The 288,358-nt window shown below is 43.8% G+C and overlaps 6 protein-coding genes and 1 pseudogene across 9 annotated transcripts; 1 reads left to right on the top strand and 6 right to left on the bottom strand.

Annotated features, from left to right (window-relative positions):
• Positions 1–39,995: 39,995 nt before the first annotated feature.
• On the bottom strand, positions 39,996–45,250 carry LOC120056272 (ammonium transporter Rh type C). The gene is made up of 11 exons (XM_039004522.1): positions 45,025–45,250; positions 44,037–44,229; positions 42,691–42,841; positions 42,351–42,498; positions 41,998–42,164; positions 41,623–41,760; positions 41,224–41,360; positions 40,793–40,917; positions 40,601–40,674; positions 40,264–40,349; positions 39,996–40,035 (listed from the first exon to the last, which is right to left on the bottom strand). The coding sequence occupies exons 1-11, from the start codon at positions 45,248–45,250 to the stop codon at positions 39,996–39,998; spliced, it is 1,485 nt and encodes a 494-aa protein (XP_038860450.1).
• Positions 45,251–62,632: 17,382 nt separating this feature from the next.
• On the bottom strand, positions 62,633–101,256 carry LOC120047655 (tyrosine-protein kinase Fes/Fps-like). The gene is made up of 19 exons (XM_038993203.1): positions 101,076–101,256; positions 99,074–99,343; positions 97,397–97,570; positions 91,743–91,839; positions 91,276–91,459; positions 86,225–86,362; positions 85,994–86,113; positions 79,212–79,334; positions 77,539–77,734; positions 73,092–73,169; positions 69,302–69,511; positions 68,991–69,113; positions 66,094–66,147; positions 65,853–65,971; positions 65,670–65,764; positions 65,454–65,577; positions 64,492–64,649; positions 63,922–64,044; positions 62,633–63,226 (listed from the first exon to the last, which is right to left on the bottom strand). Exons 2-19 carry the CDS (start codon positions 99,296–99,298, stop codon positions 63,075–63,077), a joined length of 2,493 nt encoding a protein of 830 aa, XP_038849131.1. The 5' UTR covers positions 99,299–99,343; positions 101,076–101,256; the 3' UTR covers positions 62,633–63,074.
• A 12,743-nt stretch (positions 101,257–113,999) lies between these two features.
• Positions 114,000–210,353, bottom strand: LOC120047639 (furin-1-like). Of its 2 annotated transcripts, none has more exons than XM_038993194.1 (16): positions 209,749–210,353; positions 204,960–205,278; positions 157,125–157,223; positions 151,538–151,633; positions 143,050–143,178; positions 142,818–142,894; positions 132,737–132,825; positions 130,342–130,514; positions 128,262–128,474; positions 126,857–126,957; positions 125,863–125,966; positions 125,416–125,533; positions 123,508–123,687; positions 123,281–123,405; positions 122,108–122,236; positions 114,000–118,066 (listed from the first exon to the last, which is right to left on the bottom strand). In XM_038993194.1, the coding sequence occupies exons 2-16, from the start codon at positions 205,158–205,160 to the stop codon at positions 117,453–117,455; spliced, it is 2,448 nt and encodes an 815-aa protein (XP_038849122.1). In that variant the 5' UTR covers positions 205,161–205,278; positions 209,749–210,353; the 3' UTR covers positions 114,000–117,452. The 2 variants fall into 2 exon arrangements, with proteins under 2 accessions (XP_038849122.1, XP_038849116.1); XM_038993188.1 differs by lacking the exon at positions 209,749–210,353 and adding an exon at positions 208,385–208,511.
• Positions 210,354–226,545: 16,192 nt separating this feature from the next.
• On the top strand, positions 226,546–228,486 carry LOC120052630 (annotated as a pseudogene).
• Positions 228,487–228,919: 433 nt separating this feature from the next.
• LOC120052624 (stereocilin-like) lies at positions 228,920–241,687 on the bottom strand. The gene is made up of 30 exons (XM_038999648.1): positions 241,274–241,687; positions 240,619–240,815; positions 239,343–240,497; positions 237,679–237,703; positions 236,930–237,515; positions 235,911–236,819; positions 235,763–235,825; positions 235,546–235,671; positions 235,281–235,447; positions 235,014–235,200; positions 234,804–234,919; positions 234,541–234,673; positions 234,163–234,345; positions 234,030–234,068; positions 233,748–233,924; positions 233,307–233,456; positions 232,869–232,927; positions 232,549–232,672; positions 232,248–232,330; positions 232,017–232,152; positions 231,585–231,793; positions 231,349–231,439; positions 231,022–231,193; positions 230,734–230,903; positions 230,471–230,626; positions 230,221–230,363; positions 229,884–230,032; positions 229,607–229,704; positions 229,331–229,478; positions 228,920–229,106 (listed from the first exon to the last, which is right to left on the bottom strand). The coding sequence occupies exons 2-30, from the start codon at positions 240,689–240,691 to the stop codon at positions 229,018–229,020; spliced, it is 5,916 nt and encodes a 1,971-aa protein (XP_038855576.1). The 5' UTR covers positions 240,692–240,815; positions 241,274–241,687; the 3' UTR covers positions 228,920–229,017.
• A 12,361-nt stretch (positions 241,688–254,048) lies between these two features.
• On the bottom strand, positions 254,049–266,606 carry LOC120047617 (cytochrome P450 2B4-like). 3 transcript variants are annotated; one of them, XM_038993160.1, is made up of 9 exons: positions 266,384–266,606; positions 265,433–265,595; positions 263,291–263,443; positions 262,851–263,011; positions 260,345–260,518; positions 260,035–260,173; positions 259,772–259,959; positions 256,650–256,791; positions 254,049–254,430 (listed from the first exon to the last, which is right to left on the bottom strand). In XM_038993160.1, the coding sequence occupies exons 1-9, from the start codon at positions 266,540–266,542 to the stop codon at positions 254,243–254,245; spliced, it is 1,467 nt and encodes a 488-aa protein (XP_038849088.1). In that variant the 5' UTR covers positions 266,543–266,606; the 3' UTR covers positions 254,049–254,242. The 3 variants fall into 3 exon arrangements, with proteins under 3 accessions (XP_038849088.1, XP_038849096.1, XP_038849106.1); XM_038993168.1 differs by lacking the exon at positions 266,384–266,606 and adding an exon at positions 265,937–265,996; XM_038993178.1 differs by lacking the exon at positions 266,384–266,606 and adding an exon at positions 265,837–265,881.
• A 4,791-nt stretch (positions 266,607–271,397) lies between these two features.
• On the bottom strand, positions 271,398–283,031 carry LOC120047607 (transcription factor E2F4-like). Its single transcript, XM_038993150.1, has 10 exons — positions 282,836–283,031; positions 281,906–282,321; positions 279,872–279,981; positions 279,619–279,780; positions 279,279–279,387; positions 278,933–279,182; positions 278,556–278,681; positions 271,872–271,919; positions 271,669–271,713; positions 271,398–271,579 (listed from the first exon to the last, which is right to left on the bottom strand). Exons 2-10 carry the CDS (start codon positions 282,047–282,049, stop codon positions 271,464–271,466), a joined length of 1,110 nt encoding a protein of 369 aa, XP_038849078.1. The 5' UTR covers positions 282,050–282,321; positions 282,836–283,031; the 3' UTR covers positions 271,398–271,463.
• Between the last annotated feature and the right edge of the window lie 5,327 nt (positions 283,032–288,358).

Here is a 288,358-nt window from a genome sequence, read left to right as displayed (position 1 = left end):
TGTGTTCATAGTGATCAGGGAATGTTCTACATGAAATGTGTTGGATACAGTATTGAAGCAGTCAGATTAATAGCTGTCTCATTGCCTGATTATTATTATTATCCTTATTCAGAGAGATAGACAGTTTTGAACGTACCTGCTATAAAGAAAGGGACACATACTTGTACACAAACGTCTTACAAAACATGTTTTTGTAATTGAGTTCTGACTTGTCATGACTTCTGTGCTGTTTGAATTGAATGTGTATACAGAATAAATAATACAACAGATGTCTAAAAGATTCTAGTGTTTTTTTGATTGGAAATACAGAAATTATTGATATTGAAGTTTATATGTCTGCATTTAGACAGAAAGCCCAATTCTGATTTTTTTTAGACCAATCACATCGGATCTTTTCACATCAGATCTTTTTCAGAGATTATCTGATTGGCCAAAAGACTAATAAGTGAAAAACAGATCAGAATTGGGCTGCCTGTCTAAATGCAGCCTAGAGACACAGACTCTGAGAACGACAGTATGTTGCTCTTAAAGACAGTATGTGTATCAGCACCTTGGAAAGCACACCACAATAGAAAGCTGTTGGTAGATTGGTCTGGATCTTCTATTTACCAGATGAGTGTGAATATTATGCCTTATTTTGAAATGTGAATATAGGCCTACAACCGTTTGGACATAAACAGACCATCCTCATGAAGTCTTCTGAAGTAGCCTAAAATTAATTTTAAAAAGTAGCCTACCAAGGATTCTAAGCTCTCAGGTTTGTTGGTCTTTGATCGGTAACTGCTTTCATATACATTTTTTGCATATGCATTTTGAGTGACAGATGACAAGTAATTGCTGAGAAACATTGAACATAACCTAAAATTATTCTGCAAAAACATAATAAGGCATACGCTGAGAGAAATGAAATCATGCTAAAGGATTGGACGAAATCTAAAGTGCAAAGGCATAATAACATGCAAAGAAAATAGACGTGAATCAAAAAAGAGAGAAACAGTGAAAGTCTAGAAGTTGAGCGAGCCGGTTGAGACACAGTGGTGCAGAATACAGACATGCTCCTGCAGAAGTTTCCCTCCTTGAGCTAACTCCCTCTCGCTCAGAAGGCGTTGGTTGTCGTTTTGAACATTTAATTGTTAATTGCTCTTTATTAAATTCGATAGAGTATCGCCAATCCCTCGCCATTTGACTTCAGACTGGATAGCACAGACTCGTCGACTCAAAACAAGCAACTCGTCTTTCCCCTCAAAGATGCTTCGTCGTGAATTGACCGCAGAAAAAAGAATCTGAAAATCAAATACATTCTACCCAAATTAATAGGCTAGGCCTACATCTGAATTTTAGATTTTTTTAAATCACGAATCATTGCTTTCACAAAGCCTGTGATTAAGGTAAGCAGCGAATTATTTAATTTTGTGTTGTGCTTAACCAGTCTGTAAAGCAATGATATTGATCATGTGTCTGACAACTAACTTACGGCTATGTTGTCTCTGCGTTATTAGTCGCGTCCACGTTGGGAATAATTTGCATTGGTCACTGACATTTGGTCATAGATTGGCCCGAAACACACTACAATCGAACGTTTAGTCGATGCCAAAATACCTCGTGATTTCTTATTCTAAATATATCCAATACGGTTATCAAAAGTTATATTTTCTTTTCGACCGTTCCAAATGAAGTCGCTTTCATTTGCTCATAGACCAGCTGGTTACTTAGTATCTTTGACTCTCTCACAGATTGTTTTATGACGAGCTTCATGTCATGGGCCACCTATCTCTGACACCTTTTTAATGAAACATCTAGCCTATAGAAATTAACGGTATAAGAATATAATGTCGATACATCTTTGTTAATCGTTTATTAGCTTAGATTTCTAGAGTGCCTACAGTAGAACATCTCAAAATAATACGTACTTGTAACATTTTGCCTCCATGTATTAGCGCTTCAGATACCCTATACGTGAACACTACACTAGCTTTACAATCTAGTCAGTTGAGTTTACTTCCTTAAAGGAAGTTTAATTGCAGATACAATAGCCTACAATAAAAAGTTTCTGGATTGCTTTACATAAAGTCAAATTAGGGTTAGTGTTCAAATAGAATATTGTTTATTGCACGTTCTTTTGTCGGAAAAGCTATTACTTTCCGTCAAAATGCAGACATTTTGCTATCCCAAATAGCCACAGCATTCAGAAGACACTCTGAATGTAATTTGGTGAAATTATAACACAATGACAGAAATTATCATAAATGTGCACTTTATTGTGTTTTAGTATCAGGAGGGGATCAAGCAGTAAGCGGAATGTGAGGCTATATTGCTGACAATCCCATCTCCAAGTCCAGTGCCAAACAGGGCTGGATGAGTGCGCCAGCCAGAGAGGGTTATGACCTGTCCTTGTAAAGGGACAGCTTGACCCGGCAAAGACCAATAAAGTGGCACGTGCTTATTAACATGTCCTGCTCACAACAAACCTGGGGTGTTTTAAGACATTGTAATTCCCTAAACGTATAGATAACAGGCAAGTAAGATAACAAATAACTATTTTAAAAGGTTTCTAAATACAGTAGTTGATGAAGTGTTTACATAGTTTATAGACAATTAACTAGTTTGTAGATAGTTTATAAAATGAACATTGTTATTCCTTATACTTCTCTATTTCTTCCCATATAATTTATCCAGTGAATCTATAACTACCCATCTATTATAATCAATTTAACCTTTCAGAATATGTATTTTTATGTAAAGAGTTGTATCTTAAATTCTACATTTCATTCTATGATACCGGACAGTTCATGGGGAACGAGTGGGCAATGTTATGTTGAAATGCAGGTACTTTAAAAAAATGGCTGCACTTCATATTCAGGAATGATGTCAAATATAGCTTTCATCAATGCAATATAACAATACAGTGTATAGAAAATATGAGTTTTGACGATGGGATGACGGGTTTCGATGCTTGGAATGTGATTCAGAGAGCGACCTGTTAGAATCCTAGATGTCAGTGCTATTAAGTGTCTCCCCAGGGCCCTCTAGAGCAGCCAGGGGTCAGAGGGGATGACCGCAGTTTAAGTGGCTTGTCCGTCTATTCCCCAATGGCCAATGGAATGAACTCCATTGACACTCCTGACATGAATTTCTTTCACAATGACACTGAAAGTGTGATCGTTTGATTACAGACACTGAAATATGCTTATAATCATATCCCCTATTAGGTAATAAAGGATTACATATACGTGTTTTAATTACAGTATATTCAAAACCATACTCTGTAACCTTGACCTTGCAGTTTTTCAATGCACAATAGACTTAAAATTCCAATAATATACACATTTTTCCTTGCATTATAAGGTTTTTTAACTATCAAAAGTAACAATGTATCCCTAACTAAAAGTACAATTCATTTCACAGGACTTTAGATATCCCATCTCTTACAGAATCCTCACTACTCTTGCTTGGGGTGAAACGTGTATGATAATGTAAATACATTCTGTATGTGTACAGTGTAAACTGAAGCCACTCCCATGATGCTCCCAGCCCAGCCTAAACTAGACTAGTTGTGTGAATGTGAAAAATACTTGGGAAACAGCCCAGGCTCCCAGGCGAGCCGACTAGACTCTGTCTCAGCCACAGGAACTTGACTGCAGGTGTTCTGTCACATGGCACTCCAAGATCATTTGTATTCATTCATTTATTCTTCTCAGATTTTCTGCTTGTCATAAGGAGATAGATAGGGCCTATTGTAGTGGGAGGCATTGAGGGTCCTCATACTTACCATCACTGAGAAATTAATCTTCAGGCTTGCCGTAGGAGAACAAAACAACCTTTTATGTGCCGTGTAACAATATGTAAATAAATGAAATACTCGTCATCATAATTTCATCTATTTACATTGCTACACTCTAAGAGGCGTTCTTGGATGGAGGAACAACTAAACCGTCCTGGGGAGTAGGGAGGTGACTAAACATGGCACCTATAGTCTAACAGCTCAAACTCTATCATTCCTAAAACGGTTTATGGGACTGTAAAATAGACATATTTTCTGTGGCTATCATTATGAGATGTGGAGGGAAAAACATCTAGCCAACTTCAGAATGGACTGTAAGCAGTCATTGTCAACAGAACACAGCATCTCACTGTATGTAGCAATAAACTCAATAGAACCAAGAGCCTTCTGTACAAGACTAGCACTCAGATACGCCTGAGCCCCCGTGCACTGATATCAAAACACAATCGTGTACCTCTCTAACTGCAAGTGGGGAAAGAGGAGAGCAGAGAAAACGGCCAGTCTTTCATTGACATCATTATGGCCGTCTCCTGAATGGAGAGCAGGCAGAGCGCAATTAGCTATAGACCAGCTCCCCCTGCAACGGAGGGCCGTAGATTATTGCCCAATCATTTATATCTTCCAAGCCAGTGAGCATTAGGGCCTGTATTCTGTGTTAGCATAAGAATAGAAACAGGTCCTGTGAACTTCACCGACCTATTGACCCTGCTCCCCAGACATGAATAGCACCACTTTCAGGCTCCCCAGCCTCTCAAACAGGCTTGAACCATGCCTAAAGTCCTAATCATGGTAATTTAATATATCTTAAGCCGCTGGCTGCTTTAGTGGAACTCCTCTATAGTTTGTTTTAGGCTTCACTCCTTCTCACCTCATCATTACCGCTCCTTATTTGGCGAATTTAAGGGGCTGCTATGACACTACAAGTCCCTTTTCATCACCTAAATAAGCTGTGCTTCCATATAATTAGAAAGGTTTTCTCAACTATTCAGTCTTTTCAGATCAAGACAACAAAAAGAGGAAACCTCACTGAGGCAAGATACTGTACTCTGGCATGAAGAACCATGCCAGAGAATGACCCTGTCTTGGATATAATTCTACACTATTTACATATGTTGCAAATGATGGCCCACCATAACCAATGGCACACACACACTCATGCGTATCTCTCTCTGAAAATACACGCATACACATGCACACACACACACCTCATTGAGTTGTGCACTGAGGATGCATGATAATACATGTGGGAGGAAGAGGAAGAGGAGGAAGGGCAGGGTCATTTAACGCTGGGGATAGGCCTAATAGACAGTAGAAGAAGAGACATGTAAATGTCTTTCTCAATGATGATCCTCCTCGTTGTCACTATTATTGGTTACTAAACCTGCTGAACAGTCCCAAACTGTACAAACGTAATTGTATAACTGAGAGAATGTATAACTAGACTTTTACACATAGGATTATTTTATATCAGTGTTCATGTTAATGCGAATGAAAAGATGACAAAATGCCTGAAAATCTCAAAGCACAATGAACAACTGGGGAGTGACTTAGCGATGCACGTCTCTCCCTCCCTCCCTCCTCCGCTCTTGTGTGTGTGTGTGTGTGTGTGCGCGCGTGCGTGCGTGCGTGCGTGAGAGAGAGACATTTTTAACAATTTCATCCATATTTTTATTCACTCTTTGAAAACAGTATTACAATCCCATTCGGTAGGAACAATATATCTGTCTCAACATAAAAGCACAAACAACATCTTTACGACAAAGTAACTACGCAAGCATCCTAAACACACATGCGCATTTCAGTGGAGAGGTGCAAAAGCGACCTCCTCAGGAGAGAGGATGCATTTCTACAGACTGCAGCAGTTTGTAGTCCAATTAAACACAGGGGTTTGTGGTAGTGGACCGAGAACATGAAGGAAGGCAAGCGTCTCGGCAATGACTTTTGATGCATATAGCTCTGTATACTATAGAGCTGAAAGGAGAGCGTTCTGTTTGAAGAAGTACAGGCCCTATTTGAACTTTGGCAATGGCCTTTGGCAAAGTAGAAAATAATGCACGTGTAGCCTATACATTCATTTTAAAAGATAACCTTTTCATTTTCTATTAAATCATGTTCTCGAGAAATATCTCAAGAAATCCTTTTTGATAGGGTGCCCGTCCGTATTATAGCCAATCATATATCAGTCATGAACATGACGTGCTCATGTGAAGCATAGCAAAAAAGTGCCCCATATCAGAATGTCTTAAAATAATAAACTAAATAAGCCTAAATAGAGTTGGCAATGTGTTCATACTTCATTGAAAATCGAGTTCAACTTTAGCCACATCAATTAGGTTAAAGTTATGACAGAGTATGTGTCGCTGAGATGGAATAGGCCTACATAAAATATGAAACATTATTTAATCCGGATATGACACTGCCCCTGTGTCCGCGTAAAGCAATGTGCCCAACATCAATTCATCTTTAAAAAGCTTTATTAAAATACATGTTCTTTTATGTAATTTAATTTTATAAATGCTCTCACTGCCGCTGCTACAGCGTTAACTACATTGTGTTAAACATAATTAAACATAATTACTCCTTCACCACTGCCAGCTATACTGTTAATGCACCCTGGGCAGGCGGGAAGGTGTGACGTTTGGAAAGTGTCCAGGTTTAAAAGCCTTCTCTTTGTCAAGAGGGATAGACACATGGCCATTACGCTCCCAACTAGCATTTTGATCAGTACAACAGCATAAAGTCATTTAAAAAATAGCAGCCTATTTGCAAATAGCAATAACACCTCCACAAAGTATTTTATTCTGTTGTTTTATGACGCATGCTCGTCTTTTTAGTATTCGATTCCTATTACTAGTATAGGCCACTATTTGTGTTTTCAAGATGCTGAGAAAAATACAACTGTATTTTTATCAGCAATAAAATCTCACTTGTCTAACTAGATAATTTACTACATATTGTACTTGCATGATATATGTGTGATAAGCTATATTAAATAACATTCAATATAATTTTGAACAGAGAGAGAGAGCGAGAGAGAGACCTGCTATGCAGAGAAAGTCTAGTTGGGCGCTGTCCAGGGTACAAGGTGCTGAACAATGTGACTACACGCATGTATGAGCATGTCGTGGCGTGTCGTGGATGAGTAATTACCACTGTTTTCTAACAACCCCCATTTCTCCAACTATAGACCTAGATACAGCGAAGGCAGAAACATATTTAACTCCTTAAAGCACGATGGTGGCCCGATTAGACTCAAGACATGAAACACTTTTCAACAAAAACTGAAAAGGTTAAAGACCAAGGAGAGCGACCCATATATTGCACGCGTGAAACAAAGACGAATTCGATCACTCCATTGATGATACATAGCTTGTAAGTGTTTTCTGAATGTGCCCTTCGTCGTGGTCATAGTAACATGTGTTCGGCCTCAAACATGATGCCAAGTAGGCCTACTCTGACAAACGAGCGTAGAGTGGCACTAATGTAGTGTCGACCTAAAGTAGAAGAGCAGTACTCGTGCTCTCTAATTTCATGATGTTTGAATGATGTTTGAATTCTTCGTGGGCATAGCCCTGTTAACAATATGTGTTATCGTGTTGTAAAATAAGTGCTCCTCATCAATGTAGCTAAATAGATTTTTTGAGTCCAAGTATGGGATGAATAACGTCCCATACCCTTAACTTATCCCCAAGTGCTCCAGTAGGGCTACTGAAGGCTACATTCGATAAGATATCTAATGTATTTTGAATTTATTTGTTGGGCAATTAATAACCAGCACATTAATGCACACTGCTGTATTAGGTCTATAGCTTTATGCATGCGTAGAAAACCTTGGTATGCTCGATAATAAATAGCCTACAGATCAGGTGAAAATATATCCGCTTATAGAGAGGCCACATATTGTAGGCTTAATGAATAGTGTTTAGAGAACAGAGCAAATCGGTAGGCTAAGCAGGGCATGTTGAGTGAGCTAACTCACAGAGCCCGTGGCGGACAGAGAAATACTCTAATCTCCAAATGAAATGAACTCAACTGTGTCAATATGATAAAACCCAACTGCTTCCAATACAATGCTATAAAGACCAACGACATCTGATAAAGAGCTTTAAAGTTTGAGCTATTATGGAAAATCATGACTTAAATGTCTGAATAGATGGCGTCTAAATGGCGTCTCTATTCTTGGCTCGCTTTGATTAGGCTCCGGTCCAGAGGGCTGCTTATTGTTTCAGCATTGACACATTTCGATATGTTTCAGAGCTTCATAGTTTCAGCGTTTCTAGTTGTGGGATCAGAAATGTCATAGTATAAACTCTATCTTATTTATCATTTTATGCATGTGTTATTGTAGCAGTTGTAGTTGCAGAACTTCTTCAAACACTAAAATAAAGTTACTGTAATGAAATAACGTTTTAATAAGTTTTCAAAAGAATGTGCTGACCATACTTCAGGGGTGTGGTTGCCAGCTACAGTAGTAGTCTGTAGCCTACCTGATCTGGTCCTTGGAAAAATGAAGACATTATTTTAACTATGTGATGCATTTGATATGCTACTACGATGCTTATAGCTTTTCAATTGTATAGTTTTAAGTCCTCTTGCACAAAGACCACGACAAACAAATTGACAATAAAACATTTCGATCAAGCACATTTCTTGCAAATTATGCTGCGGATAAAAGTGACTTCCACTGTTCATGTCAGCCCCTTTGAAACAAAAGGGATTGACATAGCTTCATAGCAGGAAATATGTTTTTATAGTTCAATCATGCATTTCTCTATTATATCTCAGTTACAGATTTGATCTCATCAGAACGTAATTTATAATATTTTATAGGCCAATTTTTGATTTGTAATTAAAAAGGAAAGTTGAATATAATTTCCACTCTATTATATCTCAGTTACAGATTTGATCTCATCAGAACGTAATTTATAATATTTTATAGGTCAATTTTTGATTTGAGATTAATCGGGAACTTTCCTCTTCAGAGTTGTATAATTATCGATTTTTTATCTTTAATTGTCATCAGGCGAGTCTCGTAGGACAGACAGGGGGGTTATAAACCACACTATCATAAATTCATACTTACTGTAACCTTTGTTTCTCTATTTTTCAAAAATGTCTATGAATTATTTATTTTTCTAGGCATATTTGCATGCCACTGTAGCCCAATAGGCAATATTACAACTTATATCGTGTGTAAGCATTTATAAATGTGTGCTGATTACCTTTGTGTTAATAGTAGCCTATACATTTTAAAGGCTATATTATACTTATGGTAAATACTATTTGACTTCTCCTCGTAATCTTTTATTGTAACCACCTTTCAGATGTTTTCATCAAATAGCTTATTGAGATGATTTTCATAATGTGTTTGTATTAAGTATATCTAGTTAAACTAAATCTCTACTATTATTTCGATCTATTAAGTGACATATATCAATTTATAGAAAACGTTTGGTCCTTATAAATGCAACATTTGATGTATTTATTTAATTCATATTTTCTTCTCAAAGGGTCTTTTTTAAGACACTGAAATAAATCGAAATAAATGTAGCTTTAGCTATACCATTTTCTAAAACAACAGGGACTATGTTTTAGGCTATTTTATCACAATGTCTGTCCTAAGTGGAATTACTGTACTACATCCCATAAGGGAAAAGGAGCTGCTAAGAGTGCGGCATCTAGTGGCATCCTGTAATCAATGCTCATTAGTAAGTAGGCCCGGAAGCGGATGGGAATTCCGTGATTTCTCCATGAAAGCATAGAGCCCATGTATTTAGATTATCTAACTCATGTGTATTATGTCATCTGAACGCGAGACTCTGCTCTAGAATGGACATACACCAGGGTATTAAACACATTCACTAAGCCCCAAAAAGTATAAAAAAATAACACAGAGGCCTATATTTAATCATGGCCACTCACTGTAGGGTTAGTTAACAGTGGGGTCCATTCATGGCGGTGGTGCAGTGTGTATATTTGTAGGGGGAGGTTGAATATATAGAGAGTAGGAAGTCACACAGTAGAGTTATTGTCCTAGCTGTCTCCTAGTCAGAGAGAGAGAGAGAGTCTAAGCGTTCTCTTTCAGAGCCTGGTGCTCCAAGTGGCACAGCCTCAGAATGTTAATGGAGACAGAACAGACCATGGGGGAAGTAGCCAAGACCAACACCACCATTACTGCCGGCCCTACTAGAGCCCTGGATCTGTGCACTGGTTCTGGTTCTATCCCCCTTTTGTTTATTGTGAAAAGCGGAAAAGAAAGAGGGAGAAATGTGCTAAGCTCTTCCGTTTGGGTCTCTCTGAGTGATTGATACAGTTCCTGTGTAGTAGGAAGGACTCAATAATGTTGCCCACTCACTGCCATCTTGGTGACTGGCCAGTTAAGCCTATGTGTGGGTTATGTCCAAGTGAAGTGATGCGTTTTTTTTATTCATCACATCTCAGTCAAACATATATAATTATATATGTCAACCTTAACTCAAACAAGACATTGCCATTTCTCTTGAGAGAAAAAATCTTCTGTATGTTACCTATTTATGTAACTTCTTTCACTCTATTGTAATGGCATTGTTATGTTGAAATCTCTGTTGATCCTGTGGAGTTCCAATGTGGTATCAATTTTCTTTAAACTCTTGACCTTTTCAAATGATTGCAACAATGTACAAACATAATCATTATAGCAGCTTGTAATGCCTCAGCATCAACTCATGCAAAGTGCCATTCCAAATCCATTTCAAGTCTGCCGCTCAAAACAACTTAGAAATATTGTGATCATTTCCAAATGAACATGAATTCAATTATGTTTGTACAATCTATATGTGCATGCACACTGTTAACTATATGGGCCATTAAACACGAGAGCACATTACAAACCAGATTTGTCCAGGCCTACCCCCCACATACACACCCGTGCCTGCAGAAAGTCAATGTAAGTGTAATGTAAGGGTAATATAGATGACTATATAAGGTATTGTGTTTCCCACAGAGAACAGAGGCTGCATGGTAAACCCATTGGGTGAAGATCAGATGCCCAAATCGCTGCCAGGCTTCACTGTGCCAGTCTATGCCACGTTGGCACCATCTACTGGTAACGCGGGCCTCTGTCTCAGCCTTGCACTGTAGAACTCAGCATGTCAACTGTACTGTAACTATACTTCTCGTATGGAGAACTCTATTGTTCAGCAGTCTATTCTAGGTCAAAAAGGCTCCTTAACAGCTTCTACCCCCAAGCTATAAGACTGCTGAACAATTAATCAAATGGCCACCCCCATCCCCTTGTACAAATTACCTCGAATAATCTGTACCCCCACACATACCCCTGTATATAGCCTCATTATTGTTATTTTTTACTTTAGTTTATTTAGTAAATACTTTATTTTCTCTATTTTCTTAAAACTGCATTGTGAGGAGTCTGTTTGAGAAACAGTCCTCAACTGGCATCAGTGGGACTAATGACTAGAAATGGGGAAAATACCAATAAAACGGGGGGGAAAGTTTACGGGATACTACCCGGAGGGGTAGGTCCCGAGTGGACAGCCATACCCTCTGCCCGACCCGTTAGCGAGGTGTCAGAGTCCGGTGGCGGTCTGCTTGTCGATGATACCTGGAGGTTGTCTTGAGAAGAGCCACCCGAGCTCTTTTCCAGGTAAGCTGACAGCGACAGATGAACATCTGGGCTGAAAGTATGTTGACCTCCGCTTCTTGCTCTGGGAAGAGCGGGGGCTGATATCCCATGGAGCATTCGAAGGGGGATAGTTCAGTAACCAAGCAGGGGAGAGTGTTCCTGGCATATTCCACCCAGACCAGTTGCTGACTCCAGGTGGTGGGGTTACTGGCAACAAGACACCGGAGTGCCGTCTCCATATCTTGATTAGCTCGCTCCGACTGGCCGTTGGACTGGGGATGAAACCCGGGGAACAGGCTGGCCGACGACCCAATAAGGGTGCAGAATGCCTTCCAGAATCGGGATGAAAACTGAGGACCCCGATCTGAGACAATGTCGAGTTCATGGATTCGGAAGACATGCTGCACCATGAGCTGGGCCATCTCCTTGGTGGAAGGTAATTTAGGAAAAGGGATGAAATGGGTGGCCTTGGAAGACCTGTCAACCACCGTCAGCATGGTGGTGTTGCCATCTGACGGAGGAAGCCCAGTGACAAAATCCAGGGAACTATGAGACCAGGGGCGATGAGGAACAGGAAGTGGCTGAAGGAGACCAGACGGAGCTTGCCGCGGAGTCTTGCTTTGAGCACACACCATGCATGCGGCGACGAATAGCCGAGACATCAGGAGCCATGGTGGGCCACCAGAAGCGCTGTCGGAGGAAAGCCAGAGTACTACAAGCACCAGGATGACAGGTAAGCCTGGAGGAGTGAGCCCATTCAAGGACTTGGGACTGGACTGAATCAGGAACGAACATCTGGTTAGCCGGGCCTTCCCCAGGGTCTGGCTGGGAACGTTGTGCTTTGCGAAACAGAGCCTCAATACCCCAGACAACCGCAGCCGCCAAACATGAGGCAGGGAGGATGGTTTCTGATTCCGAGGGTGTGGCACCGCTGCCACACTGTACAGGTGGGAAAGGGCTTCCGGCTTCACATTTTTGGACCCTGGGCGGTAGGAGATGGTGAAATTAAACCTAGTGAATAACAGAGCCCACCGGGCCTGCCTAGAGTTAAGGCAGTTGGCTGTGCGGAGATATTCCAAATTCTTGTGGTCGGTCCAAACCAAAAATGGATGTTCCGCCCCTTCCAGCCAATGCCTCCACTTCTCCAGGGCCATCTTTCCTGCTAGGAGTTCCCGGTTGACAACGTCATAGTTCCTCTCCACCGAGTTGAGACATGAAGGCACAGGGATGAAGCTTTTGGTCCTTGACAAATCGCTGGGAAAGAACGGCCCCTACTCCCACGTCGGAAGCGTCAACCTCCACCACAAACTGACGGGTCGGATCCGGATGGATGAGGATGGGGGCAGTGGTGAATCGTTGCTTCAAATCCACAAAGCCTTGTTTGCTGCTGGGGACCATGTGAACGGTACCTTGGGAGAGGTGAGTGCAGAGAGGGGAGCCGCCAGGTTTCTGTAGCCCCGAATGAAACGGCGGTAAAAATGAGCAAACCCCAGAAACCGCTGTAGCCGCACCCTGGACGTGAGTTGAGGCCAATCCACCACCGCTCTCACCTTTTCCGGATCCATCTGAACATTCCCTTCAGAGATGATGTATCCCAGAAAAGTGATTGTGGAGCGGTGGAACTCGCACTTCTCTGCTTTAACAAAAAATTGGTTCTCCAGAAGGCGCTGAAGAACTTGTCAAACATGGAGAACGTGTTCCTGGGCAGAACGGGAGAAAACCAGGATGTCATTGAGGTATACAAAAACAAACCGATTCAACATGTCCCGGAGCACATCGTTAACCAGTTCCTGGAAGACCGCAGGACCGTTCGTAAATCCAAATGGCATGACCAGGTACTCATAGTGTCCACTTGCTGTATTGAAAGCAGTCTTCCACTCGTCTCCTTCACGTATCCGGACAAGGTGGTAGGCATTCCGGAGGTCCAGTTTAGAAAAGATGGTTGCCCCCTGGAGAGGTTCGAAAGCCGAGGAGAGGAGTGGTAGCGGGTACCGGTTCTTGACCGTGATGTCATTGAGACCCCGGTAATCAATACATGGATGCAGGGTCTTGCCCTTCTTTCCTACAAAGAAGAACCCTGCGCCGGCAGGAGAGGCCGAAGGGCGAATGCTTCCAGCCGCCAGAGAGTTATCAATGTACTCCTCTATGTCCTTGGTCTCAGGGCCCGACAGGGAATAAATCCGGCCTCGAGGCGGTGTGGTGCCCGGGAGGAGGTCAATCTCACAATCGTAAGGACAATGTGGTGGAAGGGAGGTAGCACAAGCCTTACTGAAAACCTCCTGGAGGTCATGATACTCTGTGGGAACGGCAGAGAGATCCGAGGGCGAACTTAACCCAGCAGGCAGAGGTTTAGGGGAAGGCTGCGCCGCCTTCAGGCAGTGTGAGTGAGAACGGGCTCCAACCCAGGATTGAACCCATGGTCCAGTCAATATTGGGATTGTGCTTCTGGAGCCAAGAAAATCCAAAAACAACAGGGATGTAAAGAGACTCAATGAGAAGCAGCTGTATTGACTCACTGTGATTACCAGAAATACGCAGAGTCATGGGAACCGTGCTGTGTGTGACTCTGCCAATGGAACGGCCGTCCAGTGCTCTGGCATCCATGGGAACGGAAAGGGGTTGAGTGGGAATACCTAGTTCAGATACCAGGGTAGTGTCCATGAAACTCTCATCAGCCCCAGAGTCAATGAGCACCCAAAAAGACTGACTGGTCTCCCCACAGCAGAATAATAGCAAACGGTGTACGGGTAATAGCAATTAGGGAATTCCCAATCTGACTCACCAGAGTACTTGTACCTACTAATGATCTAGGTCTCCTCACTGGACAGGTAGCAATGAAATCCCCCGCAGCACCGCAATACAGACAACTGTTGGAGCTTAGCCTATGTGAACGTTCCTTAGGTGATAATCTAGCTCTTCCCAGTTGCATAGGTTCTGGTGTATCTGACTCACCCGTCGTCATTGATTCTCGAGAGAGCTCGGGTGGATTCGGATCCTCCTGGAAAAACAATCCTCGGGGACTTCCGGGTTCCCTCGGAGGTGAGCGAGCCACTGCAGATGAACGAGTGTGCCCGAGACAAGACCTTCTCTCACTCCTGCGTTCCCTTAGGCGTCCATCAATTCTAATGGCGAGGGCGATGAGAGAGTTTAGTTCCACCGGTAGTTCCCGAGCAGCTAGCTCATCTTTTACCACCTCAGATAATCCGTAAAGAAAAGTATCGAAAAGAGACTATGGATTCCAGGCACTCTCACGGCCAACTTGTGAAAATCATCTGCGTAGTCTGCCACACTACGGGAGTTTTGACGTAATTCCAGAAGTTTACTGGCCGCCTCTCTCCCGTATACCGGAGAATCGAATACCTTCCTCACTTCTGCCATGAAATCCTCCAGATGACAACAAATGGCGGATTGTGGCTCCCAAACTGCCGTAGCCCAGGAGAGCGCCCTTCCCGACATTAGCGTAATAACATACGCTATCTTAGATCGGTTTGAAGGAAACGAAGATGGCTGTAGCTCACAAATAAGAGAGCACTGAGAAAGAAAACCCCGGCAGGTACCAGGATCCCCAGAATATCGCTTCGGAAGAGGTAAGCGGGGTTCTCGGGGAGCCGGGGTAGGCTGTACAAGCTCACCACTAATAGGAAAAAAATTACTGGGTGGTTGGGGTTTCTCAGAGGTGGCAGGCAGCCTCTGAGCTAATTCCCTGATTTGCTCCATAATCTCCTTAAATCATTGGTCGTGGCGCTCCGTCAAGGAACGGAGCCCTTCCAGAAGGTCCTGTAACAGATCCTCATGTCTCCCAATAGTAGCTCCCTGTAGGGAGACAGTGTGGCAGAGCTGGTCCAAGTCTGCTGGGTCTGTCATGGTCAGTTCGTACAATAAGGGCACAAGGCGAGACGCAGATGCAGACACAGGAGATAGATGGTTAGAGTCTTAGTTGTTTATTTATATCCAAAAAGAGTAGGCAAGAGAATGGTTGTGGACAGGCAAAAGGTCAAAACCAGATTCTGAGTCCCAAGAGGTATAGAGTGGCAGACAGGCTCGATGTCAGGGCAGGCAGAAGGGTCAGGCAGGCAGGTACAGAGTCCAGAAAAAACAGGCAAGGGTCAAAACCGGGAAGACTAGAAAAAGAGAATAGAAAACAGGAGAATGGGAAAAACACGCTGGTTGACTTGAAAACATACAGGACGAACTGGCACAGAGAGACAGGAAACACAGGGATAAATACACTGTGGAAAATAAGTGACACCTGGAGGAGGTGGAGACAAACAAATGAACAGGTAAAATAGATCAAGGCGTGACACTAGATTTTGTAAGTGGTAAAAATTTCTCCACAAATTGGATGCTTTTCCATTGACTCAGTCCCATGCCAATATGTATGTACTGTATCGTGAACTTAAAAGTGATATTAAAGTGATATTAATGCAAGTCGGCATGCACATACACATGCTAATTTATGGTCCTTCTCTTTGGCGCACGCACACACACACACACACACACACACACACACACACACACACACACACACACACACACACACACACACACACACACACACACACACACACACACACACACACACACACACACACACACACAAGCACACACCACAATCATCAGCACGCACACACAAGCAGACACACATAAACACACAAACAAGTGCACATACACACACACAAAAACACATAAAACCCAATTAAAATATCCGGCTTCCCATCCAAAGGATCCAAAGGTAGCATGCCTGGCTGCCATGATGAGTTTAACAACAAGGGGCCTGTGAAGATGTTTCCTGTGGCCCCAACACTAGCAATCAGAGGAAAGGGCCTTCATTTGTCCATCTCTTCCCCTCAATGTAGCTTATTGTTTCAGCTCATTGGGATGCCTTGATGAGCTTGGAGGATGAGGGGCAGATGAGCAGCATTCTCCCAGAGACAGAGACGGGCCTGGTCCTGGAAACAAGGAGCCACTCAGGGTCTAGGACCTCTGTCCACCTCGGCCCAGCAGAGCAGGGTAAACCCAGAGAAGAGAGCTTTGTGCTGGACAACAAAGCACAAACATTCCCCTAATTTCTCGCCTCATTCTGCCCCAATCAGAGCTCCTAATTAACACTGAATGTCCTTGGAGAGAGTGGAGATCAAATAGTAGCAATTATCTGTGTGGACTTTGATGAGGTGGACTCCCATGCATTCATGTGGCTGCAAATTTGATCAACAATAATCTGGTTCCCCTGCTCATGGCAGAAAGAGAAAGGGCAGCATGTTTGTGTGGCCTCCTCGGCTAAACAACACGATGCGACTAAAAGAACTTGCAAAGGTTTGGGTTATGTGACGTCGCACACATTCTAGAACACTGCAGCATTTAAGCTATCAGATATGTCCAATACAGTTTACATTTTTCTGAAGGAAGGGAAACAGGGCACATACTCCATCAATTTCACAAAGCATTTCTCTCCAACTGTGTATACTGTATATATGGTAATGAGTAGAGATCCTAGCACAGAGGAAGAGGCTAATGGCCAGGCAGCTGTGTTATTACTGCATGTTCAGACCGTGTTCACACACCCGCCAATACACACATTATGAAGAAACAAATGCATACAAGCACACACACAAATACTGTGTCTCTGTCTCTGTCACACACACACACTCACAAACACACACACACACGGCCGTTCATAAAAAAATAAGATCACTCCCTCTCTTTCGAGACATTGGAGGGAAAACTCTGAGTTACATCAGGAGTACACACAGTCTCCCACAGTCACCGGGGTACAGTGTCTCTCAGTGGTCAGGCAGGGCAGTGTGTGGAGATCAGGTTTTGTGAGGCTCTGACATGATGTGACAGGCCAACTCTCACTCACAGAACTCTGTATTTTGGTCAATATTTCTGCCTTCCTTGTTAACAATGGTTCAGTGGAGATTTCTTTATTCCAGAGCAGACAATGGTCTCTTTCTTCCTCATCCCCACACCCACCTCCACACACACACACACACACACGCACACGCATACACGCACACACACTGGCAGACGCACGCACACTCGCTTGCTGTCACACTCATTTTGATGGTAATTAATGACATCACCTCGGAGTGCGAGGGTTGGACTGGGGGAAGATGGGGAAGGGGAGGTGGGTTGCATTTGTTTGCCGAGCGGACCGTGGGAACAGGGGGCTCTCCAGGGTGGCGAGTCAGGGGCTCCAACAATACACACTCTGTCGCCTTTCACCCAAACACACAGCCTTCCCCAGAGAATACACCCCTCCCTCCCTGTCCCATGCTCTCTCACTCCCTCCCTCCCTCTCTGTGAGTCTGTCCTTCCTTCCCTCTCTCTGACTCTCTCTCTCTTCCTCCACTGCACTTGTCCTGTGCTGTATGAGTCGGCTGCCCCCTGTCTGCCTGTCTGCATCAGTAGTGTCGTGGAGAATTGTCTCAGAAATATAACACTCTTACAAGAACTTGTGAATTCAATATAGACTTTTAATACAAGGTATCATGAGCCGTGCTGGTCCGCGGAACAGCCGACCCTTCTTAGCACTGGCTCTGCTTTTATACATACATAGCATTTGTGTACATCCCATATGTAAATGAAGTTACTCCCCCTTAGTTCGTCTGCCACCATTATATTCCTAATCTGAGTTCTTTGCTTGTTCACGCCCACTAACGCTCATATCTGCTTTTGGTTAGGTTATAACGATGACAGAACCCTTTTCATGTTCTAAAAAGATTGTATGCATTGCATGCTTACGTTTCACCTGTTAGTCATCAGTCATTTTGCTATCATCCTTTTTCCTGTATCCTTCTGACCATAGTACGTCCAGCTGTCATAAATGTACGTGTGGCCTTGGTTAATGTATGCTTTGGCATGTTACCCTTTTCAGAAATAGAGTATAGCCTTGGTGTCATATGGCCTGGGTGTCATCTTCTCTTAATGTGCATGTCCTTGCTACTTTAGCCTAGCAACTAAACATATCTATTTTTAATGCTGAGCTCTCCTTAATGGTTCGCTCCTACAGTAGCAGCAGCCTCCTCTCACCACAGCCACACAGGACAATGTGATGCATCAAAGTAGAAAGAGTAAATTGTGCACACCATTGGCTTCATGCTATATGTCACGGATCTCCCCCGGTACTGCTGCTCATTCTGTTCACCAGTTCCGGAGGTCTACGTCACCGGCTTTCTAGGCTTCACTGAACGAGATTCATTATCATCAAACCGGACTGTCTTGTCTGATTACACACACCTGGTTACCACTTCCCCTGATTAGTATGTTATTTATGTGCCCTCGGTTCCCTCCGTCTTTGTCGGTTATTGTTCTCATGTCCGTTGGTCGTGTGAGTACCTATGCGTTGGTGCAGCTGTTATGTTGCGTGCTTTATATATTGTGTATTACGGGTATCGTCCTGTGTCGTTCAACGAGGTTTACCCTCGCTCTTTTGTTTGGGTACAGCCCAGTGTTTTGTATACGTGTTTGTTTTGGGTGTATTAAAAAACCCTATTGTGTATTCCTGCGCCTGTCTCCAAATCCTTTATACCAGCGTGACAGAATAACCGATAGCAAAATGGAGACAGCAGGAAAGGCCGAGCTGGCGACCATTGTAGGGACAGTACAGCACCACGAGGACTGTCTCTCCAGACTCGGTATCGCCATGGACAGTGTGCTGGAAACCATCCTGCGCTTGGAGGGGAGTGTGCAGTCCCTCCAGTCTCCAGCACCGATCCCTGTACCAGCTCCCACACCACGACCTACCTCCGTTCCATTGAAGCCGGTCCGTGGAATACCCCTGTCCCTCCCGGAGCGCACCAGCAAGATGCAAGGGGTTCCTTGTACAATGCAAGCTGTACCTCGCGTGCTACGCCAGGGTTGTTTCCGGAAGAGACAAGGTTGCCACCGTCATCTCGGCACTGACCGGACGGGCGTTAGACTGGGGTGCCACGGTCTGGGAGACGGGCGGACCCGAGGTCAAGTCCTACAAGCGCTTCACCCTCCTCTTCCGATCAGTGTTTGGTCATCCTGTGGAGGGCAGAGAGGAGGGTGAGCATCTACTTCGACTATGCCAGGGGTCTAGGACCGCCTCGGAGTTCGCCCTGGAGTTCCGGACCATCACGGACTCCACCGGATAGAATGAGTTGGGTCTGGTCACCATTTTCCGCAGTAGACTGCGGGAGGAGGTACAGCTGGAGGTAGCCTGCCGTGATGACAACCTGTCATTCGACCAGCTCATCAGCATGGCGATCCGGTTGGACAACCTCCTGCAGTCCTGAAGAAGACCTGTGAGAAATTCGGAGCCCAAGGCTACCCCTGCTCCGTGGCCAGAGCCGATGGAGGTGGGCTCGGCATGTTTGCCCGAGGCAGAGCATAGGAGAAGGATGAATCTGGGCCTCTGCTTCTATTGTGGAGAAAGGGGTCATTTCTCCCCGACCTGCTCTCTATCCACTAAGAGGCGAGGAGGTGACAAGCTAGGGAATTCCCAGGTAGGAGGCAAGGTCTCCTCTCCTTGTCTGTCAAATCAACCAGTGTGTTTTCCCGTTAAATTCCCTGAGTACCCTAGCCCTTCACTCCCGTTAGCTCTGATTGATTCCAGAGCTGCCGGGAATCTCTTAGATGGTCACTGCATTACGCATTCCTTTGGTTCCCCTACAGTCACCAATTCCAGTTCAAGCCCTGGATAATCATCCAATAGGAACAGGGCTCGAACATCACATTACTGTTCCTGTTTCTTTGCTGACCCATGACACTCATTCAGAACAGATCACTTTCTTGATTATAGACACCCCCACGCACCCCATTGTTTTATGTCTCCCCTGGTTGAGTTTGCATAACCCGGTTATTTCCTGGTCCGAGAGGAGACTGCTGGGTTGGTCGCAAAAGTGTCAGGGGAGGTGTCTCGCGGTGTCTGTCACGCCACTACGGTGGAAAGTCCGTACTGTGCTCCTCAAGTGGATTTACCGGAGGAGTACCAGGATCTGCACAGGGTTTTCTCAAAGACCCAGGCTACACGCCTGCCTCCCCATCGCCTCTGGGACTGTGCCATTGACCTATTGTCTGACACTGTCACGTTCTGACCATAGTTCTTTTGTGTTTTCTTTGTTTTAGTGTTGGTCAGGACGTGAGCTGAGTGGGCATTCTATGTTGTGTGTCTAGTTTTCCCGTTTCTATGTTTGGCCTGATATGGTTCTCAATCAGAGGCAGGTGTTAGTCATTGTCTCTGATTGGGAACCATATTTAGGTAGCCTGTTTTGTGTTGGGTTTTGTGGGTGGTTGTCTTCTGTCTTCGTGTGTCTGCACCAGACAGAACTGTTTCGGTTTTTTCACATTTGTTGTTTTGTATTTTGTAGTGTTCACGTTTATTGTCTTTATTAAACATGATGAACACTAACCACGCTGCGCTTTGGTCCTCTCCTTCGTCCACAGAAGAAAGCCGTTACAGACGCAGCCCTCCCGAGGACATGTCTATCCCGAGGAGTTTTATCCGCCCCTCTAAGTCACCAGCCTCCTCATGCTTATTTTTTGTCAAGAAGAAACATGGGGGAACTGCACCCCTGCATTGATTATTGAACTCTGAACAAGGCCACCATCAAGTTCAGCTATCCTTTACCCCTCGTCCTAACCATCATCGAACAAATGCACGGGGCGCAGTACTTCACGAAGCTGGACTTGAGGAGCGCCTACAATCTGGTGCGCATTCGTGCAGGCGATGAATGGAAGACTGCTTTTTTCATGACCACGGGTCATTACGAGTATCTCATAATTCCCTTTGGCCTGTCTAATGCTCCTTCAGTCTTCCAGGCCTTCATCAACAAAGTGTTTCGGGACATGTTGGGATGGGGCATAGTGGTCTATATAGACAACATTTTGGTCTATTCCTCTGACCGCGTCCAGCATGTCTCCTTAGTCAGGTCTGTGCTGAGAAGACTGGTGGAGCATGATCTATATGTTAAACAGGAGAAAAGTTTGTTTTTCCAGCGGTCCGTGTCTCATCGCCACGGAAGGAGTGGAGATGGAGGAGCAACGAGTCAGCGCAGTCAGGTCATGGCCCATCCCCAATTCCGTGAAAGCAGTCCAGCGATTCCTGGGGTTCGACACCTATTTCCAGAGGTTCATCCGGGGCTTCAGCACGGTGGTCGCGCCTCTTACCTCCCTGCTGAGAGGAGGTCCCCAGAGGCTTCTTTGGATGGCGGGGGAGGAGAGGGCGTTCGAGACGCTGAAGGCACTTTTCACCACTGCTCCCGTGTTGGCACATCCCGACCCCTCACTCAAACTTCATCGTCGAGGTGGATGCCTCTGAAGTAGGATATATGGCGCAGTGCTGTCCCAGCGTACCGGAACCCCTCCAAAGCTGCGGCCCTGTGCTTTCTCCTCTAAGCAGCTGAGCCCCACCCAGTGGAACTATGACGTAGGAAACGGGAACTTTTGGGGGTCAAGAAGGCTCTGAAGGCATGGAGGCACTGGCTGGAGGGGTCCAAACACCCTTTCCTGGTGTGGACAGACCACCGCAACCTGGAGTACATCAGGGCAGCGAATAGGCTAAACCCGAGACAAGCCAGGTGGGCTCTGTTCTTCGCCAGGTTCCAATTCACAATTTCCTATAGGCCAGGCTCGAAGAATGTGAAGGCGGACGCCCTGTCTCGCCTCTATGATGCAGAGGAGAGGCAGGGAGAGGAGACCCCCATCATCCCTCCGTTCCACATCATCGCGCCAGTGGTATGGGATGTGGACGCCGACATACGGAGGCCCTGCATACGGAACCTGCACAGTGCCCGGAGAACCGCGCCTACGTGCCCACAAGCGTGCAGGACCGCCTCCTTTCGTGGGCGCACATGGCGCTTGTGTCCGGTCATGCTGGGGTAGGCCGTACCATCGCCTGCCTAACAGAAAAGTACTGGTGGCCTACCTTGGCTAGGGACATCCGGGTTTACATCTCTTCCTGCTCCATCTCTGTTCAGTCAAAGACACCCAGACACCTCCCTTATGGAAAGCACCTTCCCCTGCCCGTTCCACAATGACCCTCGGTGGACTTTGTCACTGACCTTCCCCCCTCCCAGGGGAACACCACCATTCTCATCGTTGTGGACCGGTTTTCCAAAGCTTGTCGCCTTTTCTCTGCCTGGGTTTCCGTCGGCCATGCAATCCGCGGAGGCTCTTTTTCGGCACTACGGGATCCCGGAGGATATTGTGTCAGATCGTGGCCCTCAGTTCACCTCACAGTTATGGAAGGCGTTCATGGAACGCCTGGGGGTCACGGTCAGTCTCACCTCCGGGTATCGGCCTCAAGCTAATGGGCAGGTGGAGAGGTTCAACCAGGAGGTGGGCAGGTTCCTGCGGTGTTACTGTCAGGATCGGCCGGGGGAGTGGGCAGATTTTCTACCTTGGACGGAGTACGTGCAGAATTTGGCACTTTTTTGGTTACTAGATGATTCCATATCTGTTATTTCATAGTTTTGATGTCTTCACTATTATTCTACAATGTAGAAAATAGTAAAAATAATAAATAAATAAGAAAAACCCTGAAATGAGTAGGTGTGTCCAAACTTTTGACTGGTACTGTAAGTACAACAGGAATGCAAAATACTAATACGATTTCAGTTGGTTTACAGCATTTCCATCGACAGTCTGACAGTAAGCATGGTGACACCTTCGAAGATGCTCTGTCATTCACCTAAGCTCAAAACAACACTGCAAGAGGCCATAGTGGAAGGGCTTAGTGAAGGACAATACACACAGAAGGTCCTAATCAGAATTGGACAAAACAACAACTCAGTATTTCCCAAAATAAGAGGAAAAAAGCACATGTGACATAACTTGGAGGTGTTGATTTGTACATTTCACCATGTTTAACACCAAGACCAACAGCCAAACAGGAGCTGTGTTTACGCTGTGTTTACGTTCCATTTATGTCTCTTTTCTCACCCAAAATGTACTGTACTTTAACCCTTTTCAAATCAGAATACAAATACAATCAAGGAAAGGGTGGGGGATGTTCTTCCCAGCAATGAAAATTCCTGAGTTTACAGTTGCTTGTGAAAATATTCACCCTCATTGGCATTTTTCCTATTTTGTTGCCTTACAACCTGGAATTAAAATGGATTTTGGGGGGTTTGTATCATTTGATTTACACAAAATGCCTACCACTTTGAAGATGCAAAATGTTTTTTGTGAAACAAACAAGAAATAAGACAAAAAACTGATAACTTGAGCGTGCTAACTATTCACCCCCCCCCAAAGTCAATACTTTGTAGAACCACCTTTTGCAGCAATTACAGCTGCAAGTCTCTTGGGGTATGTCTCTATAAGCTTGGCACATCTAGCCACTGGGATTTCTGCCCATTCTAAAAGGCAAAACTGCTCCAGCTCCTTCAAGTTGGATGGGTTCCGCTGGTGTACAGCAAGCTTTAAGTCATACCACAGATTCTCAATTGGATTGAGGACTGGGCTTTGACTAGACCATTCCAAGACATTTAAATGTTTCCCCTTAAACCACTCAAGTGTTGCTTTAGCAGTAGGCTTCGGGTCATTGTCCTGCTGGAAGGTGAACCGCCATCTCAGTCTCAAATCTCTGGAAGACTGAAACAGGTTTCCCTCAAGAATTTCCCTGTATTTAGTGCCATCCATCATTCCTTCAATTCTGACCAGTTTCCCAGTCCCTGCCGATGAAAAACAATCCCACAGCATGATGCTGCCACCACCATGCTTCACTGTGGGGATGGTGTTCTCGGGGTGATGAGAGGTGTTGGGTTTGCCCCAGACATAGCGTTTTCCTTGATGGCCAAAAAGCTCAATCTGACCGGAGTACCTTCTTCCATATGTTTGGGGAGTCTCCCACATACCTTTTGGCAAACACCAAATGTGTTTGCTTATTTTTTTCTTTAAACAATGGAGTGTACAGCTTAAAGTGGTCCTATGGACAGATACTCCAATCTCTGCTGTGGAGCTTTGCAGCTCCTTCAGGGTTATCTTTGGTCTCTTTGTTGCCTCTGATTAATGCCCTCCTTGCATCGTCCGTTAGTTTTGGTGGGCGGCCCTCTCTTGGCAGGTTTGTTGTGGTGCCATATTCTTTCCATTTTTGAATAATGGATTTAATGGTGCTCTGTGGGATGTTCAAAGTTTCAGATATTTTTTATAACACAACCCTGATCTGTACTTCTCCACAACTTTGTCCCTGACCTGCTTGGAGAGGTCTTCATAGTGGTCTTCCTTGGTCTTCATAGTACTGCTTGCTTGGTGGTGCCCCTTGCTTAGTGGTGTTGCAGACTCTGGGGCCTTTCAGAACAGGTGTATATATATACTGAGATCATGTGACAGATCATGTGACACTTTAGATTGCACACAGGTGGACTTTATTTAACTAATTATGTCACTTCTGAAGGTAATTGGTTGCACCAGATCTTATTTAGGGGCTTTATAGCAAAGGGGTGAATACATACGCACTTTTCCCTTTTATTTTTTGTGAATTTTTTTAAACAAGTAATTTTTTTTATTTCACTTCACCAATTTGAACTATTTTGTGTATGTCCATTACATGAAATACAAATAAAAATCCATTTAAATACCAGGTTGTAATGAAACACAATAGGAAAAACGCCAAGAGGGTGAATACTTTTGCAAGGCACTGTATTCCCATGCATGCAAACTATCATAATCAAATATGCATCATCAATGGAGGCCACACAACAGCAGCATCTGCAGCCTATGGTGACATCTGATCCCAGCATCTAGATTCCTATTGTAGCTGTGGTCTCTCAGCCCGCCCCATCTCTCACGGTGAGCATAGTAGTTAGCCTATACTGTAGTGAGCGCAATGGAAGGGGCTCCAGACCCAGACCACGACCAGACAATGCCTCTGGGGGCTGGGTGATGGGAACAATGTTGCTTTCACCTCCCCTGTCTGATTCCCAACCCTGTCTGTCTGTGTGGCTGCTGTGATGTGCTGTGCTCTGTAGCTGGGGCTGGGGCTTAGGCTGGGGCAATGCCTGGGGTGGTCTCACCCAGACAGGGCTAGAGAGAGGGATATTCAGCCCCCCATCCTCAATTGAAGCCCTGTGACAGGAAGGTCAGTCCCCTGCTTTCTCCCTTGTCTCTCACTGCAGAGTCAGACACAGACACATCTACAGCCTCCCACAGCCCTCAATCTGCATACATCTGCATGTGGGCATAAATATGCATGTGTGGCAAATGCGGCCACTTGGGACCACTTCTGGGCTGCCAAACCCTACAGGGACACAATGGGCAGCCACTCGGCCTCTCTGTTTCATCTCCCCACCAGTCACCGAGGGACAGTCTGACAACACATGGACATGTCACCCTCAGCTCCTTGATTTACATGCATGGGAATGTCTACGTGAGGGCATACCAGCGCTGTATTGGACAATGTGTGTTCTGCGAACCAGGATAATAGTTTTGGAAATAGGATTGGAAATAGCATTGAAGACTCCATCCATTTACCTCAATTCAGTTTTTTCACACATCTTTTGAGATAGTCCTTCATAGAAAACCAAACACACTTGCAAAAAGATGACTCAAATTCAACTGCAGTTACGAAACATAGCTTGGATGTGGCTGAGTCCAGAGCCTGAATGGATGACCATCGGGGCCAGCGACAATTACTGTGTCCCTCCCCTGGGTGTGGAGGAATGTGTGGAGCGCTTCACTGCCGAGAGGAGTCAGACCTGCCTTCTATCAGCCCGACTCATTCACAAGACTGTTTGAGTTTGAGTTTGAGTGTGTGTGTGTGTGTGTGTGTGTGTGTGTGTGTGTGTGTGTGTGTGTGTGTGTGTGTGTGTGTGTGTGTGTGTGTGTGTGTGTGTGTGTGTGTGTGTGTGTGTGTGTGTGTGTGTGTGTGTGTGTGTGTGCGTGCGCCCCCCAGCAGCCTCAGGGTCCCTCAGAGGGACCAGGCCAACATGAGGCAGGCAGTGACGCGTCAATCACGGCTCCCGTTGGACAGAGATGTCTCGCCAGGCAGAACAATACCGCCAGACCGGGCAGCGTGCACTCTCTAGTTCTCTGCTTTGCCTAGCAACCAGCCTCAAGTGAGAGAGAAGCGCCATCCCTAGCAACAGGAGCCGAGCAATGAAAAGGCCTTGCACCTTAGCAACGGGGCCCTGCAGTAGAGAGAGGGCCTTCTCTGTGACCGACTGAAAAGGCCTCTTTATTTATCCAGTGTGAAGTTCATCTGATGGTTCAGAGAGGAGACCCCTCCCTCTCTCCGTCACTTGTCACACAGAGAATGGAGAGAGGCAGAAACTTGGAGAGGAAGAAAAGAAAGGGGCAGATACTTGGAGGATAAGATCATGACTAATGGTTGTTCTTTGCGGTGGAGGTCTGACAGAGACTCTAAAACAACTGCAGTGAGCGGCAGGCCACTGGTACAGAATGATGATGACGGGCTGGGGGGTTGGAGCACAGGCTCTCCTTTGCATATGAAAGAAAAGAGCGGGAAAAGTTACTCGAAAGCAACTTGCTCGAATGCTAAAGGGACAGATTTGTGCTACCGGAGAGAGATTCATTTGAGAGCTCACCGATGTGACTGGCATTTAGGCAAATAAACCAAATGTCAATCCATTCTCAAAGTGTTGGCTTAAAAAACATCCTAACAACACCCCCAGATGGTGAAACAGAAGGGCCGTGGAGAGGTGTAGATGGTGAAACAGAAGGGCCGTGGAGAGGTGTAGATGGTGGAACAGAAGGGCCGTGGAGAGGTGTAGATGGTGAAACAGAAGGGCCGTGGAGAGGTGTAGATGGTGGAACAGAAGGGCCGTGGAGAGGTGTAGATGGTGGAACAGAAGGGCCGTGGAGAGGTGTAGATGGTGGAACAGAAGGGCCGTGGAGAGGTGTAGATGGTGGAACAGAAGGGCCGTGGAGAGGTGTAGATGGTGGAACAGAAGGGCCGTGGAGAGGTGTAGATGGTGGAACAGAAGGGCCGTGGAGAGGTGTAGATGGTGGAACAGAAGGGCCGTGGAGAGGTGTAGATGGTGGAACAGAAGGGCCGTGGAGAGGTGTAGATGGTGGAACAGAAGGGCCGTGGAGAGGTGTAGATGGTGGAACAGAAGGGCCGTGGAGACGTGTAGATGGTGGAACAGAAGGGCCGTGGAGAGGTGTAGATGGTGGAACAGAAGGGCTGTGGAGAGGTGTAGATGGTGGAACAGAAGGGCCGTGGAGAGGTGTAGATGGTGGAACAGAAGGGCCGTGGAGAGGTGTAGATGGTGGAACAGAAGGGCCGTGGAGAGGTGTAGATGGTGGAACAGAAGGGCTGTGGAGAGGTGTAGATGGTGGAACAGAAGGGCTGTGGAGAGATGTAGTTGTCCCAAGTACTTTCTTTGTGCTTCCTTTTTTTGATGGTGGGTTAAATTTAGGGGCCTGTTGTATTTCCCTCTTTCTTTCTCTCTCTTTATCTTTTCCTTCACTCTGTCAGGTAGCCATCCTTTTTTCCCGTGCCAGTGAAGGAGGATCAGTTAAGTTCTCCTGTCTGGTAACAGAGGAATTGATTAAAGGTCCAATGTAGCCGTTTAATCTCAATATCAAATCATTTATGGGTAGCAATTAAGTACTTTACTGTGATTGTTTTCAATTAAAATCCTCAAAAAGAAACAAAAATAGCTTCTTGGCAAAGAGCAATTTCTCAAGCAATAATTTTTCTAGAACTGTCTGTGAGAGGTCTGAGTGAGGGGCTTAATTGGATGAGCCTAATGGGAGGGATATTTAACCTGAAAACTATCTGTTATCGGCAGAGAGGTTTGAAACTCTCTTTGTTATTGGTCTATTAACTTATATCGCCTGGTGATGTCACCTGGCAGGCCAAAACTCCATCCCATCAAAACAGGCTGAAATTTCATGGGGTCTTTTCAAACAGCTCTTACACTAAAAGGGCATTATAATAATTTTCACAATTTCACAGTATAATTCCAACCTCATAGTGTGGAAATATATATACAACACAGGGAAATAACGTTTTCGGCTGCACTGGGCCTTTATAGAAGGCTGTCAATCAGTTTATTCCGATCCATTAGTCCCTATCATGGCTGGGGCAGGTCAGTAGGCCTGTATTCAGGGCCTAAACCCTGTCATTATCAGTAACTCTATTCCTCCAGCAGCATCCTGACACAAGAAAGGACATGGTCCCCAGTCAGAGACCGCTCTGGGCGAGGGGATGAGCACCCAGGCTGCTCTAATAACTGCTTTACGGAAGCTTAATTTACAGCTCTGTTTTAGAATACCATCTTGCAATCACTATCACATCTTAACTTATTCTCAGGACCAGAAATATAATAGCTTTATTTTACAGTCAATGGTCTGCCATTGATAAAGTATCTGTGTACTGTCTAACAATATTTCAAATCAAATTGTCTGTCTGTTTTACCCGTTGACTTTATGTCCTCCAGCTATTTCTCCACCTCCAATTCCAGAAAATTATTATCAACTAAGAAAACCAAATAAACAAAGGAATGTCTGTGATGTTCTACTTGCATTTTCAATGAACCTTTAAGTCCTGAATAGTCACATTTCTAGTTAATGCTCCGAGGGCATTGGTGTGCAATAAAACAACTGAGTGACAGTAAGAAAGTACAACCTAGTGGGGTGAGTCATCCTCCCGATATGACAACATGTCAACTAATGAGTGAACCCAGCTACAAAACTTTGTTGACACTGTCTAGACCAGGGGTGTTCCTGGAGAGACAGGTACTGCAGGATTTTGTCCCAACTAGGCACCACACCAGACCAACAGAGCTAATTGATCAGTTCAGTGATTGACTAAATTCAACACACCTCGTCTTCCAGGTTGGTTAAATCAAAAACAGGACCAGGGTTGCCTACCCCTGGTCGAGACTTACAGTACTGACTTGTAGTTAATTATCCGGCAGCATCGCCAAGGGAGGGATTTCAGATCCCAGAGATGATACCAGCAATAACCACAACATATAATATGCATTTCAACTTACTGTTGGGTTCATGATGAGCACCACAATGAGCATTGTAGCAGCTACACAGAACCTTCACTCACATTATACCCTTTCCATCTCCTATTCACTCTCTGATTCTACCTGCCAATCAAACCAAGCTATTGGTTTATAAAAGGCTAATGATCACCTCTCGATTAGACGGCACTATAAGACGTTTCCCCACCAGCCTACTCCCACTCTAATTGGTGGCCTGATGCAGGTGGAGCAACTAATTGGATCCTTTTAATCCAGCCCCGCTCACCACCCCTTTCACACCATCACTGATCCTGCTGCTTTTGTGTCCTGATCAAAGCCCAGTCCATCTATGAATGGATGTTTCTCTGGTTCTCCCTCCTCAGTGACTCCTCTACAGAGTCATCCCCTCCCAAGAACATCCCCTTTGACCCCAACAGATGGACTAATGTCAGATGGCATTACAAATGTTTTACAAGGAACAGTGTTCTATCTGTGAGGAGGTGACGATTGGTGATGGGAGAGGAACGTGGAGCGTTTGTAGGGCAGTTCTCCATCGACATAAGCATCCACCTCTGTCAAAAAAAACATGGTCTCTAGAATCTACCTCTCTCACAGAGTGGAAAAGAACCAATCTACGACTACAACAGTCTCAGGTAGCAGTATCCTTTTCTCAGTGACCTAAAAGAACTTGATAGATAAAATCAACACCCATCCAGTTATGTCACCTGACATGAAAGAATGTGGGTCATATATGATTATATTACCTGACACTCTCTCTCCCTCTCCAAGGCACTCCTTCTCCAGGTTCTCCTTCTCGTCTTTCTCTGACTCAGAGGGCGTAGAGCCCTGATAGCAATTGATGTCAACAAATCCCCTTGCCCTGTTGATCTAGACCCCCGCCTACTACAGTTAGCTGCAGACATCATTTCTCCTCCTTTAACATACAACTTTAACCTCACCCTAGAATGTAATGAAATCCACAAGTTGTGGAAATCAGCATTTGTCCTACCTCTTTAGAAAGGAGTTGATCCCACTCTACTGAATAAGTATCGGCCCATATCTAAATTGTCTGTTCTGGCAAAGGTATTGGAATCCCTAGTCATTAAGCAGTTTAAAGCCTACCACCAGGAAAACAATATTTTCAGTGGTACGCGATCAGGTTTCAGGTCTAGCCACAGCACTCTCATAGCAACTTTGAAGGTTCTGATTGATGTTCACTGTGCCCTGGATAAGAAGCTGCATTGTGTATCTGCAATCATAGACTTGTCAAAGGTATTCGACACTGTGGACTATACTGTCTTGGTGCAGAGATTGAAGGGTATTGGGATTACTCATGCTCTGGAGTGATTTGTGAACTACCTGTCAATACAACCATCTGCCTTAACACACTGGGTTCGAAGTCGGACACCAAAGAGCTGTGCTCAGGTATGCCTCAAGGATCAATTTTGGGTCCCCTGTTGTTTATTATCTAGATCAACAACATTTTGAGACATATTGAGAAAGCTGATGTACATTTTTATGCGGATGACACTGTTCTCTATTCAAATGGCAGCCGTTTGACTTTGGTATTTGAAAAAGCTCAGACAGCTTTTAACATCATTCAACATAATCTGTACAATTTGAGGCTTGTTGTTCCTTTGTCGCCAGAAAATAGTTGATTTGTTGTACTTTTAATCTGTGTTGGACTAAAGTGATCCTATTTATGTTTAAGCCTCAAGCTCTACACTGAAGGCTCTTGACTCTGTATATCATGCAGCCCCACATGAAAAAAATACTATAGTATACTATGGTATGAATACTATAGTATTCACTGTAGTGTTTTTGAAGACTTTATTGGAATATTTGCTGTAGTGTTGCGAACATGACTGTAGTATACTGTACTATTCACAGTTTACTATAGTATAAATACTGTAGTAAAAAAAAGTAAAATACTATAGTAATTACTGTAGTGTTTTGTGGACTGTTATGACGTTCGTCGTATGAATCGGACCAAGGCGCAGCGTAGTATGCGTACATTCTTCTTTATTAAATAGAATGAACACTGAACAAAATAACAAAATAACAAAACGAACCGTGAAGCTATATGAATAGTGCAGACAGGCAACTAAACATAGAATAAGAACCCACAAACACCAAAGGGGAAATGGCTACCTAAATATGATCCCCAATCAGAGACAACGATAAACAGCTGCCTCTGATTGGGAACCATATCAGGCCACCATAAACATACAAATACCTAGACCTACAAAACCCTAGACATACAAAAACCCTAGACAATACAAAAACTAGCGTAATCCACCCTAGTCACACCCTGACCCAACCAAAATATAAAGAAAACAGAGATATCTCAGGTCAGGGCGTGACAACTGTAGTATAATGTAGTATTTACTATAGTTTTTTAAACTTTGTGATAGAAGTGGGGGCCTTGAGGAAATCTGTGGGACAAAATCCTCAAAGAGAAAATGTTCCATGATCTGTAGTGTTGGTTGGTTGGTTGGTCAGAGGTCTGAATAGATAGTTCATAGCTTCTCCACTTTTCTTTAATTAAAACTTCTTAAGGATCTGCTCCTTTTTTTCTAATTTTCGCCTAAAATGACATTCCCAAATCTAACTGCCTGTAGCTTAGGACCTGAAGCAAGGATATGCATATTATTGATACCATTTGAAAGGAAAGTTTGTGGAAATGTGAAATTAATGTAGGAGAATATAACACAATCGATCTGGTAAAAGATAATACAAAGAAAAAAACATGTGTTTTTTTGTATTTTTTTTGTACCACCATCTTTGTAATGCAAGAGAAAGGCCAAAATGAAATATTTTAGCCTAGGCGCAATTTAGACTTTGGCCACTAGATTGCAGCAGTACGTGTGCAAAGTTTTAGACTGATCCAATGAACTATTGCATATCTATTCAAAACGTTGTATCAAGACTGTACAAATGTGCCTAATTGGTTTACTCAGACATTTTCAAGTTCATAATTGTGCACTCTCCTCAAACAATAACATGGTATTCTTTCACTGTAATAGCTACTGTAAATTGGACAGTGCAGTTAGATTAACAATCATTTATGTTTTCTGCCCATATCAGATATGGGATTTTTTTTGTTTCTTAAAACCTCATGCTAATCACATTAGCCTATGTTAGCTCAACCTTCCCAAGGTCAGGACACCAATCCTGTAGAGAATAACCTGTAGGAAACACAATATACGGTCTATACTTGGCATGTAGTTTTCTCACTTATGGGTGGCGCAAATTGGGATATGGGGAGGGGAATGGGCAGGGTATGTGCAAACAATTATATACTGTAGTATATACTGTAGTAATTACTGTTGTGTTTTTGCAGACTGTAGTGTTTTTGCAGACATTACTGTATAATTTAATGTGGTGTTTTTGCGGTCTGTTGTATAATGCAGTATTTACTATTATACTATTTATTCTACAGTTGTATATTCTTTTTCCACCTTTATTTAACCAGGTCGTCCAGTTGAGAGCAAGTTCCCATTTACAACTGCGACCTGGCCAAGATAAAGCAAAGCAGTGCGACAAAAACAACACAGAGTTACACATAGATTAAACAAACGTACAGTCAATAACACAATAGAGAAATCTGCATACAGTGTGTGCAAATGAAGTAAGGAGGTAAGGCAATAAATAGGCCAATAGTGGCGAAGTAATTACAGTTTAGCAATTTACACTGGAGTGATCTATGTGCAGATGAGGATGTGCAAGTAGAAATACTGGTGTGCAAAAGAGCAGAAAAACAAAAACAAATATGGGGATGAGGTAGGTAGTTGGTTGGATGAGCTATTTACAGATGGGCTGTGTACAGCTGCAGTGATCGGTAAGCTGCTCTGACAGCTGACGCTTAAAGTTAGTGAGGGAGACATAAGTCTCCAACTTCAGGGATTTTTGCAATTCGTTCCAGTCATTGGCGTCAGAGAACTGGAAGGAAAGGCGGCCAAAGGAGGTGTTGGCTTTGGGGATGACCAGTCAAATATACCTGCTGGAGCGCGTGCTACAGGTGAGTGTTGCTATGGTGACCAGTGAGCTGAGATAAGGTGGAGCTTTACCTATCAAAGACTTATAGATGACCAGGAGCCAGTGGGTATACTCTAACATTCTATAGTAAGTATACACATGATTGAGGTATACTATATTGCATAGTATAGTATTCTACAGTATACTACAGTTTACTACAGAATTCTACAATAAGTACTGTATTATTCTATAGTAAACTGTATTAATTTTTCATGTGGGGCCCTTCGTTTTGTCACCAATCTGTAACGGCAGTCTAAGTCGTCCTCCTCCTCAGACGAGGAGAGGCGAGAAGGATCTGAGGACCAATGTGCAGCGTGGTAATTTTCCATGATTTAATTCACACAAAACAAGACACTATACAAAATGACAAAACAAACTAACCGTCACAGTCCTATCTGGTGCAGAACACAAACACAGAGACAGGAAACAACCACCCACAATCCCCAACACAAAACAAGCCACCTATATATGATTCTCAATCAGGGACAACGATTGACAGCTGTCTCTGATTGAGAACCACATTAGGCTGGACACAGAAACAGACGAACTAGACACACAACATAGAATTCCCACCCAGCTCACGTCCTGACCAACACTAAACAAGCAAAACACATAAGAACTCTGGTCAGGACGTTACAGTACCCCCCCCCCCCCCCCCCTGAGGTGCGGACTCCGAACGCACCCCTAAAACTCAAGGGGAGGGTCTGGGTGGGCATCTGTCCGCGGTGGCGGCTCCGGCGGTGGACGAGGACACCACTCCACCACTGTCTTTGTCCCCCTCCTTAGCGTCCTTTGAGTGGCGACCCTCGCCCACGACCTTGGCCTAAGAATCCTCCCCAAGGCCCCCACATGATTTAGGAGGTAGCTCAGGACAGAGAGGTAGCTCAGGACAGAGAGGTAGCTCAGGACAGAGAGGTAGCTCAGGACAGAGAGGTAGCTCAGGACAGAGAGGTAGCTCAGGACAGAGAGGCAACTCCGGACAGAGAGGCAGCTCAGGACGAATGGCAGCTCCGGACTGAGTGGCAGCTCCGGACTGAGTGGCAGCTCCGGACTGAGTGGCAGCTCATGACTGTAGGGCAGCTCATGACTGTAGGGCAGCTCATGACTGTAGGGCAGCTCACGACTGTAGGGCAGCTCACGACTGTAGGGCAGCTCACGACTGGAGGGCAGCTCACGACTGGAGGGCAGCTCACGACTGGCTGGCCTACAGTCATGAGCTGCCCTACAGTCATGAGGACACAAGCATGTGTTTTGCTTGTTTAGTGTTGGTCAGGACGTGAGCTGGGTGGGAATTCTATGTTGTGTGTCTAGTTTGTCTGTTTCTGTGTCCAGCCTAATATGGTTCTCAATCAGAGACAGCTGTCAATCGTTGTCCCTGATTGAGAATCATATATAGGTGGCTTGTTTTGTGTTGGGGATTGTGGGTGGTTGTTTCCTGTCTCTGTGTTTGTGTTCTGCACCAGATAGGACTGTTTCGGCTTTCACGTTTTGTTATTTGTTAATGTTCACCGTGTATCGTCTGATTAAACATGTTGAACACTAACTGCGCTGCATTTTGGTCCTCTCCTTCATCCCAGGAAGAAAGCCGTTACACAATCAGAGACGTCTAACTCACACATGTGATCTCTACTGTGCTGTGGACATCACTAGCAACACTCAGGCTCAAACACGGGTACATTCTTATTAGAAGGCCATTTTAGGAAAACTGCCATTTTATCTATCCTCTCTTCTAGCTCGAAATGAAAACAAGCTCAAATCTCAATGTTGTTTTATGCTAACAGTCCTGAAAATTAGAACCGAGCATGGAAAAAGGTCCTTTCATTATTCTTGGAATTCCCTCCAAGCCAACCTAAAGCGCCAGGATCTGGTAGTAGTTGTTTCTAATTGTCACCTGATGTCACTAGTTTGCGTTTCCTTACGTAAGGAAAAATGTTGTTTTACTTAACAAACACCACACACACATCCACTGTTTGTTTGCTGGTGTATTTGTGCTGTTGCCAGCGTCTTCTGTCTGTGTTGTCAGTTTTGTCTTACATCGTTTTTTTATCCCCCGTCCCCACAGGCGGCATTTTGCGTCTTGCCAGGCCGTCATTGTAAATAAGAATTTGTTCTTAATTGACTTACCTGGTTAAATAAAGGTTAAATAAAAAAATATGGCAATAGGCCTAGTTCAGTGTGTGGAAACACGGAGATGAGAAGTTTCCTTTATGTAATATTCCACCCCTGATGCTTCTCACTTTCCAGAATGTTTCAAGAGGGTGTCCTTCCCAACCACAAACCTCTTTCACATTCATTCCTTCCAAATCACATCCATTCAAGCACCTAAGCACAAAAGACCATCCACAGCCTCGGTGTTCAAATGAAATGGTGCAACTAGTTGAAGTTCTTTCTCCATTAATGCTCCACCTGGGACGTGGAGGGAAGCAGAGAGAAGCCTATTGTCTGTCATTAGTGAGCTGTGGTGTTGTGTGATGGCTGACTGACAGGGACAGACCTCTCAGGAAGCCTGATGATGATGAGTCCTATTAAGAGCAGAGGAGCCCCTGATAGTTCATTGAGTGGTGGGTTGGTGAGACCAGTGTGAGTCTGAGAATAGAGATCTATCAGTCCAGATGGACCCTGCAGCCTGCTCCAATCAGCTCACAAAAGTGATATAATTACCAGGGCGGGAGGGGAGAGGGCCGCCACCTTTTGAGTTCTCCCGGTCCCCCCTTTCCCACCCACCCATTCTACCACACTCCAAGCTTACTGATTGTGCCACTCCTCCTGGCCCAGCCGTTATCTCCCCTCCAACAACAGGCCAATTTGTCCCTGCGGCCCAGTACCCCACACCCACCTGCTGCGTTATTTAGCCCCTCTCCTGCACTTCAATGGCAGGTATTGATTAGAGAGCGACCCCCCCCCCCCCCCCCCCCCCCCCCCCTTCACGTTCCCTGAAAATCTGGCCCCCCTCTTCCCAGCAACCTTTAATCTGATTACAGGCTTTCTGCAGCCTTTCACATGGGGCTGGCCCCAGGGGGACAATGGTGGGTAGAGTAGTTTCACACACACTCCCAGGGTCATGTGATCCAGGAGAGGAGCTCCCTCCACTCTCCTCCAGCACCCCGGGACTATAGGAGGGTCTGCCCACCTGCCTGTCCTCCTGCACTCTTCAAACACAGGATTAACAGGGACATCTCTGTTACAGTCCCACTGCCTCCTCCTCCTCCTGCCTTTTGCATCCCGCCTCCATCCCCCTCTGTCGGCCCCCCAAACTCCCACAGCCTTGTTTGATTAGCCAGAAGAAGATATTTGAAGCCATTTCCCTCTCACTTTCTCCCCCCATTCTCATTCTTTACCTCTTCTGTGTAGCGTTCTCTCTCCCTCAGTTTGAAGCTCCAATCCCTCCTCCCTCCTCCTCATGGGAAAGCTATGTGAATCAGGGAAATTGTTGCTCCACCCTCCCTGCTCTCCCCTGCTGTCCATCTAATTTATCCCATGTAATCCCCTAAACCTGGGCTGGAGTTGCTGCACACTGCCTTAGTGTCAGGGTTCCCCTGGTTGACTTTCCTCCCATCAGGATTAGAAGTGAGGAATTCCTCATAAAGCCACTTCAGGACTCAGGGGCCAAACCTAGGGACATGCACTCACTGAACTTACTCCAGAGTAGATTCATTATGAGGAAGCTGTCCAATTATTTCCAAATGCAGATATATACAGTATATTTTGCCACTCATTCCTGTAGAAGACCATTTCCATTGTGGATAAAGGGTCCCTTGTAAAATATTCAGCAAACTATTGTATTCAAACTGATAGTTAAGATAAGTAACCTCATAATTAAACTTAAATATAGAAATCATAATTTATTGTGTCCTCTTCACTCATAAAACCAGCTGGTTTGTCAGGCAGGCACAAAGCTAGTGTCCACACTGAGTGGTTAGAGTTCATTAAACGCCATGGTGATGGATCAGGAAATGACCCTATTGTCCAGTGACCGGGATCTCTGTTAGGCCTCATTACCATGAGAATCCTGGGATTGGAAAGGTTGGCCTTGAGGGTGACCAGTCTGGTATGACCAAAATGGACAGGCCACAGACCTCTATCAGGCCAGCTCATCCCCTCTCCTTAACCCACCACACCCACACATATGCTCAGCGAGCAATGACATGGTTTGCTTTCTGTCTGTGTTTATGGTCCTACTAATAACCCCCCTCTTTGATGCAGATACTCTTGAAATAGAAATGCGTATGGGTATGTGAGAGTGAAAGTAAGAGTTATTCACGGGAACTTGGTACAATGATGGTGATAATCATGTCTGTCAGACCTATAATGAACATACATACCATAGAGAGTCTCAGACAGAAGACACGGGACATATTCCACATCAGTGGCGTATTTAACTTTTATTTTGACAGGGAGTCAATGCTGAGACCAAGGTCTCTTTTCCAGATGTGCCCTGTTTAGCACAACAATACACATCAAAATACAATATACACATTAAACTACACATCCATATACACATTAAAATACACAACAATACATTAAAATAATACCTGTTCACAGAAAACACGGTGAGAGATGAGGGGAGGGACTTGGCTGAGAGTAACAGATGGTGGGGCCAACACCAGGCCTCAGTTAGTCAGAGGGGTGCTCTTCACTTCACAGAGTGTGACAGAGATTGATCTAACCTTTAACCTCTAACATGTTGCAGTATAAGGCTAAACAAGTGTCTCTGGTTATGTAATACAGCCCCTTGGGCCCCTGGATTGACCTCTCTAAGCCTCTCTAACCAAGAATGTACTCAATACAATTAAATAGCTAAACTTTGGGTTTAGTGGCTTTAGACTAAAAAACTGTTTTATCAAAGTTAAAATACAGCTGCTGTATTAAGCCTCTAGAAAATACATGAAAATGCCAGTTAGTCACGTTTAAACTTGCAAATATACAGACATTAGATCAATTTCAGAGGCAACTTACATAATAAAACTCCTTTCAAACTCTCCTTAGTTGTAATCTGTCCCAAAGCATCTTGTTACACCTACAGTCAATAACATTTACATGATTCATATATTCAAAACAATTTCAATAATATTACTGAATTGAAATAGAAGACTTACCATGACTTTCAAACAATCATCAAACAATTCATCATCCTCAAACAGACATGGTCACATGGTGTAGGCCCCATAGTAGTAGTCTCTCCAAAAGGGGGACACTTTTCATGGCACTTCCATAGAAAGCGATTTCCGTAGCAGGTTAGTTTCTGCTAGCTCTGACCCAAATCCTTCTTCTTAACCTTAACCTCAGTCTCCTAACGTGCTACGTTAATTTTCCTAATCTGCTCCGAAAAAGTAATTTTGTGTGCAGTGAAAAGCGTTTCCCCTCTCCGAAATTGCTGACTGCATTTGCCTTTTAAAAGGATAGCAGGTCATTGATTTTAGCCCTTCTTTACCTCACCATAGTGGTGGACATTCAAAAGGTCCCACCTGTTACAGTACATGTTGATCATGCTGGTCTGTATGTACATCTTGTGTACAGTATCTTCTCATTCACACTGAGCATGACATCAGATATACACATCCTAACATTCATCTTGCATGACTGTGGAGCTATCAAGGAGAAGAGGCAAACAGTATATCTAACATCACATTTTATTTATTAAGTTATATGAGTAGCAACATTTAAATAAACATGATTTTAACAGTACAGTAAAAACATAATTAAGAGGTGGAAGACATAGAGGGCATCTCAGAAGGCAGGGGATACATTCAATCATTAGAGATAGTGATGAAAATGTGTTTGCATGTACATAGCTTTAAAAGCTGTTTAAATACATCATGTCACCAAAAAGGTTCAAGTAAAGTTTAAATGTACTTCTACACCTCAACACTAACTCTTTGGTTAAATACTTTAAATCTTTATCCCAAACAAAGAAAATGATCACATTGGGGACTCAAAGGGTACTCCTGTATTGTGAAAATAGAGTTAAACCATTTGGGGCTTTTTCAGAGCACTCGAGACAAAATATTCACTTTGAACTAAAAGTAAACTACTGTCCTCTTTACATATGCACCAGCTATATTAAAATACAATTTTCTCTGAAAAGAAAATGGGAAGAAAATGTACAACATACAAGTCCACAGAATGAGGATTGGTCAAAGTAATTTCATGAAAAATCCTTTCCTCATCCTCATTCAATTCAGTGGTTGTGATCAAAGATTTCACAGTGTGTGATTATTTTATATATATATATATATATTACACAGTATACCAATGCTCAGGAAAAGCTCTATTGGCCATTTGTGTGGTAGGTTATAGTTAGACATACATCATGTGGATTAAGTGCAGATCTCTGAGGTCCTTTCAATAGATCAGCATTTTACCAGAATTCAGGACACAGTGTTCCGTGCCAGTGCATAACCATCTCGGAAGTGTATGTGATCTAATGGTGTGGGTGGTGGGTGGTGGGGGGAGGGGTGAAGGCACGTACAGTATCTAATGGCTTCAAATGTAGGTAATGACCTTAACATAAGATGCAAGAAAGCATGTTTTAATGTGCCTTGTATAGGTGTCTTCATTTAAGGGGAGTGCAGTTGTCTGTTGGATTTCCGTGGTAATTCCATGGTCCAGCAGGACATGTTTGGGTGGTGGTGTCCTCACAACTCTGTATTTAGCTTTCACAGTGTTCCACAGAGAAGTTGGACTCAGATCTGTTAGGAGCAAAACATCCCAGAAAGTGAAACACACATTTTTTCCTACACTGCTCTATCCTGTGGAATGATTAGTCATTACAATCAACAGAGAACATAATGGTTTGAGAAAAGATTGGATTATCTATAAACAAGTACTGTATTCAAAACTAATCCTTGATTATAACTTCAACAAATCACAAACTAGTTTTGTGATATGGTCAAACAGAGCATGCTGAATGGACTTACAGCTCTTGCTGCTTGTGGATCATGTGGTTGTTGTACTCCAGAATGGGAGGGATGCTCTCCTGATGCTCCTCCTCTTCATCAGGGAGCTGTTAAGAAATCATAGGTGATTTAGGTTTTATTGTCATATTTGTGTGAAATGTCTTCAGTGTGGTCAATGTAATGCAATAGTTTTATTGACTACTATAGTTGATCTTTTTTTTCGCCATTTAGTCATAAAAATTCAGATGTAGATCTCAAAGGTGGTCTGTAGCGCTTCACGTGAGACTAAATCAAAGACAATGGCACCACCTAGTGGTTGTATTGTGAACAGCAGGTGATGAGTGGCTGGTTCCCTTACCTCCCAGTACACCTCATCATCGAAACAGTTCTCATCAGCAGGATCACCCCAAATGGGTAACTTCAGGATGGAACCTGTGAACAGAGGAGATAGCGTTTAACTTCAGTCCCTTTCCTTCAAGTACATCCCCCCCTATACCACCCATGTCACCTCTAGGTCACCCTTTATATGCCCATGGCCGGCCAAACTCACCGACTATAGCTCCGCCTACAACCCCAAAAACAATGGACACACACATGCCAGCGGCCTGGTATCCACCCTGAGTTAACACGGTTCTGTCCTTAAAGTCTCCAGTGAAGTCAAACGTGTTGATCAACCTGGACGGAAAAGAACAATGTACAGAATCAGATTGTGTCCCATATTTAGTCTTCTAATGACTCTGTATATTTCCAACTAACTGTCAGATTACAGGCTAAACTGGGACTGTGACATAATTTGTTTGGTGTAAAATGACATTAATCGTTTAAGATATGTCCTGTGACATACAGTAACTGTGTGATATGATTGGTTGATGAGAGGTTGTGGGGGAATATGTGTTCTGATTGTCTGGTAACAAGGATACATGTTCAGGTTCATGTGGTTTGGCTGTGTAGCCTTAGGCCCTCTCGGGTCTCCGGACTCACCCCTGCTTTCCGTAGACTGACTCGCTGGCAGCTGCAGCAGTGATGGCTCCAACTATCCCGCCAATCACCCCAGGCATGGCATGCAGGTTGTGTACTCCACACGTGTCCTGAATCTTCAGTGTCTTCTCCAAGAAGGGCTGGGAGGAGACGGGGAAAGGTTTAACAACACACCCGCAACACACCCAAATAGTGTATTACCGTTTATGGCAAAGGAATCTGCCCAATAAAGATTAGGCAGCCATTTAGAGTGCTATACCTTTTTTTTGTGGCTCAACATCATTCATAAGAAGTAAATAAGAGTTGTAAGAGTTGTCATGACTTTCTTTGGACAGAACCTACTAAGCCTACAAAACAAGACATTGTAGCTTCAAGCTGTGAGAGGCCAGGGGTGAGACTCACAGAAATGAAGATGTAGCCCATGGTAGAGATTATGCCGCAGAGGAAGCCCACGATCAGAGCGCCGTAGGGAGAGATCATAAACTCAGCCGCTGTCCCCAAGGCAACACCCCCCGCCAGGGTGGAATTCTGGATATGCACCTGTTAAGCAAGAGAGAGCACCAGTCATGACACTCGAAAACTTGTCAGTCAACAAGATGAGTGCAGAGGAAGATTATGTAGACTGAGAGGTTGTCAGTTAGTGTCACAAATACACAGTTACAGAGAATGTCACACATGTGTACGTCCAAGCACACACACACACACACACACACACACACACACACACACACACACACACACACACACACACACACACACACACACACGGTTCCTTGCCATGTCGAGCTTGCCAGTCTTCTGGGAGAGGCTGGAGATGGCCACTGTGGTGAGGACAGTGGAGGCTAGGCACAGGTAGGTGTTGATGACTGCCCTGTGCTGACCGTCTCCATGGTCAGTAATGGCCGAGTTGAAACTGGGCCAAAACATCCACAGGAACAGTGTGCCTGAGGAGAGAGAAGGGACAACACAGTTAAGACACACCGATCATCACACATACTTCAGAACAGGAACAGTGCCATGGCAGAAAGCTTCTACAAACTAAAGATAGGTCACCATCACCAGAGGGAGTGAAATCCACACAGAGCAAATCAGAACCATTCATATGTTTATGCAATGGACAACTAACTCACCGATCATGGCGAAGGTATCGGAGTGGTACACAGAGCCCTGCATACGCTTGCTCTGGTGTAAATTAGGTCGGTAAAGGACCCGGGAGATGGCCAGACCATAATAACCTCCAAAGGTGTGAATAACCATGGAGCCACCGGCATCCCTAGCCTGTGGGTACAGAAACAGTCATTTGTTACCAGGTGTACCAAACCATGTGATTATGTGGCTGCAGGCCATTGAGGTTAGATAAATAAGTTACTATATCAGGGTTATAGGGGGAATTAAATGAATCCAACCATGGCTAATACAGTGTGTTTAATTTAATAGTTGTACGCCCAGAGAGTGCTTGATGGGACTCACATGAAGTAAGTTCAGAATGATGTACTCTTCCACAGCGAACAGAGTGACACCAAACAGGGTCATAACCAACAGCTGGACCGGGCTGACTTTGCCCAGCACTGCCCCGTAGGCTATGAGACAGCCCGCCACACAGAAGTCAGCATTGATCAGACTGCAGATAGAAGGCACAGGTGGGTGGGGTGGAGACAGATTATTACTGGAGAGTCATGTGAGAGAGTCAGTCATGTATACAGTAGTAAAACCTGAATGACTAGATCAGTAAGTAATCCTCCTTCAGGTAATCCTCCTTCAGGTCTTTCTCTCATCTATGAGAGGAATGATAGTCTGCCCTTCAAGATGAATACCACAGGAGATAAGTCTCAAGGATAATGATATTTGTGATGAAGTCAACCTAAATGATTACAACCTCCCCGCCTCTTGTTATTGAGATTCTCAGAACAAGAACCCATCCATCAGTTGAACCCAGGGATGGGCAACTTTGATGGGGTGAACCCCCTCGTGACAGTGAAGAGAAAACATTTACATTTCAAAGTTCATTTCCTGCAAAACAGCACATTTTGGCATGGGACGTAGAGAAAATGTTGCTGTTCTAAAGCAAGTTTGCTGCAATTCTACACATTTTGTCATGGGGTGGAGGCAAATATTTGCATCAATGGGCCCCACACTGATCGGTAATACGATCATGCTTAGATAGCTGGCCACTAGACTAACTCACCAATCTAAAAACAAATGTAGCTGACATGGGCTAATTGAGTGACTGCTGATGCACAACCACATTTTGAAATTGCACTTAGTTTATTCTATTATTCTAACACTCAATAGTAAGTTGAGACCCCGACTGAGTCCCCCCCCCCAGTTTAAATAATAATAATATGATGCCCTCGGGCCGCCAGTTGCCCATACCTGGTTTAACCCATCACTGCTTAACCCATGGTGACAGCTTGCTTAACCCTAAGAGAGTCTATGGTACAGTCTATTGCTCCAATAGGGGCAGGGTAGGGGAGGCAGGGTAGCATAGTGGTTAGAGCGTTGGACTAGTAACCGAAACGTTGCAAGATCAAATCCCCGAGCTGACAAGGTACAAATCTGTCATTCTGCTCCTGAACAAGGCAGTTAACCCACTGTTCCTAGGCCATCATTGAAAATAATAATTTGTTCTTAACTGACTTGCCTAGTTAAATAAAGGTAAAATAAAAAATAACCATTCTGCCATTGTTTCAGTATGAGTAGCAACTCACTGATTAAGCCTCCTCCCCTCTCCTATGTGTGTGCATACCTCATCAGTTCTCACTCTAATTACTGAACAAATTGCAGCCTCATAGATGCACATCAGTGAGGTTGCATACCTTTCAACACCGATGAAGATCTTTCCTGTCTGGGGATCTAGAGAGTGGAACCAGCCTTGCATGAGCAGAGCCCACTGCAGGCCGAAGGAGGCAATGAGGAAGTTGAAGCCGACTGCGCCGAAGCTGTACCTCTTCAAGAAAGTCATGAGGAACCCGAAACCCACAAAGATCATCACATGGACATCCTGGAAGCCTGGAGAGAGGAGGGTTAGAAGGAGAATGAGAGAGAAAGAGAGAGGTGGAGAGTGAGATAATTATTCAAAGTGTGAAATAAATCCTATTAGTTAATGCAACATAATATTGCATCCAATGCAAGAGGCTCTCAGTAGTTGCATAGTTTTTGATAAAAATCAGTCTTGATGTTCTGTACCATTTGGTCAAAGTTTTAAAGCAGTTAACTCAACATGTTCAACTGGATATGTCATCATCAGATTAGAACGTTTATGATACACACCCTATCAGTTTTCACGCCAGAGCTACAGCTGGGATATAATCTCTGATAAATCCAAACACATCATATTACAAGAGGAAACAGATGCCACATAACATCACAAGTGAACTTAACTTGTCACTCATTCAGCCTGGCTATCAGCAAAGATGCACCATCAGAAGCTGGTATAAACCAAGCTATAATCAGACAAATTGGAAATAACCACTGACCTACATTTGGTAAAGAGAATATGTAGTTTTAACCCAAGTTAGAGAAGTTAGAGAGGCAAATTTGGACTGCCACTGCATTTGTCCACTAATGAATAGATGCTTTCAAAATAACTGAGACTGAGATCGTTGTCCAGGGGATTTCACAGGGGAAATTGTCAAACATCCTAGAGATCAAAGGTTGTCATCTGATCAAACAGCAAGCATGCTTTTTATTAATAACCTGATTCTTTATCATTTCAATGAAGATGAAACCATGAATCATACATTTACTGTATATTGTCAACCTAAACGATGCACCAGGCAGTCCAGTGATTATGAATGTACTTACTGGGGTATCTGAAGTAGAAGTCATTCTCTATGTCACTGGTGATGTTCTCATGGGCCTTGGTCTCTACCCAGTGTGTGTCCGACTCCTCGTCGTAGCGGATGAAGACTCCGAAGAGGATGATCATGGCGATCTGCCAAACGAAGCAGACTACCGGCAGTGTAAGACGGATGTTGGTGTTCTTTTGCCGAGAGAAGTAGTCTTTGCATCCCTGGATGCAATTCCCCATGGTAGTGGCTGAGTAAGTACTGAGACAGTGATGCTCTTTGACGTGCCCTGAGTGTGGCTGTGACCCTGAAACTACAGGCTGTATCAGCACAGGTATATATGGACCAAAGAGAGGTGTGTCCTCAGTGTGAGCCAGCTGTTGCCCTACCCAGCGCCAAACCCTCCCTCCCCCTTCCTGCCCTCTGGCACCTTGATAGATGACATCTGGCACAAAGCAGCAGAGAGTCCCGTGCATTTGATTGTTTGTCCCAAACAACATGTTGCACAAGAGGGGTTAGAGGAAAACCTGAAAAAAATACATTTGGTTGACATTTTTTGTTGTTAGAGGAGATCTCCTTTGTTGTTACTGGGCAACAAGCAACCTGGTCTCAGAGAAAGAAGTATAATACTATACATCCTCCAAGATGTATGATAAGTTAAGTCATCCAATTTGTATGCTATTGTACTGTACAACCGGGTAAGACATATACAGTACCAGTCAAAAGTTTGGACACACCTACTCATTCCAGGGTTTTTCTTTATTTGTACTATTTTCTGCATTGTAGTATAATAGTGAAGACATCAAAACTATGAAATAACACATATGGAGTTGTCTAGTAACCAAAAAAGTGTTAAACAAATCAAAATATATTTTATATTTGAGATTCTTCAAAGTAGCCACCATTTGCCTTGATGACAGCTTGCATACTCAACTGGAATGAATTTCAATTAACAGGTGTGCTTTGTTAATAAATCCTCTACTTAATCACCCTCCCGGATCCGGGATCATCCTCATCAGAAAAGCTGACTAGCATAGCCTAGCCTAGCGCCACAGGGATATCATACAATATAATTTCATGAAATCACAAGTCCAATACAGCAAATGAAAGATAAACATCTTGTGAATCCAGCCAACATTTCCGATTTTTAAAATGTTTTACAGCGAAAACACAATATATATTTATGTTAGCTCACCACAATAGCCAAACACACAATGCCATTTTTTCACCGCAAACATAGCTTTCACAAAACCCACAAATAGAGATAAAATTAATCACTAACCTTTGAACAACTTCATCAGATGACAGTCTTATAACATCATGTTATACAATACATTTATGTTTTGTTTGAAAATGTGCATATTTATAGCTACAAATCCTGGTTTTACATTGGTGCCATGATCATAAATGGCACCAAAACAGCCAGAATAATTACAGAGAGCAACGTGAAATACATAAATACTCATCATAAAACATTTATGAAAAATACATGTTGTACAGCAAATGAAAGATAAACATCTTGTGAATCCAGCCAACATTTCCGATTTTTTAAGTGTTTTACAGCGAAAACACAACATATATTTATGTTAACTCACCACAATAGCCAAACACACAACGCCATTTTTTCACCGCAAACATAGCTTTCACAAAACCCACAAATAGAGATAAAATTAATCACTAACCTTTGAACAACTTCATCAGATGACAGTCTTATGACATCATGTTATACAATACATTTATGTTTTGTTCGAAAATGTGCATATTTATAGCTACAAATCTGGGTTTTACAACGCAGCCATCGTCACAAATAACACCAAATTGTCCGGAGAAATTTTACACAACGACGTAATCTAACCAAAAAACTCATCATAAACTTTGCTGAAAAATACATGTTGTACAGCAAATGAAAGATACACTTGTTCTTAATGCAACCGCTGTGTTAGATTTAAAAAAAATAACTTTAGTACAAAGCACAGCATGCAGTAATCTGAGACAGCGCTCAGCCATTCTCCGCCATGTTGGAGTCAACATATTCCACAAAAATACGAAATAACATCATAAATATTCTCTTACCTTTGATGATATTTCATCAGAATGCAGTGCAAGGAGTCCTAGTTCCACAATAAATCGTTGTTTTGTTTTAGAATGTCAATTTCTTCTGTCGAATTAGCAACTTTGGCTAGCATAATGGTGCTCACGTGTCCATGAACGCTTGGCGCATGGAACGAAAAATTCCAAAAGTCATAATAAAAGTCGAATAAACTGGTCAAACTCAGTTGAAAATCCATCTTTATGATGTTTTTCTCATATGTATCCAATAACGTCCCAGACGGAGCATTTCGTCGTGTCTACCTAACGCATTGCAGAAAATGATATGGTGCTCCCAGGTGCGCAGCAAAATACTGCCAATATGGCGGACCTGTCACTCCAAAAGCTCTCATTCGGTCCCACATCAGGCTAGACACCTCATTCAACATTCTACTGCCTGTTGACATCTAGTGGAAGGCGTATGAAGTGCATACAGATCCATAAATACAAGGCAATTGAATAGGCAAGGCCTTACACAGAGACCCATTTTCAGAATTTTCACTTCCTGTTTGGAAGTTTGCTGCCAAATGAGTTCTGTTTTACTCACAGATATAATTCAAACAGTTTTAGAAACTTCAGAGTGTTTTCTATCCAATAGTAATAATAATATGCATATCGTATGATCTAGAACAGAGTACGAGGCCGTTTAATTTGGGCACGATTTTTCCCCAAAGTGAAAACAGCGCCCCCTATTAAGAAGAAGTTTTAAAATGTAATTTGTGGAATTTTTTCCTTCTTAATGTTTTTGAACAAATCAGTTGTGTTGTGACAAGGTAGGGGTAGTACACAGAAGATAGCTCTATTTGGTAAAAGACCAAGTCCATATTATGGTGTTAGGTTCTAAATGAACCGAGTAAAACACACAGACGATTAGTAAAGCTTAAACCAAGTTTTTTCACCCATTGAGTCATACAGCTGCATAAGACAAAAACATATTTCCACCAGTGGTAGTATATAGTATATATACCCCAATTTGGGAGGAGTCTCCTCCTTCCCTCTAAATATTACATCTTTATTACTAGGCAGGACGTTAAGTGATTAAGTGATGTGGGCAATAAACTGTTCCTTCTCCCTTAATGTGACCTTATCTGACCTCAACCCCCTTCCTCACTAATCCACGGCTCTCCACCATTATCAGTGACCGCAATTATGTGATTGCCTCTCCTCTACTCAGCACCTCCCAAAGCCCCCTGGCTCCTCCTGACCCAACCATATACATTCCTCCTACAGATACCCATTAACTTCTGGTGTATAAACCAGACTAAGGCACTCCTCATGTCTCTAGTATAAGTGATTATTAACAATATGTAAAGTTTAGAAATCCGAACCCATCAATAGCAAGAACAGCTCAAATAGGCAAAGAGAAACGACAGTCCTTCATTACTTTAAGACATGAAGGTCAGTCAATCCGGAAAATTTCAAGAACTATGAAAATTGTGCAGTCGCAAAAACCATCAAGCGCTATGATGAAACTGTCTCTCATGAGGGCCGCCACAGGAAAGGAAGACCCTGAGTTACCTCTGCTGCAGAGGATAAGTTAATTAGAGTTACCAGCCTCAGAAATTGCAGCCCAAATAAATGCTTCACAGAGTTCAAGTAACAGACACATCTCAACATCAACTGTTCCGAGGAGACTGTGTGAATCAGGCCTTCATGATCAAATTTCTGTAAAAAAAATAAAAGCACTACTATAGGACACCAATAAGAAGAAGAGACTTGCTTGGGCCAAGAAACACGAGCAAAGGACATTCAACCGGTGGAAATCTGCCGGTGGAAATCTGACATTCAACCGGTGGAAATCTGCCGGTGGAAATCTGTCCAATCTGTCCAAATTTGTTGGTTCCAATCTCCAACTCCGACTATTTACATGGGACAAGACGGGACAAGACAAACACACGTCCGACTGCTACGCCATCTTGGATTAAGTTGTATGATATTGTATGACCACTATTCCATTCATATTGTAACCTAAAGTAGTAGCAGAGATTTACTTACAGAAGTGATATAGCAGTACTCATTACAAACAACATTCTGCATTAGAGGTCAGAGAAACTACTAATACTGTAGGTCATGGTTGACATTTTTGGTAGTCAAAAGACAGATATATATAATATTTAAAGCTGCAATATGTAACTTTTTGGGCGACCAATCAAATTCACATAGAAATGTGAGTTATAGATCTGTAAATTGAAAGCAAGTCTAAGAAGCAGTAGATCTGTTCTATGTGCGCTATAGATGCTTCGCCTGCTCAAGTTTCGTTTTTGCATTTTTTACTTTCGGTTTGTACACCAGCTTCAAACAGCTGAAAATACAATATTTTTGATTATGAAAAATATATTTTACAGCAGTTTAGATGGTACGTGAGAGTCATTTAAGATATTCTTCCAAGAGGTAGGGTTTCAGAGGTTTTCGGAAGAGGGGCAAGGAACCCTGTCCTGACTGTAGGGGGAAGCTTGTTCCACCATTGGGGTGCCAGGACAGAGAAAAGCTTTGACTGGGCTGTGCGGGAGCTGCCTTCCCTTAGAGGTGGGCTAAGAGACCAGGGGTGGCTGAACGGAGTGCTTAGGGTTGGGACATAGGGTTTGAGCATAGCCTGAAGGTAAGGAGGGGCAGTTCCCCTTGCTGCTCCGTAGGCAAGCACCAGGGTCTTGGAGCGCGAAGCCATTGGAGTGTGAGGAGGAACAGGATGACATGGGAGAACTTAGGAAGGTTGAACACCAGACATAAACAACACATTTGGTATGTTATCCCGCAGCACTGTGTTGTATCCCCTTCTACCTGCAGTGTTTATTTAAGAAAGCAGCTGATGGATCAGCAACCTCAACTTTGGCTGCTTTGAGTTACCGTGAACTGTATTTGCATCTTGGGGGGATATTGCCCTATCCGCTGTCTGTTATGTATGAATTAACATGTATTTAAATATTTATGTTTGGACAAACAAATTATCCTTTTTGTTTAACATGTGAGGACCTATTTGACAATGTCTGTCTTCCTTAATCCATTTGAGCAGACATAATTCATGTAGCCTAATAATGTTGAGATGAGTACCAAGGCTATGCAAATTACAGTACCAAATCTTCTACGCATAGCTTGCAGCTTAGTTGGTGCATTATTGATAGAATTTAAGGTCAGTGCAATATAAAATATACTAATTTACAGCCTACATAGCGGCTTGGTTGTCCTGGTGATGGTGATGTTTGGGTTGATAGTGTACTACTTGGTGCCCTGACTCCTGTTGATGGTGATGTGTGGATTGATCTTAAATTAACACTGCAGGCAACAGGGGCATTTCTGGCATACAACACAGGCCTGCAGGATAACATACCAAATGTTTTGTTTATGTCTATATCAATTTAAATAGACACACATAGAGCAATATCTGTCCAGTCATCTGCCCAACGTGGTAATGAGGTGTATCTGAGGCTATAAGGGCATCCGGTAACTCCATGTGCCACACTGACTTCCCTGAACAGCAGGCCTGTATCAGTCTGGGTTATATGTACATAGCCAGAGCACTAAGAGGTAACTTATACTTATGTGTTACCCCACATAAGTAAAATGTGGGGTAACATAAGCTTACTACTAAATATGTATTCTGAACAAAGTATATTGAATTAAATGGCTTTTCAATTAAATGGAATCTGGAATCTTAAAGTTTTGTTCAGGGTAGGGAGAACATAGAGGAGTGTGAGAATTAGAAATTAAAGTAATCTAATCCTGAAACAAATGTTCAGTAAACAAAATTACTCTCACCTGGACCTTTATATGGATCAATGTTGTTTCGTTTACCTTGGACACTCCCTGATGTGGTTTTCAGTAGAGCCCAAACTTTAGCTGTGATTTTGAGTTATAATTTGCCTTGACTGAGCCCCTACCAAACTCTACTTTCATTGATCAGTCATTGAAAAAACATACAAAATAAATGTCAACATCTTCTAAAGATACCGGTTGCTAACCACATAGGCCAACTACTATAGTCATAATACTATATGATGAAATACAGTATTATTGAATATTCCTCTTCTGAAACAACCCTTAGTGAACTCAGTATACTGTATCAATAAGGACCTGTGCACCTGTACTAGAAGAGAACATCCTCCTACATGCATGTGTTTTCTAGGTATGCAGGCGACGCGTGCACATGGGGCCTGATAAGAACACGCGTGACGGACACACACACACAGCATGATGTCGGTTGCTGTCTTAGTTGGTGTCTTGCTGATGACTCTTATCTTAACTATGATCAAGGCCCTGGAGCGTTTCTTTTGCTATTCTAACATCTACTGTCGTTTTTGACAGTTGATAATCAGAGGGAATTAATGGACAAACTCGTGATATTGGTACTGTACAAGACCTTAGTGACATAAGCATAAAACACTGTTAGGTAAAACCTAAATTGATGTTGTACTGTATGTAATCAACATGAAATACAATGATAAGAATGCTGTAATGATTGTCAATTGTGCTGTAATAGCTATTTTGCATTTTAGATTAGGTTTGAGGTGTCTCAAGGTTATCTCTCTTGAGGTTATCTCCAGTGTTCAACTATGGTAGCCTGGTCCCATCTCTGTTCGTGCTCTTGCCAAAAAAATAAAAATACATGTAACCTATACTTAACTAGGCAAGTCAGTTAAGAACAAATTATTATTTACAATGATAGCCTACCAGGGAACAGTGGGTTAACTGCCTTGTTCAGGGACAGAACAACAGATTTTTACCTTGTCAGCTTAGGGATTCGATCCAGCAACCTTTGAATTACTGGCCCAACGCTCTAGCCACTGCCGCCCCTTAATGGCTGTCATTATCAAGCCAACCATGACATTGGCATGATAATAAGTGATAGCGTAACTCAACTGGCACTGAGGCTTCAACTACGGGATAAAACTTCAACAAAATATGTTGTATGAGTAGGCCTGATTTGTCTGTAAAAAAAAGAAGATATTGAACGAGGACAAAAGTGCCTTGCATATCTAATAGGTTGTCTAATAAGGAGTTCTCTGATGGTTCGGAATAATACAACAACCTTATTCAAAAAGAAATGTATGACTGGGTCTCACCTCATTGTGATGAGCCTGAACAGCCTTCGAATAACTAACCATTAGAGACAAAACTAATCAGTGAAAGAATGTGACCGAGGGATATGGAGGCACTCAGATCGTTATCTTCAAAGCTACATTCCTACAATGCTCTCTATCACATGGTGTGGTGTCCTCAACTGTCATTGTCACAGCGCTGATACATTCCACTAGTGATGTAGAATAAGATATCATGGAGAGCTGCCAATCAATTGGCAGGTGAGTCACAGAACAGCGTCCCACAGATACTTCAGGCAATTTCTGAGTTTTGCTTTCTTACCCCTCTCTGCCCAAAACAGTGAATGTGGTTTGCCTGCCAGTGCTGCAATACAATAACACTATTAACCATCTCTGACACCACTGAGGGTTGTAAAACCACTTGAGCTCTGAGGATAAGAGAAGATGTACAATGTAAAGCAACAGGGCCCTCTCTCCTTAAACTTAGCTGTGATTGCCTTGGTGCCAGTCTGTTTTTGCTCTCTTGCCAACTACTTATTGAATTATCATGTCTTTGACAAGGAGTTGGAATGATAGCACCGATCTGGGACCAGGCTATAGCTGTGAAGGAGAGAGACAGTGAATATGAATGACACAACATCGGAGATGTGAAGGGAAAGGGGAAACCTAGTCAGTTGTACAACTGAATGCATTCAACCGAAATGTGTCTTCCGTATTTAACCCAACCCCTCTGAATCAGAGAGGTGCGGGGGGCTGCCTTAATTGACGTCGACATCATCGGCATCCGGTAAGCAGATGTTGTTGGAGGTTAACTACCTTGCTCAAGGGTAGAACGGCAGATTTTTCCACCTTGCTGGCTTAAAGGAAAATAAACTATGCGTTTTGCATCATGATGATGTGGCAAAGGACACTTTGTCGAATATCTTGAAAACTTGAATGCTAATATGCAAAACATTTGGGGACTGTATCAACAGTAGACTAATGAAAAGTTTTTGAGTGGGTTTGTCCTTTCAGTCAGGGATTTACAACACAAGAAGATTTATAATCCACCCATTCTGCATAATAGCATTGCTATACCACAGTAATAGAAACCAAGCCAAAGAAAACAGGAACAACAGTAAAAGTTCCATTAAGGCCCAAGCCCAGTGATTGTTTACCTTTGTCTCAGATGGCTCCTCGTACGATCTCTACTGTGAAAACGAATCAAATGTGATTTATGTAATACATTTCCAGTTTGCTCCTTTGTTCGTGTACCTTGGTTGATGCTTATGGAGGTAGCAACTGTACATTTTTTCCTCAGACTGTTACAGAGACATACAGTATGCATTCATGAGATAGGTGATAGCGTAGAGGAATGAGAGACAGACAGCTCTCTCTGGGTGACACCGACCCACGCTCACTCATAGTAGAGAGCAGAGATCACTGATCTACAACAGAGATACACTTCATCATACCTCACTGACGTGAAACCCTTCACAATGGCTAATCATGTGATAACTCACTTTTAAGATGTCACAGACTGATGCAAAACCCCTGCCAGTGTCATAAGGTTTCCTGCATCGTGATGTGTGGACAAAAAAAAAAACAGGTAACGCTGAGTGATGGGGAGATAGGCTTCTGAGAAGTTTGGAGATTATTGGAGTTTTTGCACATAGAAGAAGCACGCTTTTATGAATTGGAATGTTTATGCAGCAGAATTTTGTGTTATTTTGTTGACCCCTACCCTGGTCATCCTGTGACATTCAGGCCCTGAAGTCATTGTGGTTCAAAGCTCAACCAGTAGGGTAGTAAGTAAAGTGGACAGGCTCGTAGAGCGGAGGAGCCAACCAAAACTAGCTATAAATCAGGCCCTGACTCAATTAAATGTTAAAGTACCTTTACAGCTAATGTTTAAAAATTGACTAATCCCAACACTTTGCTGTACTAGCTGCTTTTGAAATTGCTGTGCTAGCTTTGAAAATCTTTATTAGCAATGAAATGTAATCTGTACGAGATGTACTAGCTCTGTAACTGCAACTGTACAAACTGCACTAGCTTTGAAATTGTATCTGCTCAAAGAACATACAGTGGTGTAAAGCAGGGTATCCCAAACTCAGTCCTGGGACCCCCCCTGGGTGCACGTTTGAATTTTTTGCCCTAGCACTGCACAGCTGATTGAAATAATTGAAGCTTGATGATGAGTTGACTATTTGAATCAGCTTTGTAGTGCTTGGGCAAAACCCACAATGTGTGCCCAGGGGGGGCCCCAGGACCGAGTTTGGGAAACCCTGGTGTAAAGTACTTAAGTAAAAATACTTTAAAGTACTACTTAAGTAGTTTTTTGGGGTATCTGCACTTTACTTTACTATTTATATTTTTTGACAACTTTTACTTTTACTTCACTACATTCCTAAAGAGAATAATGTACTTTTTACTGCATATATTTTCCCTGACACCCAAAAGTACTCATTACATTTTGAATGCTTAGCAGGACAGGAAATGTCCAATTCACACACTTATCAAGACAACATTTCTGGTCATTCCTACTGCCTCTGATCTGGCGGACTCACTAAACACAAATGCTTTGTTTGTAAATGATGTCTGAGTGTTGGAGCGTGCCCCTGGCTATCCGTAAATTTAAAAAACAAGAAAATGGTGCCGTCTGGTTTGCTTAATATAAGGAATTTGAGATGATTTCTACTTTTACTTTTGATACTTAAGTATATTTCAGCAATTACATTTACTTTTGATACTTAAGTATATTTAAAACCAAATACCTTTAGACTTTTACTCAAGTAGTATTTTACTGGTAGTTGATTCACGTTGCTTAACCCGCCCTGTGAATGGAAAGAGGGAGGAAGGCGTTTCTGTATTATTGAAGTAAGATGAAGAATTTCTCCTGACCCATGTAAAGCTGGGATATATGAGATATACGGTGCGAGTTCATGTACAAAAGCTTCAATGTCATAAATGTAAAAACATGTCAAGTGTTTGCAAACGGAAAATCATTGTTGAAGAGTCTGAGGATGCAAGGTGTTCAAATTGTGATGCGAATCACATTCCAGCGTTCCCTGGGTGCCCTTTTAGGGTGAAGGAGGTCAAAGTAGGAAGGATCAGGGCTGTCGAGAAGGTCTCCTATGCAGAGGCAGTGAAAATGTAAATGATGAAGCTATGACAGTGGATGCCCAACAGTCTGTGGACGTCAGTCAGTTGAGAGATCCTGAAACATTAATCGTGAAGAATGCTGATTTTGTTTATTGCGCAGTTCATTAATTGCACAGGACAAACTAACAAAATATCTGTAAATCATTGTGAAAGCGGCTAAAAGATATTTGGATTTCCACTATTTCAAGGCTGAAAACATTGCAGGGAATACTGTTTGAAGATGCTTCCACCTCTCAGGCCCCCAGAGCCTGTAGGGATCTGAGTACATTTGTGAAGTGAAGGAGTACATTGACTTTTGTTTAGTTAGTTTTTTGATAATAAAACCTAGTTAGTTCGTAGCTCTTACAGGTGTGTTCTGTATTGTCTAGGGCAAAACGAAATAATGGATGCAGCTATGGTGGTAGCTAACAAATGTCTGACTAATACAGTGAACTAGGACTGGAGCAACAAACCGTAATGGCGTTACCGGCCTGAATATAGTCCAATCTGGAGCTACAGTCATTCTACATCTGTAAAGCATATAATTAGGATTTCCACAAGTTACTACAGCCATACAGTAAAAATTGTCTCTATCGAAAAACGTATAAAAAAAAAATATCACTGTGTTTACCATTGTATTTCACTTCACATACCATTATATCTGAAGTGAAATAGAAAGGTGAATACAGCAGTCAGGTTGGTTCCACCATGCTAATCATAACCACCATTGATAATGTAATCAGTGCTTTGTGTGTGTGTTTGTGTATGTCCCACCAGTATCTTTGATGAGGGGCCAGGAGCTGATCTATGCTGCCATGCCCATCAATGGGGTGCTGACAAAAACCTTACCTCCAGCCTCACCTCTTGCCCTCTCTCCAATGGTTTTCGATGGGGAGACCATAATTGGTAGGTTTAGTCTGACCTGTTCAAACTTTAACATAGTATACTGTACACTCAGTGGCCAGTTTACCTTGTTCACAAAAATGGATTGCTCCTACAGACAGTGAGTCACTGGGCAGTGGCTTGCTATATAAAGCAGGCCGACAGGCATCGAGGCATTCAGTTACTGTTCGATTGAATGTTAGAATAGGCAAAATGAGTGGCCTAAGCGACTTCGAGCACGGTATGATAGTTAGTGCCAGGAGTGCCAGATCCAGTATCTCAGAAACGGCTTCCCTCCTGGGCTTTTCACACACAACAGTGTCTAGGGTTTACTGAGAATGGTGTGACAAACAAAAACATCCAGTCAGCGGCAGTCCTGTGGGCGGCCGAAGGAGATTGTCAAGAGAGGTCAAAGGAGAATGGCAAGAATCTTGCAATCTAACCGGTGGGCCACAAACAGACAAATAACGGCACAGTACAACAGTAGTGTGCAGAATGGCATCTTGGAACACACAACTTGTCGATCCTTGTTACGGATGGGCTATTGCAGCAGACGACCACACAGGGTTCCACTCCTATCTTCTAAAAACAAGAAGAAGCGACTCCGGTGGGCACGCAATCACCAACACTGGACAATTGAGGAGTGGGAAAACATCGCCTGGAACATGACAGTGAGTTCAGTTTACTTGAGTGTCCTGCGCAGTCCCCAGACCTTAATCCAATAGACCATCTTTGGGATGAGATGGAACGGGTTGTTGGCAGCATGAACGTACCCCCGTCCAATCTGCAGAAACTGTGTGATGCCATCGCGTTAGTATGGACCAACATCCCTTTGGAATATTTCCGACACCTTGTAGAATGCCCCGAAGAATTCAGACTGTTCTGGAGTCAAAGGGGGGTCCGACCCGGTACTACATAGATGGGTGAACCAAAATAAATTGTCAGATATCAAGAGGATCTATGGACCCAGCACATGGAGACTTGCAAGATGATGTGATAGAGTCCTGACCGACTAAGGCTTGATACTGACGTCGCTGAATGGACAGAGACCTGGCACTCAGCATTAACATTTTACTAGACAACTTTTACTTGTATTGTCTTTTTTTATTATTTAATTGAATGGTATGAGTCATTATGGGGAGGGAGAACTTGTGTGTATTCTACACCAGGATCAGGAAATTCCTGTTGTATACGGGACAACACAGGAAGTTATGACCACTCTGACATGTTTGCCAAGGTAGCCCTATTACCACCAGACTTAATCCCTGAGAAAGACAACGAAAGGTGCACATTGTTATATTAGCAGAACACTGCTTCTATGGTATTATGTAAACGGTTGTTTATTGTACATGGACTTGTTGTTACATTTGAAAGTTATCAAAACACTTAGTTTAGAATATCTACATAAATTCAGCAATTTCATTCGTCTCATATTACATTGTAGGCTGCTGACCTATTCAACGCTTCATCCGGCATCTCACCATACATCTATCTACCTGTAGTTATTGATCTCAACCTGCAGGCAGTTTGTTTGTTGTGATTGAGTGGGGGAAACAGCTGCAGGCAAGGTTTTGACAGATGGGTGTGGCAAGGATCCGTCTTCTCTATGTTACACCAAGAAGAACCCACATCAAATTACACCCCCAAGCCAACTCACATTTGGCTTCTGTCAAGGCCTCCAACATTTCTTGAGGAGCAAGCCAAAAAACAAGGCCAAATCAGCGGGTGCAGTTCCCCTTTAACTATAACAATGAATATAATTAAACACAAAGATAGTTTCAATGAAAGATGTTGCAACTGCAGCTTTCTATTTCATGTTCACTCTTTGTTTTAAGTGAGATGTGAGAAATTGGTGTGTGTTGATTCCTGGAACAGAGTGCATTTGGTCCTACATTCAAAAGCAGTCCCATTCCTTATTTCGCTTATATCAAATAGTGAATTTGGCCCTACTTTTATACACATAAATGGGAAGCTGCAGTTGCAACATCTTTGACTCAAACTAACTTTTCATTTATGCATTTTCATTTTGTAGTTAATATTCAACTACTAAAGACCTAGAGACACACCACTGAGTGTTTGAACACTGCAATAATAAATAATTATCAATACAACTTTATTATAAGTTATATGTTTAGTAGTTACATTTTAACTACAAAAATGAACATGCATAAACACATTGAGTCAAATATGTTGCAACTGCAGCAATCCATTTCATGTCTACAAAATTCGGGCCAAATTAAGACCGGTATTCAATCCAATCCCGAGTTATATGCATTGCGGCTTTTAAAGGCAATGTTCCAAATTCACACTGTTACAGAAACCGAGGCAAACTCCTGGAACAGAGTGAATTTGGTCCTACTTTTCAAACCAGCCCATTCCTTACATCTCACTTAGAACAAAGAGTGAATTCTGCCATACTTTTGTACATATTAAATGGGTAGTTGCAACATCTTTGACTCAAACTAACTCAAAGTTTGTGTTTATGCATATACATTTTTGTGGTTAATAATGACTGCCTGTGACTACCTGCTATTGATCACATACAGTATGTGTTTGAGGAAAAATGGGTGCTATAACTGAAAAGAGATAAAGGCTGTTGCCATACTTTACTTTCATCCACTGGAGTCAATAAGATAAATATCAGATGGGTTCGCTTTGTTTGTTGTTTTCTATAGAGACCGAACACACTCATCATGGACAACTACAAATACCTAGGTGTCTGGTTAGACTGTAAACTCTCCTTCCAGACTCACATTAAACATCTCCAATCCAAAATTAAATCTAGAATCGGCTTCCTATTTCGAAACAAAGCATCCTTCACTCATGCTGCCAAACATACCCTCGTAAAACTGACCATCCTACCGATCCTCGACTTCAGCGATGTCATTTACAAAATAGCTTCCAACACTACTCAACAAATTGGATGTAGTCTATCACAGTGCCATCCGTTTTGTCACCAAAGCCCCATATGCTACCCACCACTGCGACCTGTATGCTCTCGTTGGCTGGCCCTCGCTTCATACTCGTCGCCAAACCCACTGGCTCCAGGTCATCTACAAGTCTCTGCTAGGTAAAGCCCCGCCTTATCTCAGCTCACTGGTCACCATAGCAGCACCCACCCGTAGCACGCGCTCCAGCAGGTATATCTCACTGGTCACCCCCAAAGCCAATTCTTCCTTTGGCCGCCTCTCCTTCCAGTTCTCTGCTGTCAATGACTGGAACGAACGGCAAAAATCTCTGAAGCTGGAGACTCTTACCTCCCTCACTAGCTTTAAGCACCAGCTGTCAGAGCAGCTCACAAATCACTGCACCTGTACATAGCTAATCTGTAAATAGCCCATCCAATCTATCTCATCCCCGTACTGTATTTATGTATCTTGCTCCTTTGCACCCCAGTATCTCTACTTGCACATTCATCTTCTGCACACCCTACCATTCCAGTGTTTAATTGCTATATTGTAATTACTTTGCCACCATGGCCTATTTATTGCCTTTACCTCTCTTATCCTACCTCATTTGCACATGCTGTATATAGATTTTTATACTGTATTATTGATTGTATGTTTGTTTATTCCATGTGTCACTCTGTGTTGTTTTATGTGTCGAACTGCTTTGCTTTATCTTGGCCAGGTCGCAGTTGCAAATGAGAACTTGTTCTCAACTAGCCTTACTGGTTAAATAAAGGTGAAATAAAAAAATAAAAAATCATGAGACAATCAGGTGATGCAGAAAGTGACTGAACATGCTTAACTGGCGAGGTGCTTTTCACATCAGGCTTGTTGCACAATCACAGAGAATGTGACATCTTTATCACCTGGCTGTCTGCCTGTCATGCTGTTTGCTGATGATGGGGGATGAGTGAATTGCTGCCACTCCTCCAGGACTGTGTAGGTATTGCTCCTGTTAGATCAGCAGAGGATGAATGGCTATTAAGCACTGCCATATTACACATTTGCATTCTTCTACAACAGACAGGGTCCAAATCACTTGGGCTACTCTCCTGTAGGTTCATCTGTATTTTCCCTGGATCGGTCGGTGGATGGGCTAACCACTGCTTACCAAGATTAAAAACCTCTATTTTTTTGTTATCTTCATGCTTTTGATCTTATACACATGTAAAATAAAGAATACAATACAAACTGCGCATGTTAGACACAATATCCACAGATTTGTTTACTGATATAGTACATTCAAACTCATGCTTAGACAGGTAGAATAATGTGACATATTTGGCTAACAATGACATTCCCCAATAATTGGTCTCATTCTAAGTAATGCATAGTAGCAGTGCTTGCGTGATTCCACAGAAGGGGTTAGCATGTCCTCAGAAGTCTCTCTGGTGTCACTCCTGTACAATAAGTGGTTGATCCTGAGAAAGTTGCTCACTAGTCACTTAACTTGATTGTCATGCGGTTTGCTGACCTATCGCAATCAAGAGCTTTAGTGATCAAGAGCTTTAGTCACGAGTGTCACCGTTGTCTTTTAGCTCCTTTTTAGACCTCTGTTTTGCTAGTCTGGTCTCAGATCTGTATGTTCTTTAGCCAACCCTTCTGACTATCATTGTGTGTCAAGTTAGCTAATGCACAAACATATCTAGGAACAGGCTACTGTTTCCCCTCTTGTCATTTAGTATTGTTGTGAAAGGTTTTGACATGAAAGATCTGAATAAAAACATATTGCTGCCCGTAGACGTCACTACAGTCCCTGGTTCGAATACAGGCTGTATCACATCCGGCCGTGATTGGGAGTCCCATCGGGCGGTGCACAATTGGTTCAGCATCGTCCAGGTTTGGCTGGGGTAGGCCGTCATTGTAAATAAGGATTTGTTCTTAACTGACTTGCCTAGTTAAATAAAGGTTAAATACATATATATATATATATATTGCTTAAGATAAAGGCCAGTCTAAGAATCTGGAATTAAATGAGCGGCACAATGAACTAGAAATAAAGTTCCAGAATCTGAGAATGTGACAGTGCCAGTATCAATGTTTAGACAAGGTCCCGTGCAGAGGGTGTGTCACATACCATACTGTACAGTAGTTATCTACATGTGAGCTGTCTCATCACTAGCCTCACTGGAAGTGGATCACTCTTTCACACACACAGCGCTGCTCTCTCGTGGCTACATTTTCAAACGTAGTAGAAAACACAGGCATCATCATGATCAGAGGATTTGAATTAATTTAAATACACTGAACAAAAATATAAATGCAACAATTTCAAAGATTTTACTGAGGAAATCAGTCAATTTAAATTAATTAGGCCCTAATCTATGGATTTCACATGACTGGGAATACAGAACCATCTGTTGGTCATTGATACCTTAAAAATAAGGTAGGAGGGCGTGGATCAGAAAACCAGTCAGCATCTGGTGTGAACATCACTTGGCTCATGCAGCGCGACACATCTCCTTCGTATAGAGTTGGTCAGGCTGTTGATTGTGGCCTGTGTAACGTTGTCTCACTCCTCTTCAATGGCTGTCAGAAGTTGCTGGATATTGGCTGGAACTGGAACACACTGTCGTACACTTTGCTCCAGAGCATCCCAAACATGATCAATGGGTGACATGTCTGGTAAGTATGCAGGCCAGGGAAGAACTGGGACATTATCAGCTTCCAAGAATTGTGTACAGATCCTTGCATTATCATGCTGAAACATGAGGTGACGGATGAATGGCATGACAATGGGCCCCAGGGTCTTGTCACGGTATTTCTGTGCATTCAAATTTCCATCGATAAAATGCAATTGTGTTCGTTGTCCATAGCTTATGCCTGCCCATACCATAAACCCACCACCATCATAACATTGACATCAGAACATTTACATCAGAAAATCGCTTGTCTTCCATCTGCCCAGTACAGTTGAAACCGGGATTCATCTGTGAAGAGCACACTTCTCCAGGGTGTCAGTGGCTATCGAAGGTGAGCATTTGCCCACTGAAGTGAGTTACAACATCAAACTGCAGTAGGTCAAGACACTGGTGAGGATAACGAGCATGCAGATGAGCTTCCCTGTGATAGTTTCTGGCAGTTTGCGCAGCAATTCTTCAGTAGTGAAAACCCAGTTTCATCAGCTGTCTGGGTGGCTGGTCTCATACGATCCTGCATGTAAAGAAGACAGACTTGGAGGTCCTGGGCTGGCGCTGTTACACGTGGTCTGCAGTTGTGAGGCCGGTTGGACATACTGCCAAAACGACATTGGAGACAGCTTATTGTAGAGAAATGGCAACAGCTCTGGTCCATTAATGCAGTCAGCATGCCAATTGCACACTCCCTCAAAACTTGAGACATCTGTGGCTTTGTGTTGTGTGACAGAACTGCACATTTTAGTGGCCTTTTATTGTTCCCAGCACAAGGTGCACCTGCGTAATGATCATGCTGTTTATTCAGCTTCATGATATGCCACACCTGTCAGGTGGATGGATTATCTTGGCAAAGGAGAAAGGCTCACTAACAGGGATGTAAACAAATTTGTGCACAACATTTGAGAGAAATAAGCTTATGGACAAATTCTGGGATCTTTTATTTCAGCTCATAAAAAATGAGACCAACACTTTACATATTGCGTTCAAATTTTTGTTCAGTGTATATTAAAAAAGACAAGAGAGAAAAAGATCCCATCAACTCTTTAAAGCTGATATAATAGGAACATTCAATTTGTACATTTACAGTAATGTAATACAGCAAACAATAGCAACATTCAACAGATATAGAATATTCTACTTTGTAGAATATGGTACCAATGTTTTCAATACACACATGTCCTGTGTATTTACATGTCCTGTGTATTTACATTACCTGTGGTCTCACAGCCTGGCGCATTATCACTACTTAAATATGGTAAAATCAAGATCACATAGCAACTGGTTCTCTATAATCAATGTATATTAAATAAAGGCAACATTTGCTCCATATAAAAAGGTAAAAGAGAATCAAACAAGTCACTTGAGTAAGGACACTTTGTGGTATAAAGCACTGAGTTCGGTCCTGAGTTTGCTGAAGGACGGCCGGTTCCTGGTGTCGTACTGCCAGCAGCGACACATAATGGCATACACATCTGGAGGACAGGAGTTTGGGGCTAGCATCCGGTATCCTAGGAGACGGGACAGGAGAACATGATTGGACATCAGGTTGGCTTCACCTGGGGTTAATCCAGAGGGGTGTAATGTTTTGGACTCCTGTATAGAGCTGACCTAACTCCATATTGTACCCAGAGTCATGTCTGTTCTATACACTTCTATAATGTTGCATCACCACTCCTAAACTAGTTACACAGACTGTCTGAGTTAACCTTGTATCCTTATTGACCTTTTTATTTTTGCACTGTTTATGCACACTCAGAGTCCTACACACTCACTGCTCACTCACACATAATATGCACATACATTTATACTGACTCTACACACACGTAAACCCACTCACATACAAGCTGCTGCTACTCTGTTTATTTTATATCCTGATGCCTTGTCACCTTACCTCTATACATATCTACCTCCATCACTCCAGTAGCCCTGCACATTGTAAATATGGTATTGGAACTGACCCTGTATATAATATGCTTACTTACTTTATTGTGTTCTTCATATTTTTTTTTCTCCTGTTTTTTTCTAGTAATACATTATTGCATTGCATTATTGATTATTGCATTGTCGGGTTTTGAGTTTGCAAGAAAGGCATTTCACTGCACTTGTGCATGTGACATTAAAACTTGAAACTCCTACAGAGCACAAACTACAGTCAACTCCAAATGCTGACTAATGTGTTAGAAATCTCATTGACTCGCTGTACCTTTCTCCACCTCGTCCCGTGTCTGCTGGTTGGACATGCTGGTGTAAGGGGTGACTCCCCTGGAGAATATCTCCCATAGGAGAACTCCAAAACTCCACACGTCACTCTCCGTGGTGTACCTCCCTGAAACACAGTCAGGGAGCAGCATTGAGACAGCTATTACATTTGACAGTGATCCTGTAGAGATGCCATACCCATTCAACTGTACACTATTTCACAATCACAGCTTGAGAAAAGTAGTGATAGAGTTTTGAAATTAAGCTTCCTCTAAGCCCCAAAAGGTATGTTCTGACTTTTATTCTGACAGAACTCTTCTATGTTTCACCAGCACTCCAACCCCAGAGAGCACAGTTCAGCGTGTGTCTGTTAGAGATGACATTTCAGAGAAATACAAAAGCAGTACACTGATCACAGGGTGAGGAATGATGGCTGGGTTGACAGGTTGTTGCCATGTTTAGTGGGTTCTCTCTAGCCTTGGGATATGCAGAGAGATTGATGAATAAAGAGAGGAGGGGGGAGAGGGATGGTTGTGAGTGTTGTGGCCGCGGGGCAGAGCCAGATGGGACGTACCGTAGTTGAGGGCTTCGGGGGCCGTCCATTTGACAGGGATCTGTTTGAGGCCCCCCGCGGCAGAGTAGACCCCGTCCTGCTGCTCGCGAGACATCCCAAAGTCACTGATCTTCACCCTGCTCTGTTCTCCCACCAGACAGTTACGGGCTGCTAGGTCCCTGCACAGAGACAGAGAGAGACAGAGAGAGAGAGAGACAGAGACAGAGACAGAGACAGAGACAGAGAGAGAGAGAGAGAGAGAGAGAGAGAGAGAGAGAGAGAGAGAGAGAGAGAGAGAGAGAGAGAGAGAGAGAGGTGAGGAGCAAGACAGAGGGGTTGAGGGAAGAAATTAGAAGGCAATATAATCAAAGTCGAAAAAACAGGTAGAAGATGAGCCAGAGAGGGAGAGCGAGAAAGAGCGAGCGAGAAAGAGAGCGAGCGAGCAAGAGAGAGAGCAAGTAAGCGAGAAAAGTGAGTGAGAACGAGAGCGCCAGAGAGAACCAGAGAGAGCGAGAGCCAGAGAAGGAAGCAAATGACAGCCGATAAATAAGTGAGAGAAAATCAGCAGCTCTTGTCATCTGTGGGCTCCCTGATGCAGGGTGTAGTAGTGAGCAGAGGCAATTTGACATGCAGTGTTCGGAGGAGTGTTAGAGGGTAACAGGGGCTGGAGCATCCAGCCTGGATGTGTTCCTGCTTGGTTAATTATCCAGCACTCCTCTGATGAGCCAGGAGCCAGGGCTCTGAGCCCTCTGTCCTCTGCAACCTCCTCAGAGACACGGCAGCTTAACACTCCTAGGGTCATTCCTACGCTACAGGCTCCAGTAACCCCTACACACTGTGTTAACTTCACTGTCCCAAAAACCTCAATCTGTTTCATCATCTAGAATAAATTGTGCAATCAAAGGCAATGTAATCACATTGTATGGCAGCCTTCATTCAGCTCAATGTCTGAGAAGACTAGATCCATCTCCCTAGCCTCTCACCGGTGGATGCATTTCTTGCTCTCCAGATACTCCATGCCAGATGCCACATTCTCTGCCATTTTCACCAGCATATTTGACTTCAGGTTGTGACCTTCACTGCGCAGGAAGGACAGGAAGTCTCCCCCTGGCAGAACACACACAGTCACACACACACTTTATCAGTCCATTGTAATGATAGCTGTGGTTAGTGTAAAGGCCCTCGACAGATTGGCTCACCTTGTACCAGCTCCATAATGATATAGATGGGTTGTTTCTGTGTGCAGACACCAATCAGCTTCACTATGTTAGGATGGTCATACTGCTTCAGGATCCTGCACAGCAGAGAGTCAGCAAGGTCAATGTGAATGAGAGAGAGACAGAGAAAGAGAACGAGAGAGGGAGAGGGAGAAACAGACTGACCTGGCCTCCATAAGGAACCTGTTCTTGTGTTCTGGGGCCAGGTTCTCTCTGCAGGCTTTCACAGCTACAGGGGTGTTGTCAGAAAGCAGACGACCACTGTACACCTCCCCAAAGTTACCCTGGACAACAGACACACATCAGGCTTCATTCTGGATCTTGGCTGAAACAAAAACAGAAGGCCAACCTGACAATCAGAGCCTCTCATAACTCCAAACAGACATTCCACGGGTGGTGAGCTCACCCGGCCAATGCTCTGCCCCAGGATGACATCATCGTGTTCCAGAACCCACTTGTCCTGGAGGGAGAGAGACAGAGAGGAACCAATCAGAGATACCAGTGCTGCTGTTCCTTCTGAATGGGTAGACTGGCTTTCCAGCCTGGTAGAAGCATTTCGGACAAACTTCTAAAACTGCGTTGTACGAGTGTAAAATAGTGTATGTGTACAGTATGTGTGTGTGTGTGTGTGTGTGTGTGTGTGTGTGTGTGTGTGTGTGTGTGTGTGTGTGTGTAGAATGGAGACCTTGTAGTGTGTGCAAAACACTGGAGCCCTTTTGATGGACAGCATAGTGGTAGTACAGTATGCATGCAGCTCTAGAGAACATGTGAGTGTGGTATGTAAAGCACTCTGGAGGAGGGTGGAGAGAAAGTATGAGTATGTGGATCTTGGGAGCTCATTAACATCTGATGGATCCTAACGCTGAGAGAGCTGCTACACAGAGTGGTGAGCAGAGCAGGTGTGTTCCGAGCCCATTCACTCCCAACATGCTCAGGAGAGGTGTAATAGAAGCTTGCGCGCATGCAGGCACACACACAGTGTTTTGCACACACTACAAGGTCGCTATTCCACACACACACAAAATATAGACCTACATACAGTGGGGCAAAAAAGTATTTAGTCAGCCACCAATTGTGCAAGTTCTCCCACTTAAAAAGATGAGAGAGGCCTGTAATTTTCATCATAGGTACACTTCAACTATGACAGACAAAATGAGAAAAAAAAATCCAGAAAATCACATTGTAGGATTTTAATGAATTTATTTGCAAATTATGGTGGAAAATAAGTATTTGGTCTCCTACAAACAAGCAAGATTTCTGGCTCTCACAGACCTGTAACTTCTTCTTTAAGAGGCTCCTCTGTCCTCCACTCGTTACCTGTATTAATGGCACCTGTTTGAACTTGTTATCAGTATAAAAGACACCTGTCCACAACCTCAAACAGTCACACTCCAAACTCCACTATGGCCAAGACCAAAGAGCTGTCAAAGGACACCAGAAACAAAATTGTAGACCTGCACCAGGCTGGGAAGACTGAATCTGCAATAGGTAAGCAGCTTGGTTTGAAGAAATCAACTGTGGGAGCAATTATTAGGAAATGGAAGACATACAAGAAAACTGCTCATCTCCCTCGATCTGGGGCTCCACGCAAGATCTCACCCCGTGGGGTCAAAATGATCACAAGAACGGTGAGCAAAAATCCCAGAACCACACGGGGGGACCTAGTGAATGACCTGCAGAGAGCTGGGACCAAAGTAACAAAGCCTACCATCAGTAACACACTACGCCGCCAGGGACTCAAATCCTGCAGTGGCAGACGTGTCCCCCTGCTTAAGCCAGTACATGTCCAGGCCCGTCTGAAGTTTGCTAGAGAGCATTTGGATGATCCAGAAGAAGATTGGGAGAATGTCATATGGTCAGATGAAACCAAAATATAACTTTTTGGTAAAAACTCAACTCGTCGTGTTTGGAGGACAAAGAATGCTGAGTTGCATCCAAAGAACACCATACCTACTGTGAAGCATGGGGGTGGAAACATCATGCTTTGGGGCTGTTTTTCTGCAAAGGGACCAGGACGACTGATCCGTGTAAAGGAAAGAATGAATGGGGTCATGTATCGTGAGATTTTGAGTGAAAACCTCCTTCCATCAGCAAGGGCATTGAAGATGAAACGTGGCTGGGTCTTTCAGCATGACAATGATCCCAAACACACCGCCCGGGCAACGAAGGAGTGGCTTCGTAAGAAGCATTTCAAGGTCCTGGAGTGGCCTAGCCAGTCTCCAGATCTCAACCCCATAGAAAATCTTTGGAGGGAGCTGAAAGTCCGTGTTGCCCAGCAACAGCCCCAAAACACCACTGCTCTAAAGGAGATCTGCATGGAGGAATGGGCCAAAATACCAGCAACAGTGTGTGAAAACCTTGTGAAGACTTACAGAAAACGTTTGACCTCTGTCATTGCCAACAAAGGGTATATAACAAAGTATTGAGATAAACTTTTGTTATTGACCAAATACTTATTTCCACCATAATTTGCAAATAAATTCATTAAAAATCCTACAATGTGATTTTCTGGATTTTTTTTCCTCATTTTGTCTGTCATAGTTGAAGTGTACCTATGATGAAAATTACAGGCCTCTCTCATCTTTTTAAGTGGGAGAACTTGCACAATTGGTGGCTGACTAAATACTTTTTTGCCCCACTGTATATACATACATACAAGAGCACCCCCTGACTCACACATCTCCCTCCTCCCACATACATAAAGTTAAACCCACAGGTCCACCCAACACCAGCACACAGGACCGGAGACACGGGGCCCATTAACTACACTTTGCTAGGCCCCAGACTTAATTGATGGCCGCCTCATTATTCTCGACCTGTTAGAAGCATTAACCAACAGCCACTTGTCCCACAGCACAGAATGAGAAGGGCAGCGGAGGGTTTTTACTGTAATCCTGCCAAGAACAGATTTAGAACACCATCTGAGATAAAATTGTATGTAATTCATCTGTAAAAGAGACATGGTCTCAGTATAACTCCCAGATAAATTAAAGGTAAAATTGTCATTACAGAACTACTGGAGAAAGACAACTAAACATGTGGGAATGTAATTTAATCCTTATTTAGGTAAGTTAAACTAATAACATTAATATTTAAGAAATACTTAGACAAATAAAGCATTGAGGAACCTTGAATTAAACACGATAAAACAAAACAAGGGACTTTTCAACAAAGGTAAAACAGGATCTACAATATATTACAGTTGATCAGTGAGTGAGTGTGTGAGAGAGAGAGAGTGTGTGAGTGTGAGTGTGAGAGTGAGTGAGTGAGTGAGAGCGAGCGAGCGAGCGAGAGAAGCGTTACCTTTAGGACAGGTCTCTTCAGGACAATGTCAGACCTCTTGGTGACATGTTGGTGTGACGAGACCAGGTGGTTCATCAGCATGGGAACGGTGTGGAATCCCTCTCCATCCAGGCGGTACATATTCTAAAACACACACACTTTATAACCATACAAACTGTACAGACATGATCATATTGTAAATACTCACTCACTCACTCACTCACTCACTCACTCACTCACACTCACTCACTCACTCACTCACTCACTCACTCACTCACTCACTCACACTCACTCACACTCACTCACTCACACTCACTCACTCACTCACTCACATCTGTGCTCTGGATAAGGAAGTGCCTGCAAGAGCCAGCCCAGTGGACAGAGAGGACATACTCCTGTTTGCCCTGACTCTGTCTGACCAGGAAGTCTCCATCACACCTCAGCAGCTCCTGGACTTCCAGCCTGGGGATGACTCCGTGGTACCAGTTCTGCTGCTCCAGGGGGCGCTCTACCTCTGGGACTGGGGACAGGGCAGGGGGCACCTGGAGGGGATTCACACAGCAAGGTCAATGAGGGGCCAGGAAATGAGGGACCTGGGCATGGAGCGCCCACTGTGAGACTCATAAACCATAAATTGATTTCAATGGGAGATTAGTGCGGTTTGAGATGCATGAGTCTCACACCTGTATCTCTAGATGAGATTCAGCACAGGGGAACAAATACCAATAAAGTACATCCAGTGGTGTAGTGGAGGGTAAACAAGTCAACACAGTTTACATCTTTTTTTGCCCAACAGTTTACACACCTTTTGCAGAAAAATTTAAAAATGAAAGAATAGGAAGGGTTACTTTTTTCACCACAAACGCGATCAGAGTTTACCCACCAACTTTGTTACCACTACATCACAGATTAATACATAGACAGGGTAACAATACACTGCTAAGGAGACAAGATACAAGGAAGATACAGCTACAAACTACATTGATCAGGAGATACAAAATACACTGCTCAAAAACAATACAATATATCTCTAAAGACCACACACATGGATACTAGTGGTGTAATGGACCGTAGTTGATCTGGATCACCCCCACGGTTCGGCACGCATGTGAACCGCGGATTAATTGCAACGTTTAACAATCAGTGTGAAATACAGTTTTACTGCCGCTGTTACTTTTTAAAGTAATAATAAATATCGATGCAGAGTTGCAGTGAAAAGATAAAGACAAGACAGATGTATTTTACTCTGAAGCCTGAAGGTTGATTTGATTGATTTTTTTAAGCAGTTGTGTGTTCTGTTCACGTGAACCGGGCATGTTGAATCCCAACGAATCAATCTTGGATGATCGCGTTACAAAAATCAAAGAAGAAGAAAGAGCAGTGACAGCCATGGCTAGCGGAGGAGCTGAAGAACTGGAAAAGCCTCCCGCTTCATTTAAGTCTCATGTTTGGGAGCATTTTGGCTTCCCTGTCAAATATGATGACGGAAGAAGGGTGGTGGACAACACCATTACGGTGTGTAGGCATTGTGCCACAAGAAAGCCGTATGGTCATGGAAATACATCGAGCATGGCCACACATTTAAAGCGTCATCACCCTGGTGTGTCAGTGACGGGAGACAACAACTTCTCACTGCGACATTTAAGCAGCCCTTTGCTGCAGAATCAGACCGGGCTAAAGCCATCACCAAATCTATTGGGATGTTTATCGCTTTAGACCTGAGGCCATACTCCGTTGTGGAAAACAAAGGGTTTCAAAATATTGTAATGGAGCAGGTCGCTAACCCTCGACCTATCGACTGTGCCCCAAAAGCATGCTCGAGCGGCAGAGTCGATATCCGCGCTTATAAACCCAGGGTCGTTACAATATGGTGAAACTGCTTGAGCCACGCTACGAAATCCCCTCGCGCACCCACTTCAGTATGAAGATCGTGCCAGATCTTTATGAACAGGAAAATAACAACATTGTCGACGAATTATCCAAGGCATCCTCTGTTGCCTTCACCACAGACGGGTGGACTTCCTGGGCGACGGAAAGCTACGTGACTGACTGCTCACTACACCACAGAGGAGTGGAAGATGCGAAGTCTGGTGCTACAGACACGCCCCCTCTACGAGAGTCACACAGGCACAAATCTGGCGCAGGTACTGCTAGGAGCAGTAGCAGAGTGGAAGCTAGAGAGTCCCAATAGCAATATCCCAATCACCACAGATAATGCCAAGAACCAAGTAAATGCAGTGATAGAAGCTGGACTGGGGCCACAGATAGCTTGCTTTGCACATGTGATCAATTTAGCATTTAGCATCCCAAAGGGGAATCTCAGTGAACCAGATCCTTGGGAGGATCAGGAAGGTGGTTTCCTTTTTCTAGCCGCTCATGTGCTTAAGATCAAGCAAGAAATGCTACAGCTACCGACCCACAAGCTCATACACGATGTCACTTCAAGATGGAACTCCACTTATGACATTTTGGAGCGCTATCTTGAGCAGCAGGCAGCTGTATACTCTGCACTGACAGACGAGACCCTGGAAAAAATATAAAGACATCGTCACCTTATCTGATGACCTGAAAGTGGCCGTCTGTGACCATGATCCTACTTCTGAAAACAAGGATTCTACAATCCATGGCCCCAAGTGAGGAAGACGGCACCATCACTAGAGATGTCAATGCTGCCATTAGAGAGGACCTGAACCCCAGATACCCCCCTAATGTACAGGACTACCTTCATAGATCTACTGCACTGGATCCAAGGTTTAAGTCCCTGTCTCACCTAGACCCTGCCCTACACCGGAGGACATACAGTGATCTCACCACTGAGATTGTGGCCACTGAAGAGGTAACAACAACAAAAAAGAGTGAATTACTTCAATAATAAATATACTGCAGTCGAATGTTAGATTTAGAATTGGAATCATCCGGTGTTTATTTTGAATAATAATGGCTTTTATTAAATGTTATTGCCACAATTATAGTTCTAGAGCTGACAGGAGCAGACTCAGAGGCATCTCCTCCACAAAATAATTTGGCCATGAAGAAGCTTTTTGGGGAGACCTTTGCGAGCAAGGACACAGGCAAGATGTTTGCCAACACCATCAAGAGGAGGTGGCATCCTACAAGGCAGCAAGTGGCATTCCAGTGGATGGTGATCCACTGCATGGTGGAAAAGCAATGAGTGTAAATACCCTCACATTGCTATGACGGCAAGATGCTACCTGGCTGTGCCTGGCACTTCATATCCTAGCGAGGGTCTTCTCCACAGCAGGGGACATAGTGACTGCAAAGGAGGTCTATCCTCTCCCCAGACAATGTAGACACCCTCATCTTTTTGAAAAAGAATTTGAAGTTCTAAGCTCAGGTCTGCTTTTTTGATGTGGACACAGGCTATTTTTTCATTCACTATTGTTCAAAGGAAGAAGGTATCATGTCTCATATTGTACTTTTTAATTGAACAATTGAGTATTGAATATTTTATTTAAATATTTTATTTAAACATTGAAAAGTTCCTTGCTTTAAGTGTTCTTTAAGTAATACATGGAAAGCAAAGTTATATTTGTCCCCCCCTTTTTTTTTGCTGATCCGGAAAATGATCAGATCCGTGACTCAAAACTGTGATCCGATCCAAACCATGAGTTTTGTGATCTGTTGCACCACTAATGGATACCTAGTCATTTTTTTATTACTACAGACAACATGGCGACAATTCAAAAATATACTACTGTTCAGATGACAAGATAAGGCATCCTACAACATTGTAAACAAACATCTCTAGAGAGAAGATAGATAAAGAGGAAAGCCAGATGAGAAACAAGGCGTTTCACAACTGGCGTCCTACTCTGAACAGTTAGGCTTACAGAGAAAAAACGGCAAAATGCTATTTGACAAGGGAACTGTTTGACTGTCTGACTTGGGTTGTTTGAATAGACAGAGACAGATAAATCAAAGGCAGCAGGTGGGTGAAAACAGAACAGGTCCATCTGTGACAGGGGTGATCACAATGATGCCTCACTGACAATGAATGACTATAGTTGACCGTGTATGAAAATAACAGATCGTCTATGCTGCATCAGTGGTTTGACCATAGCTGACTATTTCTGAACACTGACTGTATGTTACATCACTGACCGTGTATTTGGGTTTGAACAGGCCGCTAAAATGGCTTATGATGCCGTCCACACTGAGGTTTCTGAGGCCGTCCCTCTCCTGAAACAACACAGAGCACAACCATCATCAACCTCTCTTTTAGGAATGCTCATCACCACCAGTACCTGTGTTAATAATAACAACATGTAACAGCACTCAGAAACACTTAACATAATCCACAGATGAGAGAATTTCACAAAAAATTACAAACATGATGAGTAGAGAATGTCAAAGAAGAAAATACTTGTTTGCTTTAGGGCGGATCTGGATAAATCAGCGCTATGAAAATGGGTGAAGGAATGCACTCCAGTCAACACCATGACAGACAGCAAAGTATGCAAAGCACCAAGATCCTCAACCATGCCTCTGTTTCAATAGAGATGGTTGTGTCTGAACGAGACACGAGGATAGGTTGTCCTCAGTACAGAACAGACTGGTTGAGTCAGTCTGTAGTTCAGATGCCTTCTAGTTGAACTGTAAGGTTACATAAGGGCAATTCCAAGGTAGCAGAATGACACTGAGATTTTTTACTTTAAAAAGTATGCCAAACAACAACCATTGATTGCAAAGTTAAACAAGTCATACAACTCTATGCACAAGCAGTACTATTAAACATTTCCACAGAATTTTACAAAAACACATTTACTCGAAGAACAGTACAGATGTAAAGTTTGTTAACAGAATGACGGTAAAATCTCCTTCAGTTTTTTTATGTGACCACGTTTTCCGAAAACTCTTAAATATCTACTCCGAATTGAGATTCAAAGAAGTTTGCAGAAAGATTGGGGTGTCAGCTATAACATGATACCTTGAGTTTGACATTTTTTTATACTTTGGATATTGAACCACAGTAAGTGAAGTGGATTACCACCCGGTAACAGAGTGATGGTAACATAATGACATCATGGGTGCCTGAACTGTACTATACAGAAATGCATAATCCTGAATGGCATTCTCTTCATGGTGATGTATCCTGAATAGGTACACAAAAGGTAGAAACATTTTATATCCTCCTTTGCATGTTTGGGTATTATTCTACATACCGGCTATTCTAATGAGTGCCGCCCCAAAACAAGATGAAATCTGGTTGAACCGGACCGCACCAAATCTGTACCAATCAGACGTCTATGTTTCACAAGTTTGTACATCACAGTTTAGCACAGAGTACAGTACAGCAGAGTAGAGTTCAGTACAGTGCAGTATAGTACTATACAGTAAATTATACTGTGCTCTACTGTACTGTACTAAACTCTACTGTACATTAAAGTACAGTACTGACCTATACTCTACTTTAGATTACTGTACTCAATCAAATCAATTTGTATTTGTCACGTGTAGACTTTACCGTGAAACTATCTCAGGAGCTCTTCCCAACGATGCACAGTTAAAAATAATAAAATAGGCCTCCCGGGTGGCGCAGTGGTCTAGGGCACTGCATCGCAGTGCTAACTGCGCCACCAGAGTCTCTGGGTTCGCGTCCAGGCTCTGTCGCAGCCGGCCGCGACCGGGAGGTCCGTGGGGCGACGCACAATTGGCATAGCGTCGTCCGGGTTAGGGAGGGTTTGGCCGGTAGGGATATCCTTGTCTCATCGCGCTCCAGCGACTCCTGTGGCGGGCCGGGCGCAGTGCGCGCTAACCAAGGGGGCCAGGTACACGGTGTTTCCTCCGACACATTGGTGCGGCTGGCTTCCGGGTTGGAGGCGCGCTGTGTTAAGAAGCAGTGCGGCTTGGTTGGGTTGTGCTTCGGAGGACGCATGGCTTTCAACCTTCGTCTCTCCCGAGCCCGTACGGGAGTTGTAGCGATGAGACAAGATAGTAATTACTAGCGATTGGATACCATGAAAATTGGGGAGAAAATGGGATAAAAAAAACAAACAAAAAAAAAAAAAAAAATTTTAAATAATAAAAATACAAATAGTAACACAAGAATGAAGCTGTATAAAAGGGAGTACCAGTACCATGTCACTGAGCAGGGGTACAAGGTATTTGAGGTAGATGTGTACATGAAGGCAGGGTAAAGTGAATAGGCATCAGAATAGATAATAATAAGAGTAAAATTAAAAACAGTAGCAGCATATGATGATTGTGAAATTATGTGTGTATGGCGTCGGGGTGTGTGTGTACGCGTGTATGTATGTAGTGTATGTGAATGTGTGTGGGTTTGAGTGAGACTGTCACTGTAATGTTTGTGGGTGAGTCTATACATAGTGTGTATACAGTTGAAGTCGGTAGTTTACATACACTTTAGCCAAATATATTTAAACTCAGTTTTTCACAATTCCTGACATTTAATCCTAGTAAAAATTCCCTGTCTTAGGTCAGTTAAGATCAGCACTTTATTTTAAGAATGTGAGATGTCATAATAATAGTAGAGAGAATGATTTATTTCAGCTTTTATTTCTTTCATCACATTCCCAGTGGGTCAGAAGTTTACATACACTCAATTAGTATTTGGTAGCATTGCCTTTAACTTGGGTCAAACGTTTTGGGTAGCCTTCCACAAGCTTCCCACAATAAGTTGGGTGGATTTTGGCCCATTCGTCCTGACAGATCTGGTGTAATTGAGTCAGGTTTGTAGGCCTCCTTGCTCGCACACACTTTTTCAGTTCTGCCCACACATCTTCTATAGGATTGAGGTCAGGGCTTTGTTATGGTCACTCCAATACCTTGACTTTGTTGTCCTTAAGCCATTTTGACACAACTTTGGAAGTATGCTTGGGGTCATTGTCCATTTGGAAGACCCATTTGCGACCAAGCTTTACATCCTGACTGATGTCTTGAGATGTTGCTTCAATATGTCCACATAATTTTCTTTCCTCATGATGCCATCTATTTTGTGAAGTGCACCAGTCCCTCTTGCAGCAAAGCACCCCCACAACATGATGCTGCCACCCCCGTGCTTCACGGTTGGGATGGTGTTCTTTGGCTTGCAAGCCTCCCCCTTTTTCCTCCAAACATAACGATGGTCATTATGGCCAAACAGTTCTATTTTTGTTTCATCAGATCAGAGGACATTTCTCCAAAAAGTACGATCTTTGTCCCCATGTGCAGTCTGCCGTTTTTATGGCGGTTTTGGAACAGTGTTTTTTTCCTTGCTGAGCGGCCTTTCAGGATATGTCGATATAGGACTCGTTTTACTGTGGATATAGATACTTTTGTACCCGTTTCCTCCAGCATCTTCACAAGGTCCTTTGCTGTTGTTCTGGGATTGATATGCACTTTGTGCACCAAAGTACGTTCATCTCTAGGAGACAGAACGCGTCTCCTTCCTGAGCGGTATGACGGCTGCGTGGTTCCATGGTGTTTATAATTGCGTACTATTGTTTGTACAGATGAACGTGGTACCTTCAGGCCTTTGGAAAATGCTCCCAAGGATGAACCAGACTTGTGGAGGTCCACCATTTTTTTTCTGAGGTCTTGGCTGATTTCTTTTGATTTTCCCATGATGTCAAGCAAAAAGGCACTGAGTTTGAAGGTAGGCCTTGAAATACATCCATAGGTACACCTCCAATTGATTCAAAGTATGTCAATTAGCCTATCAGAAGCTTCCAAAGCCATGACATCATTTTCTGGAATTTTCCAAACTGTTTAAATGCACAGTCAACTTAGTGTATGTGAACTTCTGACCCACTGGAATTGTGATACAGTGAATTATAAGTGAAATAATCTGTCCGTAAACAATTGTTGGAAAAATTACTTGTGTTATGCACAAAGTAGATGTCCTAACCGACTTGCCAAAACTATAGTTTGTTAACAAGATATTTGTGGAGTGGTTGAAAAATGAGTTTTAATGACTCCAACCTAAGTGTATGTAAACTTCCGATTTCAACTGTATGTAGTATCGTGAGTGTGCATAGAGTCAGTGCAAGATAGGGTCAATGCAGATAGTCCAGGTAACCATTTAGCAGTATTATGGCTATTTAGCCATCTTTAGCAGCCTTTGCTTATTCCTAATATTTAGGATAGAAAATGGTTAAACACGTTATACATGCCTTTGTAAAAATAGACTCAGCTTTCATTTGACAGCAAATTTGATGCGCTCCAATGAACTTCACATTTTAGTGCTCGTGTGACTTTTTACTTGGTGGCATTTTACAAATGCCCATAACACCAGGGTTACAACACAACCTGCGTGGGAACATTAATGCAATTCACTTTAGTCATCTGCTACTACTGTGTGTCTGTATAGAGGGGACGACAAACCAATTAACCTTTTGTTTAATTTCTTTCGTTTTCAAAACAATGGGATTTCAAAAGCTTTTATATATAGCTCAGTGATTTTCATAAGCCCACAGTACATTCATGTTTTAGTGATGATGTATTTGTAGAACTTAGAAAGCAGCAAACTACCAAGCTAACAAACTAAAGTACAGAGGGTGTGTGTGCGTGTGTTTGAGAGAGAGAGGGAGAGAGGAGAGAGGAGACCTACACTAGAGGTGATGGAGGAGAGGGAGATACGGTCCTCTTCCAGCCCCAGGGCAGGTGGGGGTTCACTGGATCCCAGCCATTCCAGCTTCCCCTTCAGCAGCAACCTCTGGGCCTCCAGCCTGGTTCTAGCTCCCAGGGACAGCATCACCTGCTGTCGGCTCTCCTCCAGCGCATGCCTCTTACTGAACTGGTAAACCCTGCAGAGAGCGGAGCAGCCTGTCAGCTCATCAATTAAAGCATTGTGATGATACTGTGGAACAATGTGTTTCCATTTCAACATATAGCAACAATTCCATTGACTTTTGCCTCACTGTCAATATATTTAAAGCATAACTGACATGCCCGATGGCTTTACACAAGAATGCTGGTTAACTGGCCCATCTCCTACACCTTAGCCATATTGCTTCCGCAGGGCACTCACCAACAGTATAGTTTAAATGAGATATTCTATAGGGGAGTACGGTACGGTTAAGTACGGTTAAAAATGCAGTAAGTCATGTCAGAAGGTAGCAGATGTATTAACAACAGCTGCAAATTCCAATAAAACTACATCACGTTTTAAAGTTCACTTTCCTTGCTTTGTCTAACAACACTATCATGAATCTAGTGAAGAGGTTTTCTGGGTCAGAGTGCATATTTATTTAGTTCATAGCACAAATGTTTGTTAGCACGTTTCTCACACTGGCTTTAGCCATGGCGGGAGCAGACCAGCCCAGGCAAGTGCAGGGAGATTGCCATGCAACACGTGCCTTAGAGGGAGACGTCTTCATAGTGTGACAAATTCCCATGATTTGTGAATCTGTTCGAACCGAACAGCTATCGCGACAGCTAAAATGGCTTTGTAAAAATATATATTTCAGCTAATAAGGGGTACCTAACAAAATAACTACATTATGGCATTCACTAATCATAAACTTTTTACATATAATAGAAATGTCGGTATATTTGTGGACAAAATTCTTCCTTACTTAGCTTTCAAATATTGCACTGCTACATTAACTAACATCACCACTTGGGTAAAAGAGTTCTTTACTAATCCAGGAAGCATTCAGTCTGTCTCTGTTGATTTCCAAAGTGTTTCATCAAACCCAAGACTCCTTAAGGAGAGGCATGTTTCCCTCGGCACCAGTGAACATCAGGCTAGTGTCAGTCAACACAGCTGCTCCATCTATGCACTAAGAGCTTATTAGTAACTTCTAATAACAGCAGACAGGCATCTAAACCAAGACAAATGAGAGAAGCTTGAAAAGTCTCCTCATATCACCGTGTTATATTCATAAGGCATAGTGAGTCTGTCCCCCAGAGAGCAGCCAGCTTAGCCAGCCATAGCAGAGAGGAGAGGAGAGCAGCCTAAACTACTCTGATAGGAGACTGCCTGCAGATGGAACACCACCGTTGAGAGGATACACCAACACACTGCAAAAATATGACGCAGATCTTTTTTTTTACAGTCAGTGTTGGTGAAGACGGTGGTTTGGTACTGCCAGAGCCAACTTTATCCTGGTTCAAACCATAAAAATGGAATTCTATTCTGTTTACCCAGGATAAATCACCATATTATCAGGTATAACAGCTGTAAGTACTATCTAATTACACTATATCTGCCTAAGTGATTACCAAGTACACTTGCCCATGTAAAGTTGGACCTTCCTGTACATGTGGATATCGCCTCACCTCTGACCCCGTTTGATGCCCTCTTCCTCTGCCTCCAGCTCCAACTCCAGCTGGTTGACTGAGGCCTGTTGGGAAACCACATTACCAGCCAGAGACAGCAGTTCCTCTTCCACTGCAGTCAACCTGGTAGAGGGGTAGAGACATGGGGAGAGAAGGGGGACGAAGGGGTGAAACGTGTTGTTGGTGTTGAGATTGTGTGTGTGTGTGTGCCTTTTAAAATGATAAACTTGGATTAGCTAACACAACGTGGCATTGGAACACAGGAGTGATGGTTGCTGATAATGGGCCTCTGTACGCCTATGTAGATATTCCATAAAAATCTGCAGTTTCCAGCTACAATAGTTACTTACAACATTAACAATGTCTACACTGTATTTCTGATCAATTTGATGTTATTTTAATGGAAAAAAATGTGCTTGTCTTTCAAAAACAAAGGCATTTCTAAGTGACACCAAACTTTGAACAGTAGTATATATATATATATATATATATATATATATATATATATATATATATATATATATATATATATATACACTGCTCAAAAAAATAAAGGGAACACTTAAACAACACAATGTAACTCCAAGTCAATCACACTTCTGTGAAATCAAACTGTCCACTTAGGAAGCAACACTGATTGACAATACATTTCACATGCTGTTGTGCAAATGGAATAGACAAAATGTGGAAATTATAGGCAATTAGCAAGACACCTCCAATAAAGGAGTGGTTCTGCAGGTGGTGACCACAGACCACTTCTCAGTTCCTATGCTTCCTGGCTGATGTTTTGGTCACCTTTGAATGCTGGCGGTGCTTTCACTCTAGTGGTAGCATGAGACGGAGTCTACAACCCACACAAGTGGCTCAGGTAGTGCAGCTCATCCAGGATGGCACATCAATGCGAGCTGTGGCAAGAAGGTTTGCTGTGTCTGTCAGCGTAGTGTCCAGAGCATGGAGGCACTACCAGGAGACAGGCCAGTACATCAGGAGACGTGGAGGAGGCCGTAGGAGGGCAACAACCCAGCAGCAGGACCGCTACCTCCGCCTTTGTGCAAGGAGGAGCAGGTGGAGCACTGCCAGAGCCCTGCAAAATGACCTCCAGCAGGCCACAAATGTGCATGTGTCTGCTCAAACGGTCAGAAACAGACTCCATGAGGGTGGTATGAGGGCCCGACGTCCACAGGTGGGGGTTGTGCTTACAGCCCAACACCGTGCAGGACGTTTGGCATTTGCCAGAGAACACCAAGATTGGCAAATTCGCCACTGGCGCCCTGTGCTCTTCACAGATGAAAGCAGGTTCACACTGAGCACATGTGACAGACGTGACAGAGTCTGGAGACGCCGTGGAGAACGTTCTGCTGCCTGGGACATCATGTCTCGCTCCATCCACCAATGCCACGTTGCACCACAGACTGTCCAGGAGTTGGCGGATGCTTTAGTCCAGGTCTGGGAGGAGATCCCTCAGGAGACCATCCGCCACCTCATCAGGAGCATGCCCAGGCGTTGTAGGGAGGTCATACAGGCACGTGGAGGCACACACACTACTGAGCCTCATTTTGACTTGTTTTGGTCTATGCTCTCCTGAGGGATCTCCTCCCAGAACTGGACTAAAGCATGCGCCAACTCCTGAACAGTCTGTGGTGCAACGTGGCGTTGGTGGATGGAGCGAGACATGATGTCCCAGATGTGCTCAATTGGATTCAGGTCTGGGGAACGGGCGGGCCAGTCCATAGCATCAACGCCTTCCTCTTGCAGGAACTGCTGACACACTCCAGCCAAATGAGGTCTAGCATTGTCTTGCATTAGGAGGAACCCAGGGCCAACCGCACCAGCATATGGTCTCACAAGGGGTCTGAGGATCTCATCTCGGTACCTAATGGCAGTCAGGCTACCTCTGGGGAGCCCATGGAGGGCTGTGCGGCCCCCCAAAGAAATGCCACCCCACACCATGACTGACCCACCGCCAAACCGGTCATGCTGGAGGATGTTGCAGGCAGCAGAACGTTCTCCACGGCATCTCCAGACTCTGTCACGTCTGTCACATGTGCTCAGTGTGAACCTGCTTTCATCTGTGAAGAGCACAGGGCGCCAGTGGCGAATTTGCCAATCTTGGTGTTCTCTGGCAAATGCCAAACGTCCTGCACGGTGTTGGGCTGTAAGCACAACCCCCACCTGTGGACGTCGGGCCCTCATACCACCCTCATGGAGTCTGTTTCTGACCGTTTGAGCAGACACATGCACATTTGTGGCCTGCTGGAGGTCATTTTGCAGGGCTCTGGCAGTGCTCCTCCTGCTCCTTCTTGCACAAAGGCGGAGGTAGCGGTCCTGCTGCTGGGTTGTTGCCCTCCTACGGCCTCCTCCACGTCTCCTGATGTACTGGCCTGTCTCCTGGTAGCGCCTCCATGCTCTGGACACTACGCTGACAGACACAGCAAACCTTCTTGCCACAGCTCGCATTGATGTGCCATCCTGGATGAGCTGCACTACCTGAGCCACTTGTGTGGGTTGTAGACTCCGTCTCATGCTACCACTAGAGTGAAAGCACCGCCAGCATTCAAAAGTGACCAAAACATCAGCCAGGAAGCATAGGAACTGAGAAGTGGTCTGTGGTCACCACCTGCAGAACCACTCCTTTACTGGGGGTGTCTTGCTAATTGCCTATAATTTCCACCTGTTGTCTATTCCATTTGCACAACAGCATGTGAAATTTATTGTCAATCAGTGTTGCTTCCTAAGTGGACAGTTTGATTTCACAGAAGTGTGACTGACTTGGAGTTACATTGTGTTGTTTAAGTGTTCCCCTTTTTTTTGAGCAGTGTATATACGTATATACACACACACAGTGGAAATCGGAAGTTTACATACACTTCGGAGTCATTAAAACTCATTTTTCAACCACTCCACAAATTTCTTGTTAACAAACTAGAGTTTTGGCAAGTCGGTTAGGACATCTACTTTGTGCATGACACAAGTAATTTTTCCAACAATTGTTTACAGACAGATTATTTCACTTTATCACAATTCCAGTGGGTCAGAAGTTTACATACACTAAGTTGACTGTGCCTTTAAACAGCTTGGAAAATTCCAGAAAATGATGGCATGGTTTAGAAGCTTCTGATAGGCTAATTGACATAATTTGAGTCAATTGGAGGTGTACCTGTGGATGTATTTCAAGGCCTACCTTCCAACTCAGTGCCTCTTTGCTTGACATCATGGGAAAATCAAAAGAAATCAGCCAAGACCTCAGAATTTTTTTGTAGACCTCCACAAGTCTGGTACATCCTTAGGAGCAATTTCCAAACGCCTGAAGGTACCACATTCATCTGTACAAACAATAGTACGCAAGTATAAACACCGTGGGACCACGCAGCCGTCATACCGCTCAGGAAGGAGACGCGTTCTGTCTCCTAGAGATGAACGTACTTTGGTGCGAAAAGTACAAATCAATCCCAGAACAACAGCAAAGGACCGTGTGAAGATGCTGGAGGAAACAGGTACAAAAGTATCTATATCCACAGTAAAAACGAGTCCTATATCGACATAACCTGAAAGGCTGCTCAGCAAGGAAGAAGCCACTGCTCCAAAACCGCCATAAAAAAGCCAGACTACGGTTTGCAACTGCACATGGGGACAAAAATCGTACTTTTTGGAGAAATGTCCTCTGGTCTGATGAAACAAAAATAGAACCGTTTGGCCATAATGACCATCGAGATGTTTTTTTTGTTTGTTACATTAGACTTTTTCAAAAAATTATAATTATTATAATTAAGTCTGTATCCTCAAACACAAATTACCCCATAATGACAAAGCAAAAACAGTTTTATACATTTTTGCTAATTTATTTAAAAAAAATAATAATAACGGAAATATCACATTCATAAGTATTCAGACCCTTAATCACTACTCTGTTGAAGTACATTTGGCAGCAATGACAGCCGAGTCTTTTTGGGTGTGACGCTACAAGCTTGGTACACCTGTATTTAGGGAGTTTCTCCCATTCTTCTCTGCAGATCCTCTCAAGCTCTGTCAGGTTGGATGGGGAGCGTTGCTGCACAGCTTTTTTCAGGTCTCTCCACAGATGTTCGATCAGGTTCAAGTCCGGGCTCTGGCTGGGCCACTCAAAGACATTCAGAGAGACTGGTCCCGAAGCCACTCCTGCGTTGTCTTGGCTGTGTGCTTAGGGTAGTTGTCCTGTTGGAAGGTGAACCTTCGCCTCAGTCAGAGGTCCTGAGCACTCTGGAGCAGGTTTTCATCAAGGATCTCTCTGTACTTTGCTCCCTCCATCCTAACTAGGAGGTCGACCGATTATGATTTTTCAACGACGATACCGATTACTGGAGGACCAAAAAAGCCGATACCGATTAAAATCGGCCAATATATACATACATATATACACACACACAGAATACACAGACACACACACACATATATATATTTGTAATAATGACAATTACAACAATACTGGATGAACACTTATTTTAACTTAATATAATACATCAATAAAATCTATTTAGTCTCAAATAAATAATGAAACATGCTCAATTTGGTTTAAATAATGCAAAACATAGTGTTGGAGAAGAAAGTAAAAGTGCAATATGTGCCATTTAAAAAAGCTAACGTTTAAGTTCCTTGCTCAGAACATATGAAAGCTGGTGGTTCAATATTCCCAGTTAAGAAGTTTTAGGTTGTAGCTAATATAGGAATTATGACGCGTCGACTATTTCTCTCTATACCATTTGTATTTCATATACCTTTGACTATTGGATGTTCTAATAGGCACTTAAGTATTGCCAGCCTAATCTCAGGAGTTGATAGGCTTGAAGTCATAAGCAGCGCTGTGATCAAGCATTGCTTAGAGCCTCTGGCAAATGGAGTAAAGTTTGAATGAATCCTTATGAGCCTGCTGCTGCCTACCACCTCTCAGTCAGACTGCTCTATCAAATATCAAATCATAGACTTAATTATAATATAATTAAGACAGAAATACGAGCTTTAGGTCATTAATATGGTCAAATCCGTAAACTATCATTTCGAAAACAAAACGTTTATTCTTTCAGTGAAATACGGAACCGTTCTGTATTTTATCGAATGGGTGGCAACCCTAAGTCTAAATATTGCTGTTACATTGCACAACCTTCAATGTTATGTCATAATTATGTACAATTCTGGCAAATTAGTTCGCAACGAGCCAGGCAGCCCAAACTGTTGCACATACCCTGACTCTGTGTGCAATGAACGCAAGAGAAGTGACACAATTTCCCTAGTTAAAATGGCCTGTTAACATGAATTTCTTTTAACTAAATATGCAGGTTTAAAAAATATATACTTCTGTGTATTGATTTTAAGAAAGGCATTGATGTTTATTGTTAGGTACATTCGTGCAACGATTGTGCTTTTGTTAAATCACCCGTTTGGCGAAGTAGGCTGTGATTCGATAATAAATTAACAGGCACCGCATCGATTATATGCAACGCAGGACAAGCTAGTTAACCTACTAATATCATCAACCATGTGTAGTTAACTAGTGATTATGTTTAGATTGATTGTTTTTTAAAAGATAAGTTTAATTCTAGCTAGCAACTTACCTTGGCTCCTTGCTGCACTCACGTAACAGGTGGTCAGCCTGCCATGCAGTTTCCTCATGGAATGCAATGTAATCGGCGATAATCGGCATCCAAAAATGCTGATTACCGATTGTTATGAAAACTTGAAATCGGCCCTAATTAAAATCGGCCATGCCTAATTAAATCGGCCATCGGACGACCTCTAATCCTAACTAGTGTCCCTGTCGCTGAAAAACATCCCCACAGCTTGATGCTGCCACCACCATGCTTCACCGTAGGGATGGTGCCAGATTTAGTCCAGACGTGACGCTTAGCATTCAGGCCAAAGTGTTCAATCTTGGTTTCATCAGACCAGAGAATCTTGTTTCTCATGATCTGAGAGTCTTTAGGTGCCTTTTGGCAAACTCCAAATGGGCTGTCATGTGCCTTTTACTGAAGAGTGGCTTCCGGCTGGCCACTCTGCCATAAAGGCCTAATTGGCGGAGTGCTGCAGAGATGGTTGTCCTTCTGGAAGGTTCTTCAAATCTCCACAGAGGAACTCTAGAGCTCTGTTAGAGTGACTATCGGGTTCTTGGTCAACTCCCTGACCAAGGCCCTTCTCCCCCATTTGCTCAGTTTGACCAGGCGGCCAGTTCTAGGAAGTCTTGGCGGTTCCGAACTTCTTCCGTTTAAGAATGATGGAGGCAACTGTTCTTGGGGACCTTCAATGCTGCAGAAATGTTTTGGTACCCTTCCCCAGATCTGTGCATCGACACAATCCTGTCTCAGAGCTCTACGGACAATTATTTCGACCTCATGGCTTGGTTTTTCTTTGACATGCACTGTCAACTGTGGGACCTTATATAGACAGGCGTGTGCCTTTCCAAATCATGTCCAATCAATTGAATTTACCACAGGTGGAATCCAATCAAGTTGTAGAAACGTCTCAAGGATGATCAATGGAAACAGGATGCACCTGATTTCAATTTCAAGTCTCATTGCAAAGGGTCTGATTACTTAATTAAATAAGGTATTGGTTTTTTGTTTTTATAAATGTGAAAAAAATTATAAAAACCTGTTTTCGCTGTGTCATTATTGGGTATTGTATGTAGATTGATGAGGAAAAAATACATTTAATACATTTAAGAATAAGGCTGTATCTAAAAAAAAATTGGGGAAAAGTCAAGGGGTCTGAATACATTTTGATTGCTCTGTGTCTGTGTGTGCGTATAAACTAACCTGTGCTGGATCCCCTCCACTGTAAGCTCATTTAGTTCCAGCTCTCCAGTCTTTAGTCGATCTGTGTTCTCCAGAAGACCAGAGTCAAACTCTACACACACCGGAACCTCCCCTACAGACCTGAACACACATGGTGAAACTTTTCAGCCTCTTGACTGCACTAAGATCAGAATATTTACATTTTAGTAATTTAGCAGGTTCTCTTATCCAGAGTGACTTGCTGCTGAATACCTGTTCTGTTGGATGAAGCTCTCATACTCTCTGTGTGGCTCTATGGCCATCAAAGCAGCAGACATCTCCTCGTGGACAGATACCACCTCCTGTTGGAGCATACTGGATATGTCATAGTACTCCTGCAGGATCTCCTTCCTGGGTTACAGGGCAAAAGTCAGAGGTCAGGGCTGTATTATTCAATCCTGGTCTGGGGACCCACTGGGTGTGCAGGCTTTTTTCTAGCCCAGCACTAACGCACCTGCTTCATCTAATCAAAGGCTTGATGATCAGTTATTAAATAGGTACAGTGACTTCGGAAAGTATTCAGACCCCTTAACTTTTTCCACATTTTGTTAGGTTATAGCCTTATTCTAAAATTAAATTGTTTTCCCCCCCTCATTAATCTACACACAATACCCCATAATGACAAAGAAAAAACTGTTTAGAAATGTTTGCTAATTCATAAAAATAAAAAATAAACGGAATTACCACATTTCCATAAGTATTCAGACCCTTTACTCACTACTTTGTTGAAGCACCTTTGGCAGCGATTACAGCCTCGATTCTTCTTGAGTATGACGCTACAAGCTTGGCACACCTGTATTTGGGTAGTTTCTCCCATTCTTTTCAGCAGATCCTCTCAAGCTCTGGCAGGCTGAATGGGGAGGGTTGCTGCACAGCTATTTTCAGGTCTCTCCAGAGATGTTCGATTGAGTTCAAGTCCGGGCTCTGGCTGGGCCACTCAAGGACATGCATGCTCTTCAACCAATTGCTGCCTGCACCCGCCCGCCCGACTAGCATCACTAACTCTGGATGGTTCTGACTTAGAATATGTGGACAACTACAAATACCTAGGTGTCTGGTTAGACTGTAAACTCCCGTTCCAGACTCACATTAATTAATTAAATCTAGAATCGGCTTCCTATTTTGCAACAAAGCCTCCTTCACTCATGTTGCCAAACATACTAGAGGTCGACCGATTAATCGGAATGGCCGATTAATTAGTGCCGATTTCAAGTTTTCATAACAAATCGTTAATCGGCATTTTTGAACACCGATTATGGCCGATCACATTGCACTCCACGAGGAGATCTCTGTTGTGCGAGTGCATCAAGGAGCCACGGTAAGGTGCTAGCTAGCATTAAACTTATCTTATAAAAAAACAATCAATCCTAACATAATCACTAGTTAACTACACATGGTTGATGATATTACTAGTTTATCTAGCTTGTCCTGCATTGCATATAATCGATGTGGTGGCTGTTAATTTATCATTGAATCACAGCCTACTTCGCCAAATGGGTGATTTAACAAGCGCATTCGCGAAAAAAGCACTGTCATTGCACCAATGTGTACCTAACCATAAACATCAACGCCTTTCTTAAAATCAATACACAAGTATATATTTTTAAACCTGCATATTTAGTAAATATTGCCTGCTAACATGAATTTATTTTAACTAGGGAAATTGTGTCACTTCTCTTGCGTTCTGTGCAACAGAGTCATGGTATATGCAGCAGCTTGGGCAGTATATGCAGCAGCTTGGGCCGCATGGCTCGTTGCGAACTGTGTGAAGACTATTTCTTCCTAACAAAGACAGCCAACTTCGCCAAACGGGGGATGATTTAACAAGAGTGCATTTGCGAAAAAACACAATCGTTGCACGAATGTACCTAACAATAAACATCAATGCCTTTCTTAAAATCAATACACAGAAGTATATTTTTTTTAAACCTGCATATTTAGTTAAAAGAAATTCATGTTAGCAGGCAATATTATCTAGGGACATTGTGTCACTTCTCTTGCGTTCATTGCACGTAGAGTCAGGGTATATGCAACAGTTTGGGCCGCCTGGCTCGTTGCGAACTAATTTGCCAGAATTGTACATAATTATGACATAACATTGAAGGTTATGCAATGTAACAGCAATATTTAGGCTTATGGATGCCACCCGTTAGATAAAATACAGAACGGTTCCGTATTTCACTGAAAGAATAAACGTTTTGTTTTCGAAATGATAGTTTACGGATTTGACCATATTAATGACCTAAGGCTCGTATTTCCGTGTGTTATTATATTATAATTAAGTCTATGATTTGATAGAGCAGTCTGACTGAGCGGTGGTAGGCAGCAGCAGACTTGTAAGCATTCATTCAAACAGCACTTTCCTGCGTTTGCCAGCAGCTCTTCGCAATGCTTCAAGCATTGCGCTGTTTATGGCTTCAAGCCTATCAACTCCCAAGATTAGGCTGGCAATACTAAAGTACCTATTAGAACATCCAATAGTCAAAGGTATATGAAATACAAATGGTATAGAGAGAAATAGTCCTATAATAACTACAACCTAAAACTTCTTACCTGGGAATATTGAAGACTCATGTTAAAAGGAACCACCAGCTTTCATATGTTCTCATGTTCTGAGCAAGGAACTTAAACGTTAGCTTTCTTACATGGCACATATTGCACTTTTACTTTCTTCTCCAACACTTTGTTTTTGCATTATTTAAACCAAATTGAACATGTTTCATAATTTATTTGAGACTAAATAGATTTTATTGATGTATTATATTAAGTTAAAATAAAACTGTTCATTGTTCATTCAGTATTGTTGTAATTGTCATTATAACAAATACATGTATATAAAAAACTGTAAAACATTTTTTATTTTTATTTTTTTTAAATCGGCCGATTAATCGATATCGGCTTTTTTTGATCCTCCAATAATCGGCATCAGCGTTGAAAAATCATAATCGGTCGACCTCTAAAACATACCCTCGTAAAACTGACTATCCTACCTATCCTTGACTTCGGCGATGCCATTTACAAAATAGCTTTCAACACTACTCAGCAAATTGGATGTAGTCTATCACAGTGCCATCCGTTTTGTCACCAAAGCCCCATATACTACCAACCATTGCGACCTGTATGCTCTCGTTGGCTGGCCCTCGCTACATAGTCGTCGCCAAAACCACTGGCTCCAGGTCATCTACAAGTCTCTGCTAGGTAAAGCCCCGCCTTATCTCAGCTCACTGGTCACCATAGCAAACCACGCTCCAGCAGGTATATTTAACTGGTCATCCCCAAAGCCAACACCTCCTTTGGCCACCTTTCCTTCCAGGTCTCTGCTGCCAATGACTGGAACGAATTGCAAAAATCACTGAAGCTGGAGACATATCTCCCTCACTAACTTTAAGCATCAGCAATCAGAGCAGCTTACCGATCACTCTACCTGTACACAGCCCATCTGTAAATAGCACACCCAACTACCTCATCCCCATATTGTTATTTATTTTTTTGCTCTTTTGCACCCCAGTATCTCTACTTGCACATCATCATCTGCACATCTATCACTCCAGTGTTAATGCTAAATTGTCATTATTTTGCCACCATGGCCTATTTACTGCCTTACCTCCCTAATCTTACTACATTTGCACACACTGTACATAGATTTTTCAATTGTGTTATTGACTGTATGTTTTGTTTATCCTATGTGTAACTCTGTGTTGTTGTTTTTGTCACACTGCTTTGCTTTATCTTGGCCAGGTCACAGTTGAAAATGAGAACTTGTTCTCAACTGGCCTACCTGGTTGAATAAAGGTGAAATAAAATGTTTGTTTTTTAAATTCAGAGACCTGTCCCGAAGCCACTCCTGTGTTGTCTTGGCTGTGTGCTTAGGGTTGTTGTCCTGTTGGATGGTGAACCTTTACCCCAGTCTGAGGTCATGAGCGGTCTAGAGCAGGTTTTCATCAAGGATCTCTCTGTACTTTGCTCCGTTCATCTTTGCCTCGATCCTGACTAGTCTCCCTGCCACTGAAAAACATCCCCACAGCATGATGCTGCCACCACGCTTCACCGTAGGGATGGTGCCAGGTTTAGTCCAGATGTGACACTTGGCATTCAGGCCAAAGAGTTCAATCTTGGTTTCATCAGACTAGAGAATCTTGTTTCTCATGATCTGAGAGTCTTCAGCTCCAAATGAGTTGTCATGTGCCTTTTACTGAAGAGTGGCTTCCGGCTGGCCACTCTACCATAAAGCCCTGATTGGCGGAGTGCTGCAGAGATGGTTGTCCTTCTGGAAGGTTCTCCAATCTCCACAGAGGAACTCTAGAGCTTTGTCAGAGTGACCATCGGGTTCTTGATCCTGACCAAGGCCCTTCTCCCCCGATTGCTCAGTTTGGCCGGGCGGCCAGTTCTAGGAAGTCTTGGCGGTTCCCGAACTTCTTCCAATTAAGAATGATGGAGGCCACTGTGTTCTTGGGGCCTTCAATGCTGCAGAAATGTTTTGGTACCCTTCCCCAGATCTGTGCCTCGACACAATCCTGTCTCAGAGCTCAACGGACAGTTCTTTCGACCTCATGGCTTGGTTTTTGCTCTGACATGCACTGTCAACTGTGGGACCTTATATAGACAGGTGTGTGCCTTTCCAAATCATGTCCAATCTATTGAATTTACCACAGGTGGACTCCAATCAAGTTGTAGAAACATCTCAAGGATGATCAATGGAAACAGGATGCACCCGAGCTCAAATTCGAGTCTCATAGCAAAGGGTCTGAATATTTATCTAAATAAGGTATTTCAGTTTTTTGTTTTTAATGTGCAAAAATGTATAAAAGCCTGTTTTCGCTTTGTCATTATGGGGTATTGTATGTAGATTGCTGAGGAAATTGTTTTATTTAAACAATTTTAGAATAAGGCTGTAACGTAACAAAATGTGGAAAAAGTCAAGGGGTCTGAATACTTTCCGAAGGCACTGTATGTATAGTACAGGGCTGCAACAAAAGCCTGCACACCCTGTGGGTCTCCATGGCCAGCATTGATTACATTATTTGTGTTTGGACAACAGCCCAAAACTATTATATCAAACTTCCCATGAGAGTGCTTGAAATCTTATCATCAAAAGGGAAGGATATTAGGTGAGATAAAAAACCATGCAGTGTAATGACGGGATGACCATAGAGTCACAGTACTTCCCTACTGCGCTGTACACACACAATATGATCATCACTGACTGGGAATTCACTGACAGAGTTGTGCTTTCCGCTCACTCACCCACACACACACACACTTACAGTACGAGTACCATCTCCTGCTGTAGGCTCTGTAGTGCCATGAGCAGGGCAGGTTGGGCCTGGCTGTAGTGGTGCTGATGGTACACCTGGGCTGCTCTGACTGACAGCACATACTCATTATGAAGCTCATGGAGCCTCAGAGTAGCCTTCACATAGCGCTCCCTCGCACGCTCACGTTCTTTATCTAAACAAACACAAGATATATGTATATATATATATATACCAGTAGAACACACACAAATGTAGCATAGAAGTGGAAAAACAATACACATGACAAATAGTCACTACTAATATGATCAACTGTGTTAATTTGGTGAATCAATAGGATATCAGTTGTCTAAACAGAAATATCAGGAGGTAATGATCATCTGTTGTCCAGAATGTAATCCTTTCAGTCAGTCAAAGTGAGAGTGTCTCTGTGCTGTTTGGAGAATTGAGACGGAACCAGACAGAGTGAGCTTCCCCACCTTTACTGGCCTCCTGGTACTTCCTCTTTGCCTGCGCTGCATCCCTCACCAGCTGTCTATAGCTGGCCTTCAGCCTCTCCAGCTCCGTCTGGGTCACCTGACAAATGGAAAGGGTATATTAGTGTTACCTCATCCAAACAAGGTGCATAAATTGAAGAACAAATGGGATGCCTAGAGAGATATTCAGCCACTCTCTGAGGACAATGAGAGTCCTCAAATACATTTCTACTCGTCCTGTGATCTAACCACACAGCACCGTCATCAGAGGGAAAGGAGGGGATCATAAATGTACTTAAAAAGGAGCGGAGGTGATACTGTACAAACAAGTGATACGGGTGTGGTTTGTTAAAAGCGGGAGTGCCTTCACAATGCAGGCTTTTGTTTGACCCCAGCTTTGCCACCTCTGAGACAACACAGACAGACGAGAGAGAGAGTAGAAACAACAGACAGGAAAGACCAAGACCGAGACCCTACAGGTCTGTATCTCAACACCTCTCAACTCAGAGGTAGAAGCACACAGGAAGTGGTCGGTGACGTCAGAGAGGCCCTGGTAACAGAAACTGGTTTGACTGCAATTCTTTACCCTTAACATTTCCATTAGCCACCATCTAAGGCAGTGGTCACCAACCTTTTCTGAGTCAAGATCACTTTGAGTCAAAATGCCTATGTAACATTAACCAATTAAAAACAGTTCTGTAGCAATGGTGTTTGTGCAGTAGGCTATAGGCCCAATACATTATCACGCATATTGGCTATGCTTGAATTGCCCTGCCAATTATGTTCTTCTCAGACAATTAAAATGTAGGTATATGATCACACTGGGAATAGATAATTTGTCACAAATGTGTCTTCCAAACGGACAATGACCCCAAGCATACTTCCAAAGTTGTGGCAAAATGGCTTAAGGACAACAAAGTCAAGGTATTGGAGTGGCCATCACAAAGCCCTGATCTCAATCCCATAGAACATTTGTGGGCAGAACTGAAAAAGTGTGTGCGAGCAAGGAGGCCTACAAACATGACTTAGTTACACCAACTCTGTCAGGACGAATGGGCCAAAATTCACCCAACTTTATTGTGGGAAGCTTGTGGAGGGCTACCTGAAACATTTGATCCAAGTTAAACAATTTAAAGGCAATGCTACCAAATACTAATTGAGTGTTTGTAAACTTCTGACCCACTGGGAATGTGATGAGAGAAATAAAAGCTGAAATAAATAGTTCTCTCTACTATTATTCTGACATTTCACATTCTTAAAATAATGTGGTGATCCTAACAGACCTAAAACAGGGAATATTTATTAGGATTAAATGTCAGGAATTATGAAAAACTGAGTTTAAATGTATTTGGCTAAGGTGTATGTAAACTTCCGACTTCAACTGTATATATACACACACACACATTTTCCCCCCCATATATTTTCCCCTAACCCTACCATCCCTCCCCTAATTGGAGTAAACTAATTAACAACAACACTTAGGCTTATACATACTACCCCTCCTGTCTCAGCCTCCAGTAATTATGTTGCAATAGTTTATGTGTTGGGTGGCTAGGGTCAGTCTGTTATATCTGGAGTATTTCTCCTGTCTTATCCGGTGTCCTGTGTGAATTTAAGTATTCTCCCAACCCCCCCCCACACACACTCGCCCGCACCTGCTGTCTAACTCTGAATGATAGACTATGAAAAGCCAACTGACTTTCTAAGGAGTTTTTCCTAGCCACCATGCTTCTACATCTGCATTGCTTGCTTTTTAGGATTTTAGGCTGGGTTTCTGTATAACACTTTGTGACATAGGCTGATGTAAAAAGGGTTTAATAAATACATTTGATTGATTGATTGATTTACAGACACAGCATATTTTACAATAGTAATCTTTTGTTTGTTTTTAATCCCATCCTTCAACCACTCAACCCCTCCCATCTATCTCTGAACACCATCCAGTTTTTATTTATATTTGCCATATATTTTTCAACTGTGCTGTGGTGTTTCACAAAAGTTCCCAAAAGGTTAATTATACATTGCACTACCAAAGTGCAGAGGATGTCTGCATGGTGCCTGTGACTTGTTTGTCGTGCACTGTACAGGGTACTATGGCAAAACCTGACCCAGGCAATGTACAAACTGCAACCCATAAACCTAACAATTCATTAAAGATTAACACATCATTTGCTCGCCGTAATAGGGTAATGATAGAAACCATGGAAAGGGCAAAAACAATTGTCATATTAAAGTCCCCGATGGATTTTGCTCATCAAAATGCATTTGCTATGCAAGAGCAATTCTCAATTAGACAACAATGGCCAAACTCAGTTTGGCTTTCATTTCAACTTGGTGCTGTCTGTTAATGAAGTTGCAATAACTGTGCAGCTCTGCATCTCAATGAGGAGCGCCTGCTGCATATCCACACTGGTGAAAAGGGAATGCATTATATTCACACATTTGTGGTTCTTTTAACTATTTCAAGGCCAAAGTTTAAAACAGCTTTCTTTGCAACCTCGATCTTCAAATGAAGCACATCATATTACAGAGATTAGTACAAGGTGACCGTCTGTTTTGACTGTTTGTTTCAGGTGATAACAGTAATCCTACGAAAGGTATGTAGGCGCAATAAGCCTTAACAATAGTCATATTAATAGTCTTACAGTAATAGCCCTTTTGAAACAGGATTTTTGATCATTATTATTTGTACATTTCCTTTTTTTATTTCACCTTTGTTTAACCAGGTAGGCCAGTCGAGAACAAGTTCTCATTTACAACTGCGACCTGGCCTTGATAAAGCAAAGCAGTGCGACAAAAACAACAACACAGAGTTACACATAAACAAACCTACAGTCAATAACACAATAGAAAAATCTATGTACAGTGTGTACAAATGTAGAAGAGTAGGGAGGTAAGGCAATAAATAGGCCATAGAGGTGAAATAATTACAATTTAGCATTAACACTGGAGTGATAGATGTGCAGATGATGACGTGCAAGTAGAGATACTGGGGTGCAAAAGAGCAAGAGGACAAATAACAGTATGGGGATGAGGTAGTTGGGTGTGCTATTTACAGATTGGCTGTGTACCTGTATAGTGATCGGTAAGCTGCTCTGATTGCTGATGCTTAAAGAAAGAGAGGGAGATATAAGACTCCAGCTTCAGTGATTTTTGCAATTCGTTCCAGTCATTGGCAGCAGAGAACTGGAAGGAAATGCGGCCAAAGGAAGTGTTGGATTTGGGGATGACAAGTGAAATATACCTGCTGGAGCGTGAGATACGGGTGGGTGTTGCTATGGTGAACAGTGAGCTGAGATAAGGCGGGGCTTTACCTAGCAAAGACTTATAGATGACCTGGAGCCAGTGGGTTTGGCGACGAATATGTAATGCGGGCCAGCCAACGAGAGCATACAGGTCGCAGTGGTGGGTAGCATATGGGGCTTTGGTGACAAAACGGATGGCACTGTGATAGACTACATCCAGTTTGCTGAGTAGAGTGTTGGAGGCTATTTTGTAAATGACATCGCCAAAGTCAAGGATCGGTGGGATAGTCAGTTTTACGAGGGTATGTTTGGTAGCATGAGTAAAGGAGGCTTTGTTGCAAAATAGGCCAATTCTAGATTTAATTTTGGATTGGAGATGATTAATGTGAGTCTGGAAGGAGAGTTTACAGTCTAACCAGACACCTAGGTATTTGTAGTTGCCCACATATTCTAAGTCAGAACCGTCCAGAGTTGTGATGCTAGTCGGGCGGGCGGGTTCGGGCAACAATCGGTTGAAGAGCATGAATTTAGTTTTACTAGCATTTAAAAGCAGTTGGAGGCCACAGAAGGAGTGTTGTTAGGCATTGATGCTAATTTGGAGGTTTGTTAACACAGTGTCCAAAGAAGGGACAGAAGTATACAGAATGGTGTCGTCTGCGTAGAGGTGGATCAGAGAATCACCAGCATCAAGAGCGACATCATTGATATATAAAGAGAAAAGAGTCGGACCGAGAATTGAACCCTGTGGCAACCCCAATAGAGACTGCCAGAGGTCCGGACAACAGGCCCTCCGATTTGACACACTGAACTCTATCTGAGAAGTAGTTGGTGAACCAGGCGAAGCAATCATTTGCGAAACCAAGGCTATTGAGTCTGCCGATGAGAATGCGATGATTGACAAAGTCGAAAGCCTTGGCCAGGTCGATGAAGACGGCTGCACAGTACTGTCTTTTATTGATGGTGGTTATGATATCGTTTAGGATCTTGAGCGTGGCTGAGGTGCACCCATGACCAGCTCGGAAACCAGATTGCATAGTGGAGAAGGTACAGTGGGATTCAAAATGGTCGGTGATCTGTTTGTTAACATGGCTTTCGGAGATTTTAGAAAGGCAGGGCAGGATGGATATAGGTCTGTAACAGTTTGGGTCTAGAGTGTCTCCCCCTTTGAAGAGGGGGATGACAAATCTTTGGGGATCTCTTTCAAATCTTTGGGGATCTCAGACGATACGAAAGAGAGGTTGAACAGGTTAGTAATAGGGGTTGCAACAAGTTCGGCGGATAATTTTAGAAAGAGAGGGACCAGATTGTCTAGGCCAGCTGATTGGTAAAGATCCAGATTTTGCAGCTCTTTCAGAACATCAGCTGTCTGGATTTGGGTGAAGGAGAAGCCGGGTGGGGATTGGGAAAGTTGCTGCAGGGGTTGCAGAGCTGTTGGCCGGGATAGCCAGGTGGAAAGCATGGCCAGCCGTAGAAAAATGCTTTTTGAAATTATCGATTATCGCAGATTTATCGGAGGTGACAGTATTTCCTTGCCTCAGTGCAGTGGGCAGCTGGGAGGAAGTGCTCTTATTCTCCATGGACTTTACAGTGTCCCAAAACTTTTTGGAATTAGTGCTACAGGAAGCAAATTTCTGTTTGAAAAAGCTAGCCTTAGCTTTCCTAACTGACTGAGTATATTGGTTCCTGACTTCCCTGAAGAGTTTCATATCGCGGGAGCTATTCAATGCTAATGCAGAACGCCACAGGATGTTTTTGTGCTGGTCAAGGGCAGTCAAGTCTGGGGTGAACCAAGGGCTATATCTGTTCTTATTTCTACCATTTTTGAATGGGACATGCTTATTTAAGATGGAGAGGAAAGCACTTTCGAAGAGCAACCAGGCATCCTCTACTGACGGGGTGAGGTCAATATCCTTCCAGGATACCCGGGCCAGGTCGATTAGAAAGGCCTGCTTGCTGAAGTGTTTTTAAAAGGCCTACTCGCTGAAGTGTTTTTTGCCACTGACATGATCAGTGGCAAAAGGCTCTACAAAGAGATGTATACTGTCTCTAAAATAGAGTGGTAACCAAAGAAACTATCAGAACTCATAACAAACAAACCAGATACAGTATGAGCTACAAACAAGACTCAGAAATAGCACCACAAATGTGTGATTTTTTTCAACACTGTAGGCTACTGCATATTTCTCAACACAAGCATATAGCTGAAAGCCAGCATGTGAAAGTGGAAGATACTTCCCATTTTGAAAGCAAACTGACAAGGTGTTTAATGGAAGACTACAAAGTGCCTGGTAATATTTATCAGGGCAAATTGAGTTTTACAGAGTGATATGTTCATCTGTTTGTGTGTGTGCGTGCAGTCGTGTGTGTGTGCGTGCGGTTGTGTGTGTGTGTGCGTGTGTGTGTGTGTCTGACCCTGCTGAGCTCCTGGCTGAGCTGGCTCCACTGCTCTGCGTAGGTCTTCCTGAGCTGCTGCTTGTCTCTGATCAGCAGGGTCAGTTTGCTGAGAGGCCCAACCTGCAGGTCCTCAGACTGCCGCCGCATCACACGACTCAAACTCTCCGTCTGAGCCACCAGCACACTCCACGACTGAAAGAGGAAGGAGTGCAGAGAGAGAAAAAGAGACAGGGAGAGACAGAATTAATCAAGAGAATACTCTGCGTATTGCCATCTACTGATCAAACGTAATGCTCAATCATCAATAATGTTTGAAAGATCAAGTCCACATTGCAGCTGGGGGTGGATGTGGTCTAATGTCTAAACTAGTGTGCTTGCTAAAACCCACTGATATAGTGTAGGGGTCATTCCATTTGATTTCAATCACTTTTTGACCGCACCCCTTTTGATTTGAATGAAACTTCCCATTCATATTTGCCCATGGTTAAAGTAAGTGGTCAGAAAGGGACTTAATGGACCGGAATGCAAAAACATTTAGGAGTTAGCGGTGCTCAAAGTTGACCCATTTTGCCTACCCCACCCTACCATGAGACATACTGTACATGTCTTAATCACTGGAAAAGATAAATGGTTGAGTTTGACATAATTTAAAAACTTAAACAGGGTTGTCAAACAAAAAAGAATGTCATTTTTTATCCTTTAACGTCAATTACCTACAAATGAGTAAACCCCGTTTTTTTTTTTTCGCCTTATGTTGTAGCTTAGACCCTATTTTACATAATCTGAGATGTTTATATTGTTCCCTCCATCGGTTGAGACGCAGTATACTTTTGAATACAGGGTGGGTGTCATATCAATCATGAAAATATATGGATATATCCCAGACCACTGCAATTTAGCTGGTACATCATTGAAATGTAATATACATTTTTACATCCAATTACTACCACAAAGATGGCAACTGACCCACCCACCATCGAATGTCAACTTAAATAGGAATGGCTAGAGGCGTCACTGCAGTCCCTGGTTTGAATCCAGGCTGCATCACATTCGGCTGTGATTGGGAGTCCCACAGGGCGGCGTACAATTGGCCCAGCGTTGTCCGGGTTTGGCCATCATTGTAAATAAGAATTTGTTCTTAACTGACTTGCCTAGTTAAATAATTAAAATAAATAAAAAATTCAATAGGTTTCCTATGGAAGATTGACAGTATAATTTCAAAAACTGTCCCCCACCCTGTACTCAAGAGCATGCTGTGTATCAACTGATGGCAGGCACAACACAAACACATCAGATGATGTAAAATAGGGACTAAGCTACAACATATGTGAAAACTGTAAAATAAATCTGAGTTCTCGTGATAAATAATTGATATTAAAGGTTAAAAAAAAATGATTACATTTTTTTTTTTCAATAAATAATAAAATAACGACAACCCTGTTTGTAAGCTTTTAAATTATATCAAACCCAACCGTTTATTCTTTCCAGTGACAAAGACATGGATGTCTCATTGTGGGGTATGCAAAATGGGTCAACATTGAGCACTTCTATCTTCTAAATGTTTTGGTATTCAGGTCCAAAAAGTTACTTTCTGACCACTACTTTGATGGGCAAATATGTATAGAAAGTTTCATTCAAATCAAAAGAGGTGCAGTCAACAAGAAAAAATGTCAATCAAATGGACCCATAGAGTACCTGACTGAGCTGGCTGATGTAGTCCGGTCCTCCCCCAGGCTGGGGCCCCTCCAGTTTCTCAACCATGGCAGCCATCTGGTGCAGCTGAACAGAGAACTCCCGGTCGCTCTTGGACCGCTGGCTCATCCACTTCTTCATCACCTCCATCAGACGCAGCTCCGAGTCCTGTAGCCGCATCAGGGCCGCGTTGGCCTGGGGACACCACAGGTCCTCCCCAAACCCCATCAGATATGCTCCCAGAGCAGTGGGAACCCAGTCAAACTGTAGACACTGGAGTGGATTTGAAAATAAACCACACACACACGTGACCTGGCTAATAAGGTGCAGGAAGATGAAAATAAAAACTGAATGAGAATGCATGGGATTTATCCTCAGTCTAGACTCTGAACTTTGGGTGTACTTTCTTTACTGGACTGTAGAGTCAGGTGAATTAGTTAAACTTGTGAGGCAAGATGTATAAATAATACCAAGACTACACAACTGATTATTTAAACAAGTTGTGGCATGTGGAGGGTTTCACTTCTGGGTGACTTATTTTCAAGGGAGAAAACAGTTAGGAGGCACTTCCTCTTGAAATACAGAACCGATGAGAAGTGTGACACGACTCTAAACTGTTTATTGGTTTTAGTATAATTTTACTAAGTGAGTAATTATACTATTACAGAGTAGAATGGTAAAGTAAGTTGGATTTGAGGCTTAATATAATGCAGCCTACTGTGGAACTCTGGCATCATCCATAACCACTCTCCTTTGCCAAGATAATCCATCCACCTGACAGGTGTGGCATATCAAGGAAGCTGATTAATGCGCATGATGTTTACACACATGCACTTTGTGCCAGGGACAAAAAAGGCCACTCTTAAATGTGCCGTTTTCTCACACAACCCAATGCCACAGATCTCTTAAGTTGAGAGAGTGTGCAACTGGCATACTGACTGCAGGAATGTCCAGCAGAGCTGTAGCCAGAGAACTGAATGTTCATTTATCTACCATAAGCCGCCTCCAACGTAATTTTAGAGAATTTTACAGTAAGTCCAACTGGCCTCACAACCGCAGACCACATGTATGGCGTTGTGTGGGTGAGCAGTTTGCTGATGTCAACGTTGTTTACAGAGTGCCCCATGGTTGCGGTGGGGTTATGGTATGGGCAGGCATAAGCTATGAACAACAAACACAAATGCATTTTATCAATGGCAAATTTGAATGCACAGAGGTACCGTGACGAGATCCTGAGGCCCATTGTCATGGAATTCATCCCCTGCCATCACCTCATGTTTCAGCATGATAATGTACGTCACCATGTCACAAGGATCTGTACACAATTACTGGAAGCTGAAAATGTCCCAGTTCTTCCGTGGCCTGCATACTCACCAGACATGTCACCGAATTGAGCATGTTCCAGTTCCAGCTAATATCCAGCAACTTCGCACAGCCATTGAAGAGGAGTGGGACAACATTCCACCGGCCACAATCAACAGCCTGATCAACTCTATGTGAATGAGATGTATCCCAATGCGTGAGGCAAATTATGGTCACACCAGATACTGACTGGTTTTCTGATCCTCACCCCTTTTTTTAAGGTATCTGTGACCAAGAGATGCATATCTGTAATCCCAGTCATGTGAAATCCATAGATTAGTGCCCAATTTATTTTTTTCAGTTGACTGATTTCCTTATATAAACTGTAACTCAGTAAAATCTTTGAAATTGTTGCATTTATATATTTGTTCTGTGTACATAAAGCAGGGATGAGTAATGTGTTGACGAAACCTTCAACTGAACATGTAAACCCGCCCTGCTGAGTTTACCTTGATCGAAATTCGATCACACAAAATCCTTTATCTAACTTCATAGGGAGATGTACATGTGTAGCTAGCTGTTGAATCCGATACAAATGGTATCATTATCAATAGCCCATGTCGGCTATCGTTAAGAGTTAAGTAATAGTATACTGTAGTGTAGCTTACTATGAGTTTAGGTCGTCTGAAAAAAATATTCTCACCTCAGGTTATTGCAAGCAGTCCACTCCGACGTTTCAAGTATTTATAGCATATGTAGGCTATGACTATTCGTATCGAGGAGGCATTAATTGTGCCGACAAACTGTTACAGTGAGGTAGTATTGATATCACTGGTCTGGCACGGCGACCATACTCGCATCAGAAACATAAAAGCAGGAAGCCAGCGCTGTCCTATCAAAGCGGGACTGACTGGGGAGGTGAGTGAGTGCGTCCTCTTCGGGACGGAAGGCTTGGTACAGCCCTGGTTTTAATGTCTATGGGTACAGCACGGTTCAAGAACATAACAGCTCATTAACTGGGTGGATTAACGGGGACAATAATTGCGGTAAGCAGGTGACTAAATTGGAACACAACATTAGCTTGAGCAGCGGGTGGCCTAGAGTACTTGCCCTAGTGACATTCATGATCCAAAATTATACTTTCTGAAAATGCTGTAGAACACCTGCCACACATACATAACACCAACCTACAGCACAATGAAATGTATAAGTATGAAATCTACATGCATAGGAATGCACCACCACAGTATGAGTCATAATACCCATAAAACCTAGCGGGCAAACAGGGAAATTGTTCCAATCGTTTTCCTACATACATTTTCCCCATCGGGAATTTTAGAAACACAAAAAAACAAGGGCTGTGGCTCGTGTAGGCTTACCCTGGCGTGACGTTTTGATAAGTGTAAATCTCTCTAGGAAAAGGTGACTTCTTTGTTGCATTTCAGGTGAAATGACATTGCTGACAGGCCAGAGCCCATATTCACAAAGAGTACTGATTTTAGGATAAGTTGACAAGGGGGAGGTTATCCTAGATCCCTGTGGAAACTGTGGCCTTCAATGGTACTGGAAGCAAGGGCCTTACATGGGAGACAAGCAACAGTCTCTCTCTCTCTCCATTCTGTTAACATGTATTCTATGTACATTCATACAAACTGCTATGGATGCAATCACTGACTTCTATTCACTTTGTCTACTTGTCCCATTCTTCAATCTTTTCTGGGATATACTGTATATTATTTAGTTGACACACCTGTGATGTATCTGATATACATTAATACAAATGTATTCAGCCTGGAAATGAGACTTGCATTTACTTTAGAACTGATGTCTGTGTTACGTTTACCACAGAAGTTAGTAGAAGTGAGTGTGAAGACCAACTTGACAAACATGCTATGAAAAAGTTGTTTTGTAATCTAACAAAATAAACATTTGTTTATACAAAACTTTATTGCATTTGGTCATTCCCAAGATGTGGCCTTTTGAAAGCCTTGATAGTTGCATCCTTGCACAGGGAACTTTATGCAGATAGTTGACAACAGGGTGGCAGGTTTTTTGATGTGCTGCTCTAGAGTTCCATAGCCCAGCAGACTCACCTGGGGATAGGGGGATGGATACATGTTAGCTTTGATAAATGTCTGGGAGACTTTTTCAGTGAGGAGAGAGCATGAGCTTTGGCGTGGGTACAGTAAATCCAATCCAACCAGTGGCCTTGGGATAATATGCTATGTCACACAGGCAGACTGGAAAAGTTGAAGTAGGTTTACATAGTGCATCAGTTATACTATTATGAGTGTAGGTTACTTCTCTGTGCTCTGGAGAGGTCACAGGTAGTTACTTGGTCAGAAGGCTCTGGAGGGAGGGGGTGGGGCGAGAGAGAGAGAGACAGATAGAGGTAGTGAGTGCTAGAAATTGAGAGAGGCCTCACCCCTGACCTCCCACTGACCAAGGGCCTGTAAATATCATGACTAGAGGTTGACAGATTATGATTTTTCAACGCCGATACCGATTATTGGAGGACCAAAAAAAGCTGATACCGATTAATCGGCCAATTTATGTATATATATATATATATATATATATATATGTAATAATCACAATTACAACAATACTGAATGAACACCTATTTTAACTTAAAATAAAACATAAATAAAATCAATTCAGTCTCAAATAAATAATGAAACATGTTCAATTTGGTTTAAATAATGCAACAAAAGTGTTGGAGAAGAACGTAAAAGTGCACTATGTGCCGTGTAAAAAAGCTAACATTTAAATTCCTTGCTCAGAACATGAGAACATATTTTTTATTTAACCTTTATTTAACCAGGTAGGCCAGTTGAGAACAAGTTCTCATTTACAACTGCGACCTGGCCAAGATAAAGCAAAGCAGTGCGACACAAACAACAACACAGAGTTACACATGGAATAAACAAACAAATAGTCAATAACACAATAGAGAAAAAGTCTATATACAGTGTTTGCAAATGAGGTAAGATAAGGGAGGTAGGCAATAAATCAGCCATAGTGGCAAAATAATTACAATTTAGCAATTAAACACTGTAGTGATAGATGTGCAAAAGATGAATGTGCAAGTAGAGATACTGGGGTGCAAAGGAGCAAATGAATAAATAAATAATAAATAACAGTATGGGGATGAGGAAGTTGGATGGGCTATTAACAGATGGGCTATGTACAGGTGCAGTGATCTGTGAGCTGCTCTGACAGCTGCTGCTTAAAGTTAGTGAGGGAGATATGGGTCTCCAGCTTCAGAGATTTTTGCAATTCGTTCTAGTCATTGGCAGCAGAGAACTGGAAGGAAAGGCGGCCAAAGGAGGAATTGGCTTTGGGGGTGACTAATGAAATATACCTGCTGGAGCGCATGCTACGGGTGGGTGCTGCTATGGTGACCAGTGAGCTGAGATAAGGCGGGGCTTCACCTAGCAAAGACGATGACCTGGAGCCACTGGGTTTGGCGACGAATATGAAGCGAGGGCCAGCCAACGTAGTATATGTGGCTTTGGTGACAAAACGGATGGCACTGTGATGGACTACATCCAATTTGCTGAGTAGAGTGTTGGAGGCTATTTTGTAAATGACATCGCCGAAGTAAAGGATCGGCAGGATAGTCAGTTTTACGAGGGTATGTTTGGCAGCATGAGTGAAGGATGCTTTGTTGCGAAATAGGAAGCCGATTCTAGATTTAATTTTGGATTGGAGATGCTTAACGTGAGTCTGGAAGGAAAGTTTACAGTCTAACCAGACACCTAGGTATTTGTAGTTTTCCACATATTGTAAGTCAGAACCGTACAGAGTTAGTGGTGCTGGACGGGCGGGCAGGTGCGGGCAGCGATCGGTTGAAGAGCATGCATTTAGTTTTACTTGCATTTAAGAGCAGTTGGAGGCCACGGAAGGAGAGTTGTATGGCATTGAAGCTCGTCTGGAGGTTAGTTAACACAGTGTCCAAAGAAGGGCCAGAAGTATACAGAATGGTGTCGTCTGCGTAGAGGTGGATCAGAGAATCACCAGCAGCAAGAGCGACATCATTGATGTATACAGAGAAAAGAGTCTGGCCGAGAATTGAACCCTGTGGCAACCCCATAGAGACTGCCAGAGGTCCGAACAACAGGCCCTCCGATTTGACAAACTGAACTCTGTCTGAGAAGTAGTTGGTGAACCAGGTGAGGCAGTCATTTGAGAAACCAAGGCTGTTGAGTTTGACAGAGTTGAAAAGCCTTGGCCAGGTCGATGAATACAGCTGCACATTATTGTCTCTTATCGATGGCGGTTATGATATCATTTAGGACCTTGAGTGTGGCTGAGGTGCACCCATGACCAGCTCGGAAACCAGATTGCATAGCGGAGAAGGTACAGTGGGATTCGAAATGGTCGGTAATCTGTTTGTTAACTTGGCTTTCGTAGACCTTAGAAAGGCAGGGTAGGATAGATATAGGTCTGTATCAGTTTGGGTCTAGAGTGTCTCCCCCTTTGAAGAGGTGGATGACCGCGGCAGCTTTCTAATCTTTGTGGATGTCAGATACGAAAGAGAGGTTGAACAGGCTAGTAATAGGGGTTTCAACAATTTCGGCTGATAATTTTAGAAAGAGATTGTCTAGCCCTGCTGATTTGTAGGGGTCCAGATTTTGCAGCTCTTTCAGAACATAAGCTGTCTGGATTTGGGTGAAGGAGAAATGGGGGAGGCTTGGGCAAGTTGCTATGGGGGGTGCAGGGGTGTTAACCAGGGTAGGGTGGCTAGGTGGAAAGCATGGATATGAAAGCTGGTGGTTCCTTTTAACATGAGTCTTCAATATTCTCAGTTAAGAAGTTTTAGGTTGTAGTTATTATAGGAATTACAGTATGCCGCGTCGATTATTTCTCTCTATACCATTTGTATTTCATATACCTTTGACTATTGGATGTTCTTATAGGAACTTTAGTATTGCCAGCCTAATCTCGGGAGTTGATAGTCATAAATAGTGCTGTGATCAAGCATTGCTAAGAGCTGCTGGCAAACGCAGTAAAGTGCTGTTTGAATGAATGCTTACGAGCCTGCTGCCTACCACCGCTCAGTCAGACTGCTCTATCATATCAGACTTAATTATAATATAATAAACACACATTAATGACCAAAGGCTCGTATTTCTATGGTCAAATCCGGAAACTATAATTTTGAAAACAAAACATTTATCCTTTCAGTGAAATACGGAACCGTTCTGTATTTTATCGAACGGGTGGTCACCCTAAGTCTAAATATTGCTGTTACATTGCACAACCTTCAATGTTATGTCATAATTATGTACAATTCTGGCAAATTAATTATGGTCTTTGTTAGGAAGAAATGGTCTTCACACAATTTGCAATGAACCAGGCGGCCCAAACTGCTGCTTATACCCTGACTCTGCTTGCACTGATCGCAAGAGAAGTGACAAAATTTCCCTAGTTAATATTGCCTGCTAACATGAATTTCTTTTAACTAAATATGTAGGTTTAAAAAATATACTTCTGTGTATTGATTTTAAGAAAGGCATTGATTTTTATGGTTAGGTACATTTGTGTAACGATTGTGCCTTTTTGGCGAATGCGCATTTGTTAAATCATCACTGGTTTGTCGAAGTTGAAGTAGGCTGTGATTTGATGATACATTAACAGGCACCGCATTGATTATCTGCAGCGCAGGACAAACTAGTTAACCTAGTAATATCATCTACCATGTGTTGTTAACTAGTGATTATGTGAAGATTGATTGTTTTTTATAAGATAAGTTTAATGCTAGCTAGCAATTTACCTTGGCTCCTTGCAGCAACAAGGTCCTTTTGATGCTCCACTCGCGTAACAGGTGGTCAGCCTGCCATGCAGTCTCCTCATGGATTGCAATGTAATCGGTCATAATCGGCATCCAAAAAGGCAGATTACCGATTGTTATGAAAACTTGAAATCGGCCCTAATTAATCGGCCATTCCGATTAATCGGTTGACCTCTAATCATGACTAAAGGCGTAAGTATGCTTCAGCCCGGCTGGCGCCTAACCGACTCAAACGAGTGTGCTTGCATAATCCCTTAAAAGGACCTTTGCTTGAAAAACCATAAAAAAGCAGCAATAGTAGGGGAGACTTTTAGCAATAATGTCTGTAGCATTTCCCTACACATTCATTGCTTATAATACATCTATGCACTTGGTAAAATAGTGCCATCCTCTCATCATTGATTTAACTTACTTTAACTTTCTCTATAGTTGTCTAATGTTGGTGGGTCGTTATTCTGTTTCAATGTTACTCCTGAATCACTATAATAAATACAATATCATAGTTTATCTTGAGTGTTTATTCAACAAAGCTGAGATTTACTTTGAAGTCCAAAGTGCAGGAATACAGGTGTGGTGGCGTAGCAGAAATATCAGAATGCCGTGAACAAAGAGGTTGTGAGTTCAAATCCCAGATGATGACACATTGAATAGTAATTACTGTATAAATAAACATACACAATGTAGTCAAATATGTCAGATGAACACTATGTTAAAATAACTGTGTGTGTATCATAAACACATGTTTTGTTGTCCAAATACATGTGAAATGTTCTAAAAAAGACATGAGTTCACATATAAAACGTCACATTTGAAGTGTTCCAAAAACATTTTTTTTTGTGTGTGTGTGGATGTTTATACTTGTGGGGACCAAAAGTCTCAACAAGAATAGTAAATGAACAAAAATTTGACCAACTGGGGACATTTTGTTAGTCAAATGCTATTTCTAGGGTGTTTAGGATTAAGGTTAGAATTAATGTTAGGGTTAGGTTTAAGGTTAGGAGCTAGGGTTAGTTTTAGGATTAAGGTTAGGTTTTTGGGTTAGGGTTAGGGTTAAGGAAAATAGGATTTTGAATAGGACTGATGTGTGTCCCCACAAGGTTAGTTGTACAAGACTGAGTGTGTGTGTGAGTGAATGTTTGACATGTTCACTGAGTCACAGTTGTGACAGTGGTATGGTAGTCCTGGGGTACAGGCTTGGTGGGCATAATTTGCTATTCCCAGTACCCAGACCTCCTTAGGCTTGTTACAACTAACCCTGACCCTTGCAGCCATTAGCTATCTTCAATTTTAGCTTCAACTTCAAACTTTAGCATTGCTAACTGACTTCAAATATATCTACACACACTGGTTATAAATCTGATATAAGTTTGGTGAATCTAACGGCATTTGTTACTTTACCTCAAAATCAGATTTTTGTCAATAAAATCTGCGGTCTTTCACAGGGTCTTGCTTCTTCACATGAGGTTTGAGGACTAAACTGACCATGTGCACAGTGAGTAACATGATTTTAGCTGGTTCCTGATTAGAGATATTGAGAGTGTTACAACTAACCTGTGTTATAACCATCCCCGGTCTCCCCGTCGGTTTGTCCATTTTTAGATGCCGTAGCCAGAATACACTTCCTCAAAATAGTCAGAAATAATATAAGATAACTGTTTGGTGCACTATCCAAAATGAACAAAACGTCACAAAATGTCATCATAATATATGCACTAACTCTACCGAACTGTTTCAGGTGGGAAGAATGCGGTCGCCTTTATTGAGACAGAGTGCTCCATGTTTCTGCTGGTAGAAAGCCTCAATCTGGATGCAGAAAAACACCCTGTGTTGTAGTATGGTTGCATCTATCTCCACCAGGCTTCAAGAAATCATACGACAAACCAGTAGATTAACAAAAGAAAATGGTATTTAGGATTCATGCCGTTCTTATGGCATCCGTCAAGTGTGGCTGAAATTCCCGAATCCACTCATTTGAAGGGGTGTCCACATACCTTTGGCCATGTACTGTAGATCTGATGAAAAGTATGCATGCCATTTTGTGATATTTGTTGCTTTGACAAATGACATGGCATACATGTGAATTTATAACTAGCTAAGATATTTATATTATGGCACCATGTCTCATCTCAGTAACAATTGCTCAGGCGTACAGCAAATTCCAATATTGTGGCTAATCTGTATTGTAGCTACCTTCACATACAGTAGGTGACTTATTCCATCATGACAACATGTTCCTCCTTATTTGACAGTAGTTAGCTAGCTGCTAGCTTAGATACCTGTGATTGTTGAGACCTAATTTTGCAGTCAAACTGCTTCAAAGAAGGATGATGTCAATAATTTGCAAAGGTAGCTAGCTAGTTAAATAAACGACAACCCTATTAAGTATTCACTCTATTGCTTAATAAATGACCTACAGTACACTGAACAAAAATATAAACGCAACATTTAAAGTGTTGTTCCCATGTTTCATGAGCTGAAATAAAAGTCCCAGAAATGGTCCATACGCACACAAAAAGCTTATCTCACAAATTGTGTGCATAAATTTGTTTACATCCCTGTTAGTGAGCATTTCTCCTTTGCCAAGATAATATATCCACCTGACAGGTACGGCTTATCAAGAAGCTGATTAAACAGCATGATCATTACACAGGTGCTCCTTGTGCTGGGGACAATACAAGGACACTTTAAAATGTGCAGTTGTCACACCACCACAGATGTCTCAAGTTTTTAGGGAGCATGCAATTGCCATACTGACTGCAGGAATGTCCACCAGAGTTGTTGCCAGAGAATTTAAAGTTAATTTCTCTACCATAAACTGCCTCCAACGTCATTTTAGAGAATTTGGCAGCACGTCCATCCGGCCTCACAACCACAGATGACACGCCAGCCCAGGACCTCCACATCCGGCTTCACCTACGGGATCGTCTGGGAGGGTGGGAATTTCTGTCTGTAATGAAGCCCTTTTGTGGGGAGAAACTAATTCTGATTGGCTGGACCTTGCTGCCAAGTGGGCCGACCTGTGGCTGCACCTCTTCCCAGTCATGTGAATTCCAGAGATGAAGTCCTAATTTATTTACTTCAATTGACTGATTTCCTTATATGAACTGTAACTCAGGAAAATCTTTGAAAATGTTGCATTTATATTTTTGTTCAGTATAGCTAACGTGAGCTAGCCAACATGCTTATAACACATTCTACTATCCTGCTGACAGATATTTAGCTACCGTAGCTAGCTATATAATAATGGTTTACGATATTGCAGTTATCTCGCTAAGTGTAAAACGGAGAACCTGTCTATAAAAAACGCAGCTAGCTAACCACCTCGACTTTATCAGTTGTAGCCAAGCCAGCTAGCTTGATAATCACTCAGTAATGTTAGTTTACCATGCTTTTTTGGCCAACTGGACATTCCTCTCACCCATCCCGGTCGACTCCTTGCCTACTGCCGTCTCTTGGTCTTCTTCTAGGTTCAAAACTATATGGCTGTAGTCTGGTGCCTTATTGTCAAAAGTAACCTACTCGTAACACAGCTAACTGGTGCTTGCAGTCAATGGCTCAGTGTTCCAAAACTGTTCACCCGTTTCTACATCAAGTAAGGACAATGTTCCATTTCTTTGTTTTGTGTATTTTTATGGTGCGCGTGCGGAAGGCCAAAAAGATTATCAAGGACAACAACCACCCGAGCCACTGCCTGTTCACCCCGCTATCATCCAGAAGGTGAGGTCAGTACAGGTGCATCAAAGCTGGGACCGAGAGACTGAAAAACAGCTTCTATCTCAAGGCCATCTGAAGGTTAAATAGCCATCACAAGCACATAGAGGCTGCTGCCTATATACATAGGCTTGAAATCACTGTCCATTTAATAAATGGAACACTAGTCACTTTAATCATGTTAACATGTCTTGCATTACTCATCTCATTTGTATATACTGTATTCTATTTATTTAACTAGGCAAGTCAGTTAAGAACAAATTATTATATACAATGACGGCCCACCAAAAGGCCTCCTGCGGGGACGAGGGCCTGGGATAAAAAAAAAATATATATATATATATATAGGACAAAACACACATCACAACAAGAGAGACACAACACTACGTAAAGAGAGACCTAAGACAACAACATAACAAGGCAACAACACATGACAACACAGCATGGTAGCAACATAACATGACAACAACATGGTAGCAACACAACACAGTGTCCATGATTGAGATAAAACTGTCCAGTTTGAGTGTTTGTTGCAGCTCGTTCCAGTCGCTAGCTGCAGCGAACTGAAAAGAGGAGCGACCCAGGGATGTGTGTGCTTTGGGGACCTTTAACAGAATGTGACTGGCAGAACGGGTGTTGTATGTGGAGAATGAGGGCTGCAGTAGATATCTCAGATAGGGGGGAGTGAGGCCTAAGAGGGGTTTTATAAATAAGCATCAACCAGTGGGTCTTGCGACGGGTATACAGAGATGACCAGTTACAGAGGAGTATAGAGTGCAGTGATGTGTCCTTTAAGGAGCATTGGTGGCAAATCTGATGGCCGAATGGTAAAGAACATCTAGCCGCTCGAGAGCACCCTTACCTGCCAATCTATAAATTATGTCTCCGTAATCTAGCATGGGTAGGATGGTCATCTGAATCAGGGTTAGTTTGGCAGCTGGGGTGAAAGAGTAGCGATTACGATAGAGGAAACCAAGTCTAGATTTAACTTTAGCCTGCAGCTTTGATATGTGCTGAGAGAAGGACAGTGTACCGTCTAGCCATACTCCCAAATACTTGTATGGGGTGACTACCTCAAGCTCTAAACCCTCAGAGGTAGTAATAACACCTGTGGGAAGAGGGGCATTCTTCTTACCAAACCACATGACCTTTGTTTTGGAGGTGTTCAGAACAAGGTTATGGGTAGAGAAAGACACTAAGAAAGCTTTGTTGTAGAGGATTTAACACAACATCCGGGGAGGGGGCAGCTGAGTATAAGACTATCATCTGCATATAAATGGATGAGAGAACTTCCTTACTGCTTGAGCTATGTTATTGATGTAAATTGAGAAGAGCGTGGGGCCTAGGATTGAGCCTTGGGGTACTCCCTTGGTGACAGACAGTGGCTGAGACAGCAGATTTTCTGACTTTATACACTGCACTCGTTGAGAGAGGTAGTTATCAAACCAGGCCAAAGACCCCTCAGAGACACCAATACTCCTTAGCCGGCGCACAAGAATGGAATGGTCTACCGTATCAAAAGCTTTGGCCAAGTCAATAAAAATAGCAGCACAATATTGCTTAGAATCAAGGGCAATGGGGACATCATTGAGGACCTTTAAGGTTGCAGTGACACATCCATAACCTGAGCGGAAACCAGATTGCATACCCGAGAGAATACTATACACATCAAGAAAGCCAGTCAGTTTATTATTGACAAGTTTTTCCAACACTTTTGATAAACAGGGCAAAATAGAAATAGGCCTAACAGTTAGGTTCAGCTTGATCTCCCCCATGAACTGTGGCTGCCTTACAAGCAATGAGAACATCCACAGAAAGGAGAGACAGGTTAAAAGGGTCAGAGATTGGCTTTGTGATGATAGGGGCAGCAACCTTAAAGAAGAAAGGGTCTAAACCATCTGACCCAGATGGTTTATTGGAGTCAAGTTTAAGGAATTCCTTTAGCACCTCGGACTCAGTGACTGCCTGCAGGGAGAAACTTTGTAGCAGGGCAGGGGGAAAACGAGGGAGAAGCATCAGGGATAGTCACATTAGAAGGGGTGGGAGATGAGGAAATGTTGGATGGGCAAGGAGGCATAGCTGAGTCAAATAGGAATCCTGTCTTAATGAAGTGGTGATTAAAGAGCTCAGCCATGTGCTTCGTGTCAGTAACAACCACATCATCAACATTAAGGGACATGGGCAGCTGTGAGGAGGAGGGTTTATTCTCCAGTTCTTTTACTGTTTTCCAGAACTTCTTGGCGTTAGACCCACAGAGAGAGAACTGCTCCTTAAAGTAACTAACTTTGGCCTTCCGGATAGCCTGAGTGCACTTATTTCTCATTTGCCTGAACAATAGCCAGTCAGCCCGAGTATTCGTGTGCCAAGCCTTTCGCCAAATGCAATTCTTGAGGTGGAGTAACTCTGCAAGATCACGGTCGAACCAGGGGCTGAACCTGTTTTTAATGTTCATTTTCTTTATGGGGGCGTGTTTGTTAACAATACCACTGAAAATATCAAAAAAGAAGGTCCAAGCGTCTTCGACAGAGAGGATCAAGCTGATTCTATACCATTTTACAGAGGCCAGTTCATGAAGGAAGGCTTGCTCATTAAAGTCTTTTAGCAAGCGTCTATGACAAATCAAGACAGGTCATTTCACTGAGAAGCCATTACAAACACAGGCTGTAAAACAGTGATCACTGAGGTCATTACAGAAAACACCAGACTGTTACTTATCAGGATTATTTGTGAGGATAACATCGAGGAGATTAGCCTTTTCTGGGTGTTTGGAGTCATACCTTGTGGGATTGGTGATGATCTAAGAAAGATTTAGGGAGTCCCATTGCTTTAGGACTTGGTCAGGTGGTTTAAGCATGTTCCAGTTTAGGTCACCTAGTAGGACAAATTCAGACTTAGTGTAAGGGGCCAGGAGAGAGCTTAGGGCAGGTAGGGTACAGGCCGGTGCTGATGGAGGACGATAGCACCCAGCAACAGTCAACAAAGAGCTATTTGAAAGTTGAATGCTTAAAACCAGCAAATAAAATTGTTTGGGGACAAACTAAAGGTTGTGCACTGTGTATTGCCACTGAGTGTACATTATGAGCCTTGTTTGAAGTCAGTAGGTCACATGACCAAGTAGCTATTAAAATTAAAATAAATACATTTAAAATAGTGTGAGATGTAAACCGACAAAAAAAAGTGTGCGCAATGTGTGTATGCCATCGGGTTAGCTAGAACCAATTTTGAAAGTTTTAGGAGTAATGGTTAGAGCTATTGAAATTTTAAAAATTTGATTTGTCACTATGTTGACGGCCCCTAACTGCTGATGGTGGAAGTTTAGGCAAACTACCAGCAAATATCCAACCTGAATCTGTCTTTACCTCGGGAAATTCAAGTAAGTCCCTCCCCGTTTCGTTCCATTTAAGAAACGTTTTTCGACAGAATTGGCACAATGAATATGCCCCAGTGGACAGCCATTACCTATACAATGCGCTCTTGCAACAGCTGAATAGTGCCGATCCTAGCCTATGGAATAAGAATTTGAGGAGTTCCTCCCTTCTAAACTCCCCCGTGGTAGTGTGCTCCATACTATCAAAAACAAGTTTAATTTAAGAAGACCACGAGTAGCGCTTTTATTGCTCAATTGAATGCTGATAAGAAAAATGGACACATGCTCAAACTCGCGCACGTTTGATATACTTAAACAGCTGCAAGTTAGCAAGATAAAGTGTTACCAACAAAATGTAAAAAATAGGCGGTGAATGTAGCAATTTTGGACAACTAGTAACTAACAGATTACATTAAGAAAGTAACCTACCCAACCCTGGGCGGAGGCCACATACTGTAGCTCTTCTGGTGCGATACACAGTACTGCTATTGTAAGAAACAGGTTATACTTTTCTTTTCATGTACCACAATTGTCCAACTCCTCTAGGCCTATACTTTGACTCTATATTTGAACTGCCATTGTATTCTCTTGGAGCGGAGCACAGCACTCCGGTGAAATAAAGTATTCTGCTCAATTGAATCTAGCTGGACATAAGATATTGATTCTTGTCATACAGGTACAGTATCAATCATAATTTAGATTTTTGTAATACAGCTTTCCATCAATCACATAGAAAAGCACATGACAAATCCTGAAGTTTGCATAGATCTTTATTTTTCGTAGAATCTATCAATTAAATAAAAATGACAAATTTAACAAGAGCAAAAAAAATCTTTAAATTACAAGAACATTACACTGCACCATATATATATATATATATAGTACAAAAATAGGCCTTATTTTATAGTTATGTTCCATCTAAGGTAGTCATTCTTTTACATTATTCATAGGTCACTGTTTCTGTAAGGTACTATATGTAGCCCCAGGTCAAAGACTTCATAAGGAGAGATGTGGAGAGGTGGACAGAGCTGGATGGGCCGTATGTCCAGAGCTCTGTTTAACCCCCATGAGTGTGTTTCTTCTGTAGTTAAAACACACACACACACACACACACACACACACACACACACACACACACACACACACACACACACACACACACACACACACACACACACAGAGCCCTTTAGTGTATGGGGATGGGATACATTCTCAATCTGCTCCCTCCACATCCAACACTGTATCTCAGCATACAGAATGTCTCTGCTCCACCACTGTCACCAAGCAGGGGGTGGAGAGGGAAAGGTCTCTCTGCATTAAAAAGCAGGAATAACAAAGATATTAAAAAATACATATTCATCTGATTTATGAATCAATGCATATAGAAAACCTCAGATTACATCATCTCCCCAACTCAGGCTCAGCAATCTGGAGCAGAACTGTACTGAACACAACTCTAAATTGCCCCGTCTTTGGTAATGCCAGAATCTCTGCTGCAGTCAGCTGTAGTATTGAGGCTGCACTGCAAGGGGCGCAACCTCCTTCCCAGCAGCTGTCTTTTTCCTTAGACAAACTGTTATAATGCAATATAGATTTCCCCATTCAGAAGTGACCAATTTAGAGGAAACAATGTAAAGGGGGGGGGGGGGGGGGACATTAAAATGATTGCTATATGATTGCTCAACTATAATTCTGGTAGGAAGAAAAGTCTCTTAGGATTTATCAGTTACTTCATTTTAAGGGAACACATTATCATCAACGACAGCACCTTACATCAGCCAGGGCTAAACGGCACACTATTCCAGCGTTGTAGTAATTACATATTTTGCTCAAAGTTGGCCGTCATTACTTTGCACTCAGAGGATAGCAACTCCCCAATCTGTGTATGGAAGACTGTCTTCCTCAGCAATGTTTTTAATTACATAAGATTTAAAGCACAGGAATCACCCCCACCCCCCATTAAAAAACAATCCTGAAAACTATATATTCAGAGGGCATAAATCAGGATATATTAAATTACATTTCAATTGTGCCAAGACAGAGTAGGGGAGGAGAGAGAAAAAAGGAGAGAGACTGCAGCCCTACAGCCCTGGCACTGTAGATAAAGACATTTCAGTCTTATTATTACTGTAGAAGTGTAAATCAGTGTAAGGAAAACTCCTACAGTTCAAAAGAAATATCCTTCTCTGAAAAGCTTTCACCTTTGACCTATATAATCCTTCATCATTGCTATGGAACACATATACTCTGCTGCCGTTGCTGTGTGATCTGAGTGAGAGGACGGGATGAGCAGCTGCATCAATCTTTTATGCACGTTGTCACTATGACAACCCCTCTCAGTGAAGCCCCCTATTATCTGCTCGAAAATAAAAAATAACTTCAACATAAAAATAGAAAAAAAAAGATGGATGGATCCAATATTTGTCCAATGGATGAATTAATGAGGTACAGATTGTAGAAGGAAGATATGCAGCCAAAAATTCACTTAAAAGTTTTTCAATAAAGATACAGTATGAGTAGAAAAAAACTCCTTTGGAACACATCTGAGCTGTAGTGTCGTTCAGGATATAATTCATTGGCAAGTATATGAAACAGATTATCTCTAGTTTGCATCGACATCCCTGATGACGACTGGAGGGCGAGTGGAGAGAAGCTGTGATAAGTCTCAATGACAGATAAAAGATGTTAAAAGAAGTTTGCTTATTATAGCCAACCTCAGTTCTTTAACATAGGCAGTTCTTTAAAGAACAGCAGACAGGGAAACTACATAGGCCAACCAGTATCATAACTCAGCCTACAAACACAACCACATCCTTAGTATTCTTAAATGTGGTCATTCCTTCCTTTTGCTCAACTGGACACCTGCTCACACACTTGGCAGGCACACACTCAGACACACATATACCTTACTGAAACGAGGTAGGGTGTGTGTAAGACCAACATAGTGCTAAGTGTGTGTGATGAACAGCATTAAAAGAGCAACAGAGTAGAGAGAGTGGAGTGCCCCGTCTGGTAATCACGGCCAGACTTTGTTATTCTCTCTCTCTCCTCTGCAGTGCGTAAAACCCTTCTCTCTATCACACACTCCTCTCACTACCTGTATAGCTGCTCAGAGAAGCCCACAGGAACCCTTGTGTTAAAAAAAGTCGCTTCTACAGTACTGAGCCCCATCCACAATACATCTCACTACCACTTTCACCCTCAGTAGCTGAGCAATTATAAGACTTAAGTGGAAAGCCAATTTAATTATTCATAGGTACTTTTTTCTTGGGAATGGGATTTCAAATCATAGAGGCAGTATTATTTTGGTCTAAATTCTGAGGCCCAGTAAAGTGTGGAGGAGTAGCTGGGTGAACTGCTGACCTATCTTTGGGGATCTGGCAACGAGCAAGCACTCGGTCCGAACACCCCCCCCCCCCGGAGAACAGAGAGGGGCGGAGGTCAGGGGACTTTATATAACCCTCAGAATCACATGAATTCAGCATTCCTAAACCGCTCGGAATAAGCAGAACGCCTTCTGAATTCCATGCTGGGGGTAGAGTGAGTGTTGCTAGTCTCATGACTCATAGCCTTGTATCCAACCAGAGCTGAGAGATACAGTCTCATACTGCAGCATGGACACACTCAGTAGCTCTGGGAGAGCCTGGGGCTGATTCACCAAAACACTGGGACTATGAGGACTCAAGCTGTGGCTTCTCAGAATCTGACACTACCCTGATCTCGCTGTCTACTCAGCACGCACACAGCTGTGTACCCCCAATTTACAATCTCATCCGGCTACTGCACTGGAACTGGAAAAAAAGAAAAAGAGAGCAAACAATAATGGTTTGTTTATTGTGACAGGGAAACCCTGGAGCCGTCCGGGAAATGGGCTGTGTTCAGAAAACACTCTGTCTGGTGGTGATTGAGGGCGAAAGGGCACAGAGAGACAGTTTAATAGAAAAGCACCCGAGTGTGAAGCGAGCGCCGAACACGCCATCCCTGTTTCCGCGTGACTCCAGCCTCCCATCAGGTCACCCACTACAGAGTGGAACACTAAACCTGGGGGATGAAACCCGATGAAAGGAAGAACGAGGGAGCGAAACAGGTAAAGAGAAACCAGAGGAGAGGACCATGAGGACAGGGAGCCCAGAATTAGACGAGTCAGTGATTGGGGGGGGGGGGGGGGGGGCTGTAGAAAGCAGGAATACGAAGACAGGAAGGGGTTAAAGAGCACTTTGTGTTTTGATAAAGGCAGTCTTCTCATTGTGTACGTCAAACTCATCGTTGTCGGAGTCAGTGTTTACCCCTTCGTCGCCCCACACTGTAGGGATACCGCGGTACGACACCATTCTACTCCTGCCCCCCAGGCTGAAGCCCCCTCTCAGGCCTGAGCCGGCCTCCTCCAGTGAGGGCAGTTTGGCCAAGACTCCAGATCTTAGCTGCAGCAGAACGAACACCCCAGCGAAGGTGGCCATGATGATCATGCAGCTGAGCACGGCGATGGTGACGGGCAGGCGGGAGCTGAGCTCTGGGCGCGGACCGGCATTGCCCTGGCCCACCATGAAGTTGCCAGGGGACTCCCTCTGGATCTGGTTGAGGTGCAGGCAGGTGCTGGACACAGGGTCCAGGTGGCTGTGAGGGGGGCAGGAGAGGCAGGCACTGGGGCTGAGGCCGCTGCAGGTCAGGCAGGAGGGTTGGCAGGGCAGGCAGGAGGGGACCGAGGCTGGATCCACAGAGTTCCCCATGGTGTAATTGAGGAGCTGGGAGCCTGCGGTGTAGCCGGCTGGACAGTCCCTCACACAGCCCTGCTGGAAGAGGTAGTAGCCACCATTGCACTCTGCATACAGGGAGACAAGAGGAGAAACAGAGACACGTTTTAGTACTGCTGGTGTCCAAATTCTTCATTTAACATGGTTAGTGCACAATCACCGCTAATAAATTGATTTAATTCACACAAACCTTCAAATATGTGAACTGTATTTGAATAGTCTGCCATAACAATCATGCAGCACATTACGCATCGCCTCATTCTGGGGCATTAAAATCATGAGCCTCACTGCATCGCAGTGCTAACTGCGCCACCAGAGTCTCTGGGTTCGCGCCCAGGCTCTGTCGCAGCCGGCCGCGACCGGGAGGTCCGTGGGGCGACGCACAATTGGGCTAGCGTCGTCCGGGTTAGGGTGGGTTTGGCCGGTAGGGATATCCTTGTCTCATCGCGCTCCAGCGACTCCTGTGGCGGGCCGGGCGCAGTGCGTGCTAACCAAGGGGGCCAGGTGCACGGTGTTTCCTCCGACACATTGGTGCGGCTGGCTTCCGGGTTGGAGGCGCGCTGTGTTAAAGAAGCAGTGCGGCTTGGTTGGGTTGTGCTTCGGAGGACGCATGGCTTTCGACCTTCGTCTCTCCCGAGCCCGTACGGGAGTTGTAGCGATGAGACAAGATAGTAATTACTAGCGATTGGATACCACGAAAATTGGGGAGAAAAGGGGATAAAATTTAAAAAAAAAAAAAAAAAAAAAAAATGAGCCTGTGAAAGTTCCCTCAACTTAAGCTGCATAATGTTCATGTAGCCTCTGCTAGAATGAACAGTTTCCTGCCGCAAACTGTTTGGAGTGTGAGAATGTACAGATTGTGTGCTGAGACAAATGCAGCATGTGTAAATCCCTCATCTATCTGAGGAGAAATGCACTGTAGCATATCTATGCCCTGAGCCGTGCTTTGCCAACCCAGTTGGAAATAATAATATCGCAGATATATGGACTTTCTAATAAGCTCTGAAGCATTTATCTGTACTAAGTCTGCACATCCATGTGAACAGTTTGGCAGTGGCATTAGTGTGTTATCACCACAGTAGTTTCTGTAGCAGCACCCTGTAACTCCTTATCTCCCCCAATGATTTGGAAAGCTAATCTCACACACACAGCTACTGAGGCTACACCCCCCCCCCCCAGCAGCCCACTCCGCAAGGCCCATTCCCCCCCAGCCTACACGGTCAGACAGACCATTACCCCAATCTAATTACTTGGTTCATAATGAGTTGTCATTCTCTCCCTGTTGAAAGAGTTGAAGTGGGAGGGAGAGAGAGGAAGGATCAAATGAAAGGGGACAGCAGGAAAAGAGGAGGACAGAGGAAGGAGAGGAAGGAAGAGAGAGGAAGAGGGTGGGAGTAGTGATGGAGTGTTGAGGGAGAAGGGGTTGATGACAGAGGCAAGAGGAAAGGGGGAGGAGGGAGCAGTAGGGACGAAATTCCAATACAAATGATACAGTATGTCTACAGGGCTGGTCTGGCTGCACTAATAAGAGTTGTCATCTGCTAACTGGCTGAATGTGTTGATCACAGCCAGGCCCAGTCCTGGCCGTTCTGCTGCTCTAGATGAGACCCAAAATTCCCGCCCTCCTCCTATACCCCTACAAAACTAGAATAGTCCCATTAATTAAGTATTTTCCAGACGTTGAAGTGACGTTCATTTTAGGTTCTGAATGAAAGGTGAAAATACATATTTTCCGGATGTTTAAAATACGTATTTTCCGGATGTTGAAATCAGGTAAAATTTCAGTTCTGAATGAAAGTAGAAAATACGTAATTTATATATTTGGTCATTTTTTTACCCCATTTTCGTGTTATCCAATTGGTAGTTTTGGTCGTCTTGTCTCATCGCTGCAACTCCCGTACGGACTCGGGAGAGGCAAAATTCGAGAGCCGTGTGTCCTGCGAAACACAACCCAACCAAGCCGCACTGCTTCTTGACACAATGCCCACTTAACTCGGAAGCTAGCCGCACCAATGTGTCGGAGGAAACACCGTGCACCTGGCGACCGTGTCAGCATGCACTGCGCTCGGTCTGCCACAGGAGTCGCTAGTGCGCGACAAGGACATCCCTGCCGGCCAAATCCTCCCTAACCCGGACGATGCTGGGCAAATTGTGCGCCGCCCCATGGGCCTCCCGGTTGCAACAGAGCCTGGACTCAAACCCAGAATCTCTAGTGGCACAGCTAGCACGGCGATGCAGTGCCTTAGACCACTGCGCCACTTGGGAGTCCCAGACCAAACCTAATCTGAGCCAAACATAGACGTCTATAATTGGTTCAGATTTGGTCTGGACCTGACCAAAAATCTACATCCGTGGGCGTGGAAATAAAAAGACTGGTCCAGACAGGACCAAAAAAAAGACACCCAATTGATGTCGGCGTCAGTCAGTGCTGACTGGGGTGTAGCCTACAGTGTCAGCCTGCAATGGAATTTTATGAATGCCCATCCATTTGGTAGGCCTACTGTTTGTAAAACAGGCAGTTGCATTTGCTTCATTAGTCCTGATTCCCATGATTAAGTTACCCTGTGACTAAGCTACCCAACTTTATCAGGAGTTATCCTGGGCCTATTTGCAATGAGAATCAATGTGTTTACACAGCAGCAAATGCAGAAGTATCTTCTTTTTTACTATGATCAGCTCGTCAAAAATGTACCGATACAAACTTGAAACCAATGTAACCCACTGGTTGTCCATTACATAATGTAATTTTTTTTATTTTTTAACCTGTCCTATTTTTTTAGGATTGTTTTGGGGCAGAATGATGTGTTATGTGTTGTTGGAGGTGCGTCTTGGTCAGTTTAGCTCGGAAAATGCCGTCCTCGCCAACCTGCCGCCATGTTTACTCAATATCTCAGTAGATGTCTCTGAGGACGAGCTAATCAACAAACTCAACCATCCAGAGTTCATGCTTCACAACCTACATCTATGCCATTACGCCACTCACTATCTGATACAGTATACCAACAAGAGTGTTAAATTGTGATACCCAGGGGATCCTGCAGGGGTCAGACTGTTCCTGTCTCTCCCAGTCTTATTCTAGGGCAGTGGTCTCCAACCTCTAGCATGAACACTACCTTAAAATTTAACATGTCACGAGCTACTTTTTTTATTTTATTCTATTTTTCAAATAGGCACATTATTTTCTTCTCCTCTACCCTGCAACTCTTCCCCGGATCCTTAGTGAACAATATTTGTGCTTTCTGTCAATATACCCGGGTAATATAATGGTTAATAAACAGTATTTGGCATGACAGGCCCCATACAATGTGTATTTTCACAAATTCAGATCTGTTTAATTGTATTTTTTACTCTCAATATAACAATTATTCATAAAGAAACAACGAAAATGGAGTCCATGTCAATGCTTAAACCACATCAGAAGACCATTTTTGAGGTCTGTAGAACATGTCATGGCAGAGTTTGCAAAGCAATGGCCACCCAATTGATACAAATAATCATGACATAGCCTAGTTCTGTGAGGTTAAATGTTTGTTCACATTTAATTGAAAAGGTTTATGGGGAAAGTCCTTCTGTCTACCCACAAGACGCCGGTTATCATTAGACAAACGCGTCCACCAAACAGGCAATATTGCCAGAATTTAATTGCCAGATATTGTGTTACGTTTGGCTTTTTAGTCAACAGTGGCAAACCAGGGGTGGGATAATGTCAATGTGTCTTTGATTGGATAGTAACCGGTAGCCTTATGTTCATGACAATTTCTGATTCTACCGGTAGCTCGCAATCTATCTTTTGGAGACAAGCCACACACTTTTGATAGGAGAGCCAGTGTTTCATCTCTCCGGTCTTACCTGTACAGTGTGCAGTGTAAATGTACCTGTTCATTAAATGGTTAGGTTTAGGGTAGGGGTAGGCAACTGAAGCCTGCAGAGCCACAGTGGGGCAGACTTTTGATCCATTAGACCATGATGGATTTAATTAGGTGCATTTGTGCTGTGCAGGAACAAGCCTGGGCACACCATAGCTCTACGAGACCCTAGTGGCCTAACCCTAGGTACAGAATCTACATTCTCTTACAGTAACCAATGGTAACCAACAGTAACATTCTTACCAATGCAGATCTGCTGTAGGTCAAAAGTCTTACAGCTGCCGTTACTGGACTGAGAGAGGTCCTTGGCTGTGGAGCTGGGAGAGTCTGAGCCTGTACCATACAGCACCAGGGTGAACTGAGTCAGAGTGCCTAGACAGAGGGAGGGAGAGAGCGAACTTTACACATAAGCAACAACAGCACAGATCTCCAAGCCACCGTCTACGCCAGCAAGGCTTTGGCACTCTTCAGGGTGGGTTCTGTAATTGCAGCTTCTATCCTGCTCATTTTATATTCTTGGATTTCCTGGATGGAATGACAGGAAAAGATTCCTAGAAGTAAAGCATTAAATATATAAGCATATATTCTGGTGTTTCTCTATAGACCCGTTAGTTAAGAACAACACTTCCCGGGAGAGCCATTTATATGAGGGGCCCTTTGAGAGGGTCCAACTTCCTATATCACAGAGGGGGCGGGGGGGGGGCTGAGAGATCTTCAGCCAGAGGGAGGGAGGGAGGGAGGGAGGGAGGGAGGGAGGAGTGAGAGAAAACAAAACGAAAGAGAGCAACAGAGAGAAAATTACAAATAAATATTGTCTGACAGTAGTGTGGCCTGGATGGGTCTTAGGTCATAGTTATTCTGGGTCAGCCTGGGTCAGCCTGGGCCAGACAGCAGGGCCCTCCACTCTCCTGCTTGATTTACTCTCCCTGGTTTAATGAAGCTGATTTAGAGGTGGGTGTGTGGAGCTAGAGAGAGACTGCCTGACAGCTTGTATAAAAGGGATCAAAATGAAAGCTCTCCAGGCACAGACACTGCTGCCCCTCGCATAAAACACTCCCTGTTAGCGGTCTGGAAGCATCTCACACACACAAAATCATCAACACATGAATGACGTACATGCACAGACGCACACTACGAAATACACAAATCCATTAACACATAAATCAAGCACATACTGCACATGCACACACTCTCTCACACGCAGTACATCAATGAATCAAACATATATGATGCACAGATAAATGCAAACACAAGCACACATCCCGTCACACACACATTCTTTCAGTGACACTGCTAGTCAGACATGGTTGCACTAACATAAACCCTGTCACTCTCTCTTTCTCTCTCTTAGCTCCCAGACAATGTTCCAGACATAACAATAGCATATGTTAAGGTATTAAACGAGAGGTGTCTTACCATAGTCACTGGCCCCTGCCACGTTTACCATCTCCAGGGTCCACTCCCCCCGGGGGTCCTCATCCCAGGAGTGTGTGGTCATGAAAGCCCAGTCATTAAAGCCCTCTGATGAGTAGTCATGCGGCCTGCAGAGGGGAGAGACAGGAGGTATGTAATACAAGGTGTGTGTGTGTGTGTGTGTGTGTATGTATGTGTGTGTGTGTGTGTGTGTGTACGTACATACGTACCTGGGAGCGAGCAGTGTGGAGCGGGTACCCTGTGGGCTGGTCAGGTAGATGCCCAGGTTGCCCCTGCGGTTGTAGGAGAGGGTGAGCTGGGCCTGGGCATGTTCTAGGGAGCTCACATGGTTGGCTGTCCCAACACAGACGTCCACTGTCTTGGTGATCAGCAGGTGGCTCCCAATGTTCCTGACACAGATAAACATATATATGGACCAAATACATACATTTGCACAAAGACGGCTTAGTTATTGAAGATGAAAATTGGCTTGGAGTGGCTTGTGTTTTCATGTTGCTGGCTTCTGGTGTCAGTGAGAAAGATGCCTCATCTGGGAGTGAGCATGTGACAGCAATTCTGTGTGCGCGACGATAATGGTTCTCTGAGTGATGCTGCATGAGGGTGTGACTGTTGCTCTGGACTAGTGTGTGAGAGAGAGAATAGTGTGTGAGAGAGAGAATAGTGTGTGAGAGAGAGCCTGCTGAGGGCAAAGGGTTTGTGGCCTTGAAACAGGATTAGCAGCTCAGGTCCTGCAGCAGCCCGGTCCTCTACAGGAGAAGAGTACCAGGCTCCCTCGTCTCCTCCCAATCCGCTTAGCAGCTTACACACATCCACTACAACTGAACCCAGAGGAGGAGGAGGAGGAGAGGAGGGCTGTGGGGGGAGAGGAGGGCATGAGGCTTTAGAAAAGCTGTGGCACCCAGCTGATAGAAAATACGGGCCGTAATCAGTGAACTGGGTGTAAAAACACACCGCTTCCTCCTAATTAAATCCCTTAAAATGTTAGAAACCTCTTGTACTGTACAATGCACACTGCACAAACACGATGTCACTAACACCTTTAACACAGGCTCCAGTGGTAGGCTGTGATCTGGGGACCAGTACAGAGAAAATACAACAGGGCTGGGATCCTGTCAGCTACTGTATGTAGCAGAGGCAGGGTTAAAGACAGGAGAGAGTGGGAGAGAAAGAGCGATATTGAGAAAGTGTGAGAGGAAAACAGAGAGAGAGGGATAGAGAATGAGAGAGGGATAGAGAGAGAGCAAGACCAAAGGAGCAGAAAGATGGAGTGGAAGAGTAAAAGATCGACAGAGGTCTAGAGACAGCCAGGGAAGCGTGGAGAACATGGAAGCAGAGAGGCAGAGAGAGAGAGAGGCAGAGCGAGAGAGAGAGAGAGGCAGAGAGAGAGAGAGAAAGAGAGGCAGAGAGAAAGAGAGAAAGAGAGAGAGAGAAAGAGAGAGAGGCAGAGGCAGAGAGAGAGAGGCAGAGAGAGGCAGAGAGAGAGCGCGAGAGAGAGGCAGAGAGAGAGAGGCAAAGAGAGAGAGAGAGGCAGAGAGAGAGAGAGAGAGAGGCAGAGAGAGAGAGAGAGAGAGGCAAAGAGAGAGAGGCAGAGAGAGAGAGAGTGGCAGAGAGACAGAGAGAGACAGAGAGAGAGAGAGAGACTCATCTGAAAGTGATTATTTCCCTTAAACATGCTCCCCCAGGCTCAGAAGATCATCACCCTACCACACACACAAGAACCCAGCAGAGCATATCAATGGGCCTCCGGTGCCATGATCAGAATAGAAACATGACGTGCAGTCACACTGAGGTATGACAGCTTGGTCCCACATGAGCACCTCTCACACCTACGGCCCATCACAAACCAGCCCACATCACCTCCACAGCCGACCCCCCCCAGATGTGAAACACTCACACACACACAATCTGAAGCATCCTATTCTAATAAGGATCACATAGGTTTATTATATGTTAATCACCTGGTAGGTTAACTGTACTATACCCAAAACCAATGTAATCCCTATGAAGCTAGTACTGATACTCCTGAGTGGTATTACAGGTCGAGTTGGTAGAGCTGTTGTGTGTGTGTGAGAGTGTGAGTGTGAGTGTGAGAGAGAGTGTGTGTGCGTGCAGCTCACCTGGGCTCTGCCACCATGGACAGCACACATTCTTTCTGGGGCCCAACGTTGGTCCAGTTCTCAGCCAGGGCCACGATCGCACTGGCATCAAGCAGACCATACCCATATGAGTGGCTCACTGAGAGAGAGAGAGAGAGAGAGATCGAGAGAGAGAGAGAGAGAAAAAAGAAAGATCGATATCAGACTGCTGAAAGGCTACTTCATCACGATTCCAGTTCCAACTCAATAAGTGCCTCTTCACTATTAGATTATTGCATGTACCCTGCTGTGTGCCCAGTAAAACCTCTCCCTGAACTTTTGAGCCATTGCTTTCTGTAATTGCTTAATGTAGGCAACTTTAAATCAATTGATGTAAATACAATATAGATCAGTCTCCATTGTGCAACTGGCAGGGCACGGGAATGATGATGGTCAGCCGAGCTCAGCTAATGGGACGCCTCGCTGTACCTTTTCGGCCGACCCCATTGGTATTCCAGTCGTTGGTGAGGAGGTGGGCGGGATGAGAGGTCCTCACGACCAAGTGCTGCATGTCCCTCCATGTCAGGTTTTTACTGCACACGCACACACACACACACACACACACACACAAACAACCATACCTTTCATCAATATAGAAGATACCAGATCTGAAATGTCCTTAACATGATTATGAAGACAGTACAACAAGCAACAACATATCCTACTGTACCACAATGCATAGCGACTGATTGCAAAGGAAATGGCATTAGGTGCCCAAGAAGAGTTGAACATCCGGCTTAATGTTACCACATTGAAAAGATAAAAAGACCAGAGATCCCTCTGTCAGTCTCATCTCTGCTCTCCCACACTCTCTTCTGTTCTCCGTATAAAACCCTGTGTTACTGCAGTTCCACCCAGCAGAGCAACAGTAAAAGCCTACAGTAAAACAGAGTCAAATAGTGTACAGTACCCCAGCGACACAGAGTTTAAAACCTCATCAGCTCTCTTTTACTTAAAGGTCAGCTTTGACTGAAGGGAAAGTCAAAGCCCTGCAGTACAGTCAGACACTTTTAAATGGACAGGGAACTACAGAGGTTTTTAACGGGTCACACGTGCCCCGTTCCCCAACCAGACTACAGTACTGAGCTGATGACACATTCATAGCAGAATGATAGGAGATAACTGACTAATCTATTCTGATCCACAATGCATTATTACAAGACAGTTTCCTTCCCCCAAGAGTTAGTCGTACTTTTGAGACATCTGTGTGTGTGTGTGTGTGTGTGTGTGTGTGTGTGTGTGTGTGTGTGTGCGCGCGCTCAGACGGCAAATATTTGTGAACAGACAAAATGCACAAAGGAGGGAGAGAAACAGAGAGAGAAAGATCAGGGAGAGAAAAATGGGAACAAGAAAGGGGACAAACAGAGACAACCAAAAGAAGAGACAGAGACACAGAAAGAGACAGGTGGTAAGAGTCACTCACTTGGCTTCCAGTGCGAGGGCGATGATCCCAGCAGCCAGTGGAGCCGAGGCGGAGGTGCCTGTGTGGGTGTCAGTACACTTCTGTCTGAGGTCCGTTGTCACCTGACAGGAAGAGAGTTTCATAGTCAGTTATGGTGCTCAGATGAATGCCCATACCGAGCCGAAATGTTTACACCTAATATATGGGCAAATAAATAACTTTTTATTGAAGCAAGTTATACACTATAAAAGTCAGATATTCTACTCAGCCACATCTACTTTGATAGATGTGGCTATGTATCAACACATGGTTAACATGATTAATCATGAATGTGGAAACACACCAATTCATTAATCATGTGTGCACAGCATGCCTCATGGCAAGAGGTTGGGATGAACATCCATTATACAGTATTGTACTGTAATCTCTCCTAGTGAGAGGCTCTCCTTCCTCCACCTCGTGTGTGTGTGTGTGTGTGTGTGTGTGTGTGTGTGTGTGTGAGAGAGAGAGAGACCGGTCTGTGGAAGGGCGAGACATGGAGATGGGATTTTAATGTTTTACAGTTCTTCATTCAAATGGGCCTCAGAGGGCGGGTGGGAAAGAGTGTGAGTTTATGAAGAGAGAGAAAAGAACGAAAGCGGGAAAGAGAGAGTGTCACTGCTCAATGTGAGAAGACTGCAGGCTATGGCTGTCTGAGGCAGGCCAGTGAGAACTCATTCCTCCAGAGTGAACATACAAAACCTGCCTTGAAGCACCAAACAGTTTAGTAAGCATCTGGCTTACAGGAGCACTAAAACCAAATTGGAAAACTGACAAAGAAGTGCAACAGAAATAAGAAAGAAGTGCAACAGGATACAGGCTAACTAGGACATCCAGAAACGCTCAAACCTCTAGAGTACAGCTAGAGAGTCTGGACTAGTGCTTTGGCTCTGGATTCAACCATCTGAGATACTCTATGGATCCCAGGAGCCAAGTCAACCTGGCTATACATCAATACATCACCCTGGCTATACATCAAAAGTTTCTATCCATCCATTCTTACTTCTCACTGAAGCACACATCATTCCCCTGACTAATATGCTGTAAAATAGGCTTCCTCCTCTTCAAAGCTGTGTGATCTCCCATTGCAGTTAGCAACATAATACCACTGAGGCCCTGGAACCACAGAGCACAAGACTCTCACAGGACAGGAGCCCCGACTCACACACTCCTCCACCCTGCATGCACACCACCACTCAGTTTAATGTTTTCTGACATGCCTATTCTCAGACTGTACAGACGAATACTTCCCGTTCTCTCCATGACGCTCACACTGGGAGTGAATGAGAGTGTGTGTTCAGTATGTTTATTAATCAAAATCTGTGTTTCCCCCTCCGTTTGCCACTAAGTGTGTATGTGTGTGTGAGCACGTGTCTACTGAACTCACTATCTGTTTCTCGTTGAGGTTGCCAGAGCTGTAGGTTGTGGCGAGGGTGGAGGAACAGGCCTCGCTGTACCAGGGCACATTGCCGTTCTGGGTGGAGCTGCTGATGGACAGGGTGTAGATGCTGTTGGTGTAGCCGTCACAGTTACAGCTGTCCTTCTCACGCCCGCCGTTCCCTGACGCCCACACAAAGATGGAGCCCAGGCCTCCACGACCCTAGAGGAGGGAGAGACAAAACAGAGTCAATAACAAACCTAGACAACCACAAGGCTTCTAGACAGGCCTTTCTGACGTACATGACCACATGCATGTGTATCTTGGTGTGGCACAGCTTATGAAAGAGGGGAACACGGTGTCATTCAATCTAAATTAGATTCCCATTGATACTACAGCACAACTCTTTACAGGGTCCATCTCTGAAAGGCCTGCCTCAGCTCATCCATACATCACAAGACCGTGTGATCACTCAGACGCTTTGAATCCAAAGAGCTTTAATGTACCACGGCCACAATACAACAGGGACAACCCCGGAGCAATACATTATCTGTGCTATTCAGCATTCACAGTGAATAAATATCAAAGTCCCACAGAATGCTCCATTGTGCTGGGTGGTGCAGCCTCTACACATTGACCATCACACGCAACCATCATGAACAGTGTAAACAACAGACTGGAGCTACTGATGATGCCATGGCTCCCTATAGAATAGTATGTGTTTACATGCCATATACTTTTTATTTGACAGGCCTGTAATAAAAAGGGAGGCAGACAGGGCACCAGTAACGGCCCTCAGATGCGGTTTACCCCATAAGATCTGATGTTTCTTTGTCTGAATGGCCCGTTGGCCCTGGCTCTCTGTGGCTCGGCTCAATGCTTTATGACTGGCTCTCTCACACCCTCTTACCCTTAGAGCTGGGATCAGATGGATGCAGGCTCCCATGTGTACACTACAGAGAGCCTGGCATATGGACCCTATACGTCTGCAGTCTTGATGCTTACTGTTCCCTCCACTCAGTCATGCACTGTACACATCTGCCACACTCCCTGGACTCCCACACATACAAAGACTATACACACCCTCTCATGACTTATTGCTTAACTATAGTATGGCCTGAAAGCGTTGGTAATCACATTTTTGTTTGGTGGAGACTGTATACAGTAAGAAGCCCATTAAAGACACAGCCTTCAGAAAACCAGCTACTGTTTCATATTGACACTAAAAACCAGGACCATTCACCATCCTGCTCTTTAAATAGCTATCAAAATGCCTAAAAGCAATAGTCTCTCTCTCATAAGCTCTCATACACTCCCTCTCTCACACACACACACACACACACACACACACACACACACACACACACACACACACACACACACACACACACACACACACACACACACACACACACACACACACACACACACACACACACACACACACACACACAGAGTGAGCGGTAACGTCTCAGGGTTGGCAGTATGCCAATGCTCTGCCCGGATGCCCATGCGAGACGAAGGAGCTGTAGCTAAGACTTCGGTCTCTCTGAATCCTGCCACACTAACGTTAAAGCCCCATGAACTATTTACATCCGTTTGCATTTCACATGCAGAAGAAAATCTGCACCTGAGTTCAATGGCTTTTTATTGAGATATTCTCATAACACAAATATCTTCCCACTCAGATTCTGAAATCACTTCTACAATTGTGGTACTGTGAAGGGAAATTATTGTGTAAAGTGCACTTTTGGTGGTTATGAATGTACAATATTTTCAGTGCTTTGTATTGAGGATTATTTTTCCTATATTATTTTTTCAGGACATTTATTTTTTTATCCTTACTGGAAGCCTGATACTTCCACTGCGATCAAATCAAATTTCCCCATTCATAATCGTCAGGGTCAAAAAGTGTGCTTGCGTTGTTCAAGCCACATTTGTCCTTCAAAATGGTTGAATAGTTTACTACATAATTACTGCCTGTGTGTAGAGGAAGTCACCCACAAACTATTGATTTTTATGGGGCACATAGAAATGGTGGAACGCGGCACACATCTGAGGCCCAATACACACAGATATTTACACACACCTCGGTCACTCCGCGCAGAAAGGCCTCCTTGGCGAGCTTGGCGGGCCCATCCACCGTCTTCCCATCATCCTCGGGGCCCCAGCTGGCACTGTAGATGTGGATGTGCTGTGGGTTCAGACTGAGAGACTGGGCCTCCACCACGTCGGTCACCTCGCCGTCCAGCATACGCACTCCTTCACACACGTCAACACATACAAATTTGTACACATTTGATCTGATAATCTACTCCTTTTCTTTGAAGAGAAATGCAGGTGAGGTTAAACTCAAATACCAAAGCCACTGGTAGGAAGTGTTCCACAGAAGAAGAAAAAAACAGTCAGCAGCAGAGTTGGTGATAAATAAGCCTTAGATCTGAAGAAGCTCTGATACTGAAGGTTCGTTTACAGGTGATAAATGAGAACATTCTGTTTCCCTCCCCAGAAAACAGATGCAGTTTGAATCCGGGTGGACATTGTGTTGCACAAATCCCCTCTGCAGAAGAAGGACACTTGAATTGGGATATGCCAGCACTTTTTGTATATTAAAGCCATCGATTCTGAATTTAATTTAGAATGTTTTCTAGCGCCAGCCTCCAGGGCACTTTTCGGAGCCTCCTCATCCTCTTTCTCTCCGCACCCCCATCCCAGCCCAGCAGACAGAAAGCTGAGAAATCGAAGGCAGACATCTTCAAAACAAACGCGTTGGCTGCTTTGATGCATGGAGGGTCAAGTTACTCCATACTGCTCTCATACCGGTTAAAGTAAACAAACAAAGTTCATCCCTTTGAAGTTCTCCAAAGGCATCCAGCTGCGAGGGTACTGACTCAGGGTTCCCGTAGAGCTCAGAACGAAACGAGCAAATAGTTTTATAGGGAGGAGATAGCCCATTATCTGGGGAGCGCTGCGCCCATCTCTGCTACCCCTTACCTCCACCAACACACAGGGATTCTTCTATAGGTGGGTTGAAGCCAATACAGCTTTCTAAATCTTAAGGTCAAAGCTTGAGCTTACAGTTTGTGCTCTGGAATAGTGGTAGGATTTCTGGTGGGATGACAAAGACCTGCCTTTCATTTGTAGTCACTGCCATAGAGTGATAGGAAATTAGATTAATCTCTCCCTGTATGCGTGTGTGCGCACGCACACATACACATACTCACACACACTTTACTATACTTGTGAGTACCAGAAGTTCTCACAAGAATAATAAACCAATACAATTCAGAGAAGTGAGGACATTTTGCTTGTCCTCACTTGTAAAAAAGGTATTTTAGGTTTAGGGATTAGGTTTAGAATTAGGGTTAGCGGTTATGTTTAGGGTTAGGGGTAAAATAAGATTTAGAATGGGAATCAATTGTCGGTCCCCAAAAAGTCCTCACATGTATAGTAAGACATAGTTGTGTGTCTGTAGGTGTGTATGGTATGACAGCTGGTAGAGTGGCAGTGCAATAGGCCCTCTACAGTATTGCCTTTCTAGAATTCAAATATTTCTTTCTAGAAGTGGGTACTACTCACTTATTAACAGGCAGCTGCCGGACTGGGCCAAGCCTGCGGGTTGGTCACGCACGCACCCACACAGACACGCACACAAACACACATGCACACACGGCCTGCTGTTCCTCTGCTTCACTCTCCTTTACGCCTGACAGGGCAACCTTGCTGCAGTCTTGGAAGGACTGTGGTTGGTCAGAAAGTTTCTGTCCTCTGAGTGGGGAAGGTGAGCAGAAGCTGCTGCTCATTAACCATCTCATTAACACTCAGGTTCCAAGGCAGACTGCTTAATCACTGCCCAGTGTGGAGTCTACCTTAATAAAGGAAGTAGTCGTGCTGAAGAGGCTGAATGCAGGAGGCACACACTGTTAAAACTTCTGCAGACTTCATTTTTCAACTAACCGAATAAGACTTGTATGTGTGTTCATGGTTTAAATGAGACAGTACTACTCCTGACAGTAGAGAAGCGGCGGCAGGCAGATATTGGATGTGACCAATAAGGACTAAAACTATGCGTTGGATTTAGCCGGGCTGTGACAGCTGGAAACATGCAGCGGCATGGAGAGATAAAACATGCAGAGGGGTAATGAAATGAGAGCATGAACTGACTGGATAAAAGAGATGGCTCTAATTAAAGGGATTACACACGCTTACACTGAGGCATGGACTCAGAGGAGCCACGCTGCACGCAGATTATCTCACACACACACAACTAATGTTCATAGAGCCTCCCTGTCATCTCAGGCCAGAAGTGGAGGAAGTTACCCTTGAGCAACTCCCGCTCAAACTGAGCTCAGAATAGTACGGAGGCAGCACACATGGGTATTTCAGCTGTTTAAGCAGTCTGAAAACGTGAAGAATTGAAAGATAAAATGGAGGAGAAACACAGAAAGATGACATCAATCACCCTCTGTTCTATGGTACTGTACCTCCAATCTTGGCGTTGTAGGCAACCCCGACTCCACAGATCCCATTGTTGGCCATCGCTGCCACCTCACCTGCACAACGAGTCCCATGCCTGGAGGGAGAAAGAGAGAAAGAGAGAACGAGAAAACGAGCGAGAGAAAGAGCGAACGAGAGAGAGAAAGAACGAACGAGAGCGAACGAGAGAAAGAACGAACGAGAGAGATAGAAAGAACGAACGAGAGAGAGAGAGAACGGGGGGGAATGTAAGTCCTCATTTTGATGTGATTTACCTATATAAACACAGTGTACATTAGCTACAAATGACATAATTGTCTCCAGGCAGTGTGCATTATCTATGAATAGAGCTCTTGCAGAGAGTAAATTAACAGATACAGGAGGTTGTGTAGGAATGCACTCCCTGCGATACTGTGGTCTAAGATAACCATCGACAAAAAACTAACTCATGTAGACAAGTCCTTGGCTCTAGCTGCCTCTCAGCTGTTCCGACTTGGTTGTAGCCCAGAGGAAAACGGTCGGTCGGTCGGTCAGTCAGTCAGTCAGTCAGTCAGTCAGTCAGTCAGTCAGTCAGTCAGTCAGTCAGTCAGTCAGTCAGTCAGTCAGTCAGTCAGTCAGTCAGTCAGTCAGTCAGTCAGTCAGTCAGTCAGTCAGTCAGTCAGTCAGTGAGCGTGGGTCATGAAACAGACTGTGCCCTTCCAGCAGGCCTGACCTTGAGTCTGGGGCCGCGGGGCCTGCCGGCAGCAAGGAAAGGCAAAATGAGCTGACATGCTACCATCTTACGATGGGGGAAACAAATTAGATTTGCCATTTCCACAAGGTCTGGTCCTCTCCGATTTGATCTCTCCCTCTCAGCACTGCAGGAGATCGGTGGAGAATGTGGCCCACCACATTCCAGTCAGGTTCATTCCGCCGCTCGTTCATCTCCACCGGATGGACACGGACACTAAAAGTCCTCCAAACCACCGGCTCCCAAGCGGATCGCAGGACAATCAGTGGGAGCGGATAATGCCAGGGTTAGGATACACCAGATAAGCAGAGAGCAGCTACACTGCCCAAGAACACAGCCCAGCCAGCAGGCTCCCATTCAAGCAGAGAAAATAAACCAGTACTATGGTGTTCTATCATAGCCCAGGGGAAATACCCCAGTGGGCTAAGAGAGACTGATATCCTCCATTGATAACTTGCATGTGGTCTCAGCATGTGGCTCTATGGAGCACTGAGACACCATAGCTCTATGAAAGCAGCAGCATATGCAAACTGTTAGCGATACACCTCGATGAGCAATTAAAGAATATGAAAGGGACTTAACGCCTCTAGTACCTGTCTTATAGTGGGACGTCTAGTAACTGCCATTTAATTCTGGGGGTCAGCTGTACTCAAACAACCTCCGCAACACTTTAACCTCATTTATCCAGGCCTGACTGATGGGCGTTAGGCTAGGCTAATGTATTCCCTTCATTAAACCCACAGTGCGGAGACCAGACCCCGTTAAACAAGAGGATCAGAGAGCGCTGCACTGTGGCAGTGGATCAACCAATCCATTGGAGATCTCTTTAGACGTGGCTATGAGCTGCAGGTCAAAGGTTAATGTCAGAGTTACCCCTGAGTGCTCAATGTCCCACTAACAAGTGTCATGGGACCTGGATTAACTGCAGGACCAGAGGGCCTTTTAACGACATGCTTGAATGGTGAAGGGTAGAATGTGTAGAGGCAATTCAAAGAAAACTGGGTCATGAAGACCAGATCTGAAGCGAAGAACACATCTAAAAGAATGACGCACACACGCTCTCTCTCTTGTACACACACGACAAAGGTAAGCGAAAACACACCCACACACATGTAGGCTGGCAGCTAGTACACCGCTAGTGTGAACTGACAATAGAAGATCGGCAATGAACTTAATCTCCACTTTCATACCAGGGCAGGTATGTTAGTCTCTGCCCAGGCAGTGTTTGTAAGTGATCCATCCCTTTGTAGCGGTAGGAAAGCAGGCCAGCGATGCAGCAGATAAGGCACAGCTCAGATGTCTGAAAGGATGTAGGGCAAGCCCAAGCTTATAACACCAGTCTGTCTTGATCCCATTCATATCTGCCTCTGACAAATACATATCCACCTAGATCTATCTGACACATTCTTCTGGCATGTGATGTTGCTAGGGTAAAATCAAAGGATGCGGAAAATATCCCAATCTGAACATCTTCCAGAATCTAAGATGTGCGATCCTTTTGATGCAAAATGTTCTTTCCACGAGACAAGTGCATTTTGATCTATTTGCACCACTAAAAGGTGTATGAACATTTCTAAAAAGGTTGGAAATTATCCAGGAGAGACCATTTGGCGTCTCTCGTGTTGCAAGACATCCCAGGATCAGGAATCACACAATGGTGGCGTGTCGACTGGCCAGCAACGCAGGACAGTAGCAGTGCATCTCAGAGCCACACAATGTGCTTATCTGACCTCCTCATTCAGAGAATGTGGAGGACATAAATGGTCGGGTCAACAGCCCATAAATCAATTCCTCCGAGTGAGTGGGCCTTTACAGACTGTGGGTTGCTGCTCCAATGGAGAGGGATCAAAGCAAACATGCCACGGTCATCCAGTCTGGTCTAGTCTGGGGGTTAAGGATGAAAGTGGGCTTTTGGAGGTGCTGGAACTGCTGATGAAATCTCCTGAAGAAATGGTTTGTGAAGTCTTCTGTAAATGGAGGAATGTACAGACAGACTGACCATGTAAAAGCTATAATGCCTTGTCACTTGTTAAATCCACTTAAATTCGTGTAAATTAAGTGGAGGAGACAGGTTAAAGAAATATTTTTAAGCCATGAGACAATTGAGACATGGATTGTGTATGTGTGCCATTCAGAGGGTGAATGGGCAAGACAAAAGATTTAAGTGCCTTTGAATGGGTTATGGTAGTAGGTGCCAGGTACACCGGTTTGTGTCAAGAACTGCAGCGCTGCTGGGTTTTTCACACAACAGTTTCCCGTGTGTATCAAGAATGGTCCACTACCCAAAGGACATCTAGCCAACTTGACACTGCTTCCCACAATTGTGTCAACATGGACCAGAATTCCTGTGGAAAGCTTTCGATACCTTGTAGAGTCCATGCCCCGACGAAACTTCCCCCTTACACTAACTGGTTGTGCCACCTTTAGCTGCAACCAAATGCTTCCTGTAGTTGTTGATTTGTCTCTCATATCGCTGTAGAGGAATTTAGGCACACTCGTGCATGCAGAACTACTTTAACTCGCCGACATTTATGGGTTTTCAAGCATGAACTGCTCGTTCCGTATCTGTAACTCTGAAGGTAAGTGGAACTCTGTTATACTATGTTCCAGGCTTCCAGCCTAATAACCACTGGGGGTTCAACCAGCTGGCCAGAGTCAAGGTCAATTCCAACTCATTTCCTGATCCAATGGAAGCACAAAAACAAACAGAACATTCCCAAGATTATCTATGACAATGTACGGTTTACATTTGACATTTTTAGTCACTTATCCAGAGTGACTTACAGGAGCAAATAGGGTTAAGTGTCCTGCTCAAGGGCACATTGACAGATGTTTCACCTAGTCGGCTCAGGGATTCGAACCAGCGACCTTTTGGTTACTGGCCCAATGCTCATAACCACTAGGCTACCTGCAGCCAAATTGAATTTCAATTGATTCAATTTCCTGCATTGCCTCAGCCTGGCATTGACATGGGATTGAACCCAACCTTGTGGTGTGGTTACAGAGGTTGTTACTGTGCAGAGCTCTGGTGTAGGCTATATGAGGGGGCTCAGATGAATTGGCCTATCAAAACACACTGCGCTCCACTCTGGCAGAACAAAGTGACGTCTCTCACTCACACAGGGGAGGAGGGCATCTTTCATCATCAAGTCACAGTGAGATAAATTAACATCGCAGAGCCTTAATATCCCCCTGACACGTCTCACTGACAGTCTGGACTGATCTGACACACTGGCAGACTCATTTACCATCAGTCACAGACCAGAGGACAGAAACTCTACTTTATATTACTGCTGTAAAGTGTGCAGTTAAACGCCTTCCATAAAACAACCATCAATGATATATAATATAGATGAACTAAATGTACTTCCCTGGGATCAGACACTGATTCATGTGAGTAGGTCGGCCTCCATCTTATATTTCATGAAAGAATACACTGACACTCACATTCAACACAAAGACTCAATCACACCGTGCTGGTATGATATAAACTACAGCATGTAGAGAGGAGGTGCATCATCAGTAATAGATTATAGTTATCCCTTCAGTTTTATTCAACGGTTACTGTTCGTAATGAGATCAGCTCTGATCCAATCCCTGGACCATCTGTTACAGGCATGTCGAATAACAATGTTTATTAACCCTCTCGGAGCTTCATACACACGTCTCATATTTGAGGTTAAAAATACAGTGGCTCCGGTTCCAGATTTTCTGGAAACCCGATTTGCTGTGGCTAAAGATCTCTGCATATGTGCTGGATTTTTTAAAAAGGTAGCTGCCGCCTTCGTAGCTGCTGCCCACTCCGCCGCCTTCGTAGCTGCTGCCCACTCCGCCGCCTTCGTAGCTGCTGCTCAGTGCTCTACTGTCGCTTCCATCTCCTTGATCAGCGATGAACGCCTTTGGCTGGTGTAGCCAACAAACTTCTTGTGGTACACAAAGGACATGTTCCAACTACTGCATTCCTTGCCTCAGTAGGATATTAAGAGGATATTATTTTTAATCAATAGGGGAGTTAGGCTACATGCAGCTATTTGCATTGTACACAAAATAAATTATCAACATGTTCGTACAAACTTGCAGATTGCTTTTTGCGCCAATGGAAAACTCAAGTGGGGAGTTACAGGCAGCCATTTAGGCAGCATATCAAACACAAGCAAGACATAAACACGCAGTCTAATTAGCGATTTTAATGTTCCTGTTTCGCCATCATTGCCAACATCGGCTAAGCAGGAGGCAGACAGACAGTCAAAGTAGTAGTGTTCTTTTTCGGCAACTCTGGCTTGTGGCTACAATATGGCAGCAACTACAAAGATTAGCCTACATCATCACACAAAATGCTAATTGTTTTTGCTCCAATGCAATGTGTAAGGACTGTGTCCTGCTTGTGGAACTGTAATATCCGTTACAACAGTCAGAGAAGGTTGTAGCCTTCCTAATGGCCTTGAATGTTCGTTCAAATCGCCGCAGGGTTTTTATTTCAGCTGTTCAGAACTATGAGGCAGAGGCTATCACCATGGTTCAGAAGAGGGTGAGTTAAAGAAAGAAATGTGAAGGGAGGTGGAGTGTGAGCAGCAGCAACATAGAAAAAAATGTGCGTGTAAAATAACATGCGCAGAATGTGATCCGAATCCATAGGTTTTCAAGAGGGGCGGGGACCAAAACACTATTCGCAGCCACAGCATTAATAATATCCTCTGAATCTTTGACTAATTGTGTAACAATGCTCTGCAGTCTCTACACAATGGTGATATTTATCTAGAGGGATAAGAGCAACAAAAAGCCATGTCAATGAGTTGAACACAACAGGCAATATCTGATTACAGACACACATGTCTGGAGAGAAGACTCAGACTTACACACAGCTACAGCTGGCTGCCAGCCCAAAGCGAACCATTAGATTAGCATTCATTCAAAGAACAGACAGCCCTACTTGCATCACATCACTGTGTGGAGGAAACACATTCTACTCAAAGACTCTTAAACACGGACTCAACTGAAAGCAGGCAGGCAGTGTCTAGGCACTACGGTAAACCCATAGGGTAATACCTCACCAAAGTCACTTTGAAACATTAGACTAACTGAGTAATTGCTCTACTGTAGTCTGGAACATGGGCACAAATCTTGGATCAGCTCCCCCAATCCTAGGCTAGAACTCAAAACTGACATTGAATTAGTCCAAGTGCTAATTTTACTTTTATGTGATGACGCTGGGTCAATTGTCTTCGTCCTTGCTTTAATTGACAACTGCAGTAGGTCAAATAATCCATCTCCGTCAGACCGCTAGCTGGCCGTTCCTCCTGGCAGAATTTACCATTAGGCATGGATCTAGGATGAGCTTGCCATGCCCAAAACCTCACCCGTAGGGGGAAAACTCAAAAACAAACCTAAGCTCAGTGTGAAGGGGAAACTCCATCCTTCCTTTGTCTGGGCTGCAGCAGAGCAAGAAATGAGGCTGGTCCCTGAGGAGCTGCAAGTCAGCCTGACCAGAACTACTGGAGCATAGACACGGCCATCTCCATCGCCAGTCTTAACACCACTGACAAAGCCAGTTTTCAACTGAGCTGGCCAGAAAGTAATAGATAAAGGTAAACTGAGGAAAGGATACTGGAGACGGTGTTGGAATGATAAACGAGGAGACAAACTTCCCAGAAGTTTGGACTAACTTAACCTAAGGGCATATTAAAATAAAACAGGAAAGCTGATTTCCATGGTAAGGTAAAACAACATTATCATTGTGCTGTGAGAATGCTGACTTGGCTTTCTCCTTAGCTGGAACTCATATTTCATAGTTATCAGTTTCGATAGAACATGGCTCCCATACTGGTGTGGAACTTGAGGGCTGAAACCAAAAGGCTACAGTTTGATGAACTTTCGGGATGATGCAGCCAATTTGGTGCTCACATCTCCATGGCAACCAGCTGCCTCCTGAAAGGTCTTACATTAGCATAATACATGTTTATACGAGGGGGAAAACCACAGGTGGAACTTCCATGGAGACAATATTTCAAACGGAGCCAACTGTTATAAGAAAAGAGACATAATGGAATAAACAAATTAACGAGACAAATATTTTTATGTGGGAAAAACTACAGGTGGAACTTTAGAGGTTTCCTACAAAGCAGAAACACAGTGCTAACAGCCATTATGTCCTTTCAGGTCATACATAAAGTTAGACCTATTATCGTTGCGTAACATGATGAAACTTCCTAAGGCAGATCCAATTGGAAGCTGTAAAATACAGTTCAGTCCACAGAAGTCCTGGTTAAAATCCAAAATTACACCCTACTACCCATAGTGCACTACTTTTTAATGATGTCAAAAGCAGTGCCCTACATAGGGAATAGGGTTCCATTTGAGCCTGGGCCGTAGTCCGTCTTTGTGTGAGAGCTCTTTCTTCTCTCTCAAATGCCATATTGGGCTATTGATAGCTTGGCAAGGCGCTCCTTCCACTCGCTCTGCTTTTCCTAACTTGAATTAATTACTGAGAAGAAAATCATTTGTGCTCTGAGGCTGGGCCAGTGGCCCCAGCTGATCATTAGGCTCTCTGCTCACTGCCTGCCGCGCCACTGCCCGGAGGTAAATCTGGACAACTGCTCTGGCCCCGCTCCTACTTAATCAGCTGACTAATGAGTTGACCTACAGGACAAAAGGTCTCTCAGTGTTTATGGAACAGAGGCAGAGGGGGAATACAAAGCAAACATCTTGTGTAACTAATCTGAGACAATGTAAAATGAATCAACCTGGGTTGTTCTGTGGAGTGGTCCTGATAAATAGAGCCTTCCTCCCAATACTGACGACCGGGCACATTAGGAAGAGTGATTTAATGTTCCAAAGAAATTATGGGCTGTAATGAAGAACAAGCATTCTCCTCCTCGAACTTATAGCAGCATTTGATAAGTCAGAATGCAAACTTATAACATCAATTGAACTATTTTCCTTGGCCCCTGCAGCCTTGGCACAGACACAAACATGTGTATGTACTAGACATTTCAAGCTGTGTGCACACAACCTGACATGTGACAGTGACACAGCGGAAACTGAAAGCAAATACTACACACAAACACACATGCCTCCTGTTACAAAGCAAGAACTCTTTCTGTCTTGCACTGACAGACACAGAGCACTGGCACCCTGGAGGCCTGAGAAAAGGTGGTCAGATGATGACCAATATACAGCTACATTACCGTGTGTGTACAACTACAGTACAGTTAATCTACGTTTCTTGTCCTTGATGGTATCTTGCAGCAAGCCAACTTAATGTAATGCACTATTCAAAGTGGCAAATTCAAATTAGCCAACTCCCTGGCTCTTTTTAATTAAAATATTCATAACATGATATCAGCCATAGTACAGCAGTTACAGCATTGCGTGATAAAATCAACTTCCTCCAGAATGTAAAAAAAAAATACCTCAAGTCTACTTCCCACTGCTTTACCAAATGTCTCAAATAACAGAAAAGCCTCCGTTGGCAAAATCAATAACACGAGAACCTCAGTTCAAATCTTGTGGAGACTATCCCGCGCTAGACGTAGCTGTACAGCCTGCCACTCCCAGCTGGGGACGGGTATATGGGAAACATTCAATACATAAAAAGAAAACCCCCCCAATTCCAATTTTAGCTCGCAGCAGAGGCCCCTAGAGAGACTGATCCTCCTGTTCTAAGACAGTAAGGCTGCAGACCCACAGGGCCAGATCACATGTTGACTTGACAAACACGGGGCTGAATGGCCACATTGCTGCAGAGGAGCGTTCCTCATGCAGGGGAAGAAAGGGAGCTTTATGGAGGTGAACAGAGCTGGGCTTTCTGCAGGGAACAGACCCTTACACAGCCTTACAGAGCTCCAGCCTTCCCACAGGGTGTTTACACACACGCCTACACCAACCCCACGCAGTTACACACACCTCAGTCCTGCCACGGGGAAGCGAGGCAGAGCTGGGCGGCCGGAGATAAGGGCTGGGGTGAGCTAGGCAGGGAGGAGAGGACAAGCCAGGAGGATTCTCAGTCCAAAGGCATTTACTCCACTGTGTGTGGGGGATAGGGGAATCAACTGTCTGTTGGCTGTGTGTATGCTGGGGGAATAATACTGTATGGCGCTGTGTGTATACTGGGGGATTTATAATAACGGATGGCTCTGTGTGTGTGTATATATAGTGTGTTCGCGTGGTAAGTGGCAGAGCTCCATTGGCGTTAGCTCTTACTCCGCCGTTTCTCTTTCTCTCTTTGACAGCAGGAGGCTCAAGACCTATGGCTATACACACTAGTGTAGGAAGTACTGTATACACTGTCGTTTTACTTGAGGCCATCTCCATCTCTCCTTACACCAGTCTGGCCTCCATGTGGACAGTGCCTGCTCCAGACCCATGCAGTCTCAGTTGGAGACCTTTGATTTCCACCAGCGTCTAACTATAACCTTTGTCTGTCATCACCAATCATGGTCAGCCTCAAGTTTAAAAAAAAAGGGTATTTGGCTAGCAGCACGAAACCAGCAGATTACGGAAAATCACAAATTAAAAGTCAGAAAGGGGAAGCACGCAGGGGAGTGGAACGAGGGGAGCAGGCATTTCCAGAGCCAGGAGATTTGTCGTATTTCGTTAACGCTGATGAAATTAATTCGATCAATTCAGGGCAGCAGGGAAGACATCGGGGTGGTAATAAACAAGTCTTAATGCTATCTGCTCAGGCCACTGCAGTAAAGCTGCTTTCTTCACAAATTCACTTAATCCCAGGAGATTTACTCCATTTAACTAGGCCACAGAAATGCCCTGGTAGCAGCTGGGTGATTTAAGACCAAAGCACATGTGCTTGCTCTCGATTGGGGGGAGACCCAAAACCCATTGAGATGTCCTCCGGCCCTCTAAGAGTCTACTACTTCAATCGGTCTCCCGGCTTATTAAAATATCTCAACTGTCACATTCAACACATTCATTGAGTGCATTTCCCTTTCCAGTCAGAGAAGCTCTGCTCTAACAGCAGTGGGCAGCCCAACACCTGACAGACCTGGACCCAAGCCAGAGTGATGGTGACCATAACTCACTTCATTACACCACCACCACCCCAGCGCTTTTGGCTTTGTCTCGCTCCCTCTCTCAGCTGACTGCATGAGAAAATACAGTATTTTTATCAGGACATCACAATGAAACAGCCTATTCATGTAGAGGCGTGACGTTTCCTGTGTCCTACACGTCTCTCCTCTCAGAACTGAATCATTATGTGGCATTGGCACACGACGTGACTCGTATTTCCATGATAATCATGCATTGACGTCAATGGTAGATTTGTATAAAGAATCAAGTTAGGCACGGGGAGATCAAATTCTGCTGCCACTGAAACAGTGTCTTTTTTAAAATCAGGATCTTACCGGTTGTCGTTGAGTTGTGTGTATCGTGGCTGAGGGTCTGGATCTCCGTCGTTCACATCATAGCTGGCGTCTGGGTCCTACAGGCAGACAGAGACAATCAGAATCACTCATCTATGATAAGAGGAGCAAAAGTCTAGGGGTGAATACCAATATTCCAAAATGGCCACCTTAAACTATTGAGATGCAGCAGCCCCAGCTTTGAAGCCAGGGGTAAGATGACGGTGATACTCACATAGTTTGATATAAGGTCTGGGTGGTTCTTCTCTATACCATCATCCAGGATGGACACCACCACTCCCTTCCCAGTGTAGCCCAGCTCCCATGCACCTTTAGCATTCAGGTCACGATGATTAGTATTGTACTGTAGAGTAGAAAACACCAAAACCAGTCAATAGACTCTAAAGAGCCATTACAAGACACGCATGTGAGATGACGAAAATGATCAAACTTCTTTGCATTATCAAATTAAGCAATATACCACAAACCCCTGAGATGCCTTATTGCTATTATAAACTTGTTACCAACGTAATTAGTGCAGACAAAAATGTATGTTTTGTCATACCAGTGGTATACGGTCTGATATACCACGGCTGTTAGCCAATCAGCATTCAGGGCTCGAACCACCAAGTTTATAATTGTTTTTAGACTATGAAATGTAAAAAATAAACAGCGATCGTCACCAAACATAAATATATAGATGAGTGTTTCCGGTCACAACTTGCAGACTTGTTTACATGCTGCTGTGCGTTTGTTGCCAACCTTACTTTGCTACCTGACAACTTTACCGTTTTTACTTTTTAATTACCGTTTATATTTTTTGTTTTTCCCCTCACTCAACTTTTTTTCATTTAACTTTTTCACTCCTGACGTTTTATCTGGACATGGTTCGTCAGGACTTCCAACAGTTGAAGCTAAGTAGTAACATTAACATGATGCCTTCTACTGCCTATTACTGCCTTCTACTGCCTATTACTCATAATATACAGGAGAATGATCGCCTTATGGCGAGGATAGCTGTGCTGCAAGCCCAGCTTCAGACGCAATCGTTAGGCAAGGGTAATTTCAGTGTAGGAAAGGATGAAACAGCGTCTGTGCCACCAGTAAGTACAGATAGTAACGTTAGTATAACTCCCCTCACACGGTCCCTGCAGCCAGACAACTTTCTCATGGCTTCTGGAGGGAAATGCTGTAGGAATGCTCAACCGGTGTCGCTCATTCAGCCGACAGAAACTTTCAACCGGTTCTCCCCATTAAGCAGCGAGTCGGAGTCAGAGGTCGAGCCTTCTCTGGTCTCTACTCCTCCCGTTACGGGGTCTGAGACGGCGAAGGCTCCCACCATTAGCTCTGACAAATTGAAAACCCTAGTCATTGGCGACTCCATTACCCGCAGTATTAGACTTAAAACAAATCATCCAGCGATCATACACTGTTTACCAGGGGGCAGGGCTACCGACGTTAAGGCTAATCTGAAGATGGTGCTGGCTAAAGCTAAAACTGGCGAGAGTAGAGAGTATAGAGATATTGTTATCCACGTCGGCACCAACGACGTTAGGATGAAACAGTCAGAGGTCACCAAGCGCAACATAGCTTCAGTGTGTAAATCAGCTAGAAAGATGTGTCGGCATCGAGTAATTGTCTCTGGCCTCCTCCCAGTTAGGGGGAGGGATGAGCTCTACAGCAGAGTCTCACAACTCAATCGCTGGTTGAAAACTGTTTTCTGCCCCTCCCAAAAGATAGAATTTGTAGATAATTGGCCCTCTTTCTGGGACTCACCCACAAACAGGACCAAGCCTGGCCTGTTGAGGAGTGACGGACTCCATCCTAGCTGGAGGGGTGCTCTCATCTTATCTACCAACATAGACAGGGCTCCAACTCCCCTAGCTCCACAATGACATAGGGTGCAGGCCAGGCAGCAGGCTGTTAGCCAGCCTGCCAGCTTAGTGGAGTCTGCCACTAGCACAGTCAGTGTAATCAGCTCAGCTATCCCCATTGAGACCGTGTCTGTGCCTCGACCTAAGTTGGGCAAAACTAAACATGGCGGTGTTCGCCTTAGCAATCTCACTAGAATAAAGACCTCCTCCATTCCTGCCATTATTGAACGAGATCGTGATACCTCACATCTCAAAATAGGGCTACTTAATGTTAGATCCCTCACTTCAAAGGCAGTTATAGTCAATGAACTAATCACTGATCATAATCTTGATGTGATTGGCCTGACTGAAACATGGCTTAAGCCTGAAGAATTTACTGTGTTAAATGAGGCCTCACCTCCTGGTTATACTAGTGACCATATCCCCCGCGCATCCCGCAAAGGCAGAGGTGTTGCTAACATTTACGATAGCACATTTCAAAACACAAAAAGACGTTTTCGTCTTTTGAGCTTTTAGTTATGAAATCTATGCAGCCTACCCAATCACTTTTTATAGATACTGTTTACAGGCCTCCTGGGCCATATACAGCGTTCCTCACTGAGTTCCCTGAATTCCTATCGGACCTTGTAGTCATAGCAGATAATATTCTAATTATTGTTGACTTTAATATTCACATGGAAAAGTCCACAGACCCACTCCAAAAGGCTTTCGGAGCCATCATCGACTCAGTGGGGTTTGTCCAACATGTCTCTGGACCTACTCACTGCCACAGTCATATTCTGGACCTAGTTTTGTCCCATGGAATAAATGTTGTGGATCTTAATGTTTTTCCTCATAACCCTGGACTATCGGACCACCATTTTATTACGTTTACAATTGCAACAAATAATCTGCACAGACCAACCAAAAAGCATCAAAAGTTGTGCTATAAATTCTCATACAACCCAAAGATTCCTTGATGCCCTTCCAGACTCCCTCTGCCTACCCAAGGACGTCAGAGGACAAAAATCAGTTAACCACCTAACTGAGGAACTCAATTTAACCTTGCGCAATACCCTAGATGCAGTTGCACCCCTAAAAACTAAAAACATTTGTCATAAGAAACTAGCTCCCTGGTATACAGAAAATACCTGAACTCTGAAGCAAGCTTCCAGAAAATTGGAACGGAAATGGCGCCACACCAAACTGGAAGTCTTCCGACTAGCTTGGAAAGACAGTACCGTGCAGTATCGAAGAGCTGCTCGATCATCCTATTTTTCCAACTTAATTGAGGAAAATAAGAACAATCCGAAATGTCTTTTTGATACTGTCGCAAAGCTAACTAAAAAGCAGCATTCCCCAAGAGAGGATGGCTTTCACTTCAGCAGTAATAAATTCATGAACTTCTTTGAGGAAAAGATCATGATCATTAGAAAGCAAATTACGGACTCCTCTTTAAATCTGCGTATTCCTCCAAAGCTCAGGTGTCCCAAGTCTGCACAACTCTGCCAGAACCTAGGATCAAGAGAGACACTTAAGTGTTTTAGTACTATATCTCTTGACACAATGATGAAAATAACCATGGCCTCTAAACCTTCAAGCTGCATACTGGACCCTATTCCAACTAAACTACTGAAAGAGCTACTTCCTGTGCTTGGCCCTCCTATGTTGAACATAATAAACAGCTCTCTATCCACCGGATGTGTTCCAAACTCACTAAAAGTGGCAGTAATAAAGCCTCTCTTGAAAAAGCCAAACCTTGACCCAGAATCGGCCTATATCGAATCTTCCATTCCTCTCTAAAAAAAAATAAAAAGCTGTTGCGCAGCAACTCACTGACTTCCTGAAGACAAACAATGTATACGAAATGCTTCAGTCTGGTTTTAGACCCCATCATAGCACTGAGACTGCACTTGTGAAGGTGGTAAATGACCTTTTAATGGCATCAGACCGAGGCTCTGCATCTGTCCTCGTGCTCCTAGACCTTAGTGCTGCTTTTGATACCATCGATCACCACATTCTTTTGGAGAGATTGGAAACCCAAATTGGTCTACACGGACAAGTTCTGGCCTGGTTTAGATCTTATCTGTCGGAAAGATATCAATTTGTCTCTGAATGGTTTGTCCTCTGACAAATCAACTGTAAATTTCGGTGTTCCTCAAGGTTCCGTTTTAGGACCACTATTGTTTTCACTATATATTTTACCTCTTGGGGATGTCATTCGAAAACATAATGTTAACTTTCACTGCTATGCGGATGACACACAGCTGTACATTTCAATGAAACATGGTGAAGCCCCAAAATTGCCCTCGCTAGAAGCCTGTGTTTCAGACATAAGGAAGTGGATGGCTGCAAACTTTCTACTTTTAAACTCAGACAAAACAGAGATGCTTGTTCTAGGTCCCAAGAAACAAAGAGATCTTCTGTTGAATCTGACAATTAATCTTGATGGTTGTACAGTCGTCTCAAATAAAACTGAAGGACCTCGGCGTTACTCTGGACCCTGATCTCTCTTTTGACGAACATATAAAGACTGTTTCCAAGGACAGCTTTTTTCCATCTACGTAACATTGCAAAAATCAGAAACTTTCTGTCCAAAAATGATGCAGCAAAATTAATCCATAGTTTTATTACTTCTAGGTTAGACTACTACAATGCTCTACTTTCCGGCTACCCGGATAAAGCACTAAATAAACTTCAGTTAGTGCTAGATACAGCTGCTAGAATCCTGACTAGAACCCAAAAATGTGATCATATTACTCCAGTGCTAGCCTCCCTACACTGGCTTCCTGTTAAGGCAAGGGCTGATTTCAAGGTTTTACTGCTAACCTACAAAGCATTACATGGGCTTGCTCCTACCCATCTTTCCGATTTGGTCCTGCCGTACATACCTACTGGGATTCTCTGCCTCTAACCCTATTACAGGGGCTGAGTCACTGGCTTACTGGTGCTCTTCCATGCCGCCCCTAGGAGGGGTGCGTCACTTGAGTGGGTTGAGTCGCTGACGTGGTCTTCCTGTCTGGGTTGGCGCCCCCCCTTGGGATGTGCCGTGGCGGAGATCTTTGTGGGCTATACTCGGCCTTGTCTCAGGATGGTAAGTTGGTGGTTGAAGATATCCCTCCTGTGGTGTGGGGGCTGTGCATTGGCAAAGTGGGTGGGGTTATATCCTGCCTGTTTGGCCCTCCCTGGGGGTATCATCGGTTGGGGCCACAGTGTCTCCTGACCCCTCCTGTCTCAGCCTCCAGTATTTATGCTGCAGTAGTTTATGTGTCGGGGGGCTAGGGTCAGTCTGTTATATCTGGAGTATTTCTCCTGTCTTATCCGGTGTCCTGTGTGAATTTAAGTATGCTCTCTCTAATTCTCTCTTACTCTCTTTCTTTCTCGGAGGACCTGAGCCCTAGGACCATGCCTCAGGACTACCTGGCATGATGACTCCTTGCTGTACCCAGTCCACCTGGCCGTGCTGCTGCTCCAGTTTCAACTGTTCTGCCTGCAGCTATGGAATCCTGACCTGTTCACCGGACGTGCTACCTGTCCCAGACCTGCTGTTTTCAACTCTCTAGAGACAGCAGGAGCGGTAGAGATACTCTCAGTGATCGGCTATGAAAAGCCAACTGACATTTACTCCTGAGGTGCTGACTTGTTGCACCCTTGACAACTACTGTGACTTTTATTATTTGACGATGCTGGTCATTTATGAACATTTGAACAGCTTGGCCACGTTCTGTTATAATCTCCACCTGGCACAGCCAGAAGAGGACTGGCCACCCCTCATAGCCTGGTTCCTCTCTAGGTTTCTTCCTAGGTTTTAGCCTTTCTAGGGAATTTTTCCTAGCCACCGTGCTTCTACACCTGCATTGCTTGCTGTTTGGGGTTTTAGGCTAGGTTTCTGTACAGCACTTTGATATATCAGCTGATGTAATAAGGGCTATATAAATACATTTGATTTGTTTGGGTGATGTGGCCCATGAGAAATGTGTCAGACTGCATTAGACATCAATCATAACAGAAAATGACAAAATCCCCATGGGAGGCAGACTGCATCCTGTGGCACCAGATAGGCTTACAACCTCCTGTGGTGCTAGGCAGACAAAGACATAGACAGACAGGTAGGCAGACAGACAGACTCGTCACTTAGCATGTAGCATCAGTCCCAGACCAGACTCAGCATACATCTCTCATCAGAGCCACCCCCTGAGTGTCTGTTCGTGGACAACCAGCTAGCATGGTAATGGTACAGGGAGACTTCTACACAGGCCTTTTGGTATTCTCTCCATATCATCCTTGATCTTTGGTCAAACACCATGTTTGATGCCTTGCCGTTCTCACACAGCCATTTCTCTAGAATGCTGCCGCAATTTAATGTAATTTGTCTGAAAAGTGCCCTCCTACTATTTTCCTCTCATCCAAACCCTTCAGTGTCAGATAACCATGGCCAAAGCTTTGATCTGTGTAGATTCATCTCACTCAGAAAATCCTGCTCAAATCTGACTCAAAAGTGGAAATTACCATGAAAATTATCCAGGTTCTTGTAATGGTCTTGGACTTGGTATTGGTCTTTTTCCTATACCTAAATTGACCATTCTTACTGCATTAAATATTGGCACATGAACACATTTTCCTGCCTTTGAAATCTCACACTGTGCTTTGAGATTTTTCCATCATTTATCCAGTGATATAAGCTAACAGATCAATGATATGAGCTGCTGTCATACATATAAATAAGCAGAGGAAGTAGCAGCAGAGTCTATCCATGTCCTTATCATAGAGACACAGTGTAAACTGACTACACAGATACTATCTGCAACCAAGAACCACCTGGGCTCAGACTAGGCTCTCAGACTAGGCTCTCAGACTAGGCTCTCAGACTAGGCTCTCAGACTAGGCTCTCAGACTAGGCTCTCAGACTAGGCTCTCAGACTCTGACAGCAGCACTCCATCTAGAACACTGCTTTGCCTGACTACACCCTTAAACACCACACTACAACATTATTACACCTTTGCTACAGCTACATCCTCCCACTAAACCTAAATACTTGACATTCCTTACACCCTCACCACCATCCCATTGCATACTCTCTACTCCTCGTACCTCACTCCACAGTAGCCTTACTAAACCCACTCTACACACACTAACAGCAAGCAGCATCAGCTATACCTCTCCATACTTCTCCATTGCAGTGCCCCAGGTTCCCCGCTTCCCTCTGTAGCGTGATAGTAACCTGCTTAAGTCAAATCAGTGTGCCTGGAGAGTTAGCTAGCGAGATGTGTGCGACAGAGCTGTGAACACCGGAGGGGAATTAAATGTAGCTAGTCACACTGATGAAGTCAGCCCCACCCCCCCCAACAGCAGCTCGGGGACATGGGGCGAAATTGGATTTGCTTCAGCACCAGCGTGAGCGTGCGGGAGAATAAGCGAGGAATGTTTGTTTGTTGAGAATTACAATCAACTCTTTTATATTGCCTTGAACCTTCTTTGAGACTAATTAAAGGTGGAGCAAAGTGAAGAGAAATCACAACTTGTTCTCACCGTTTCTTTCATGGACCACTGGATCAGACTGTGTAACCTTCTCAGAGTCAAAGTGCGTCACTTTGCATTTAAGATGATACATACAGTCAATAACTGAGACTGGTTTAATTTCAGTCCTTTATTTGTATTCACTGCCTCGTTCGGGGACTGTGCCATTGTCTGGGGAATACAATAAATAGATGAATTCAATTTAAGACTGGAAACCCAAATGTGTATGCCGTTCTGATAATGGACTCCTAAATGACCATGGTCATTAAGCAGTCCATTCTGCATCAACCAAGACGCTTAATCGCATCCACTCCTTCAGACAAAAGGGCCTCCATGAGGGCCTCCCGGGTGGCGCAGTGGTCTAGGGCACTGCATCACAGTGCTAGCTGCGCCACCAGAGTCTCTGGGTTCGCGCCCAGGCTCTGTCGCAGCCGGCCGCGACCGGGAGGTCCGTGGGGCGACGCACAATTGGGCTAGCGTCGTCCGGGTTAGGGAGGGTTTGGCCGGTAGGGATATCCTTGTCTCATCGCGCTCCAGCGACTCCTGTGGCGGGCCGGGCACAGTGCGCGCTAACCAAGGGGGCCAGGTGCACGGTGTTTCCTCCGACACATTGGTGCGGCTGGCTTCCGGGTTGGAGGCGCGCTGTGTTAAGAAGCAGTGCGGCTTGGTTGGGTTGTGCTTCGGAGGACGCGTGGCTTTCGACCTTCGTCTCTCCCGAGCCCGTACGGGAGTTGTAGCGATGAGACAAGATAGTAATTACTAGCGATTGGATACCACGAAAATTGGGGAGAAAAGGGGAGAAAAAATGTATTTAAAAAAAAAAGGGCCTCCATGTTTAAATACAGTCTATTGAATAGAGCAAAGTTTATTTTTTTGCTCAGCCAACAGGGAACTATCCACTGAGTTATTGAGAACGGGCAGACAGATCAAACAGAGTGCTGGGCCCTGCTGTGCCACTGTATGGGCTCTTATGTCATTTCCCTTTTAATAAAGAGACTGGCTCTATAGAGCCCTGTGCATCCAGACATAACATTGCACACAGCCGAGCACAGGCCGAGCACAGCCGAGCACAGGAGGAATTACTGATCAACTGAGAAGAGGTTTGAACTGTCTGTCTCCTGACAACACCGTGCCTTCAGTTATGGACAGTCGTCTGAGAGGTTGTTTCTGAAATTTCAGTCCATACACTGAGGAAGCCATTGTGGCTTATTTATGACAGCAATGAAGCACTGAGAGTGGGTATTGATTTCTCTCCCTACGCATTTGAGACACATTCTTCCTCATATTTTTCCTATTGAGAGATAATAAAGTGATAAAGATTGTTAAACGTCAGCCAGACTTGGTCTACTCACCAGGTACCACTGCTGGGTAAACTTGGGGTCCGAGGGCTCCGTGTAGATGTCCCTCTTCTTCCTACTCTTCACCACCTGCTGTTCTGCCCACGTCACCTGAGGAACACACACACACACACACAGAGCGAGAGAAAGGCATCAGTCATGGCATCAAACAGAGAGACGTGATTACATTCAGCTTGGACACTCCATTAAAGCTGGAATCCTTAAATGGTGAAGCTGCGAAACTACAACAAACAAGTTATTGCAAACACATGCGAGAAGCAGCAGAATGTGTACTGCAATTTTTTGGTTACGTTGGGCGAAGCTCCTCACATCCGCTTCGTCAACAAAACAGAAACAATAACAAAAGCCGTGGGGCAGACAGTGGCACCGTTTCCTCTACTGCGGATTCCATCTTTAAGTAGACTCGCTCACCATGCTAATATGCGGATGGGAACGCCACTACTCCACTAGTAACAGGGATTTCAACCAGAAATCCATTACTGAAGTAGCCGTGCTAAAACGGCACTCAATATACCAGAGGAAGACCATTAGTACAGGGTATAAGAAATAACAATGAGCAGGAGGGAACATGAGGGTCACTGTTTCCCCCGAATGAAAGAGAAATCTAGTTTCAGCAAGCAGAGCGGGATGACAGCAGAGAGAGATAAAGGGAACAGCAGTTCTAACATACATATTCAGGAGCCCCTCATTAGAGACCGAGCCTAACGACGGCCTGCGCTGAGACTAATTACAACTGCTAGATGAGGCCAGATAGGGGGCCACACACACAGAAGAACACAGAAACACACACAATATCACATTAACGCAGACAGATACAGACCCACAAACAAAAATCCACATTAACATAGAAAGGAGGATATACACACACACTGGAGGACACACTACGACACCCAGTCTTTGTCCTCAGTCTCCCTCCTCGCTGTGCTATGCCTCCCCACACAAAGCCCTGGTAATAACAGTAGGCAGGAAGGATTTTTCTGGATATTGTGTGCATTGTGTTTTATTTCTTCTTTTATTACCAGGTATTACTGCGCTGTTGGAGCTAGAAACTGTGTAAGCGACCAATAAAATTTGATTTGAGCTATTCTTCTCTGGGAGTCCCGGCCGGCGTGCTGCAGAAAGTGTAGACAGAGGCAGATTGCACAAGGCGACAACCCTACTTCACACCCCCTCTACGGGCTGCTGTCTCCCTGTACAGTGGAGCAGCTGAAAGGAACACAGGCAGAGAGGGAAGTGGAGAGAGGGGTGTGGAAGAGAAGCTGCAGCAGGGAGACAAGAGACTGCTGCAAGGACAGAGAGGCAGGCATGAAGGACAACCAGGAACCACAGCAGCCCCCTCTCTGCTAACAGCTCAAACCACAAGAGCGTCAATAACACGAAGGTTACTACCCACACAACACGCACCTTTATGCACTGCCCTCCAACCAATAATTGGTGTACAGAAGTTTTTTTTTTTTTTTGTTTGTTTTTTTTGTGGGGAAGAAATTGGTCGTGTTTACATGAATCGATGTTGAAAGGCCCTTGCTGGTTGGCAGTTGTACAGAATCACACTGGAGCAGATGCTTCCACAGTGGGTGGCCCCTTCACAAGGTCAACACATTAAGAAGAATGGGGGACTGGGGGTGGGGCGCTACTGTACTGACAGCAGTAATATGAAAACAGAGATAACATGGGTGATGGTCTGTGTCCTACAGCAGGGGATATCAGATGAAATAGTGGGGCATGGATAGGAGAAGAGGTTTAGGTAGGCTGAACCACTCTCCCAGGTCAGTCTATGGGGGCGTCACAATACAAGAGGCTTCCCCTCCATGTCTCCTCGTCTCTGCACTGACGCTAAGGTAGGTGAAAGCCAAATGACAGGATGCCTACCAGGAATTTTCTGGCCCAGTTTAATGTCAGCGCAGGTAATGGAAAGAAGATGAAAGGAAGCTACGTTAGACTATTGAGATGTACCATCCGACTTCACTCCATTACCCATGATTCCATGTGGCTTCCTGTCAGGAAGCAACACAGTTTCCATTGGTCTCTAATCCAGGCTGCAGTCATGGAACAGAGTAGATAGTGTTGCTTTCCTCTTTCTTCTCCCCACAGACCAGTCATCAGCTTTACACTCACCAGCTCCACACAGAACAATGACAACTAAGGCGACCGGGGTCATCAAAAACAGAGTTAAAAAAGGAAACAGTGATATTGCATGGCCAGAAGCAACATGGTATTCCCTGACTGTTAAGTCTCTTACTCTGTGATTTACTGGCGGCCACAGAATGAGGCTAGGTCAGCCATGCGGAGTGTGAGAGGGCCAAAAGAGGGAGGGAGAGGACCCCTTTAATTGCGCCGTTCCACAGTCTGGGCTCGTTCTCCTGCAAACAAGGCATTAACAAGGCCTGCTACAAGACCCCTTAATCACAGCTCAAGCACACTCAGTCAGGCATGCAGATTAGCTGCCGGTACTGGGCTCACTATGTGGTGTGTGTACTGAGAACACACGAAGCACATTAGGGAGAAACCTCACTTTGCATGAAAACAGTCTCTATGGTAACTCAGGGCAACACTGTTTACCCTCTGCATTTGGCCAATGGAGCCTGTCATTGCTTTCACGAACTCTGCCAACCACAATACAACCAGAAAGAACACTGTTCATAGTTTGTTACCTTGATGTTCCAGATGGAAAACCTCCATCCAGTTCAACCAGGGGAGATGAGATTAGAAATTGAGGTTTTGGACTGTTAATGAACAGTCTGCTAAGCTCAGACAGCGTCAGCCTGGGGGAGGGGGGTCAGTATCTCTGAGGTTATTGATTAAAACAGGTCAGCCATGACAGAGAGCGTCCCAGAGTAGCTAAATCCCCTCTCAAGATGCACAGGGTTATCAGTAGCGCCTGACTGCATAGAGGATGGGTAGACTAAACCTCACATGGAGCAACCAATCCTTTCCATATGACTGCTCTCTTCAATTAGCCTAACGGATCACCCCCAGAAACAGCATTAATGGGGCTTGTGTTAGTCTTGACACTGAGAACACTTTAATAAAACTATTTCATATGAGACAGGGAGTGAATAAACATTTTGAATGGATGGATTTAAAATCAACACAATAAGACAAGAGCAGTTAACTTTGTCTGAGTTTTTAGTTTACCGCAGATTACCGTCCGATCCTCAGTCAAGACAGACAGACGTTTCCAATGTTCATTACACTTAAAGGCCTTTGCCAAAGTTTCCCTATCGCAAACAGAGACAATTAAGCAAATGTTTGAAAAGGGGAAAATCGGAGCGAGCCAGAGAGGGAGTCTCCGGGAATTCTTAAACAGACCGAGTGAGGTGGAACAGAACAGAGGGAACAGCTAGCAGTTAACAGATAAGATCTGCATTATAACTGGGTCCGGATGCCAGCTATCTGAGACCGCTTTTCTCCTCGCTCCAGACCATTCACATACAGGACCCCGGCTGCTTGGTTAAACGCTGCTGTCCAGCAGATACTGAGCAGACAGGTCTCTGTGCCTTCCTTCCTGCTCTCTTCCCCTCCATATACAAACATGAACACAACCTTAGGCTCACACCAAAGCAACAACCACAGCTAGAGTACTATTACCATGGCAGAGCATGGCTGTAGTGTTACATTGCTGTAGTAAAGGTAGCTGTATGGATTGTAAAATTATTAGGTCCAGGGGTTTTCCCTGACCACATGGCCTGACCAGGAAAAACTTGTGGTAATACTGATGGCTGGATTGATGGCATTTCCATGGGTATATCATTTAGGCCTAACTAACAATTTCACTACATCAATGGTCTTACAACAGCAACACAATATTAGAGCAATGCATCACCATTAGATGTGAATGAGCAGCCGGGCCAAGCCCAGGCATTAGCTCCTCGATCAGCGGGGTCTATCAGCCAGACTGAGTTTTGGCAGAGTCCCTGGCCGTTTAGTCCACAGTAATGTGAGAGTCTTTGAGCAGGGTTTATTGCTGCTTTTGTTTGGGATCCATCTCCCCCAGTGTGACTGCTGTGGGCCACAGGGCTGACCTGAGCAGAGGAGGGAGGTGCAGGGAGGCTCCCCTTTCTCTGAGGTGCTCTGGGAGAAAAGGAATTCAACAACAGGAAATGGAGCGGCGGCTAGAGAGGAAATCCCGTCAGTTGAGTGGTAAGCGGAGGGGTGGGGAATGGGGTTGGGGCGGGAACCGTGTTGTTTTGGTGCTGTGCTGCTAAGGGTAAGAGGAGATAGGCCACACAACGCTTTTCCCACCGTGCACCTGCTTAAGACAAACAGCGGCGAGACTTGGCCACAGTTCGCTGGCTGAATGACCTCCCATAACGCTGGGAAACCAAAACATGGGTTCTCTAAAGTCGTCAGGAACGAGGCTGGGTAGGGGAGGTGTCCACTGGCAGACTGCAGTAGCACTTAGTCCTTCCCTTAACACACAATGGACTTCCCATGACACCCTATATTTACAGGGGATTTTCAATTGTGGGTTCCCAGGGAATGTCAGTTAGTTAGTTCCCTGGACATCAGTCTGTGGGTTTGTGTTACAAGCCCGCTCTCTCTGATCTTCCCATCTGGACCCGAGCTGCGCTGAGTGACAAACAGTGAAGTTCTGAGCGGCTGCTGCAGATGGCAGGACATTCATTGTGCTGCAGTTCAAACGCTCGCCTTTCACAGCCATGGAAACACAGCCAGAGCTCAAAGAGCTACAGAGGGAAACGTGAGACCAGGAGACCACAGAGTGAACTACACACAGCACCAGCCACACTAAATCACAGACCTTTTAAACAGGGCCCCATCACTCAAACATCCACCACACACACACACACACACACACACACACACACACAACATACACACAACAGGAGTGGAAGAGAAGTCATCAGACAAGACAGGCATTAGAAATCAAACTGGAAACCTAATCTATTCAGAGGTGGTTTGAGAATGGGGTCATTAGACAGCACAGTATAGCCAAGCACGGTATACGTGTGTATGTGAGTAACATGTTTAGGATGTTCTCACCTCCCAGCTCTAACGTAAAGCAGGGAAAGGAAACGGATCGGGCAGATGCTGTAGGGTGTCAGAGACAAGTGGGTGATAAATGTGGGTGATAAATGAGAGCTTAGGTCTCTGGCACTCTGCCCTGTAGTTGTTAGCTCACCGTGGTCCCCTTTGCGTCAACCCTCGCCCCCGCTGTCTGCCTAATGGCCGCTCCACAGGTGGTGAAGTACCTGCAGCTCCTCCAGTCATGTTATGGAATATAAATTAACCCATCCAACCTAGCTACAGTACAGTGACTCTCAACCTCTTTCACATACTGCCCATCATCACCTCTCACCTCTCACACTGGCTGTGTTGTTAATGGGAGGTGCATTACAGTATGAGTCTAGATTAATTAATAATCTTTCAACAAGCCCAATCCAACCCCCACCCTCTGTTGCGGCTGGTGAAGTCATGTTATTGATAAAAACCCATCCTTCCCTACACTCACATCCCTCCACCCTCTCTAGCTGCACACTCACTCTCAACCTCCTCCTCTGCTTTGATACACTCACCCACCCAACATCTACACACACTCACACCTCCTCCCAAGGTGTCTAACCTGAGGCTCTTTTTGTAGATGGACGTGGGTCCCTCGGTGATCCGACAGAGACCTCTTCTCCACAGAACGGTGCCGGAAGTGATAGAGGTCACCAAATACCTGCAGACAGACACACACATAGGATTATTAATATTATCACCCAATACTTGCAGACACACACAAACAGTCATTAATCCCAGCGTCACTGATGCAGTATCAGTGTATCAGCATCACTACATGTTAGGGAGATAAGGCATTCCATTTGCAAGGGGCCTCTTTACACTACTTCCACAACACAAACTAGGTCCAGGAGAGATACTTGTGTCGCTCAAAATTGTCAAGGGACAAATCTAGATTAAAATCTCTCTTTAAGAGATGTTTCTCACACTACCTCCGGGACAAGGTTTCCGTTATCCAGTAATAGCCGGCTTTTGTCCTATCAAAAATAGAAAAGTCAATAAATAAAATTGGCGCCGGGAGAATAAGAAAAAATCACATTACAAAATAATGCTTTTCAGCCTATTTATTTATGGAAATACCAGTCCATGTAAAAACATTTGACTGGTCATGCTTAAAAATAAAAAAAATTGTCTATAGGTTACTTTGTATAATTTAGTGGAATTAAATTGGTGCGTGTACATTTTATTCGTTATGCATCTTATTTATCATCCCACCCGTATAGCATACAGCAGAGCCTTTGAGTGGAAAATCTGTCAGGACAGCGCAAGTGCTGCTGCTGTCTTGTGGTGCTTTCAATACAACTGGGAACACTGAAAAATACAAGGTCAAATCATGACGTCAGTGATCTTGGAATTCCGAGTTGGATGACTGTTCAAAAAAATTACCCCAGTTGGAGCTTTTTCTATTTTCAAGTTGTCTTGAACGTGGCATCACGAAAGGCAGGCTTCATCAGACCGTCACACAACACTTTGCAATGAGCTGGAGGCAATATGCATTTTGAAAACATATACTTATTTGAACCCTGAACGTTCTAATACATATGAGGCATGTCTTACCTTGCTTCAAAAGTAGCCTATTAGATCGCCTCGCACATTTCTAATGGATATTTTTACATGAAACCGCTCGCATGTTCAGTGTCCTTTTGACAATGGTGTTAACCCACTAATTGCATTATGGAATGAACATTATTACTGCCTGGTGCGCATTCCTGCGCTTATAATGTGAAGAAATAATATGTTATTAACATTAAGCTAAACATTTTGATCTGTTGCATCAGACTCATTGCTTTTTAACGTTTGTTTTATGTAGCCTAGGCCTACTGGTTGTATGCATTTGGAATCTATCGTCCCACAACTGTCCCAGAGTCTGTTTGGAATAGGTTATTTCTTTCTCCACAAGCTGACCAACAGAATGGGTAACCTAAACTTCTCTACTATAGTAGATTGACATAGGCTAGGGATTTTGCTGTTCGTACTCGTCTTGTTGGCTGAGGAAAAGTAAATGGACAGTTATTCTAACATGTTCAAAGTGAACATCAGAATTCGGTAAGAAGGACAGCACATCGTTGAATTCTAGATTTGCATGTTCTGTTAATATGAATTACCATAATCTAAATGTAATTTCTGTCATTCTGAGCACCATGGGTGGACGCCTTAATCAGGTTACGCACCCAATGCATATGGGTCCGGTACATTTCTCAAATGTCCGGTAAATTCAAATGTTGCCTGTCAAAAGTCCTGCACCACATTTTCCTAAGGGGAATCCTGTGAAAACCTGCTCTGGGGGTAGTGTTGGAGACATAACCACTTCTGAGTGGTAAACTGCAAAGACAACAGCTCTCCCACACCACATGCAATAATTACCTTTATACCAGTAGACAGCATTATTGCTTTTAAAGTATCCACCCATTTGTGAATCCTTGCATTAAATCAAGTGTGCAACACTGTGCAATATGGTTTAGTTGAGAACTTTTTTATATACTAATGCTATTTACGGTATGCTAATAGCTGCACTCACAAGAAGCAGGAATGTGGTTTTTGGCCACACCACATCCCAGGCTAGTGTAAACAGAAAAGTAACACATTTGATGTTGAAGAGAGATAGATCTCACTAGACATATTTTCCAAGTTTAAATCCATATTATACATGACGGGGTGAAGTCAGAAGCCAGACAACATGGCCTGTTAAAGCCGGGCGGTCAAATTCATTCCATGGAGGTCCTAGGGTCTTTGGGTTTTTCCTTTCAATTAAGACCTAGACAACCAGGTGAGGGGAGTTCTTTAATTAGTGACTTTAAATTCATCAATCAAGTACGAGGGAGGAGCGAAAACCCACAGACACTCAGCCTTCCGTGGAATGAGTTTGACACGTGTGTTAAAGTTTGGAGGATGAAACATCCAATTCATTCTGACTTATGGATTCATGGAAATATACATAAGAATCCATTCATCTAATTGTGATTCCATTAAGTCAAGGAATTTGATCATCAGTATTCATCATCAAACAGTATTTATATTTAGAAGGCTACATGTAAATACAGTACATGTAATCCCTCTATCACTGTTTATACAGCTATTTTCATGAGTTACAGCTGAGTTCCTGGAGAGTCTGACCCAGAACAGGGGTGGGGGGGTGGGGTTGGATGACAGCACTGCAGTAACACATCCTGAGTTACTGTAACATAAAACACCCATACAGGCACACTTCAGCTGCTCTCAGAGCTCAGTGTCAGTGAGAAACTACCTGACCCACATTGACAACATCTCTAGAAAGCTCAGAAAGTTGAAAAAAGGAAGTGTCGCAATGTAGAGAAGTTTCTTGCAACAGGTGCATGGACTAGTTCAGAACAGAAGTCAAGGAGAAGGCACACAGTTGGAAAATAGCATGGAGAAATTATATCAGGCTGATCCTGTACAGTACAGTACCCAGTGAGGGAGGGAGGCACATATGGAACAGTCTCTAACCTGGTGTACTCCAGCAGGGCCTAACAACGCAGCATTACAGCTACACTAAATGAGAACGAGCTGCACTAACAACCTGACAGAGGGCAGTGGAGCGCTGCGGGGCCCTGCTTGAAACAAGGTCACCTGCAGGATCACAGCTGCTGCCTAGGCCGTGACCTCACTGAGTAAGATGGGCTGGGACACAGTGTGTATAGTGCACTTGTGTAAGAGAAAGTGTCTAAGACAGAGACCTGGTTAAACAGGGCACTGGCCACGTCTGTCCCAATAATCCTCCGCTCTCAGTCCAGTCCTTGCGGATACGGAGATGATCAATATCACACAGTAACACCTCTAGTCCTGGGCTAAATATATGTGTACACATGTAACAGGACACACACACAGTGTGGATGAGTCAACCTGCCGTATGCACCCTGCACCTTTCCTAGTGACAGAGCAGTCTGTGATGGCAGACGGTAGTCTGGCGGTGTGGCTGAGAATGACAGAGCCAGGAAGTGTGAAGTTAGAGCACTGTCAGACCGGACCAGCAAGACTAAACGAGGCCCTCAGCAATCAAAAATGAAAAAGGTTTAATGTTCAGAGAGATAGCGCAGTTGAGAGTGCTGAACCGCCCACCCAGACCTTGTGAAGGAGCAGAGCTCTACCTAATGGCAGTCTGATGGGTTCTGAATAGCCAATTAATGATTTCATTAGAGAGAATGGAAGTGTATAAATCACTGTAGCTAACTAAAGCCTGCCAGTTAGACGTGTCATGTCTACAGCATTAACACATTAATGTAGGTGGATCATAACATGTCTACAGCATTAACAGTACTATAGGTGGATCATAACATGTCTACAGCATTAACACATTACTGTAGGTGGATCATAACATGTCTACAGCATTAACAGTACTATAGGTGGATCATAACATGTCTACAGCATTAACAGTACTGTAGGTGGATCATAACATGTCTACAGCATTAACACATTACTGTAGGTGGATCATAACATGTCTACAGCATTAACACATTACTGTAGGTGGATCATAACATGTCTACAGCATTAACACAGTACTATAGGTGGATCATAACATGTCTACAGCATTAACACATTACTGTAGGTGGATCATAACATGTCTACAGCATTAACACATTACTGTAGGTGGATCATAACATGTCTACAGCATTAACACATTACTGTAGGTGGATCATAACATGTCTACAGCATTAACACATTACTGTAGGTGGATCATAACATGTCTACAGCATTAACACATTACTGTAGCTGGATCATAACATGTCTACAGCATTAACACATTACTGTAGCTGGATCATAACATGTCTACAGCATTAACACATTACTGTAGGTGGATCATAACATGTCTACAGCATTAACACATTACTGTAGGTGGATCATAACATGTCTACAGCATTAACACATTACTGTAGGTGGATCATAACATGTCTACAGCATTAACACATTACTGTAGGTGGATCATAACAGATCTACAGCATTAACACATTACTGTAGGTGGATCATAACATGTCTACACCAAACGAGGGCACTGCTTTAGAAAACCAAAGAATGACTTCAGACTGAATCTTGGCAGGCTATGTAATAATAAATAGTACAATATGTCCATCCTGGCTGTGACAAAGCCTAGGGCTGGGACATGGCTAGGAAGGACTATTCTGAATGAATAGGCCTAGCATGACCCAGCTACAGTATGGCCCTAATATTACCAAGTTGACCATTTAGGCTGGGGTATTTCAGGCCACATAGTGACTGTGCCGTTTTGTCTTGGCTGGCAGCGTCAGTACAGTTTAGACGCTGCAGTGGAGAGGGGGGGGGGGGGGGGGGGGTTCAGCCTCTCTTGCTCCCATTTAAATCCCAGCAAACAGGTCAGCTCCAAGCAGGTCAACACAAATATCCCCCCTCTCAGAACACAGACAGCGGAAAATAGAGAGAGGCAATAACCCAGAAAAAGCAGATTACATGATTCGCAATGAGATGCCTCCCAGAGCCCGACCCACCACCACAAACACCAACAAAGAGATGGGGAGAGGGGAAGAGTGAGTATGTGTGTGAATAAGAACAGAGCGTGAACCCATGAGAGAGCGGGATGAAAACGGAATAAAATGCTGACATCATAAAAGCATGAGCGGCTCCACAGAGCGCATTGTCCCGTCCAGAGATGGAGAGGAAAGAGATAGGGAGAGAGGAAGCCAAATAAAGAAGGGAAGAAAACCTGGAGCGCTGAGGGCCCCATTGTGTGTGAGCCTAGATAACAGCCTGAGAACGGTGGGCTTCGATCAAAGACTTGAGGGAGGTGGAGGGGGGAGATATGTAGATATGGCTTCAACAGAGAGCCGCAGGGTCCATTAAGGCAGCTCTTAAATCACATCAACACCAAGTAAAAGGGAAGCGTGAACAAAGCAGCCAGGATTGATTCAGCCAAAGTGATCGCTGCTTAAGATCGCCCATCCGCTTTACAGTGCTTCATTAGCCTGGAAATTACGGTTAAGAATTCTCCAACGCTGCGGCCTTAGAATTCAATAGAGGTCTGAGAAATGGTTTAAGCCTGAGAGTTTGACACTGATAAAAATCAAATAATGGGTTGTGGTTGAAGTCTTGACGGTTCGTGCCAAACCACACTGCTGCTAGGCAAGAGTTGTAAGAGTGTGGAATGTTTTGGAAGCCAACGCACAGCAGCACGCCATCAAGTAAATGTTAACTCAAAACATGACTATGGAATCAATTAGGGGTTTTAGGCTTCTGCCATGCGTAGTCTCTGACTGACTGCTGCCGTACGCTATGGCCGGTCTGTGATTACACTCAAACACCCTTTATCACACCACACTGTCCTAGAGTACTACATCACAGAGCTACTGACGCAGCGGAATGTTACAGCCCTTTCCAGGTCATCCACCATTCAGAAAGACCCCAGCTATCTCCTCCGCTACATCAGAAGCGAGTTCACTTTAGGGCCTTTACAATACAACTTATTAACTGCAGAGCTTACAAACTGCAATAGCAATGTCCTTCTAATTCTATAACACTCACCGCTGACTTTAGTTGGGATGTGAGAAATGTACGGTCATTGTATACAAAGGTGAATTCATGAATGGTTCTCAAAAGATGTTTCCGATCTTCACTCCACCCGGACTGTCCTTGGTTGAATGGGTAGAGATGCTGTGGCTTTGATGCTCTGCTGCTCTCAGGCCTGGCTGGCATGGAACACGGCTGGAGGCTGACATTTGAAAGCAGTGTGACCCCAGAATGTCATGACCAGAGCGAGGCAAACCCAATTAGCTCAGAGACGACCCCTGACCCTTCAGTAGAAGTCAGAGAGGACTCTGACCAAGCAGAGCGCACACACACATCCAGCAAGAACACACCACACTCTTGGAAAGGCGCGCAAACTTACAAATGGACACAAACACACACAAACATAAACCCAATCCACCACGACTAAAAGCCTAGCCCCCTGGGTTATTTTAGCCCTGTGTATGCATTTGTGAACCAAACATAAGAGCCTTATTGTCGTCCATCTAATCTGGCGTCCACGTTCCGGCGGTAAACTTTAACTAGTCGTTTGTGGGGAAGCAGGCCATTTACTGCAGTTGCACACCAAAGAAGTTTAGATAAGGAAAATGTGGAAAACAGCCGGCCCAGACGTCATTACCAATGTGAGAAGCAGCGAGCCACTGATAAAAGCAGAATGGGACTTCTGGCACTCCTCCTCTCAGCCCATTACTGGAGCGGAGCGCTAATCCATCAGCCTCATTGGGATGCAGAGCAACAGGCTCCAAAATAACTGCATGTTTGTTGGGTTGTTTGTTCGTTCTACTCGAGCCCTGCCATGTTTACCTTGTGGGAATGCACTTATCACAAGGTGTGGCGTCTTCAGACTGTAGACACAATTAGGTGTTACAAAAAGCCCAACAACGTCTGGAGACAAATTGGAGAGGCGGGCATAATGGGAACAAAGTGAGGTGAAAGGTTCTCTATTCCAGAAGGAGTTATGAGCTCAGGGAGGGAATACGTTTGGTGATTAGAGCTGCGCCAATGGCTATAGAGCTGCGGATGTGGAAAGAGTAAAGACAGGTATGGATCTGGAACAATGTTTTTGACTCAACACATCTAAAGTGATTCACAGCCTCCATTTTTTACATTCATTTCCCAAGTGAAGCGCAATAGAATCATTCGATTAGTACAGAGTTCAGCCAATGGATAATTTTTCTAGAAACCACCAAGATTTAACCTCTTTAAATTATTTTATAATAAACTTAAACATTGAAATACATACTTGCCAGTAGAGGAACAAGTTAAAAACAGCATCTCCCAGAAATGATTTCCCACCTTATTTACATTCTGCGCTGGAATATAAACGTCTCCTCCAGGTTTAGAGAATGTCTTGGGAGCCACACCCTGTCTCAGCTGCTGCTCTGAGGGCCGGGGCTGAGGGAGGTGGTGGAGCGGGCAGAGAGAGAGAGAGAGCCAGGCTACGCTGCACTGGGATGGCAGCTGGCGCTAACAGGCAGTTTCCCTTAATAATGGTCAGGCGGGCTGGGCCAATACGGCAGATGGGTCTGTTCTGCCATTCAGTCTGCCAGAATAATACACCTTCTGCTCATCCTACTCGTTGTTGGTTCCTCTTTTCCGTCATCTCTTTCCGGAGTCATTTCTCTCTCTCATCTACCATCCTCTCATCTTTATTTCTTACGCTCTCCTTCCAGTCTGCTCAAGTGGGTTGTTATTCAAATTTATTAGTCACGTGCCAAATACAACAGGTGTAGACCTTAATGAAATGCTTACTTACAAGCCCCAAACCAACAATGCAGTTTAAAAAAAAACACGGATAAGAATAAGAAATAAAAGCAACAAGTAATTAAAGAGCAGCAGTAAAATAACAATAGTGAGACTATATACAGGGGGGTACCAGTACAGAGTCAATGTGCAGGGGCAATGCAAATAGTCTGGGTAGCCATTTCATTAGGTGTTCAGGAGTCTTATGGCTTGGGGGTAGAAGCTGTTTAGAAGCCTCTCGGACCTAGAGACTTGGCACTCTGGTAGCACTTGCTGTGCGGTAGCAGAGAGAACAGTCTATGACTAGGGTGGCTGGAGTCTTTGACAATTTGTAGGGCCTTCCTCTGACACCGCCTGGTATAGAGGTCCTGGATGGCAGGAAGCTTGGCCCCAGTGATGTACAGGTCCGTTCGCACTACGCTCTGTAGTGCCTTGCGGTCGAAGGCCGAGCAGTTGCCATGCCAGGCAGTGATGCAAACAGTCAGGATACTCTCGATGGTGCAGCTGCAGAACCTTTTGAGGATCTGAGGACCCATTCCAAATCTTTTCAGTCTCCTAAGTGGGAATAGGTTTGTCGTGGCCTCTTCACGACTGTCTTGGTGTGCTTGGACCATGTTAATTTGTTGGTGATGTGGACAACAAGGAACTTGAAGCTCTCAACCTGCTCCACTGCAGCCCCGTCGATGAGAATGGGGGCGTGCTCGGTCCTCTTTTTCCTGTAGTCCACAATCATCTCCTTTGTCTTGATCACATTGAGGGAGAGGTTGTTGTCCTGGCACCACACAGCCAGATCTCTGACCTCCTCCCTATAGGCTTTCTCGACGTTGTCGGTGATCAGGCCTACCACTGTTGTGTCATCGGCAAACTTAATGATGGTGTTGGAGTCGTGCCTGGCTGTGCAGTCATGAGTGAACAGAGAGTACAGAAGGGGACTGAGCACGCACCCCTGAGGGGCCCCTGTGTTGAGGATAAGCGTGGCGGATGTGTTGTTACCTACCCTTACCACCCGGGGGCGGCCCGTCAGGAAGTCCAGGATCCAGTTGCAGTGGGAGGTGTTTAGTCCCAGGGTCCTTAGCTTATTAATGAGCTTTGAGGGCACTATGGTGTTGAACGCTGAGCTGTAGTCAATGAATAGTATTCTCACATAGGTGTTCCTTTTGTCCTGGTGGGAAAGGGCAGTGTGGAGTGCAATAGAGATTGCATCATCTGTGGATCTGTTGGGGCGGTATGCAAATTAGAGTGGGTCTAGGGTTTCTGGGATAACGGTGTTGATTTGAGCCATAACCAGCCTTTCAAAGCACTTCATGGCTACAGACGTACGGTTCGGTAGTCATTTAGGCAGGTTACCTTAGTGTTCTTGGGCACAGGCAGTATGGTGGTCTGCTTAAAACATGTCGGTATTACAGTTTCGGACTCAGTGAAGACACTTGCCAGTTGGTCAGCGCATGCTCGCATGCTTGTGAATTGACCTGTTTAAAGGTCTTACATCGGCTGCAGAGAGCGTGATCACAGTCTTCCAGAACAGCTGGTGCTCTCATGCATGTTTCAGTGTCATTTGCCTCGAAGCGAGCATAGAAGTAGTTGTTTCGCTCATCTGGTAGGCTCGTGTCACCGGGCAGCTCTCAGCTGTGCGTCCCTTTGTAGTCTGTAATAGTTTGTAAGCCCTGCCACATCCGACGAGCGTCAGAGCCGTGTTGTACGATTCGATCTTAGTCCTTTATTGACGCTTTTCCTGTTTGATGGTTTGTAGGAGGGCATAGCGGGATTTCTTATAAGATTCCGGGTTAGAGTCCCGCTCCCTGAAAGCGGCAGCTCTAGCCTTTAGCTCTAATCCAGAACCAAACTCCAGATTAGCACAAACAACCAAATCTAACCAGATTAAATTTATTCCAGTTTATACAAATAAATACATACCTCCCTCCATTCACCAACACCCAGACAGGCAAACTTTAATTTAGATGAGCATGCCAGTCAAAACATGAATGTATTACCGGAGATAAAGTAATGGTTTGGGAGCCATACACAGTGAGCGGACATGCATTTTGTTCTTTTTACAGCTAATCAAAGGGCTGCCCAGACCTCTCTTTTACGCTGCTGCTACTCTCTGTTTATAATCTATGCATAGTCACTTTAACTCTACATGTACATATTACCTCAATTACCTCGACTAACCGGTGCCCCCGGACAGTGACTCTGTACCGGCAACCCCTGTATATAGCCTTGCTTGTTATTTTACTGCTGCCGTTTAATTATTTGTTACTTTTAATTTTTTACTTAACACTTATTTTTATTCTTCACTTCTTAAAGCATTGTTTGTTAAGGGCTTGTAAGTAAGCGTTTCACTGTAAGGTCTACACCTGTTGTATTCGGCGCATGTGACATAAAACTTTGACAGAACTTCTCCTTCACTCCGGCAGCACCTGGAGAGGCCAGGCAGCACCAAACCACTGCAGCCGTCCGCCTGCCAGATAAACTATGTGTTTATGAAACCTTATACGGCCCTCTACAGCACACTCATTTATCCACATATCACATACCAGCCCATTCCGGACAAGACACCAAATTCCTCTCTGCACTGTCTGACAGGGCTTATCACTCTCAGCACAGTAAACTGCCTGCCTGTGTTGTTCTGAAAACAGCTTACAGTAATGGATTTAATAGTGCTGACAAGAACAACTGGTTTAGATAAGACTTGGGTGATAAAAAATTGCCATTTTAATGACAATAACCGCAGCAACCAAACAAAAACTAAACTCTGGCCAAAGTATTTAGTAACTGTTGTGTGTATAGTTGCGGGTAAACCATAAGTGTTCCGATGTGTTGCGATTAGTGGTGGTCAATGGTTTGGGGATGAGGGTGGGAGCCCACTGGCAGCCACACACACACGCACCCAATCTGTTAGCATGTCGTGTAACCAAACCCACTGGATTTATTTAAGTTTAAGTGGAGGACAGGACACCCCTTTACCCCCAGCAGCAGGAGCACCAGTGTAGCTTATGGAGTGGATCGGTGTGTAAAAAGTGTACAGTGTTGTAGCACAACTGCTGCAGAGGCTGTCAGTCTCTGGTGTTGATGAGGAGTGTCCTTGGAGGCATAACTCGGCGTGCTGCCGAGGTCTTTAAGCTGACAGAGCTGTATGGTGCTGGGAGAAAGCAGAGATAAGCACAGGGACGGCATGCATATGCAATTACAGGGCCCTGCAAAAGCCCAGCCACAGTTTAATAGAAGCCTTATCTTCAGACTATCATAATCAATTACAGCCAGATCAATACGGCCGAGCACCTGACAACTCAGCAGATGGGACTCTTCTACATCACCAGTGGACTTTGACGGGCCGCCCCCAGGTGGTGAGGGAACGAAACAACATCTCCATCCCGCTGATACGCAACACTGGGGCCCCACAAGGGTGCGTTCTCAGCACTCCCCTGCAGCACTCCCTGTTCACCCATGACTGCGTGGCCATGCACGACTCCAACTCAATCATCAAGTTTGTAGACGACACGACAGTGGTAGGCTTGATTACCAACAACGACGAGTCTGCCTATAGGGAGGAGGTGAGGGCCCTCAGAGTGTGGTGTCAGGAAAATAACCTCACACTCAACATCAACAAAACAAAGGATGATCGTGGACTTCAGGAAACAGCACAGGGAGCACCCCCCTATCCACATCGACGGGACAGTAGTGGAGAAGGTGGAACATTTTTAGTTCCTCGGTGTACACATCACGGACAAGCTGAAATGGTCCACCCACACAGACAGCGTGGTGAAGGCGCAACAGCGCCTCTTAATCCTCAGGAGGCTGAAGAAATTTGGCTTGTCACCGAAAACACTCAAACTTTTACAAATGCACAATCAAGAGCATCCTGTCGGGCTGTATCACTGCCTGGTACGGCAACTGCTCCGCCCACAACCGTAAGGCTCTCCAGAGGGTAGTGAGGTCTGCACAACGCATCACAGGGGGAAAACTACCTGCCCTCAAGGACACCTACACCACCCGATGTCACAGGAGGCCAAAAAGATCATCAAGGACAACAACCACCCGAGCCACTGCCTGTTCACACCGCTATCATCCAGAAGGCGAGGTCAGTACAGGTGCATCAAACCTGGGACCGAGAGACTGAAAAACAGCTATCTCAAGGCCATCAGACTGTTAAACAGCCACCACTAACATTTAGTGGCTGCTGCCAACATACTAACTCAAATCTCTAGCCACTTTAATAATAAAAAATTGGATTAATAAATGTTTCACTAGTCACTTTATATAATGTTTACATACCCTACATTACTCATCTCATATTGTTAGATTACTTGTTAGATATTACTGCACGGTCGGAACTAGAAGCACAAGCATTTCGCTACACTCGCATTAACATCTGCTAACCATGTGTATGTGACCAATAAAAGTTGATTTGATTTGTGTTGTGCTTTGGAACACTGGACAGTCAAGTGATAAGTTGCCCTTATGTATAGTTTCCCCTTGACTCAACACAAGTTTTAAGTAACTGACACTGCCCCAATACATCTTCCTCCAATGTTGAAGTGCATAGTGTTTTCAGGGGCATTATAGTTAGGGGGTAAGTAAAGGTCAAAGGTTAAAGTTGACTGGTCCTTTGACAGACGGCTCAAACCTTATTTACCCATTTTGGATTGTAAATTAAAGTTTATACAAGACCGTGTTTAGAATATTCCATGACCAAGCAATGCATCACAGATTAATGTGACCATCTGTACTTAAGGAGAGATGGTCCAGTCTATTTCAGAGCGGAGTACTCCAACTATCAACACTACCTTTCAGCAGGCCACATGGTGAATAGGGCTGTAACAAAACATGATTTGTTTCAATTTGTTGTTGTAGTACATCAATATATTGATATACAGCCTGCATACCCTAATGGAGAATTGGTAGAAGACACACTAAATATTTCTGTTTAATGTTAGGCCAGTATAGTGAGTTACCTGTGCAACCCACAAAAGTTGTTTATCTGGACCAGATTTGACCAGATGACTGTTGTATCGAATGTTAACATTCAGCGAGAGTCTGAAATTGAACAGTATTGAGAATAATAGCTGGTCTATTGAGATGTTTTGGCACACTGAAGAACTGTCCTTGGAGGTTCATGATATATTCACTAGAAAAATATCCTCATGGAGTGAAAGAGTTTCATTTTATAAGGTGAATCAGAGAGGATGTAAGACAGTTTTATAAAGCCACACATCAATGGCCTCAATCAAAAACTTATATCTAAAAAGGAGCAGTCTTTTTGACAGTTGAAATGGTTAGACAGAGGTCACAATTCAAAGGAGCTTGCACAAAACGTGCTGAAGTCCCTGTTAAACACTTCAAATCACCAAGGAGAAAACAGATTGTCTATGATCAGAGGAGAGAGAGGAGAGCTGGTGGAGTGTAACTCAGTAGCCACAGGAAAAACTCATCCTGTGAGTTAGGAGGGAATATCATTTAAGCTTTTAATTAAGTCACACTCCCCAGGACCCATTTAAGCAAGACAAACGTTATAGAAACGCTGGACCGTCGTTCGCCTTGGGAACAGAGGCAGCGTGCAGCACAGATATGAGAATGGAAAGTTATTGCTGTTCAAAATTAACATGCAATTTTAGCCGTCGAGTCCTGAGGTGCAATGTTTAAATAATAGACCGCAAATGTACGTACATGTGTGAAGGGGTTGAGAGTGGGGAAAAAGAAAGAAAAAAACGAAATGGCATCGGTTCCACCACACTATTTCAGCGTAAGAGCCTGAGCCAGAAAAGACAGAGACATATATGGCTTCAAGCTGCTACTATGAATTAGTAAGTAAATAACTAAGAAACATGGCCTCCAAGTAAATAACTAAGAAACATGGCTTGGTTTCCCTTCCTTTGTTTTTAATGTGTTGATAAGAAAAAGAGCGGAAACACTATTCCTAGAACTCCAAAAATCTAATCATGACTTTCATGTCACAGCATGACGGCGAACCATCTTTGCAATATCTGAAAAATAAACATTCAGTGCCCTGGCTTTTCAAGCATGAAAACAAATGATACTCCTCTTGCAACTGGAGTCTGCATCTGAGGTTCTGTTATTGAGGCTGAACTTTTTCATCTCCATGCAGTAGTGAGACGCTCTAAGAAGAACACACTAAAAATACTTCCTCTAAGTAGGGAAAATAAAATGTGTTTTTCACTCAGCTTGTGAACCCAGTGCGGATGAAGTGTTTCAGACAGGAGGATAGACATGAGGATGGAGCATGGTGGCCAGAGGAAAGCTAAGATTTACTCTAGGCAGTAGGAAAAGTTGCAGGGCCACTTCTGCCGAGACGCCCCATTAACTGGGCCTGTGCATCAGCGAGTTAACAAGCTGCAGTAAAGGACACGACTGCCCTCTGTGCGCACGCGCGCACACACCACATCCAAAACACTACCACCCAACTGATGATCCAACAAACATTACCACCCACGCAAACACCTACACACAGGTCCAAAGGAGACATGACACCAACTAAACCAGTTCCATTGAGAATTGCCGGACCACTATACACACACAACCACCTCACCACGCCACAAGCACACCACAACTAATCTCGGTTAGCCAGAAGTAAAATTATATTGAGAAAGTTTGTCATTTCCTGTTTAACTTCTGGGGGGGAATGCCGTTAACAATTGTGATTACCTTTGTGCAAAGGAAGGTAGCGAAGTCTCCTCCCTCGCAAACGGAAACTCTCAGCTAAACCCCTCCCTTCCACTAATTTCATCTGTGGTTTATAAAATGGCCAAAAAGGCCATTTCTGTTTTTATGAATTTTTGAGTTTGTGGCTGTGGAATCTAGTGGAAACCGTTTATCATCCAAACACAGGCTTGAAAATCAACACACCAGTTTAAGCACCACCTTCACCCAGTCTTGATTCATCCAAATAATCAACAACGAAAACCCTCCGTCCACAAGAGATTACACCACCATCACCACACCTGGCAGACAGATCCCAGCACACAGTCCCTTCAAATGGGGATCAGCTCTACCCAGCCCAGTGGTGGTGACTGATATTAAATGGGCAGGTAATATAATAAGGAGAGTCTGTCTGGAATGTTCATGTGGACTAGACTTAGTCACTAACAACCCTTTCTGAAATTCAGCTGGAGAAGGGGGGGGTGGCAGGGGTCCTTTCATGTGGCCTCACAGGCTCAGAATGGGTCTGCTAAACAGCTCTACTTTGCCAAGTGACTACAGTTTACAAAATGTATACAAAATTATCTAAATTAGAATCAAAATCCTACACAGACTAGCTATCCTCCCCTGGCCGACAGTACGAAGAATATACCATAATTTTACCCTACAAAGACTACCACCCCCCACTACACAAACACTCCCCACCATGCCATTGGCCTACTTTACGAGAGACTGGAGCTTCAAAACAGCAGTATCTGAAGAGGAACAGACTTTTTTCTTCTCTTGCTGTGCCATTCTGTCTGAGATTTGCACATGTTTTTCATTAAAATCAAAAAAGAGGAAAGGAATGCCTGAAGTAGGGACTTTCAAAGAACCTTCGATATAACAAGCATGGTGCATAAAATCTAAAGGAGTCGGCCCGGAGAGTCCTTTATATAATCACAGCCACACATCTAACGCAAAAACACTCCCTCGCTCGCAGTAGCAACCATATCAAGTCACCTACCAATAGTAAGAGGAAAAATCCATACAGTTACATATTGCAATATTATATATCGATACTTTAACTCGGTAGGTCGGTAGGTAGCATTAGCTAACGCTGGTCAGCTGTACCTGTGACAAAACTACAGTATTTGTCATCCTATAGCTTGTTCTCCATCTTTTTAAATAGTGAGCCAACATGTTTTCAGCACTTTTATTTCCATGACTGATCAAAACAATTTTCTCATGCTCTCTCTGCAGCAGAAATATAGTGAGCATATGTTTGGAACATCAAATTGAAACAAAAACAAACCGCAATACAGTCCATTCAGAAAGTATTCAGACCCCTTGACTTTTTCAACATTTTGTTATGTTACAGCCTTATTCTAAAATGGATTAAATTAATATTTTTCCTCAATCTACACACAACCCTCCATAATGACAAAGCGAAAACAGGTTTGACATTTTTGCACATTTCTGAAATTAAAAAGAAATAACTTATTTACATAATTATTCAGACCCTTTGCTAGGAGACTTGAAATGGAGCTCAGGTGCATCCTGTTTCCATTAATCATCCTTGAGATGTTTCTACTTGAATGGAGTCCACCTGTGGTAAATTCAATTGATTGAACATGATTTGGAAAGGCACACACCTGTCTATATAAAAGGTCCCACAGTTGACCACAGTGCATGTCAGAGCAAAAACCAAGCCATGAGGTCGAAGGAATTGTCCATAGAGCTCCAAGACAGGATTGTGTCGAGGCACAGATCCGGGGAAGGGTACCAAAAAATGTCTGCAGCATTGAAAATCCAAGAACACAGTGGCCTCCATCATTCTTAAAAATGGAAGAAGTTTAGAACCACCAAGAGTCTTCTTAGAGCTGGCCACCCGGCCAAACTGAGCAATCGGGGGAGAAGGGCCTTGGTCAGGGAGGTGACAAAGAACCCAATGGTCACTCTGACATACCTCCAGAAAGTGGTGTAAAGTACTAAAGTGAAAATACTTGAAAGTACTACTTAAAACCTCTTGATGCTAGGGGTCAGATATTTTTTAAATTTTTTTAAATAACGTTCCCAAGGTAAACAGACTATTTCTCAGGTCCAGATCGTAGAATATGCATATAATTTACCGATTAGGACAGAAAACACTCCAAAGTTTCCAAAACTGTCAAAATATTGTCTGTGAGTATAACAAAACTGATTCTGCAGGCGAAAACCTGAGAAAATCTAACCGGGAAGTGATATTTTTTAAAGAATAATCTGTGTTTCCTGGCCCATCTTTCTTCCATTTAAAGGGGTATCAACCAGATTCCTTTTCCAATGGCTTCCTCGGGCTGTGACCAGGCTTTAGACATAGTTTCAGGCTTTTATTTTGAAAAATTAGCGAGATTTTTCAAAAGTAGTCAGGTGTCCTCAGATTAGTTCCTGAGCGCGAGAGGGTAGCGCTCCATTTTCTTTTTCTCTCTTATTGATTAGGTTACGGTCCGGTTGAAATATTATCGATTATGTTTGTTAAAAACAACCTGAGGATTGATTATAAAAAACATTTGACATGTTTCTACGACCATTACGGATACTTTTTGGAATTTTCGTCGAACGGAACGAGGCTTTGGGTTTCTGAACATAACGCGCAACCCAAATGGCGTTTTTTTTGTTATAAAAGTAATATTTATCGAACAAAAAGAACATTTATTGTGTAACTGGGAGTCTCGTGAGTGCAAACATCTGAAGATTATCAAAGGTAAGCGATGAATTTTATTGCTTTTCTGACTTTCGTGACCATGCTAATTTGGGGCTAGCTGTTCTAGCATTGATTGATACTCACACAAAAGCTTGGATTTCTTTCTCTGTAAAGCATATTTTCAAAATCTGACACGATAGGTGGATTAACAACAAACTAAGCTGTGTTTTGGTATATTTCACTTGTGAATGCATGATTATAAATATTTTTAGTAATATTTTGCGCCCTGCAATTCAGCGGTTGTTTAGGAAAATGATCCCGTAAAAGGGATCCGTAGCGCAGAGAATTTAAGTCGTTTTTTTGGGTATCTGTACTTTACTATTTATATCTTGGACAACTTTTACTCCACTACATCCCTAAAGAAAATAATGTACTTTTGACTCCTTACAATTTCCCTGACACCCAAAAGTACTCGTTACATTTTGAATGCTTAGCAGGACAGGAAAATTGTCTAATTCAAACACTTATCAAGAAAACATCCATGGTCATCTCTACTGCCTCTGATCTGGCGGACTCACTAAACACAAATGCTTCATTTGTAAATGACGTATGAGTGTTGTACTGTGCCCCTGGCGATCTGTAAATTAAAAAAACAAGACAATTGTGCCATCTGGTTTGCTTAATATAAGGAATTTTAAATAATTTATACTTTTACTCAAGTAGTATTTCACTGGATGACTTTCACTTGAGTAATTTTCTTTTAAGGTATCTTCACTTTTACTCAAGTATGAAAATGTGGTACTTTTTCCACCACTGCCTCCAGAGTTCCTCTGTGGAGATGGGAGAACCTTCCAGAAGGACAACCATCTCTGCAGCACTCCACCAATCAGGCCTTTATGGCCAGGCAGAAGCCACTCCTCAGTAAAAGGCACATGACAGCCTGCTTGGAATTTGCTAAAAGCAACCTAAAGACTCACAGACCATGAAAAACAAGTTTGTCTGGTCTAATGAAACCAAGATTGAACTCTTTGGCCTGAATACCAAGCGTCACGTCTGGAAGAAACCTGGCACCATCCCTACAGTGAAGCATGGTGGTTGTAGCATCATGCTGTGGGGATGTTTTTCAGCGTCAGGGACTGGGAGAGTAGTCAGGATCGAGGGAAATATGAACAGCGCAAAGTACAGAGAGATCCTTGATGAAAACCTGCTCCATAGCGCTCAGGACTCAGACTGGGGCGAAGGTTCACCTTCAACAGGACAAAAATCTTAAGCACACAGCCAAGACAACGCAGGAGTGGCTTCGGGACAAGTATCAATGTCCTTGAGTGGCCCAGCCAGAGCCCAGACTTGAACCCGATCGAACATCTGTGGAGAGACCTGAAAATAGCTGTGCAGCAACACTCCCCATCCAACATGACAAAGCTTGAGAGGATCAACAGAAAAAAATGAGAGAAACTCCCCAAATACAGGTGTGCCAAGCTTGTAGCGTCATACCCAAGAAGACGAGGGTGTAATCACTGCCAAAGGTGCTTCAACAAAGTACTGAGTAAAGGGTCTATCAGTGTTTTATTTTTAATACATTTGCAAAAATGTATAAAACCTGTTTTTGCTCTGTCATTAAGGGTTATTGTGTTAGGAATGAGGAAAAAATACAATTTAATCAATTTTAGAATAAGGCAGTAACGTAACAAAATGTGGAAAAAGTCAAGGGATCTGAATACATTCCGAATGCACTGTACATATTAATTGTGAAAATCGCAATACATATCGTATCGACACCTACAGTAAGTATTGTGATAATATTCTATCGTGAGGCAATTCCCAAACCGCCTTACAAATCTGTCTTTTGCAAGTCAGTCTAGCCACTCTGCATCACTTGTTCATTCTTGTGGACATGAAAGGTCACCCTCATTGCCATCATATCCACCCTGTGCAGAGATAATCTATTCAAATGTGTATGTTCTCATGCAGCCTGCTGGGCAAGCTCGAACTTTGACATGTCTGGAATTCTATTACATTAAGCCTGAGCCAGTAACACGTTACCCTGCTCAGAGAGAGAGACAGAGAGACAGAGAGGACATCAGGCTCTGACACCAGGGAGCTGGCCCTATCAGTGGCAGGGCAGGCTGGATGATTGCTCAGGTCTCTGTGAGGGAGCGCTAAATCTAATCTGAGACGAGGCCGAGGCTCTTCTCTGCATTACCATGGAGCAGCCCGCCACATCCCACATCAACAGGGAAATTATGGCGCTGGCACAAATGGCATTGTGTGTGTAGACATGCATGGAGAGAGTACCACCCGGGACTGCGCACACACACAGCGTAATGCTATACATGCTTCTGGGTTCAACAGAATGAATGTGTGTTGATGAATAAACATGAGGGATAATATGAATGCAGGAGTGAGTCACAGCAATGCCAGTGGAACCAGAGTGTTTTAAAATACACTAACAGTGTCACAGTTTGATCACTTGTCATTGTGGCCTGGAGTATTCAACATTCCAAGAACATTTTAAAAGGTTAACGTTATTGCACACAAGAGGGCAACGATGCTGACAGTGGTACCGGCAAGTAAGGGCACTACAGTGAGTTCTGCACTGTGTGTGTGGATAGAAGGAGTTGAAGGGTTCTGGTCACTATATCCATGTACCTCTTAGACCAGAAGCCATGAAAGCCATCCTGATGAATTTGTTCATTATTCATGGCTCCCATTCCTTCCCCAGGGTTGCACTTCATTTCCTCTCATATCACATGACACAGAGCCGAGCAGGCCAACTCAGGTGGGTTCAGTCATGATGATAGGCCGGGGAGACCAAAGGCTAATGAGATCAACTCCTGGATCTATTTATAGCTCTCTGCTCTCCCTTCTCTCACCTCTCCACTCCTAGGCACTTTCTAAGAGTAGAGCAGGAGGATATACAGAACAGGATTAGAACAGAAACATGGAAGCACCACTGGGCCCTCTGAGGAGGAAAGAGACTTAACAGCCTCTAACAGTTCTCTCTAAAGCAGTAGTCCCATCCCCATCCCCTCAGAGGGGTAGGTTACCTCTGTTACTGCTCCTACTCTGGGGAGCTAAAATTGGTCCCCCTTCCTGGACCAGCTATAATAGACTTTCCAGAGGGCTCTCCAGAAGTGTCATAGTCACCCTGGAAATTAAACGTAGTTTAAAAGCAGCTTTGTCCTGAGTGAGAAACAGAGTTAGACCAGGCCGAGTCTCACAGGCTCTCTACCACTCTCCTCCAGCGAGTCGCTAATGGGCTCAAACTAAGTGATGGATGCCAATGTAGACCCAGACTGAATGTGACTGAACTAGACCCTATACAGTACGTGTATAGTGTCTATGCTGAGCGATGCTACACTGATGCTTCATTGAGCAATGCAGATTGCCAACGGGCCCAATGCATATACAGGTATGCAGTGTCTTACAGAGTTTGAGGAAAGGACAGTCTCTCTCATCAGCACCCTTCCTTTTCTCCATCTCTCCACATGACCCATCTTCATTAGTCTTTCCACCGTCTCAATCCCTGGTTGCCCTCTGACTGCAGATGAACAGAGTCAACATGAAATGGAGCCACACCCACCAACCCCCCCGTCCGTCCGTCCGTCCGTCCATCCACTCCACTGCTGCCAAGACACACGGCTACGCCCACATTACAATGTGTGCTCCTCCATCTCCAAGAGCCTCTCACTTCATTGTGTTCCCTCTGCCTGCATTGTAAGTTAAAAAAAACGGGCAGAAGGAAGGAAAGGTTGGACAAAAGAAAGTCGACCCACACTGCCCCAATACACAACAGATGGGAAAAGGGCCTTTCCAAGACCATTTGTTACTCCCGTTCCCATGGAGACAAAGCTGCAACGATAAAATCAGTTTATGATTAAATCTTGAACAGTGTGGTCTCGTAAGTGGGGCAGGGTGAGGGTAGAATAGTTGCTAGACTTTAAACATTATTATGATTGTTTATGTACAACAATATTGGGTGTTTGGGGTGTCCAAATCAAAAGTAAAACATTTCTAAATCAGAACTTTCCTGCCACACATAGTGAGGAAATTGAAAAGGCTTATTATTATTATTATTAACATTATTCACCATCTGTTGGTCCTACAAGTTCCAGCCACCAGATGGATTGTAGAGGACTTATCTCTACATGTACAAATCATGTAGTAGCTTATTCATCTGCCACACTATATGTGATCTCATGTATGTGTCTGGTCTTCAAAACAAGTTATGTCAAAACTAATCCAACTCATAATCCTACTCAGCATTAAAACCACTCGTACGCAATCTCTGAGTGAGCCAAAACACACTCCAACAAACGGAGACGCTGACAGAGACCCATTTCTCTATTTGGATGATTCAGTGTATTACCCCTCCATCTACAGAGAGACGGTGACAGACAACATTACAGTGACAGTACAGTGAGAGCTGATGGACCTTGGGGTAATTTGATGACCCCCCTGGCGGAGACGGAAGCAGGAGATGATGATAGACTGGAGGTGTAAGTGACCGGGTATTATGTTCAAGCTGTTCTTTCACACCAAATGACATTGTTGGCCCATCGTTCGCCCATCCCTCCCCAAAGTCAAAACTGTAATAGATATCGAATAGGGTGGCGTTCCAGGAAATAGTGTTTCTATAGATGAGCGAGGGTCATTTTCTAGAAGCACTTTCTGGAGATTTATCTGTAGGAGGAAATAAAAGCACATCTTGTGCAGGATAATTTCCCTGGGTACCAGAGGGTGTGGTGGGAACTCCAGCTCTTAGCCAGGGCACAATGAGAGCTGGATCTGAAGGACACTGCATGGGGAAGCTCTTTGTGGAACACCTGCCTGACAGACATTGACAGTAGGATTAACACAATCGGTCCCACAATGTAAGATAACTGATTGAGAGAGTAGGGCGCAATCCCGCCCACCCACACCACACACACACACACATGGAAAAACACAGACACACAGCCTGCAGTTAAAACATATGCTCCTGTTCTGTATCACATTCATGCCACATTTGGAGGCCAACTGTCAAACAGGTCAGATTGGTTAATATCATTAGGCTCTTAACCCCTGACAGAGACCAGGAGGGCCAAGGGACAGGTGAATGGGAGGGATTGGTTGAGAGTGTAGGCCTATAGACTGAGCTGCAGGGGAAACTAGACCAACCTGCTTTGCTCCTCTTGGGCACAGTGCCCAAGAGCACATAGTCCATATCGGTTGATCATTAGTCTAACAGTTCTGTACTGGGTAAACATCAGGGATGTTTTAGAGCCGTGCAATGGTTAGGAAGCGCCTCTAATGGGTTGCTTGCTGGTTCACAAGCCAGGTAGGAGGAGTGGAATGACTGTTCATCAAACTAAAATGAAAGAGGCTTCATCCAACCGGTAGAGTGATGGGCGATAATGGTACAGGACTTGACCTCGCTATTGCTATTTCCGAGAGAATCAACACATTTCTCATCTCAGGGTGAAAAAACATTTGCATTTCCAGCCCATTTGGGTCAATTTTGTTTTGATTTCCACCCACAGAGTTTCCCTCTCGGCAGCCGGAATGAATAAATAAATTCATCCAACCAAATAATTCAGGCAACAGGAGCTGTGTGGGGAGGAGAGGGACACAAAATTATTCATACAGAGAGCGGCGGCACAGCAGAGGACAACCCCAGTCTCATCATCTACACTGAGTGTCTATGAGGAGCCTACTGAACACTAATAACATGGGTTTATTTCAGATCGATGTCACCGACTTTGGACTTGAGCCCAACGTCAAATAAACCAATCAGACGCACTGTTTCCGGGATGCAAGGCAGACACAGGCACTAACCAGGACATGAGCACGCATAAATGAGATGCACAGCCCAGCTAAAGCGAGCAGGCACTGAATCACTAAAACAATACAGGAGTTGAGCTCATGTTGCCTTTGTCCCTGTAAAATCACAGAGATGTGGGGATTGGATAGGACTGTGTGTGCATACTGTCAACTCAGTCAAGCCAAACGCTCTACTGTCTCTCAGTAGTCCTGGAATCAGGTGTCTTCCCAGCAGTAGTCTAAATTTAAAGCCTGCCGCTCTGCCAAACACCATGGCAGCGGGATATGGCGCCTGGGGCAGGGTAGAGCCTTCCTTAGCGGTGACAGGATGTGTTCAATGTCCTCTTGAGCACACAGAGCCACCTGGTAGCCTCTCCTCTTCTCCTCCAGACAGCAGCCAAACACTGAGCCTCCTCACCTGACACCCCTCGTCAGCAGACAATGTCCAAGAACAGAAAACAAGAGAGACACAGTCAAAGCAGCAGACCATAGACAAACTCTAGTACTCACTTGAAAAAGAGCAGTTAATATCGATGTGGATTTCCTGGTTAAATAAAGGTTTATGTATTTACTTATTTAAACCGGTGACATTATGTTCTTGTCCAGGGTACTAGGCCATTGTGAACAATGTTCTTGGCAGTGATTGTAATGTGTGTTTTGTGAGGTTGTGGTGTTCAGACTTGGAGTGTGCTGTACAGGCACATCAGGTCAGTCACCCCACAGGGGGGAACATTCCATTCTGTCCCCAAGGGTTCACCCCCACTGAGCCCTGCGGCCAGTCAGTCGTTCACCATGACAACTGCTTCAGGGTCACAGGTCGCTGTTGCCCCCCAGCCACCCTCCTGCTCAGCAGTGAGGGCCAACCAAAACTTAAGGGTTTAACACCACTCAGAGACTATTGTAGTCAGTAATATAATAAAGCAGGGCTTACACATTCAAAAACGCCAACACCTACTGTAATTGACACATTTGGATCAAAACACTAACGAATTAAGGGATGGTGTTGGAGCATTTGAATGTGCAGGCCCAGCACCCCCATTAAAAGGCAGCATTAATTGCACATTTACACCTTTTTCTCAGTCATCAGAGGAGTTCACACTCATTCTCCAACATCAAACCGTCATGAAAGACCCTTCACCATCCTCCTCTGAGGCTGAGCTTGAACATGCAAACAGAAAAATGCTGCTTATGTAACTGGTGTGAAATTATTATTATTATTAGGTGGGTGCTTATATTTGTCCTATTTCCCAGCGGTGCACACTAGTAGCGTTTCAAAATCAGTGTCGTCACAGACCTTTAAGAAGTTGTTTACCTTGCTCTGCAAGGGCAGAGGCATTTGTGGGTGACTGTTGTCAATGTGTTCAGAGGGTCTCTGGTTAGGCCAAGGAGAGGGATGGAAGCAAGACTGCTACACTTACTGTACCCTGATGACTCATCAGCCTCTGTTTACTGTAAGCTAACTTATTGCTCAACCTACAGATGAAGTTTGACTTCCAAAGAAGCAGTGGTTATAAAATGGGAAAACAAGCCAAACTGATGCCAAAAATACAGATAATGAGAGATTTCTCTGGCCTCAGCTGAGCCGCTCAGTCTCAGTGTTTGTCGAGGGCAGGTTTTGCGGCCGAGAAAGATTCTTGTCCCAGACAGTGTTAAGTCAGCCGACTGACTTGGCTGTGTGGAGTGAAGACTGAACCCACCGGTTGGGAAAGCTCCCTTGCAGGCGGCCGCATTGCTCAGCTATTTCACATGCACCGTAATTGCAGGCCTTATGGTCTACTTCGTGTACAAGCAAGTCGAGGAATGGAAGGGAGCTAGACTTCCAGAGAAAGGCTGCAGTCTGAGTCTCTACACCACAGCACAGTGGACTGAGCCAGGTCTGGAAATCTGCCCAGAGAAGGAGGGAAAGAGGAGAGAGATGTGGGAAGAGAGTGAGAGGATGGAGAGAGAAAGCAAGGGAGAGAACTGAGGCCATGGAATAAACAAGCGTACAGTCAATAACACAATAGGGGAAAAAAGAGTCTATCTACAGTGTGTGCAAATGGCGTGAGGAGGTAAGGCAATAAATAGGCCATAGTAGCGAGGTAATTACAATTTAGCAAATTAACACTGGAGTGATAGATGTGCAGATGAGGATGTGCAATTAGAAATACTGGTGTGCAAAAGAGCAGAAAATGGGGATGAGGTAGGTAGATTGGATGGGCTATGTACAGCTGATATGAAGACAGTCATGAAAATAATATAACTGTCATAACCGCTAAACCAGAATTTTGACTTCGATACTGATACCAGGTTTGTATTACAATACTTGATACCGAAACGATATCTGATACCAAAATGATACTCGATACCGAAGACATACCACGGCAACAAAAAAAGAAAGTGTATTAGCTAAAGTCACAGAATAACCACAGGGCTTTATTTAAACATTGAACAATATGTTGATAACGGGTAGAACAAATAAAATACCAAATATAATATCTTCTATTATAACTTCTTAAAAAATAAAACACCATATTAAATAACAGAAGAATGTAACATTTTCCATATGCAAAATCATATCTGAGACTCATACAAAAATTATTGTACAATTACATCGGTTTTAAAATGTAATTTGATACATAATAGGGTTAATTTGCACATGGCCATAACATTTGGTCAAATGACATTTATTAGACATACGATCCATTATTCATGAGCTAAATCATTTATTGTATTAAATTAATAGTTTAATTCCAAAACAACAAAAAACTCTGAAGCTCATTTCTGAAGCTTCTTTATTGCAATAGTCTACACACCATAGAAATGCAATGGATTTTACACAGCATACTAAGATTGCCAGAGTGCATTTTAACTCCCAAGGTGAAATTCTCCACCCAGGGCTGCTGGCTGGCTATTGGCTACTGCTAGCAAGCCCAGACAAACGCAAAGTAATCTAAATATATTGCTGTCATAGCTAAGTTATGAGTGCATTTCACAAATAAAAATCAAACAGGGAACATGAGCCCAGTCTTCAAAGCAATTTGCTCATGTGGAGTGGAGAGTCAACTTTCATTAACAACTGATGAAACAAAAGGGGGTGGGCGGGTTGCTTGGCTGTGGTCCCTTCATGAAAAACCTGCATCTCTGATAATAAAATATTCACGAGCAGTCAAATGCATCCCTGCAACTGATACTGTAAAAAGACCAAGACACACACACAAACACTACCCCACAGCAACAGGAATAGATATACAGCCTCCTAGATCATACAAGCTGTTTTTACTGGTATGTTTAGTGACTGGGTTCCTGTCTTTCTTGTGAGTTACTGTGCTGTCAAGATCAAAACCATTTCAAAGTTTTCTAGTGAAATGTAATGAGAATTCAGAGGAACAGAACCAAGTCGCATCCTGACTAAGCTGCCAGCTTAATTCGGCAGTCTGATGACTGGGGAGACAGTGTAACAAGTAGGGAGGCTGCCAGTACCAGTGTGGCAACAACAGCCTTCTCTGGGGTGTTGGCAGTGGGCAGGATGAGACCAGAGGTCTACAGCAGCCTTCTCTGGGGTGTTGGCAGTGGGCAGGATGAGACCAGAGGTCTACAGCAGCCTTCTCTGGGGTGTTGGCAGTGGGCAGGATGAGACCAGAGGTCTACAGCAGCCTTCTCTGGGGTGTTGGCAGTGGGCAGGATGAGACCAGAGGTCTACAGCAGCCTTCTCTGGGGTGTTGGCAGTGGGCAGGATGAGACCAGAGGTCTACAGCAGCCTTCTCTGGGGTGTTGGCAGTGGGCAGGATGAGACCAGAGGTCTACAGCAGCCTTCTCTGGGGTGTTGGCAGTGGGCAGGATGAGACCAGAGGTCTACAGCAGCCTTCTCTGGGGTGTTGGCAGTGGGCAGGATGAGACCAGAGGTCTACAGCAGCCTTCTCTGGGGTGTTGGCAGTGGGCAGGATGAGACCAGAGGTCTACAGCAGCCTTCTCTGGGGTGTTGGCAGTGGGCAGGATGAGACCAGAGGTCTACAGCAGCCTTCTCTGGGGTGTTGGCAGTGGGCAGGATGAGACCAGAGGTCTACAGCAGCCTTCTCTGGGGTGTTGGCAGGATGAGACCAGAGGTCTACAGCATGGCATGACTAATGCAGCAGCCCTCCTCACAACACAGGCCTGTGTGTGCATGTGTGGTGTAAGAGCATTTAATGCAATGTATGACCTGGTGATTCATTCATGATGTTACAACAAAGCAGCAGCACACAATAAGCCCAGCAGAAAATGATACCCAGGTTACATTTCTCTGTGGTAATGATGACCGGAGAGCTGAAATGTGAGCCCAGCTACTCTGCTACAGCGTTACAGAGAGGTGCTGAGCAGACAGCTCAAATCTACACTAAGATCTGATACCCACACACACGCGCACCACCATGACTCCTATTACAAGGAAACACCATTTATGACCAGCAGTCATAAAAACATTCCTCCTACACCACCACAACCGTTACACTGGTTAAAAGGCTTTTAAGGGAGACTTCATTGTTTTTATTGTAAAAGGCTTATCTGATCTAAGCGTTAACCTTTTGAAAACACACCAAGCGGTCGCTCCACCTTCGACAGTCAGAGTGTGTGTCTACCTGGCTGGCCAGTGTAAAGTGAGAGTCTGGGTCATGCAGGGGATGGCTGACAGGCAGGGTTTCAAGCGGACCTGGTTGAGGGCAGCGGTTCCTGTCCCGGGTAGACGGTCCGTGACATTAGATCCAGCCACATGCATCAGCGACCTACAGGAGTTATTCAATCTGCTGAACGCCAGCCAACACCATTTCCCTGAGCGCTTGCACAACAGTGAACAATGAACCCAGTTCCAGCTGCCAGAAACAAAAGACACTAACTTTCCCGTCCCACACACTGTATCCCTTACAACCAAATATTTATTGAGGAATATCCTTTTAAAGTGTTTCAGCGTGATTGATCGTTTCTAATTTCAACAGCTCAGAGTATTAAAAACAAGCTTCAGCAGAAGTCTCATGTCTCTGTAGCATGGGAACTTTTCTGATACTCTGACTGACATACAACTACATGGCCAAAAGTATGTGGACACCCCTTCAAATTAGTGGATTCGGCAATTTCAGCCACAACCGTTGCTGACAGGTGTATACATTTTTTTTATTTTATTTTTTTTTATTTTTTTTTATAATCGAGCACACATCCATGCAATCTCCATAGTGAAATACTGGTAGTAAAAGGGCCGTACTGAATAGCTAAGTGACTTTCAAATTCTGCCCTGGTCAACTGTACGTGCTGTTATTATGAAGGGGAAATGTCTAGGAGCAATAATGGCTCAGTAGCAAAGTGGTAGGCCACACAAGCTCACAGAACAGGACCGCCGAGTGCTGAAGCGCGTAAAAAGTTTGTCCTTGGTCGCAACACTCAATACCAAGTTCCAAACTGCCTCTGGAAGCAACTTCAGCACAATAACTGTTCGTCGGGAGCGTCATGAAATGGGTCTCCATGGCCGAGCAGCCGCACACAAGCATAAGATTTGCATGTGCAATACCAAGCTTCGGCTGGAGTGGTGTAAAGCTTGCAGCTACTGGACTCTGGAGCAGTGGAAACTAGTTCTCTGGAGTGATGAATCACACTTTACCATCTGGCAGTGCGACGGACAAATCTGGATTTGGCAGATGCCAGGAGAACTCCACCTGCCCGAATGCATAGTGCCAACTGTACAGTTTGGTGGAGGAGGAATAAAGGTCTGGGGCTGTTTTTCATGGTCCAGGCTAGGCCCCTTAGTTCCAGTGAAGGGACATTTAAACGCTACAGCATACAATGACATTCTAGACAATTCTGTGCTTCCAACTTTGTGGCAACAGTTTGGGGAAGGCCCTTTCCTGTTTCAGCATGACAATGTCCCCATGCACAAAGCGTGGTCCATACAGAAATGGTTTGTCGAGATCAGTGTGGAAGAACTTCACTGGCCTGCACAGAGGCCTGACCTCAACTCCATCAAACACCTTTGGGACAAATTGGAACGCGACTCCGAGCCAGGCCTAAACTCACAACATCAGTGCCCCGACCTCACTAATGGTCTTGTGGCTGAATGGAAGCACGACCCGCAACAACGTTCCAAAATCTAGTGGAAAGCCTTCACAGAAGAGCAGAAGCCGTTATAGCAGCAAAGGGGGACCAACTCCATATTAATGCCCATGATTTTGTATGATATGTTCGACGAGCAGGTGTCCACATTCACTACATGGCCAAAAGTATCTGCTAAGAGGTTTGGGTAACCTTGACTCCATCCAGCTTCTTTGTAACCTTGACTCCATCTAATATCTTTAGAAGGTAGTAGTAGACCTACGTGTTATGTTATGGTCATTTGGGGGGGGGGGGGGTCCTTGTCTGTTGGCTTTTCTGCATATAATTTTTTTTAATACAGATCCTATTTCGATGCACAAAATAATTAAAAACGAGGTCCGATGGGATTTCTTCCTCTTTTGCCAAAATATTTGCGTCACAAACCCTGCTGCTGCGGTCATTTGATTGCAGTGGTGGCATATGTTCTTCAAAGAGAGGATGCCATAATGAAAGAAATAATGTAGCATTAGCCACTGAAAACAGATTAAATCATGACAGGAGCGTTTGATTCTTATTAAAGAGATGGAGTCCAGACAGGCTATTTCAGGAAACTTTCTGAATGGGCAGACACTGAGTATACCAAACATTAGGCACATCTTCCTAACATGCTGACCAGAGCGGACACGTCGCCTGTGCGAGGGTCGCAAAATAAATTTAGAAATCCATGTTATTCAATTATTGCACCGACACTGCTAACGCGCACCAACATTATAGCCCTCTGCGTTACCAAGGGCTAAAATAGAAGTCATTCCTATTTCTGACGCAGATCGCACTGAAAGTCCTGCCTCTCCCATCTCCTCATTGGTTTATAGAAGCAGGTACCCACGTGCCATCTCCTCATTGGTTATACCCACGTGGGTGGTTGAAAGACTAACTGTTTTGCCGGTAGTCGTGGTAATACTATGAAAGTTTAGATGCGATCACCATATAAGTTCAAAGATGAAAAAGCCTGCAAGGAGGAGAGATGACTAGAAACGATTCGGTTGGCGGTTTTGTGTGTGGATTAATTTGTCGGAGTAGAGGCCCTTGTGCAGTTCAGGTAAAATAACAACTCAATGTTTATATCCCAGAACAAATTAGCTAGCAACAGCAAGCTAGCTAAATAGGACAAATTAGCTAGCAAGTGCAAGCTAACTAGCTAAATTGCCATACATGTTAAATGCTTTTCGACCTGTCCCCAAATTAATGTCATTGGTTCAGAGTTTGTTTTGATATTTTAACCTGCGTGTCGTGATCGTGTTTGGTGTAGGGGGACAAAATGAATTTACGCACGATGGCGCACGCTTGCAGCCGGTTTTAGTTCCGTGTAATATTGAGTGGCAACCCTCCCCTTTTTCCCTCGTAACAGCCTCAATTTGTCAGGGCATGGACTTTACCAGGTGTCGAAAGCGTTCCACAGGGATGCTGGCCCATGTTGACTCCAATGTTTCCCACAGTTACGTAAAGTTGGCTTGATATCCTTTGGGTGGTGGACCATTCTTGATACACACAGGAAACTGTTCAGCAGCATACCAGCTGGCTTGCCTCTGAAGCTAAGCAGGGTGGGTCCTGGTCAGAAGAGCAGATGCTGGAAAGCCAGTAGGGGGCACTCTTTCCTCAGGTCTAAAATAATTACCCCAATGCCCCAGGGCAGTGATTGGAAACATTGCCCTGTGTAGGATGCCATCTTTCGAATGGGACGTTAAACGGGTGGCCTGACTGTGGTCAATAAAGATCCCATGGCACGTAAGAGTAGGGGTGTTAACCCCGGTGTCCTGGCTAAATTCCCAATCTGGCCCTCATATCATCTAATCATCCCCAGCTTCCAATTGGCTCATTCATCCCGTCTCCTCTCCCCTGTAACTATTTCCAAGGTCATTGCTGTAAATGAGAATGTGTTATCAGTCAACTTACCCAGCAGTTTTGGTTTATTTCATACCATCATTTACGCGCTCCATGTGAGCAATGAGCATGTGTCTGGTTTCTCTGTCTCGTTAATGTTGACGGAGCATGTGCGCCTGAACATGCATGTAAGTACCTGTCCTGCTTCTCGCAAATGTCAAAATGTAGGAAAGTGCCCATTTGGGGATGTCTGATTGGCTAAACTCACCACCACTAATAAGCTGGCCTTCTCAGCCATTTTGTCTTCACCACAAAGTCACCTCCCAAATTTTTTTACATCCAGATTATTATATTTCCTAACACTATTTAAAAAAATATTTCCAACATACTCCCCCTCAATAATCAGCATCGCTGATAAATAGGCTATGGACATGTTGCGTGTATTTGTTTCTATTTTAATTGTCATCAATTTCATCTTCATACTACAGCATAGCTGTTGCCTTCATACTTTCCTTGTCAATTTATTCTCTTTTAGCCTAAGGTAGGCCTAGCTTTTTCATACGTTTTAAGGGAAGGAGAAATATTTGCTTGTGTCTGACATATGCTGGTGGCTTTGATGGACGCAGGTTCTTTTCAGGGGAAGTTTGGAAAAGCTTACAATTTATCCTACCATTTTTACCGATCTGCGTGACAGTTATGATTATTTATTATGTGCATTATTGTGAAACAGTTTCATTTCAATAACGTTTTTATTTCTCAAAAATCACTGTCACGTGGTTAATCATAAATATCTAAAAGTTCAAATTCAACTAAGGTGGGAGCACCAGCCTCTGCCACGTGGACACATTGATAGACTGTGGTCCATTGGCGGCTAAAGAAATGAACACATAGAACTCAGAGATAACATATAGGCCAGGGCAGCAATTCTGGTTCATCTCTCTATTTCACCTCCCTGCCTCACTTTGACTTGAGCTATTGCTAGCAACATTGTCTAAAATCATCAACTGAATCCAGCCAGAAGCTGGTGCTAGCAAACTTCAAACATCGTATCAACTAGCTTATTCTTGGCCTTCAGAGTTTCAGTGAGCTCGGGACAGATGGCTGTTTTTTTTCATGACGTTTCCACTGGAAATATGGAATCATCAGATCATGATATTTAGCTTTCACACGGAGGCTTGGTGATTAGAGGCCCGGGAGTGTTGGAAAGATTTGGTCCCTGGCTCCCATGGCCCCGCTCTGGTCCCTGGCTCCCATGGCCCCTCTCTGGTCCCTGGCTCCCATGGCCCCTCTCTGGTCCCTGGCTCCCATGGCCCCTCTCTGGTCCCTGGCTCCCATGGCCCCTCTCTGGTCCCTGGCTCCCATGGCCCCTCTCTGGTCCCTGGCTCCCATGGCCCCTCTCTGGTCCCTGGCTCCCATGGCCCCTCTCTGGTCCCTGGCTCCCATGGCCCCTCTCTGGTCCCTGGCTATCTGGGTGTCCACTCCTGATGTAGGCTCCAGATGGCCGCCTGCTGACAGGCTGGCTTTTACTACAAGTTCATTTCAGGAGAAAATGTTTTTGTTTGGGAGTCGGGGTACGGCCATCCCAGCCCGGCTCTGTCCAGAGGTTAACCTCATACTCAGGTCATGTCTCTTTGCGCCAAACAAGACCTGCGCCAAACAAGACCTGCTTTTGCAATGCAAAACGTTTCCACCCCAACTACTGACTGTTCTCACGGGCCAAGTTGAGGGTAGTTCAGCAGATGATGAAAGGTAATTTACCTCTTAAATAATGCTCTGCCTTCAGGCTCATCACCAAAAAGGTTACGAAAAGTTATACGTGTTCCAAAACCATCAAAATGTCTCATGCCTCAACTCCAACTCTGGAGCAAAACAGAGTTGATCCCACCATTCTCAAGATGCCAGAGACACTGATTAATATCTTTACAGTGTTATTGATGTCAGGGAGCGCAGCACTCGTCTATAGGGAGCAACAAAGGCCAAAGACAATGCAGAGGTCATCTGTTAACCACCAAAGAGGTGGGAGGAGAAAGTCGCATTTCGACATTACGAGACCAAAGGGCCAACTCCCATGGTTAGGTCTAAGAGCCACGGTCACGGTTTTATCATTACGGCACTTCAAAGCTACAGCTAAGAGGCATCCTGCTCTGGCTGTATAGAAGCGGCACGCTCCGTTAGAGCCGTCAACTATCATTGGCTAAAGTAGGCCACAGCCGAGTCCACAGCACAAGTCACAGGCCTGTTAAAGATTGACATAGCGATTGCACAAGTATGCCATGTTACAAAACACTGCAAAGCCATAATGCAATATTTACCACAGCAGATCTATAGCCAAAGTGTTTGCAATACAGTCTCTCCAACCAAGGGAGTGGTAACTCGTAAGCCAACAAAGTCACCTCACCACACTGGGCGCTAACAGTTTCTCCAAGAAACCATATCATGAGAGAGTCCTTGTGTTCAGGCTGTGAGAGGAAATGGGGAGTAGGGGTTGAAGAGGGGTTTGTGTTTGAGAGAGGGGTGAGGGAGCATGATAGGGGTGTGTTCGGTTATGTTTAGGACCTGAACTGGTGCTGTGCACAGGAGAAAGCACCTTTGTGGAGTAGAGCTGAATTCTGCCTAGTGGTGCCTCAAACCCCATCAGCATGCCATTTTCTCCCAGTCACCCTCGTCCAATAACTTCCTCATTCCTCGCTCTCCAGCAAATCACTTCAAACCCCTGTTGACTCCCAGTCAATAACCTGGGCTCCCCAGGAACCAATTATGGGCTATGTGAGTCCAGCCTCTCCTATTCGAGCCTGAGGTTCTGTTCCCCATTAGCTATAGCTAGATTTTAGGGGGCTAGAGAAAGCATCAAGAGCAAAACAAAAGGGTCACAGCTGATTTATGGCTGGTGGAGTGGCCCAGGTCCAGCAGCTAGTAGAGAGACTTGAAGAGTTGGAAACACACACAGTTCCCATGAACACTGGATTATATTCATATCGTTCAAGATTCCCCTCTGTATGATTTGAGACATGGCAAAGCTATTTATCAAAACCAACTTCAGTGAACATAGAGAAGTGTGTGTGTGTGTGTGTGTGTGTGTGTGTGTGTGGCTGCTTACATAGTGTTTTTCTGCAGCGGCAAGCGTTCATCTGTCGTCACTGGCACCAGGCCTGGTGATTTACAGTAGGTGCAGGGAGTTCTGGCACTGCACCACAATATGCCCATGGACATTTGGAACCGCTGCAATGCGCACTTACAATCTCCAAGTCCTCATTGTCCATCTCTATGCCAGAGATCAACTGCTAAGAGATGAGCATCCGGATGTGTTCTGCATTACTTTGCATGAAAAGTATTTAGTCGTTTCACACAACCACAAGATCAAAACAAATGTAAAAGCACTGGGAAGGAGACAGAGCAGAGAGACTTCTGACAACAGAACAGAGAAGTCTAGAGCGAAAACAAGAACTATACAGATGGGGAATCTAACAGATAAACACTGCGGATGCCTGTTGTGCACAGATAGGCCTCCAGGCTTGCTACATGCAGTGTATAGGCCTTAGCTTTCCATAGTTAGCCATGCCTTTAGGAAATTGATGTCAATCTTACCCAAGGCAATTACACAATAACAGAATTATGCTTTGACTCAGATGTTTCACTTTTAAATGTATGCCAAAGAAAAAACAAATTCAAAGTTTAACTAACCATACAACTCTAAGCACAAGGACTACTTTGAACAATTTACACAGAAATGTTCACAAAAACACATTTTCTGGAAGAACTGTGCAGATGCAAAGTTTGGTAAAAGAATTATAGAAAAATTTAATTTTACAAAAACTTAAATACCCTGCTCAAAAAAATAAAGGGAACACTAAAATAACACATCCTAGATCTGAATGAATGAAATATTCTTATTAAATACTTTTTTCTTTACATAGTTGAATGTGCTGACAACAAAAATCACACAAAAATTATCAATGGAAATCAAATTTATCAACCCATGGAGGTCTGGATTTGGAGTCACACTCAAAATTAAAGTGGAAAACCACACTACAGGCTGATCCAACTTTGATGTATTGTCCTTAAAACAAGTCAAAATGAGGCTCAGTAGTGTGTGTGGCCTCCACGTGCCTGTATGACCTCCCTACAGCGCCTGGGCATGCTCTTGATGAGGTGGCGGATGGTCTCCTGAGGGATCTCCTCTAAAGCATCCGCCAACTCCTGGACAGTTTGTGGTGCAACGTGGCGTTGGTGGATGGAGAGAGACATGATGTCCCAGATGTGCTCAATTGGATTCAGGTCTGGGGAACAGGCGGGCCAGTCCATAGCATCAATGCCTTCCTCTTGCAGGAACTGCTGACACACTCCAGCCACATGAGGTCTAGCATTGTCTTGCATTAGGAGGAACCCAGGGCCAACCGCACCAGCATATGGTCTCACAAGGGGTCTGAGGATCTCATCTCGGTACCTAATGGCAGTCTGGCTACCTCTGGTGAGCACATGGAGGGCTGTGCGGCCCCCCAAAGAAATGCCACCCCACACCATGACTGACCCACCGCCAAACCGGTCATGCTGGAGGATGTTGCAGGCAGCAGAACGTTCTCCACGGCATCTCCAGACTCTGTCACATGTGCTCAGTGTGAACCTGCTTTCATCTGTGAAGAGCACAGGGCGCCAGTGGCGAATTTGCCAATCTTGGTGTTCTCTGGCAAATGCCAAACGTCCTGCACGGTGTTGGGCTGTAAGCACAACCCCCACCTGTGGATGTCGGGCCCTCATACCACCCTCATGGAGTCTGTTTCTAACCGTTTGAGCAGACACATGCACATTTGTGGCCTACTGGAGGTCATTTTGCAGGGCTCTGGCAGTGCTCCTCCTGCTCCTCTTTGCACAAAGGCGGAGGTAGCGGTCCTGCTGCTGGGTTGTTGCCCTCCTACGGCCTCCTCCACGTCTCCTGATGTACTGGCCTGTCTCCTGGTAGCGCCTCCATGCTCTGGACACTACGCTGACAGACACAGCAAACCTTCTTGCCACAGCTCGCATTGATGTTCCATCCTGGATGAGCTGCACTACCTGAGCCACTTGTGTGGGTTGTAGACTCCGTCTCATGCTACCACTAGAGTGAAAGCACCGCCAGCATTCAAAAGTGACCAAAACATCAGCCAGGAAGCATAGGAACTGAGAAGTGGTCTGTGGTCACCACCTGCAGAACCACTCCTTTATTGGGGGTGTCTTGCTAATTGCCTATAATTTCCACCTGTTGTCTATTCCATTTGCACAACAGCATGTGAAATTTATTGTCAATCAGTGTTGCTTCCTAAGTGGACAGTTTGATTTCACAGAAGTGTGATTGACTTGGAGTTACATTGTGTTGTTTAAGTGTTCCCTTTATTTTTTTGAGCAGTGTATATCTATCTGCTACGAATTAAGATTAAGTCTGCAGAAATAATGGGTTGTCAGCTAAGACATGACACCTTGTAACCAAAATGTTATATCATTGGTCCCTGAGCTGTACTATACAGAAATTCATAATTATGGATATGAATATCATTACCTTCATGGTGAAGTAGCCTGAATTGGTACACAAAGGTAGAAATTTGGGAGAAATATATTTGGGTATACAAACTGGCTCTACACTGGCTATTATCGTAATGAGCTCTGCCCCCAAACAAGACCACATTTGGTTGGTCCGGACCAGACCAAATCTGAACCAATCATGTACATCTGTTTTTCACAAGTTTGGACATCACAGTAGACATGTTCAGTATAGTACATTATACTGTACTCTAGTGTGCACTGCTGTACTGTGCTGTCCAAACGTCTATGACTGGTTCGGATTTGGTCCGGCCAGGGTGGATTGACCAAATTTCCGGTGTTGGTCAGTGCTCAGTGGGTGAGGATGCTTGTTACAGTAAATGTAAAATGGGTAGGTAGTAGGTGCATGCAGCTCAGACGCTGCATACATCAACCACGTCATTGACTTTCACCAACTGACAGATTGCTATAACATATGTGGCTAGCTGATAAAATACCTATCTAGGCGTTGTAAGGTCTGGCAGGCATCAGCAAAGCCAAGGCAGAGGAACACACCCATTAACTGGAGCAAGAGAAGAGCAGCAGAGAGAGAAAGAGTGAAAGAGGGGTTGTCCAGGCTTTTTTCACAGTCTTGCTTTGACCACCAGACAACAGAAAGAAAATAAAAAAGTTATGAGCTGAACATAACAGTATGGCAGTGGACGGGAGGACAGTAGCAGGTGACCCAACTGTGGTTTATGACTACTATCATTTCCCATTGTAGCCAATTAAATTGCAGTAATTCCGTTACTGCAGTTATTCCGTTACTGATAAGCCTTGGCTTATTCCCAATTTGTAGGATGGAAAATGGTTGAAATGTATGCCTTAATTTCTCAAAAGGATAGACTAAGCCTTCATTCGACATGAGCCTATGAACTTCACATGTTGATGCTCATGGGTCCTTTTAGATGGAAATGCCCCCCAGTAACACTAATCACACCCAGTCATGGTGTGGTGCTGGTCTGTAGCAGCACTGATTAGAATCAGCCTGTCTCATGATGGCAGAGATAGACCATCCTTCCCCATTAGATCATGTATGGGTTTAATGCTAGGCCTTGTGCGTTGTGGTTCCACGTAGTACAGAAGGGATAGAGTACTCTTAACAAAATGCAGGCACAGAGTTGGAGGTTCAATAAGTGGAATGAACTGGAGGCTCCTGTTCTTATTATCATGAAAATATTTGACCTTCTCTGATCAGGGTACCCCACCTTGCACTTCCTCATCCTAGCTTACACTCTGAACACAGGAAGCGTTCACATCAGCCATTAGTGACAGAAACTACAGCTCTCGTTTGGAAAAAAGGAAACGGCAGGGTTCTGAGAAATGCTGGATTCTACTTTGATGTGCGTGTGTAGGAAACGATGAGGCATTTATTTATTCATCAGGTTCCTTCCCACATCTGTCTATAAATAATCAAAATAAGTTGTCATTAAAAGAAAATAGGACAGGAAATGCAGATTTTGTTAAAGATCTGTACACCAGTAGCAAGGCATTTCCGTCACAGGAAAACAGCACAAACCTGTTTTAAATTCCTGGGAACTATGAAAGTAGGTGGAGAAAAGAGAGACATCCATCATGCAAACACTGCTTTTCAAACAGCTCTCAACTTCATATACAAGTGTGTTTAACTTCTGCTATTCGACTTACCCCAACCCAATGACGGTGCCAAAAGGTCACCCATGTTATAAAAGCCAGGGTGAATCACTCTATAATGACAGTAATTGACTGTGGATAGGTAAATCAGGAGTAGGTAGAAAGAGGACCAGAGAGATAAGACCATTAACCCAGGCAGGGGCAGTAAACCACACGAGACGAGGTATACCCCAGAAATAGCAGACTATTCCAGCAGAGGGACAGGTTTAACACCAGGACTCCGAGCGTCATCAACATCGCAGGCGTTATGAGCTTCAGCCACGATGGGAGTAGAGACTAGAGGTCGACCGATTAATCGAAATGTCTGATTAATTAGGTCCGATTTCAAGTTTTCATAACAATCGGAAATCTGTATTTTTGGACACCGATTTGGCCGATTTTTTATTTACATCTTTATTTAACTAGGCAAGTCAGTTAAGAACACATTCTTATTTTCAATGACGGCCTAGGAACGGTGGATTAACTGCCTTGTTCAGGGGCAGAACGACAGATTTTTACCTTGTCAGCTCGGGGATTCAATCTTGCAACCTTACGGTTAACTAGTCCAACGCTCTAACCACCTGCCTCTCAATTGCACTCCACAAGGAGCCTGCCTGTAACGCGAATGCAGTAAGAAGCCAAGGTAAGTTGCTAGCTTGCATTAAACTTACCTTATAAAAAACAATCAATCAATCATAATCACTAGTTAACTACACATGGTTGATGATATTACTAGTTTATCTAGCGTGTCCTGCGTTGCATATAATTGATGTGGTGCGCATTCGCGAAAAAGGTACCTAACCATAAACATCAATGCCTTTCTTAAAATCAATACACATGTATATATTTTTAAACCTGCATATTTAGTTAATATTGCCTGCTAACATGAATTTCTTTGTGTCACTTCTCTTGCAACAGAGTCAGGGTATATGCAGCAGTTTGGGCCGCCTGGCTCGTTGCGAACTGTGTGAAGACTATTTCTTCATAACAAAGACAGCCAACTTCGCCAAACGGGGGGGGGATGATTTAACTTCTCTAGGATAGGGGGCAGCATTTTCATGTTTGGATGAAAAGCATACCCAAATTAAACTGCCAGCTACTCATCCCCAGAAGATAAGATATGCATATTATTAGTAGATTTGGATAGAAAACTCTGAAGTTTCTAAAACTGTTTGAATCATGTCTGTGAGTATAACAGAACGTATTTAGCAGGCGAAACCCCGAGGACAAACCATTCAGATTTTTTTTTTTTAGGTCACTCTCTTTTCAATGGGTTTTCATTGGGAATCCAGATTTCTAATTGACCTTCTTGCAGTTCCTACCACTTCCACTGGATGTCAACAGTCTTTAGAAATTGGTTGAGGTTTTTTCCTTTGTGTAATGAAGAAGTACGGCCATCCAGAACGAGGGTAACTTGAAGTGTACTGTTAGATAGAGGCGCGTGACCAGAAAGCTAGCTACAGTTTGTTTTAATCCTGTATTGAACACAGATCATCCCGTCTTCAATTTTATCGATTATTTACGTAATACCTAAAGTTGTATTACAAAAGTAGTTTGAAATGTTTTGGAAAAGTTTACAGGTAACTTGAGATAATTTGTAGTCACGTTGCACAAGTTGGAACCTGTGTTTTTCTGGATCAAACGCGCCAAATAAATGGACATTTTGGATATATATCGACGGAATTAATCGAACAAAAGGACCATTTGTGATGTTTATGGGACATATTGGAGTGCCAACAACAGAAGCTCGTCAAAGGTAAGGCATGAATTATATTTTTATTTCTGCGTTTTGTGTTGCGCCTGCAGGGTTGAAATATGCTTCTCTCTCTTTGTTTACTATGGTGCTATCCTCAGATAATAGCATCGTTTGCTTTTGCCGAAAAGCCTATTTGAAATCTGACATGTTGGCTGGATTCACAACAAGTGTAGCTTTAATTTGGTGTATTGCATGTGTGATTCCATGAAAGTTTGATTTTTATAGTAATTTATTTGAATTTGGCGCTCTGCATTTTTACTGGCTTTTGGCCAAGTGGGACGTTAACTTCTCTGGGATATGTGGGACGCTAACAAAACCGCATTTGCGAAAAAAGCACAATCATTGCACGACTGTAACTAACCATAAACATCAATGCCTTTCTTAAAATCAATACACAGAAGTATGTATTTTTAAACATGCATATTTAGCTAAAAGAAATCCAGGTTAGCAGGCAATATTAACCAGGTGAAATTGTGTCACTTCTCTTGCGTTCATTGCACGCAGAGTCAGGGTATATGCAACCGTTTGGGCCGCCTGGCTCGTTGCGAACAAATTTGCCAGAATTTTACGTAATTATGACATAACATTGAAGGTTGTGCAATGTAACAGGAATATTTAGACTTATGGATGCCACCCGTTAAATAAAATACGTAACAGTTCCGTATTTCGCTGAAAGAATAAATGTTTTGTTTTCGAGATGATCATTTCCGGATTCGACAATATTAATGACCTAAGGCTCGTATTTCTGTGTGTTATTATGTTATAATTAAGCCTATGATTTGATAGAGCAGTCTGACTGAGCGATGGTAGGCACCAGCAGGCTCGTAAGCATTCATTCAAACAGCACTTTCGTGTGTTTTGCCAGCAGCTCTGCTGTTTATGACTTCAAGCCTATCAACTCCCGAGATTAGGCTGGTGTAACCGATGTGAAATGGCTAGCTAGTTAGCGGGGTCACTCGCTCTGAGACTTGGAGTAGTTGTTCCCCTTGCTCTGCATGGGTAACGCTGCTTCGAGGGTGGCTGTTGTCGATGTGTTCCTCGTTCGAGCCCAGGTAGGAGCGAGGAGAGGGACGGAAGCTATACTGTTACACTGGCAATACTAAAGTGCCTATAAGAACATCCAATAGTCAAAGGTATATGAAATACAAATGGTAGAGAGAGAAATAGTCCTATAATTCCTATAATAACTACAACCTAAAACTTCCTACCTGGGAACATTGAAGACTCATGTTAAAAGGAACCACCAGCTTTCATATGTTCTCATGTTCTGAGGAAGGAACTTAAACGTTAGCTTTCTTACATGGCACATACTGCACTTTTACTTTCTTCTCCAACACTTTGTTTTTGCATTATTTAAACCAAATTGAACATGTTTCATTATTTATTTGAGACTAAATTGATTTTATTGATGTATTATATTAAGTTAAAATAAGTGTTCATTCAGTATTGTTGTAATTGTCATTATTCCAAATAAATAATTAAAATTGGCCCGATTAGTCGGTATCGGCTTTTTTTGGTCCTCCAATAATCGGTATCGGCGTTGAAAAAACATAATCGGTCGACCTCTAGTAGAGACGTCTCAGGCACGATGGGAGTAGAGACGTCTCAGGCACGATGGGAGTAGAGATGTCTCAGGCAGGCCAGACACAGAGCTTAGGCAAAACACCCATGGCTGAGAAACAAACTACTGCAGTACACCTGCATTCTCGGAGAGCTCTAGCACGCGACGAGAAAAATTATATATTCTCGGGCCATTTGGCCACCTATCTAATCCACTTTTAACAGTGAAATTAGAAAAATGTGCTTGTGTTTTTAACAAGACATCAGTGGCTCATTACTGTAAAAAACAGCCAGGGGCCAGAGTTGCTGAGTCCCAGGGGTGGAATGGAACTCTACAGGGACAATCAGGGGGGTCATAAAAACCCCTCAGCTGCAGCCTGTGATCTCCCTGCCCTCCCTCCACTTCAATACAACACCTGCACACACCAGCCCCACACCACAGCTGGGGCATGCCATTCCTCACCAGGTCCTGCTCACGCAACCCTCATTTCCTTCACTATCAGTCCAGGGAAGGCTGAATAACTGCTTTGATCAGAGCTCTACTACAATTTATTTTGCACAATGACTGGCGATGGATGCCTCATTGAAATCAGGAAGATCATTAAGTATGACTATTTCAATAGAGAATATCTGCATGACGGTATTATCGCATTTCTGCATGATTGTTTCACCTCCTTTAATGTCATTTCAAAGTTAATACATATTAATGCAGGTGCGATGAACAGATACTGCACATAAATGATGTACTGTTGGCTGAAGATGTGACTGTTCCATGTAGAAAGGTGTAGTCATGGTTCTGTATGGCCTCTGTCCACGGCCTTCTATACAGATAGATAAAGCAGATGAACACATACTCACACTGATCCACATGGTAATGAGATGAGTGTGGAAGGCCTTCAAAATACAAAAAGGGATGGAGGCCCCCAGCCTGACCTTACCACACACACACACACACACCACCCAGGGCGAGTTCAGCACCCTCCCTCCGACTCGCTGCGCTACCCCCCCCCCCCCCCCAGCACCCCCTCGTAAATATAAATCGCTGCTCCCTACATTACCATACTCCAATCATCTCACACTTCATTCAGCCGAGCAGGCCATACAGAGCGCCTCGCTCCCTCTCACTTTTAGTGCCCAGTTGGCCCCCTCTCCTTTGCTTAATGGTCTATTTTAATGAAGGGGGGGGGGGGCTGCACACGTTGCATCAACAGCCCATCAAGTCATCAACCTTGCCTGATGCTGTATGTGGCCTTGCCTTGTCCACAAAACAAACACAGCTGTAGTCAGTGCTGCTCTAGGTGCGATGTTCAATCTTCCGGGGACACATTAGCTAGGAATTTCTACGTTTGCAGGTTTCATGCCACGTTACCCTGTGAATGGCCTTTTCCTCCTGGCAGGTTTATGGTTTGGGTCAGAGAGAGTTAAGGTCACACAGTGTGTCACCAAGCTGATAAGAGACAGACGATGAGGCATGTAGAAACTACCAGTGAGGTGGCTGATCTGGATGTCAAGATAATGTGGTTGCAACAGCCTATGCAGATGTCAAAACACTGGTTTTCCTGTAGCCACATTGGAGGTGGTAGCGTTCTAATAATCACACACACAGTGACTGAGTACTCACTTGCAGTGTGAAATCTAACAGCGTAACAGGGTCAACTCTGTCCTCTAACTGGAGCCCACTGCAATTGAGTAAACATGAAGGCTAAATATATACCATTTGAGGAAGTACAAATACCAACAAAAAAAGTGCCACACTAGTATTGAGGAAGTTGGCTGCCTTATTCCTCAAGAAGAGTCCCGAGGGCAATGGAAGATCAATCTAAATGTCTGAGAAGACTCCAATACCACACTGCTGCGGAGAGAAAAATGTAAATACATTTCAGACTCCATTTCCAGACTCTGACAACTCTAAAGTGGAGGACAAGAGCTTATAAAAGCTGAAGTGTTGTCATTACAACATGTCCCTTCCCGCTGTAGGTCTGGGGCTGGGCCAGGTATGACCATGTAGAGAAAATAGTGTTTTTTGCATTAGCCGAGTAGAGTTACTGATCTGACCAATGAGGCTTGGCTAAACTTGGCTCTGGTCAACCGAGTGAGGCTCAAAAAAATTTAAGTCTCCAACACGTTCAGATCCCTTTATGGTGATGGGACAAATCTACTCAGCAGTCATACAGACAGAGAGGCCAACACACAGCTCACAGTATCCTGAAAACAGTCTGAGTAAGTGTCTCTAATGGTCATGTCTGGATTCCTTATTCCCTTATGGCCAACACATAGTTAATGGCTTACTAGTAATCACAGTAAAAACAAAGCCATTGGGCATTTCACAGTGAGACTACTGATTAGTCTGCACTCTGTGTCTCGCAGCATAAACAACATTCCTGATGATTAGTAAGAAATACTGTCGGAATACAGGCCCCTAATCACAAATGGATGCCCTGTGAATAGAGGTGGGGTCTTTAAAATTGAGAGGCCTAACATCTGTCAACAGAGAGAAAAGAGACCCACAGGCCAAGCCTGCCCCAGTGCAGGAAGCCTGGCTTCATGTCCGACCAAGCTCTTCAATTACTGTCAATATCACTAAGGGGAAGGAGGGGTCAGTTGGTGTGGAAGAAGGAGCTACAATCTCTTACCGGGCCCTCCAGATATCCACTACTGTCCCTGGTTGGCTGACTGCTACAGAGGTAACCTAACTACCATATGTGAGGGCCGGTCACCGGTCACACTGGCAGGGCAGGCTGATTAAACTCTCCTTAGATTCCGTCAGAAGGAAGAATTACTGGGTCCCCCTTTCCATTAGGACCAATCAGTAACCCACACGTCAGCCAACAAGCCCACACCACTACCAATTACTGACATTATACACCCACTAAACACAACCTAGGAGTCAGTGGGAGGAAAGGTTTATCGTCTGACCTTCCCATAGCCCAGAATAGAATCTGTTCATGGATGCAATGTAAACACATTATAAAGAAATCAACTAAAAAGAGAATATTTTCTTGCAACCATTTTGTGTTTGTTTGCTAGCTAGTGATTTCACAATCCTCCCCAGTTATTTTCCCAACATATTTTCCCCAAAGGGATTAAGCAATCTTATTTCATCTCTCTCGCATTCTCTCTAGTGAGTTTTCAGAAACCATTGATTGATTTTTGCAACCTTTATTGAGTCTGTCTGAGCTCTAAAAAGGTCTAAGCTGATGTTTACTATGTGGTTCAGATCATTATTTGATAAATCAACATTATTGCCCATGGCATTAGTATAAAATCGACCTTTAAGCAAAAAGGCCTTTTAAAGGAAATTGACTCACAGACACTACATTTCCACAGTAGGCAGCATACAAAACATCTGGATGGAAACTATTACAGAGAGACATGTCAGAACGATAAAACCCCCGACTAAAAGGTATCACCTTATAATGGCACCGGAATAATTATTTTACACACAGATCTATCCCATGACCAGGTGCATAATGAATGATTTCTAACTGGAAGACGTGATATCTAGTTGCCTAGCAGGATACAGGCTAACCAGGAAGGAAGCTATTAACGTTAAATGTGAAATGGATGCAAAAAGACAAAGGCAAAAAAACTAAAGTACTTCTACTCATCATGCCCCCGTTGAAGTCTTGGAGCAACCAGAGAATATAGTGGCTCACTTACAAACAGGAAATGTTTACATTTATTTTACACCCGCCCACTGGCCCCTCAACAACAAACTATCCCAAGTAGAGCTTAATTATTCATAGATTGTCCTCAAAACGGAAGGAAAGAGAGGAACAGTGAAAACTTAAACCCTGGTGGTGCTGTTCATAGGATCGGAGTCCCATTCCTGTCACTGCCTGTTAGTCTTCCCTCAGCAGCACTGTGCAATTCATAGTTCAAAGTCCCATCTCACCCACGCTCTGATTGCGCGTTCCAGTCAGGAAGCTCCTGTCGGATCATCTGTTCCTGACACAAACACACAGCTCTGCTATGCAAACAATGCCACAACACAGCGCATTGAGGAGACGAGAGGGAAGAGTCTGATGGCTAGTTCAAAAAGTTCTGTTAACACCACATGAAATGTACCATGACTTGCCTCTCAGCTGCGACAAAGGAAGACCACCACAGAAATAAGTTTGTGGGATGTTTCATTGAAAAGAAACAGAAAGTATGGAAGACTGTGGTAGTGTTGAGAACACCAACATATCAGAGAGACGGGGGAGGTCATTTTCTGATGAACTCATTTACCACAAACAAAACAGCAGGCTGAGCATATGGCGAACTTTGAAGGCCTCCTCCCCTTAAGTAATGAGATTAAAAGCTGTGTGAAAAGCAGAGAGATGAGTGAAGCTTTCAGGACAATACAGAGATCTCTACAGACACACACAGGTGTGTGATTCAACCATTTCGCTACACTCACAATAACATCTGCTAAACACATGTATGTGACCAATAAAATTTGACTTGATTCGTATGGAGGTTGTGGTCAGCCACTCTCAGTAAGAGAGTAACAGAAGAGACATCTTACCCAGAAAGGCAATACTGCAGTCATTCAGGTAACTGTGTTTAGTCTGTTTGGGTGAGTCATTTCTCTGGAATGGATGACCTGAAACTAAACAGTCATAGAGGGGTTTCTATAAGGACCACTGCCTCTGGTACACTAATATTTTGCCGAAATCTCCAGAAGAAGCACTGCATTTTACAAGTTATATGGGATATAAATACCATTCAACATTCTCAATATTACTCCTATACATAATATTTTTTTAAAGATACAGTTGAAGTCAGAAGTTTACATACACGTAGGTTGGAGTCATTAAAACTCGTTTTTCAACCACTCCACACATTTCTTGTTAACAAACTATAGTTTTGGCAAGTCGGTTAGGACATCTACTTTGTGCATGACACAAGTAATGTTTCCAGCAATTGTTTACAGACAGATTATTTCACTGTATCACAATTCCAGTGTGTCAGAAGTTCACATACACTAAGTTGACTGTGCCTTTTAACAGCTTGGAAAATTCCAGAAAATGATGGCATGGCTTTAGAAACTTCTGATAGGCTAATTGACATCATTTGGGTCAATTGGAGGTGTACCTGTGGATGTATTTCAAGGCCTACCTTCCAACTCAGTGCCTCTTTGCTTGACTCATGGGAAAATCAAAAGAAATCAGCCAAGACCTCAGAAAAAAAATTGTAGACCTCCACAAGTCTGGTTCATCCTTAGGAGCAATTTCCAAACGCCGGAAGGTACCACGTTCATCTGTTCAAACAATAGTACGCAAGTATAAACACCATGGGACCACGCAGCTGTCATACCGCTCAGGAAGGAGACGCGTTCTGTCTCCTAGAGATGAACGTACTTTGGTGCAAAAAGTGCATATCAATCCCAGAACAACAGCAAAGGATCTTGTGAAGACGCTGGAGGTAACAGGTACAAAAGTATCTATATCCACAGTAAAACAAGTCCTATATCGACATAACCTGAAAGGCCGCTCAGCAAGAAAGAAGCCACTGCTCCAAAACCATCATAAAAAAGCCAGACTACGGTTCGCAACTGCACATGGGGACAAAGATCGTACTTTTTGGAGAAATGTCCTATGGTCTGATGAAACAAAAATAGAACTGTTTGGCCATAATGACCATCGTTATGTTTGGAGGAAAAAGGGGGAGGCTTGCAAGCCGAAGAACACCATCCCAACCGTGAAGCACCGAGGTGGCAGCATCATGTTGTGGGGGTGCTTTGCTGCAGGAGGGACTGGTGCACTTCACAAAATAGATGGCTTCATGAGGAAAGAAAATGATGTGGATATATTGAAGCAACATCTCAAGACATCAGTCAGGAAGTTAAAGCTTGGTCGCAAATGGGTCTTCCAAATGGACAATGACCCCAAGCATTCTTCCAAAGTTGTGGCAAAATGGCTTATGGACAACAAAGTCAAGGAATTGGAGTGGCCATCACAAAGCCCTGACCTCAATCTTATCGAAAATGTGTGGGCAGAACTGAAAGCATGTGCGAGCAAGGAGGCCTACAAACCTGACTCAGTTACACCAGCTCTGTCAGGAGGAATGGGCCAAAATTCACCCAACTTATTGTGGGAAGCTTGTGGAAGGCTACCCAAAACGTTTGACCCAACAATGTATAGGCAATACTACCAAAAACTGATTGAGTGTATGTAAACTTCTGACCCACTGGGAATAAAAGCTGAAATTAATCATTCTCTCTACTATTATTCTGACATTTCACATTCTTAAAATAAAGTGGTGATCCTAACTGACCTAAGACAGGGAATTTTTAATAGGATTAAATGTCAGGAATTGTGAAAAACTGAGTTTAAATGTATTTGGCTAAGGTGTATGTAAACTTCCGACTTCAACTGTAAGTATTTTTCTGCTCTAGTAAAGTGATATAATTCAATTGGTTCCGAGTGCTTCGGAGGCTTGGCAACTTCCAAGTGTAATAAATATTTAAGCCAATTTGGGGTCAGGTATTTTGGCACTAACAGGCAATGTGGGAAAAGACGTCTAGATCAGCACTTTCTGCAGTAGATGTTCCCTAATTATTCACTTAGACAAAAAAACACACAGAGACACAAACAAAAGAGGGTGAAGAATCCCCAACAACTCACATTGCCATGGTTGACGAAGCCATGTTTACTGGCAATGCGGTCAGCCTCATCTGGTCCTCCAGCGATGTGGACGGCCCATGTGTTGGTGTAAACCCTCTGACCAAGGGCCATGCCCAGCCCAGACACCAGCAGGACCAGCAATGGTCCCAGTAGCAGCCGCGACCAAGGGCCCATGGAGGAGGATGGAAGACCCAGAGCCATGGTGTCCTACAACAGCGCAGTCCCTGAGCTCAGCGTCTCTATGATAGGCCGGGGGTGGCCAGGGGACATACAGGGGCGCAGAGAGACGACACAGGAACAGTCACTGCACCGGGATCACCTAAGAAGAAAGAGAGCGTTACTAACATGTAGCAGAGCTCAGCACAATGAGAAAAACAACTCCTACAACTTCTATTCAGAGCGCTGTAATAGTGAGCTGAAGCAGCATGTATTGTCAGAAGGAAGGCAATCCTGCCAAGGTTTGCTGACTTGTTACATCGCAACCATGACAACAGCATTACAAAAGGAAAGCGGTGTGATGTGAAGATGTCAAAATTTACAATGGAACAATACCAGATTAACAACAGACTTGAGTTAAAGGAGTCCAAGGTCCTTACTTCTCCCTTTCAGTGAAGCTATGACAATTAAACACGTATGGTATTTGGAATTACAAAAAGGCACTTTGAAAGAAAATAATCATTAGTTGAAGGAAACAGATTCCATTCCAATTTCTATAGCATAAAAATGTTGATTGCAAATGCAGACTGTGTGTGCGTGGTGGGGGGGGGGGGGGGGGGGGGGTTGACTTTTCAACAGCCTGTTCCCCTGACAAACTAAAAACAAATCCATGACAGTTGAAATATTATTTTCCTCCTAACTTTGCTTCTTGGGTTTTCTCAGCACTGGAGGTGGTGGAGGAGTGGATGTCTCTTACCATGCATTATGCAAAGCTTATGGATCACACATGTACTATTCTACTTCCCCTCTCACTCTCCTTCGGTAAGCCAAGATAGAAGACTTTCGCCCAGCAATGACCAAAAGTCACCCAGCAGTGACTAGTCTAGGTCTTCACCCATGAGAAAACTTTTCCAAGTAAAGAGCATTGTGAACTGGAATCATGAAAACACTGTCCAACCCCATAGAGATCCCTAACCACTAGTTTGAGAGGTGTTCAGAGTGAAACCAATTAAGAAATGTAGCCCAGCTGACTTCAGAGAATGTGGTTGAGGCTGCTTTGAGACTTCCATTACTTCTCCAAAAAGCTACAAAGAACACTGGCCCTACCTGTTCCTCAACCTTCCAAGAAGATTTTTCATCGAACAAAACATTTCATTTCCAGCTCAATCTTTCAAAAGGAAATCGGATGATGATGAGTCACGGAGAGAGTCCGAGAGAGAGAGAGAGTAATGGGGAGATTTCAGCTGGTATTCCCTATGAGGATGAGTGTTAGCCATTGGCAGTCAGTTATGAGACCTCAGCTGGGATGAGGCTCTGGCTGAGGAACCTTGGAGGCTCGTAGGCTCAAGCTCCACACAGGAAAATTTGAAAGAAGAAAACATTAAAAAACATGCAAGGCTCGGCTCCCCTTTGAAGCACTTTTGGCAATTGAAACCCAATAAATGCAAATTACAGAGCGTCTGGAAAAAAGACAATGTCTTCAACAAAACAGAGAAATAGTGTTGCTTGGCATGAATATGCTAAATGAGAAGCTGGCTGAAAAATCCTGGAGGATTCAACCCATTAAAGCTTAAAATAGCAGGCAGAGGTAGAAAGAAGCATGGCACAGTTAAAATCTCTTCAATACTGATCTAGCTATAGACCTACTGGCCGTTAGTTACAAATAACTATTCTCCAAATAAAACTACTTCTGACTGCGCCTTTCAGACAATTTATAGGGATGAGGAAAAATCCCTACTGACTCATACACTTACTCATAACTAAATGTTTAAGTTTGTACTGTAGTATCCTAATTCCATCACAAATATCATTACATAAAATAAACCAACGCTTCTTTGTGCCCAAAGATTTATGATCCACTTAGAGAATTATTTGCAATGCTAAAGACACAATGCAGAGGTCTAGATTAAGCACTGGTTTAAAACCTGCTAAACCACATGGTCATGGTGACCATTAGCTTCTGGCAAAACAACTTGTTTTTCAAGCTCAGAGACCAAAACATTCCAGTCTAAAAGGCTACAAACAAGACAAAACACTTATCTGAATGAACATTTGATGCATTCCAGGTTATTTCATTCAATGAAAACATTTCAAAGAACTAGTTGAAATACTACTAGTCCCTAGGGTTTGTGAAATCCATTGACAGAGTGGCTGTCAAATCCCTGTCCAGTGCTCCAGGCAGCGTGTTCTGTTACAGCTGTTCCAATAGACCCGACAAAACATACCCACCTAACAAGTAGCAACATTTCCACTTTATGTACTGCCTTGTTCTGCTGTTGTTCTGGCTGGCAACATCATTGTATTTTATTTTAGAGGGGGTGATGAATTTTTTCATCACTGAACAATTCAAAAACAGCTCTACAAAAAGTACCAGTATGAAAATACTCAGGTGGATCAACTTCAGCTTTCAGAACGGATGTATTATTCTGACAGAACACTTGGCCAAAGCCACCAAATACAATGCAATTTTAACTTTAACTATAACTGACAAAGTACCACACTGTTACAATAGCAGGAATATGCCCAGATTGACAGCTCAAGAAACAAGGAAAAAGAAACTGGCATTCCAATTATTCCACAATGATGATTGACATTACTAGTTTCACAGAAAAGGTTCTGAGAAAAAAATGCCTGGCAAAAAAATGAAAAAGCCTTAGCTCAGAAATGAGAAACATTTAAGCCACACGAAAGCCATTATATCACGCTCAGACACACTATTTGGCCCATTGTTCCCTAAACCTCAGTGCATGTGGAACCCTGCAGGGAAGAAGAGCTGCGGTGCTGCCACAACTATGAGAGGAGAGGAGTTTGCTCTGCCAACTGCAGCCAGTGCTATCAGAGCAGCAAACACAAAGTTAGACAGTCTGTAAAGTCAGACCGTTCCTCTGAGATGAGCACAAATCAGTCTGATTCTCTATGGTTCATTTATTTATTCGGGCACACCAAAGCTTCTTTGTGCCCAAAGATGTAGGATACACTTAGAGAATTACTGGCAATGCTAAAGACAATGCAGAGGTCCAGATTAAGCATTGGCTTAAAACCTGCTAAACCACAGGGTCAGAGTGATAATTAGCTTCTGACAAAACAACTTGTTTGTCGAGCCCAGAGACCAAAACATTACAGTTTAAGAGGCTGCAAACAAGACAAAATACTTATGAATAAAATGTTGATTAAACTCACTGGGTTCTCTCTAAATTCCCTAAAGAAAACTACAGTCTTTAGAGCATAACACTTTCAAGGGAAAAAAAGCTGTAAGATATGCAGCTCACCTTTGAGCTTCAGACTATTGTTGTTGTTGTGATTCTGATGCAGTCCGATCTGATGCGGAGGCAGCACACACAGACAGAGGTGTGCACCTTCCCCAAGCCTCCCTTTAACGTTCACAGACATACATGGCTCAAAGTACACCCGCCCCTAGTGACCTCATCTGGGCACTCAACTGTTCAGCCAGAGTTTAATGTCAGTATAAAACCATATACCGTGGAATAACAAAAGCTCAACTACTTTACTGCTCGCAGGAGAAAGTGGGAAACCAGACATTTTTCTGCCAGTTCTCATAAGTGTTAGCAGAGTAAATAATACCATACATCAAAGTTTGGCAGCAACTATTATAAAGCTGCACAAGTGTTAACAGATAGATGTGAATCAAAATCAGCAAGTAGTCATACATTTCACAACTCTGCTTGAAATTATCTAAAAGGGTCACCAAAGGCCAAATGGAAAACACATTACATCCTAGGGTGATAATTTCACCAAGTGTAAGTCAAAATGCAGATGGGATGGTGATTGCCCTTAACAGGAGATAACATTGGCAAACCACAGAGCAGTGCCCAAGGTTAGAATCCTTCAGCATTTTCCTCTGCCAGAGGTGTCAGGTCTCCCTACTAGCAATCAAAACATGGCCACTGGCTCAGGAGTTGAGGAATGGCTAAAAAGTCAACAAATCTCAAACAGGAACAAACTTTCAGAGTCCAGTGGTTATTTGCACAATTTGCATTTTCCCCAAAGGCAAATTGGAACTCAGGGAGAGGACAGCCAAGCTCTGACACACACTAACCCGGAGACATGATAGGGGCACTTAAAGGGTGCTAATCACTTAATATGTGATGAAGACAATACATTTGTATCACAATCCACAAAGAGTATCCAGGTCCTACGGTTAACATTTACAGCATACTACAATATCCTGTCTTCTTGTCTTGAGCTCCTCTAACACTCCACTATATGTTGCTTGCAGATAATTAATATGCTCGGTCATAAGGAAAGTGTTTAATTACCATGAACAATGCCTTTATCATATAGAGTAACAAGGCTACAGTAGTAGCGTTTTCTCCACTGAATAGACACTTCTTCAAATCATGTATGTCCCCCAAGCAAGCTACAATTCAAATTAAAAAAATATTTCAAGAGGCCTTTCTTAAAATTGGGAGCAAAACATTGAATATCTCCTCTTTTGACAGTCATACCAGTGAGTCAACATGCCCAGTTAGGCTATAAAACTTCTGCTCGTAGCTCAAAAAGTTACCCAACGTTTCACTAAACCATTCGAGTTTCATTATATTATATTGTATGACAACAATTATGGTTCATATCAGAAATGGCTTATTATTGCAACAAAAAAACAGTAACTCACCACAAATGTCCTTGACAACTGCAAACGGTTTGGCGAAAAACTTCGAATACAATAAATTCCTGAATCGTCTCCCGCTGGTATTTCAGTAAAGTAACACTGTATCGCGTTATCAGCAACAACTACTTGATACAACGTAGCCTACTGCGATTCTGCGGCGCTCAGAGCACGCGCTCTTTCACCCAATTTCTCCCCTGTGTCTAATCCCAGCCTTCTGTTTCTCTGATCGTTCCGATTTGGACGGTAATCGGAATATAATTTCAAATAAACCCACTCCACAGAACAACAACAACAACCGGGATCGACGGCGTCAAGTTTCAGCTAACGTTACGGCCAGGCTCGTAATGCCCTTCTAGCCGACACAGTTACAGCCCGAGTGTCTCTGTAGATAGGGACAAGGCAATACCGATGACAGGCAACGCACACTCCTCGCACTAACCAACTAGTCTGGCCTCTTCCAGGAACGAAGGCACACCAGTACAAAACTCCCCATGAGCGCCTCAATTATCGGGAAACTTTCCAATGCCTTGGGGGGGTTTATTCTGTAAATTTACCAGTTCCCGTTTACATTATGCATGATCCCCTGTCTTCTTTGATATACTAATTAATCGAATATACTCTTACAACTACCATACTACATTGTTAATGGTTACAAAATAAATAAAAATAATATGAACCCTCTCAAAACAGCTGAGGGGTCCACATTACGTAGCCCCTCAGGAAATACGTCATGGCGACCGAGGGCGAGGGGAAAATGCACAGGATTTGGACACACCTACTGCTCAAGAGTAATATACACAGTACTATATCGCCATCTGCTGGAATAATCTATAACAATTTTTTTTATTTTTTTATTTCACCTTTATTTAACCAGGTAGGCCAGTTGAGAACAAGTTCTCATTTACAACCGCGACCTGGCCAAGATCAAGCAGAGCAGTGTGACACAAACAACAACACAGAGTTACACATGGAATAAACAAATGTACAGTCAATAACACAATAGAAAAGTATATATACAGTGTGTGCAAATGAAGTAAGATTAGGGAGGTGAAGCAATAAATAGGCCGTAGTGGTGAAATAATTACAATTTAGCAAACAAAAACTGGAGTGATAGATGTGCAGAAGATGAATGTGGAAGTAGAGATACTGGGGTGCAAAGGAGAAAAAAAAGACAAAAAGACAATATGGGGATGAGGTAGTTGGATGGGCTATTTACAGATGGGCTATGTACAGGTGCAATGATCTGTAAGCTGCTCTGATGCTTAAAGTTAGTGAGGGAGATATGAGTCTCCAGCTTCAGTGATTTTTGCAATTGTTCCAGTCATTGGCAGCAGAGAACTGGAAGGAAAGGCTGCCAAAGGGGGAGTTGGCTTTGGGGGTGACCAGTGTTATATACCTGCTGGAGCGTGTGCTACGGTTGGGTGTTGCTATGGTGACCAGTGAGCTGAGATAAGGGGGGACTTTAGCTAGCAGGGTCTTGTAGATGACCTGGAGCCAGTGGGTTTGGCGACGAGTATGAAGCGAGGGCCAGCCAACGGTCGCAATGGTGGGTAGTATATGGGGCTTTGGTGACAAAACGGATGGCACTGTGATAGACTGCATCCAATTTATTGAGTAGGGTATTGGAGGCTATTTTGTAAATGACATCGCCGAAGTCGAGTCGTTTTCAAAAGCTCTGAGCTGAGGAGTCTTTCAATAAGAACTCAAACAAAGCAAACCCTTTCCACCCCAGCCCACTGCTACCCACCTGGCTCTGTTGGAGTATATTGGTGCTCACTGCCATTTAATGGCTGCAAAGGGATGGAGCGTGTAATCATGCACACGCTGTTGAATAGCCTACCGCGTGGCGTTCAGGTCGCACCATTGGCGCAAACTGTAGCCTAATTATGCCTGTTTACTCAGCCAATCAACGACATTATTATACTTTTCAATCTGGTCACTTTCCTTGGCTTGTCTGATCCAAGGCTAAATACAATTGCAACCCTGTTAGTAAATAGATTGAAAATGAATTTTAAAAAGTGTACTAATCTTCCACCGAACATTGGTCAGTGGTCGACTAAAATAAAAGTTTAGCAAAAAACGTTTAGGAATAATACCTCCATCTTGCGGCTAGTTGGACTACTGGCAGTGGTTACGTTCAGCGCGCCCCCTGGTCTTCAACAGTTGTGCTCTAGAATGTTAAATGAAATATGTTTTACATTTCTTTTTTTTCTTTTTTTATTATGAAAACAAATTTTAAAAAAAATGAAATATACAAACAAGAGTACATAAACCTAACAGATCCATTTTCAATTTGTTAAATACTTTCATGGTGCATATTGCTTTTTTGTTTTTACATTTACTGATAATTTCAAAATAATATTTCAATTCTATCTTAAATAATGTGAAGAGGGGTTTGTTCTCTGCCCACTTCATTTCATGGACAAATAATCTTCCATGAAAGATAAACAAATTAACAATGAAAGTTAAATCAGGGTCCATATCATTTGGTTCAAAATAAAACATAATATCAGAGTCTGTCACGACTCCGACCGAGGCAGGCTCTCCTTCCCGTTCGGGGTCGTCGTCCCCGGCCTATTAGCTGCCACTGATCCTTTTCTCCCCCTCCTTATGTGTTTATTGGTTACACCTGTTTTGTATTTTGTTTGTAATTAGTTGGGCTTATCAATCAGCCGGCCCGCCCGCCCGTTTCTTTGTGCGGGATTGTTAGTTGGTAAGCGTGGTGTTTGTGTCAAACTACGTGTGTACGTTGGTACTGGACTGTTTTCGTTCCCCCCGTGTCTGGGGTAGTTTTATGAGAGCACCCAGTGTTTAGAAGGGTGGCCTAAGTTTCACAGTGTTCATTAAAAGAACATTTGTTATTGCACCCTCTGTTTCCTGCGCTTGACTTCGCACTCCGACACCCAGTCCTTACAGAGTCTTTCAAATTAACATTAATAGTTGTTTCTTTTAAAATAAAATCGTCTAACTCACTCCAAAATCTTCTGACATAAGTCCCAAAATAAATGGTCAAGAGTCTCTGGGTCACAATCACAAAATACACATTTGTTATCAATAGCTATTTTAAATCTGTGTATAATAAAGGTCTTTACGGGGTAGATTCTATGAATGAGTTTGTATGATACTTCTTTCACCTTATTAGATATACAATATTTACCAGATAACAACGAAACTTTGTTCCAGTTCACTTGTCCTAGGGCTGCATTCCAGTACATTTTAGCAGAGGGAATAGTAACATATTGATATAGTTTCCTTATATATATGTTATTACATTTATAGTTTAAAATGTAAATTCCTTCTAATTGTATTGAGGCTACAAAATCCTCAACAGTTGAACTTGGAGTATTGTTATATTCTCCTAAAAGAAGAATAGCACCTTTAGGGATAGCTCTAACAACAATTTGATACTTCTCGGGAGTGAATGTAACATTGTGTGTTCTAATAAATTCTGGAATATCATATAGTTGTCCATCACAATTCAATACTTGTTTAACCCAAATAATGATGTTGTCAAAATCTTTATGATTCCAGATTGTATACCTATGAGGGGAAAAATTGTGTTTGTACATGAGGTTCCAAGTTAGAAGTATTTGTTTATGAAAGTTTGCAAGCTTAATAGGGATTTTACCCATATTAAAGTTGCATTTGAGTAAGAATTCTAGACCACCAATTTGTTGGAATATTAAATTAGGGATGATATTCCAGATGCAATCCTTATTTCTTAAATAGTTTTGTATCCATTTAATCTGAAATAGTTTTGTATCCATTTAATCTGAAATATTATATTAGAGGTTTTAAAATCCAGAGCATTCAACCCTCCCTCACCTTGGGTGCTACATAATACCGATTTTCTTTATAATGAGTTTTATTCCTCCATATGAAGTTAAATAATTTAGTATCAACCATTTTAGTTACTGACAGAGGAACATCCAAGGCAAGGGAGGTATAAACTAATCTGGACAGACCTTCAGATTTTGAAAAAAGTACACGTCCAGATAAAGAAAGATCTCTTAATAACCAGGAGTTAAATCTCTTTCCAATTTTCTCTACAATATGAGAGAAATTTAAGTTGGCCCTTTCTTTCTGATCTTTGTTAACTGTAATACCAAGATATGTGATCACATCTTTTACAGATATTACATACTGAGTTTAAGTCACATCTTTTCAACGCAAATAATTCACATGTCCTAATATTCAGAGATAAACCTGATACATGTGAGAAGGCATTAACACACTCAATAGCTTTCCTGACTTCATTATGATCTTTAAAAAAAACAGTGGTGTCATCAGCCAATTGTGAACATTTTATCTCTTTGTCTTGTATCTGAATACCCCTAAAACTATCCTTATTTATATGAAGTGCCATAACTTGTGTGACCAATAAAAATAAGAAAGGAGAAATTGGGCATCCTTGTTTAATTCTAATGTCGAATCTTTGTGAAGTTCCATGGGATCATTTAACAGAGCTGTTACTATTATTGTAAAGTGTCTTAATTGCACTTTGAAAATATTGCTCAAAAATAAAATAATGTTCAACTGTTTCAAATGCCTTGTAAAAGTCTACAAATAAAATAAAGCTATCTTCCATAATATGCTCATTGTAGTCTATCAAGTCCAATACTAGTCGAACATTATTACATATATGTCTGCCCTTCATAAAACCCGACTGGGTATCGTCAATGATTTGGTCAAGACCTTTTTTAAGTCTTTCTGCAAAGATGGATGCAAGTATCTTTCCATCATTGTTCATTAATGTGATTGGTCTTCAATTTTCTAACATCATAGAATCTTTGTTTGGTTTGGGTATTACAGAAATTAGGCCCTGTGTCATAGAAACAGGCAGGACCCCGAAATCAATTGCCTCCTTAAAAACATTAAATATAAATTCAATAATATCCTCCTGAAAATATTTATAGAATTCACTGATAATGACATCATTCACTGGAGATTTGTTCTCTTTTAACTTGCTGACACATTTTTTTATTTCATTAATAGAAATAATTTCATCACAAAGCTTTTTCAAGCAGAAATTTGCTTCCTGCAACACAAACTCAAAAAAGTTCTGGGACACTGTAAATGTAACAGTTTAACTTTAGTCCGTTCCCTCACCCCGACCCGGGCGCGTACCAGGGACCCTCTGCGCACATCAACAACAGTCACCCACAAAGCATCGTTACCCATCGCTCCACAAAAGCCGCGGCCCTTGCAGAGCAAGGGGAACCACTACTTCAAGGTCTCAAAGCAAGTGACGTCACCGATTGAAACGCTATTAGCGCGCACCACCGCTAACTAGCTAGCCATTTCACATCGGTTACATAATGTGAAATGGAGAATAAGAGCACCTCCTCCCAGCTGCCCACTGCACTGAGAATAGGAAACTCTGTCACCACCGATAAATCCACTATAATTGAGAATTTCAATAAGCATTTTTCTACGGCTGGCCATGCTTTCCACCTGGCTACCCCTACCCCGGTCAACAGCACTGCACCCCCCACAGCAACTCGCCCAAGCCTTCCCCATTTCTCCTTCTCCCAAATCCAATCAGCTGATGTTCTGAAAGAGCTGCAAAATCTGGATCCCTACAAATCAGCCGGGCTAGACAATCTGGACCCTTTCTTTCTAAAATTATCTGCCGAAATTGTTGAAACCCCTATTACTAGCCTGTTCAATCTCTCTTTCGTGTCGTCTGAGATTCCCAAAGATTGGAAAGCAGCTGCGGTCATCCCCCTCTTCAAAGGGGGGGACACTCTTGACCCAAACTGCTACAGACCTATATCTATCCTACCCTGCCTTTCTAAGTTCTTCGAAAGCCTAGTCAACAAACAGATTACCGACCATTTTGAATCCCACCGCACCTTCTCCGCTATGCAATCTGGTTTCAGAGCTGGTCATGGGTGCACCTCAGCCACGCTCAAGGTCCTAAACGATATCTTAACCGCCATCGATAAGAAACAATACTGTGCAGCCGTATTCATTGACCTGGCCAAGGCTTTCGACTCTGTCAATCACCACATCCTCATCGGCAGACTCGATAGCCTTGGTTTCTCAAATGATTGCCTCGCCTGGTTCACCAACTACTTCTCTGATAGAGTTCAGTGTGTCAAATCGGAGGGCCTGTTGTCCGGGCCTCTGGCAGTCTCTATGGGGGTGGCACAGGGTTCAATTCTTGGGCCGACTCTCTTCTCTGTATACATCAATGATGTCGCTCTTGCTGCTGGTGAGTCTCTGATCCCCCTCTACGCAGACGACACCATTCTGTATACTTCTGGCCCTTCTTTGGACACTTTGTTAACAATCCTCCAGACGAGCTTCAATGCCATACAACTCTCCTTCCGTGGCCTCCAACTGCTATTAAATACAAGTAAAACTAAATGCATGCTCTTCAACCGATCGCTGCCTGCACCTGCCCGCCCGTCCAGCATCACTACTCTGGACGGTTCTGACTTAGAATATGTGGACAACTACAAATACCTAGGTGTCTGGTTAGACTGTAAACTCTCCTTCCAGACTCAATTCAAACATCTCCAATCCAAAGTTAAATCTAGAATTGGCTTCCTATTTCGCAACAAAGCATCCTTCACTCATGCTGCCAAACATACCCTCGTAAAACTGACCATCCTACCGATCCTCGACTTCGGCGATGTCATTTACAAAATAGCCTCCAATACCCTACTCAATAAATTGGATGCAGTCTATCACAGTGCCATCCGTTTTGTCACCAAAGCCCCATATACTACCCACCATTGCGACCGTTGGCTGGCCCTCGCTTCATACTCGTCGCCAAACCCACTGGCTCCAGGTCATCTACAAGACCCTGCTAGGTAAAGTCCCCCCTTATCTCAGCTCGCTGGTCACCATAGCAGCACCCACCTGTAGCACGCGCTCCAGCAGGTATATCTCTCTGGTCACCCCCAAAGCCAATTCCTCCTTTGGCCGCCTCTCCTTACAGTTCTTTGCTGCCAATGACTGGAACGAACAATGACTGGAACGAACTATAAAAATCTCTGAAACTGGAAACACTTATCTCCCTCACTAGCTTTAAGCACCAGCTGTTAGAGCAGCTCACAGATTACTGCACCTGTACATAGCCCATCTATAATTTAGCCCAAACAACTACCTCCTCCCCTACTGTATTTATTTATTTTGCTCCTTTGCACTCCATTATTTCTACTTTGCACATTCTTCCACTGCAAATCTACCATTCCAGTGTTTTACTTGCTATATTGTATTTACTTCGCCACCATGGTCTTTATTTTGCCTTTACCTCCCTTATCTCACCTCATTTGCTCACATTGTATATATACTTATTTTTCTACTGTATTATTGACTGTATGTTTGTTTTACTCCATGTGTAACTATGTGTTGTTGTATGTGTCAAACTGCTTTGCATTATCTTGGCCAGGTCGCAATTGTAAATAAGACTTTTGGAAGTCTTCATCTATGAATTTTGCACAGTCTTTGACCGAGTCTAGAAAGGCAGATATGTCACTAGTAGGACAGGCATTACTGGTATAAAGGTTACCATAGAATTCTGAAACATTTTTTGAAATATCTTTGGGGTTTTCATTTCCTTTGCCATCTATATTGAGCTTATGAATAGATGTAAATTCAGAATGTTTTCTTTCTAAATTGTAAAAGTATTTTGTATTTTTTTCACTTTCCTCCAACCATCTCCTTCTTGATCTTTCAAATGCCCCTTTTCCTCTCTCTTCATACATTCGGTCTATTTCTAGTTGTAAAGAGAATAACTGACACTTTCCTTCTTCATCAAGGTCCTCCATAGAGATTAGAGAAAGTATTTCCTTATCAAGTTTATCTTCCCTCAATCTTTTAAGTTCAGCAATTTCTTTACCTCTCTTCATGGCTGTTAGTCTTATTTCATACTTCATTAATTCCCAATATTTCCCATAAGACTTAAATAGTTGGGCTTTCCTCCAATTGTCTTGTATAATATCTTTGGCATCCATCTTGAAATGATCATCTTCCAACAGTCTACTATTGAGTTTCCAATAACTCCGATTCAGTTTAACTTCAGATCCATTCATATTTAAAGATAACAATATAACTTTATGATCAGTAAGAATTGATGGTTCAATTGATACCTTGACTACAGAATTATCTAATGAATTAGAAATCAACCAGAAGTCAATTCTTGACTGTCTGGACATGTCCTTGTTACTACAAGTGAAGTCCTTTTTATCAGGATATTTAGATCTCCAAATATCTACTAATCCAAGACCAAGACATAGGTTATTAAACTCAGGATTAACTATGCTGGATCTGTTAGGAGGGGGATATCTGTCAATCATCACATTAGATACAGAATTAAAATCTCCACCTAAGATAATTTTGATATCCTGAAATACACCTATAACTCTATTAATTTCTTCTTCAAATTCTTGAAATAATATCCTGTTGTTTTGTTTGTTGTTGGATGCATAAATATTCCCTAATAAAAACATTTCACTGTTGAAATTTACTGTTAAAATTAACCAATGTCCAGAGTGGTGAGTCTTACTACTGATGGCCTTCCCTTTAAATGCACCTCTTAAAACTGCTACACCTGCAAAGTGGTTGTTGCCATATGATAGCCAGATATCGTTACCCCATTGAGTTTTCAAAAAGATAGATCGGAAGAACAAGCATGAGTCTCTTGTAAAAAGTAAAAGTCTGCATTAAACCGTTTGCAATACAGGAAAATAGCCTTACGCTTGAGTAAATTACGAATACCCCTGACATTAATTGAACAAAGAGATAAAGACATAAACTTCAACCAACAACCTTGTTATGCTAATATAAGCTTTTCCTAAGGATATGTAACTCAAAAGGATTTCCATCCCATTATTAACCTCTCCAACAAAAAACAAACAAATATTGGTCATACATTTACCAAAGTATTCTTACTCCCACAAGGGGGAGATATTGTGTAGACTTTACAATAAGCAGTTATTCACCAATAGTTAGTGTTTAGTTTACCAGTTCACTGTTCAGCCTTTTCTCATTCAAGTGTTTGTGTACATTTTTATAATAAAAGGATGCTTTTCACCTGGTAATCAGTTTTTTGGCCTGACAGTTCTGTCCGAGTTAGACTCTGGCTCTCACTCAAATGTTCTGATTTGGCCGCATTTCTTTCCCATCGATGATCACTCTTGCACCGATAAAAAACGCAGTTTTCCCTGCCTTTCGAGCTGCAGCCACCATCGGCCACAGTTTCTCTCTTGTCACTTTGTCTGCGGAGGTCAGATCCTCCGTGAACCTCAATGTTTGCTTGATGAGAAATTCACAATTCTTCACTCGCCTCCAAAGAAGATCCTTTGTAGATCTGTTGGTGAACCGGATGATGGTTGTCCTCGGTCTCTTGTCTTGATCCTTAAGTCTTCCCAAACGATGGACGATGTCTACATTTTCCTGAAGTTTGGCTTTTGATTTGGGAATGACAGCTCCACAGATGTCAACAACTCTGCATTTGATGTCCTCATCCGCCTGCTCTGGAATTCCATGGAGCCTCAGGTTCCACCTGCGCTGGTATCTCTCCGCCTCATTCACCCTTTGCTCGAGTTCAGCCACCTTCTTTTCATTTTCCTGGCAGATAACTTCCACTTTCTTCATGTCACTTTTGAGGGTTTTCACTTCTCCAAAGATAAAGTCAACAGATTTTTGAATGGCCTCAATTTTCATCGTATTCTCCCTAACCATGACCTCCAAGCCATTTGCCCTTTCATCTATCTTTCCTGTCAAAAGCATTACAATATTGTTTTGCATCTCAAGAAGTGACATTTCTCTTGGCCTCTCATCTTTTCCCGCTGGGGCTTGACTGGAGTGCCGGGGTCGTAAGGTAAAGGCCTGAGCTGGGGGCTGGAGGGCGCAAGTTGTGAGCATTGTTGTCCGTGCTCACCACATTTTCATCACCCATTGCAGTATTTCCTCCCCACAGTACCCAAAATCATACTATCTTTTGTGGTTAATTGTCCATCTGACGATCTCTCCATTTCTTTTCCTTTTGGTTCTGGTTGTGGCAGTTTACATGTACGTTCGACAAGCTCGTTTTTGAGCTAGCTAGCTTATCAGGCTATCTAGTGTTGTCGCAAACTTAGTTTTAGAGGTGAATAACTTGCAAAAAGTAATCAATTACTTTGGTAAATAAACTAAACCATATTCATACAGGGTTTTATGACCATATAAATAATCCAATGGTCATAATTGGGTAAGGAAATCCAATAATTCCTTCAGTTTCCAAAACAAATTATCTGCACTGACCGCCATCTTGCGCGCCATCCTCATGTTAAATTAAATATCCCATTTGTTTAGTGTTAAACTTATCAAACAACCCAACATTCGCGATCCGATGCTAACCAGTCTTGCTAACTAGCTAGGTTAGCTAACCGGTCTGCGTTGTAGGATTTATAGGTATAGACACAGTCCTCCAGTCAAGAGGCTAGTTAGGTAATTTAAGGTATGTTGGCCTACCTACCATATGAATCTACTGCTGGAGGGACAATAGGCCTAATATATGACCAAAACACTCATCATAGTGTGAAAAGGACGCTAGCTAACATTACTGTAGACTTTCTGATATGTTATGGTGTTTGATACAGTTGAATCCCTCATGAAAAAGTACCACTGGATTACTACACAAAACCTATACATGTTGTAGAAGTGACTATGTAGAGACTTATAGGGATTGTGTAGTGAATGTGTAGTTCATGCACTACTCAAGATACACAAGTAGAGTTTTGTAGATTTCAGTAGGAAAACCATAGTGTTTCAAGTAGTAATCGTGTAGTTTTACTACTTGATGTAGTTAGTTAATAAGTAGTCAAAACATAACAGCTTTACTACACAGGCTTTTCAATAGTAATCAGGTAGATTTTTTACAACTTTATGTTAGTAGTAAATAAGTATCACAACACTACAGCCAGACTACACTGTTTTTTCGCGATCGCAGAAGAAGACATACAGTGGGGCAAAAAAGTATTTAGTCAGCCACCAATTGTGCAAGTTCTCCCACTTAAAAAGATGAGAGAGGCCTGTACTTTTCCAGCAACAGTGTGTGAAGACCTTGTGAAGACTTACAGAAAACGTTTGACCTCTGTCATTGCCAACAAAGGGTATATAACAAAGTATTGAGATAAACTTTTGTTATTGACCAAATACTTATTTTCCACCATAATTTGCAAATAAATTCATTACAAATCCTACAATGTGATTTTCTGGATTTTTTTTTCTCATTTTGTCTGTCATAGTTGAAGTGTACCTATGATGAAAATTACAGGCCTCTCTCATCTTTTTAAGTGGGAGAACTTGCACAATTGGTGGCTGACTAAATACTTTTTTGCCCCACTGTATGTCACGATCGTCTTGAGGATAATGAGTGGACCAAGGCGCAGCGTGTGGAAAATACATCTCTTTTATTTGAGACGAGTGAAACACGAAACGAACACTTATAACATAACGAAACAAAACAACAAACGACCGTGAAGCTACAAACGTAAGTGCAATACAAACGCTACAAACGTTCTACATAGACAATTACCCACAAAACCCAAATGCCTATGGCTGCCTTAAATATGGCTCTCAATCAGAGACAATGAACCACAGCTGCCTCTAATTGCGAACCAATCTAGGCAGCCATAGACATACAAACACCTAGACAAGCCACTGACCCATTAAACGTACAAAACCCCTAGACAATCCAAAAAACACATACATTCCCCATGTCACACCCTGACCTAACTAAAATAATAAAGAAAACAAAGATAACTAAGGCCAGGGCGTGACAGTACCCCCCCCCCCCCCCCCCCAAAGGTGCGGACTCCGGCCGCAAAACCTGACACAGAAGGGGAGGGTCCGGGGTGGGCCTTCTTATGGCGGCGGCTCGGGTGCGGGACGTGGCCCCCACTCCACCATTGTCAATACCCGCTTTGGTGGCTCTGGTAGATCCTGGCTGACTGGCGGCTCTGAAAGATCCTGGCTGACTGGCGGCTCTGGAAGATCCTGGCTGGCTGGCGGCTCTGGCAGATCCTGGCTGGCTGGCGGCTCTGGCAGATCCTGGCTGGCTGGCGGCTCTGGCTGGTCATGGCTGGCTGACGGCTCTGGCTGGTCATGGCTGGCTGACGGCTCTGGCTGGTCATGGCTGGCTGACGGCTCTGGCTGGTCATGGCTGGATGACGGCTCTGGCTGGTCATGGCTGGATGACGGCTCTGGCTGGTCATGGCTGGATGACGGCTCTGGCTGGTCATGGCTGGATGACGGCTCTGGCTGCTCCTGTCTGGCGGAAGGCTCTGGCTGCTCCTGTCTGACGGACGGCTCTGGCTGGTCATGGCTGGCTGACGGCTCTGGCTGGTCATGGCTGGCTGACGGCTCTGGCTGGTCATGGCTGGCTGACGGCTCTGGCTGGTCATGGCTGCTTGACGGCTCTGGCTGGTCATGGCTGGATGACGGCTCTGGCTGGTCATGGCTGGCTGACGGCTCTGGCTGGTCATGGCTGGATGACGGCTCTGGCTGGTCATGGCTGGATGACGGCTCTGGCTGGTCATGGCTGGATGACGGCTCTGGCTGGTCATGGCTGGATGACGGCTCTGGCTGGTCATGGCTGGATGACGGCTCTGGCTGGTCATGGCTGGATGACGGCTCTGGCTGGTCATGGCTGGATGACGGCTCTGGCTGCTCATGGCTGGCTGGCGGCTCTGGCTGCTCCTGTCTGACGGAAGGCTCTGGCTGCTCCTGTCTGACGGAAGGCTCTGGCTGCTCCTGTCTGACGGAAGGCTCTGGCTGCTCCTGTCTGACGGAAGGCTCTGGCTGCTCCTGTCTGGCGGAAGGCTCTGGCGGCTCCTGTCTGGCGGAAGGCTCTGGCGGCTCCTGTCTGGCGGAAGGCTCTAGCGGCTCCTGTCTGGCGGAAGGCTCTAGCGGCTCCTGTCTGGCGGACGGCTCTAGCGGCTCCTGTCTGGCGGACGGCTCTGAAGGCTCAGGACAGACGGGCGGCTTTGAAGGCTCAGACGGGCGGCTTTGAAGGCTCAGTGCAGACGGGCGGCTTTGAAGGCTCAGGGCAGACGGGCGGCTTTGAAGGCTCAGGGCAGACGGGCGGCTTTGAAGGCTCAGGGCAGACGGGCGGTTTTGAAGGCTCAGGGCAGACGGGCGGCTTTGAAGGCTCAGGGCAGACGGGCGGCTTTGAAGGCTCAGGACAGACGGGCAGTTCAGGCGGCGCTTGGCAGACGGACAGCTCAGACGGCGTTGGGCAGACGGGCAGTTCAGGCGCCGCTGGGCAGACGGCAGACTCTGGCCGGCTGAGGCGCACTGTAGGCCTGGTGCGTGGTGCCGGAACTGGTGGTACCGGGCTGGGGACACGCACCTGAAGGCTAGTGCGGGGAGAAGGAACAGGGCATACTGGACCCTGGAGACGCACATTAGGCCTAGTGCGTGGTGCCGGAACTGGTGGTACCGGGCTGGGGACACGCATCTCAGGGCTAGTGCGGGGAGCAGCAACAGGATGCACAGGACTCTGGAGACGCACAGGAGGCTTGGTGCGTGGTGTAGGCACTGGTGGTAATAGGCTGGAGACACGCACCACAGGGCTAGTGCGTGGAGGAGGAACAGGGCTCTGGAGACCCACAGGAAGCCTGGTGCGTGGTGTAGGCACTGGTGGTACTGGGCTGGGGCGGGGAGGTGGCGCCGGAAATACCGGACCGTGCAGGCGTACTGGCTCCCTTGAGCACTGAGCCTGCCCAACCTTACCTGGTTGTATGCTCCCCGTAGCCCGACCAGTGCGGGGAGGTGGAATAACCCGCACTGGGCTGTGTAGGCGAACCGGGGACACCATGCGTAAGGCTGGTGCCATGTATGCCGGCCCGAGGAGACGCACTGGAGACCAGACGCGTTGAGCCGGCTTCATGGCACCTGGCTCAATGCCCAATCTAGCCCTGCCAGTGCGGGGAGGTGGAATAACCCGCACCGGGCTATGCACACGTACAGGAGACACCATGCGCTCTACTGCGTAACACGGTGTCTGCCCGTACTCTCGCTCTCCACGGTAAGCTCGGGGAGTTGGCGCAGGTCTCCTACCTGACTTCGCCACACTCCCTTGTAGCCCCCCCCCCAAGAAATTTTTGGGCTTGACTCACAGGCTTCCGTGCTAGTCGCGTACCCTCATAACGCCGGTTCCTCTCTCCGGTTGCCTCTGCTCTCCTAATCGCCTCCAGCTGTTCCCATGGGAGGCGATCCTTTCCAGCCAGGATCTCCTCCCATGTGTAGCAACCCTTGCCGTCCAAAACATCCTCCCATGTCCATTCCTCCTTCGTGCGCTGTTGCTTTCTCCCGTTACACCGCTGCTTGATCCTTTGGGGGTGGGTGATTCTGTCACGATCGTCTTGAGGATAATGAGTGGACCAAGGCGCAGCGTGTGGAAAATACATCTCTTTTATTTGAGACGAGTGAAACACGAAACGAACACTTACAACAAAACGAAACAAAACAACAAACGACCGTGAAGCTACAAACGTAAGTGCAATACAAACGCTACAAACGTTCTACATAGACAATTACCCACAAAACCCAAATGCCTATGGCTGCCTTAAATATGGCTCTCAATCAGAGACAATGAACCACAGCTGCCTCTAATTGAGAACCAATCTAGGCAGCCATAGACATACAAACACCTAGACAAGACACTGACCCATTAAACGTACAAAACCCCTAGACAATCCAAAAAACACATACATTCCCCATGTCACACCCTGACCTAACTAAAATAATAAAGAAAACAAAGATAACTAAGGCCAGGGCGTGACAACATAACAGGAAGTAGTTGGTTGTTGTTGTTGGCTAGCTACTGTTTTTGACAATCCCGAATGTAATCATCTTCCATCCTTCGTCATCCTGGCGTCCATAACCCTTATGCTGGCACCATCTGTAAATCAACTTTCCATCATGTTTTATGAATACGTTCATGTCGTTGTTTAGCCGTGTATTTAACTTTTAACCACATCAAAAAGATTGCTAGCCAAAACGGTCTTAGGCGTTAGCCGTTGTCATAGAGATGTAATTGAGTTTAGCCTAGCTCTTTGCTAGCACCATTGAAATGTAGCTACAGCATGTAGCGTCATGATACCTAATAAGTGTGTTTGTATGCAAATGTACAGTATTTTCATATTGGTATTCTTACCCATTCTACTTACCTCTTTTGACATGTTGCCAAGGTGGCCCTCGACATAAGAAGACTGGAGGCCATTGTTGGTAAGATTAACATTGTTTATCAAATGTTTTTCTTTGTTGTCTTATGTTAGCAGATGATTAATAATGGCTTATAATTGTATTACTACACAATGCCTACATATTACTGCTGCGTATCTTTATTTTCTAAAAGTTACGTTGTGGAGAAATGTGACTGCAACAAAAAAAGAGGATCTGAAGATAGTTAAACAATCTCCGACAAAACATGAGGAGAAACAGAGGGTTAAATACACAACATGTAATTGATGGGATTGGAACCAGGTGTGAAGGAAGACAAGACAAACCAATGCAAAATGAAAAATGGATCAATGATGGCTAGAAGGTCGGTGACGTCGACCGCCGAACACCGCCCGAACAAGGAGAGGGACCGACTTCAGCGGAAGTCGTGACATGGTCAACATTATGAGACCTAGAGAACAGCAAAAACTTGGTTTTATTTGCATTTAACACTAATTTAAGTCAAAGCTGAATGAAGACACGACTTCAAAGGGTTTAACAAAAAAGTGTAACTATGTAATTTAATATGTAATTAATGTAATAATAATAAAAAGTTCAATAATGTGCACTGGTCTAGTAGTGACACAGTAGTGAAACAAGAAGATGTCAGTAGTGATTTTGAATAGATAAACAGTAGTAAATGTTTTCAATAGTAATTCTAAAGGGTTTATTTAGGAGATTAAAAAGGATCAGGAGCAATTCAGTAGTGACACAACACTACACACACAGATGGCACTGGCAGTAGTAATTAAATAGGGATTGAATAGGCATACAGTAGTAATGTGTAGGCGTTGTGTAGTAATCCAATAGTGAACATGTAGGAATTGTGTAGGTATGTGTAGATTTTAAGCAGTAGATACCCAAAAGCTCAGTAGTTGCACAGTAGTCATTAAGGGAGAATTATGTAGTGATTTGAGTAGGAAATATGTAGTGTTCAACAGTAGTGAAACCCAATGTATCACTCATTACTACCGGTACTTAAATTACTACATAAATCACTACTGGTTTACTACACATCTCAATAGCAATCAAGTAGTAACACCAGTAGGTTTTGTGTAGATCTTGAGTAGTAGTGATGAGTAGTACTTCAGGATCAAGGGGACAGCAGCTAGTATCAGTAACACACTCTCCTCTTATGTTTCACAGGGAAAATGGCAAGCAGTTTCTTCAAGCTGTGGTCACCTAGGAAGCGCAACATAGGAGTCCTGTCTCTTAGTGGAGTATGGTCATTTGCTACAGCAGGGTTTTTTCTGAACAGAGAGCACGTCACCACAGGAGCTCAAGTCAGGAGGCTGTACCCTGCCAGTTATCCCAGACAGACAGTGACAGATCCCAGTGTCCACAGCCTCCAACACCTATTCATTCGTTAGGGGTGTGCTATCATTGTACCCCCTTTTTGTCTGTACTTATTTCAATAGTGTTACCAACCTTCAATTTCTCTCACAGTGAAGAGTTCCCTGATTTACGCAAACACAACAACTGCAAGGCCAGTCACCTCATACCTTCCCTCTATGCCAAGCTGTGTGCCCTTCATAAAGTCTGTTGGCATGGTAGCCGGAGACGAGGAGTCCTATCGGGATGGGTCACAACGGCATTTGTGGTCTGTGTCTTTTCACAGTGAATTGGTATGCCTGCTACCTATCTTGCTGGAACTTCAATGCATTTTTTGAATCTAATGGCGGTCGCCGTGAAATAGATATTCTAAAGCTACTACACATATTGGAGCATCACCCATTCATTATAAATGTGTTATACAGATAAAACCTAGATGAAAGAGGATCAACTGCAGTTTTCAATTCTGCCTTGAAGTGAAGGAAAGTGCTCTGCAGACTCGTAATAGCAGAGTTTTCCAATATTCCACCTTTTTGTGTGTAGAGAGGAGAAGTATTGAAAGGAAAGAATAACACAGAAGCCTTTGCTTTGTGATTGCTGTTGGTTACCAAGGTTTCATTTATTTAAGGCCATACATTTATACACAATATCCCCACAGACCTGGATGCCAGCAATGTACAGGATGATGGGAATGTCCATGGATATAAGTATAGAAATGTCATTGCATCAACCACCCAGTTGACTAGGTACCAGACCTACATATCTACATTCTAAACTGTTCAAGTGAGCCAGTACTTACCATAGTCTCTTGTCAGGTCCGGGCAGGTCAGTTTGATGAGCGCCATGTGTCATCGTCACGTGGACGGGCCTGAGCACCTGAGGGCTGAGCCTGCCCCCTGGCTGTTTTTGGGCGGAGTGCCGGGAGGTGGAGCTGGTGGTGGACGCCCTCAACGTCCTGCAGGGGTAACTCAAGGGACAGTACAGATGACTGACAAGGAGCAGCAGCTGCTCATTCATGTGAGGAAAACACAGTCTGCATCACACACTGCTTTGGAGAATTGTTTTTATTTGTTTAATTTCCTTATTCTATCACTGAGATGCATAACACTTGTTTTTGGAGTTCACAGGATCACTTTCTGTTCGATATACCAGTGTCCCCCCTCTTGACCTGTGCAGGAATGGCCAGGGATTGGCCAGATGCACAGGGCATTTGGTAAGTATAATGTTTTGATAAAAGCACAACTCTAAAACCAAACAATAGAAACTATTTTAGAAGCGCTGAAACCTATGGAGATAACCCGTTGGTCTGGAAAGGCACAACAACCAGGAGAACTTCCTGTTGTGGATCAACGAGGAGGACCACACCCGGGTCATCTAGATAGAGAAGGGCAGCAACATGAAGAGGGTGTTTGAGAGGTTCTACAGGGGACATGAGGGGAGCCCAGCAGAATCACTGATTGCCTACACCCACACGTTAACTGTGTCTTAAATGACACTTAAACCTTTCATGCTTTGTTGTGTCTTTTTATGAGCTGTTGTTGACATCACCACCAGGTGAAGAGGCTGATCATGGAGAAAGGCTGGGAGTTCATGTGGAGTGAGAGGCTGGGTTACATCCTCACCTGCCCCTCCAACCTGGGCACTGGACTCAGGGCAACCAACCTCGTCTTAGCAAGGTCTGGCCCTTACCACCTCACTCACCTATGGGTTGACACATGAACAGTCGTATGAAGAAAATGTGCTAAGGGGATCCCTGTGCTGAGCTGTCCTCAAATTCCAGGATCCTAAATTCTCTGTTTGTTTTTCTGTTATTTTTTACTGGGATGCTCGTTTTCAGAAGATGCTGGACAACCTGCTTCTGCAGAAGCGAGGTATGGATGGCGTGGACTCTGCAACTGTGGCACAACCGTTGACATCTCTAACCTGGCCAGACTGGGTGAGTCAGAGGTAAGACACTGCATCACTACACCACAGAATAGAATGCAGTGACAGTGACAATCATAATCAGCTTTAATAGGTAGTTGTAGAGAGTGGAGAAAGAATAGGTTATGTGTGTTTGCATGTTGTATGTAGGTCCAGCTTGTTCAGAATGTGATTGTTGGGGTTAAATACCTGATTGCGTGTGAGAAGAGACTGGAGAGAGATCAGGATATCCGAATCCCTGCACCCATCTCACAGTTCAAGTAGAGAGAGACTGGCCTTGCAGATGCCCCGACTTGCGATTTTACATTCACAAACAATATACTTCAATAAAGCTATATAAATCCAAATCATTAACTGTGGTCCTCCTTTAATTTGAATGTATTGATATATAGCTGAAGAGTTTATAGCTGCTATTCAGGACTTTACCTAACTCTTCAGCTATATATCAATACATTCAAATTAAACTTGGGGATTGACCAGTAATTGTTGTGTACTATACAAAATGAGGTTGTGTCCTACTGCCCTATTTTCCGAGAGGCGCTTTTATATCAAATTTAATGAGTGCCCTCCACACTGTAACCACAGTAACAGAGTAGCATAATCCCAGACACACAGACACATCAGAATGATGCATGCAGAGTATGTCAGGCATTAGAATAGCATGAGGTGAAGGGTTCATTCCAGGATACAAATGGAACACAGTTCAAAATGTTTGGTTTATTTTTAAGTACAAATGTTACAATTCGATAAAAGAAGGTCAAAGAACAAATAAATACAAATGGGTTACTGTGTGTTTTACGATAGTTGCCATAACATACAGCATAGCGACAATAAGCACACAGTGAGGCTGTCATCTGACCGTGTTGCCGGGGCCACATTCCTCCCTGTGGACGCAAACAAAACATACCAAACAGTGATATCACTACCACATAGTTACTGTTAAACATAACATGATGATATTGGTATGCTATTACAGACAAAAAACATAAATCATTGAACAACACCCATCAATAAGACCAACTAGTTCTTTCCCTCTTTCTCATGAGATGATCTTTATCCATGTCCCTGAGTCCTTAACCTTTGAATCATTACCCCTGTGAATCCTTACCTCTGTGCTCTAACAGGACATCCCCCTCATACTGCGCTAGGCCCAAGGCATGTCTCTGCCCACTGTTCAGCTCCGCCCACTGCTTCTCTGTGACCACCCACGCCTGTTCCACATTCAGCCACGACAACTGGACCGCACTGAATACCACCTGACAGACACACACACACACATCGTGCATCAACTAACAAAATGGGATGTGGTTTGGAGAGCATTATTTAAACAGCATTATCCAAACCAGCTCTTAAGTATCCTGAGGTGAACCAGAGAGAGACTCACAGCCATCTTTGTGGGGGGAATCAGGGCGATAGCTTCGGGGATGAGCCCCTCCACCTGCTCCTGTACCAGAGCAGACAGAACCATGTCCTCCAGACCCGCTGGACAGAGAGAGGGAGGGAGAGAGGACTCATGTAATGAGTGTGTGTGCGAGAGGGGTGGATTCACCGGTCACTACCAACTAACTATTCCTTATAGTTAAGGATCAAATACAGTACACTGAATATACAACAATAAAGCTTTCTGAGTTTAAACCCCTGCCCCATTTGAACAGCTGTACCTGCTAGTGTGCCGATCTCAGTGAAGACCTCGGGGCCCCAGGTACTGACAGGGCCAAAGGCCTGAGGACTGGAGAGATGGACGGTCAGAGCCTCCATCTGCTGCTCTGAACACGGCAGGGCCAGCTCCCTCAGGAACAGAGCAGCCATGCTGTCAGTCATATAGCAGGAGGACTCATTAGGACTGAGTTGAAGGAAGCATTATCACCAAGTGGAATCAGACAGCAAAAAATGACAGATTTTTCCCTTTTGCACTATAGGCTGAGCTTTATTCACAAGGTATGTAATCTAATATTTCTGTGGTTAAAATAAAGTGTGTATTTCTAATACATGACTGACCTGAGGTTGTAGGGGTCCAGTCTGTTGATCTCTGACAGTGTTAAACCACAGAGCAGGTGTCCTAGAGAAGCCACTTCTACAGCTCCGAGCTGCTCTACCTTCAACTTCCGCTTCCGCATCACACCAACAACTGCTGCTCTCATCTGAAACGATACACAGGGTTGGAGAGTCAAACAACTTACACCAGGAGTGGGCAACCCTCCACACTACAAATATCACACGTGAGATTGGAATATGGGAGCCTCGTCACCTTTTTTGGGCTCCAGTCGGTCAGAGCCCCCAGGTAGGCCAGGACACCTAGGTCAGTCAGGTTAGTGTCCTGGAGCTCTCTCTCCCCCAGCTCAGTGACCAGACAGCCGAGCCCCAGGACCTGCTCTGGTCTCAGGCCTCTAACTGGACTGTACGCCTGGAGGAGGGTGAAGGATAGTGCACAAGATACACAACACATTTCCACTGTCAATCTTTAGCAGGCAGTGATGAAAACCAAAACGTCTCCGATGTTCTGAAACTGACCTGCCTGAGCTTTACCCACAGTGCTCGGCGCTGCTCAGGGCTCAGTGAAGCGTCCTGACCTATGACCTCCACGCACTGGCTCAACTCCTCCCCTGCCATCCGGCTCAGCTGATTGGCTGTCCATGCTGAGGGGAAGGTGCCTCTTATGTCACCACAGCTTGGGACTGGCACTGGATAGATGACATGAGACCGCAATGAGTTTAGAACCACAATGCATTATCATCAAGCTTTCCTTCAGAGCTAGTGGGTATGATACATTTGTGATATAGAGAGCTGATCAATGATGACCTTTTCTCCTCCTGCTCTGTGCTCTGACGACCCCCCGTATCAGGCTGAGGATCCTCTCTCTCTGGCCCTGCTGGTCCACACACTGGGACACACAGGCCTGACCCACATCACTGTTCTCCCAGCGCCACTGACCTGCCAGAACCTCCTCCACCATGTCTGCACTCAGTACCACCTGATATATGGTAGTAAAACACACACTTAGCACATTCTGCTAAAAGTACACGCATGCAATCACATACAGTACTGCAGGGCTTTATTTGTCATCACCAATGATAAAGTGATAGTCATTATAAAGGCACTTGATGTTTCGCCCATTGGAGTCCTCACCAGTGGGATGGAGTTGATCTGTTTTGGAGAGAGAGTAAACAACAGTCTGCCAACAAGCTCCACATCACCAACCGTCCATGCCGATGCCTCTCTACAATAAACACACACACACCAGCTTTCTGTTATAAATGCATACATGACAGATACCCACAAGCCCAGTGCTGCCATAACCAGCTCACAACCACCCCAGGCCTCTCACTCCACCATCTCCTAAAAGAGACCCAGCTGTCTCTCACCCCAGCAGGTCTCTCCCAGTAAGCAGAGCAGCCAAGTCCTTCAGGGTGTCCCAGGGCAGGCAGTACCCCCTCAGCTCATCCAGCTGCAGCCCCAGGGCCCCTCTGTCCACCAGCCCCAGGGTATCCCTGTCCAGGAAGGGCAACAGGGGCCCCAGGAGGTCCACAGAGGCCACCCTGAGCTCCCCATCAGCCAGGCCCTGAGAGGTGCCCTGGATGGACACATCAGAACACAGTTACTACAGTATAATTACTGCAGGTACTACAGTATAATGACTACAGCTGACAACAAAGCACAATCTGTTTAGCTGATTATTAAGTATTGTAATGCCATGCATTCCCACCCTGTATCATTACGTTTGGATGAATTGATCAATGTGTATGTTTTATTAATCAGGAGTATTTCGTCATAATAATATTATAGTCTCTCCTCACCAGCACAGTGATGGCCTTTTCTGCTAAGGCCATCTGCTTATGACGGGGCAGCTTGAGGAAGTCCACAAAGTGCTGCTGAATGTGAGCCAGGATGGCTGTCAGTGAAGTATTAGACAGGCTCTCAATCAGGTTCACCCTGGGACAGCAGGAATAATCAGATTAATATTGTATAGAGAAAGATTAAATGTTGGCCCATTTATACAATATATTTTGGAGTGAATGATATCTTACGGTAATTCTGCAGCAAACCAGGGGCTTATACCATCCAGGTCTTCCTCTGGTCTTTTCCGCAGCTCCTCTACAACGCATTTCCTCTGGTAACAAAACACAAAACATCTGAACAAACTAGTATGAAATAGGAAGCTCTGAAGAATTCCATGAATACTTTTCTTGACATTTGATATGGTAGATAAAATACTATAGATAAAGAAAGATGTATCTAAATATAGATAAATAAAAGGAAGGGGTGAGAGAGAAAGAGGAGGGGAGGGTGACACGAGGGATACCATGTGGGTAGCTTGTGGTTCCTCACCAGAGCTGGTCTCACCCCTCCTGGCAACTCACTGACAAACTGAAGCAACTCTGAAAAATCGGTTTCATTGGTCCAAAGCTTTAGCCAATCACAGCTCATTCCACCAGCAATATGGCCCAAGTCCCTAAAGACCAAATAGATGATTGGATGAATACATTGTATCTGGAAGACTGCATTGCATTTGTAATCCAGGTAAGGGAAACTAATGAAACTGGGTACTGACTGAGTCTCCAATTTTGTCATGTAATGATTTGCATGAATATCGCATGATATTCAATAACACAGCACATACCCATGACACCTAATAACATTTGACTTACTCTACAGTGTCTCTGGTAATGATTTCAGATTGATGGGTCCTCTTGAAAAGTAGCTGAGCCTATATAATTCAGAAAGACAACGTGTGTAAGAGAGAGAAAACAGGTGGTGAAAGGAATCTAATACACCCTTGACTCTGACTAAATCTATTTAAGGTAGGCATTACTAATTTATATTCCCCCTCCAGACTATTGTACTACATCCAAACCAATTTTCTTGATGACGGCTGAGGCGTATGGGGTATTAATATCCTGAATGGCTCATGTGAAGCATATCCAATGATTTGCAGATTAATGGGAGCCCAGGCCCACACTGGCAGCTTGGCAGCATGGCTTTCGCTCTAGAGCAACAACAGTAATGATGCTATACCATAGCCAAAGGAGTGGGTGTTTATGTAGTGTTGTCTGTTCAGACAGAGCATAGTGGAGATGGATGTGCACCTGTTGGGGGGACCATGGCAGGTCTCTGTACAGGCTCATATCTCTCAGGAATGTCTCTCTATCCAGAACCTCTATCAGCTCCCTCAGGGGCACAAACGGCAGGAGACATTGGAGCTGCACTGTGAAGTTCCTTGAGTTGCTGGCTAAAGCCTTTTTTAAAAGCAAAGGAATAAACAATGGAATATGTACCTGAGTAATAGGTTAAGTACTGTACTTATGGAATTACTTCCAGGTAAATTCACAATGACTAGCCGTATAAGGTAGTTGGTTGACAGCATAATTGGTTTGTTGGCATTTAAATTCCACCATCTCTTTACTGTGTCATCATCTGCTCTCAGTGTGGTAAGAAAGACAATGCAGAGCCACTGGAAATGATGAATAAAGAACCGTTTGACAGCAAGGAGAAAGTAATCTCCCCACAGAGAAACAAGAGCACCTTACCTCCTGCAGTGCCCTGTGGAGCATGGCTCTATGGGCAGGCTTCAGGTCAGCCAGTAGAGTGCGCCAGCACTGGCAGTGAGTGGTTCCACTGATCTCAGACCAGTGTATGCCTCTGAGCACAGCAGGGGACAGGCCAGGCAGTAAGGGCTTCAGCCTGCACAGTGTATCCATGGTGAGCTGACAAGGAGAGGATCATCATGCATATATGGCCTCGTAAGAATGCACAACAAGCTGTGTAGATTAAAACATAACTGAAGAGGTCACTAATAAGCCTTTACTTACATTTGTGTCTTGTGAAATTTTGGATAATATCTGGAACGCCTGGAGGAAGTTAAAAACAACATGTAATGTTCACCCAGCAGAAAACAACATACCGGTAGATTCAGTGTGTAGGCATAGTCCATGCAGTGCTGACCTGTGCTGGGGAGAAGCTGGGCAGGCCTGGTTGTGTTAGCAGGTCCAAGAGCTGTAGTGAGGGCAGTGACTGCAGGAAGGAAGCCCCTAGCTGGGGCAGTAGGCCCCTGAGGGTGGCCAGTGCTGGAGGAGGTAGAGTGCTGGCGTTCAGAGGCCGCACCGCCTGGACCAGCCAGAGAGACAGCTGAACATGGCAAGATCAGGGTCAGAGCCCCTCACATATGATATGGACTGTATACATATACAAATGGCAATACTGATATTTTTACTGATATCCTAACAGGTGTGTAGGAGGAAAGAATTGTCACACTGCCACAAAATGAACTTGGAACTTTTGGAGTGCATCCCATTTTTTTTTTTACATGCAATTCTCTCTCACCCTGCCTGAATCACTGATGAGTCCCTCAGACACACAGATAGCTAGCTGCTGCCAAAGAGCAGAGGACACAGGGGAAGCCAGCAGAAACGGACGCAGCTCTTCTGGTTTCAGGTAACAAACCAGAACTCCCAGCCTGTTGAGAAATAATGCCCTCGTCTCTCTGGTCTAATACTCTGGTAACTGCACAAAGGGACACTGTGGCTCTGGTCAGAACTAGAGCACTATATGCGGAATAGTTTACAACTTGAGACAAAAGACCTTACCTAGATATATTATCACTGGTGAAGTTCCTTTTTTTAATGAATAGAGTCCGTAGAACATGGCGCCCCCTTGTTCCATCCAGACTGGTGTTTCCCAGAAACTCCACCAGGGGACTCAGCTTAAGGAGGGACATGATGACAGAGTAATGCCAATGCAGTACACAATACTTCATGAAAATATCTGTAGAGTAGATAAGGAATGAGATGTCTAACCTGGTCTGATGTCAGCTGTTGAAATTGGCTGACTGGGAGGTGTGGGAGCAGTGGGAGGATGGAGCTGAGGAAATATGGTGGCCAGGAAGGGACATCTCCCACCACACTGGACTGCAGGAGCCTCTTCACAAATGCCTGTTTCTGTGGAGACTTCATCTCTGTGCTGTGGTCACGGATCGCCATCAACCTATGATACAACACAGAACCAGTCAACACGATTACCTTTGACCTTTGGCATAAAATGGCAGCTCAGGTCTAGTAACTCACACACTGGTGTTGACCATCAGGGAGGTGGGGAAGCTCATGATGTCAGAGACGGACATGAAAGGTATGAACTGTGATAGGTCGACGAAGAGGTCAGGGGTCACACGAGGGAACTTGTGGATGAAGGCGGACGTCATGGTCTCCATGGCCTGCAGTTCTCTTTGAGAGGACTGGGGGAGACAGTGGTCTTTATTGACAGTAGTAGTAACTTAGTAACATCCCTACTTTCCAGCATCCATGACTAAACTGAGAGTGTTTGAGGGCAAACCTGAGTGGTCTCTACGTGCAGCTGGTCCCAGCTCTGGTGCATGTGAGACAGAAACCTCTTCACCGCATCTTTCTCTGCTGACATCACCAATGTACGGATACTCTCCCTGGGCATTTGGAGGTACTCCTGGAGAGAAAACAATGTTCACCTTAGTACAGGTAACCAGTCAATCTGCATCTAAGATCCCAACTAACCGTTTTATAAAAGTGTACAGTACCTGCATTAGGACTCTGAGGGCAGAGGAGTTGTCCTCTCTCTCAATGAGGTCCCATAATACAGGCTGTCAGGACAGAGGAGGCATTCACATCACCTTCATGTGTCTATGTTTGTGTGTATGTGTTCTATGTATAAGGTATGTGGCTTACACTGAAGCAGCTGAGCAGGTCCTCTTTGAGAGCTGCGCTCTGCTCCCTGCGCAGGAACAAGCCCACGGTTTGGAGCACGCTCAGTGAGGCGTCGGGACGTAGAGTTGCCCAGAATGAGGCGTTGTCAAGGAGACTGGAGAGGAGGATGGCCTGACCCAGGCCCTGCCTCACCTCCCCCTCCCCCTCATCCAGCCCCGCTGAGAGCCCAACCACAAAGTCCAGTACCCTCAGCACGTACCCCACAGCCCCCACCCAGCCCCCGCGCTCACCCCCATCCACCTCACACACACTCAGCCTGTGCAGTGCCTCCACCAGCAGCGGAGCAGGATTCACACACAGCTGTGATGTGTCAAAGTCGTACGGCGCCGGGAGCATGTCAAAGAACCACTGGAGGAAGCACTTCCTGTCCTCCTGTTCTACATCCAGGTCAACGCAAAGGTCAGAGAACTGAGGATAGGCTGAGAGTAGCCGGCGGTAGAGGGTGGCATTGCTACAAACATACTCCCTCAACCCCTCTGTACTGACACAGAGCTCCAGCAGGGTGGCATTGGTGAAATGCTGCAGGCTCCACTTCCTGTAGTCACATGTGTCTTCTATGGATTCAGGGTGGGAGGAGTTGTGGAGCCTGGAGCAGTACTCTGCAGCCCAGCTGCCCTCCGGAAGGGATGTGTGGGAGGGATGGGCCTCAGGGGACTCGCTGCCACACAGGGCTGAGACCAGAGCAGAAGTGTTGGGCAGGAAGCAGCGTCTGAAGTCCTGGGCGCTGAGGGACCTGGTGCCCAGCTGGGCCAAGCAGGCTTCGTCAGGCCCTGGGCTGCCCCCGCCCTCCACCATCTCCCCTGACAGCTGCACACACAGGTCACCTATACTGGACTGGTTGAAATAGTGGTAGTCCTTCATCTCTGCAGCCTGCAAACATCACAGGCAGAATGTAGTTAAACATTGTGGAGAAGTTAAAAAAGTGAGTTGAGAACCCAACTCTTTTGCATTCAGAAGTGGGGTTTGATCATGGACTGTACCTGGTGTGCTCTCTGCAGCCAAAAGGAGGTGTTGGCACACACAGTGTTGTTAAACTGGTGAGCGAAGAACTCGCTGCAGACGTGGACCCACAGGAAGTCATCCTCGGCTGCAGACAGGTACCAGGCGGCGTCGGAACACGTGGCGTGTAGGTCGGGTCCCAGCTGACCAACCTCCGGGTCCACAGACCCATCGTCCCCGTCAAACAGGTTACAGTAGAGGAACACAGTGAAGTTGGACACCCCTGTAAGGCCTGGGATAGAGGCGTTACACGCTGCTTCCAGGATCTCTGCCGAGGCAAAGTACCCCATCTCTCTCAGGTGGCTGTGGCCAACTTCTACTGCCTCAGACTGGGGCTTGAGGAGACGGGAACGGCGGGGTACTGGGGTTGAGCTGGGTGGTTGTTTCTGTTTGGGCGCCCTGCTGGGTGACAGGGCTGGTCTAGGGCGAGAGGGGCGTGGTGGGGGTCTGGGGTCCCCACTCTCACCCTCTATGGCTGGGCAGGAGAGGAAGGGAGGGGTGCTGGGAGGGCCCTGCGAGTTGAAGCCCAGAGCCTGAGCATTCCACGTGACATTATGTCTAATCCCCCTACAAGTCACAGACAAGGGGAGAGAGTATGGTAAACTAAGGTACTACAAACAACATACATTTTCAATTAACCTCATATTCTTTGTGAGGGAAAGTTATAAAATGAAACCATCATGATGCATGTAGTTTATAATATAAGCTTAGTTTTTTCTCGATTACTTACCATAAGATTAGCTGTCTCAGGTCACCTTTGAAAAGATAGATTAAAAAAAGATAGATTAATGGAAAATCACAGACAGTGTAAGAGAGCTAGTGAATATTATGGTAGATCAATGGTGGAAAAAGCGACTTGCACCATACAATCGGGCCTGATGTAACAGCATAGCTGGGCTCACAATGCCCAGGAGATAGTGTTACTGGCATCAATGAGAGGGCAAAGAGATTAGCCAAAGCATGGGATGCAGGGTAACACCGATCCTCTCAATGACTAACATGGCCATTATGATTTAAAGCACTGTCAGTTCAAACACTCTCATGTGTCATGGGTTTCAGTCTAAATCATTCATGACTAATGAGTAAGAGCTGTTTGAGACATATTATCAGCTTAGTATGAAGGGAAATTCAATTCAAGAGACCTTGATCAACATGTATGACCTGTCTCTGACATGTGTTTTATAAGAACAGTAAAAGTAAGAGCATATATACTGAACAAAAATATAAATGCAACATGTAAAGTGTTGGTCCAATTTTTCATGAGCTGAAACAAAAGATCCCAGACATTTTCCATACGCACAAAAAGCAAATTTCTCTCAAATGTTGTGCACAAATTTGTTTACATCCTTGTTAGTGAGCATTTCTCCTTTGCCAAAATAATCCATCCACCTGGACAGGTGTGGCATATCAAGAATCTGATTAAACAGCATGATCATTACTTACACAGGCGCACCTTGTGCTGGGAACAATAAAATTTGCAGTTTTGTCAAACAATACAATGCCACAGATGTCTCTTTTGAGGGAGTGTGCACTTGGCATGCTGACTGCAGGAATGTCCAAAAGAGCTTTTGCCAGATAATTTAATGTTCATTTCTCTACCATAAACCGCCTCCAACATCGTGTTAGAGAATTTGGCAGAGCATCCTGAGTAGCACAGCGGTCTAAGGCACTGCATCTCAGTGCAAGAGGTGTCACTATTAATAACCTGCCCAGGGACTGCGGTTGAAAATTAGCCGGCTGGCTAAAACCGGCACTTTTACTGAAACGTTGATTAATGTGCACTGTCCCTGTAAAAATAAACTCAAACTCAAACTCAAACTACAGTCCCTGGTTTGAATCCAGGCTGTATCACATCCGGCCGTGATTGGGAGTCCCATAGGGCGGCGCACAATTGGCTTAGCGTCGTCCGGGGTAGGATGTCATTGTAAATAAGAATTTGTTCTTAACTGACTTGCCTAGTTAAATTAAATCCAACCACAGATCAAGTGTAACCACGCTAGCCCAGGACCGCCACATCCGTATTATTTCTGTCTGTAAAAAGCCCTTTTGTGGGGAAGAACTCATTCTGATTGGCTGCGCCCCTGCCCAATTATGTGAAATCCATAGATTAGGGCCTAATGTATTTATTTCAATTGACTGATTTCATTCTATGAAGTGTAACTCACTAAAATCTTTGAAATTGTTGCATGTTGAGTATATATTTTTGTTTAGTATAGCTAGCCACCAGGGTTGAGGCTCAATTCCAGTTGAATTCAGTCAAATCACAAAATCCTCAAGGAAAGAAATAGGAAGTATTCCATTCATACATTGAATTTCAGCTCATCCACTGAATTGACTAAATTGAAGTGGAACTGACCCCAACCTTTTGGTGAATGGGGAGCATCATGGACTCACCTACGGAACATCTGCCCTTATGTTTGGGCTGTGGCACGTCCACCACGCTGCTGACATCATCAAGCAGCGCCATGGTAACACGGGACACCTTTCTCCTCAGGTTGCCGTACACGGAGCTGCCCACCCTGTGCAAGAATCCCCTTCTGAGGCCGTCCAATCCCTGCAGCAGGGCAGGGTTTTGCTCTGCCAGCTGCCCCGCCCTCTGCCCCCCATCGGAGCGTGATAAAGCCTGCAGGAGCAGTGTCTGAAGGAAGTCCAGGTCTCCCCCCATGTCCCTTCTGTCCCCAACGTCCCCTTGAGTGGCATTCCCAGACAACCCCTCCTCTCTCAGGGCCTTGGGGGGCATGCTGAAGGGTTTCAGGCGCCCAAAAGCAGCCGAGCCCCTTCTCTGGTTGGCCCCCATCCCCGCAGGGTGCAGGTTCACCACGGGCTTCCAGTTGCGTGTCTCCATGAAGCGGAGGAACTGTGTTAGCCAGCTGACACTGAAGGCACATTCATTGCGGCCCCTAAGGGCACAGATGAAGCCCTGCAGCCCGGCACTGGCCTGGCCATAGGTCCCGCTGACCAGCGCCTGCAGGGCGGCCTCAAGCAGGGCACTCACTGTTCTCCAGTTCTGGGACAGGAAGTCAAGCAGGGGCCTATGGGGCTGCCGCTCAGACAGGGACATGAGGCTCTGCAGAAGCCCCAGCAGCCCGTCCCAGTGAGGGCTGCCTCTCAGGGACAGGAACCAGTCCTGGAGTCTGACGCTGGGCCTGGGGGGCTCCCGGCTGTCCCACTGGTTCAGCGCAGCGCCCCCCTCTGACTGGATAAAGGACTGCAATACCTTCTCCCACAGTTGTTCCTCGTCAGAGACAAGCTGTCGCTCCTCCAGCTCAGCACCCATCTCCTGGAGGTACATGGAGATATTGTAGAGGAAGCCTGACAGACGGTGCCTGTCCACAGGCTTCTGGAGGGAGGGGAGGCCCATGCTCTTACTGGGCAGGAGGCCCAGGGTCTTCAGACTTCCCATGATGCTCCTCACCACGCTGTGGACCTGCTGGTCTTGGGTTCTCTCCGGGGAGGCAGGCTCTTTGCTAGGATACCACCCCCCTCCTTTACGCCATATTGATACTAACTCCTTGAAAATGGGCTCTCTTTGGTCCTCTTTTTTACTTGCTGGAAATGATGTTGCAAAGCCATATTTTGAGCATGATACAGCAAACATTATTAATATCAAGACATCATCACACCATTACACTACATCATAACAAGAAATTGTAAGATACAGTCTCCTCACCTGAACTCTTGGTGGATGTATTGCCCAGTAAAACAACCAACAGTGTGATGCGCATGACCCTAAACACCGCCATCTTCTCTACCACCTCCAAGCCAGTGCTGATGATGTCACAGTGATGTCACATCTGTCTCTGAGTCCTAAGTCTGATTGATGTCATATCCCTGAGTTTGGACTGCATCCCCTGTTACAGCCTTCCTCTGGCAATGGGTTGGTGTCAGTAGGGTGGACACAGGGAGTAGAGTGTTTAATTGTAGAGTGGACATTAAACCTTAATGACAGGCCACCGTCACCTGACCACCTTCCCTCTCACAATAGAGGTGTATTACCATGGATTTCAATCAACTGAGGTATATTCTTTATTCTTTCTATGAACTTGAAGCAGTTTTGAGTGAGACTTTGAAATATGAAATGCACAGAAGGAATACAAATACTGGTACTAAATAAGTTGTTTATCTATCCAGAAATATTCTTTCTTCAAACGGGAAAGACATTAGACATCTTAGACATTATGAGAGCATGAAGATAGGTTAACATTTGCCACCTATGCATCTCTATCCATATACTTGGGATTTGTTTGATGTCCCAAAAATACTAAACAGGAGCCATCTGCAATATCAAAAGGAGTATAAAGAGAATTATAATTGTTTGTACTCACCAATGACGTTCTATTCAGTTCTTCAAATCCTTGAAAATGTGTTTATAAGGCTTTGTGAATATCTCCATAAGTTCCAGGTATAAATGTGCACTAAAACAATATTATTTGACCTCTTTTCTCTCTGTCTGTCCCTCTCACTTTCAACTTCTCTCCCTCTCTTTGTTTCCCTGTCAGCCCCTCCCACTCCTACTCTCCCTCTCTGTGTTTATCTTGTTTTGTGCACCTGCTCACCCAGACCCTGAGATCCAGTTGGATGAATTAGGACCATAGCTTAGCCTCATATTTCAGTGGTATCCCCCTATCTTGTGCCAGCTGACTGTTTTATAAGGTGAGTTTAACGCAATGGAGGACAGGACAAATCAAATCAAATCAAATTGTATTAGTCACATGCGCCAAATACAACCTTACAGTGAAATGCGTACCCTAACCAACAATGCAGTTTCAAAAAATACAGATAAGAATAAGAGATAAAAGTAACAAGTAATTAAAAAGCATCAGTGAAATAACAATAGCGAGACTATATACAGGGGGGTACCGATACAGAGTCAATGTGCCGGTTATTTTAGGTAGTATGTACATGTAGGTAGAGTTATTAAAGTGACTATGCATAGATGACAACAGGACAGGACAATGGACAGGACAATGGGCGGGACAGGACAATGGACAGGACAATGGATAAAGTGTTGTCTATACGGCGCTAAGGTTGCATGTGTATGAACAAAACTAAACTTGAACAAAACTCTATGACTATGTCATACTGTAGAGGTGGTCCCTTCTATCAGGGCATTTACTATAAAAGGTTTAGATTTCCCCATGATATGTGAAACAACCCACTTTAGGAAAGAATAAAACAAACTTGTTTTGCTATATTTCAATAGTTCTTTGCATCTAATATGTTGATTTCGGTGTTGTTTTGAAACAATCCCAAGGTTAGGACTGTCAGCTTGATTCACAAGCAGGGTTCAAATCTGGATGGTATTAATCACACCCAGGTTATCTCTCCCATTCTCTAGCTGTCCCATGTCTCCCACTGACTAATTCTCTATTGAGCTGTCTCTCAGCTAGGGCTCATCCTGTGTGACTCTAGGTCTGTGGAGTATAGGTTTACCCAGAGGGCCAAGCCAGCGCCGCTCTGTGGGCTGTCACAGAGCAGACACATCCATCCTCCGGTCACTGCAGCCACACAATCAGGCCCTGTACTGGGCCACAGCGGCAGGCTCCCTGGTGTCAGACCGCTGTCTGCAGGCCCCGTAACCTGAGTGGGGAAAGTGAAAGGATCCCTCCCTGCCCCCCTGGCCCTTTAACTCTGTGTCACTGTGGCCTGTTGTGGAACAATAACTTCCTCTTGTATTATTGATGCTGTAGGGAACAGCAGTCAGTCAGCGCTGTGGGGTTCAGTTTGCTAAAGGAATATATAATGAGAAACAGGATAGCGCCAGCCTCTCTATCTGTGTCCCTGCAAAACACACTGGTGAGACCTTCGAAACAGAGGATGCTGGAGAGACAAGGGACCTGTTTGAATACATGAAGAGGGCATCCTTCCCATAGAGATAGATACTCTATCTATCTCTATGATCCATCCATCCTCCCCTCTTGAAATAATCACTGGTTGGATGGGTGAAGGCAAGGATGGTATGGTATGTATTTGTGGATGTCCATCATCCATTTTGTATGATACTGTATGCTACAAATTACAATTTGTATGATATGTTACGAATTTGCAAAATGTATCATATATTATGAATTTAAATTTGTTGTGACTAACATTAGCTAGCTGGCTAACGTTGGCTAGGCTAGGGGTTAGGGTTAAGGTTAGGAGTTAGGTTACAGGGTTGAGGTTAGGGTTAGGGGATGGGTTAGCTAAAATGGTTAAGGTTAGAATTAGGGGAAGGGTTAGCTAACATGCTAAGTAGTTGCAAAGTAGCTTAAAAGTATAAGTAGTTGACAAGTTGCTAATTAGCTAAAATGCTAATGTTGTCCGTGATGAGATTCGAACCTGCAACCTTTGGGGTTATACGCCCACCGACTCACCCCGACCAACCACCCTCATTTTTCCTAAAGGAAACTTCTGTCTTATGTAACTATACCAAATGTAACATATCATACTAATTTGAATGTCCTGGATTTACTTTTACCATGTTACGTCTATTCTATGAGACCAGGCTGGACCCTCTTATACCTATGTTATATCAGCTCTATTTTCCAAAGCATCTGTAGGCTAATTCCTGGTGAATCTATTAATCATTACATTAAGCTTATTGTGTAAACAATGTTCTTGGACCACATGAAGAAGTTGGTAGAGACTAAATTAAAATGTACTGAGCTCTCTAATTTGACCAATGGGACCTACAAAGACAATGTGGATGCAGTCTGAGCTTCTCCTTGTGAACTTGACAGGTTACGTGATGTTTACCTGTTCAGGAGCTTCATTTGTTAAGCAGGAAAAGAGGTCATTTGACTTCAGCTATCCTTCACAGGTCACAAAATAGAGCTTCCTCGTTGGTGGGCTGAACAGGCACAGATACTGAGAGACTTCTCTGATTGGTGGGATGTACGGGCACAGGCACTGATCCAACTGATTCGTGGGTGTGTACAGATACTTGATGTCAGGTACTGTACATGATAGATCAAGAATAGCAAGGGGCTGAGATTCACTCCACCGGGACTGAGCACTGGGGCATCATGCAGAGGAAGATCAGCTTCACTGGGCTCCTCATTACTGCTCTGTTGGCATTTTTTTCCAGTCTGGAGAAGGAATACATCTATGTGAAACAAGAAATTAACTGGCAGCAGGCTCAAAAGTACTGCAAAGAGCACTACACTGATCTGGCCTCATTCAAGAAGCTGTATGATGATGAGCTCGAATCCATAAGGGGCAAATATGGCACCTATACCTGGATTGGCATGTACAGAGATGACTTGACTACAGAGTGGAAGTTGTCTGGAGGGGAAAGCTTACTATTTAAAATGTAGGCTCCTCAGCAACCAGATGGGATCAAAAATAACTGTGTTGTAATGCAAAATTCGCAGGGTTATGTGAGAACTGTGCTGAAATACACCCTTTCTTCTAATATAAGGAGAAGCGTGACAGTGATCTGATCCTGGTAAAGGAGAAGAAGACGTGGGAGGAGGCGCTGGAATACTGCAGGCAGCACCACAGTAACCTCTCCAGCCTGCTCTCTAAGACAGAGCATCTCCAAACCCAACAGCAGATCTCAGAGGCCCTGGGGGACTCTGGCCAAAATGGGAGAGCACTGGGGAACCTGGGACTGTGAGGACAGGCTGAACTTCCTCTGCTCCACAAAGAAAGAAGAAAAGACAGAGCCTACTAGGCCTCCTATTGTTTATCATGATGACCAATGTTCCCTCTAAGCTGCACATGGACACGCAATAGTCCCGAGACTGTCACGCAGCTCCCCCAGGACAGCCGCACAGAAGAAATAACAGCCCACGGAGAGAAGCACGAGATTGAACTTCACTGACATTTCTAGAGTTTTCGTTGTTACACTATCAACGTTTCCCTATACTGTGGCAATTGTGATCGAATCAACCGAATATTAGCCACTTTCAATGCAACATACAGAAACAAAACATTCTCTCTACAAGGGGTTAAACCAAGGCCTCATACCTTTTAATGGGTTGATACATTTTGTTATGATAAACTGTAAGGACTCCTCTCAGGAGACATCTGTGTGTGTGTTAAAACCTGTTTTGAGTGTTGTGCCCTTCAGACACTATCAGAAGGCGGAAACCGCCTACGCTCATACTCCTCCTGTCTGTGCCCCACGGTGGCTCTCTGAGGTTCTGAGAATATGACTGGTTTTCTGAGAACACGAGGCTTCTGCAGGCCTGATGAAAACAGCCACCTGTCAGAAGATGCTAAGACTCATTCACCTTGTTATGACCATATACTTGCGATGAAAGGTCAAGTTTCGGGTCAAACCCACTTCTGAGCTTTTAATTGCTGACAAGATGGTTGCTGCTGTCAGGGGGAGGTTAGATTCATTAAAATGTTGTTGCCAGGGAAAGTCACGCAAGGGGAACTGGGGAGGCTATATAAGTTACAGGATATCTTAGACACTTTGCAGAACCTGGGGAGAGCTATCATATACTGTACTCTGTACCAACTTCTGCCTACAATTGTATTACTAAAGGAGAATTTTAATACTTAAACAAAGAGTCTGTGTTTCCTTTCTACTAGCAATATATACACTGCTCAAAAAAATAAAGGGAACACTTAAACAACACAATGTAACTCCAAGTCAATCACACTTCTGTGAAATCAAACTGTCCACTTAGGAAGCAACACTGATTGACAATAAATTTCACATGCTGTTGTGCAAATGGAATAGACAAAAGGTGGAAATTATAGGCAATTAGCAAGACACCCCCAATAAAGGAGTGATTCTGCAGGTGGTGACCACAGACCACTTCTCAGTTCCTATGCTTCCTGGCTGATGTTTTGGTCACTTTTGAATGCTGGCGGTGCTCTCACTCTAGTGGTAGCATGATATATTCTCCTACATTAATTTTACATTTCCACAAACTTCAAAGCGTTTCCTTTCAAATGGTATCAAGAATATGCATATCCTTGCTTCAGGTCCTGAGCTACAGGCAGTTAGATTTGGGTATGTCATTTTAGGCAAAAATTGAAAAAAGGGTCAGATCCTTAAGAGTTAAGTTGGCCAGATCGGAGCAGCTTAAAAAACATTTTATAGACCTTGTTAACAAACTGAAAGACTTAACTAAGTGTCTGTTCATCTCTGTCCCTCTTCCTCCACTGGGTCATAGAAGTGGCGGATTCAGGAGACTGCTAGCACTCCATGACTGGCTGAAAGTCTACTGTCGATCCTCAGGAATTACTTCTATCGAGAATTTTGATACCTTTTGGCAACCGAAAATACTTTTCAGGGATGATGGAATTCACTCAAATCACCTTGGCCCGTGGACACTATCTAATCACTACAAGGCAGCTATAAGAAATTGACTGTTATGCTCTTTTACTAGCCTTGCTATGGCTAGAAAGGATTGTACTGCCATTAGCACTTTTACAAATTTGTATTGTAAAGTGAAGCCGCTACTGTCTCAGGTAATCCCTACTATTATTACGTCTCGACTCCCCCAGCAAACAGTGATAGATAAACAATATGCAGGGCGGATTGAGGTCAATTTAATTTCCATTGCGATGCAGCCTTTGGTTATGAATAATAGGTTGGCATTGGCAGGTAATGATCTGGCTTTTATTTTGACACTCCCGGTGATTTCAAAGCCCGAAAAGGTTTGAAATTCATGCACCTAAATGTTTGCAGCCTTTTGCCAAAAATGGACTACATCAAGATCTGGGCTTCGCAGGCAGATCCAGATATTTTTAGTTTATCAGAAACATGGTTATCTGAGAAAATAGTGGATTCTGAGGTTACTATTGATGGTTTTCAAGTTTTCAGGGCTGATAGGATGGGCAAAAGTGGTGGTGTTGCGATCTATACAAAAAGTAACCTCGTCTCTTATAAAGGCCAGTCCTAAACAATTTGAATTTAAGTCTTCAACTAAGTTGTAATTCTAAAGTAACTGTTCTGGGAGTCTACCGCCCTCCCTACGCTAAGAAATGTTTGTTAACTAGTCTCACTGACTTAATAGCTTATTTTTCTACTTCTGAATAGTTTGTCATAGGTGACTTTAACCTGTCCTGGGGAACCCAAGACTCCGACTATTTAAAGGATTTTTGTAATAACCTAAACCTCACACAGTTGATTACCAAAGCCACATGTCCAAATCTCAGAGATTCTACTAAATCAACATTAATTAACCTTATGTTTACAAATACTCCAGAGAAACGTGTGGCTACTGATGTTTTCTCCCTGGATATTAGGGATCACTGTCCTATTTTTTGTATTAGAGATGTTAGGACTCATAGTGCAAAACAATGCTTTATTACAGGGAGAAATAAAATAAAATGTAGTGAACAAGCATTTTTACATGATCTCAATGGTGATCTTAATAGTATCTTAGCTATACCAGATTCTGAATTGGCTCTAAATCACTTTATTACTGTTTTTAACAACATTGCAGATAAGCAAGCCCTGTTTAAAAAATGGAGAGTTAAAAATAGATCGAACCCTTGGTTCACACCAGAATTATCTGAGTTCATACGCAAATGAGATGCTGCCTGGGCCATGGCTAGAAGTACTGACTCCGGCCGGGACTGGCAATCCTTTTCGAAAATTGAGAAATCTATGTGTAAAACATGTTCGAAAAGCAACATCTGATTATTATATTAACACTAGCTGACTGTACTGGAAATTCATATAAATTCTGGAAAACTGCAAAATCATTAAAGGGTTGTACTTCCTCTACTCTTCCATTACAAATGAATGTAGAGTCTGGCCCGATTACTGATAACATTGAAATAATTAATTCATTTAATCCACATTTTATTTCTGCAGGCTGTCTCTTTGGTATAATTCAAAAACCTACTCACTGTGACAATGTACTGGATGTTGATGGGGGAATTTTACTGAATAATTTTGAAAATGTCGGTCAGGGTTTTTTTCCTTTCGGCAATTCACAGACAATGAAGTCCTTGATGTGTTGTTGGCATTAGACATTAAGAAATCTACAGGGGCCGACCATTTGGATCCAGGTCTGTTCAAGTGTGCTGCATCCCTCATTGTTGTTTCATTAACCCACATCATTAGTTTAACATGTTTACTGGAAATATTCCTAAAGTGTGGAGATCAGCTTATGTGCTGCCACTAAACAAGGGAGGTGATTGTTATGATCTTGACAACTATCGTCCCATATCAAGAGTTTCTTGTCTAGCTAAGATTCTTGAATCCTTGATCATTCTATCTTATTGAGTTAATTGTCTGTGTTAGGCCTTGGCACTGATGCCTGTTTGTGGTTTCAGAATTATCTTAGTGATAGACGGGGTTAAATCCGAATTTCTTGAAGTACTTGAAGCGGTACCCCAGGGTTAGATTTTGGGGCCATTATTGTTCATGTTGTTTATAAATGACATTGAAAATACTGGTAACAACTGTAGCATTCCTCTCTATGCAGATGACACAGTTATTTATTCCTGTGCCTCTTCCAAAAATCCCAAAATCACTTACTGATCTTAAATTAGTGTTAAATGCAAATAAAACCAAGTTTATGCTGTTCTGTTCGGGCGGTGTTCGGCGGTCGACGTCACCGACCTTCTAGCCATCATTGATCCATTTTTCATTTTGCATTGGTTTTGTCTTGTCTTCCTTCACACCTGGTTCCAATCCCATCAATTACATGTTGTGTATTTAACCCTTTGTTTCTCCTCATGTTTTGTCGGAGATTGTTTAATTGTATGTTTGTGCAAGTCATGTGTCGATGTGCGACGGGTTTTGTACCCACTTTTATTGTATATTTTGAAGTTGTATGAGCACTTATTAAACGACTCCGTTTATACCACCTCCCTGCCACCGACACGCACCCATTACACGACCCCCGAACCAACAATGCAGTTTAAAAAAATACGGATAAGAATAAGAAATAAAAGTAACAAGTTATTAAAGAGCAGCAGTAAAATAACAATAGCGAGACGACATACAGGGGAGTACCGGTACAGAGTAATCGGGCACCGGTTAGTTGAGGTAATATGTACAAGAGAGCCCTGTATAAGTTTACAAATACAACCCAATACATAAATAAAGCCCAACAGCCCTACAAAACACACTATAATAAAACATAATACACAACATTCCATATATTTAAGAAAAGCAATTGCATTCTGTAACATAAAAGTCTCCAATCAATAATTTAAAATGCCTGAAATGCACCAGAATATCTAATTGCAAGGAATTTTGTGTATTGTTCCATACATAAGGGCAAAAAAACTAAAAGCATATTTTCCCAATTCAAAAGGGCGAGGCGCAAGGCGATCCGGATGGAGACGGTGGAACTCTCGCCGCATTGAAGGATCCAACACGTCCTCCACCGGAACCCAGCATCTCTCCTCCGGACCATACCCCTGGTACTGAAGGCCCCTCGCCCAACGTCTCGAATCCAGTATGGAACGAACGGAGTACGCCGGGGCCACCTCGGTGTCCAGGGGGGGCGGAGAAACCTCCCGCACCTCAGACTCTTGGAGCGGGCCAGCCACCACCGGCCTGAGGAGAATCACATGGAACGAGGGGTTAATGCAGTAATCGGGGGGAAGCTGTAACCTGTAACAAAGCTCGTTCACTCTCCTCAGGACTTTAAATGGCCCCACAAACCGCAGACCCAGCTTCCGACAGGGCGGGAGGAGGGGCAGGTTTTGGGGCGAGAGCCAGACCCGGTCCCCTGGTGCGAACACCGGGACCTCACTGCGGTGACGGTCTGCGCCAACTTTCTGGCGCAGCACGGCGTGCTGAAGGTGGACATGGGTGGCGTCCCATGTTTCTTCTGCGCGCCGGAACCAGTCGTCCACTGCAGGAGCCTCGGTCTGACTCTGATGCCAAGGAGCCAGAACCGGCTGATACCCCAATACACACTGGAAGGGAGAGAGAATAGTGGAGGAGTGGCGGAGCGAGTTCTGGGCCATCTCTGCCCAGGGCACGAACGCTGCCCACTCCCCCGGCCGGTCCTGGCAATAAGACCTCAGAAACCTACCCACATCCTGGTTTACTCTCTCCACCTGCCTGTTACTCTCGGGGTGAAAACCTGAGGTAAGGCTGACCGAGACCCCAGACGTTCCATGAACGCCCTCCAGACCCTCGACGTGAACTGGGAACCCCGATCAAACACTATATCCTCAGGCACCCCATAGTGCCGGAAGACGTATGTAGGGCCGTAGGGAGACCGGGCAAAGGGCAGGACTTAGAAAAACAATCCACAATGACCAGGATCGTGGTGTTACCCTGTGAAGGAGGAAGATCGGTCAGGAAATCCACCGACAGGTGCGACCACGGCCGTTGTGGAACGGGTAAGGGTTGTAGCTTACCTCTGGGCAGGTGCCTAGGAGCCTTACACTGGGCACACACCGAGCAGGATGAAACATAAACCCTCACATCCTTAGCCAAAGTGGGCCACCAGTACTTCCCACTAAGACAGCGCACTGTCCTACCGATCCCCGGATGCCCAGAGGAGGGTGACGTGTGGGCCCAATAGATCAGCCGGTTACGGACAGCAGACGGAATGTACAGACACCCAGCTGGACACTGGAGGGGAGCGGGCTCTGCCCGTAACGCCTGCTCAATGTCCGCGTCCAGCTCCCACACTACCGGCGCCACCAGGCAAGAGGCGGGGAGTATGGGAGTAGGATCCATAGGCCGCTCCTCTGTGTCATACAGCCGGGACAATGCGTCTGCCTTAACGTTCTGGGAGCCTGGTCTGTAGGAAAGGGTAAACACAAAACAGGTGAAAAACATGGCCCACCTTGCCTGGCGAAGGTTCAGTCTCCTCGCCGCCCGGATGTACTCCAGATTGCGGTGGTCAGTCCAGATGAGAAAAGGGTGTCTAGCCCCCTCAAGCCAATGTCTTCACGCCTTCAAGGCCTTGACGACAGCCAACAGCTCCCGGTCCCCCACATCATAGTTTCGCTCCGCCGGGCTGAGCTTCTTCGAGAAGAAGGCACAGGGCGGAGCTTCGGTGGCGTACTCGAGCGCTGAGAGAGCACAGCTCCTATCCCAGCCTCGGACGTGTCCACCTCCACTATGAACGCCAAAGAGGGATCCGGATGGGCCAACACGGGAGCCGGGGTAAACAGAGCCCTCAGGTGACTAAAAGCCCTGTCCGCCTCAGCTGATCACTGCAAGCGCACTGGGCCCCCCTTCAGCAGTGAGGTAATGGGAGCCGCTACCTGACCAAAACCCCGGATAAACCCTAAGAACCGCTGCACCTCCTTTACCGTGGTGGGAGTCGGCCAATTACGCACGGCTGCAATGCGATCACTCTCCATCTCCACCCCTGATGTGGAAATGGAATACCCTAGGAAGGAGATGGACTGTTGGAACAGGCATTTCTCAGCTTTGACGCACAGGTCATGCTCCAACAGGTGACCAAGCACTCTGGGCACCAGGGGCACATGCTCAGCGCGTGTAGCGGAGTATATCAAACTGTCATCAATATACACCACTACACCCTGCCCGTGCAAGTCCCTGAAAATCTCGTCTACAAAGGCTTGGAAGACTGATGGCGCATTCATCAACCCGTACAGCATGACGAGGTACTCATAGTGCCCAGAGGTGGTACTGAAAGCCGTCTTCTACTCATCTCCCTCTCGGATACGCACCAGGTTGTAAGCGCTCCTGAGATCTAGTTTGGTGAAGAAGCGCGCCCCATGCATTGACTCAATCGCTGTGGCTATGAGCGGTAGTGGGTAACTATACCTCACAGTGATCTGATTCAGACCCCGATAGTCAATGCACGGGTGCAGACCTCCCTCCTTCTTCTTCACAAAAAAGAAGCTTGAGGAGGCGGGTGAAGTGGAGGACCGAATGTACCCCTGACGCAGGGATTTGGAGACATATGTTTCCATAGCCTCCGTCTCCGCCTGTGAGAGGGGATACACGTGACTCCTGGGAAGTGCAGCGTCTACCAGGAGATCTATCGCACAATCGCCCCGTCGATGAGGTGGTAATTGAGTCGCCTTCTTTTTAGAGACGGCGAGAGCCAAATCTGCATATTCAGGGGGAATGCGCACGGTGGAGACCTGGTCTGGACTCTCCACCGTAGTAGCACCAACGGAAACCCCTAAACACCTACCTGAGCACTCTCGCGACCACCCCGGGAGAGCCCTCTGTGGCCAGGAAACAGTGGGGTTATGACAAGCTAACCAGGGTAGGCCCAGCACCACGGGAAACGCAGGAGAGTCAATATAGAAGAGACTAATTCTCTCCGTATGACCCCCCTGCGTCACCATGCCCAAAGGCGCGGTGACCTCCCTAATCAACCCTGACCCTAGTGGTCGACTATCTAAGGCGTGAACGGGGAAGGGCACCTCCACGGGAACGATGGGGATCCCTAAACTATGGGCTAAAGCTCTATCAATAAAATTCCCAGCCGCACCTGAATCGACGAGCGCCTTATGCTGGGAATGCGGGGAAAACTCAGGGAACGTGACAAACACAAACATATGTGGTGCCGGCTCACATGGGGTGACGCCAGAGTGCCCTGCCTGCTGCCTCGATTCCCAGAGGAACCAACCCGGCACTGACCGGCAGTGTGACCTCTGCGGCCACAGATGGTGCATGAGCGGGAACCCCCTCCGGTCTCCCTGCGCACAGTCCCTCCCAGCTCCATGGGTATCGGAGAGGGGGTGCGGGAGGATGGAACCACCAGACCCCGATCCGAACGTCCGCGAGTAGCCAGCAGGTTGTCCACCAGCTGATCAAACGTGAGGGTGGTGTCTTTGCTGGCCAGCTCCCGACGGACGTCCTCGGCCCTGTTGTTCCATCCCGCGCTAGCAGCCAGGGTCCTAAACTCCAGGGCGAACTCCTGGGTGCTCCTCGTCTCCTGCCTCAGATGGTAGAGGCGCTGAACTCCTCAAACTGGTCCAACGCCGCATCTCCCTCTCTCCACACGGCGTTGGCCCACTCCAGGGCTTTCCCGGTGAGGCACGAGACGAGGGCGGACACCCGCTCACGGCCCGATGGAGCTGGGTGGACGGTGGCCAGATAGAGGTCTAATTGCAATAAGAATACCTGGCAGTTCGCAGCCCTCCCGTCGTACTCCTGGGGCAAGGAGAGACGGATCCCACTGGGTTCAGGCGGGAGAGACCCTGGTTGAAGTGAAGGCACTGGAAGAACTCCCTGTCTCTCCCAGCGGTCCATTGTCTGGACAACGCGATCCATGGCGGCGCGCAGTTGGTGAAGCATAACTGCATGCTCCTGGACGCGCTCCTCCACCTCACTGGCCGGGGTACCTTCTCCTGCTGACTCCATAGTTCGGGTCAGTGATTCTGTAATGGTTGCGTGCTGGTGGCAGGGAAGTCAGGCGCAGGAGAACGAACTTGGTATAAACGGAGTCGTTTAATAAGTGCTCACAAAACTCCGAAAAACCAAAATATACAAAATAATAAAAGTGGGTACAAAACCCGTCGCACACCAGAACATAACTTGCACATAACATACAATCACCGACAAGGACATGAGGGGAAACAGAGGGTTAAATACACAACATGTAATTGATGGGATTGGAACCAGGTGTGAAGGAAGACAAGACAAACCAATGCAAAATGAAAAATGGATCAGCGATGGCTAGAAGGTTGGTGACGTCGACCGCCGAACACCGCCCGAACAAGGAGAGGGACCGACTTCGGCGGAAGTCGTGACAGCTCGTAAGTAAGCATTTCACTGTAAGGTCTACTACACCTGTTGTATTCGGCGCATGTGACTAATTAAAATGTATTTGATTTGTAGAAGAGTTTTATTTCAATGTGACTCCGTTTAATATCAAAAATAAAAGATGAGTAGCTAATGTACTTGTGCTTTGAAAAAACGAACAATTTGTTCATATAGTTTGATCTAGGCCTTAAAGAAGACTTTTACACACCTTTGTATATACCGTTTCTACAGTCCAGTAGTGTTCTGTATGTTCAGAGGGCTATGAGCATTTTCTTTTCAAATTAATAAATTATAAAGAAATAAAAATACTTAGATGGTTGTTTTGTTTGAGTGTTGTTTTTAGGACTTTTACATTTCATTCTATTCTCTAGTTTCATTAGAAATGTTTGCATTATATCTGTGTCTGGGTCTGTTTACTGTGTCTCTGTATGGAATGTGGTTTGAATAGTCATGGGTGGGAGAAAATGAAACACAAAAATCACTATCCCATTTATTTCTGGACTGGCTGCAGAATATGACATCATTTGTTTAGCATTTGATTTCGACTGTCCATCACAGGTCACAAAATTGGTTATCAAAAACTACAAGGCACTCAATGGAGGGTACAGCATTGTTTAATGTGCTGCTTTAGTGATATTGCTTCTCAGTGAAAACTGTGGGTAGTTCACCATCACTGGCTGCTCCTCAGGCGCACTCCCAGGCAGTAGGGTTTTTGCGCCTGTGCAAGGCCAAAAACCTTGCGGAAGTTGGGTGCACCTTCTTGTTCAGGCCAGACAAATTGGAAACGTCGAAGCAAGGTCACCAGTATCAGAAAGAGCTCAGTGCGCGCTAACCCTTCTCCCAGGCATACACGAGAGCCTGGGGAACACAAACACACAAACACAGTTATTTATGTTGACAACACACTCCTACACATGCTCTAATAAACATGGTGGACAAGCCGTTTCTACATATACAGTGCCTTCGGAAAGTATTCAGACCCCTTGACTTTTTCCACATTTTGTTACGATACAGCCTTATTCTAAAAATTATTTTTTATTTTTTCAGAAATCTATACACAATACCTAATAGTGACAAAGCGAAAACAGGCTTTTCGAAATGTTTGCTAATTTATTAAACATAAAAAACAGAAATACCTTATTTACATAAGTATTCAGACCCTTTGCTATGAGACTCGAAATTGAGCTCAGGTGCATCCTGTTTCCAATGAGCATCCTTGAGATGTTTCTACAACTTGATTCAAGTCCATCTGTGGTAAATTCAATTGATTGGACATGATTTGGAAAAGGCACACACCTGTCTATATAACGTCCCACAGTTGACAGTGCTTGTCAGAGCAAAAACCAAGCCATGAGGTCGAAGAAATTGTCCGTAAAGCTCTGAGACAGGATTGTGTCGAGGCACAGATCTGGGGAAGGGTACCAAAACATTTCTGCAGCATCAAAGGTCCCCAATAACACAGTGGCCTCCATCATTCTTAAATGGAAGAAGTTTGGAATCACCAAGACTCTTTCTATGCCTCCTGAGTGACGCAGTGGTCTAAGGCACTGCATCGCAGTGCTGGCTGTGCCACTAGAGATTCTGGGTTCGAGTCCAGGCTCTGTCGCAGCTGGCAGCGACCGGGAGGCCCATGGGGCGGCGCACAATTGGCCCAGGGTCGTCCGGGTTAGGGAGGGTTTGGCCGGCAGGGATATCCTTGTCTCATCGCGCACTAGCAACTCCTGTGGCGGGCCGGGCGCAGTGCACGCTGACACGGTCGCCAGGTGTACGGTGTTTCCTCTGACACATTGGTGCGGCTGGCTTCCAGGTTGGATGGGCATTGTGTCAAGAAGCAGTGCTGCTTGGTTGGGTTGTGTTTCGGAGGACGCATGGCTCTCAACCTTCGCCTCTCCCGAGTCCGTATGGGAGTTGCAGCGATGAGATAAGACTGTAACTACTACCAGTTGGATACCACAAAATTGGGGATAATTTATTTTATTTTTTAAATACTCTTTCTAGAGCTGGCCGCCAGGCCAAGCTGAGCAATCAGCGATGGGCGATTGCTGGGCGGGAACCCGATAGTCACTCTGACAGAGCTCTAGATGTGGAGATGGGAGAACCTTCCAGAGGACAACCGTCTCTGCAGCACTCCAGAAATCAGGCCTTTATGATAGAGTGACCCAACAGAAGCCACTCCTCAGTAAAAGGCACATAACAGCCCACGTGGAGTTTTCTCTGGTCTGATGAAACCAAGATTGAACTCTTTGGCCTGAATGCCAAGCGTCACGTCTGGAGTAAACCTAGCACTATCCCTAGCACCATCCCTTGTGGTGACAGCATCATGCTGAGGGGATTTTTTCAGTTGTTTTTGACTAGTCAGGAACAAGGCAAAGATGAACGAAGCAAAGTACAGAGAGATCCTTGATGAAAACCTGCTACAGAGCGCTCAGGACCTCAGACTGGAGGCGAAGGTTAATCTTCCAACAGGACAACGACCCTAAGCACACAGCCAAGACAACGCAGGAGTGGCTTCGGGACAAGTCTCTGATTGTCCTTGAGTGGCCCAGCCAGAGCCCGGACTTGAACCCAATCGAACATCTCTAGAGAGACCTGAAAATAGCTGTGCAGCAATGCTCCTCATCCAACCTGACAGAGCTTGAGAGGATCTGCAGAGAGGAATGGGAGAAACTCCCCAAATACAGGTGTGCCAAGCTTGTAGCATCATACCCAAGAAGACTCAGGGCTGTCATCGCTGCCAAAGGTGCTTCGACAAAGAACTGAGTAAAGGGTCTGAATAGTTATGTAAATATGTTATTTAAGTTTTTTATTTTTAAAACATTTGCAAACATTTCTAAAAACATGTTGTTGTTTTTTTCATTATGGGGTATTGTGTGGAGATTGATGAGGGGGGAAAAACTATTTAACACATTTTAGAATAAGGCTGTAACATAACAAAATGTGGAAAAAGTCAAGGGGTCTGAATAGTTTTCGAATGCACTGTACACACTCTTATATGACTTATACCAACATAAACTCTCTTGTTCAATCTCTATGCATCTTCTCTCTATCTCCCTCTAGCTCTACCTCTCTCTCTGTACCTGCTGAGAATGGCAGAAAGGCCTCTGGTTTCACAAACTCGCCGTCCTCATTGAGGAAGTTGTCAGGGTTGAACTCCTGAGGGAACTTCCACTGGCCCTCTTCATGGAGCACTGAGGACAAGTTAGGAATCACCATCGTGCCCTGGAACCAAAGAGGAAAGCGTAGTTAGGGTGAGAAAGAGATGGAGAAAGAGATGTACTCATATGACTGAGAAATGGGGAGGTTTTACAGATGATCTCAGGTATAGCCTACATTCTGTACCAATCATGACATCACTCCCTGTAGCCCAGGACAAGCGTGCGTCCGTGTGCACCATCGCGCGCATGTTGATTTTGTCCAACCAGACGCGATCAGGACACGCAGGTTGAAATATCAGAACAAACTCTGAACCAACTATAGCATTAACTTGCTGTTGCTAGCTAATTTGTCCTGGGATATAAACATTGGGATGTTATTTTACCTGAAATGCACAAGGTCCACTACTCCGAGAATTAATCCACAGATAAAAGGGTAAACCGAGTTTGTTTCTAGTAATCGCTCCTCCTTCAGGCTTCTTCTTCTTCTTTGGACTTTATATGGTGGTTGGCAACCAGCTTTAAGGTGCATTACCACCACCAACTGGACTGGAGTGTGGACCTCAGTTCATCTTTCAATCACCCATGTGGGTATATGCTCCTAAAAAACTATTAGGAGATGGGAGAGGCGGAACTTGCAGCACGTCAAGCGTCCCAAATAGAACCAAGTACTATTTTAGCGCCTGGCTACGCAGACGCTCGTTGACGCACGCGAGCAGTGTGGGTGCAATGATTGAATAACATGTATGTGTACATTTATTTTGCAACGCACACAATGTGAGCGGTGTCATCTTTATGTTAGGGTTCTAAGGTCACCAGTGGCAGCATATTGTTATGATATGGGGAGTAGTTTAGTGGTAGTACATAGACACTACACACTACCACTTCCACACCCCATCCATAGGGGGCAGCAGCAACCGGGTCCTTAACTTCTCTGCGCTACGGATCCCTTTTACGGGATCATTTTCCTAAACAACCGCTGAATTGCAGGGCGCAAAATATTACAAAAAATATTTATAATCCTGCAATCACAAGTGAAATATACCAAAACACAGCTAAGTTTGTTGTTAATCCACCTATTGTGTCAGATTTTGAAAATATGCTTTGCAGCGAAAGTGTATCAATCAATGCTAGAACAGCCCCAAATTAGCATGGTCACGAAAGTCAGAAAAGCAATAAAATGTATCGCTTACCTTTGATAATCTTCGGCTGTTTGCACTCACGAGACTCCCAGTTACACAATAAATGTTATTTTTGTTCGATAAATATTACTTTTATAACAAAAAAAACCCATTTGGGTTGCGCGTTATGTTCAGAAAACTACAGCCTCGTTCCGGTCCTGAAAGGCACAAGAAAATTCCCAAACGTATCAGATTCAAAAATATGACAAAAAATATTTATAATCATGCAATCACAAGTGAAATATACCAAAACACAGTTTAGCTTATTGTTAATCCACCTATCGTGTCAGATTTTGAAAATATGCTTTGCAGCGAAAGCAATCTAAGCTTTTGTGAGTGTATCAATCAATGCTAGAACAGTTAGCCTTATATTAGCTTGGTTAGCTTGGTCACGAAAGTCAGAAAAGCAATAAAATGTATCGCTTACCTTTGATAATCTTCGGATGTTTGCACTCACGAGACTCCCAGTTACACAACAAATGTTCTTTTTGTTCGATAAATATTACTTTTATAACAAAAAAACGTCATTTGGGTTGCGCGTTATGTTCAGAAAACCAAAGCCTCGTTCCATTCGACGAAAATTCCAAAAAGTATCCGTAATGTTCGTAGAAACATGTCAAATGTTTTTTATAATCAATCCTCAGGTTGTTTTTAACAAACATAATCGATAATATTTCAACCGGACTGTAACCTATTCAATAAGAGAGAAAAAGAAAATGGAGAGCTACCCTCTCGCACGCAGGAACTAATCAGAGGACACCTGACTAGTTTTGAAAAATCTCACTCATTTTTCAAAATAAAAGCCTGAAACTACGTCTAAAGCCTGGTCACAGCCTGAGGAAGCCTTTGGAAAAGGAATCTGGTTGATATCCCTTTAAATGGAAGAAAGACGGGCCAGGAAACACAGATAAAAAAAATAAAAGAATCACTTCCGGGTTAGATTTTCTCAGGATTTCGCCTGCAGAATCAGTTTTGTTATACTCACAGACAATATTTTGACAGTTTTGGAAACTTTGGAGTGTTTTCTATCGTAATCTGTAAATTATATGCATATTCTACGATCTGGACCTGAGAAATAGTCCGTTTACCTTGGGAACATTATTTTAAAAAAATTTAAAAAATCTGGCCCCTAGCGTCAAGAGGTTAATTAAGCACAATAGTGCAGGCATTCAAGGGGATAGTCAATCCATGAGAGAGAGGTGTTCACGGAGCTTCTCCGACCTGCTAGTCTTTATTTTTGGACATATTTTGGTAGTTCCTTTTGCTTATATGTATTTTGGTCACCACTTTGAACAACAACTGATAATACACTTGGGCTGGCAGACTCAAGAGGTCAAGAAGGAGCTGGCCCTGAACTCGGAACTCGGCTGTCTCCTGGGGCACATGCATTCAACACGTGGTCCGCATACGTTTACTTCTTACAGTAATGCACACATTAAATCAGGTTACAGACCATTTAGCTAGGCCTAGGACACCTAGACAAAACGAGTGTAGCAAAATCAGTAGGCTAGTTAACTTCTCTGGGATATGTGGGACGGTAGCGTCCATATATTACAGGGAATTGAATCGGCAATGAGTTGAACATTGACCAGTCTCAGAATTCTCACTTCCTGTTTGGATTTTTTCTCAGGTTTTTGCCTGCCATATGAGTTGTGTTATACTCACAGACATCATTCAAACAGTTTTAGAAACTTCAGAGTTTTTTATATCCAATAGTAATAATAATATGCATATATTAGCATCTGGGATAGAGTAGGAGGCAGTTCACTATGGGCACGCAATTCATCCAAAAGTGAAAATGCTGCCCCCTATCATAAAGAAGTTAATCGGTTACGTAAGAGTATCAGTTGTCATGTCCATGCTCACCTGGGGCAGCTGGTAGCCTTGTAGTTGCGTGTTGCAGGAGGTCTTATGGAACACGCTAAGAGGAACAGTGTCAGCCATCCGCTGTGACTCGTGGATCATCGCTTGAACGTACGGCATGGCGTGTCGGTCCTCAAACAATGCGTATGAACGTCCCTCAAGAACGTCCTCAATTTCCCGGTGACAACGTTCTGGAACACACACACTCTTTGTGTACCATACACAAAATGTGTCCCAGTATGTGTGTTGTATGTGTATTTACTCACCCTGTATGTGTTGGTTGGTCATCAGGTGTAGCATGGCACAGCGGAGGGTGTTGGAAGTGGTGTCTGTCCCAGCAACGAAAAGATCAATTAGTAGAAACACCATCTGAACGTCATTAAATGTGGAGCCTCCATCACCAATCTGAGACATACACAAACACAGACACAGACACAGACACAGACACATTCCTAGGACTTAGAACCTAATGTTTGGTTAGAGCGCCAGCACAACACAACTACTAAGTTTGACCTACTTTGAAAATGTCTCTGTTTACTGAACTTGCATAGTTATATTTCTCTCCTGATTAGTTACCATGTCAATCTGGTCAAGGTAGCAGTCAATGAGGTCCCTGGGCTCTCCTGGGACCCTTGAACTTTTGTGGCTGGTCACAGCCTTCTGTGCATGTTCTTTGATTTCATCATAGATGTGGAAGGCTTTCTTGAAGGGCAAGGGTAGGGCCCTCAGGGCAGGTATGATATCATAGAGCTACAAGAGATAGATCAGCAGGTCAAAGAGACATAGAGCAATATAGCTATAAATGTTTAGCAAAGTAAATTAGTTTCTTGAAGCCTTCTTCTGATCTCAGGCTGATTACAACAACAGGCAATATGTGTCATTCAACAAATAGAGTGTCTTTGGGCTAGTGTAATTTTGTAAAAAATGTATTACTTGTGCCATGCACAAAGTAGATGTCCTAATCGACTTGCCAAAACTATAGTTTGTTAACAAGAAAATAATGGAGTGGTTGAAAAACGAGTTTTAATGACTCAAACCTAAGTGTATGTAATCTTCAACTGTACACGGGTTACCGGTACCGAGTCAATGTGCGGTGGTACAGGTTAGTCGAGGTATATTGAGGTAATATGTACATGTCGGTAAGGGTATAGTGACTATGCATAGATAATAAACAGCGAGTAGCATAAAAAAGGGGCTCAATGCAAATAGTCTGGATAGCCATTTGGTTAACTGTTTAGCAGTCTAATGGCTTAGGGGTAGAAGCTGTTAAGGAGCCATTTGGACCTAGACTTGGCACTCCCGTGCCGATTGCCGTGTGGTAGCAGAGAGAACAGGTTACGACTAGCTGGAGTCTTAGACCATTTTTAGGGCCTTCCTCTGACACCAACTGGTATAGAGGTCCTGGATGGCAGGAAGCTTGGCCACTGTGATGTACTGGGCCATACGCACTAACCTCTGTAGCGCCTTGCGGTCGGATGCCGAGCAGTTGCCATACCAAAAAGTGAATGTTCCTGAGTGACCGAGTTACAGTTTTGACTTAAATCTACTTGAAGTCTATGGCAAGACGTGAACATGATTGTCTAGCAATGATAAACAACCAATTTCACAGAGCTTGAAAATTTTAAATGAATAATGGGCCAATGTTGCACAATCCAGGTGTGAAAAGCTATCAGAGACTTACCCAGAAAGACTCACAGCTGTAATCGCTGCCAGAGGTGCCCCTACAAAGTTTTGACTCAGGGGTGTGAATACTCACGTAAATTAGATATTTCTGTACTTCTTTTGTGTATTGTGTATTGTTTTGTATTGCTCGGTATTGCTGCACTGTTGGAGCTAGAAACACAAGCATTTCGCTGTACCTTCGATAACATCTGCAAATATGTGTACACAACCAATAAAATGTTATTTGATTTGATGGGGAAAACTATAAAAATGTTGGGCTTTCCTAGAAGTTGGACAAACGTGACGTGGGACATGCCAAATGGGGATTCCCAGAAAAAACAAATAACTTATTTTAATGAAAACACACTGCTATTGTTGGAGAAATTTCCATGACATAATGGGGATTTTCCAATACCTATACTGTTTTCCAAAAACAGCAAGCAGAATCAATATGGGGTCAACTATTAAACATATGTAAGCAGAATGAAGGATGACTTCATGTGAATGTACAGAGCAGCATCAACATAGGGTTGATCATGAGACATGAAAAAACAGAATGTAAGCAGAATATATGTAGATGTGGCAGGCTGGATCAATACAGACTTGACTGTTCTGAGTCATGTCTGGTCCTGTGGAGACTGTTGAACATGCACATGGGTTAATCATTCATAGGCAGCATAGGCCTGAGCTAGTGAAGGCCAGTGACTGTGTACTTTAGTCAATCAGTACTCAAACCACAAGCCATGTATATGTATTAGGGAGACATGTTATGTACTGGAAAGACATGTTTGTATTAATTAAGTACTCTTAGAAATGCACTTATATTAGGAACATATACAGTATATGCAATAAATGTATTATTTTTTGTGTTAAAACTGTGGTGTCGCCACCACCAATATAATCTAAACTGTGCAAAGATAATTCAGATGTGGGCGTTAACAAGCAAGAATTGAGACAGAAAGATAATGGTGGTGAAAGAGGCCAAGGGGTGTTAATCATTTACATAGAGAGGAGTGACCATGTGTGTTATCTGAAGGTGGAAATCTATAAACCTGAGTTCTAAAACAAGAGAATTCAGTTGTTCCATGGAATTGCTCGGCTTCTGTTACTTTTGTAATAAAGTCTATTTGAATTTACAAGTTCCGGTATCTGAGAAATATTTGATTCAATATTTCCTCAACACGATTGGATTGTTTTTACATGGATTAGTTGAGTTGGAGCATAGATGTATGTGATCGAACTGTTCAATTGAGTGTTTCATAAAAATGTACACGCATAATGTCGGAGGGACATAAAAGGCACTCTATTGGTGGAACGACCCTGGTTTTCTATTATGATTTATATATTATTATTATATTATCATTATTTCAATTAAAAGTAGTGAAGTAGCAGCAGTAGTAGTGATAATAGTGTTCTGTACCATGGCCCAAGGTCCGATAGCAATTTTGGTTAAATCCTGTATCCTACTGATGAGGGTGAGGAAGACTGGGTTGTCGTATTCAAACCTTTCCCCGTAAATCACTGAGCAGATGATGTTAGATGCTGCTAGATGGAACAGGTGCTGAGGGTCCATCGAACTGCCTGCTAGGACACAGCAACGATCACTGCACCAGGCAATACACACAGACAAGATAAGAGCACCGATCACAGAGCTTCCAAAATTGAACACACTGATAGGATATAGAGAGTAAAAATGACCACATTCTTTATACCCAATGTTAATACAACACTGTAAATATTGTAACGCTAATTGGTTGATATTGGGGAACTTAGGTCTGGATACTAAGTATGTGGTGATAATGACTTGAATAGGAATGGTGATGACTATGTGGTACGTTGTGTGTGTGTGTGTGGCTGTACCAGCATTGCGCTCCAGCTCAGAGCAGATGTGGGAGACCTCCTCAAGGATGCGCTCTTCCATGGAGCGTTTGCCCAGACCAAAGTTTCTCAGCGTGGTCAGAGCAAAGCGTCGGTGGTCCCTCCAGCTGGAGCCAAAATCTGCCATGATGACCCCTGATGACACATGTAACAGGGTTGGTTATGTTTCCACATGCCACTGCAGAAATATGTATTCAATGTTTATGTATTTCTATTGGTTCATTCAAGTCAGATGCCAATAAGGTTTATTGTCATTGGCTATGCTTGCAAATAGGGGAAGATTGTCAATTCTTCCCAGTCTGATGTTGACATGCAAGCAGTAGGTCACGTTCTGAAATACTGTATTCTATTACAATGTGTAAGAGTTCACTATGTACATTTCCTGGCGTCTAAATGTACTTGATATATATGTATATATGTATATACAATTCCAGTCAAAAGTTTGGACACACCTACTCATTCAATGGTTTTTCTTTATTTTTATGATTTTCTACATTCTAGAAAAATAGTGAAGACATGAAAACTATGAAATAACACATATGGAATTGTGTAGTAACCAAAAAACTGTTATTTTATATTTGAGATTCTTCAAAGTAACCACCCTTTGCCTTGATGACAGCTTTGCACACTCTTGGCATTCTCTCAACCAGCTTCATGAGGTAGTCACCTGGAATGCATTTACATGAACAGGTGTCCCTTGTTAAAAGTTAATTTGTGGAATTTCTTTCCATCTTAATGCGTTTGAGCCAATCAGTTGTGTTGTGACAAGGTAGGGGGGTATACAGAAGATAGCCCTATTTGGTAAAATACCAAGTCCATATTATGGCAAGAACAGCTCAAATAAGCAAAGAGAAATGACAGTCAATCATTACTTTAAGACATGAAGGTCAGTAATTCTGGCAAATTTCAAGAACTTTGAAAGTTTCTTCAAGTGCAGTCGCAAAAACAATCAAGCGCTATGATGAAACTGGCTCTCATGAGGACCCCACAGGAAAGGAAGACCCAGAGTTACCTCTGCTGCAGAGGATAAGTTCATTAGAGTTAACTGCACCTCAGATAGCAGCCCAAATAAATGCTTCACAGAGTTCAAGTAACAGACACATCTCTACATCAACTGTTCAGAGGAGATTGCGTGAATCAGGACTTCATGGTCGAATTTCTGCAAAGAAACCACTACTTAAGGACACCAATAAGAAGAAGAGACTTGCTTGGGCAAAGAAACACGAGCAATGGATATTAGACCAGTGGAAATCTGTCCTTTGGTCTGGTGAGTCCAAATGTAAGATTTTTGGTTCCAACCGCTGTGTCTTTGTGAGACGCAGTGTAGGTGAATGGATGATCTCCGCATATGTGGTTCCCACCGTGAAGCATGGAGGAGGAGTTGTGATGGTGTGGGCGTGCTTTGCTGGTGACACTGTCTGTGATTTATTTAGAATTCAAGGCACACTTAACCAGCATGTCTGCGACAGCATTCTGCAGCAATACGCCATCCCATTTGGTTTTCACTTAGTGGGACTATGATTTGTTTTTCAACAGAGCAATGACCCAACACACCTCCAGGCTGTGTAAGAGCTATTTGACCAAGAAGGATAATGATGGAGTGCTTCATCAGATGACCTGGCCTCTACAATCACCCAACCTCAACCCAACACACACACACACACACACACACACACACACACACACACACACACACACACACACACACACACACACACACACACACACACACACACACACACACACACACACACACACACACACACACACACACACACACAGACATACAGTACATACGTACCAATGGAGGCTGCTGAGGGGAGGACGGCTCATAATAATGGCTGGAATAGAGTCAATGGAATGGTATCAAGGATGTGGTTTCCATGTGGTTGATACCATTCCATTGACTCCATTCCAGCCATTACTATTAGCCATGCTCCCCTCAGCAGCCTCCACTGATACATATGCAGTTCACACAGTACCGACAAGGTGGTGTGTGTTTGTGCTCTGCATTATCTATACTGATTTAAGGTCACCTCTACCTACACCAATACAATTATATCACAAATTATAAAACTATCCCAGGACCAGCCTAGGGGCCATTAGGAGTCAAGAACACAGTACCTTTGCCTTCTGTGATGTCGCTGATCATGAGATGGTTTGGTCGTCCTGAAAATTCTGCTGTGCGTGTCACCAGTGCCTCACGAACCGCCTCAAGGCCATTCAGAACCACGACAGGCCGTGATCCGATGTACAGACTGAACACGTTACCATAGCGCCTCTTCAGCTGAAAACAGAGAGGTAGAGAGCGGGAGAGAGAGTTCCCAAGCTGAACAGTAAGTTGTGTGACAAGTCAGACACATCTGAAGATGAAACTAAACCATAGCAACTACTGACAGTTCCAGTGGAGGACAGCACATAATAATGGCTGGAACGGAGCAAATGGAATGATGAATTTGATACCATACCACCTATTCTGCTCCAGCCATTACCACGAGCCCGTCCTCCCCAACTAAGGTGCCACCAACCTCTTGTGAAAAGTTATTGTATTGTATCATTGACACTCCTCACTATCTGGGTTAAATTAATATGGATGAACAAACTTCTGTAACAAAACAAATCAATAACCTTTTTGAGGGTTGTCAATGAAGGATACTGTATCTCTAAACACATCGTAGTGAACTAAGTGGACTTTGTTTCAAAAGCAGAGACACTGTTGATTTAGGCCTGATAAAACCTTTGGAACTTGACCTATTTTGGATCAAACACAGTTTAGTGGCTGTTGCTGGTCTGACATTAATCACAATAGCATTTTATTTAGTATCTAAGATGCTTTAGTTGAAAGACTTCTAAAAACATTATGTTGTTTGTAAGGACGCTACAAAACCATATATCCTGCACACAGTTTCGGCAACTTCAAGCAAAACCAAATTACTGGTAACTATTCAACATACAGTATATGACACAAACAACATACAGTGACAACACTGACAACATACAGTTTATGACACAAAAATAAACCCAGTGTAAACCAAATTTTTCCAGGTTCGTGGATTTTTTGTAAAGTTCTCTTACCCTTTCCAGGTCTTTGAGGGGGTTGACAGGGTCCAGCTGTAGCAGATTGCCAATGATGGGCAGGGGACGGGGTCCTGGGGGGAAGTTTTTAGGTCTGCGGACCCTGATGAAGAAGAACAGAAGGAAGAAAAATAGCAACAACACCACCGAACCTATCATGGTGACTGGGCTGCAAGAAATGTGTTCTTCATCATTTAAAGATACCAACCACACCCCCCAGGGATATTTTCTGACTCTTAGACGCCACCCACACACATTAGACTGCTTTGAACACTAGCAGTCAGACAGTGTTTATGAGCAGGGATATTTGCTTACTCTGAGTTTACAGCCTATTTAGCCTATTAGGGGATTACGAACCTGTGATTGAACACAGTGTTCACCACTAATAATTGCACTCAAATGGAGTTCATTCAACTTTTTGATGAGGGTTGTTCACGATTTAAAGAGAAGCCACCTACACACACACACATTTTCTGTTTATGCTCCTGTTCCATTTTATGATGTATTATAATTTTTCTAATATTATCATAATATTTCTATTTTAATATGCATTATTATATGACCTAGATCAGGCCAAAAACCACAGCACTTTAAACAAAGTTATAGTTGGATTTTTCTTTAGTATCTATACCAGTTTAAAGGGAAGCAATTGAAGACTGGGTGCCCACTGGGTGCCCAAACCTGACTCCTGTTCAACTCACTAAAGGGAGGAATCTGTAACATGCAGTAACACAGATAGGACAGCAGTCTGCGCCATTACTTGACTGGCCAGCATCCATTTGAAGTCTTCAGCCAGCACTCAGAACAGCTCACAATAATCGATAATATTTCAACCGGACTGTAAACTATTCAATACAGGAGAGAAATAAAATGTCGAGCAACCAGTGTCGCGCGCATGAACTAATGGAAGGACATCCGTCTATCCACTGACGCGTTTTGATAAATCTCGCTAATTTTTCAGAATAAAAGCTTGAAACTATGTCTAAAGACTGTTCACACCCTGAGGAAGCCATTGGAAAAGGAATCTGGTTGATATCCCTTTAAATGGACGAAAGGCAGGCAATGGAACAGTGATTTTTCAAAATAAGAGTCACTTCCGGGTTGGATTTCCTCAGGTTTTCGCCCGCAAAGTCAGTTCTGTTATACTCACAGACAATATTTTGACAGTTTTGGAAACTTTAGAGTGTTTTCTATCCTACTCTGTCAATTATATGCATATTCTAGCATCTGGACCTGAGAAATAGGCAGCTTACATTGGGAAGGTTATTTTTCCATACATAAAAATTCTGCCCCCTAGCTTCAAGAGGTTATTAAACTGATGACATATTTGAAATAGAAAACATAAATATATGTCAGGTACTTCAATAAAATAATTTCTGCATCAGTCATACCATTAGATATGAGTTCAGGCAATGTTTTTATATGGATTGGGCTATGCTTTAAAACTGTTAAAAACATTTCATATGGGCAAATAGTAATTTTTGTGACAATTTAAAAACCTATCAGTCAACATGAAGTATGTGTCTGTGACATTTGCGATCTAAGAGACAGATATGACTAACGTAAACGTTTAAGTTCTAGTAAGTAGTTCATATTGACTTCATAGAGGCTAGGCGATATGTAGCATTTTTATTAAATATATGGACACTTTTATGAACAATAGCCTATAGGCTACAGCTGTTGAGACTGCAGTTGGTATTAAATTAAACTAAAAAGAACCACAAACAAGTAGAGAGGAGATCCGATCAGGGAGAGTTGAGTTTGAGTGTAACCATTTCTCCAGCTCAACCTATTTGTGGAGCCAATTGAGTAGTGTGCAGGGTTACTCTTATCTTTCATACAAATCAAATGTTATTTGTCACATGCGCCGAATACAACAGGTGTAGACTTTACTGCGAAACTCTTAATTACGAGCCCTTTCCCAACAATGCAGAGTTGAAAAGGAAGAAACATTTCCTAAATAAAAATAGTTAATAGGGTCGCAATAAAATAACAATAACGAGGCTAAATACTGTGCAAGGAGTACCGGTACCGATTCAATGTGCAGGGGTACGAGGTAGTTGATGTAATTTATGTATTATGTACATGTGGGTAGGGCTTAAAGTGACTAGGCAATCAGGACAGATAATAAACAGAGTCGCAGCAGGGTATGTGAAGTGTGAAAGAGTGTCTGTGTGAGCATGTGTGTGGAGTCAATAGGCATGTGTGTGTGTGTTGGAATGTCAGTGTAGTATGTGTGAGTGTGTGGGTAGAGTGAGTGAAAGATAGTCAGTGCAAAAAACAGGGGGTCAATGTAAATAATCTGGGTAGCCATTTGATTAACTGTTCAGCAGTCTCATGGCTTGGGGGTAGAAGCTTTTCAGGAGCCTTTTGGTCTCAGACTTTGTGATCCGGGTACTGCTTGCCATGCGGTAGCAGAGAACAGTCTATGACTGGGTGGCTGGAGTCTTTGACAATTTTTAGGGCCCTCCTCTGACACTGCCTGGTATAGAGTCCTGGATGGCAGGGAGCTCGGCCCCAGTGATGTACTGGGCCATATACACTACCCTCTGTACCACCACTACGTCATGATTGACAGGCGGCCAAAAACACTTGTTTAATTTCTTCAATTGTGAAACTGCTCCGCTACTTTAGTTACAGCCAAGCTCAAATGCTTCAGCCAAGCTCAAATGGATGTCTGTCACCTTCAGTCAGATAGCCCTAAAGAATTTAGGGAGCAGTCACTTACAACTCTGAGAATTGAGCAGGTCATGAATTAATTGAAAGATTGAACTCCAACCGTGGTGGAAAAACTACCCAATTGTCATTCTTGAGTAAAAGTAAAGATACCTTAATAGAAAATGACTCAAGTAAAAATGTGAATGACCCAACCCAGTAAAATACTACTTGAGGTCTAAAAGTATTTCGTTTTAAATATACTTAAGTATCAAAAGTAAATGTAATTGCAAAAATATACTTAAGTATAAAAATTAAAAGTATAAATCATTTAAAATTGCTTATATTAAGGAAACCAGAAGGCACAATATTCTTGGTTTAATTTTTTTTTTTTTTTACAAATAGCCAGGGGAACACTACAACACAGACATCAAGTTTAGTGAGTCCGCCAGATCAGAGGCAGTAGGGATGACCAGGATGTTCTCTTGATAAGTACGTGAATTTGACAATTTGTTCTGTCCTGCTAACCACTCACAAATAACTCACATTATTTTCTTTAAGAATGTAGTCAAGTAAAATGTGTAAAATGTAAAAAATGTGTTAAATTGTACTATAAATCCTTTTACACCATTGTAAAACTCCAAAATTGTATCCTTGACTCAATCCAAATTGCCTCAGCCTGTTTGAAAGCTACTGACCACTTAACAGCCACATAACATAATATTATGCCCCTCATGGTGTCAACTAAGTAGACAAACGTGTGTCTGTTGTGTGATGCAATAAAAGAAAGACAAAATTCCAAAAAGTTTTCATATATTCTTTTTCATTCATACCGGTAATCTGGAGTGACTGCCCATTCTTAAAATGAATATCCTCTGAGCCTCATTTAGCATATAGAAACATATAGGCAGGTTTACTCAGTAGATTTGTGGCTACATGCTGAGTTTGTTTGCACATAGGATAACAAAGACGGGTGTGTGAGTGTCAATCTGCAACTTATACATTGCAGAATTGAAAGAGATAAGGGATATACTAATTGTAATCCCCTATAATATAGAAAAATTAACACATTTATGTATAGAACCAATATATCACCTGTAGAATAGTTTAGCATCTCTATTTAAATTTCTCTCACAATAATTTCGCTTATTTGCTGCCGTCCCATTTCACAGACACTGACAAACAGATAGGCCGGGGTGACAAAAATTCCCAGGGCCGATTTCTGGTTCCAGTTCGCCCCGATGTGATCTTGTGAATTTACTCATCAGAACATGAACAGGTTACAAACAGAAATATGCAATACAACCAAACTATACAGCAGATTTTACACTAAACTTGAAAAATATTCACTTCTGAACTTCCTGAACATATCATCATAGTTGAATCTGGATTCGGAGGTAAAAAAACAGAGACAAAAAAAATGTATGTACCGTACTGTTCCTTGACAGTGTCAGTTCACTAGAAAAATACACCAAAATAAAGAGAATTTTACAATAGAAATCAGTGTTGAGACTTGTGAAAATTACAACAAAAATGTGCTCCACATGCACACATAGACTTTGAGCGAGAAACAGACAAGATATAAAATGCACCAGCAAATGAAGAGAACTGTAAGCCTCATCAATAGTATCAATAGATTAGGACTGGTAAAGGCTTTTAATGGATTTACATGTTGTCAGTATATTGTGGCTGGTCTTGTATGCCTGACTCATAGGAGAGACTAGGTTGCGGCAGGTGAGGGAGCTGATCTTCTCTTCCCGCTGTGACTCTAGCCCCACTATGTGGGCAATGGAGTAGCTGCACTCCTCACATGCACAGCTCATTGACCATAGACAAACAATGAAGCTCCTCACAGCACCTATCCCTCCCTACCCCTAGTCACCATGTAGAAAGGATCAAATAGGTCTGCAATATGGCAATAGCTCTACCTTGCCCTCTAAAAGACTAGATGGAATTGTCTTATTGCTTACTATCCAACAGTTTCAGATGTACATAAGTGCCTAGGTGTCGTAGATGATTTTGCCCTGAGCATCCCATTCATTTCCTATCCTTCCCTCAACCCAAGCCATCTTTACTCACTCCAAATGGAGCACAACTCAACTTTCAAAACACATCCACTGCCACTTCAGCAGCACAGATCAAAAAATATATTCCATGACATCATTAAAGCTTATAAGCCAGTAGGGGATGGCTGCTCTCCCTGTTCAGACATCAACGAAGGGGACATGACAAAAATAAAGAGCATGAAAATTATCAAAAACTGTTTGTTTATCAATTCAGCTTATATTACAAGACTCCAAAAATAGACCACTTCATCGGTTTGTTAGTACTCAAAGAATTGTTTAAAAACTGTTCTTGGCTTTTTTTTTTTTTTTTTTTTTTTTTTAAGGCCTCTTCATGTGAGCCTTCTGGCAAGGTTCATAGGTCAAAGGTTGAGAACGGGGATGTCAAAGAGGTCGCAGAGGCCCTCGCTCTCATCCAGGTTATAGATGTAGTCATGGTCACCCGGGGGGGGAGAGAGGCGGAGGAGTGGAGAAAACACTGATAGAGGGAGAGGGATATAAACATATAACTGGAATCATCAAGTCAAAGTAAAGGGGTTTATAACACAATCCGTTTTAGACTCTTACCTTCTGAAGCCATAAGTTCCTCTAGTAGATCTGCACTCACCATCTCTACACACACACAAAGAGGTGAGAGAGTGTTTGCTATACACAAAGTCACAATTTATCATTAACTTAATTTCCTGAAATACAACGCAAGGGTCTGTTTGGATACATTTAAATCAAGTTTAAAGACACAATACACATGCGCACACAGTCACACACAGTACCTTTAGCAGAGTCAAACATGTCAGAAAAGTATTTGGGGAAATCCAGCACTGAAAAACACAAGGCACAATATAGACACCATACAAGTACATTAGAGGTTGTTTTTATAAGGTAGAGCCAATTTACACACTGTTTTCCTGTGTACGTTCATTAAACAACCAAAAATAAAAACAGCTTGCGCACACACACATTCCTATAGCAAGCAGGCTTTATACATCGTTTGTTACCACACAGATGCTTCCTGTGTTACAGAGCATTGGGCATAGCCAGGGTTTTAATGTTAAAAAAAAACACCCACTGTGGTCAGAAGTGTGTGCTTACTAAAACAGAAAAACAATGTACGTACAGTACCAGTCAAAAGTTTGGACACACCTACTCATTAATTATATATATTTTTACTATTTTCTACATTGTAGACTAGTGAAGACATAAACTATGAAATGACACATATGAATCATGTAGTAACCAAAAAAGTTAAATCAAAATATATTTTAGATTCTTCAAATAGCCACCCTTTGCCTTGATGACAGCATTGCACAGTCTTGGCATTCTCTCAACCAGATTCACCTGGAATGCTTTCCCAACAGTCTTGAAGGAGTTGCCACATATGCTGAGAACTTGTTGGCTGCTTTTTCTTCACTCTGCGGTCCAACTCATCCCAAAACAGGTCATCTGAAGCAGCACTCCATCACTCTCCTTCTTGGTCAAATAGCCCTTACACAGCCTGGAGGTGTGTTGGGTCATTTCTCTGTTGAAAAACAAATCAAAAGTCCCACGAAGCGAAAACCAGATGGGATGGCGTATCACTGCAGAATCCTGTAGCCATGCTGGTTAAGTTTGGCTTGAATTCTAAATAAATCACAGACAATGTCACCAGCGAAGCACCCCCACACAACTTCCTCCATGCTTCGGGAACCACACATGCAGAGATCATCCGTTCATCTACTCTGCGTCTCATCAAGACACGGCGGCAGGAACCAAAAAATCTCACATTTGGACTCACCAGACCAAAGGAACGATTTCCACAGGTCTCATGTCCACTGCTCGTGTTTCTTTGCCCAAGTAAGTTTCTTCTTATTGGTGTCCTTAAGTAGTGGTTTCTTTGCAGCAATTCGACCATGAAGGCCTGATTCACACAGTCTCCTCTGAACAGTTGATGTAGAGATGTGTCTGTTACTTGAACTCTGAAGCATTTATTTGGGACGAAATCTGAGGTTAACTCTAATGACCTTATCTTTTATTTAACTAAGCAATTTAGTTAAGAACAAATTCTTATTTACAATGACGGCCTACACCGGCCACACCCGGACGACGCTGGGCCAATTGTGCGCCGCCTTATGGGACTCCCAATCACAACCGGTTGTGATACAGCCTGGATTCGAACCAGGGTGTCTGTAGAGACGCCTCTAGCACTGAGATGCAGTGCTTTAGACCGCTGCGCCACTCGGAAGCCCATCTTGCAGCAGAGGTAACTATGGGTCTTCCGTTCCTGTGGCGGTCCTCATGAGAGCCAGTTTCATCATAGCGCTTGATGGTTTTGGCAACTGCACTTGAATAAACGTTCAAAGTTCTTGACATTTTCCAGATTGACTGACCTTCATGTCTTAAAGTAATGATGGACTGTCATTTCTCTTTGTTTATTTGAGCTGTTCTTGCTATAACATGGACTTGTTATTTTACCAAATAGGGCTATCTTCTGTATACCACCCCTACCATGTCACAACACAACTGATTGGCTCAAACGCATTAAGGAAAGAAATTCCACAAATTAACTTTTAACAAGGGACACCTGTTCATGTAAATGCATTCCAGGTGACTACCTCATGAAGCTGGTTGAGAGAATGCCAAGAGTGTGCAAAGCTGTCATCAAGGCAAAGGGTGGCTCCTTTGAAGAATCTCAAATATATTTTGATTTGTTTAACAGTTTTTTGGTGATTACATGATTCCATGTGTTATTTCATAGTTTTGATGTCTTCACTAGAAAATAGTAAAAATAAAGAAAAAAGAGGTGTGTCCAAATTTTGACTGGTACTTTACGTGTGTGTGTGTGTGTGTAAGAGAGAGACCATTGGAATGCTAGCCCAGTGCCAAGGTTTATCTGCCTCCATCACATTGCTGCTTATGATTGGGCGGTCAACCTTTGTCCTATCGTGATTAAGTACCCATAAAACATTGTAATGTACGATGGTATCACCCCATATTGGCCAACCCCACAATTGTTTTGTTTTTTACGGTTCAAAAAAATCATTTAAATAAAAGACTGCTAAAAAAGAACCACTAGCGAGAGGATTCATGACAAAATATATCTTGGAGCCAACTCTTTTTTTGTAGTGTATTCCTCTCGGTTGGAGCTGTGGCACGAAAGAGGTGTGTGCCGCTATTAGGTTTGGGCGACATGGCCTAAAAATCATCTCTCGATTCTTTCAAACCTATGGGCGATTCACAATATATATCTTATTTTTTATGTTTTCACTAAATAAGGTTTTTGTACAATTAAAGAGCAAATACACTGCATTTCAACCAGTCAGCAATAATCAAATGGATTCAGGTCTTGTGAAATTATACCAAGGCTAAAAATACACCTTCCACAACCATAAAACCCCATATTAACTTAAGCTAAATAATTTAACCTGCTTTTTTGCAATAATCACTGATCTGGCTTTCAAGTCAGTCTATGAAAATTGCCTTTTTGTTAAAAATTTTACCAGAACCATGCATAATGTACATTCACTAATAATGACTAACTTCTTGTAGCAGGCATTAAAGAACATTTACACAGGTCTCAAACAAATTAGACAGCTAGCAGAATAATCCTTGACTAAAATGCTGCTAGCTGTACGTGGTACCACAATGCGTGCGTGACGAACTGAACATTAATTTTCCAGAACCAATGTTCATTGATACTCCTGTTTTAGTAGTGTCCGCTCTGCGAGCAACTTGAGTTGAGACATAAAAAGGGAATCGTTAGAAAGGTTAACTTCCTCTATTACAGTAAACTAATGTCTCAATGTGTTTCAGTGTCCATATGACCCATTCTGTTGGAACAAAATTCAAATAACGAGTTGAAACCTGTTTGTCAGAGGAAGAAGTGATCTCTCATCTTTGTTATTCTGAGTGGCAGGGGGAGGGGCTTGGTGTGTATGTGTAAATAGAGAGGAAGAGGAAGAGTGAGTGGTTTGACAAATGTTTCCCAAACGTTTCTCCCGCAAAAATCTGTCCAAAATAAGCCCAATGCGTTTCTATTAGAGGTCGACCGATTAATCGGAATGGCCGATTAATTAGGGCCGATTTCAAGTTTTCATAACAATCGGAAATCTGCATTTTTGGACACCGATTTGGACAAAAAAAATAATCTTTTTACACCTTTATTTAACTAGGCAAATCAGTTAAGAACACATTCTTATTTTCAATGACGGCCTAGGAACGGTGGGTTAACTGCCTTGTTCAGGGGCAGAATGACAGATTTTTACCTTGTCAGCTCGGGGATTCAATCTTGCAACCTTACGGTTAACTAGTCCAACGCTCTAACCACCTGCCTTACTTTGCACTCCACGAGGAGCCTGCCTGTTACGCGAATGCAGTAAGAAGCCAAGGTAAGTTGCTAGCTTGCGTTAAACTTATCTTATAAAAAACAATCAATCAATCATAATCACTAGTTAACTACACATGGTTGATGATATTACTAGTTTATCTAGCGTGTCCTGCGTTGCATATAATCGATGCGGTGCGCATTCGCGAAAAAGGACTGTCGTTGCTCCAACGTGTATCTAACCATAAACATCAATGCCTTTCTTAAAATCAATACACACGTATATATTTTTAAACCTGCATATTTAGTTAATATTGCCTGCTAACATGAATTTCATTTAACTAGGAAAATTGTGTCACTTCTCTTGCAACAGTCAGGGTATATGCAGCAGTTTGGGCCGCCTGGCTCGTTGCGAACTGTGTGAAGACTATTTCTTCATAACAAAGACAACCAACTTCGCCAAACGGGGGATGATTTAACAAAAGCGCATTTGCGAAAAAAGCACAATCGTTGCACGACTGTACCTAACCATAAACATCAATGCCTTTCTTAAAATCAATACACAGAAGTATATATTTTTAAACCTGCATATTTAGCTAAAAGAAATCCAGGTTAGAAGGCAATATTAACCAGTTGAAATTGTGTCACTTCTCTTGCGTTCCTTGCACGCAGAGTCAGGGTATATGCAACAGTTTGGGCCGCCTGGCTCGTTGCAAACTAATTTGCCAGAATTTTGCGTAATTATGACATAACATTGAAGGTTGTGCAATGTAACAGGAATATTTAGACTTATGGATGCCACCCGTTAAATAAAATACGTAACAGTTCCGTATTTCGCTGAAAGAATAAACCTTTTGTTTTCGAGATGATAGTTTCCGGATTCGACCATATTAATGACCTAAGGCTCGTATTTCTGTGTGTTATTATGTTATAATTAAGTCTATGATTTGATAGAGCAGTCTGACTGAGCGGTGGTAGGCAGCAGCAGGCTCGTAAGCATTCATTCAAACAGCACTTTCGTGTGTTTTGCCAGCAGCTCTGCTGTTTATGACTTCAAGCCTATCAACTACCGAGATTAGGCTGGTGTAACCGATGTGAAATGGCTAGCTAGTTAGCGGGGTGCGCGCTAATAGCGTTTCAAACGTCACTCGCTCTGAGACTTGGAGTAGTTGTTCCCCTTGCTCTGCATGGGTAACGCTGCTTCGAGGGTGGCTGTCGTCAATGTGTTCCTGGTTCGAGCCCAGGTAGGAGCGAGGAGAGGGACGGAAGCTATACTGTTACACTGGCAATACTAAAGTGCCTATAAGAACATCCAATAGTCAAAGGTATATGAAATACAAATCGTATAGAGAGAAATAGTCCTATAATTCCTATAATAAATACAACTTAAAACTTCTTACCTGGGAATATTGAAGACTCATGTTAAAAGGAACCACCAGCTTTCATATGTTCTCATGTTCTGAGCAAGGAACTTAAACGTTAGCTTTCTTACATGGCACATATTGCACTTTTACTTTCTTCTCCAACACTTTGTTTTTGCATTATTTAAACCAAATTGAACATGTTTCATTATTTATTTGAGGCTAAATTGATTTTATTGATGTATTATATAAAGTTAAAATAAGTGTTCATTCAGTATTGTTGTAATTGTCATTATTACAAATAAATAAATTAAAAATAAAAAAATCGGCCAATTAATCGGCATCGGCTTTTATTGGTCCTCCAATAATCGGTATCGGCGTTGAAAAATCATAATCGGTCGACCTCTAGTTTCTATGGGCTTATTTTAGACGTAAGCTTGTCGCCTGCCTTCCCACCTTTGGGACAACGACTCCCATTGTTAGGGCAGAGACATGAGCATCTTGTGTGTGTGTGTGTGTGTGTGTGTGTGTGTGTGTGTGTGTGTGTGTGTGTGTGTGTGTGTATGTATGTATGTATGTATGTACACAGGACAGAAGGAGCAGGGACCAAAAAGACACGCGCACATAAACACTCATAAAAAAAATATTCCGCAATACAGGCATTTGGAATATCGCGCAAAAACATACATTTTAATTTATCTGATTAATTTTATAAAATCGCCCAGCCCTAGTCTGTGTGCCGAAGTGCAAGTGACAGTCAAGGATCCTCGCTGGCTGTGCGTCATGTGATGGGTTGTAAATGATCAAGGGCCCAGCTGCAGAGCATGCAACTCCGCTGTCCCCATAACTGGATAATTATTAAATGACTCACATGTTTTGCCTAATCTTCCTCCCTTATTAGGCCTAGGTTTCTTTCTATATGTTGTATAGGTAGATTGTAGACTACATTGCTAATTATAGGCTATGGAAATTGGCCTACTCTACATATAATTTATTTCATAAGCTTTGCACAGCTGTAAGTTCTTTTGACTTCTCATTACATTTTTCCATCTTGATATTGTTTCCTCAATTTGACTTGTTGTTGCCTGCAACATTTGTTATTTAAAATAAACCTGTGATAGAGAATCGCCTATAGACTGCATTTGAAAGCTGCAACTTTACGACGTTAAACACTTCATTAGAATAGCCTATTTGGTAAATAGTATTTATAATTTTAACTTCATGCTTTTGATAGGCTATTTTAATTAGTGGGATTTGGCTTTTAGCCGTTTGGTTCGCAACGGAAAGAGGGAGGAGGGTTGCATGCATTATTTTATAATAGACTAAGCATTGTCCAACTGTAAGGTTTGTTCAAACTACTCGTTCGATTTTTCTATCTTGTTATTGTTTGTTCGACCTCTTTCATTATTACCCTAGGCCTATCATGTTTTAAGGTTATTCAAAAACAACCTAAAACTTAGAGATAAATTATCTAATGGCATTCTAAGCTAATTGTTTGATCATGAAGTAGCACGGCGGGAGGAGAAAGCCAGCATGCATAAAAATTTAAGTCATATTCATATCAAATGAAGAGAAGAGACAACATTTGACTTTTAAAATAATTAGACACCAGAGTGTCCTCTATGAAAAATAAAATAGGCTTTGGCTTTATACAGCATCTTTCACATCACAATGTCATCACCATCGACGCTGGCTGTCAATAATCTTCGATATCCGATACTATCGTAATATCGCCCAACCCTATTGCTGCTACCACACAACATGCACACACACAGATAAATTGAATTCTAACTCACAGTCAGATGAATCGGATTTGATTGGTTCAAAGACAGTAAAGTTGTTGTCCAACGAAGTAGAAGACTGGAGGGACCAGGTGTCCAATAATGGTGGTTGCGGAGCAGGTTCTTCAGTGCTGGAGGTGTCTGGTAGAGAGAGAGAGAGAGGTAGAGAGAGAGGTAGAGAGAGAGGTAGAGAGAGAGGTAGAGAGAGAGGTAGAGAGAGAGGTAGAGAGAGAGGTAGAGAGAGAGGTAGAGAGAGAGGTAGAGAGAGAGAGAGAGAGAGAGAGAGAGAGATGGACACAGAGGTAGACATGGGACAATTCAATGATATTGTATTGAGAGTTTAGCAGACAAAACATTTTCATAGACCATGAGAGATATAACAGTGAGGTCACCTGATGGCTTAGCTGCTGTATGTGCTTTAGGCTTGCCAGTGGCCAGACTCCGGGTGTTCTTGACAAATGTGTGAGTGGATGTGTCTGCAGAGGCTGCAGCAGACTTGGCGTTCTGCAGCATTTCCTCAGGAGGCGGGACTGGCAGCACCACAGGTGTTGAGTTAACTGGGTCCTTGTTGATGAGCAGAACATCAATGGGCCCAGCAGCGCTCATCAGATGGATCTGATACTTCCTCGGACCGTCTTGAACCTAAAATTTGAGACAAACACACACACTTACTTTTCACCCTGAGAAGACTGACAGACTGACTAGGGGGAGGAGGTGGCAGAAACAAATCAAACTTACAGCTTCAGGTATGGGCACCTCCAGCTGCGTACCAGAGGGAGCACGCACCGCCAAGAGGGTATCACCTTTGAAGCAGCTGCAGATGTCCTCATGATTAACATAGGCCAGAGTTGGTCAGAGTTAAGGTCAGACACACAGCTTAACAGAGTATTATAACATTATTAATGCTGGCAAGTGTATCCTCTGCTATTGTACAGACAATACGGCACTGCAGCTCTTTTTCTATACGTTTCTACTGGTGTGGACTGTGGACTGACATGGATACCTACGTACGGTTAGGTTGGGCTAACAATTTAGATGTTGGTGTAGGTATGAGTATGTGAGTACATAGTAAGGATATGGACTATTGTGTGTGTCCTCGGTCACATTCTTGATGCTTTGTTGGACCCACACCCTCTGCTGGTCCAGCTCACTTTCCCTCATATCCAGATCTTCAAGCTCCGACTTCAGGTCAACCAGCCTGTCACCAATCTCCCTTGTGTTACAGCCTGGCCCAACTCCCCTTAGACAGATAGTGCAATGAAATGTAAGCCCATACTGTGTGCATTCCTACAAACATACAAGTGCGCGAACATACACACACACTCACTCACTTCCACTGAATACTGTTCTTTGACTTCTTCTCGATCAGGCCAATGCCCTCCAGTACATTGGTGATGTCATAGATGCGCCTCTTCTGTCTGACGGCCAGGGTGTCTGCTGCCTACAAGAGCAGGAAAAACAACATTACTCACAACACAACTGTCAAAGGTCACCCTCTCTGACCAGAAGCAAAATAACTTAATGAATGATTTTAAAATGCAAGCACCCAAATGTCCCTACCAAGGCTATTTTCCTTAGGGGGATGCATATCCAGTGTGGGGTTAATAACAAATCACAAAGGTAAGAGCCTGTGAGACAGGGGCCTGTCAACCAATCACTGGATGGGTCATAGCCCTGGTAGCCAATAATAGGAGAGGTCACAACCCTATGAGCCTATCAGAGGGGGGACTAAACAATGCGGACAATAATGACAGACCGTGACACAGCTACCCACTGAGCGATGAGACACGGATTGTCTCTTTTGCACACACACTCTTTCTGTGTTTTACCCTCTTTTATTCCTTGAACTCCTTACTGACAGTAACCTAGATAACGTAACAGTTTTACAATTAGTTTTATATTAGAGTTTAAGCTTCTATTTTATTTTAGAGTATAAATCATCACGATCACAGTGCATGTGTAATTGCCGGTTTTTGGCAGATAAAAAAATGAAAATCAGATAAAATTGTTGCTGGTCAAATTGACTGAACAATCCCATTACAAATAATACTTTTTATTCATTGATGGAAATATCAGTTGATGAAAATACATTTGACTGTCATGCTTATCGGTTTATAAGCTAAAGCTGCAATATGTAACTTTTGGAACAGACCAAATTCACATAGAAATGTAAGTTACAGATCTGTCATTATCAAAGGCAAGTTTAAGAAGCGGTAAATATGTTCTATGTGTGCTATTTCTATGCTTCCTGTTCTTAAGTTTCATTTTTGTGTATTTTACACCAGCTTCAAACAGCTGAAAATAATATAATTTTGATTATGGAAAACATATATCATAGCGGTTTAGATGGTAGAATGATTCTCCACCAGATACTTGCTTGTTTTGTAACATAAATTGAAATAAGGCAAACAATTAGAATTTTTGCAAACAGGAATTGGGGGGGGGGGTTGATTTCTGCACAGTGCAGGTTCAATGTACAACATTTTGTGTAATTAAATTGGGAAGTGTGTATTTTCGTTAGTCGTCATGTATCTTATTTATTACACGTTTTTTACGGAATACCACTTGTCAGAACAGCGCTAGACCTGCTGCTGCAGATCCACAGCTCGTTGCTTCTGGAGTGCCATTGCGCAACAATTCTAAATGCAATCGCATGTTAAAAACTGTTTTAATGGTTATGATTAAAAATAGCTACTATTGCTTTATTTCTCAACTGATAATTGAAGTATGCCATGCATTCGCCATTTATTGAGATACTTCGGGATTTTGGCAATGAGGCCCTTTATCTACTTCCCCTGAGTCTGATGAACTCGTGGATACCATTTTAATGTCTCTGCTTGCAGTTTGAAGGAAGTTGATAACTAGTGCAAGCACATTTGCTAACTAGCGTTACCATAAACACTGGAAGTATATTGTGTCTGCTAGCACAGACTTCCAGTCATTGCGCTAACACTAGTTAACGTTAGCATTGGCTCGCAACACTACTTCCAACTTCCTTCACACTGGACACAGAGACATAAAAAAGTTCATCTGACCATGGGGATGTAGATAATGGGTCTCATTGTCAAAATCCCGAAGTATCCCTTTAAGGATTACACTGTTAGTCTACACCTATTTGACGTTAATTAAAATCTTCCCGGACACATTTTTCTAACGGAAACCCTGGTGTGCATTTCATATTCCACATGCATCTCCTCGGAGTATGTTGCACATCTGTTACAACACAATCCAGCAACCAAACCAGGCAGTGCTTAGACGTATATATGTTAGAAGATTGGGGACTGGGGATACAAAAAAAATAAACAAACCATAGCTAACAATTCTTACAGTCAAGACAGTCAAAAGGGATGCAGCCCATCACTCACTACTTTGAGATCGAGCACCCCGTCCTTCGCTTCCTGCAGCAAAGTAACGAACTTCGTGGTGAGAAGTCCGAGGCTCCTCTCGTGTCTCTGAGACTGTGGAGCATCGGAACCTTCCAGCTCGGTTCGGCTAAGCTCCAGCTCCATAACCAGTCTGAATCGGTTGGATGATATAGTGAATGGAAGGTTTCCCTAAATGCTATAAAGCACCGGGCCTATGCCCTCGACCGTCCTACTCCAGTGCAACCGCGGGGATAGTTGCAACCCTAGGAAGGCTGTGCCGACACCGGGTCAGTGGTCGGTCCAGTTCGTCTCCCCGTGAGCCAGAACACAGTAAGCAGCCACCAAGCAATGTGGTCCTGTGCTCGAGCCGTTGGAGGCGGGCTGAAAGCTGGGATGGTTTCAAGCGTAGGGAGCGTCTGTAAAGTGAGGACACCACGGGAAAGTGAAACGAAAAATACATAACTAACTTACTCACTGTACCATAACCTGCTGTGTGCATTGCATACGGAGACGAAGCTACAGTAGAGTAGCTAGCTATATCTCTTAGAGTTCCTACTCCAATTTGATTTAGCAGTAAATGTACCGTTTTCGATTAGACCTCCGCCACTGGATTGGCTTGGCAACTTTGGCCAACCACCCATAGTTACGTTAGCTAGCTACAGTAACGTTAGTTAGCACAACAAGGTCGCTAACTAAGTAATGTACATTAGATACAAGTACATTATGTACATGCATATAACTAAAACAACGATGGCTAGTGGCTTACTGGCTCTCGTTAACTAAACGTTAGGTGGCACGATAACTAACTAGCCAGCTAGTTAACTCACCCGATTATCAGCAGACTAGCTAACGGTTAGCTAGCTACAGTACAGTAAGTTACCTAGCTATCTCCTGTCACAAGCGTCCTGATGAATGGTCGGATGTACTTACCAATGAGTTCGTGAGTTGTCCTCAAAGCAACATTCCAACACTGGAATGCTATTCAAGTTGAGTTTGTTTCGTCGATATATTATTGTAAGCAAGCTATCACTCAGGGCATTTACTTAACTAATATTCGAAAGGCAGTTTAAAAACTCCCTCCAACTACATCTTTCATCCAACCAATGCATTTTTCTTCCTATTAACTAATGTCTCGCGTACAGCGAACTTGACACCGAACGAAGCACGGAGCGGCGCATCAGATTTTCATCTTAGCCAATGAAATAACGTTAGTGCTAGGGAGCGTCACACATAATAGAGTGTCATGATACTGTGCAAAATGAAACGATATTGTAATGTACACTGAGTGTACAAAACATGAAGGACACCTGCTCTTTCCATGACATAGACTGACCAGGTGAATCCAGGGGAACGCTATGATCCCTTATTGATGTCACTTGTTAAATTCACTTCAATCGGTGTTGAGCCTGGAGAAAATTGAGACATGGATTGTGTATGTGTGCCATTCAAAGGGTGAATGGGCAAGACAAAAGATTTAAGTGCCTTTGAACAGGTTATGGTAGTAGGTGTCAGGCTGCAGGCACACCGGTTTGTGTCAAAAACTGCAACCCTGCTGGGTTTTTCACGCTCAACAGTTTCCGTGTGTATCAAGAATTGTCCACCACCCAAAAAACACATACAGCCAACTTGACACAACTGTGAGAAGCATTGGCGTCAACATGGGCCAGCATCCTTGTGGAACACTTTTGACACCTGGCAGAGTCCATGCCCCGACGGGGGGAGTTTTGTACACTCAGCATATATTGACCCAGTGTCTTGAATCAAATATGGTATAAGACTGTCTTTCAGAACTATGTCAAGATGACATTCACATTCTTGGAACAATGTAGAGAATGAACAATAAACCATACACCCACAGACAAGTTTAAAAGCAGAAATAATTTTGACAAGTCAAGGACTCTTTTCCACAACGTTGCAAAGCCCCTACCCTCTATGAGTCACTCATGTGTAAGGAGATTATCCTGAAAACATGTCACTTTGATACAGATATAACCTTTCCGTAACAGGTTAGGAGAATTAACGTAGCAGTTTAGGAGAATTAGGTTAAGGTTAGGGGAAAGGGTTAGGGTTAGCAAAAATGCTCTCCTAACATTCTACAAAAAGTCACTTGTACTGAAGTGCCGTGTTTTTAGAGAGTACCCATGTGTATGATTGAAATGACCAGAAATCATGGTTACCAGAAATCTCCAAAAGTTCCCACAAGGACAGTAAAACAAGGAAAATTCTCCAAAGCCTATTTTAGGCATAGGGGTTAGCTTTAGGATTGGGGTTACAATTAGGGTTAGGATCAGAATTAGGTGTGTGTGTGTGTGTGTGTGTGTGTGTGTGTGCAGTCTTGGCCTTGTACTTTAATTGACAGTCCTTTGGATTGCAATGTATTTTGTGGATTCAAATAAAGTATTTCAAATGTGTGTGTTTTTGTGTGTATATGTGTGTGTGAGTGTGCGTGTGCATGTGTGTGCTATACCTCTGCATCCTACCACTGGATCAGAGGCTAGAGGTGTGATGGTCAAACACAAAGGGGCACAGGGTGGGGAAGGGCCAAGAGTGGGCATCTCCCTTCCAAAATGACAGCCTGACCTATTTCTGTCTACCGTGGTTATGAACCCACAAAGAAGCCTTCCCAGGCGGCCCAGCCCAGACAGAGAAGACTGGAGTGGGACAGCCAATTGGGGTAGCATCCCCCTCACCCCAATTCAGCATGGAGGCCAAAATGTGGAAATGCTTCAAGATGCAGGGGCAGCACAATAAAACACAATAGTACTATTTAGTTCAGTTTAATATATGCCACTTAACAGATTATTTTTATCCAGAGCGACATGTATGACAGAGTGCATAATTATTATTATTTTTTGTATGTGATCTTTGTGGGAATTGAACCCACGTTGTTCACATAATATAAACCAGTTATGGTCAGAGTATTGGATCAAGCCAAGGTCAAAATTATTTAAACCCTGGTCTGAGGCTAACATTGGAGAGACAACCCCTGATGCATTGATTGTGTGTGTGGAAACGGGTGCATTGGGGGTCAGGAACAGCCATATGCTATGAATGCACAATGAACAACATGAAAGCCCAGGCCGCTATGTTATCCCTGCACTGTTGGGGGGGGGGGGGGGGGGGGGGCATTGTTTGACAGACAAAAGGCTAACGGTGCCCAGGACACCCCACGGTACATTTGGCCCCCATGGGACAGAGGATGAGAGACTAGGGGGGAACAAGGGTATCTGGAGAGTACACCCAACCAGATGCCCCCCCATCTCCTTCCAAAACCAAAACTAGAATTTCCCACCTCACATCCCCATCCTAAAGAGACAACAGCACAATGAGAGGGCCTCTTCCTCACAATAAAATAAGAATGCGCCGGAATATAAAGAAGGAGAGAAATTTGAGAGCGAGTATGAGGGAGTGGGGTAAAGGACTGACTGTGATTTCTATGATCTTGTAGGAGCTGATGGTGGGTGACTAATATTCCAAGACAGAAGAACACAACACACCAATTGTCATACTAAATATGTCATACCCTCTCCCCAAATCTGTTTAGATTTTTCCCAAATTGAGTTTCTCTGTTTTATTTTTCCTGGTTTCAGATTCAGTTATTTACTCTCAAACTTCCAATTATTTATAGAGAAACATCAACATTGAATGTTCTGAGTCCATGTCAATGCATCAATCAAATCAAAAGGAAAAGAAAGAAAGTTACAAATGTAGATTTTTTTGTGTAGATTCCTTTAATTTCTTGTTACAAAAGGAATAAGCTACTAGCGAACATTGTGACAACCAACCCCATTCTGTGTGACATTCAACCCTGAAAATAACTCCATGTTTGAATAAGGAGGATAAAAACGGTCCCCATTTCAACCCAAGACCTCAGTCTTTCTATTAATGTTGAAAAGATTATTGTAAGAGATATTGGTGCTTGAAAATACACACCAGAGTAAAAAGCGTGACAACCGCAACCCCGGTCCCGGTCTCCCCTACAGCCTTGATAGTCTATACTGACTTGTGTTTGAACAAAACTTTTTGAGTGGAATAGTTTCCCAAGCGACAAATTGTGATAACTGTGCAAGGAGGTGAATCAGGGTGGCACTTTACCAGACTATCAAGTAGGTCCCGACATTAATACAGAATTCAACAATGTTCAAAATGTGTTGAATTTAGAAGATTAATTAAATTAATTGAACTTTTTAGAAAATCTATTGATCTACACAAGTTTTTCACAAGATATGAAAATAATGCATCAGGGATTGGTATTTCTTGTAACTTTTTGAAGAAGCAATAGCATGGGAATGCCTGTCTGTGTGGTGCGCTTGTAACCGATGTGAAATGGCTAGCTAGTTAGCGGTGGTGCGCGCTAATAGCCTTTCAATCGGTGACGTCACTTGCTCTGAGACCTTGAAGTAGTGGTTCCCCTTGCTCTGCAAGGGCCGCGGGCTTTGTGGAGTGATGGGTAACGATGCTTTCATGGGTGACTGTTGTTGATGTGTGCAGAGGGTCCCTGGTTTGTGCCCGGGGCGAGGGGACGTACTAAAGTTATACTGTTACACGCTCTTGTCCATCACTTTGTTTAGCCAGTTTGCCCGACCTTATTCATGGTTTCCTCATGCATAAAGGTGGTGAAATTATAAGGGAAATAAGTCAAGGTTAGGCTTATCTGTAGACACCCCGGTCCGCCACACTTTAATTTCTTAGATCTCCACCTTGAAAGAAAAGCGGGGTGAATAGCATGCTATTTTCATGTTTAAGTTCAAGGTCAGAATATGCATAGAGAGAAAAGTGCATACAAATAAATAACATTCAATTTATGGATTAACTCAGGTCAGAATCAGGCCTTAGGTGTGCAATTTTAAGCAATAGCCTATCCCATGCAGTCTTAGAAATAGCCTTTTTTTGATCGAACAATATTCCTAACAAAATTCAGCATTTTATTAATTGAGAACAACATTTTGAGTAAATTTGTGTGTGAATGCGTGTGTTTGCACATGCATTTTTGCGTGTGTAGGTGTGTGACAGGAAAAATATGTGTGTGAGAGAGAGGCAATGAAGGGAGCTCTTTATAGCACAAGCCCAGAATGGAGCTTGGGATTTATTGTATACTGGCAATGGCAATGTCCATGAATAATGTAGTTATCATGGGTTAGATTGTGACAACCAACCCCCCAAATAGTTATAATGGAGTTGATAGTGACAACGAACGCCAAATTCAATGTGACAACCATCCCTAACTGAGCAAAAATGCTAACTATGATGCTAGTTACCACATTAATTATTTTAAAGAATTCACACATTTGAATCTTAAAATTATTATAAAGCAACCTCTAGATTGGGAGTAATAAGCACTGTGACAAACAACCCCTGAGACAGCCAAACCTGGTCGCCCTAACTGTCATGTGTGCCTATAGCTCTAATTTAGTCATTTTCTTTATTCCCTCATGTGTGCTTTATTTAGAATTGATTCACTTAGAAGTGCTTTAAATATTGATTTACTCCTAATGTGTGCTCTGTTTAGGTTTACATCTTATTTACTTATTTGACTCCTTTTCATTTGAATTGGTTAACCCCCTTTTGAGTGTTGAGGGAATGTTAAAGGTTGACTCAGCTATAAGAAATAAATAAAGAGAGTAGCACGCTCTACATACAAGCTCTAAGTAATTTATTGGGTAAACCAGCAATGTTTCAGCTGGCACCATGCCTTCTTCAGGGTAGCGAAATGATGTTGCCACGAGCTGCACCAGAGATATTGAGAGGAGAGAGAAGCCACACTTGGCTCTCACACAGTCACACACAGTATCTGGCATATGCATGGGTTTGCTTTAGACTGTGTACATCATTGTATTCACAACTTCACAACTAGTAATTAGCACCTTACCAATTGGTTATGAACACAGATTTAGGGATCAGAGCCACGTCCCTCACATCTGAGGAGCATTGGGGTTAATGAGTTGCTACTGCACAAAGGCAGCCCTGAGACAATGTTCTGCAGATTCAAGCCAGCAACAGGGTGCCACAGCCCCGCGGCATCCCAAGCCGCGTCCTCAGAGCATGTGTAGACCAGCTGGCTGGTCTCTCCCTATCCAATCTCTCCCTATCCAAGTCTGTTGTCCCCACTTGCTTCAAGATATCGACCATTGTTCCTGTACCCCAAAAAGCCCTTCTGTCATCATGAAATGCATTGAGAGGTTAGTTAAGGATCATATCACCTCCACCTTATCCGACACCCTAGGCCCACTACAATTTGCATAGAGCCCCAACAGATCCACGGACGACGCCTTTGCCATTGCACTGCACACACCCCTCACAATACACTTAATTTGAACTAGCTAAATCCTGTGTAACAACTACTAATTACATTGTACTTAGGCAAACATTACATTTGAAATAGTGTGTTTTTCCTCATCTAGGATGACCAAGTTAAACCAGAAGGTACACTTTATTTTGGTGGCAAGTGCTAGC

The sequence above is a fragment of the Salvelinus namaycush genome, chromosome 1, assembly GCF_016432855.1.
Source record: "Salvelinus namaycush isolate Seneca chromosome 1, SaNama_1.0, whole genome shotgun sequence".
Classification (NCBI taxonomy): Eukaryota; Metazoa; Chordata; class Actinopteri; order Salmoniformes; family Salmonidae; genus Salvelinus; species Salvelinus namaycush.
The sequence above is the reverse complement of the archived record's forward strand: the minus strand, read 5'-3'. Positions and strand labels throughout refer to the sequence as shown.

What these genes read in the sequence shown, in the direction of transcription:
- LOC120056272 (XM_039004522.1), bottom strand. Translation starts at nt 45,250, where the DNA reads ATGGGGAATTGCATCCAGGGATGCAAAGACTACTTCTCTCGGCAAAAG. An exon ending in CGATACCTTCGCCATGATCG is followed by an intron (nt 42,165 to 42,350) that starts GTGAGTTAGTTG and finishes CTCTCTCCTCAG; the next exon opens with GCACACTGTTCCTGTGGATG. An exon ending in ATGATGAGGTGTACTGGGAG is followed by an intron (nt 40,350 to 40,600) that starts GTAAGGGAACCA and finishes ATTTCTTAACAG; the next exon opens with CTCCCTGATGAAGAGGAGGA.
- LOC120047655 (XM_038993203.1), bottom strand. Translation starts at nt 99,298, where the DNA reads ATGGGGTTTGGGGAGGACCTGTGGTGTCCCCAGGCCAACGCGGCCCTG. An exon ending in ACATCAGCCAGCTCAGTCAG is followed by an intron (nt 97,571 to 99,073) that starts GTACTCTATGGG and finishes TTCCTCTTTCAG; the next exon opens with TCGTGGAGTGTGCTGGTGGC. An exon ending in TGGGGCAGAGCATTGGCCGG is followed by an intron (nt 65,972 to 66,093) that starts GTGAGCTCACCA and finishes TCTGTTGTCCAG; the next exon opens with GGTAACTTTGGGGAGGTGTA.
- LOC120047639 (XM_038993194.1), bottom strand. Translation starts at nt 205,160, where the DNA reads ATGGCTCTGGGTCTTCCATCCTCCTCCATGGGCCCTTGGTCGCGGCTG. An exon ending in GGCAGGGGCCAGTGACTATG is followed by an intron (nt 122,237 to 123,280) that starts GTAAGACACCTC and finishes CCCTCTGTCTAG; the next exon opens with GCACTCTGACTCAGTTCACC. An exon ending in CCTACAGCAGATCTGCATTG is followed by an intron (nt 118,067 to 122,107) that starts GTAAGAATGTTA and finishes CCCTGTATGCAG; the next exon opens with AGTGCAATGGTGGCTACTAC.
- LOC120052624 (XM_038999648.1), bottom strand. Translation starts at nt 240,691, where the DNA reads ATGGCGGTGTTTAGGGTCATGCGCATCACACTGTTGGTTGTTTTACTG. An exon ending in TCATCAGTGATTCAGGCAGG is followed by an intron (nt 234,346 to 234,540) that starts GTGAGAGAGAAT and finishes TGCCATGTTCAG; the next exon opens with CTGTCTCTCTGGCTGGTCCA. An exon ending in TGTCCTGTTAGAGCACAGAG is followed by an intron (nt 229,107 to 229,330) that starts GTAAGGATTCAC and finishes TTGCGTCCACAG; the next exon opens with GGAGGAATGTGGCCCCGGCA.
- LOC120047617 (XM_038993160.1), bottom strand. Translation starts at nt 266,542, where the DNA reads ATGATAGGTTCGGTGGTGTTGTTGCTATTTTTCTTCCTTCTGTTCTTC. An exon ending in GACCAACCAACACATACAGG is followed by an intron (nt 259,960 to 260,034) that starts GTGAGTAAATAC and finishes TGTGTGTTCCAG; the next exon opens with AACGTTGTCACCGGGAAATT. An exon ending in CTTTCTGCCATTCTCAGCAG is followed by an intron (nt 254,431 to 256,649) that starts GTACAGAGAGAG and finishes TGTGTTCCCCAG; the next exon opens with GCTCTCGTGTATGCCTGGGA.
- LOC120047607 (XM_038993150.1), bottom strand. Translation starts at nt 282,049, where the DNA reads ATGGAGCTGGAGCTTAGCCGAACCGAGCTGGAAGGTTCCGATGCTCCA. An exon ending in GGGTGCTCGATCTCAAAGTA is followed by an intron (nt 279,982 to 281,905) that starts GTGAGTGATGGG and finishes CTGCTCTTGTAG; the next exon opens with GCAGCAGACACCCTGGCCGT. An exon ending in GAGGACACACACAATAGTCC is followed by an intron (nt 279,388 to 279,618) that starts ATATCCTTACTA and finishes ACTCTGACCAAC; the next exon opens with TCTGGCCTATGTTAATCATG.